This window comes from Schistocerca americana, chromosome 9, assembly GCF_021461395.2.
Source record: "Schistocerca americana isolate TAMUIC-IGC-003095 chromosome 9, iqSchAmer2.1, whole genome shotgun sequence".
NCBI lineage: Eukaryota > Metazoa > Arthropoda > Insecta > Orthoptera > Acrididae > Schistocerca > Schistocerca americana.
Window position 1 is genome coordinate 201,318,981 of NC_060127.1, and position 283,874 is coordinate 201,602,854.

Consider the following 283,874-nt stretch of genomic DNA (forward strand, 5'->3'; position numbering starts at 1 on the left):
AAAGACAATACATGATAGAAGAGACATATCTATGCATTACAGAATTTGCATCTTATAAAACGATGAGCACCAAGCTAAATAGGGATTGGAAGTATCTATCCAATACGTTACGAGCACTGATCTTCAAACACTAAAGAATAAAAAGGTAACCCAAGGGTCATTAAAAAACTTGTTTCCATTCAGTGGTGTCAGCAACAAAAAGTGCAAAGGAGGAAGAAGAAAGAGAAGAAGAAGAAGAAGAAGAGAAAATTAAAATGCCTAGGAGTCTACCAAAAGATAAGATCAGATGTGAAATTATTCCTGTTCTAACCCTGGCAGGTCTTTCAGCAACTGGCTCATTTGCTAGAGAAGTGGCAGTCATCGCCAGAACAGTGAAAATTCTAAATGTGTCCTGGAACAGCTTGATGAGGAGAAATAACAGGACGATGGAATCTATGGCAATTTGGAAAGGATTGTATTTAAAACAACATAGGAAAGGATTTGGCAGTTCATAATAGGAAAAGCTCCTGGCTGTACTACCCAATTGACCACTTTCAAGTACTGACTTGTTTAACTTTTCCCAAAAATTCGATATTCCGAGATTTTGTAGAGTGTTTATTTGGAACACATTAGTTAAGACTATATGAAAAACTAATGGATGCAGGTTTGTGAGTTGAGATGTAGCAGGGGGACCAGGAGCTGACAGCGTGGCATATGCTAAAAACCCCATGAATAGTGTCTACTATTTTGATTTGTTTGGTGACCTGCGTACCCCAGTAGAATTACATCACTGCATTACCAGCAGCCACATGTTCTACATTTTTCGATTCTACGAAAATAGTGATACACACTTGAATGCTCATCTGTGCCTCACGTTCGCCTGAAATGTATAAAGTAGAATAATCTATATATCAGCACTACCCCTCCATTCATCAGTTGAGATTTAAATATGATATCGTACATTCTGACTTTAAAAGAGCGATCCTCAGTATAATGTGCAAATTTTTTTCCACCAATTGATTTAAGCAGAGTGCACTGCAGTATCACACTGATTCGACTAGAAACATAGAACATTATTCCCAGTATCACAAAGGTAAAGAATAAGCCACATGTAAAAGGTGAAGTTATGGAAATGTTACCGACACACATGACATTGATATTAAAAATGTGGTTTTTAAATGGTCTGGTAAAGGAATTGTGTTACAGGCAAATATGAATGAGCTTGACTCAGAAATAAAGACAACAGTAACTACTCGATAGGAGCACTACTAAGTTTCTCAAGGATATAGATTTAGAATCATTCTGTTAATTATTATGTCCCTGATAAAAGTAGTAGTAGTTTCCTATACTTCAACAGCAAATTTCGGAAAAGTGATGGTAATGCTACAGTTGGATCGAATGTTGCATCTGATGCTTTAACATTTGTGTTTCAGAAAACAAGATATGAACAGAGCTGGGTCATGACTGACCACATATGAAATGTGAGTGTGACATTAACCCTTAAACATTAACTCTTAAAACCTGAGATTTAAATTTTTTAGAAAACACAGGATGTTTCGAAGATTAACTGATGGGTAGAGTAGCAAAATACACTCCTGGAAATTGAAATAAGAACACCGTGAATTCATTGTCCCAGGAAGGGGAAACTTTATTGACACATTCCTGGGGTCAGATACATCACATGATCACACTGACAGAACCACAGGCACATAGACACAGGCAACAGAGCATGCACAATGTCTGCACTAGTACAGTGTATATCCACCTTTCGCAGCAATGCAGGCTGCTATTCTCCCATGGAGACGATCGTAGAGATGCTGGATGTAGTCCTGTGGAACGGCTTGTCATGCCATTTCCACCTGGCGCCTCAGTTGGACCAGCGTTCGTGCTGGACGTGCAGACCGTGTGAGATGCCGCTTCATCCAGTCCCAAACATGCTCAATGGGGGACAGATCCGGAGATCTTGCTGGCCAGGGTAGTTGACTTACACTTTCTAGAGCACGTTGGGTGGCACGGGATACATGCGGACGTGCATTGTCCTGTTGGAACAGCAAGTTCCCTTGCCGGTCTAGGAATGGTAGAACGATGGGTTCGATGACGGTTTGGATGTACCGTGCACTATTCAGTGTCCCCTCGACGATCACCAGTGGTGTACGGCCAGTGTAGGAGATCGCTCCCCACACCATGATGCCGGGTGTTGGCCCTGTGTGCCTCAGTCGTATGCAGTCCTGATTGTGGCGCCCACCTGCACAGCGCCAAACACGCATACGACGATCACTGGCACCAAGGCAGAAGCGACTCTCATCGCTGAAGACGACACGTCTCCATTCGTCCCTCCATTCACGCCTGTCGCGACACCACTGGAGGCGGGCTGCACGATGTTGGGGCGTGAGCGGAAGACGGCCTAACGGCGTGCGGGAGCGTAGCCCAGCTTCATGGAGACGGTTGCGAATGGTCCTCGCTGATACCCCAGGAGCAACAGTGTCCCTAATTTGCTGGGAAGTGACGGTGCGGTCCCCTACGGCACTGCGTAGGATCCTACGGTCTTGGCGTGCATCCGTGCGTCGCTGTGGTCCGGTCCCAGGTCGATGGGCACGTGCACCTTCCGCCGACCACTGGCGACAACATCGATGTACTGTGGAGACCTCACGCCCCACGTGTTGAGCAATTCGGCGGTACGTCCACCCGGCCTCCCGCATGCCCACTATACACCCTCGCTCAAAGTCCGTCAACTGCACATACGGTTCACGTCCACGCTGTCGTGGCATGCTACCAGTGTTAAAGACTGCGATGGAGCTCCGTATGCCACGGCAAACTGGCTGACACTGACGGCGGCGGTGCACAAATGCTGCGCAGCTAGCGCCATTCGACGGCCAACACCGCGGTTCCTGGTGTGTCCGCTGTGCCGTGCGTGTGATCATTGCTTGTACAGCCCTCTCGCAGTGTCCGGAGCAAGTATGGTGGGTCTGACACACCGGTGTCAATGTGTTCTTTTTTCCATTTCCAGGAGTGTAGTACTTAGTTTAATGCATATATACCTCTCAGGATGTTGAAAGGATATTTCAAGGACAAGAAGCATGTAATCATGATTTTGAAGCAGAAATTTGTTTTGGTAAAAAATGCAATGGATTATAACTCATTCATTCAAGGAGAATGTTGTGATATGATTGAGATTCTTGTCGATAAAATAAGATTAAAGATCTCCCATATCAGTGCAACAGATGTGGAACATTTGAATGTTTTAAAAGTGTTGAATGTTGGTATTCATCTGTCGGGCCAAGGAAATGACCTGGAGGGGGGGGGGGGGGCAGGGGGGGTCTCTGCAGACACCATGAGACTCTGGCATAAAATGGGGGTGATACTCGATTACAAGAACTCAACAAGAGAGTTCTCACAGCCTCTGTCACCTCAATTCTCCAACTTCCTAACTACACGTGGTGCCCCCATTAAGCCGAGCAACTCAGCAGTAGGTTGGGTAACCAACCCCAGCGGGAAACTGAGTCAGTAAGCAGATATGAGTTGGAGGACACGGGAAGGCAATGGGAAACCACCAGTGAACTATCCCAAGAAAACCCCATGGCTTCACTCAGCTCAAAATGTTCCGGAGTTTCAAGTTCCCCGATCGGATCACCGGGGGGAATCAGGTTGAGAGGAGCTTCATGAAGAGTTAGATGGTGCAAAGAGAAGCACTGCGTAGGAACATGGAATGTAAGATCCATGTATCAAGGAAAAGTAGACATAGTGAAAAGAGAAATGGACAAAATTATCATCGACATATTGGGAATATGTGAAATGAGGTAGACTGGCATGGGAGAATTTGCTTCAGATGGCCATATGGTGTATTATTCTGGGCACGATAACAACATAAGTAATGGAGTATCCTTCATAATTAGTGATAAAGTGAGAAAAGCTGTAATGGGATGCAAATATAAAAATGATAGAGTGATGTCCATCAGACTTCAAGGTCAGTCCCTCAACATCACAGTAATTCAAGTTTATGCGCCAACAGCCGATGCTGAAAAGGAAATTATTGACCAGTTCTATAGAGATTTACAAGAATTACTTCTGTCAACGCCAAAAAAGGATATCGTCTTCATAGTTGTATATTGGAATGCAAAAGTGGGAAATCAAGCTGTAGAAGGTATAACAGGAAAATATAGTTTTGCTACAACAAATGAAGCAGGGCAGAGACTCCTAGAATTCTGCCAAGAAAATTCATTGATAATCACTAATACATTGTTTCAACTACCAAAACGACGCCTATATACCTGGACTTCGCCAGATGGCCAACACCGGAACCAAATTGATTACATACTTTGTAATCAGAGGTGGAAGAGCGCGGTTCAGTCAGCTACAACAAGACCTGGGGCTGACTGCGGATCAGATCATGAGCTCCTGATTGCAAAATTTCGGCTGAAACTTCAGAATGTGGCAAAAAGTATCCCAACTTGCAGGTACGATCTTAACTCTATACCCTCCGACTACACTGTAGAGGTACAAAACAGATTTAATGTATTAGAGCTGGAGGACAAAAGTTCACAAGAGATGTGGACAGAAGTAGAATACTGTCAAGGAGGCCGCAGAGAAACACATTCCCAAGAAAAGGAACAGCAAGAAGGCTAGATGGCTATCAGTTGAGGCACTGCAAGTTGCAGAAGAACGAAGGAAAGCAAAAATCAAGGGAGATAGATCAGCGATGTTCGAATTAAATAAAGATTTTCAGAAATTAACTAAAAGAGATAAAAATATATTCTTTAATGTACAGTGCGAGGAAGTTGAAGATTGTAACGGAATGGGGAAGACAAGAGATGTTTATAATAAAATTAGAGAAATTAAAGGAAAAGTCCAGGCAAAAATTGGAATGATAAAAGACAGAAACGGGAAAGATCTGAGTGAAGCAGAGGATGTTAAGGAAAGACTGGCAGAATATGTAGAAGACCTATACAAGAAAGAACTGCATAATGACAGGGCTCCTACTGCTGATGTTAATGTTAATTTAGAACTGGGAGCCAGATAGTGGACATGATGAAATACCAGCAGAATTGTTTAAAGTCACTGGAAAGGATGCAGTGAAAGTGCTGCACTCAATATGTCAAAAAATATGGATCACGCAGCAGTGGCCAGAAGACTGGAAAAGATCAGTATTCATCCCCATTCCAAAGAAGAGAAGTTCTAAAGAATGCTCAGATTACCGAACAATCGCACTTATCTCACATGCTAGCAAAGGCATGATGAAAATCTTACAAAATAGACTTCGCTAATATCTAGGTCGAGAGCTACCAGAAGAACAAGCTGGATTTAGGAAAGGAAGAGGAACTAGAGATCAAATTGCTAACATGCGGTAGATTATGGAAAAAGCAAGATAATTCCAGAGAGATGTGTACCTCTGCTTTATTGACTAAGCCAAAGCCTTTGACTGCGTCGATCACAACAAATTATGGAACGTACTGAAAACATGGGTGTACCAGATCACCTCATTCATCTGATACGGAGTTTATACCTTGACCAAGAAGCCACGGTGAGAACTATGTATGGAACAACGAAATGGATAAAGAGTCAGAAAGGGGTCCGGCAAGGCTGCATACTGGCACCATACTTATTCAATCTGTATGCAGAACATGTTATGAGGAATGCGAAGCTACGCGGATGATACTATCCTGTTGGCAGAAAGTGAAGAAGAATTGAGAACACTCTTGCTGAAGGTGAAGGACGAAAGTGATAAGGCTGGTCTTAGGCTGAATGTGAAGAAGACGAAAGTTATGGCAACTGCACCTACCAAATCGTGGGATATAGCAGGAGAAACCATGGAGGTAGTGACCACATTCAGTTATCTCAGTTCCCAGATGTCTGCTGATGGCGACTGCAGCCATGAAATCCGGAGACGCCTGTTGCTCGGTAGACAGGCGATGTCAAACCTTGACATGGTTATAAGGTCCAGAGATATAACACTAGCAACAAAGATTCGTATTGTGAGTGCTATGGTCTTTCCAGTTGCGATGTATGGATGTGAGACCTGGACCATTAGAAACGCTGAACGGTGAAGAATTGACTCCTTCGAATTGTGGTGTTGGAGGAAACTTCTTAGAGCTCCATGGACTGCAAACAGAACCAAAAGATCAATATTGGAGCAAATAAAACCGGATTTCCCCCTGGAAGGTCTAGTTAAAACAAAAGCTGACCTACTTTGGACACACAATGCGAACGCATGCCTCGCTGGAAAAAAATTATTAATGCTGGGGAAGATTGAAGGAACTAGAAGAAGAGGACGTCTGAGGATGAGATGGACCGATGGCATCACAGAAGCAATGTGTTCCAACCTGGAAGGTCTACGGGAGAAAGTGCAAGACAGGAAAAACTGGCGTGATTTGGTTCATGGGGTCATGAAGAGTCGGAACCGACTACACGAATAGAGAGAGAGAGAGAGAGAGAGAGAGAGAGAGAGAGAGAGAGAGAGAGAGAGATTCATCTGTCATTATCTTTCCATTGATGGGAACACTTTGAGTATACTATTTTACTGACAGAATCCAAGCACACATAGGCTACTGAAACATCCATTCAATTAGGAACAGCAAGATTCATTATACTTGCATTTCAAACCTATAGGAATGGCAACATGGAGCGCACTTGGCAGCTGTGGTATGCATGCAAGACTTCGTCCTTTCTACTATGAGAACGTTAAAGGTTGTCTGCTCACCTGGTGGGCAATTAAAGAGCTGGCATCACGTAGCATTATACTTTGTTCAAAACAAAGCAATGCAGAAAAATTTGTCTCCCCGCATGCACTTCTGCATGACTGGGTGACTAACTATTCACCATGCACGGGAAGTGTGCAACGAGCTGTATAGATGAACAAGCATTGTGTCTCATCCAGAGTAGTTCACGATGGTACATCATTGTAGATGCTCAAGGCTTTTTCAATGAATGCAAACAGTTTGTAGTTAAGGATATTGCCTCCACTGCTTTTACAAAAATTGTGGATGTGTAATAATGACGTTCTCAGCAAATATAGCATCGCCGATACCTCTCAGGGATGTGAAGTATGAAGTACGAGTATGCCAAAACACATAAGATGGGATTATGGTTAATATGATTTTTCCATGGAATTCACTGTAATGATCCTGGCATATGTTATGACGATGTGATAACATCGTTTCAAACCTTCGATCTCACAGACACTGTCGTCTATCCCATGACTGCTCCAAGAAGGCTACATGGATGCGTGGTATTGCCCAGCAATCCAGCATGTCAGAAAAAACTGGAAATGCTTTTAAGCTGGGTGACAAATAAATGAATTTAAAACAAATTCACTGTTTTATTAACGAGATCGTGCTAATTTTACTTTGCTTTCAGTTACCATCAGCTGATACAGTTAATGTTATGAGGATGTATTTTTATTCAGCACACAACTACTTCCAGATACAAAGCCTATGATCTCCTTCAAGCACAGGTGAAATAAATTTAGACATAGCTTCTATGCTTATGAAGCAGCAGCGATCACGCACTGCCTGTTCCCAGACACCTACGAGTGGCTATCAACATGTGAAATGCCAAGTGATCAGTCTATTAACCCCGTTACACTCATCTGTAAACTGCACCTTCTAAATAACACTTACCTACTTTTTTAAAAAAAAAAAAGCAAGTGTCTCACATCCTTTATATGCTACATCACATTGACAAAGGTGTGACTTGGGCTTCTGTAAATAATAACAACGATTTAGCTCAACAAATTTCTTAATCATTTATTTGGTTAATTGTATATAGTATTTTATTTGGTTGCTTAATTAATAATAAAAAGAGATACATGTATTCAATTAATTTGCTTCAGTAATGATAATGAATACTTTTAAAAGATTATACTTTTTATTTATAAAGATTCGTTTCCTATAGTGTGTTTTCGATGAAAGCAGTCATTGGCATAACAGAACAAATTACAGTTCAGTTATTACAATGTCATTTGCCACAGAGTGGAAAAATTTTACAATCTTCGTGTCATTTGATGCAATAGAGAAATCTGCAATATCTTTTGATATACTTCTTCAAAATATTATTATTATTATTATTTATTATTATTAAGCATTACAATCCATGAAGGCTTTTTGCTGCAGAATGGACAATGTTGAACCACTTTGCTCTGTCTTTACAAGTAATTTGCCACTGTCTGTCATGTCCTAGTTTTCTGAGATCGTCTTGAATATTGTCCAAGTATCTCATGCGTGGGCGTCCAAGAGGTCGTCTTCCGGTGGGAATCTCTTCAGTCACTTTCTTGATGGTCCTGTTTGGTGGTGCTCTGATGACATGCCCTATCCATTTCAGTCTTTTGGCTTTAATTTTGGCCACTATATCGGAGTCTTTATATAATTTGTAAATTTCATTGTTATTTAGCAATCTCCATTCATCACTGATCCTATCTCTTATGGGTCCAAATATTTTTCTCAAAATTTTTCGTTCAAATACTCTTAATCTGTTTTCCTCTTTTTTTGTGAGAGTCCAGGTTTCAGATCCATAGGTGAGTACTGGTATAATCAAAATAGACTGAATTAAAATGGGAACTAGATTACACTAAAAACTAGAGACTCTACCAGCTGGCAGCAGCGCAGGTGAAATACTAATGTAGAAACGTATAGATGCATTTCATTACAGCACACACATATTGTGCAATAAACTCAGGCACACTAGTGAACACAGCATTCATTTCACTACAGCACACATTTTAAACAAGAAACACATACACACACTCTCTCTGAAACACGCAATTTGGAAATAAGTACCTTAACGTGAATGAATACTGTGAGTAGAGCAAAATTTCTACCCCATCGGCACAAAGGACTTACTTACTATCAAGAGGCACCAAACTGATTTTCAGCTGTGATACAGCTGGATGTGGCAGGAGCGAGGGGTCACTCAAAGTCAGCATACACAACGAAGAGAAATCCCTTTTGGTGGTGAGTGTTCTTAAATTTTGAGAATTTATTTTCCTCTATGGGCATATCAGTCAACATGTCCCAGTTTCTTTGAAGGACAACCTATAGTGTAAAGTTGATTCTGTCCCTCTGAGAATAAAATCATATATCATATGTATCTTCTGGTTACTCCCAAAATTGGATGAATGAAGAGGTCCAAGAATATAGTTTGTGACTTTAAAACTATTATCTGGCTTGCTTTTTCTCAGGCCATAAACATGAACTGTTACAGTAGTATTCTGCCTCTCAACTTTCTGTATATCCAGAAGTTTAACGGGGAAATCAGTACCATCAAAGTCTCGATACACACAGATATTATTGTGTACATAGTATCTATCTGGACGACTCAATAATTTCTCTCACATGACAGGGCTGACCATGCAAAACTAATCTCGTCAAGATTTTCGACGTTAGTAAGAGCCTTCTTGTTAGCGACGTCTTCTGGAAGACTCATATAGCTGGACCCTACATTTAATGGATCAAAACATGATATTGGACATCAGTGTGGAGTACTCAGCTTAGTGCCTTATAGCACCTTCTTTTTCTGCATATTGGAAAAGTTGTTTTGCTATGTGTGTCAGTTCACAGCATAATAGTGTGCCTCACATTGGGACGCAGTGGGACATCGTGGATTGCCAGCCATTTTGGAAAATTCACTTTCTTGAATGCATAGGCAGTAGTTCAGGATATGTACGGTGTCTCTGTACCCAGCAGTACCATTATCTATATGGGCAAATGATATCTAGTTTTCAAATGCAACTGCAATCACTGAGTAATTTAAATGTGGCAACCTACTAACCTGATGTGTGTGTACATTATTTGTAGAATGGGACAGAGGTCTGCAGCTAACCAGAGTATTACCACAGCTATCTGCAGTCTAGCTTCTAGTCTGTGCTGAGAGGAATTGCCCAGAACTGCTGTGGGTCAGGCTGGTGTTTTGACAGATGCCATGGTGACCATGCAGTGGACTTGGCAGGCTATCAGGGACAAGCTGGACCAGACCAAATTGTGGCGGACATGCCAGTGTTTCTACTGTGATGTTAGACCATATCGTGGTGATTGAATCCTAAGTCCTCATCTGGATGGTTTAAAGGCTCCTGTAGAAAAGAATAACGAGATACGTTAGTATTGCATATTTATAATACATGTGTAAATACTGAACTTTCTTTCCTTGCCTAAAACAGCATAGATGTATGTATTATGCTAGTCTGATATCGTTATCTTGAGATCATCAGGCACATTCTCTATCCAGACACGCATATCAGAGTTTCATGTCAGTTGTTGGTTTTCTACATCATCATCATCATCATCATTATCATCATCATCATTACTGGAGTCCAAAGCAGACACACACACATGTAAAACATGTAAATGTATAGACATGTTACTCCTCACAATCCTGGACGCCAACAGCACTGTGCTGTGGACCAGCTTCATCTTTCCAGATTTCGGAGCAGTTTGTTTATATAGTGGTTTCACTGCACCAGGCCAACCTACTCTCCCTGCAGTGAGTATTTGCTGTTTAAGATACTCCTCACGAGGGAAGCCATCAATTACAGACATCTTCACCTGCAAAATATGAAAAAAGATGTGTAACTGCCAGCCATCTCAGTCTATACACCGAAAGTAGCACTAAATTGGAATGCAACGTACATTGATTATATGTTGTTCAACTTTAAATTATTTGTTCAAGCTCATCCAGTGTCTGAGGGATGAATGCTGCAACAACAACGGATACTGAATTCCATATAATACATCCACAACAGCTCAATAAGAAGGGTACTTGTCTGGTAGCTCAAATGTTTGTGTCTGATCATCATCAGCTATAGCACTGGATACAAAGTGAGGCTGTCATTGTCACTTCCGCTAAGAACTACTGCAGAATGAAAATGACAAAAATCTCTTCATTGTAGGTGTCTCATGTTAACAGTCTGGAACTGGAATGATTCTCAACTAAAAGGGTTGTGATATTGTATACTGTGTATTTTTCCTTAGTGGGGACAGCTGCTAGTATGTGTGTGTTGTCTTGGAGGTGTGTATTGCCCAATCACATCAAAGGAAGCTCACATGAACACCAAATTTATTACAGGACCTTAAGTGCTGTTAAATGTCAAGAAAATTACGCCACAGCGAGAATAAATGTTTTTCTCGTTGTGCTGTATTCTGATATATCAAAAGGACTGGGATGTCAAAGTAGGAATAATGGCATTGGAAACACATCTGGGGATTAAAAGAGTGCAGTATCGTAGGAACTCGAATCTTTACGACTGAGAATATATGAATAAGAGAATTCTTTATCTAACTTCCTGTTAAGTCTGTCCCAGATCTGACGGGTCCCAATATGTTTGGACAGGAGACTGCAGGTGATGTACTTGCGAGAGGCAGCAAATGGCGTGTGATGTTAAGCAGTGCTAGGAGCAGGAGCCATCCACACTCCCTCACATTTGACAGGTGTCTACGGGCGTCTTTATCGCTGTGATAGAATTTATAGTCTGTTCCCATCTGAAACTCATTAGCGCTAGATCGATAAATTTCAGTGCATTCAACATATATATTTTCGCGAGGGTGCTAGCTGACTCGAGGTTGTTGTGCTCTAAGGACCACAAGGGATTCATCAGCAAGCTGCTAGCTGCTGTATCACTTCTGCACCAGCCTGTCTCTCCTTGCAATTAACGACAGACTGTGCTAGTGCAGTGGTGTGAGAGTGATGCAGAGATGCTTCCTGCTGCGAGGGCTGGGGCAGTGGCACGGCACAGAATGTGCTGTGGAGCGCCACTGGCGAGGCAGCCGCGCACAGGGATGTGTGTGGGGATGGGAACTGTGCATGCCCACCGTGGCTGGCAGGCCGCATCCAGCTGCACAGATGTCGCACTCTGCCATGTGAAAGTGGTCCTGCCTCACTCAGCACAACAATACATGGAGGCACAGACGTCAACCACCACAACTCATGTGCAGCATGTATGCTGTGTCCAAATGAAGTGTTTGATTCCTTTTTCCCTACAACTCCTGTAATAGTATGGAAAAACGTCTGTTTTGTGGGTTGTCGTTTTGTGATCCGTCTTCTGTGGTAGGCATTTGTTTGGGTTGTGCATGCATGTGTGTATGTGTGTTTCAAGTGGCTCATTTAGAATAAGTATAATCACAAAGTGTGAATATTGTATTTAAGGAATGTGACTTTTGAACTGTGAACATGTATGGTTCTTTAATGTGATATGCCATGACATACTTTTTCTCACCAGAAAGAATATAATTTTTGTCAAATATTCAGTCATAGCATAAATTTGCTACAATTGGATCCAGCCACAACTATTAGTCACACTGACTGTGTGATACCTCACTTATTATCTGGTCCCACTACAGCTATGTTTTCACCTTTGATATGTGAAATAATTGCTGTCATACATAATGATTTAACATGGGACCAGAATAATTAGTAGCAATATTAAGATTTTCTCAAGTCATTTTTTTCCACTGTTGTGAACAGAACACAAGGGAAGGTGGGGGAATAGTCCATCCTGAAGACGTGGTATGGAAGGGTTGGGGGCAAAGATGGGTGGAAGAGGTTCAGGTGGGTAGAGACGTGGTGATGATAGTGATGCCTCTCTTCCTCACACGAGGCATCACAACAACGTTTCACCAGGCAACGCTGGTCAACTGCTGTTTGTGTATGAGAAATCGGTTGTAAACTTTGCTCGTGTCTTGTGGTTGTCGCCACCGGCGCCAACCTTGTGTGAATGCTCTGAAAAGCTAATCATTTGCATATCACAGCGTCTTCTTCCTGTCGGTTAAATTTCGCGTCTGTAGCACCTCATCCTCTTTAACAGAGATGGAGCCCCTCCACGCCCGCACCAACGTGGTGACCAAACCAAAAGTTCTACTGTCACCTCCGTAAACATGTTAGTTATCTAGTAAGTAGATCACAGGATGCTGGGCTGTGATGTTGTCCGTGTGTCTGGGTAAGACTACCCATTAACACGGTCCATCAGGTGACAGATAGTGGACGAAACGCGAGTGAGAGTAGCGATTTGAAGAGCAGAGGGAAAAAAGTGCCATGGCTCGTGCCGTGGGAAAAAAAACCTCTGCGACAGTGGGATGGATAGTAAGAGCAGTAGTGGCTTACTAGGTGCGATAGCTCATGCAAGGTTGGATTTATTAGTATAGGTATCATGCTCCATTACCGTGACAAGCGATGGCGATGTGTCCCAGTTGCTGCAGCTGCTACATTCCTGGAACAATCAAGATCGTTATACAGTAGTGTGAGATCGGCCATAGATCATCTCACTGTGTGGGGGATGTGTGGAGCTCGTTTGCATGCAGTGTACGGTACGGCTTCCCTGTGTGGTGCCAGTTATTCGGCAGTGTATTTGAGCTGGATATCCAGTAATGGCGTCTGATTAACAGGGGCTCGCCTGTGCCGTTATGTTTGCGTATCTTGGCCATAGATGTTATGTCCTTACAAGTATGTCTTTTGGTCTTTTATGTTTCCATCTATGGTTGTGGTCGTAGTTCCCCAGATTCAGAATAAACGGGTTCTGCGAACGTCTGGAATTTATGTATAGTCTTGTGGTGAGTTTGTGGATTACCTCCGTGAGAGTCTCAAGTCGGTATTCCCGGTGAAGGTCCGCGATGCGTGAGTATCGTGGAGCGCTGCTTACGATTTTGAGTACTTTGTTTTGTATGAGCTGCAGACGGCGCAGGCGTGTAGGCGCAGCGTATCCCCAGACAGGAGCTGCGTACGTCATCAGCGGTCGGATAAGTGTCATGTACATGGACCTCGACACCCTTCTGTTCAGTGTGCTACGCCTGTTGAGCATAGGGTAGAGCTGTTTGAGCCTCGCGCTAGCTCGGTTGGTCATGTGTTGTATGTGGTCCCCCCAGAGTAATTTCCAGTCCAGCCAGACACCGAGGTATTTGACTTCTTTGCGGAAACGTATTGGACGTGCATGCAGAGTTATTGGTCTGCAGTATCGGTGTTTGCGCAGTTGCTTCGGTCTTCTAGTGAACAGAACGGCTTCACACTTGTCGACGTTTACTCTAACACGCCATTTCTCCAACCAAGGCTCGGCCACTCTGAGTGCAGTCTGTAGGCGTGACGTAATGTTTGATGGTTTCCAATCTTGCGCAAGGATGGCAGTGTCATCCGCGTAGATTGCCATCATTGTGTTGTGTGTGGTTGGGAGATCGTTTATGTAGAGGTTAAACAGTAGGGGCCCTAGAATGCTTCCTTGGGGTAGTCCCCGCGTGTATACCGTGTCTTGTTGATTGTTTTCTCTGCACGTCAGTGTTGAAACTCCTGTCTGTGAGGTATGACTGTATTAGACGCAGCAGCCCGTCGGGGAATCCCGCGTCGCTGAGTTTGCGGATGAGGCCGTTGTGCCATAGACGGTCGAAAGCCTTTTCGATGTCCAGGAACACCGCCCCTATAGCTTTGTTTATGTTGAAGCCATATCTTATATGTTCAACGACCTGTAGGAGTTGCTGTGTTGTGGAGCTGTGATTCCTGAAGCCGAATTGCTCCGGTCTCAGGATGTCATTTGTTATGCAGTGCCTAGCGATGCGTTTGAGAATCAACTTCTCAACAATCTTACTGAGCGAGCTCAGAAGGCTGATGGGTCGGTAATTTTGTGGGAGGCTGTGGTCTTTCCCTGGCTTCCTGAACATCACGACCTTGGCCGTCTTCCAAAAGGCGGGGAAGTGTTGGTGTTTTAGTATGGCATTCGTTATGTGTGTTAGGTACTCAGTTGCTTTATCCGTGAACTCCTGGAGGACACGGTTTTGAATGCCATCATGACCAGGGGCTTTCCTAGCAGCGGAATGCATTATAGCCCAGGAGACTTCGGCTGTGCTAGCATGTCGAATGTCGTCGCGCGATGGTTGGGCTAGAATGCGTGTAACCTCCTGGTCGGTAGCAAGTGTGAACACTGGATCTGATGGTACCAGGTTCGGTGTGAATGACACTGCGAGTGTTCGGGCCATTAGTTCTGCTTTCTCTTCCGCTGAGTATGCAGGTCCGTCAGGCCCTTGAAGCGTTGGGGTGTATATTTTCTCCCTCGTGAAGTGTCGCGCTAGTTGCCACACTCCAGGTCGTGCGGTGTCCAGCCCTTCGAGTTTTTGGTTCCACTGTTGTGTTCTATGTGTTTGTATTTTATCGTGTATGATGCCCTGTAGCCTGTTAATGTGCCGTTTGAGGTACGGAGGCCTGGTGCGCTGCCATTGTCTCCTGAGGCGATTCCTCATTGGGATTAGGCCCAGGATTTCCTGGGGCAGGGCCGCACTGCGTTGTTGTGAGGTGCGATCAGGTATGGTGCCTGCCATTGCTTCCTGGATGGCGTTAGTGAGGGTTTCTACTGCCTCGTCAATTTGTGCTGTTTCATTAAATTCGTGTATAGGTGGGATGTCGCTATCGAGCGTTTGCTTGAACAGTGTCCAATTCGCATGCCCGTAGTCCAACATCTTGCGTTGTTCCATGTGCTGCTGCGTTTCCTCAATGTATAGTATTACAGGTTGGTGGTTTGAGGGCAGATCGTTTTGAACGGCAACGTTGAGTGTCGACGTAATGCCCTTGATGAGGGCCATGTCTATCACGTCTGGCCTGTGTCCCCTCTGATAGGGAATGTACGTCGGTTCAGTCGGCGCTAGTATAATGTAGTTTCTGCCTAGTGAATGTTCGTACAGTTTTTTGCCGTTGGGATTTCGTATGCGTGAATTCCATTCTGGGTGTTTTGCGTTCAGATCTCCAGCGACTATTACTCGCGGTGAAATGTAGAGTAGTGTGCTGATATCGCGTGTTGAAATGCCTACAGGGCTGTTGGTATAGGCTCCTTTAAACTTGAGTCTGACGGCCGTAGCCCCAATTTTTTCCAGTTCAGGGAGCTCTATGATTGTGTCCTCAATGTCTTTGTGTATGACGATTGCAGTTCCACCTGCCACGGCGTCGCCCGGTCGGTCGGTACGATACACACAGTAGCCAGGAAAGTTTAATTGTTTGTGCGGTTTAAGTTTAGTCTCGCTCAGTAGCGCGACAAGGATTCCCTTGCGCTCCATGAACGCGGCTAATTCTGCCCTTTTGTTGTGGATCGAGTCTGCATTCCAGAACAGGATCTGTGATAGTGTGTGCGGGTCTGCGTTGTGGGCCGGGAGTAGTATATTATTCATGTAAGAGTGTGAAAGAGTGTTGTGATGGCAGTGTGAATGACAGCCCAGTATTGCGCGGGTTCGGCGCTCATGAGCTGGGTGATGAGTGTAGTGACGGCCGTCAGCACCTCGGTAAGGATTTGAACGGTCGTGTGTCGAGGGAACAGTGTTTCCAGTATTGGCCCTGGTGAAGTGTTGGTGTTGGGTGTGGCAGCCTTAGGTGCTGTTGTAGAGTTCTGCGGCCGCATGTGCGGGTATTGGTGTGTTGTTAGGAGTGGCATTTGTGTTTCGTGACAGAGGTTGTGGCGCCTGTGTTACTTCTGTGGTGAGGGGGTGGTAGTGTGAGTTACAGTCTCGGTGTCTTGTTGACTGTTTTCCTGTGTGTTGCTGTTCTGTTGTTGCTGCGTGGCCTGTTGTGGTGATTTCCTCCAGCCGGCCGCTACCAGCGCTCCGCAGCCAGTCGCCCGGCAACGCCCGGGGAGTGCGCATCAGCCGCTCCCGGCGCAGCTGCCCAGCGGCAACCGGCCGGTGGCCGAAGGGTTGAGCTCGCTCCCCTTCGACGCAGAGCCGCAGCAGGACTGCCGCGAAAGAGCTTCGGCTCGCAGCTCCCGGTAGCCTCCGACTACCCAACGCCCCCAACGTGATTCTCACGTTCTTTTAGGGACTCTGAGGCAGTACCAGGGCTCCTTCACGGGACAAAGCACGCGTGCTGCAGGCCATCCTTCTCCCGCACCTCCTTTAGGTGCCGCGCTTGCACGAACAGCGCATGTTAGCGTAAAGTAGGGACCACCCACTTCAATAGGGAACAAGAGACACTTCTCTCGCTTATCGAGAAAAGCATAATTGTCGTTTCCCCCGTCCCACCCAATAAATAATCCTAAGTGCGAGATGGCGGACGCTGCTAGCACTTCCCCTGCAGTCAAATGGTTCAAATGGCTCTGAGCACTATGGGACTCAACTGCTGAGGTCATAAGTCCCCTACAACTTAGAACTACTTAAACCCAACTAACCTAAGGACAACACACACATCCATGCCCGAGGCAGGATTCGAACCTGCGACCGTAGCGGTCGCGCGGGTCCAGACTGTAACCCCTGCAGTCACCCGCAGTAAGACAGCAACACACGAGGCGCGAGGATCGACTGCACCCGCCGAAACTCGCGCCCTGCCCGCTACCGAAGGCAAGGGAGCGGCTGGCGACGCTCGACAGCTTGGCGCGAAAGTGCAAAAGCAGCTCGAGACGCGCCGGCTAATCACCGAACTTTTCGGGGCGGACGTGTCACCCACCAAAACAACTACACTCAACATCACCTTACACTCACCTGTCACTGGACAGTCATGTACCATTGTCCCACCGACGCCGCAGCCTCAAGAGATCGAGGCAGCGGCGGCGGATGTGGACCCAGGAAACCACTACACAGAGCCCTGGAAGGTGGAGGGCCCAAAACGCAGACCCAGAAAGGCACCAGCACAAACAAGCGAGCAACCAAACTCGCTAGGCAACCGAAGGGCGCTGTTGCCTACACCTACTAGCTCATCTCAGGCTAGCAACATTAACACAAAACAAAACGCAAACACAGCTGTGGGGAACAACAACAAAGCACACAAAGCCACAGCGGTGCCCACACAACACAGGACTGGTTTCCCCCCAGTCGTTATACAAAACTATGGGAACCTTAGTGCCCTTGACACTGCATTCGCGAAGAGGCACATAAACAGCACATTACATGCAAAGTACTCGGGGGATAGGGCCTCACTGTACGTTGCCACAGACAACGAATATAAAGATCTTCTGACCTTCCTCAAAGATCGGAAGATCGAACACTACACGTACAGAACGCTGGACGAGAGAACCCAGCAGTACGTGATCAAGGGAGTGGACCCCAGCACCCCCAACGAGACAGTACAGGCGGCGCTCTGTTATCTGGGATTCGACTGTAAAAGTGCCTCCCGGATGACAGGGTTCCGTACACCCGCACCGTTACCACACTACACGGTCGAGTTAGCCGACACGGCTGATTCCCGCGCCATCCTGCAGATAAAGAGCTTCCTGCGCGTGGATGTACGTGTAGAACTTTACGAACCACCCAACGTCCCCCAACAATGTAACAACTGCCAGCGGTTCGGCCACGCGGCCCTCCGCTGCGGCCTGGCAACTCGCTGCCGCGGATGCGCTGGCAACCACAGATCCAACACCTGCACACAAACACAGCCAAACCAGCGACGCTGTGCCAACTGCGGTGGGCCCCATGCGGCAAACTTCAGGCAGTGTAGTGCATAAAAACAGGCGCTGAAGCGCAAGCAAGACAAACCCAGGGTACTGCATCACATTCCAGGCCCAAGGCCAGCGCCGAACCCAGTAAGGAACGGCGTAACGTTTGCCACGGTTGCACGCCCTGGCCGCGGAACCTCAGCTCCCTTCACACACACGCGAAACAACCGCTGCAACAGCTACACAACAGTCACAGACAACAAAAATGGTTCAAATGGCTCTCAGCACTATGGGACTCAACTGCTGATGTCATTAGTCCCCTAGAACTTAGAACTAGTTAAACCTAAGGACATCACAAACATCCATGCCCGAGGCAGGATTCGAACCTGCGACCGTAGCGGGCTTGCGGTTCCAGACTGCAGCGCCTTTAACCGCACGGCCACTTCGGCCGGCTCACAGACAACACCTGAAAACCAACAAGCATCGCTACCAACACCTATGCCCCCAAACAACACGACCTCACTCCCGGAAATCACGTGCTGCGAAGAAACGCACCATACACAGGAAAACACATCCACACAAGAACCCCCCGAACCCCAAGCCCAGAGGAGGAATAGACGTACACGTAAACACCTCATCCCCGTCGTGTAGCAATTTTAATGGCCAGTAGTGTACTTTGAGTCATTCTAAAACGTAAGCAAATATTACTGTTAACACAAACTTAAATGGACACCCTGTGTTATTTCTTAAGTTATCAGTAACACGAAAAATTATAAACAGCAATCATGTTGGTAGCATCGCAGTTTGTCAATTACATCACAAGGAAGTGCAAAGCGAAGTTGCTGCTTGAAATAAACGAAATGTACCACTATTGTACATTTCGAGATGCAGGCCTTTTACCCATAATCGCGATGTGATTGGCGTACAATGGTATTGTGGTGTCACCGCCAGACACCACACTTGCTAGGTGGTAGCCTTTAAATCGGCCGCGGTCCGGTAGTATACGTCGGACCCGCGTGTCGCCACTATCAGTGATTGCAGACCGAGCGCCGCCACACGGCAGGTCTAGTCTAGAGAGACTCCCTAGCACTCGCCCCAGTTGTACAACCGACTTTGCTAGCGATGGTTCAGTGCCTACTTACGTTCTCATTTGCCGAGAAGATAGTTTAGCATAGCCTTCAGCTACGTCATTTGCTACGACCTAGCAAGGCGCCATTATCAGTTGCTATTGATATTGTGAACTATGTACCGTCAAGAGCTACGTTCATCATTAATGGATTAAAGTTGAGTATTCCACCAGCTACGTCCGTCGTTTCTAAATTCTAATTCCCTTGCCCTGTTCCTGACCTCACGCCAGCCTGCGTGAGCTAAATCGCGTGCCTTTCGGCCTCCTCTAGTAACACGGTTTTGGCTCTCCTGCCAACCACAACAGGTATGACAAACGCTGTGCTTATTGCTCTTAACACTGTTATTAAGTGGACTGGAAATAATACAGACGTGCAGTCACAGTGGAAAATTAGGAAAAGGTTTACTCGTTCAAGGTTTATTTATCTTCACTACTGTACTAGAATGGACATAATGGTAACGAAATACCGAATCTCACTGGACACGGTCTATGTGATTAATGGCTGACCGAGGATCTAACAGAGGGATAAATGCTAGTTGCACATAGTTGTACATCAATTACATAATGGTACATGACACATAGAAAACATTTCACTGAACATTTTACTGGTTACTTACAGCTGAACTATTGCACATGGCGAAATGCTTATACAAAGGTACAGAATACCTGCAAAGCTAACATATGTCTCCTCAGAAACACACAAAATATTCGCCAGTTTGCAGTCACGTTTCTCACAGCCTGTGTTCGAAGAGATCGTTACTTATGTGGCAAGACCGATCGACTCCCTGCTGGCAGCGTTCCTCGTGTCGCTGCACGACATGCAGTGGTGATATGGGCTTACGTGTTGACCATTGTTGTTGGAACCTGCTGATACACCACATTGTTTACATGTCCCCCAGAAGAAAAGGCCACGAGGGCGACATCCCGAGACCGCGCTGGAAACCTCTGAACAGGACTGTTCCATCCTATGCATCGAGTTGGGAATTGTTGGTTTAGAACATTTCTTGCCACTGTGGCACTATGTGAGGGCCTTCATAATATTGATACCACTTTATCTCACGCAAATGAAGAAGTAGGTCTTCCATCAGTCCAGGTGAAATACATACTGTCACTGAGTCGCTGCTTTGCCTGACCGTGAGCGGCGTTAGAGCGCATATCGATATATCCCCTCACGCAGTATCTTTGCTCGACTGCTATTACTTCCCGGTCGTTGTCTGTCGTAAGGGAGTTCGGGTCACGGGTTCAGGTCTGCCAGTCGGTTGGAACGCATCTGGAGCGCAGTCCGAACCTACGAGTCGGGGAGTTGCAATGCGGCGATAGTGCAGTCGGGGAGTTGGAGCAGTGAGGTCTGCGTCGACATGGCTCGCCCGACCACTGCCGCCACGCATCACTTGAGCCGGGCCACGGTCTTGCTGGATCGTCGGTCGGTCGTCCAACTGGACGACTCGTTTTGGCTCGCCGGTCGTTCACGAGTCAGCTGTGCGTGTGCATTGACTCCAGATTTGTCTTCGTGCGTGCATAGTTACTGTTGGGTATCGTTCAGGTCTTGGCACAAGTGTTTGACAGGTTGTGTGTGTAGTTGGCGTTGTTTCCACTGACGACTATTTTAGATGTTGTCGGCATTCTGAGGGGACCAGGGAAGTTATTCCCACGTGGTGCAGTCGGCTGGGTCCTCTGGCGGTCCCTGCGCAGTGTCGGAGCGTGTGTGGAGCTGTCCGATCGCTACGAGCTTCGTGGTTCACCGACCCAGGACAAGTTGAGTAGTGGTTTCAAGTACCCAAGCCACGTCCATTCGTGTTGTGTGGTTCGTTTCGGTGGTTCGTGGTTGGGAAGGTTTTCCTGTGAGCAACACCGAGTGTTTCTTTTGCTGAAATTTAGCCGCCATGCAGTGGTATTAACTATATTGTTTGACTACAATTCAAGTGCACCAGCGAAATTCTCTGCCTTGTGGTCGTTAGTGTTCCGGTTACCTGCCCTGGCCACTAACGTAATTTCAGGCAGCTTCATTTCCTCACCTGTTGTCACTGTCCAACACGGTGTGTAGTTTTGACAGCTTAATACGGATACATATTGATTGTGGATAATTATGCCTGTAACATTTTGTGTTTGAATTCTCATGTGCCGATTGGTGGCAAGAAAGTCGTTTGTCGGTCGGTCCGTGGCTGTCCCTTGGTTGGGTTCTGACGGATTAAGTGTAGATAGGCTCACCACCTGTCTCATCTAAGTGAACGAGGGCAGACCGACTCCCTGGAGGCTTCTGAGTGCTGTTGTCTTTACTGGCATCCTCACCAGTGTTTAATTGTCGGTTTATATCATAGCCAATGATAAAAGAAATTCTTGGTTTTACTGTGTTTTATGTAAGTAAGTTTGAATTCCAGCAAGTGGATATTTGCTGAAAGGTTGTTGTGTTGTCTTTTCTTTTAGTCTGGTCTTAGCTACTTGAAACTTAAGGCTTGCGGTTATATTTTAATTTTGGAAAATTAATTGTGGGCCTTCAGCCTTGGAACTTTATTCTTATACCTTTCAAGCTTAAACATTGCGGCCTTCTGCCTCTGAAAGATTATGGTAATCTATTTTAAAATCTCGGAAATTTGACTGTGGGATTTCATCCCTTTGTATCGTACCTTGTTTATGTTGGTCTATCCACCCTTGCCTTGAGGCTTCCAGCCTAGCTGTGATACCATATATATTTTAATTATTTTATTTGCTATTTTAACTGCATTTTTATCTTGTTGATTTTTAAAATTTCTTGTTTGGAGGTCTTCGGCTGTGAAAGAATTGCATTTTGAAACTGGTAATTTAAAGGTGCCGCTTTCGTTGTAAATGTGTTATCAAATTACAATAAATTAAAAGTTTAGGATGAAACTGCCCCCAACCTTATTTGGCCCTTTCCACAATCCTAATCACCTGTTCTGTCCAGTGGGTTTAGCCGGCGTTTCAATTATTATTGCGGAATGAAGGTACTGATTGCGTTTTCCGGTGGCGACTTTACATACTACCTGAATCTATGCAAGATTTCGAGACAGAGTTTCGTTGTTTGTGGGCATTTATACCAAAACGAATGGTAGATCGTCCTGCAGGTTTCACATATTTCTCATCAGCCGTCTTCAGCAGAGATATTTTTCTTTCGACGAATACGGTTTTCTGCAAATGGTGACGGTGCTTCTCCGAAATGACTGGATATGATGCTCCTGATCCCACAAGAGCTTGAGCTGGTTGGCCATCCATAAGTATACCGACATAGTTTTCTATGATTTTTGTAGTGATGGAAGGCGGAGGATATTTTTTTCTTCGGCAGCCTCACCTCCAAGGAAGATCGCACCCTTTAGTTTCCCAGGTTGCGGCGCCTAGGTGATCCGCTGGAGCTTCTAAAAGGCGATGGAGACCTTGATCGGCGGGTTGGGGAGCGTCCTCTCCAGCGGCTAGCTTGCTGCGATGGTGACCTACGTCGTCCTGTACCCACATCTTCTTGTTAATCTTCGTCGTCTCGGAGTTGGCGTCGGCTAAGATCGGTCTGCTGCCTTCTGGCGTGGGCGTCATCAAATATCCGCCGCCTTTCTCGACAATAGCGCACCACATGTCCCGGTCGACCGCAATGGAAACATACTGGTTGGTTATCCTGGATCCTCCAGACGTCAGTCTTCCTTGGTGCCCAAACAGGTTCCTCATGCGGCATTGCCTGTGTCTCAATTTTTTCACCGTTTTAAAGGGAAATGAAGGACGAGAGATTGGGCTCAATGCCTGTTTCACTTCCTCCCTTATGACCTCTTCAACCGTCTCAGTTTTTTGCTCACCGTGCAATCCAAGTGCCTTCTGAACTTCTCTCCCACTATCTGACGAAGAACACTTGTGAAATCGATAAAACGTTTGGAAGCCGTTCAAATTTCTTGCTTGTAATTCTTTTTTAATGCATTGTCTCGATATACTGGCACCATTTTATGAAGTCGTCTGCTGTCGAACCTCCTTCAGGAGTAGGGCTTGATACATGACCTCAGCAACACCCTTCATGAGATGTGCAACCTTATCTTCCTCCTTCATTCTACGATCGACTATTTTACACAGCTCCAAAACGTCTTGAATGTAGGATACTGTAGTTTCTCCTGGATCTGTGCCCTGCACTTTAATTTACCTTCAGCCTTGCACTTCTATCGTTGTGAGTCGCCGAGATACTTGCGCAGTCCCACCTGGAATACTTCCCATCTTGTGAACTTCTCCTGGTTGTTCTCATACCATCGCTTGGCAGTGCCCTCCAAGTAGAAAATACGGTAGGCAAACACACAGGGTCATAACATTGTTAAATTTGGCTATACTCTCATATACCTTGAGCCACTTGTTTGGATCTTGACCATCGTCACCAGAGAAACTGGAAGGATGTCTCATGTGGTGGCACATAGTTGCTGTCATCATAACGTCCTCTTCTTCTTCTGTCACCAGTAGATTGCTATCTGTTGAATATGGCTCGAATTCGGGTTTCTCGCCACGAAAAGGGCGGCTCTTTCGTGGCCTGATGGGAGCCACTGTGTCGTCGATAACGCGCGCTATCACAACTTCCAATGCCCAGCGCCTCCACCAGAACAATGTCACATAGAAGAAGGTGTAATTAGATGAATGACGAACACTAACTTCACTCAAAGAAGGTGTATTCAGCACTTGCACATACAAGAGCACGGAGCGAAATGCCTCCGGCCAGAACACATACACTATATATAAAGCTACAGAACATTCCAATACAATGAATCTTGACATTTCTAGAATTTATTCGAACCGAATATAGAAATTAAAATGGTACACTTCAGGTGAATTTCGAACTCAAGACCCTCCATTCAATAGTTTAGTATGATAACCACTACACCACTATATACTCAGCTTCTTCTGCAACAATATGTATTGTGGCAGCAGTATAATTGGAACATCCCCTTTTGAACAACTATACATGACTGTGTTTAAACTGACACACAATATTTTTTTTAGCGCAACGCAATCTGACTTTCAATAATCCCTACAAAAGAATGGCCCTGACTAACATTAACCTATACCTTTCACAAATCACTTACCTCACAAAAATCTTCGTTACTCGAACTACTGCAATACAGCGAGCGCCACTACTGCCAGCTAAATAAAAGATTCAAACTACTGAAGGCACTAACTACTGATAGGCATAGTTAGCAAATGAAAGATTTTGATAGAGAACAAACAATGTATGTACCTTAATAGTGTTCAAAGGTCGTAATATATATAGCAGTTCATGACATCCAGTCTTACGAATTTCAAAACTCCGCCATTTCTCTCCCCACATCCACCACTGCTGGCGGCTCACCTCCAACTGCGCAACGCTACGCGCTGTTAACATCCAGCTGCCCAACGCTACAATGGCGAGTATTACAACACAGACTGCACACAGCACAGCCAGTGATTTTCATACAGAGCGCTAAGAAAACAGCCTACTTACATAATTTACACTACACGATTTCCAGCTGTCAGCAAGGGGCAATAGATCGAGATATGTTGATGTCAGTTTAGCACCTGACACAGACGTTGAAGATGTAGTAGAGAAAACGAAATGAGCAGTAGTCATACACTGCTTGGATGCGTTACAGCAGAAAAAAGCAATGCATCAAACTGCTTACGAAAGAAAAGCAGATGGACCCTCTCTAGCAATTGGTAGTCTGTGGGATATGGTCCTCCTAAGGTACAGGTGACGAAAATTTACACTGGTCGGTGCAACCGACTTCGATCGCATGCCACCTGCTCCAGTGGTGCACTATTCAATAGGATAGGCTCGATGCCAGCAGCAGATGGTATTTGTTTTCGCTGTATCAGAAGACAGGGGTGCAATAATATCCTACCATCTACCAGGTGATGTCTGCAGAGTTTTTATAGTTCATAGTTCTTCTCCGTTGGAGGTTATCAAATAACAAGGAGGGAGAGAATGGTTGGGTGACTGGATATGAATGCACCCTCAGAGACACAGATCTCCTTTGGTCTGCTGTACCTGTATGTAGTTTGGAGACGCACTCCAATGCAGCAGTAAAATCCTCATTCTTCTTCCATTTTCTATATGATGTGGAGTCTTTCTAATTTTACAGATAAGAAATACCACATTAACTGCTCATACTGGCTTTCTTTCTACCTCGTATTGCACGAAAAAGCTTTGTTTATTGCCAGCATTATACACTGTACAATGTTGGCAGATCTCTAACAACATGTTTCCATTTCCACGAAGTGGTCAAAACCCGGTCCTGTCGCATTAACTCAGCTCATCCTGTTTCTCCACAGGATACAGAAGGTCTTAGATATAAGGCCTGTGACTTTCGTTCAGTTCCGACTTAAACTGGAACAATCACGGGGACAAAGCTGCAGGGAAGGCGGGGCAGAGACTGACGAACTGTTGCAAGAAGCAGAGGGACTGTATAAAGTACCACGCCAGAGTTTTGCTGTATGGGATCCTGAGCATACAGGTTCGAAAAAGGTGACTCATTTCGAGTTATGAGAGGGGGACAAATATAATTCATCAGTGACCGTAATCGTAGAAAAACATCTCCATAGCATCCAATGCCATTATATGGTTGAATGGATAGACTTGATTCCAAATCGCAGACAGCATATCTACCAGAAAGCGTAACACTATCAGCAACTCTCGTGTATGCTTCTAGAATCAAGATCGCTTTTTGTGCAGGGTGGCAGTAACGTAGTCGTTGTAATCATGTTTTTAATAGTGTGGTTTTAACCCAAAATGAATGTTGCCGGCGGCAGAATCCTTCCGTGGTCACCTTCAAATCTCGATTCTCAATAGTTTCCTCGAAAAGAACATTGTATTCCCCACACAGGTTCCCACTTGAGCTACCTGATGAGTGTTATCTGACTGCTGAAAAAAGAAAATTGTAACTTGGACTATCTTTTCGTTCTAAAGGTATTGAGCTGATTGAAACAGATTTTTCTCTATCTGATGAGAAAGGACTTTGAGGAAATTTGGCCTCATCCATACTATTACACGGTTTTCACGACAATTAATGATACTATAGCGATGTGTAAACGCATGTATGCCTCAATTTCTTCTGTCTTTGGAAAGTATAAAAGGGAGAAGTCTACATTTTGAGTGAGAAATTCGAGATGTATGGTCAATAATATGGCCATCTTGGATTGGGTAAATTGGATTTTTGAAACCAGGGTGCGGGTGGGGAGGAGGTATACGTCAGGGTGGAATTGGTTATAAAATACTCTATACATCCAAGCCACAGTTCTTTGTTTTGCAGTACACCTCAGCTGGCGACAGGGGTTGTCATGAGGAGTCGGCGACCGGAAATAATGGACTAGTTCAGTTAGTGACAGATCGTTAGGTACAAAGAATGCGCCGACTTGCGTCCTCTTGGTTGTCGCAGCAGAGGCTAGCGAAGTGACCAGTGTTCTGGATGAGTGGAAATGGAAGTGGACGAGCGTGTTGCGTGAGAAGATTCAAAACGACACGTGCTTGCGCTGGATGACTATTCCAGCCATGTAAATTAATCGGTTGACTGCTTGGTGGCAGACTCTCTCCGACCTCTGAACGTCCAGTGTGGTCGCCTGGCGATGGGCGGGCAGCTGCCAGCATAGCCGATACACGTGGAGGTCTGTCCTCTCCTGCAGTCGCGAGCAGGGGCGACGTCCCTGCTGGCAGCAGAGGGCGCGACCGCCGCTCCCGCAAGTCGGTGGCGGTGCGCTCTCCACAGTCGCGAGTTTATGTGAACGGTTGTCGGTGCATGCATGACCTGATATATTTAGTATTATTCTGTTTGTGGCGATAATATCATTACTTGATCTACATAACGTTTGCATGTGATTCTCAAACGTTGAAAATAAGTTTTATTATGAAGAATGATCATCGTAAGGTGCAGGTGAGAGTTTTAAGTGATCTATTTGAGTCCTGTGAATTGTTAAGCAATTAATTTGTAGGGTGGTGCAAATGAATTAATTCATTCAATTTTTTATGTCGAATTCTCCCTTTGTCTCCACCATTAACCAACAGGAAACAGTAGTGTGAGGAGAGATGCAAACCTCTGTCTGCGAGTTTCGAGACATTGGTTCTCACACACTACACGGAGTGGCCTCTTGAGAGAGACAGGAACTGAGTCCACAGTTTCATGATGATGCAGCTGCTTTGTTTGGGAGCTGCGAGATCAAAGTAGGCTGGTATACAGTCTGTGGTCAGTGGTGTTTAATGATGTTACCTGTAAATAGGACTTTGGGAGGTTCTGACTTCGGTGGCGGCGCCCTGACGATAGACACACACGCAGGAGACTCCAGATTATATGACACTTCCTTCCACTCGTGATCAGTAGATTACTTTTGCATGGTTTAACTGTCAGTGCAATATGACTACTGCATGTTTCTCGATCTGTACGAAACAGTTCGCTGCTGAAATTCTAGCCATTTGTGCATCAGCTGTACGTGGCTGACAGTGCTGCTACACCAGCAGCAGCTATTTTGCGGTAAATTCAGCAAGAACGAATCAGAAAGCACCATCCACAGGAAGTTTTATGACGTCAGAGAGTCGCAAGACATGCTTTGTGGGGAGTGCAGGAGTGTCAACAGGCTGGTTCGAACGAGACAGAAGCAGAGCAATGTATCTACAGAAAGTTCTGTGACGTCAGAGAATTATGTGATTTATTCCAACCTATTGGCTAATGGTGCAGACAAAGGGAGACCTGTTTGGACAGGTGGGATGCTTCGCAGTTCAAGAAGCAGCTGCCTGTGAAGCAGCTGACGTGACAGCTGTAGTAGGGTTCCAAGAAGCAGAGTGCCGTTTCTTGGACACCAGACCATGGTGCAGCCTGGGGGATGGCGGACAGCATGTGCTTTGTGAACGAAAGATTTTTAATGGTGTGATTACGTGCGACGAGTGTTTCTAGATCATATTCCATGCGCATTCAGAACAAAGAAAAGCGATCGATTTCATTATTTATTTTCGATGTATGCTGCAAGACCTGAATCTTCCCATACAGCAGAGAATAATGAGCAATAGATAGTCGACCCCTGAAAACTGAATTTTTCATAAATGAACAATATACCCCGTCCTATGTAAATGAATTTTCTGTCATGAGATCCATTCTCTCCGGCACAGATCTGAAAATTTACTTGTGGGAGGGGAGGGCGAAGTCAAGGAAGGGAGGGGGAGGCTGGAGGCATTTACCAGAAGGGGAGAGTTAATTAACTGAATTTGATCAACTGGTCAAACATACTGATACTATGGGAGGTGGTTATTGGAAAAATTCAGGCCTGGAAGTGTAATTGTATCAGCAAGGAGTAGAAGGAGGGTTGTAGGTTTTCAGAGAGGTTCATAGCAGGAGGGACAGGGGTCAGGTGGTGGGAGGTTTCTCAGAAGGATATATTAACCCCATACGGCCCTAGTCAGCTTAGCAGAAGAATAGGTTAAAGATCTGTCAAACAAAAAACAGTACGCTTCCCCCTGGATTTATACTTTCCCCTGATGCAGGCATCGCACACTAACAAACTGTCCTGATGCCTGCTTTGTCCTACTACCCACAGAAGCAGGCTCCAGACACTGTATATTCTACATCATGATCAACGAACTCTCGCTGTTGGTTTCAGTATCAGCAGAACTAAGACGAATTCTTGAGAAGCTCTATGGACAATTTTTGCGTGGAAATTAGGTTGTGGCGCTTAATTTCAGTGTCCGTTGTGCCTTGCAATAAGTGAGTACAAGCACCAAACGTAGCAGTCGCCAAGTGTTCCTTAACCTGAAAGTTACACCAGTTGTGGTAATGAGTGAACCGCGTGTTTTGTACCGTTATAGAATAAGTACTTAAGTTTACGATCGACGGTACAGACTGTTTTCGCTTTTTCCAAAGAGCTGTTTTACTTTTAATGTAAATATCGTATTTTCGCGTGAAATCAGGTATCAGCATTATCAGCATTTCCCCCATGAGGAACCTCCTCCAAACACAGTACTAGTTCTGAGACTCTCAGCGTTGCAGCAGGCCTTTCAAGCAAACCGAATACCCGCCATACTGTTGTAAGTGTTTACGAAACTAGCATATCGTATGTAACGCTTTTCTTAGGTTCACTCCGTTATTACGAAAGTATGATGTTTAAATTATATGCAGCAAGTAAAATCTTTCAAAAACGCATTGTTTTCAGTATGGTTGGTCGTGCGAAGTATGTGAAATAGTACATCAGTGGCTAAGTATGCGTTAGATATTATTTTGGAGCTACTGTTGACATTACTTAGTAGTTGATTATGTAACGGAAAGTAGATACCCACAGCTCCAGGGCAACGCGTTGGCTCTGCGTGATAACCCGAGAAGACTTCATCATCAAAGCTGATACTATTTGTAAAATTCTTAGACAGCCGTTACTGCCTTCATCAGTATGGCACGTATGAGGCACGTCTCTCCAAAGATAAAACTACACCGGAACGTTCACAAAGTACAGCAAACATAGAGAAAGTCAACAACTCTAGTTATATTCTTCTACTATAGGACTATGCAGGTTATCTTTTTCCTCCTAAAACGGTATTTGGTAAGGAGAACCGTTACTGAAAAACTTCTAAAAACGTCTACGGTGAAAGTTTGATCTTCGTACCAGGAGTAACATAAACTCATTTAGGTCTGATATCACAAGCAGTAAAAGTTGTATTAGCCAGTCAATATCGTCAGTTACGTTTATCTAGTCTACAACATGGTGCATCACGTTCTTCCCCCTTAAATGACACATGGTGTGGTGAATCATAAATGAAAAATTTTTAAAGAATTGTATGCTGAAACTTTAAGTCAAGTAGGACTAAGACCGAAATGGTAACATGACTACACATTTTGGTAAATTTTACAGAAAATTTTTATGTGGGAATAATACTGTGGCACTTAATTTGCGGGTCCACAATCGTGTTCAGTTGTAGCTTAGCCTGAAAGTTGTCCAGTAGTGCCATGAAGTGAGACACGTGTATATTGTACTGTGATAACATTAATCTTGACGCGTATTCACAAATAACAGTGGCAATTTTTCTTTTTTGTAAAGAGTATTTTACTTGGGTACAAATACTGGGCTATACTGGCTGCCGGGTCGGCTACAGAACGCGAGATGTCCGGCTCTGCCGGCCGCTGTGGCCGAGCGGTTCTAGGCGTTACAGTCCAGAACAGCACTGCTGCTGCGGTCACAGGTTCGAATCCTGCCTCGGGCATGGATGAGTGTGATGTCCTTAGGTTAGTTAGGTTTAAGTAGTTCTAAGTTCTAGGGTACTGATGACCTCAGAAGTTAAGTCCCATGGTGCTCAGAGCCATTCGAACCATTTGTCCGGATCTGGGGGAACATACTGGAGGACTGTTTCTTCTTAATGATGCGTAGAACGGGAGATCAAAATATGTGGTTGTTGGCAACTAAGGTCGTTTTAGAGCTTATTTATTAGGAACTGTTTGGCTTAAGCGGGAGCTGAAACGTGTGACTGGAGAGTAAAATACTGGGCTACCATTGGAAGATCTAAATACACTAAGATGTCGAAAGTCATGGAATACCTATATGCACATTTCTGAAATGTTAAGGAATTCAATATTCTGAGATACACAGTGTGCTGAGAACAGTACATCTCAGGCAGTGCCTCGCCACAGGCAACTCAGAGCCCGATGTCCTTCACTGAACGACCGAGAGTAGCGGTGTCTGCGTAGAGCTGTCAGTGTTAACAGACAAGCAACACTGTGTAAAACAACGGCAGAAATCAATGTGGGACGCACGACGAACGATCCGTTAGGACAGTGCGGCGAAATCTGGCGTTAGTGGCCTATGGCAGCAGACGATCGACGCGAGTGCTTTGGTTAACAGCACGACATCGCCTGCAGCGCCTCTGCTGGTGTCGTGATTGTATCAGTTGGACTGGAGACGACTGGAAAACCGTGACTTGGTCTGACGATTCCCGGTTTCAGTTGATAAGAGCTGATGGCAGGGTTCGAGTGTGGAGCCGATCCCACGGAGTCGTGGACATAAGTTGTCAACAAGGTAGTGTGCAAGTTGGTGGTGGCCCAGCACTGGTGTGAGGCGTGTTAAGATGGAAAAACACTAGGTCGTCTGGCCCAGCTGCACAAAGCATTGCCTGCAGATGGCTACATTCGGCTACCTGGAGATCATTTGCAGCCAGTGATGTTCCCAAACAATGAAGGAATTATTGTGGATGAGAATGCACCATGTCACTAGGCCGCAATTATTTGTGCTTGGTTTGAAGAGCATTCTGGAAAGCCGGATCACGCGACACGAATCCCATCGAACTTTTGTGGAAAACAAAGACATTTCATGTGCAAAATTCTGCGCCAGGAGCTCTTCAGTTATTATGGACGGCTCCAGACGCAGGGTGGCTCAGTATTTCTGCGAGAGGCTTCCGACGACTTGCCGAGTCCACGCCATGTCGAGCTGCTGCACTGCACTGGGAGAGAGGAGATCCGACACGATGGCGACTTTTGTCACCTCGGTGTCAGACGCTGTCTGATTGGGCCAAGAAGTCGGCTCGGCTTTGGAGAGGGGTCAAGAGGGAGGGAGAGGGGGAAGGATTTGATGGCATCTGGCAGCGCCGCCGCTGTCGTCGCCAAAGCAGTGCTTTCGCCGTCACCTAATACAGTCCGAGCAGTGGCCAGTGTGCATATCTGATGCAAAGAGTACATTGTTTTCCTCCTGAAAAGAAAGGAAATGTAGACGATTTAGGTCAGAATATGCTTAGGGAACTAGATTATGTACATCAAAATTAGTAGATGTCTTTTCTTATTTGGGCAGGAAAGCATATACGATATAAAATGTAGAGTGGCAATAGCAATTAATTGTTTCAAAGAGGGAGAACACTGAATGTAAATGAAAATGATAGAAAGTCTTTTCTGAAAGTATTTACCTCTAGTGTACGGACGTCAAACGTGGACAATATGTTGTTCAGACACGGAGAGAATATATGCTTTTGACATATGTTGTTGTAGAAGAATTCTGTAATAGGATGACCGGAGCCAGTGGTGTAGTCGGGGTTGTAGGGTGTGCCTGGGTAGAAGAAGGTTGCTGTTTTTAGCAGTCTTCCTCTTTACTGTCGGTTCTCCCAATACATTTTCTGGTAGCTCAGACCCACTGCTCGTGTCGTGGTGGAGACGTGCTAATGCACGCAGTCTGGGGAACGTAACGCCGTGCTCGGTCAGTGGCTGCGCAGGCGGTAGGAGGTTAACGACACGAGGCCCAGCCCAGCTCGCCTCCTGCAGACACGGCAGCTCGTGACGACGCCGGGAGTCGCCGGTGCAGCAGCGCGTGACGCACCCCGCCGGCTAGTTCTCGGGGACAGCGTCACTGATGACGACGACGTGACAGTGACCGAACGCCAAATCGGTCGAACCGAATGCCGACGCCCACGTCTGATGCCCTTAAATAGTGCAGGCCACTGCTGAATCCTCCGGTTACGCGGCGGCCTGTTTATTAGAAGGTTCTCGATGAGTTGGCTAATGCAACCGCGCCACACGTAATTCTGCGTAATTCTGCTAATGCTGCGTTCTGATGGCTGCCATGCATATACACACATACCGACGCTCGTTGCAAAACTGTCACCTGTATAACGCACTGGCCGGCCTTCGTCCGCCGTTTGCCATGAGGCTGGTGCATCGCGCACTGAAACACACTAAATCACAATTTCGCACCGTATTTCCTAAAAATAACCCCTTGTCCTCTACAATTCTAAAGAACAGATGGGTTGGCCGAATAGCTAATGCGGAGATTCTGAGTAGAACTAAGGAAAAAAATAAATTTATAGCCAAGTTTTACTAAAAACAATATGTTGATGGGAGACATCCTGAGATGTTACGGTATCATCCATTTGGTAGGAGAGGGCGATGTGGATAAAAAGTGAGCAGGAAGTCCAAGCATCGAATGAAGTAAGCTCTTACAAGTGGATCTAGACTGATGCAGTTATTTGCAGATGAATAGCCTGGCACAGGATACAAGTGCGTGGAGAGCTCCGTCAGACTAGTCCAAAACGATAACAACGAGGTGGGGATGCTGTCTGCTGTTCAGTCTGTGTACTGGAGAAGCTAGAGGAGTGCGTGCCTATACTCCCACTGCTAACAACCGATTCCCAACAGTTCGTGTTGACACGTCTGGGCTTACAAGCCCTCCTGTCTCTGCTGTGGTAGCTGTAGGCCTACAGCCTGTCACTGCTGCTCTTACAATCCTGGCGGGTGCCTGTGGGTGTGAGAATGTTCACATGACACCTGACAGCAGCATCGTTGCACAAACTGACGCAGTACGTCCACGTGTTGTGGCAGTTCGCCGAAAGGACCATCCCATCACTCCGACTGCCGTAATTGGGCTCCCTTCAATCTCTCTCAGATGGCTGTAGGAAGCGTGAGTGCAACTGCGTGGCGCGACTGGCTGCTTGCTTCACCGGCTGCACCACACGGAGCCTCCTGGCTGTGAGCATTCCCTATTAAAAGGCGTCCTGGTAGCTGCGCCACTACAGTCTGTTTGGCGGACGACGTTGAAACCATCAATACACCTACTATCCGCCAGGTGGCACATGCCCTTATCCTTTCAAAACCGACATCGTCTGTTCAGGCGTAATAACTCTTTTTCCAGCAGCATGTTTCACTAAAGCAGCTGATTAAAAATCTGTCATGTACTTCGTTATTAAATTTGTGATATTGACTTTACTAATTTAATATGTAACGCTACTATGTGCAACGTCTGTAAGGGAAACATGATGAAAAAAAATCATACTTTCTGGTACAAATCATTAATCTGTGATACGAGCTTTCTTATGCCCTGCATACGTGTGCCAATACTCGGATACTCGCCCCTTGGAATCAACCAGGGCGTGTCTTCAGAGTATCATGAGAACTCGACAAACGGGAGTTTGGTGCATAGATCCAGAACGACGGCATTTGTAACATAAGGACTCGTTGGGTAATCAATCAAAGTCGTGAGCTGGATCGGTGAGCTGATTATGTTGGACGGCTGGGAGATTAACTGCAGCTACACCTTATGAGCTAACGAAGAGAAAATCTATCGAAATAGGCTACGGAATACCACCGGTAGAGTAAACCCAATAACTCTGCAAGGTGCGAGGGTAGCACTCCAGGTTGGGCCGGCCGGAGTGGCCGTGCTGTTCTAGGCGCTACAGTCTGTAACCGAGCGACCGCTGCGGTCACAGGTTCGAATCCTGCGTCGGGCATGGATGTGTGTGATGTCCTTAGGTTAGTTAGGTTTAATTAGTTCTACGTTCTAGGCGACTGATGACCTCAGAAGCTAAGTCGCATAGAGCCATTTGAACCACTTTTGAACTTCAGGTTGGAAGACAGGCTAGCATTCTTTCTTCAAAAAACCAAAAAGGAAAAAATTAACATACTTTCAAAGCTGCAAGTAAGCCGCGGAACATTGATAAAATTAACAGACTATGACAATGGCAAGGAAATGGTACACAATTCGGAACGTGGAATGTGAGGAGTCTGTACAAGGCAGGAGCTGCAACCTGTGTCGTCAGAGAAATCGGGCAATACAGCGTGGATGTAACTGCTCTGCAAGAAATGTGGTGGGAAGATTCGGCCAGCATCAGTGTTGAGTATTATAGAATCTCCTATGGAGCCTGTGAGTGGGGGCTCATGCTAGGTAATCAGTTTTGTGTGAGCAATATCTTAGGCACTAAAGTTTAAGAGTTTGTGTCCGTCAATCCAAATATCTCTGTCTTGGCGATCAATGCGAATCATAACAAGACGATTGTCATGCTCCCACAGAAGAAAGTGCGACTGAAGTTAAAGATGAGTTCTGTCTGCAGCTGGAAGCAGTGGTGGATAGTATCCTAAATAGACACTTGAGAATCCTTATTGGTGATATGAATTCTAAAACTGGAAAAGAACAAGTATTCCAGACCAGAGTAGGAAGACACATCTTACGTGAGCAAAACTACGATAATGGTGTGGAGTTCATTAGCTTCACCACGAAAATAGGTGTATTCGTCTCCAGCACAAATTTCCAGCATAAAGGCATACATAAGGAAACATATGCGTCACCAGGAAGGAGGACAGTAAACTAGACAGGCCTCATCGACATTGATATAAGAGCTAAAAGACGAGTGTCAGATATTTAGACGTCATGGGATGTAGAGTGTGGAGGTGAGCATTTTATGGTCAGAGGTACAGGAACGACTACGGATAAAGCACAGTAGACTGTGAGAAACTGTTCTGAAAGGCTAAAAGACGAAACGATAAAGACCGAATATCAGCTGCAACTTAACAACCATTTGGAAGACCTTGAACATATATGAAGAGACATCAAGAAATCAGTGACTGACACGGCAAAGGAATCAATCAAGAGAAATACAGTTGCCAAGAAATTCTGGTTTGAAAAGGAGTGTTCTGATGCTTTGGAACGGAGACAGGAAGCCAGGAGGAAATGGCTGCAGGGTGTTCATAGAGGTTCGAAGAGCTACCCAAGCAATTCTGAAAAGAGCGCAGAGAAAGTGCGCTAAGGACATCACTGTTGAGGCTGAAGCAGACTTTAGAGGAACCAAGAACAGGGAACGTTTCAAATGTTGAGGAGTTTTAGTAAATTATACCAGACCAGACAGAAGTTTGTCGAGGACACAGATGAAAAGATTCTGATCAACAATACTGAAATCGGAAAGACGGAAGGTCTACTTCAACCAGCTTACCTACTGTGATGAACACAAAGGGCGGTTGGTGTCCAGTCTCTAATCACATCTGAGCCAGACGGATTCCCCCCACCCACATTTGTTGAGCTCATAATGCAAATTAAATGGTGTAAGAAGAATAAGACCCGCGGGAAGACGAAATACAGCCGACGAGATGGTCCAGGGAGAAGGCGGGGAATTTTCGGAAATACTACATCGGCTGATACAAGTAATTTGAACCAAAGAAGAAAAATGGACAGAGTGGAAAACGGCTCTGATCTATCCAATCCATAAAAAGGGGGACAAGCTGAAACGTGTCAAAAAGCAACAAGATAGTGTCCAGCTGTATCCTACATGGAACTCAGCCCTTGGAAGAAACGATAATTGGTTTCCGGCCAGGACGGTCAACAGTAGATCACATCTTAGGTCTCCGGTGGCTCACTGAAAAACTGAGAGCGCGGTAAAGAACTACACATTGTGTTTGCAGATTTCATGAAGACCTATTACTGCATACACTGCAAGAGCCTGTTAGAGAGTTCGAGATGCCTCAGAATCTCATGGACAGTAGAAGAGAAAGGGCCACCCCTCTCTGCCCCTCTCTGCCTGTTTTAAGGACAATGGGCTGTCACGTGACCTAAAAAAAGAGATATGTGACTTGAGGACACATTGAGGTAAGGAGAATGAGGTAAACAAACTGACTACATGGGGTAATGATTGAATGTATTATGTGGAACTAATAGTTTGGAAAGCTTATGCTTTTATACGTACACTAGCTGACAAAAAAGGTGAAGCACACAGGACAGGAGGAAACGAAATAAAACTTCATAGGGTGATAGGGTATACGACGTTATTTAAGTGATTATGGAATCCGGTCAAATGAACGAAGGATGTAGCAGTCTGAGTGCACTTAACTGTATGACGATGCACCCCTCTGGCCTGGATGCATCCAGTGATTTGGTTAGAAAATTACGATAAAGCTGTTTGTCATTTCAAGTGAGAAGCTGGCCACAGTTGTTATATCTGGTTGTTGATATCCTCTGAACTGACAACGTGACGGATGCTGCGATTATGACCTAGCTAGCTGGTCCGACACACTCGTGACAGATCTGAAGCACTACCTCAACATAGTTCACACAGTCTGTAGAAACATACGTAAAGTGTGTAGGAGCATTGTCCTACTCAAAAATTCTACCACCATACACTTCCATGAGAAGTAACACAGGAGCACGCAGGATGACCGTGAATGTAACAGTTGTGTCATCATAGTTTCCGTTCCGCAAATACTTTCACTCTTGACCTGAAGTACTACCCCTGTAAAAACCACCGTGCTGTGTCTGACATGTGGCATGTGGGATGTGTCGTCGTGTAATGTTGTCCCCGAAATGGAATTCTCACGTTCAGAAATGGTTGAGATGACGCTGCGATTGACAGCCTATACATAGAGATTTCCATAAAACGAAGTGTTGAGTTGCAGTTTTACTTCACTTCAGTTTGGCACATTAAACGTATGATTCCAATCGGGATGCTACTACAATGAATCAAAACGTGAATACCGTAAATATTTATTCTCAAAAATCATCTAGAGTGCAAAAACTTGTATAAATAGGAAGTAGACAATAATAGATTCTATCACGCATGTAATTTCGAGACTGTCAGAACTTAAATTTGACTTTCTTTAGACCACATCCCTATGTTTAGATGGACAGACACTGCTGACCGGTGAGAAACAGCGGACCTTCACCTTGACTGGCTCTTTCAGGTAACAAGCAAATGGAACTCAACACATTTACTCCGAGTGTTTACCTATCCGCCAAACCAGAGAGCACATTTGAGCTCTTAAAGTGCTGCAGCAATTATCTCTTCGCTGGGTCATTTGCCGCTGTGCATATGACTTACGTGGCGCAGCTGCAGTTCTCTGCCTGCCCAGCACGGCGTCCACTAATTCCTAGGGCTGAAATTCTCAGAACACGAGTCAAGATTTCTGTCTGCTTATTAGTCACAAACAGAAATTTTACTCAGGTATTCTCCCATAGGGGAGCACTTCACCGCGTCAGTCTCCACAGAGAGCTAAACGATCTCCACTTCAGTAAACAGACTAACAGCACTCTTATGTAGAAAAGACATCACGCACTTACTGTGTCGAAAGCAACACTTATTAGAATATAACCACCAGATTCACCACTACTGCTCAGCCTCTGGAGGGAAATGTCTTTGATGGGGATCTAAGTTCTCTGATCACTCCCGCAGGGAACTCCGCAGCCGAGCCTTAGCCACAACCTCATGGACACATGGCATCTGTTCTGCGCTCAGGCGATCAATCCCTGTGGCCGTTGCTAAACATTACCTCCCACCATGTGGGTTACGGATCTGCCAGCCATTCACTTGGAACTCAGAAGATTTTCTGGAAGGTTGCATTCCCCCTACTGCATCTTTAGGACTCCGACAGTCAAAACGCGTCTGTTGTTCGGCAGGAGGTGCGTCCCGGTTCTTCCCATTCCTCGGAAGTCAGGTTGTGACTCTGAACATTCATTCGCACTGAAAGAATGTCCATTCGCCTTCTTGCGTCCTCGACACTCTTTCTCCAGGTTAAGATATTCTGAAATTTTTTACATCCCACCAGAGAGAAACCTCGCACCCGTTATTCCAAGCTACAGGGGCTCTGCCAGCTCCGTCGTCGTAAAACGGCCACGCCCTGGACTCTCTGAGGGCAGTGAGTGTCGAACCTGTGCCGCGTACAGCGAGTCTCTTCCCAGCCCCTCTTCAGCCGTTAGTGGCTTCTGTGCAATACGTAGCTCCCTCAGCTCTTTCTGTCAGTGCTCAGCCTCAATTAACTCCCTGACACTGACATGCAGCCCTACAGAAATTGTTTGTACATGGTGCTAGCGAGTATGAGCCAGTGAAATGACTAGTAATCTGATTGTGCATTGTAAATAGTGGTCCAGTGTAAAAGTGAATGTAGAAGAATATTAAATGTATGGTAACAGTATCTTGCCTTCTTACACCCGATGGCTCATCATGCCTGGATGCCAGGATTAGCACTGATGTGACTGTCCAGGACATTGGAAGAGTGGGACTTCCTACCAGGCAGGCGCCATACTCTCCGCCGGTAATTATCTTGAGAATGCAAAGCGACGATTCATCACAGGGCATACTGTTGAGACGTATTTGTTCAGAACTGCGTTATTACCTGGTCATGGGACCATTCCAAAAGCAGTCGTTTGAGTTCGTGATGATGGCAGTGGCCCACACGTAATTCCCTAGTGCGGCAGAAGCCAGCCTCCAGCCAAAGCGGCCAGACACATAGAGTGTTGCAGGGAATTCATCACTTATTGGATATCAGGAACAGATGTGAAGAATTTATGATGTTCTTCATTTGTGTGGCCATAGTGCACATAGTTGCTTTACAGTCCTTGATGGTATTTTTGTTCTGTGGTTGCAACTACAAAAATGCTTCACGTGATTTTAAATGCAACCTCAGACCACCCGTAGAATCACAAACAAGCAGAAGTAAGAGACATCTTAAATAGGCTGAACAGGATTCCTCTAAACACTTCTGATTACCAGAAAGAGCTAGCCATTATAAAACAATAGCATTAAAAAATGGACACAAATAATGGTAGATAAATTAAAAAAATAGACATGTAATGAAGAAAACTAACCAATCTGTACCAACTCACTAAACAAAAGTGGCATACAGTGACTACCACAACAAATTCACACAAAAATGTGTAATATACTCAAAATGCAAGGCATAAACATTGCTTACAGAACAAACAATTCAACACAAAAGCACATCCCAGAACTGAAATCAAAGCCAGACAGGTACAATGTGGTATCCATCAGCTCAGTTTCAGAGACTGTGAAAAGACATGCATGGGAATGACTGACAGGACATTTCTACATAAGATATTAGAACACACCAGAGCATATAAATACTGCATAAACCATTCAACATTTGCAGATCATCTAAAAGAAGAACACCATAGACCATTCAATATTGAAAAAGATATGAATATCACAAAAATCAAAGAAGACGGACATCTCCTCCCTTTCCAAGAAAACTTCCACCTACAAGAAGCATTAACACAAAATGAACCGTTGCTCGATGGCCAAATAAATATTGGAAACCAGATTCTATACAAAATAATTGATGAAATTACATGAAAAAGAAAATAGCCTTTTTCCAACCTTCACCACCTCCCACTCTCACACAAGCGCCCCCCCCCCCTTCCTACCCCCCCTCCTCTCCCCCCCCGCACTCACAATTTCGTGTTACTTCTTGCTCCACACCTTCTCTCTAACTCACACTCCATCACACTGCTGTACCCTTATGTCCACTCATCATGGTTTCTCCCTCCCCTACACTGGAAAAAATGGGCCCTCCATCACTGTTCCTTCTCTGCTCTTACACAGTATATAAATACACACCAACATAGTTAAATTGAATTACACACATACAATAATGTTATAAAGAAAGAGAAGAGAAGAAAAGAAAAGAAAGGAAAAGAAAAGAAGAAAATAAAAGGGAAAAGGTTGTAGGTCAAAGACAAAGTAGTGGAAAGTGGAAGTGTTGCCAACACTCCACAACACAAACCACAATTCATACTCAGAAGTACAAAAACAAACAGAATATAGGGCTGTGCATAGAAGTGTGCTATGAAAAACATAGGAAATGCATAGTGTTGCAGGACAACTAAAAATTAGACCGAATGCTCAGTGTCCAACGCAGGAAAACAACAATGTGCTAGCAGAGGGCATTTCCCCATCCAAGCGAGAAATAGAGCGAAAATCGCCGTAAGTACAAATCAACATATTCTTAACGAACTGTTTTTCGATCTACGAGTAGATCAAAATGCAAATAACTTAATGACAGACCACTAATGATGCTTTACGTCAATAAAACTAAAACTAAACACGTCTGATGAAAAAAAATCACACATTTTTGCGGTTGCAAAAAGGGAACAAAAATACCCTCAAGAATTTACGAGATGCCTGGTGTAGCTCACGGCTCTCATTTCTTGTGATGGCCAGCTGTTGCCGACCAGAGCTTTGACGGTGAGTACTCCTCTGTTCCGCTGCATGTCCAACATCTGTCTGCTATAACATCCGAATACCCCACAAATCTGTATGCAGCACAATTTAGTTAACAGGACATACAGAGACCCACCGTGAGACGCCTTCAAGTTATATGGCGTGGTGACAGCGCTGTCTTAAACAAGAGCGCAGTTTCTCCGTTTCCTTGTCAGTGATCAATAAGCATCAGGTGCTGTTCACTGCCCTTAGTAACTACACCATACCACTAAACGCAGATGAAAGTAATGGTGTTTGGTGGCCATTCTACATGCCAAAGACATCTGCTACTCCAGTCATTTACATATGAGCTAATGACACGTGCACAGACGAAGTTACATCGACATCTGACCATTTCTTCTGGATGCATTTTTTTTGTCTAGATGTAAATTTTTGCATTTATAGATTTAAGGGCCAAGGGGCTTCCGTTTCCTTTATGTCAATATGCTCAAACCTCATGGAGCCCATTTTACCATGGAATGGGACTAAATTGTGGTAGCGCAAGAAAAATTACACAAAACTATGCAAAATAACAGCCACACAAATTTGCAAGTAATTTGCTTACGTAATATATCTGGATCTTTTTCTGTAACTCACAGGTTCTACACACATATACACACACACACGCAGCTTAAATAAAGGCGTACATAATGGTAGAGGTTGCTAGTAATTACCTTCCCTATTCTACCTGCAAATGGAGAGGGAGCTACCTGGGTTGTTCCTGTATAAACAGTGAGGTAGATTTCATTTCGGAAGAAGATGACTATAATAAAAGTTGAGCCACACTGTTGACTAGGTTTAGTCCCGTGCCTGCCTTCTGGGACATGCAGGAAGGATATCCGAGCATGGTTTTAATCAAATGTGGTTCTCGTTCCCAGTATGGGTCGAAATTGTGTATGTAGTTTCCATGACCATATTTATTTTTAATGTAAATATATGTGTTTTGTTCAGTGCATTATTCGTTAACTATACACAGGTAATACTGTAAGCATTATATCGATGATGCTAGTCCATCGCCTACTGTTGTCTTTGCTAATCAACGAGTTTCTCGCTTCGAGTAACCTTTTCATGTGTCGAGAGTCATATGAGCAGGACGCAAATTTCGATTGCTCCTATTATTCTCATATATCAACGTACTTACATAGTTAGACTTTTGTTAAAGAGTTCACTCAGGCACATGTAATTTATTAAATATACGCGTTTCATTGGGATGTTTAATAAAAAGAAGATGAAATTTTATGTATGCTGTGGTGTCACCGCCAGACACCACACTTGCTAGGTGGTAGCCTTTAAATCGCCCGCGGTCCGCTAGTATACGTCGGACCCGCGTGTCGCCACTATCAGTGATTGCAGACCGAGCGCCGCCACACGGCAGGTCTAGAGAGACTTCCTAGCACTCGCCCGAGTTGTACAGCCGACTTTGCTAGCGATGGTTCACTGACAAATTACGCTCTCTTTTGCCGAGACGATAGTTAGCATAGCCTTCAGTTACGTCATTTGCTACGACCTAGCAAGGCGCCATTATCAGTTGCTATTGATCTTGTAATTCATGTATCAACAAAAGCGATGTTCACCAATTATGGATTAAAGTTAAGTATTCCAGAAGCTACGTACTTTTTTTACTAGACTCAATTCCTTTAACTGTTCCAGACCTCACGCCAGCCTGCGTGAGCTTAAACGCGTGCCTTTCGGCTATCTCATAGTGGCTTGGCTGTCTTGCCAAGTCACAACATATGGTTTACTTAACTATGTTTTAGCTTTTGTTCTCACATTATTGCTAATGTACCATTCACTTGTATAAGCCTAGATACCACATGGTATCTGAGCATTCTAGATACCCCAGCTGAGCAAACACAGTTGCAAATATCCTTCCCAAACTACGTACATATTAAGGTACATAAAATACATTTCAGTCTTGCTGAAGGTCACGTGGACGGAAAATCACTATTGGACACTGAAAGTAATGTAGGACAGTAATAACTACAAGTTTTTTAAGATAATATCTGTCTTTTCTGGTGGCGTTGAATATTATTTGTTGCACGCACTGGCATCAGTAACTATGTGGGGTGTATCCTATATTTATACGATTTTTGCGTATGTGTCTAAAAGTTAACTAACAGCTGACTGACGTACTGGCGCATTTTGAGTGCTTATGTAATTTGTGACTTTGTGCATATACGTTCTAGACATTAGTAGTTTCCTAATCACCGCGCATTTCTAATCGAAACATTAATTTTTACAAAACTATATACTATTGGAATCTTCGACTTTATTACCATAGTATCTGTTCGTTAAATAAATATCAAATTTCGCTATTAAAACTTCGAGACCTTATAACCTTGTTCACATTATGGTCTTTTATTACATGTATTAAAACAGAATGTGTTCAATAAAAAATATTTTGTACATAGACGCAAGAGATATGTACTTAAGTACGGCACAATAAAATTTAATTCAGAAACTTTTAAATAAATTTTGACAGTTATGTGATATACAAGTGGTGTTCAGATGAAAACTAACTGAACTGTTTACTATTTCATAATTAATCGCCATGTGCGCCCTCTCAGTCTTTGCCAATGTTGTTTCAAGTACGCTGTAGCAGCTGAACTGGGACGCCCTGTACATCTTCCACACAGTCCAGATCTCGCCCCAGGAGGATTTCCACATTTTTGGAGTCAACGCCACTCCTGCATTAAATGACTCCACCAGCAAAATTATTGGTACAGTCAGCTTCTTGCGATCGTGTCACCAGTAAATGTTCCCTGGCACTCAAGCGTCTATCAAATCAGTCCATAAAGAGTGCCCACGCTGCGAATGCTATCTAATTCTGATGGTAAACGGACGTTTCTTTTACAGCATTGGGAAATCTTACGATCACGAACACACGGATAAGAAATAACGAAGGTAATATTCTGGTTTACAAATGCTGTAAAGGATCTCCTAAACTTTATAACTGGGGGAATGAGCACCCTTTGTCCCCGGCATAACAAAAGTCTCCCATAAAAAAATAAATGCTGTGGTAATTACTCAGTCGTCCCACCAGACAATTGAGAATTTGGCCTGCCCAACGGACACACGGAAATACTACAATCATATTTATAGTCTTTAATAAAGTTCTCAAAAGAAAGAAAAACGCAGTGGAATGATCGAGAACGGTACAGTAGATAAATGTGAATGACTGGCCACCGCATTTTACAAACATATACCAGCAATTCTGCAGCATACTAAATCCTCCAACGTCAGTGCTTAGGTTCGAGCCAAGACAATATACGAGGTTTTACAAGTTCTATCAGGCACTAGTTGTTATCAGTTACAGTGCCGGACAGACCGACGTATGCTTTACACGTATTACTACATACTACTATTTACTCTGAGGTGACAAACTTCGTGGAATAGCTATATGTACATATACAGATGTCACCAATAACGCGTACAAAAGCTATTAAAGGACAGGGCATTGGCGGAGCTTTCATTTCTACACAAGACATTCACATGGACGGACAGATGTCCTACGTGGTTACGACCGAACGCCCGGAATCAGCAGACTTTGAACGCCGAGTGGTAGTTAGAGCTACACGCATGGGACATTCAGGTTCGGATACTGTCAAGGAATTAAATATTCCGAGATACACAGTGACAAGAGTGTTCCGAGAGTACCAGATTTCAGGCATTACCTCACCACTGACAACACATCCACATGGTATATGTCAGAGCCCACCATGTATCACTAGTAGTCATTTCCTTTCGTATTATACTCACAAATGGAGCTAGGGAAAAACGGCATTTACTTAACGACCGAGAGCAGCAGCGTATGCATGGAACTGTCGGTGCTAACAGACAAGCAAGACTATGGAGTAATCACAGAAAACAATGGCTGACGTACTATTAACGTAGCCGTTAGGACTGTGCCTCGGGATCTGGCGTTTGTGGGATATGGCAGCAGACGATGGATGAGAGTTCGTTTTCTAACAGGAACACATCGCCTGCAGCGCCTGTCCTGGTCTACTGACTGTATCGGTTGGGTACTAGACGACTGGAAAACCGTGGCCTGGTCGATCAGTTACCATTTCAGTCGGTAAGAGCTGTTGGTAGGGTTCGAGTGTGGCGCAGACCCCACTGAGTCACGGAACGAAAATCTCAACAAGGCACTCTGCAAGTCAGCGGTGGCTCCGTAATGGTGTGGACTGTGTTTACACGCAATGGAATCAATCATTGACTGGAAGTGGTTATGATCGGTTTCTTGGAGACCATTTGCAGCTGTTCAAGGACTTCATGTTCCCAAATAACGATGGAATTTTTATGGATGATAATGTGACCTGTCACTGGGCAACAAATGTTCGCGATTGGTTTGAAGAACATTCTAGACAGTTTGAGCGAATGATTCGGCCGCCCACATCGCCCGGCATGAATCACATCGGATATTTATAGGGCATAATCTGGAGGTCAGTCCTTGCACAAAACCTTGCATCGGCGACCCCTTCGTAATTATGGATGGCTATAGAGATAACACTGCTCAGTATTTTTGCAGGGGACTTCCATCGACTTGTTAAGTCCATGACGCGCCGTGTTGCACCACTACGCCGGTCTAAGGAGGTCGAGGCCGATGTTAAGAGCCGTCCCTGACTTTTGTCACCTCAGTATACATGCGATACTGCAGTGCCTGTAATATTCAGAAATACTATGCAAAGTCCCTTTGGAGATGCATGCATGTCCGAATGAACTATGGATCGTACTTCTGAATAACACAGGCAGTGCAATATCATATTTATCTTCCGACGCCTGGTAAGAGTCTTTAAATTAAAATGTTTCCTCCGGACGGAAAAGTAGGTAATGAATGTTCGAGTGCAGGCTGCAGACACATAACTGACGACGTACGAAAGTTTGGGTTTCGCCTTGAGTCATGCTCGGATGGCGTAATGGTAAGGCTACCGCTAGCGATGGGCGGGAAATCCGCTTTCGAGTCCTGGCCAGGCAGAAGTTTTCATTGTTATACAGCTGATGGTTGCCCATATTCGCAGCTGCGAATATATTTCACGTCTACATACACGTTCTAGAAGCCACGATATGGTTTATGTCGGGGGCTAACACGTAGCGTTACTTGTCGTTTCCTCTCTTATTCCACTGACAAATGAAGCTAGGTAAAAAAGAGTGTCTATATGCCTCGGTGTGATTCGTAATTTCTCTTACCTTGTCTTCCGGTAAATTTACCTTGGCTGCAGTGGAATCGTTCTCAAGCCAACTGCAAATACTCGTTCTCTAATATTTCTCAATAGCGTCTGACGAAAAGAACGTCGCCTTCTCTCCAGGCAGTCTCATTTCGGCCCACAAAACATCTTCGTAACAAATCCAACAGAATGCTACTGAACTGCTTCGATGTCTATAATCGAAGCTTGTGGGGATCGCAAACACTCGACTAATACTTGAGAATGCGCCGCAAAAGTTTCCGTCCCCTCGTTCACTCAGTTAAAACGTAGCATACAGAGATTTTTGTAGAACGGGCAACACATACTGGAGGTTCCTATACCAGAATACGACACGGACTTCTGGACACTGTCCTATGCGGATTCAGGTCAGAGTGACTTCATTCTGTCCGCAACGATGGGTACGAGATGCGTAAGGGTCTGGTTGTTCGCTTAACCTACACCAACTTTCTTTTATTGCTAGCTAATCCTCTCATATTTGGAGGGTTCTGACCTACCACTCCACGTGGGATTGATAGATTCTGTCACATCGTGTTCCCTGTAGCACTAGCGGGCTGGGCTTCGTGCACTTTCCTCGTTCTCTCCAACTCAGCAGAATGTTAACCCTATTTACCTAGTAGATAATAGTGTCTGTTACTTGTCTTCTTCACCTGAGTAATTTTGTTTACTTTTTTTTATTTTTTCAGCCAGACACTTTTAACCTACTTCTTTTATGCATTTTCAGTGATTAGAAGCACATTCATAGACTCTCTTGCAAGTTATTCCTGAGCTAAACATCTTTTTCAATGTTTTCCTTCGGAGCAAAAATGACGGAGCTTCGGGAGATGCAGTATATCGGAAATTGATGCATACGGATTTATATTTAAGTGAAATAGCTGCCACTATCGTTCGTAGACTATGAATATTCTCAGAACTTTGTTGTACAAAGCGCGAGTAGTGGCTGACGAGAGCCGCCTGCGCGATGAGCAGCTGACACTTAAAGAGAGTTTCTGAGGCCCACGGGTATTCTCCACAACTGCTACCTAAGGCAAATCCAATAAAACCAAAGGTAGGCCTAAGGGACGCAGTAGAACATACAGAAACATTTAAATCCATTGCTTTCCTGGATGGGCTACCGTCAAAAGTGGGACGGATACTCAGCAAGCACAAAGTACGAGGGTCGTTCAATAAGGATTTCTTTTCCTCAGAACATATTTATTGTTAAGAGTCAGAATTTGGTGACCATATACATCAAAATGTTTTGTCCAGTCCTATTTTTCTACGTAGTCTCCGCAACGTTCTATGGCCGTACGCAAACGTTGAGGAAGAGCATGTATTCCCTGCTGGTAGAAGCTGTTGTCATGTAGCCTTAGCCATGTTTTCACTGAATGACTGACGCTCTCGTTATCTTCAAAGTGAGTTCCCCGATTACAATCTTTAAGCATCGATCCACACGAATAATGGCATCCGCACGATTCAGCACGTCTAGAGCAATGGCTGTGACAGGACGTCTCGAGCGTGGCTGCTCATGGAGCTCTGTTCAGAAATGGTTCAAATGGCTCTGAGCACTATGGGACTCTACTTCTGAGGTCATCAGTCCCCAAGAACTTAGAACTGCTTAAGCCTAACTAACCTAAGGACAGCACACACATCCATGCCCGAGGCAGGATTCGAACCTGCGACCTTAGCGGCCGCGCCGTTCCAGACTGTAGCGCCTAGAGCCGCTCGGCCACCCCGGCCGGCTGGAGCTCTGTTTTTGCCTTTCCTGAGGCTGTAACTTTCTTTACCCATCGCCCAACTGTACTCATATCAACTGCAGAATTTCCATACCCTGCACGCAAAAGTTTTTGATTGTTCACCACGATTTCTATTTCTGCACACAAGAACTCAGTAACAGCATGCTGGTTGTAACGTGGGTCGATGGTATACGCCATTTTGACCCTGTACTACGGCTCTGCCGTCTGCCAGAACTGTTAGAAACTTCGCCGACGCACAGAGCAAGCTTCAAATGTGAATCACCAACGAGGACGTTTTTCTATGTAAATTAATGGCCTTTTTGTAAAAAAAGAAGTGGGGCATTACTTGTTAAACGACCCTCGTAAATGTGACTTTTCGCCCTCCAGCGAAGACAGCAGCGTTGTTGAGTTCCGCTGAAGACGATTTGGTGATCCGGAAGGCTGGGTTCCCCAAGATACATGGTGGGAGTTGCCTTTCTTACATCGGACAGGCGTCTAGTGCAGAGCGTGAAAGTTGCACGGAACACCGTGGGTACATTCGGCTGTCGCAGCGCAAAAAATCTGCTGTGACAGTGTACTACATTGACACTGGGAACAATATGTCGTACGAAAACGTCGACGTTCAGGCGTAAACTGCATCTGCTCGGGACTCGGTTTCAAAAGAAATAATTAAAATTCGTTTGACGATCAATTTAATGCAGCTGTTTTAGCTTGGATAAGTCATGAAATCAGGCGCTTTCTTTAACAAACTTGGCGAAGACGTCCCTACAGTGCAGCTCACGGTGCTACATCGACTTCCCTACGTGGCTCGGTTAGGTAGCGGCAGCTGTAATTCACCCATGTGTGTGCTTCTTTGCGGTTCGAGACTCAAAGGAAAGCACTCGTTCCGGCTCACTCTGAAGATGGCTGAAGAGTATGGAGCCGAAATATCAGATAAAAAAGTGGAATTAATGCTGCCCCACGTCCGAAATTTAGTGAAGCGGTCATTACCCCGCGACAACATGAGGATGTCCTGGCTTCCTGTTCATACCCTCTTCCGTGAAATGTAAAACTATCTAACTTGCCAAGTAAAATTATAAACAATTAAGCTATGTACGTACTGTCTTTTTAAAATGATGCCGACATGCATTACTCGATTTACACTACTCGCCATTAAAATTGCTACACCAAGAAGAAATACAGATAATAGACGGGTATTCATTGGACAAATATATTATGCTAGAACTGACATGTGATTACATTTTCACGCAATTTGGGTGCATAGATCCTGAGAAATGAGTACCCAGAACAACAACCTCTGGCCGTAATAACGACCTTGATAAGCCTGGGCATTGAGTCAAACAGATCTTGGATGGCGTGTACAGGTACAGCTGCCCATGCAGCTTCAACACGATACCACAGTTCATCAAGAGTAGTGACTGGCGTATTGAGACGAGCCAGTTGCTCGGCCGCCATTGACCAGACGTTTTCAATTGGTGAGAGATCTGGAGAATGTGCTGGCCAGGGCAGCAGTCGAACACTTTCTGTATCCAGAAAGGTCCGTACAGGACCTGCAACATGCGGGCGTGCATTATCCTGCTGAAATGTAGGGTTTCGCAGGGATCGAACGAAGGGTAGAGCCACGGGTGGTAGCACATCTGAAATGTAACGTCCACTGTTCAAAGCGCCGTCAATGCAAACAAGAGGTGACCGAGACGTGTAACCAATGGAACCCCATACAATCATGCCAGGTGATACGCCAGTATGGCGGTGATGAATACACGCTTCCAATGTGCGTTCACCGCGATATCGCCAAACACGGATGCGACCATCACGATGCTGTAAACAGAACCTGAATTCATTCGAAAAAATTACGTTTTGCCATTCGTGCTCCCAGGTTCGTCGTTGAGTACACCATCGCAGGCGCTCCTGTGTGTGATGCAGCGTCAAGGGTAACCGCAGCCATGGACTCCGAGCTGATGTTCCATGCTGTTGCAAACGTCATCGAACTGTTCGTGCAGATGGTTGTTGTCTTGCAAACGTCTCCATCTGTTGACTCTGGGATAGAGACGTTGCTGCACGATCCGTTACAGCCGCGCGGAAAGATGCCTGTCATCTGGACTGCTAGTGATACGAGTCCGTTGGAATCCAGCACGGTGTTCCGTATTACCCTCCTGAACCTACCGATTCCATATTCTGCTAACAGTCATTGGATCTCGACCAACGCGAGCAGCAATGTCGCGAAACGATACACCGCAATCGCGAAAGGATACAATCCGGGCTTTAACAAAGTCGGAAACGTGATGGTACGCATTTCTCTTCCTTACACGTGGCATCACAACAACGTTTCACCAGGCAACGCCGGTCAAGTGCTGTTTGTGTATGAGAAATCGGTTGGAAACTTTTCTCATGTCAGCACGTTGTGGGTGTCGCCACCGGCGCCAACATTGTGTGAATGCTCTGAAAAGCTAATCATTTGCATATCACAGAATCTTCTCCCCGTCGGTTAAATTCAGCGTCTGTAGCACGTCATCTTCGTGGTGTAGGAATTTTAATGACCAGCAGTGTAAATATGTGGTGAATCCGCTCGGCGGGCCACACTTTCAATTATGTGTCTCATATATACACTCCTGGAAATTGAAATAAGAACACCGTGAATTCATTGTCCCAGGAAGGGGAAACTTTATTGACACATTCCTGGGGTCAGATACATCACATGATCACACTGACAGAACCACAGGCACATAGACACAGGCAACAGAGCATGCACAGTGTCGGCACTAGTACAGTGTATATCCACCTTTCGCAGCAATGCAGGCTGCTATTCTCCCATGGAGGCGATCGTAGAGATGCTGGATGTAGTCCTGTGGAACGGCTTGCCATGCCATTTCCACCTGGCGCCTCAGTTGGACCAGCGTTCGTGCTGGACGTGCAGACCGCGTGGGACGACGCTTCATCCAGTCCCAATCATGCTCAATGGGGGACAGATCCGGAGATCTTGCTGGCCAGGGTAGTTGACTTACACCTTCTAGAGCACGTTGGGTGGCACGGGATACATGCGGACGTGCATTGTCCTGTTGGAACAGCAAGTTCCCTTGCTGGTCTAGGAATGGTAGAACGATGGGTTCGATGACGGTTTGGATGTACCGTGCACTATTCAGTGTCCCCTCGACGATCACCAGTGGTGTACGGCCAGTGTAGGAGATCGCTCCCCACACCATGATGCCGGGTGTTGGCCCTGTGTGCCTCGGTCGTATGCAGTCCTGATTGTGGCGCTCACCTGCACGGCGCCAAACACGCATACGACCATCATTGGCACCAAGGCAGAAGCGACTCTCATCGCTGAAGACAACACGTCCCCATTCGTCCCTCCATTCACGCCTGTCGCGACACCACTGGAGGCGGGCTGCACGATGTTGGGGCGTGAGCGAAAGACGGCCTAACGGTGTGCGGGACCGTAGCCCAGCTTCATGGAGACGGTTGCGAATGGTCCTCGCCGATACCCCAGGAGCAACAGTGTCCCTAATTTGCTGGGAAGTGGCGGTGCGGTCCCCTACGGCACTGCGTAGGATCCTACGGTCTTGGCGTGCATCCGTGCGTCGCTGCGGTCCGGTCCCTGGTCGACGGGCACGTGCACCTTCCGCGGACCACTGGCGACAACATCGATGTACTGTGGAGACCTCACGCCCCACTTGTTGAGCAATTCGGCGGTACGTCCACCCGGCCTCCCGCATGCCCACTATACGCCCTCGCTCAAAGTCCGCCAACTGCACATACGGTTCACGTCCACGCTGTCGCGACATGCTACCAGTGTTAAAGACTGCGATGGAGCTCCGTATGCCACGGCAAACTGGCTGACACTGACGGCGGCGGTGCACAAATGCTGCGCAGCTAGCGCCATTCGACGGCCAACACCGCGGTTCCTGGTGTGTCCGCTGTGCCGTGCGTGTGATCATTGCTTGTACAGCCCTCTCGCAGTGTCCGGAGCAAGTATGGTGGGTCTGACACACCGGTGTCAATGTGTTCTTTTTTCCATTTCCAGGAGGGTATATATATATATATATATATATATATAACTTGCAAAAGCGACGTCGATTTTAGGCCGATGACGGCATATGCCACCTGCGGATATCAGACGTCTGCGAACAGATAGCGTAGTGTCATAGCTGCCAGAGCGCCGCCTGTGTGTACCCTGTAACAGCGAATGCTCACAGCCAGAAGGCTCAATGAAGTGCAAGCAAGCAGGCGACCACCCCACGGAGACGCGCTCTTGCTTCCTACAGCCAACTGAGCGAGTTTCAAAGGGGTCCGATTGTCGCCTCACGAGTGGCGAGATGGTCCATTCGGAGAATTGCCACATAAGTTGGGCGTGCTGCGTCATTTGTGCAACTATGCTGGTATCAGTGGTCACGTGAACATCCTCACACCGATAGGTGAGCTCCTGTACGCCCACGCACCACAGACGCCCGCCAGGATCGTCGTACTGTGAGGGCAGCAGAGGCAGATCGTACAGCTGCCACAGCTCAGACAGGAAGGCTCGTGGGCACAGACGTGTCAACACGAACTGTTGCGAACCGGTTATTAGCAGTGGGACGCGCACACCTCTAGCCCATCTTCCACTCACGGCACAGCATCGACGTGCTTGGCTCAAGCTGGTGCCGTTGGAGGATCACTTGCAAGCTGGAATAGCTCGCCGTGGTCTTCAGCGATGAGAGACGATTCTGTTAGCGCGTATGACACAGACAGACCTGGCGAGCGCTGTCTCGTAGAGTGCATTCGTCCAACACTCACTGGTCCTAGTCCAGACATTATGGTCTGCGCTGCGATAAGCTACAACTCTCGCTCACCTTTGGGCTTTCTGGAGGGAACGCTGAGCCGTGCTCGGTACGTGGAGAACGTTGTTGGCCATGTTGTTTTGCAGTTCTTGTAACAGGATGGTGATGTGTTGTTCCAACGGGATCACCCTCGCCCACTCACAGTCAACGTGGTCTGCAACATATGTGGCAACTTCCCTGGCCAGAAAGATCTCCGAATTTGACTCCAATGGAGCACGTGTGGGATACGATGTGACGAGAAGTGAGTCTTGGAAGTCGTCAACCAATAGCTCTTACACAACCGCGTGAACAGGTCGAGTGTGCTCGGAATAACGTATCCCAGGACGGTATTCGCCACCTGTACTATCGATCGGATGTCACAGTCAGCGCCTCCGTTTCCCCCCACGTTCTAATACAGGTGTACCAGCATGGGTTGATACCTGGTACCCGAGAACCGCGTGTGGTATCGATCTGTAATTGTAATCTGTTCATGTACTTCTTATGCACTGTTGCAACAGCAAATCTTGAGTGAATTGGAAACCTCTAAAAGGGAGTACTAATTTTTTCCGGCAGTGTATTATTGTTTCACTTTAAAACTGTTGTTGTGTGTGTGACATGGCGTTGAGTGCTGGAATTGTTCCGTCATAATTCCTGAGTGTTTTCTGCGGAAAGATATAGTCTACAGAAGATCGAGTAAAGTATTTAATCATTTACACTCAACAAATGTAACTGTTTACCAGTACTTTAGTACATCATTTTCTTCTATTAGTTGTAAAATTAGTTCTTCACGATTATGTTGCCGAATCTGCGAGCTATTTTTCTGAAGTTGTACATGTAAGGCTGAAGAAAGTGAAAACTACAGTTATTCAAATATTGCTGCAATTTCTGGTGTTCATATTGTCACTGTGAATAATGGCTCTTGTTTTCTGATATTGTACTAAAGTTACGTAAAATGCGGCGGTGCATTAATTATTCTCATACTACTCTTCCCTTTATTAAATGAATCAACATAGCATTTTCTTTCCAAATATATATATATATAAATTATAAGCTATAGAGTGCAGCAATCAGTCGTTCTTTTTTAGATTTTATTACGCAAATCCATATTTCGGCAAGTACCTGGCCATTCTCAATGCACTACTTTCAATTGTCAATGCATGTAAGTCCCTGTTGTTCGGGCGTCAGTCACAGTTCTTTGAATACTGCATAGAGAATGGCTAGCTACTAGCCGAAATCTGGATTTGCATAGTAAAATCTAAAAAAGGACGATTGATTGCTGCAGTCTATAATTTGTAAGTCACATAACAGGCGCTGAGTGCACCCACTTTCCGAATGGAACGTAACCTGATGTTTGGTGTTGATTGGAATTAAACAAATCTTTAAAATATAAAGGAACAATCACTTCTGACATCTTGCAATTAAAAACTTTCAATTAATATTTCCTAAGATTATTTACGTTGTCTGAAGCATTGTTTGACAACCCGAAACGCTCAATATCTGCAGGGCAGTAACTTGAAATAAGCTCCGAGCTACAATTCGGTTATCCAAATTATATAAAATTTATTGCCCCACTTAATATATTTTTAGTTCACTTTCTGGTAATTTAACAACGCACGTTGAATAACAGCTGACTAATAGCTCTTTTATACGAGTATTTCAAAAGCATCCAAATCAGTTGCAATAAATTACAGTCGTCGAGAGTTTGTAAGATCAGATATTCAAGTATATTAATAGTTCATCATCCTACTTGTAATGCGTACTTGGCCAACTATCAATTTTTCCCTACCCCCATGAACCATGGACCTTGCCGTTGGTGGGGAGGCTTGCGTGCCTCAGCGATACAGATGGCTGTACCGTACGTGCAACCACAACGGAGGGGTATCTGTTGAGAGGCCAGACAAACGTGTGGTTCCTGAAGAGGGGCAGCAGTCTTTTCAGTTGTTGCAGGGGCAACAGTCTGAATGATTGACTGATCTGGCCTTGCAACACTAACCAAAACGGCCTAGTTGTGCTGGTACTGCGAACGGCTGAAAGCAAGGGGAAACTACAGCCGTAATGTTTCCCGTGGGCATGCAGCTTTACAGTATGGTTAAATGATGATGGCGTCCTATTGGATAAAATATTCCGGAGGTAAAACAGTCCCCCATTCGGATCTCCGGGCGGGGACTACTCAAGAGGACGTCGTTATCAGGAGAAAGAAAACTGGCGTTCTACGGATCAGAGCGTGGAATGTCAGATCCCGTAATCTGGCAGGTAGGTTAGAAAATTTAAAAAGGGAAATCGACAGGTTGAAGTTAGATATAGTGGGAATTAGTGAAGTTCGGTGGCAGGAGGAACAAGACTTTTGCTCAGGTGAATACAGCGTTATAAATACAAAATCAGATAGGGGTAATGCAGGAGTAGGATTAATAATGAATAAAAAAATAGGGGTTTGAGTTAGCTACTACCAACTGCATAGTGAACACATTATTGTGGCCAAGATAGACACGAAGCCCATGCCTACTACAAGAGTACAAGTTTATATGCCAACTAGCTCTGCAGATGATGAAGAAATTGATGAAATGTATGATGAGATAAAACAAATTTTCAGGTAGTGAAGGGAGACGAAAATTTAATAGTCATGGGTGACTGGAATTCGAGAGTAGGAAAAGGGAGAGAGGGAAACATAGTGGGTGAATATGGATTGGGGGAGAGAAATGAAAGAGGAAGCCGACTGGTAGAATTTTTCACAGAGCATAACTTAATCATAGGTAACACTTGGTTCAAGAATCATGAAAGAAGGTTGTATACATGGAAAAATCCTGGAGATACTAGAAGGTATCAGATAGATTATATAATGGTAAGACAGAGATTTTGGAACCAGGTTTTAAATTGTAAGACATTTCCAGGGGCAGATGTGGACTCTGATCACAATCTATTGGTTATGACCTGTAGATTAAAACTGAAGAAACTGCAAAAAGGCGGGAATTTAAGCAGATGGAACCTGGATAAACTGACTAAACTAGAGGTTGTACAGAGGGTCAGGGAGAGCATAAGGGAACAATTGACAGGAATGGGAGAAAGAAATACAGTAGAAGAAGAATGGGTAGCTCTGAGGGATGAAGTAGTGAAGGCAGCAGAGGATCAAGTAGGTAAAAAGACGAGCGCTAGCAGAAATCCTTGGGTAACAGAAGAAATATTGAATTTAATTGATGAAAGGAGAAAATATAAAAATGCAGTAATTGAAGCAGGCAAAAAGGAATACAAACGTCTCAAAAATGAGATCGACAGGAAGTGCAAAATGGCTAATCAGGGATGGCTAGAGGACAAATGTAAGGATGTAGAGGCTTATCTCGCTAGGGGTAAGATAGATATTGCCTACAGGAAAAGTAAAGAGACCTTTGGGGAAAAGAAAGCCACTTGTATGAATATCAAGAGCTCAGATGGAAACCCAGTTCTAAGCAAAGAAGGGAAAGCAGAAATGTGGGAGGAGTATATATACAAGGGCGATGTACTTGAGGACAATATTATGTAAATGGAAGAGGATGTAGATGAACATGAAATGGGAGATACGATATTGCGTGAAGACTTTGACAGAGCACTGAAACATCTGAGTCGATGCAAGGCCCCGGGAGTAGACAACATTCCATTAGAACTACTGACAGCCTTTCGGGAGCCAGTCCTGACAAAACTCTACCATCTGGTGAGCAAGATGTATGAGACAGGCGAAATACCCTCAGATTTCAAAAAGAATAAAATAATTCCAATCCCAAAGAAAGCAGGTGTTGACAGATGTGAAAATTACCGAACTATCAGTTTAATATGTCACAGTTGCAAAATACTAACGCGAATTCTTTACAGACGAATGGAACTACTGGTAGAAGCCGACCTCGGCGAAGATCAGTTTGGATTCCACAGAAATGTTGGAACACGTGATGCAATACTGACCCTACGACTTATCTTAGAAAATAGATTAAGGAAAGGCAAACCTACATTTCTAGCATTTGTAGACTTAGAGAAAGCTTTTGACAATGTTGACTGGAATACTCTCTTTCAGATTCTGTGGCAGGGGTAAAATACATGGAGCGAAAGGCTATTTACAATTTGTACAGAAACCAGATGGCAGTTATAAGAGTCGAGGGACATGAAAGGGACGCAGTGGTTGGGAAGGGAGTGAGACAGGATTGTAGCCTGTCCCCGATGCTATTCAATCTGTATATTGAGCAAGCAGTAAAGGAAACAAAAGAAAAATTCGGAGTAGGTATTAAAATCTATGGAGAAGAAATAAAAACTTTGAGGCTCGCCGATGACATTGTAATTCTGTCAGAGACAGCAAAGGACTTGGAAGAGCAGTTGAACGGAATGGACAGTGTCTTGAAAGGAGGATATATGATGAACATCAACAAAAGCAAAACGAGGGTAATGGAATGTAGTCGAATTAAGTCGGCTGATGCTGAGTGAATTAGATTAGGAAATGAGACACTTAAAGTAGTAAAGGAGTTTTGCTATTTAGGGAGCAAAATAACTGATGATGATCGAAGTAGAGAGGACATAAAATGTAGACTGGCAATGGCAAGGAAAGCGTTTCTGAAGAAGAGAAATTTGTTAACATCGAGTATAGAGTTAAGTGTCAGGAAGTCGTTTCTGAAAGTATTTGTATGGAGGGTAGCCATGTATGGAAGTGAAACATGGACGATAAATAGTTTAGACAAGAAGAGGATAGAAGCTTTCGAAATGTGGTGCTACAGAAGAATGCTGAAGATTAGATGGGTAGATAACATAACGAACGAGGAGGTATTGAATAGAATTGGGGAGAAGAGAAGTTTGTGGCACAACTTGACAAGAAGAAGGGCCCGGTTGGTAGGACATGATCTGAGGCATCAAGGGATCACAAATTTAGCATTGGAGGGCAGCGTGGAGGGTAAAAATGGTAGAGGGAGGGCAAGAGATGAATACGCTAAGCAGATTCAGAAGTATGTAGGTTGCAGTAAGTACTGGGAGATGAAGAAGCTTGGACAGGATAGAGTAGCATGGGGAACTGCATCAAACCAGTCTCAGGACTGATGACAACAACAACAACAACAACATCAATTTTTCCTGCCTTTCGTAATCATTCCTCCGTTATGCACATTTTAATGTTTCAGATAACGGTACCATCATAAACTACTTATCCGGTTTAAAAAAATCTGATAAATATTTCTGGACTTTAACTATGTAGGCCTACAACACATTGCTACGTATTAAAAAATGTTATGTTGAGAAACAAGCATGTGTTATTTAATGAGGCTCGAAAAGAACTCATACATTGTTACATGAACATTTATCCTGTTCTTATCTTTTATAAATTTTACTCACGATCAGCGCCATCTTAACACAGCGACACTCATATTGTTGCGAGGAACGGCTTTGCAATCTGCTTTAACCTGGCCCACCACCTCTAAGTGTTATAACCGCACTAGAAGATCAATTTCCTGTTGCCAAGAATCGTCACTGAACGTGAAATAAACACAGACATTTTGCGGTAGTTTGCAAAGATAACTTTATATAACAAATTTATTTGCCATGCACTGACATAAATTACGCAGCTTTGTCACCATATATCTTGATTCTGTTCCAAATGTTAAAATACTGTAGTCTGAACGGTAAAACCAAATGAAACAAGCAATTATTCAACCAAAGTAGCCCTGCTAAAAACATAATACCGCTACTATACATTTACTTCGAGCTAGGGCGACCAAGTGCAAGTACGTGATTATAAGATGAAGAAACTTGCCTTTCGTTTAATATTGGTGAGTTACTTTTCTTTATAGGAAAAAGTACGTTGAAGGTTGATATCATTAAAGAATATGTGACAATTGATGAGTAACTAATTTCATTTTGGGGTCATTGTTCTTCTAAGCAGTAATTTCCTAAAAATCCAAAAATCCTGGCTTTGGTAGGAATATTTTGGTAAAATTAACGTTAATTTACTATTGAGCTTATTGAGATCAAGTTTGCTTGCTTTTGCGAGACAAATGTGTATTGTGTTCCCAAGAAGTTTCACTGTTTAGTTTTAATACAGTATAAGCAATGCAGACTGATGCCAAAATACAAGAAGATACAGGCACCCTTTTACATTTACACTAAGGGAGGATTCGACACATGCTAACACACACTCAGCTGTTACAGCATGTATGGCTAAACAATCACGTGACCACTTACCGTGTTCTAATTTTTAAACATCTGCGTTTCAAACAACTGTGTAATTTACAAAATTAGCAACAGAAAAAAATACACAGAAAAATTAGCTCAAAGCTAACTTATCGTGAAAAAGATCGGTAGGAAGTTAGTAATAGCATAGTCATATACGAGTGTCCAATATCATAAGAGACAGAACTTGTTTCTGATAGAGAACCTACAAGTAAGCAGCAGTAGCACAACCAACTACGACACGACGGTATAAGAAATGGACCACAATTACAACGATATGTTTACGTAATGCGTATACATAAACATACAGTTATAAATGTCCCCGTTTGTAGTCGCTAATTATAACAATATATTTACTTTTGTGCTGTAACATATAGCTATAATCAGCGGTGGAAATATATTTGCGAACGTCGACCCTGTGCGGCTGTTTCTTGTTGGATCATCTGATCAGTCGGAAGTTGCATTGCAGAGGACAGTATATGCCTATTCAAAATATAATTATTTTTGGATAGCTCAACATGAATTTCCTAAGGGACCGTAGTTTATCATGCATTTACCAGTAGAATATGGCGTGGAGAAAATATTTCGCCGCATGCAACTTCCGTCCGATTTCGACGAAAGAATTCGTGACTGTGAACTCTCTGTTTGGCAGAAACATAAAGAAAATTAAATAACTTCATGAAGGAGTGAGACATAGATTCTATACTAAATAAATAGTCCATACACCAGTTCCATTTAACTCTGAATTTATGGCAATTAATACATGAACTTACACTGCAATGAATGATTTAATATGGATGCCGTTTTGACTCGCACTTCTCGTAATGAAAATAATTCCTTTGACGTTTTCACATACACGTCGCACAATAAATCTACTGCTATGCAGTATTGCACTTTTAGTATTGCACTTTTAGTACTGAACTTTTACTTTACACTAAAATAATATTATTTTTAACAATAATATAACGGGGGCAAGACATGCGCGTCCGACACAAGTTACAAGAGACAAGAGAAAAAAAATGAGTAACCGAGTAACTGTTCATCGAGAATATCTCTTCTTCTGTCTGTTCTTCGCGCCGTGGTTTTCAAAGTCAGTAACTCACTGCATATCTGACGGCGCTTCGACAATAAACAAGTTACGTCACAGGTCGTTCACCTTTTACATTCTCGCAACATTATTTGCTAACTGTAGCTGTTACTGAGCGACTGCTCGATTAGTGAATGATTTAAAATGATAAGGCAGTCACATAATGTTACATTGCCTTCCATGGGAATCTTGGAAATCAAGATTACCAAGACTCAAACGTCGCCGTTAACATTATGAGATTGAGTACTTCACAGATTTACAAGGATCAAACACAGTATTCCTGTCATTTGATTATCAGGATTACACAAATATGGTGATCTCTCATTCATAGACAGACAATTCTTAAGGTAAAGATACACAAAAAATTTAAAAACTAAGACAGTAAATCTACAAAGGTTGCAATGGAGATTATACATTATGCTCATTACAGTCTTTTTTTTTTTTTTTTTTTTTTTTTTTTTTTTTTTTTTTTTTTTTTTTACAGAATTCGTAACGACCATCTTTGTGGCCTCAAGTTATTGTCCAGCACACATGGAATTTCTCACACGTGTCCATTTTCCATTTCTCACTAGTTGTCATAATTTTTACGCTTTCATTGATTGTGTATTTGAAAGGTAAGTTAAAATTTGATTCTTCTCTAGGCGAAGCTTATCCCATGAGAAGTTGGATCGCTGCTTTGCGTTCTCCGAGTAGAAATCTTTCCATCAGCTCTGGTCGGCGAGTCTCGCTCGCACGTTAGGTACACACGTTACACGTACCCACTAGTCTAAGAACTAAGCTTAAATCTAATTTTAGGACTTGGGATTCATAGGACTTTGACTTTGTCACTATTCGCGTGTGGTTTGCCTGTTCGCATTTCATTCACGGGATATAACATTAACACAGTAAGTGATATGTTGTGAACTCATTTTTGGGAGCGGCTTTCATGGAAAGTACGTTTCGTCGAACTGCAGCGGGAGTGCTGTGCTAGTACATCACTTTAAATTTAACGCGTTTGTTGCGTCGATGGACGTTGGCACGGGCTGATTGTTAGAGCTGAATCGCAACTCGAGGCGCTCACTAGCCTCCACGCGGTATTTCAGCTTTTCCGCGCACGGTTCAGTGAACACGTTGCGTCGATGGTGTTGTGGTATTTTGTGGTTTGCTGAGCTGGTGCAGAGGTACGAGGATTACCAGGGACAGAGACTCCACTGAAACCATCCATGTCTCCACGTTTTCCAGCCGATTTTGAAGATTTTAAGGTAGGCTAGCGCTCGCACTTTGCAAAGCAGCTAACACTTACACTTGATTTCCGATGCACTGCACTTAATCACATCAACGCCTTCGGTTACGCAACCGGACTATCACTGTCCGTTTAACACTTTTTATCTTCATCGTGAATGAAATTATCTCTTACTTATAACAACGACGCATTGCTTCGTGTCTGTGGCAGACTTCCACAGCATTTTAAGCCTTCACTTATACACTACTATGTACACAAATTTTTTACAGTTTATAATCAAATAGTTTGTCTCACTTTGAAGCTTGCTAATTGAGAGCTTCGATTATCATGTCCATTTCAATTTCTGTTGCTTTGTTGGTTACTACCTTAACATTTCGCTTTACATTGTTCCATCATCTTTCTCTAAGACTACTTATGCTTTTAGTTCACAGTCACAATACATTAGTTTCTCCGATCTGTTAGCAATTATTATTATTATTATTATTATTTTAATTCATTTGAATCGTTCTTTCTATTATTTTGATTCATAAAAAGTCAGGCTATCACTGTCATTTCAACAAAAAATTCCTTTTTACTAGATGTGAGGATCAATCAATCACATTTGATCGCCTTCTCACATGAGAACAGAACACGATTCAAGAAAATATTCAAATTCCTTATCGCGATCTCGGTTTGCGTCTCGGATTGACTTTAAAAGGAAAAATAAAGACATTTCAAAACTAGCTTTTCCCGATTTCGTTCGCGCGTTTCCTTTTGAAAATCGTATGCCAAACCAGCCGTGCACGTCAGCCGCACTTCTCAATCTATGTGACGTCAAGTCTACGGGACGGGTTTAGGCGGGTTAGGATATTTACACAAACTCAGAAGAAAGACATAGGTATAATAGTACATAGAAGAAGAAATCTAGCAGACAACACCTTGCTCCTTATGACTTAGAAATTAATTTTCCTTTGCGCTGTACGTCTGCGTACGCGCTGCAATTAGGAACTAGCTGCTTTGTTTTGCCGGCGGTTTCATTGTCATTTTATTCCCGATTTGACGCCTGCTTGCGCTACACTGCATTGACCTCTATGTATGACCTTAAGTCATCATTGCTTTGCCCTTGTCACTTGTGCTCTTATACTTGGTATTTGTTTCACTTATGGCTTTGAATGTATCTGACCTGCGTATTGCAATTACAATTAATGCTACTTTGTTTATCTAGCTGAAGGATAGCGCTTTCGTGGTCATGTTGGTACTTACAAGTAACTCACATGCTCCGTAAACATTGCGTTATTTTAATGCAGGGATGAACCTGTTCCAGATTTCTATGTACATTAGAACTTAATCTAGACATAGCTGACTTAGAAACTAGTTACTTGTTTTCCTTTTTAGTGGTATCAGGAACCAATATTTGTCAAGCGACCCTTGTCCGTGACGAAAATAAATTTCGTTTCTCGATTATTGCTCCTTGAACTTAAAAGAAAATTTCTTACATACTATGTTTTATTTTCACTTCTTTACCATATCGTATCGCAGAAGCCGGTTTGTTAGGCACGTCCTTCGCTTTATATTTCATTTTTCTCTCTTAAATATTATCTCCATAAAACTAAAGCTTAAAACTAGAGTTCTTGAAGTTGATCACTTTCTTTATTAAACAATAATTTTTTTATTTATGAGCTTGTCTGTACTTAAATTATGGTTCAAGATAACATATTTTAAATTCTCTGTTGTATAGCAGGATAGACTCACTGTCGTATAATTTATTCTAAGCATTTTTTTAACGAAGTCAGATCAGAGTGATGGTATAACCCCTTTATTTTTCCATTTGCGGGATCAGAAATCAGATAACAACCTGTGTGCGGTATTCGAAGGATCTTGTAAGGTCCATCAAAAAGACTTTGCCATTTTCGGTTTTTGCGTAAGAGCAACGATGGTTTAAAGTGTGTTTTTAGCAAGACCTTTTCGCGTACTTTATAGGTTAACACCTTATTAATATGTTTGGCATTCGCCTTCTTGCGTAAATTGGCTTGGGTGGTCAACGTTGTTAGGGTTTGTCTTATTCTGGCGTCTAAACTAGCGCTTGTGTTGTTACACTTAGGAATTGAATTGACCCATTCGTTTTTCTCTTGGTCAGAAGACATCAACTCACTCGGAGTGAAACCAGTAGACAGGTGTGGTAGATTATTCACAATTTCCTCGAAAGGTGACACAAAGTCAACCCAGCGAGTCTGCTGATTTGGTATATACGTACGAATAAAACGATTAAACTCCTTGAACACCCGCTCAGTCTGGTTCGACTGCGGTCTAAACATGGAGATAAGGATTTGCCTAATTTGATGACTAGCAAGGAAAAGTCTCCATCTTTTGCAGACAAGTTAGACCCATTGTCTGAGAGAATTTATTCAGGTTTTCCGAATCTTGGAAAGTCGTGACGTTCTAAACGATTGATGATTAGTTGAGTGTTTGCAGATCTCATAGCGTACAATCTGAAATGTTTGGTAAATAGATCAGTGACAGCTACAAGGTACCTTAGTCATCCACGACCTCGTGGGAGGAGTCCTGCCAAATCTATGCCTAGGATTTGTCTAGGTTTCTCTGTGATAATAGGATTCAAAGGCAGTACATTCGAGAGTTTAAAAGGTTTTGCCTTTTGACAAATGATTCAGTGTTTCAAGAGTTTGTGAATTGTGCTATGAAGGTTAACGATGTAGCAGTACTTTGCTATTTTACGCTAACACTTTTCTGGACCAAAGTGTCCCCACGAAATATGTGTATACCAGAGTAAGTTTCCTACATATTCCTGCGGAATGCATACTAGCCAATTTTCTGATGACAATGATGTTCGGTGGAAAAGAACTTGATTATGCAATTTGTAATATTTGCACATGCGATGGGTAGGATTAGTTTCGAGGATCTGTTTCACACCTCTCCATTTTGGATCAGTTTCTTGCTATTGGACAATCTGGTTACAAAGATCAAGAAAATGTTTCCGATGTATTGGATCCTTCATCAAAAGAATTCTGTAATTTGACATTTGTTCCAAAAGTTCAGTACTGTCCGAATAGCCTTCGGGCATGCGAGGTAGAGCATTCGCAATGATGTTATCTTTGCCTTTTATACAGATTATTTGAAAGTCATATTCCTGTAAGAAAAGACACCACCTCGTTAAGCGAGGATGTAGGAGTTCACACGTCAGAAGAAAACTAAGAGCGTGATGATCAGAACATACTTTGATTTTCTTGCCATTGATGTAGTAGTTGAATCCCTTGAACGCCCAAACTACTGCAAGAGCTTCCAATTCAGTAACAGAATAGGATCGTTCAGTTTATTTAAGAACCCTACTAGCAAAACTAATTACTCTGATGTCTCGTTTTCCATTGGCTTCATGGATCTGGAAGAGACATGCGGCTAACCCCGGAAAACTTGCGTCAGATGACACACAAAATTCCTTTTACATTTCTGGATGATAAAGAATGTTGCTATTTAACCAAGCTTCTTTGATATCGACGAATGTCTTTTGACAGTCGTCTGTCCAATTCCACTGAGTATTTTTCTTTAACAATTTCAATAGCTCAGGGTTGTTCATTACTTGCTTTGGGAAAAATCTTCTGAAGAATGAAGCGAGTCCAAGATAACCTTTAAGTTGTCGTTTTGAAGATGGGATAGGAAAATTTCTAATTGCACTTAGCTTAGCCTGATCAGGACGGATTCCGTCAGATGAAATGACGTGTCCTAAGAATTTGATTTCGGCTCTGCCAAAGTGTGTGACTTTTCCAAGATGGCAGTGACTCCGTATTCCAGGAATCGCTGAAACACTTTCTGTACTAGTTCAACGTGGCCTTCCCAGGTTTTAGTAGCAATTAAAATATCATCAACGTAGAGAGTGACTTCATCAATAAGATCTGGACCAAGAACATGATCTAGGGCAGAGATGAATACTCCAGAACTAACATTCAATCCAAAAGGCATGACCTGAAATTGATAGGATCTGCCGGCGAAGATAAATGCCGTATACTTTCGTGAGTTAGGATTTAGTCTCACTAGCCAAAATGACATTTTCAAATTTATGCTACTCAAATATTTAATTCCATGAAATCCGTTCAGGTGTTCTTCAATCGCTTCAGGTCTCGTTCGTACCGGCACAACAATTTTATTTATGTTCCGTGCGTCAAGTATGAGTCGTACGGTGTTATCCTGTTTCAAAATCGTCAACAAGGGACTACTATATGGCGCATTAGAATACTCTATGACTTTCCAGTTCAATATTTTCTTAATTTCATTACGAACTGCTTCCCTTCTTGCATACGGTATGGGATATGTCGTGCGATAGAAAGTTTGGTGCGGCACCACTTCCATAGTATATTCATAGTATTTTATAATACCAGGTCGTTTTGAAAACACGTTGATATAGTGTGACAACAACTTGAATAATTCCTGTCGCTGAGGTTCGGATGACACTGTTGATTCTGCAGTCTTATTGGTTATTTCCTGCTGAGAGGGTAAGTCACTGACTGTTATTGTATCATTAAATGTATCACAGTTACCATAGAACAATTTGAAATGATTACGACAAGGAGGTTTTCTGCCTATCCTTTGTAATCTAATGCTATTACAAGTGCCAAAGTTTTTACTCTTTCTTTCACTAAATCCAGTGCAACTTCTGTCTGCTGTAGTAACAGTGTGCAAATGCCTGTATAAAGATCTATTCGGGCTCTATATCGTTGTAGAAAGTCCATTCCCAAGAGACATGGCACTGCCAAATTCTTGACAACGAGGAAAATACATTTGATGGGTATTGATTGAATCTCCAGTGGTACCCAAACTTGTATACTGACCTTTTGTGTCTGGGAGCCGATGGCTCCTGTTATTGAACATCCTTGGACGGGTAATGTTGGAATTTTAATTAATGTACTAATTTGCTTATAGAAACATAAGGACATAGCATTAATATTTGCACCTGAATCTAGGATTACAGTCGTCAAAATTCCGATTATAGGAAGTTTTGTCATAGCTTGCACTTGGTCATCTATCTGTTCATCACCGTCAGTCGTCTCTTTCTCTTGAAATAATTCTTGTCTCATGTCAATCCCGTCATTGTATCTCAGTACAAGTACGTCATGGTTAGTCTCTCCGTCGAAGTGGTCGCCCCCATTCTGTCTCGCAGCATCACTTAGGGAGCTTTCACATGCTGAACTTAGTTTTCCTGTTTGTGTGGTTTTGATTGGCCTTCATCATTAGAAAGTTCGACCAATCTGACATTATGAGAACACTGAGGAACAAAATTACTGTTATGCACAAACCTTGTGTCAAAATGTTGTTGCGTTTCTTCTGGTGTCCAATACGTGTTACTGTCTTCCGCGTTTGCGAAAAATACAGGGGGATTGTACTGCCTTCGCGGGGTCTGATGATTGTTATTACTATTACGATTTCCGGAATTGTTACGGTGAAATCCACCTTCACACTGTGGCTTGCCGTTAAACTGTGTGTTTCTGTACATTTCCTGCGCTTGATTTTCACTAGGCGCGGAGTTGTGTTGGTATGAGTGGGCGTTATCAGCTGTTTGTTGTTGCCCGTAATCTGAGTCTTGGCCGCGCGAGTACGGTGCATTCCATTGCGATCCGCTCTGCTGTTGCCAACCTTTTTGACTGAAAGCATTTCCAAACTTCTGCTTGCACGGTTGATTGCCATACTGGTTACCAGTCGTGTTATACACGGGATTGAATCGGCTGTGTTGATTATGTCTATTCCTTTTGTACGGATACCCATTTCCTTTATTTCCGTTTTGCTAATCGTTACTATTTTTGTGACCGTTCCCTGGGTTTTCATAGCCGTTACTCTCGTAATGTTGTGGCCAAGAATTGTGCGGAATATTCCGCGGTTTGTTAGCTCTCATGTTCTCATAGATCACGTCTAGGGAATCTAATATCGACAGAAAGGTATCTGGGTCGTCATCTGGTATGGCTATCAGCTTTTCACGAGTCGTTGTGGGTAATTTAGACTTGAGAATCACAATTACATCTTCACTATTAATAGGGGTATCCCAATACCTGATTTTGCCAATATATTTTTCGAAGTACTTTCCTGGGGTCAAATTGTTCTGCATTATAGACTTCTTTACGAAGGCGCTTCTGAACACCTTCGCTCCAAAATTTGTTGAGGAAACAGTGCTCAAACTCCTCATACGTTCGACACTTTAAACCATTTCGGTTCCCCATATTGCCGATTCGCCACCTATATATCCGGTAACAAATTGGATATGCTGTCTATCAGTCCACGAATTTTGAAAAATGCCAGAGAATCCACGATGAAAAACAATTTGGTGGATACTTCGTTTTTCCGGGTTAAAGGTTTGAAAAACGTGATGCTTAGTCGTGCTTTCTTCCTTCATCATTTGTACAAGTGAGTCAGATTCTTGGTTTCGGTTATTAACTGGAATATGTGGTGGTGAAGTGTGTTCATTAGATTCAACAGGTATTCGGAATCGCCGAAATAATTCATCTTCTTCCTCTGAGGCTAAAGAGTTAGGATAATTCTGTCTCTGTATTCGGGAACTACTACTCACTTGTGCCTTCAGGTTATTTAGTTGTTCCGTTACCTCTTGCTTCCAATTTGGTAATACTTGCTGAAGGGTACGCCTAACGCTACCGAGTTCAGACATTCCGGTATCTCCGGAGCTTCCAGGAGCTGACAAGATACCAAGAGTGGTTGCTTTCGCATTCTCTACTAGGTCTTTGTTAGTTTTATTTTCTACAAAGTTGTCCTTTCCAGCAATCCAGTTCTCATACTTTTCTCTAATTTCTCTCTCATGACTATCTAGACTCTCCTTTACTTTCGTTTCAGTTTCCAGAATCAAATTTGACATTCCCTCGGTTAGTTTTTGTACCTTCTTAGTTACTCTGTCTAATCTGTGAGTAACCGTGATTAGGGTGGAGTCGAGTTTCTTGGTTGCGTTTCGGATGTCAGCTGTCTCGTTTTGCATGGTAGCTAAAATGTCATTCAGTTCGAAAATTATTCCACTTCGCATTTGAGAAACAGCATCCTTAACTTGCTTTGCTGCTTCTTTGGCTACGTTTTCTCTAACAGTTTTTATTTCTTCGCATACTGTAGAAAGTTTATCTTCAAGCGAGGCTAACACTTGTCTATTTTCCTCTTTAATTTGACGATTTTCGCCTTTCAAATCATTTTAATGGAATTCACCATTTGGCGATTTCCATCCTGCATCATTTGACTTATTTGACTCAGTAGCTGTTTGAATACATCGTCTGTCACTACCCCTGAATTGCTTTCACCTGCCTCCCTTGTAACCGGTATATAGCTACGAGTACTAGTGGCAGAAGCTATGCTGGCATTGTCTAGTTCAGTACCGGTAACATTATGGTGTGAAGCAACAAAGTCCATCAGATTTCCCTCTTCACTTTCTACAATTTTTTCGATTGGTGTCTCAGCCAATAATTATCCTGCAGGACCGCAAGCGACGCGACACTTCACTCGTTTCATTCTGTTGATTTGAATCTAGTGATGACATTTTATCGACTGCCATAGCTCATTTATTTACAAACAGTAAGTCAATGAAGTTCGTTTGCGCTACGGCCGCCAGCTGTCGACAGAAATGTAATTTATCGGTGGCGAGTCGGTTGTCACTGCTACGTCACAAGATCGGAATGTCGGGAGTTGCACGTCACGAGGGCAAGAGACTATTCTGGACCGTAAAGAAAGTATGGCTGCACACTGGTCAAAATAAATGAATACTAAGGCTGGTCAGCTCCGTGAACAGGCAGCGTACATTTAAAAACAAGTGATATGCAATACACAACAATGGAATTTAAACAATACTTAAAGAAATTACCAGTCTACTGAATTCAAAGCAAATTTATACTGCAACTACTAAAGATCGTCACAAATTGATTACTGTCGGCTGAAATTAAGGAAGCTTGGCTACGGCTAACGAAATTTTAACTTACGTTGGTCATGACTGCCTTGGGCGTTGCAACTAGATTTTCGCACAAATTCTGTTCCAAAAAAAAATCTCTCTTCCGTAATTATCTCCGAATATCTCGTTTCTTTCGCTCAATGTAAATTTTTTTGGATGGTGTATGATGCCATTTGCCAATAAAAAGCACAAGATTAGCTACAATTCTTTATGAATATTTTCACAATGCGTATAAATTTTTATTCCTTTGAGGTTTTTTTTTATTCGCGTCCCTGTTCGTGCACCAATTATAACGATATATTTACGTAATGCGTATGCATAAACATACAGTTATAAATGTCCCCGTTCGTAGCCGCTAATTATAACAATATGTTTACTTTTGTGCTGTAACATATAGCTATAATCAGCGGTGGAAATATATTTGCGAATGCCGACCCTGTGCGGCTGTTTCTTGTTGGATCGTCTGATCAGTCGGAAGTTGCATTGCAGAGGACAGTAAATGCCTATTCAAAATATAATTATTTTTGGATAGCTCAATATGAATTTCCTAAGGGACCGTAGTTTATCATGCATTTACCAGTAGAGTATGGCGCGGAGAAAATATTTCGCCACATGCAACTTCCGTCCGATTTCGACGAAAGAATTCGTGACTGTGAACTCTCTGTTTAGCAGAAATATAAAGAAAATTAAATAACTTCATGAAGGAGTGAGACATAGAGTCTATACTAAATAAATAGTCCATACACCAGTTCCATTTAACTCTCAATTTATGGCAATTAATACATGAACTTACACTGCAATGAAGGATTTAATATGGATGCCGTTTTGACTCGCGCTTCTCGTAATGAAAATAATTCCTTTGACGTTTTCACATACACGTCGCACAATAAATCTACTGCTATGCAGTATTGCACTATTAGTATTGGACTTTTAGTATTGAACTTTTACTTTACACTAAAATAATATTTTTTTTAACAATAATAATACGGGGGCAAGACATGCGCGTCCGACACAAGTTACAAGAGACAAGAGAAAAAAAAATGGGTAACTGAGTAACTGTTCATCGAGAATATCCCTTTACATCAAACGAATGTGTAAAAGTGTTCTTCTTCTGTCCGTTTTTCGCGCCGTGGTTATCTAAGTCGGTAACTCACTGCATATCTGACGGCGCTTCGACAATAAACAATTTACGTCACAGGTCGTTCACCTTTTACATTCTCGCCACATTATTTGCTAACTGTAGCTGTTGCCGAGCGACTGCTCGATTAGTGAATGATTAAAAATGATAAGGCAATCACTTAATGTTAAAACCAACATTGATGAAAGTGGAGAGATGCTGCGTATGCCCTAGCTCAAAAGTAAACTAGTATTCAAGGAAATAGTGTGCAAAATTCCTTCCAACGCTTTATGCACAAAATGTTTAGGCGGAGTGAAGCTTAATGCTACAAAACATTTTGTTTTATAGTTCTGAAACACTGTTTACGGACGTATTCTTTATTTTACACAGTAATAAGTAAATGTTGCTTGTGGTTAAGGAATTTACAATTTTTTTACAATTATTTCGTTTTTATCATAGACCAAATCCACTTATTGACTAAAATAAATGTGGTACTGAGAGCCATAGGGGCCCAAAGTACAGACACAAAGTTTTGAGAAAAATAGATCTTTGTGAAAATCAAATTTATAGACAAACTACCAGTCTCATAGGTCTGAATTTCTTTTCACAAAGTCTCAATATTCTATCCTTTCTACGAAAAAATAATGTACCAAATTAAGGTATGAAATATCAATTAATCTTTAAGAATGTATTATTATTAATGTTATTTCACAAAATTTTCATATTTAAGCAGTGACAATAGTATCATTTTAAAGCTTTAAAGTTGTAAAGTAAAATTAGTGTGAAACCTAATCGGAACATAAAGAACAGACACTAAATCTACCACACACACACACACACACAGACACACGCAGACACACACGCAGACACACACACACACACACACACACACACACACACACACACACACACACTTACGACCTATTCCAACACTTCACAGTTTTCGTTATCACCATTTTCATTAACCTCATTATGTACCTGAATCCGTCAGATTTCTGGTGTATAATAAATGAAAAGCACCAGTTTGCTTTTGTTCTACAATACACTGGTGTATGCCCGTCACTAAGGCAAAGTACAGGCGTTACAGGAGCGTGTGACCAGTTTATGTGACGCAGTCCGACTAGAGCCATATGTATTTGAAAGAGAGCGATATGTTCTGCAAACAAGTGGTGAACGGTCTGTCAGGGTGCGTGACAACCACATGCAACAATATCCGTAGTGTCTGCTTTTACATAACGGACAGATGTGACTCAGAGGAGAGAATTCGCACACAAATCTCAACAAGTGTTGCCTTCCAGACATGTCTCTATACGAACTTTTCTTCTAAATTTATCTAGTACTCTCTCCCGCAAGAATATGTCATAGTTTTTTAAACATGACACCGTCCAGATGGAGCAAAACAAAGAAAAAGCAGAGAGCCGAAGTTCTGGTGACCAGTCGGTGGTCAGCTCAGTGGTGAAATTTGTTAAACCTTTCGCGTCAGCAACAACCATTCAGACCACACCTCACTAAAATCAAACGAAAAAAGGCGTAAAATTATCTCAATCCCAGACTGAGTTAGTAGATACCGGAAAAACTGACAGCAGTGACAAAAATGAGGTAAAAGTTAGGGAAGACATGGATGGAGAAAATGAAGAGCTCAGAGCAATGTAGAAAATCCTGTAGGTAACTGTGATATAAACGAAAATAGATTGAAAGACAGCTTATGGATCAACAGGGAGGAAGTGAAAATGAAAAAACTGAAAGTAGCAACAATATTTTGTTTTGTGACGTATCTCAGCAGGTTAACCCGTTCCAGCAAATCTAAGGGTTATATTAAATAAAATAAGAAGGGAATCATTTCAAAACTGTTGGATTACTTGCACTTTTAAGAGAGAAAATGCGTTAACTGACACTTGACTTCTGATTGGTTCTAGACCAGTCACCCAAATAGTGAGAGACGTATGAGAAACTGGATGGCATACTCAACGGAAAACCAAAGTTTGTACTGGTTTTGCTGTAGACTCCGTAGCATAGTCGCAAGTTTGAACAATTTATCTAAATTTGTCTCTGGTTTTTAAGCATTGTGGGAACGTAGTGCGAAAGTTTGTAACTAACAAAACCTCTGAAAAACATCGGAATTGCTTCAAAAACGGAAAAGCTTAAGAGGTAGCCTGATTTCCAACAGAACAATTGATCATGTTACGCAGCGTCTGAAACAGAAAAACGAAAACGGAGATACTTTAGAAAGACTGTTATACGTCACTGTGTTTTGGGCTAAGCGTAATCTTCCATTACACGGCCACAGAGAGCACATGTTGGCAGAAAACAGAGGAAATTTTCATCAGTTTATTAGACTGCTATCTAAATGGAATGCTGTACTATGAGAACACTTGAGCAAGGCAGAACACTCCATTCTGTAACAGCCGACCTGAAGTTTAGAAGCTTCCAACGCCCACTACACAAAACGATTTCATCTCACTTTTGTGTTGGCTTGTTTAGGAAAACATTTTCAGTGACATTAAAAAGTCGATATAACTTTGTATCATCGTTGACACCAAGACGACACCTCGCACATGGATCAAATCGGTGAAATCTTTCGTCACGTTAACACAGGAAACATAGAATTAGAAGTAAAGGAGTCACTTTTAGGCTATTTTCAGCAAACTAGGAACAATGCGTTGTCGTAACGGAGAATATTTTCCGTGTTACTGAACAGTGTGGTCTGGCTGTAACAACGTGCCGAATACAAGAGTAGGACATTACGCCTACTGTGACTGGTGTGCATTCAGAGTTCAAGCAGGAATTTATGGACTTAATGCTACAGCCCTCTCCAGCCAACACGCCCCCTCGCCTCAATCCCCAGTATGAACCATAGAATTTGCCGCGGTGGAGAGGCTTGCGTCCCTCAGTAATACAGATAGCTGTACTTTAGGTGCAACCACAACGGAGGGGTATCTGTTGAGAGGCCAGACAAATGTGGTGTTCCAGAATAAGGGCAGCAGCCTTTTCAATAGTTACAGGGGCAGTAGTTTGCATGATTGACTGACTTGGCCTTGTAACATCATCCAAACCAGTTCTGTTGGGCTGGTCCTGTGAACAGCAGAAAGCCAGGGGAAAACACAACCGTATTTTTCCCGAGCCCAAGCACCTCTACTGTATGGTTAAATGATGATGGCGTCCTTTTGGTTAAAATATTTCGGAGGTAAATTAACGTTCTACATAGCGAAGCGTGGAATGCTACAACCCTAAATCGTGCATGTAGGTTCGAAAATTTCAAAAGGAAAATGGATGGGTTGAAGTTGGATATTGTGGTAATTAGTGACGTTCGGTGGCACGAGAAACAGGACTTCTGGTCGGGGTTGTAAATAAAAAATGGAGGAGTAGATTTAATAATAAATAAGAAAATGGAAATGCGACTAAGCTGCTATGAACAGCACAATGGTCGCATTATTGTAACCAAGATAGACACGACGTCAACATCTGCTACATTAGTACAAGTTTATGTGGCAACTAGCTCCACAGATTATGAAGAGATAGACAAAATGTATGATGAGGCAAAACCAATTAGTAGGATAATTAAGGGAGACGAAAATTTAATTGTGATGGAAGTCTGGAATTCGATAGTAGGAAAAGGCAGAGAAGGGAAAATAGTAGGTGAATATGGACTCTGCCTACAATTTATTGGCTATAAGTTGTAGATTAAAACAGAAGACATTGCAAACAGGTAGAAATTTGAGGAGATGGCATCTAGGTAAGTTGAAAGAAGCAGAGGGTGTTGAGAGTTTCAGAGAGAGCATTAGGCAACAGTTAGCAAGAACAGGAGAAAGGAATACAGTAGAAGACGAATAGGTAGCTTTCAGAGATGAAATAGTCTCTCCATGCCCGTAGTGCCTGTGGGCCCTCGACCTGTCACTGCTGCCCTTACAGTACGAAGATGTATGGACGTCCAGAACCACGTGTATGTCTGTGGAGATGTTCACGTGACCAGTGACCCCAAATTATCAACTTGTGTGGCAGGACCATCCCTCCATTCGGAGGGACACAATCTGACGCTTATGAAACTGGCTCAGTTGGATGTAGGCGGCATGGTAGCCTGGTTGCATCACGCGTTTGCACCACGCTGAGCCTTCTGGCTGTGAGCGTTCCCTATTAAAAGGTAAACACAGATGGCACTCTGGTAGCTATGCCACTGTGGGTGGACGACGTTGAAACCGTTATCAGTGCCTCTGCTATCCACCAGGTGGCGTACTCGGTAATCGAATCGAAATCAACGCCGTCTCTCCAGGTGCGCTGATTTTCTTCTCCAGCAGTTTATACGTTTGAATGCGGGTCTTGGGAATTTGCCTTTAAGACTCTTTGCCAAGGACAACTTATTTCCTGAAACAACTCGCAGTGCACTTTTTTGAGTTCTTCTGTGACAAAATCCGTTTTCCTCTTCTTTCGTGATACAGACTTGTACACAATTAGAAACTATATCAGAACAGCAAAAATAAAAAAATAAAAAATAAAAAAACGGTAACACCTTAAATTCAGCTGCAAGTGAGAACTGGACTGATTAGCAAAAAGATAAATGAGCTCTAGCACGGAAAAAAAAACGTAAAGTAGTTCGTCTTGGCTGGGCGATAGTCGATAGTGCTATGGATATGTAGATAATTTAAATCCATCGTTAGCTTCGTTGATTGCCGATAGTGCAATCCCATTTACGTCGTATAACTGAAAATCAAAGTATTTTACTACTTGGCAACTGTCGCGTGTAATGTTCTTTAGGTAATGGAGGGTGTGGACCCCCCCTCTGACTAGGTGCTTGACACCAAATGCAGATCATTCGTACAAAGTATGTAAATATCATGTAAGTAACACACAGAATGCTGTACGGGGATTTATTGTAGGAGGTTACGTAAGAAGTAATTTCTTAACTATACTAAAGTTTACTCAGTAAAATTTCTCTTTTTTCCATTCTGCATGTGTTTTTTTTGTCAACATTTGGTATACTGGTTGTTTATGTTTGACTATATATCGTCACAATATGAGACTAACAGAGATATGGGTCGAAACGAAGTGCCTTAGCAAGTTTTCATTCATTACATCGAGAAAAGGGAAGAGCTGACCAGTCAATCAGTACTGAATCACTTGCAAATCCATCCACATGAGCTTGAGATAAAAAAATGGAGGTCCTCAAGAAGCAAATAGAGACAGTAAAGAACAGAAATATGGCGCAAGAAAAGTACCAATATAACTAAACTTATGTATCACAAAAAAATTAGTTATTCTTACATGAAATATAAGACTGGAATGACTGTGCACACGCTAGACATAAAAGGTCAATAAGAAATGGAAATGGTGTCACGTGGAGTGCAGGAGATACTGCTAAGGTCCTTTCATCAGAAGCAACGTCTCCCAGTGTATATGTACAATTATCTGTGGAGACAGAAGTATTATTTGCTTTATAATCCAACGCTCCAAAAATAGTCTCAGGTATTTCAGTGTAATAACGGGATTTGAAAAGAGGTTGTAAATCCAATTACCGGTAAAACAGAATTAATTCTCGAAGTAAAACCAGTAATCATCTTTTAATACCCACAGTAAATGTTAATGTCATTTCTTTGTCTTAATGCTCTGGCCACCAAGGACAAAGTGAGCCTTTTATCTGTAGCTCCGCTTAACTTTCAACGTCACGAGAAGTGAGCAACGTAAATTATCTTTTCAATCAGCTATGCATCAGACTGGGTTCAGATTCTTCCTACAAAAACGGAAAAGAAAACTTTCTTCAAAACGTTAACTTCAACATAATTTTATACGTTAGTCATAATTATTTCCACTGGCTGCCATCATGTTACGACGCAAGTTAAACGAGAATTGTAGTTGAGAAAAAAAAACTTTTGCCTCCATACATGCGTCTAAATAGCTGAGATGGTCCAGGAATACCCCCAACCTCTACTCACTGATACTTATTCCGGTTCACATGTCAGTTAACAAATTTTGCTGGATTTCATTTGATCAGTATTTCCTCAAAAAACACTTTTTAAACATGCCAACATCATTTCCCGGTTTCACTGTGTTGTTTTCCCATCGAATGACACACCAAAATAACAGATGCATGCAAATTCCGTACAGTTCCCTGAGAATTAAAACGACTGAATTTACATCTTGCGTCGTCAGCTGTCACGACGTGCAAAAGCTGAGAAATTGTTACTGAGAGCTGAGTCTGTTTTGATACTGTAAGTCGATAGGTTACTAATTGCAGATCAACAACATTTCGAACGATTTTTGCTCCATCTCATAAGAATTGGGTGCATGTCTCTCTGCTTCAACTGCACCAACTGTTTCCTGTGCAGTGCTATCAAAACTGTGGCTCTGTCTATACAACGTACCTCTATGCGACACTATTATTCGGTTAGGCATGACACCTTACAGTATTGTATCCGATTTCCTTTTTCTCAGCAACTTCTGAAATAGTATTTTTGCGTTTAAAACAATTTTTGTGTACAGCTTTAACTTCAGCAGCTACTCTGACATCATTTTCAACCTATGGTTGTATATACTCGTATTCTTGCCTCTGGCTCGGAGTATTGCTTCGAAATTTTCTTTTCCAATTAGGAAATAATTGCTACCTTTAGAAATATTTTTTGACGACAAGGCACGGCATTTATCTTTACACACTGAACACTGTGACAGCACGCAACTAGCTGTTTCTTGCCCGGTAAATATGTTGTTGTTGTTGTTGTTCTGGTCTTTAGTCCAAAGACTGGTTTGATGCAGATCTCCACGCTACTCTTCCTGTGCAACCCTCTTCAGCAGCTCCGAATAACTACTGCAACCTACATCCTCTTCACCCTGCTTACTGTATTCATCTCTCGTTTCCTCTCTACAATTCCCCCCCCCCCCTCCCCCGTCACCAGTACTAGGCTGGTGATCGCTTGATGTCTGAGAATGTGTCCTACCTCTTATTCTAGTCAGGGTGTGCCACAAATTCCTCCTCTCTTCTATTCTACCCAGTGCCTTACGTGATCTACCCGTCTAATCTTCACTCTGTAGTGATCACACCATCACGTACGTTAAAGTATCTTAACTACAACACCAATCCTGTGTTTCAGTGCTTTAAAAAGATTATTTGTGGCACTTAAGAATTATCTGATTCTATGGAAATTACAGAAATCAAAGGAGATGATCAAACTTTGGTGCCTGCAATGTTTTGATTTACCCTTTTTGTGGTTTTTATGTTTATAGGCTATTGTCGTAGGTGAAGCCAACCACTGTGGAAAAACGTACAACTGATTTTATCAGTCACTCTCGTACATGTACAAAAATACTAGTTCCATATAACTTTAAATGTCTGACATTAGATTTCTTCCCAAAAAAAGCCATTCTTCTTTCAACAGTATTGACTGAACTTCTGTTTTTGAGGTATGCAGCTGCACAAACTACTTCAGGCAAAACTCCCCTATTTACTCTTGTTTCAGAGTTCAGGCATCGTGACATATTCATAATCAGCTTGTTGTCTTGTAAACCGATAAACATCCGAATTTAACCGTTCCTTCCCACTGTCGCACCTGAATTTCTTAATGCTATTACCAGATAAATTTCCAGTTTCATTAACGTATTCCCCAAAACACTCATAAACCTGAATTTAAAATTTGACAGTGTAGACTGTACCTGCTTTACTACTGTCATCAATAAAAGTGAGAGGGTGGTTCCCCCTACGAAAACTTTCAGTTGAGTGTGACCCATTCGCATCTTTGTGAATAATCTCTATTGTTTCTTGTAGCTTGCTTACATTCTTTTCAAAATGTAAATGATGCGTTTTATTTTCAATACAAAGTTTACAGTTGAGGCACTGAGAACCATAATGACCTAAGGCACACCATCGTCGATTTTGTGACTGTAGCATGTATGCATGCTTCTGGCATCTGTTTGTCTTACGGTGAGCCAGGTTTATCTGTGCTGTATGTCGAAACCGTACAGATCAACGATCACGAAAAGCTGCCTCACTGGTTTCTCTGGCATTCACTGTCATGAAGATCTGACGACAGTGTACTTTAGGTCCTTATGGTTCTTAGTGATTCATTTCATAAACTCTTACTCTAAATTTTTTGGGAATACGTATATGTGCTACCTGATATTTACACAATATACTCAAACCTTAAAAATTTACATGTCCCACTGCCAAATCTATTCCTCCTTTATTGAGATAATATCCTAACTGTTCATTCTATTAACATTCATCTCTTCCTTATAATTTATAATTGTCATTTTATACAGCCTATCTTCTTTCAATCTAATCGCTAGTAACTTATAGTGCTTATCAAATCTTTTTGAGATGTTTCCTACAAATAAAATGTTGTTCTGTTACTTTCACGTGTATAATCAAACCTCTATCCATGTCTTTGACGCCAACTATATTTCTCATATCGGTTGGAATCATGTCATCATGAACTGGAAAATATCTAACTATACTTCCTATTTTTTTAGACTGCTAAACTTTACTGTCTGCATTTTTGACATTCACAGAAAGCATTAAAGTTATGTATACATATACATAGTTTCCAAAATTAACAACAGTATCTGTACAAGGACTATCCGATAACCAGGGAGTCGGGACTATGCTACATGACTTATCATTATTACATGCTGTCGTGGGTTGTACCTCCGTTACAACAATGGCCACGCCGGTTCTGTTCCGTTGATAGCCTCGGCGTCCTGGATGACGACCGCCTCCTGAACCACGCTGATTACCTCTACCATGCGACCAGCTGTTGTTACCCACCCTACGCAGTTCGCTTCGTCCAACTGTCGCGACGGCTGCCCGATGATGTACGCCACGAGTCCATTAATTTCTGCTTCTTTCCCACTTACGTCATTCCCTCTAAAGGTACCTTTGTTTGCCTCATCCACAAATTAACTATTCCTCGTAGCTCTCACTCATTTTCTTTTCAGTGTCAAACGCATTTATTGCAAAATGACTTGAGCCTCGTCAATGTTACAAAATGGGGAATCACTTCCTTCAGTTTCTCTTTTGTGTATTCTACGCATTCAATATTTTTCAGCTTCAGTTCCATCCTTGCCTTTTAAATCAATCATCTGAATTTTGCTTTTAACTAATTTGACTATCTTATCCTCTTCTTTCTAGGCATGATCAAGTGCCCTACATAGCTGAAATATTCCGGCAACGTTTTCAACATGTACTTGAGTTGTATTGTTTCCGTCACATTCGCGTCCCCAAATTTTAATTTGGTCGCTTTTTTTTTCAAAGAAACTGAAAAATTAGCTTTAATGATGGAAGCAGAAGTAAGACTAGACTTAAATGCCTCAGGGAGAAATTTAATCGGAAGAAAAGACTGAACAATTTATTTATTTATTTATTATTAGTCCTCTAGATCATACATTTTGTACAGTAAAGCACATCATGATACAGGACATGTCAATTTGAAAATGATGTTAAGAGGGTGTATGATTAGAGTAGTGGTGCATAGCTCACATAGCAGAATATGTATGTATGGGATATACAGACAATATATAAAAAGTGTGTTGTGTGATGAGAGATGATAGTGGTGATACATACTTCACATAGCAGGGTACATATGAGAGATACAGTTGTTGTTGTTGTGGTCTTCAGTCCTGAGACTGGTTTGATGCAGCTCTCCATGCTACTCTATCCTGTGCAAGCTTCTTCATCTCCCAGTACTTATTGCAACCTACATACTTCTGAATCTGCTTAGTGTATTCATCTCTTGGTCTCCCTCTACGATTTTTACCCTCCACGCTGCCCTCCCTTTGTGATCCCTTGATGCCTCAGAACATGTCCTACCAACCGGTCCCTTCTTGTCACGTTGCGCCACAAACTCCTTTTCTCCCCAATTCTATTCAATACCTCCTCGTTAGTTATGTCATCTACCCATCTAATCTTCAGCATTCTTCTGTACCACCACATTTCGAAAGCTTCTATTCTCTTCTTGTCTAAGCTATTTATAGTCCATGTTTCGCTTCCATACATGTCTACACTCCATACAAATACTTTCAGAAACGACTTCCTGACACTTAAATCTATACTCGATGTTAACAAATTTCTCTTCTTCACAATCGCTTTCCTTGCCATTGCCAGTCTAAATTTTATATCCTCTCTACTTCGACCATAATCACTTATTTTGCTCCCCAAATAGCAGAACTCCTTTACTACTCTAAGTGTCTCATTTCCTAATCTAATTCCCTCAGCATCACCGGACTTAATTCGATTACATTCCATTACCCTCGTTTTGCTTTTGTTGATGTTCATCTTATATCCTCCTTTCAACACACTGTCCATTCCGTTCAACTGCTCTTCCAAGTTCTTTGCTGTCTCTGACAGAATTACAATGTCATCGGCGAACCTCAAACTTTTTGTTTCTTCTCAATGGATTTTAATACCTACTCCGAATTTTTGTTTTGTTTCCTTTATTGCTTGCTCTATGTACAGATGGAGTAACTTTGGGGATAGGCTACAACCCTGTCTCACTCCCTTCCCAACCACTGCGTCCCTTTCATGTCCCTCGACTCTTATAACTGTCATCTGGTTTCTGTACAAATTGTAAATAGCCTTTCGCTCCATGTATTTTACCTTATCACCTTCAGAATTTGAAAGAGAGTATTCCAGTCAACATTGTCAAAAGCTTTCTCTGAGTCTACAAATGCTAGAAACGTAGGTTTGCCTTTCCTTAATCTTTCTTCTAAGGTAAGTCGTAAGGTCAGTATTGCCTGACGTGTTCCAACATTTCTGTGGAATCCAAACTGATCTTCGCCGAGGTCGGCTTCTACCAGTTTTTCCATTCGTCTGTAAGGAATTGGCGTTATATTTTGCAGCTGTGAATTATTAAACTGACAGTTCGGTAATTTTCACATCTGTCAACACCTGCTTTCTTTGGGATTGTAATTATTTTATTCTTCTTGAAGTGTGAGGGTATTTCGCCTGTCTCATACATCTTTCTCACCAGATGGTAGAGTTTTGTCATGACTGGCTCTCCCAAGGCCGTCAGTAGTTCTAATGGAATGTTGTCTACTCTCAGGGCCTTATTTCGACTCAGGTCTTTCAGTGCTCTGTCAAACTCTTCACGCCGTATCATATCTCCCATTTCATCTTCATCTACATCCTCTTCCATTTCCATAATACTGTTTTCAAGTACATAGTCATTGTATAGACCCTCTAATACTACTTCCACCTTTCTGCTTTCCCTTCTTTGCTTAGAACAGGGTTTCCATCTGAGCACTGGATAGTAATAGAAGTGTTTCTCTTTTCTCCAATGGTCTCTTTAATTTTCCTGTAGGCTGTATCTATCTTAGCCCTAGTGAGATAAGCCTCTACATCCTTACATTTGTCCTCTAGCCATCCCTGCTTAGCCATTTTGTACTTCCTGTCGATCTCATTTTTCAGGCGTTTGTTTTCCTCTTTGCCTGCTTCATTTACAGCATTTTTATATTTCCTCCTTTCATCAGTTAGATTCAATATTTCTTCTGTTGCCCAATGAATTCTACTAGCCCTCGTCTTTTTACCTACTTGATCCTCTGCTGCCTTCACTGCTTCATCCCTGAGAGCCACCCATTCTTCTTCTATTGTATTTCTGTCTACCGTTCCTGTCAGTTGTTCCCTTATGCTCCCCCTGAAACTGTGTACAACCTCTGGTTTATTCAGTTTATCCAGGTCCCACCTCCTTAAATTCCCACCTTTTTGCAGTTTATTCAGTTTTAATCTATAGTTCGTAACCAATAGATTGTGGTCAGAGTCCACATCTGCCCCTGGAAATGTCTTACAATTTAAAACCTGGTTCCTAAATCGCTGTCCTACCATTATATAATCTATCTGATACCTATTAGTATCTCCAGGATTTTTCCATGTATACAACCTTCTTTCATGATTCTTGAACCAAGTATTAGCTATGGTTAGGTTATGCTCTGTGCAAAATTCTACCAGTCGGCTTCCTCTTTCATTTCTTACACCCAATCCATATTCACCTACTATGTTTCCCTCTCTCCCTTTTCCTACTCTCGAATTCCAGTCACCCATGACTATTAAATTTTCGTCTCCCTTCACTACCTGAATAATTTCTTTTATCTCATCATACATTACATCAATTTCTTCATCATCTGCGGAGCTAGTTGGCATATAAACTTGTACTACTGTAGTAGGCGTGAGCTTCGTGTCTATCTTGGCCACAATAATGTGTTCACTATGCTGTTTGTAGTAGCTTACCAGTACTCCTATTTTTTTTATTCATTGTTAAACCTATTCCTGCATTACCCCTATTTGGTTTTGTATTTATAACCCTGTATTCACCTGACCAAAAGTCTTGTTCCTCCTGCCACCGAACTTCACTAATTCCCACTATATCTAACTTTAACCTGTCCGTTACCCTTTTTAAATTTTCTAACCTACCTGCCCGATTAAGGGATCTGACATTCCATGCTCCAATCAGTAGAACGCATTTTCTTTCTCCTGATAACGATGTCCTCTTGAGTAGTCCCCGCCCGGAGATCCGAATGGGGGACTATTTTACCTCCAGAATATCTTATCCAAGAGGACGCCATCATCATTTAACCATACAGTAAAGCTGCATCCCTTCGAGAAAAATTACGGCTGTAGTTTCCCCTTGCTTTCAGCCGTTCGCAGTACCAGCACCGCACGGCCGTTTTGGTTAGTGTTACAAGGCCAGATCAATCAATCATCCATACTGTTGCCCCTGCAACTACTGAAAAGGCTGCTGCCTCTCTACAGGAACCACACGTTTGTGTGGCCTCTCAATACATACCCCTCCATTGTGATTGCACCTACGGTACAGCCATCTGTATCGCTGAGGCACGCAAGCCTCCCCACCAACGGCAAGGTCATGGTTCATGTTGGGAGATACAGACAGAATATAACTCACATACAAGATTTAATTAATCTTACTGTGTAGAGATATCTACAAGTGAAAAAACTTCTTATTACAAGTAATTAAAATTTTGTGGTACATACTTCACATAGCCGAATACATATATGAGATACAGACAGAATATTAGTAAGATACAGTAATTAAATTATCTTACTAAGTAGAAATATCTATCAGAAATATCTACAAGTGAATAAACACCTTATTGTAAGTAATTAAAATTTTGTTTCAAGAAATTCATGTAGACAATAGAAACAGTGATTGAGTAGCAATTGATTTAATTTAATTCTCATTATTTTTGGGTTTTTGCGTGTTTGTATGTCTGTTGGGGGGTGATTGTATGTCTTAACGTTGATACACTTAAATCCATTAGCATATAATTTTGTGTTGTGAGCTATAATTTATAATTGGGTTTTGTTTCTGGTCGCATGTGTGTGGTGGTCTGCATTTCTGTCGAGGGATTCCAAGTGCTGTACTGTAAAACAAGCTAGTTCCATTATATAGAGGCATGGCAGTGATAGAATTCTTAGCTGTTGAAGCAGTGGTTTACAGTGTTCAGTTCTTTTTTTTTTACATTTCATTATTCTTACCACCTCTTTTTGTAACCTGAAAATTCTGAGAGATTCAGAGGTATTTTCCCACAAGATCAGGCCAGAGCTCAAGACAGAGTCAAAGAGGGAATGGTACACCAGCTTTGAGGTATCTACACTGGCTGTGTCTTTTAATGATCTTAATAAATAACAGATTTTATTAAGCTTTTGTGACAGTGCCTCAATATGTGGTTTCCAGTTTAGTGTGTTACTGATAGTAAGTACAAGAAATTAGGTGTCCTGCCTGTTTGTAACGTCATCTTTGCCAATAACTATAACTGCATTGAAGGGGATAAGATTCTGTCTAGTGTGGAAGTTCATGCTTACATTTTTTTAATATGTATGAGTAGTCTATTTGCTTCAAACGAAGATTGTAATTGACAAATAGTTTCATCTTCCATTGTGTCACCTCTACTGGTTATCAGAATATTTGTTTTGTCGGTATACAGAAAGGAGCTGGCATTTAGTATGGGTTTGTAACGTTGCCCTTGGGGGACGAAAATAAAAAGATTTTTTTTATGTCGAAAAAGTGAATATTTTGGTGGGCCACTTGGCAACAGAATCAGGGATTGATTACACTATTATAATAACATACATTGAGCATTAAATACCCGAATAAGAGCAGCATATTTATATATATTTGAGATCGTTCGGAAGAATCATTATCATTTCTTTGCATTTTTAAAGTCGCGATGTAGTCATACCCGGATCAACACTAAGGGACCAGAAGATTTATAGACTTTAAAAGAAATGCAACACTACACAATTTTAAAAAAAATTGTTCAGAAATAATGGGAAAACGATAATGTTCCTTCTGCCTCATGCTGCGTTCGGCCCATCAGCGTGATCGTAATTTCTGGTGATGAAGTAACACGCAATAATAATCTTTCAGGCAAATAAGGAGATGGAAATCATCAAGGTTAATTTACTAAAATAAGCTCACTTTTTTAATGCTACGTACCTTTTATATTAAATTACAATAGATGACTATTGTGGTTAAATACTTTATACATAACAGTCAAAATGCCCTCTTGATGCTGTCTGCTCGTAATCAGTTACATGAAACTGCATGTTTTCTGATTGGAAAAATAACAGTTAGCATATTCACTCAATATTTTCACATGAAATATAAAATACCGTTGCGGAACGCAGCAAGTCCACGTCCGCCTTTCGTAGAATACAAACAGTAAAAGGTGAGGCGCCAAATGCCTCATTTGTCTTGAAGCAACAGAATTCTTTTTTATAACGTTAATTGATACAGGTACATAGAGATTTACAGGCACCGCGCAAGAACGGCAAAGATAAAGAGTATTAGACTCTGTCGCTGCTATGCGATGGTTCATTTCTTTTACTTTACAATTGTTCGATAACTTTAGGCCATAGGGCGTTTACTGTTCAGCGTATATTAATGTTTGTGAGGCGAAAATTACTAATATTACAGATTCTGGGAGACCATTTATGAAACAATATGAAAATAACAGGGCCAAGAGCGGATCCCTGAGGGACGCCATTTATTGTATGTAGCGTATCTGACCTGCAGTGCCTGGATGTCTTTGATTTTCTTATTTCTATGCATTGCTTTCTATCACTAAGCTATTTATGGAACCAATTGTGGTCTACACCTGTAATCCCACATTTCTCGATTTATATAAGAAGCAGCTTGTGGTCGACCATGTCAAATGCCTTGGACTGATCAAGAAATATACCAACAGCAGGTATAAAATTTGTTTCTCTGTCACTGTAACTTATAACTTCAGTTTCCTTAATTCGTTTTTGCACACCCTTTGCAATGCTATCGATTCCTTGGAGTATAATACATCCATTTTTTCATTATTTCAAATGTAATTTTCTTATTACTCATGAATTCCAGTTGCTTCTTCGAAATCGTTCCACATATGTAGTTCATTGCATTCAGATTTTCTTCTTCGAAAGTATTCGATTTGTCCTTGCTTGGTTTTGCCCTCGAAGCCACTGTATAGCTTTTCTTCATTTTCAGAAACATTCCATTCGCCGTTTTCAGTTCCAGTAGCCTTCTCCATCATACTCTCGTATCTTAATGTCAGCCATGTCCAATTTCATAAAGCACACTTGTCGGGTGGTTGTCTTCATTTTTGTACACAACCAAGTACTGCTATTTCAAATAACAAACTTCTTTTTACTCATCAACAGGAAACTGCTACCTTGTTAAGAATATTCGTTAACGACAAGGCAAATATAATTTACATCTATCTTTACACAATGAACGCACGCAATGGAACCAACTTCCTGCTTTCAGTAAACATACGTACTGTCGTTATACATGTACCACATTACAACAACTACAGTATCAGAGTTACCGTTTTCATTTGTCATTTTCAAATTTTCAATACTACAAATGTGTGATAATAGTACATTTTCCCCAATAACAGATTTTTTCTGAAGAGAAATTTCTTCCCCTGTTTTCCTGCCAAGACTTGATGCTCATCAGTGTTACGAAACATAGAATCACATGCTTCAGTTTCTACGAGCTGAGCTTTGGTGTATCCTACATATTCAACATTTAGCATTAAATTTACTTCCGCATCAGCGCTCGTTATATAAAGTGGAAGACAGGGTAGGGTTCAGTACATCAGTAATACAGACATTACAGTGAGGCTGCAAATTTCCCTCTACTTAAATCATCATCTTTACGTACAGTATCACCAACATCAGATGACAGATGAACAACACACTGTTATCGTTCTTTTCAGCTTTGCCTTGCAGCTGCAATAAAATACAGGGAGTTCATAAGGTCCTGCATGACTTAAAAAATGTATAACTTGGAAATTATTCGTGAAAGATCATTGTGGTTTGTTGTAAAAAGTTAAAGAGCTCTCAGAGATTTTGTTCTGTTGTGTCGGACTTTCAATGTGTGTCCCACATGTCGCTCGTAACACATCAAGGCGAGATTCGAGCTCTGCCCATGCGGGGGTCATTATTGTGGTATCAACACTTCAAATTGCTTCAGTGATAGGAGCAAGAAGGGTAGGAATGTCATCGACCAGCGTCGTCTACACGGGATCCTTGACGTAACACCACAAACAGGAGTCTGATGGTGTGACGTCCAGGCCGTCGCGGTCCAGCCACTCCTCAGCAAGCGGGTCGTCCACGTTCCATCTGCCGTGTGAGGTCGCAGCTCACCACCACTCTGGCAGCTTTCAAGATGACAACACGTGCTTGAGGCACTGGAGGAGTGTGTGTGTGGTAGGGTGCGGGCTGTGTTTAGAGAAAGGTCTGCCTTTTAAGGTTTTTGATCCATCTCACTGTGCTAACTTTTGAGGTCGTGTTCTGCTAAAATGGCGTCTACATATAATTATGTGATACCATTGTCACAGTTTTGAATTCTGCATACCAGATTAGATACTGCACATTCTCCTAGTCTATCGTCATTTTGATGCATTGCAAGTCATATCTAAGACTGAGCTGAATTTAAAACAATTTTACAATGAAGTATAAGAATGGCGCATAAATTCGTAGCGTTGTTGTTTAGCGTGTTGCTATGGGTTTATGTACTGCTTGTCATTTACCATTTGTGGTTTATTGTTGCTGTTTGAGTTTACATTTTGTCATTTTGTCAGCTGGAGGTACTAAGTGGAGCTCTGGATGCTAGAAAATGGAGTTCCAACTGGGGAAGTCGGAACATTTCCGACACATTCTTCTGTTTGCGTTCAGCAGAGAGGGACAGCAGTGGAGATAGCCAGAAACATTTTCGCCGTGTACGGGGATAGTGCAATTGGACACAGAACGGCAAAGAAAATGGTTTTTTCCTTTTAAGGAGGATCCTTTAGATGTTAGTTACTCTCCACGTTCAGGAAGACATTCAGACGTTGACGGAGATCGCCATACGCATTAATTCACAATGATCCACGCATGTGTATTCAAGAACTAGCAAACGTGATGAGTTGTAGTCATTCCACCACAGTGCGACATTTGCGTACGGTGGGGAAGGTTCAAAAATCGGGTACGTTGGTACCTCACGCTGCAAGCCAAAATCACACAAATCAGCAGGTGCCCATATGGGTATCCCTGCTTTCTGGTAATCAATTATATCTTGAACAACACCGACCATAAGTATGCTCTATCGTTACTGATGACGGTAAATGGCGTTTCTCTGCTGACTCAAGGAAAAGAAGGGATTGGTTGAGCCTAAACAAAGCAACAGCTTCCCATACAAAGACCTGTTCGCATTCACAAAAGATAATGTTATGCATCTGGTTGAGCAGCGACGGTGCGGTGTAATACGAATTTTTTTCGTGAGGTATAACCACCACTGCTGACATTTATTGTCGACGACTGAGACGTCTTACAGATGCAATTCAAGAACAAGGACCAGGCAGACTGCGTGAATTGACGCTACTCCACGACAACGGCCGCCCACGTTCTGCTGGACTAGTGAGTTGGGTTGGGAAGTGAATCTGTTCCCACCTTATTTACCTGATCTTGTGCCCTCACATTTTATCTTTTTTCGCTCTCTATCGAACAACCTTTAACGAACTTTGTTTTCGCAAGAAAATTTGCTCTGAACAGGGATCGACGAATTCTTCGTTTCAAAACCACGTGATTTCTAAGGTCGCGGAATCGAAAAGTTACCCCAGCCTTGGCACACTGCTGTAAACAGTGAAGGAGAATATATTATTGATGACTAATATCTTTGGTATGTGTATCTGTTGTGTTTATTACATTTATGGAACAGCGGTACAAATTTGTGCACCAATCCAATACGATAACTTGTCTCAAATAGTTTCGAAATTATGGTTTTTTGAAATGAGAGTTTAAATTCATGGATACCCTGCATATTAACGTGACTTTGCTGGAACAGCATGAGGTGCTGTGGATTGCTGCGTCCTTGGATAGTGGGAGATAGCACCACCGAGCTCGTAACACATCTACTACTGACGTGTGTAGCGTTCTTAAGAACGGTACACCACCCCTCCGTCATTAACTGCGTACAATGGTGAGCCAAAATATTACGACCACCTGCTTAATAGCTTGCTTACCCATCTTTGGAACGAATCCATCACTGATGAGCCAAAACGTTATCAACACCTGCTTAATAGCTTGTGTGCCCATCTTTGGAATGAAATGTATGACTGATTCTGTGTACCAGCGATCCGACAGTTTGTTGGTAGCTTCGTGGAGGTATGTGGCATTAGATGTCTACTCGAAGGTCATGTAATTCTCGTAAATAAGCGTCGCTGATTTGCATTTGCGGCGATGGTGCCCGATAGTGAACCAGATGGGTCCCACAGAATTTAAAAGTTCGTCGGGGAGGACATCAAGCATGAAGGGATGCAGGTGGTTTGCAGCTGTCACGTGTCTTCGGTTATCGCCAGAGGTCCCATGCAGGCGTAGGAGGGTGTCTCCCGTACCATAACACTGCTCCCGCCAGCTTGCAACTACGGCGCGCGGCACGTTTCGTACTGCTGTTCATCTTGGCGGCGGCGTTTGTGGAGACGACCGGTGAAGTATTGTGGCAAACATGTGATTCGCCCGAAAAGCCGACAGGTTTCAGTTGGTCGACGATAGAATTCTGGTGGCCCCCTGCCCGTTACAGTCGTAACTGACGATGTCGTACGGTCAACACGTGAACACGTAGGGGTGGTCGACAGTGGAGCTCAATGTCGAACAATGTACGATGACGGTGTTCCCCGGAACTCTTGTGCGTCCACCAGGGTTGTGCTCCTTTGACAGAAATGCCACAGATCACAATGTATCCTCCTTGACAGTGCAGACAAGGCTCCAAACAGTACTTTGTATGAAGAGTCATGGGCGTCCAACCATTTAGCGACTAGTGATATTTTCGCAGTCCTGCTTCCTTCTGACGAAGCTTACGACAGTAGCACGTGAACATTCGACAAGCTTCGCCGTTTTCGAGTACTCGTTCCCGGGCCCTGCCCTATAGTAATCTGCCCTCTGCCTTCGCCCGGGTGCCCCCGTCCTCGTGTGCTGCGCTCACACACGCCTGTTTCGGCACGACGCCGCCAGGTGGCTCGCCAGTGCGCGAGGCTCGCGCTGCCGGGCGGTCGCAGTAGCGGCAGCAGAGCAGGCGGCGACGGCGGCGGCCATGGCCACGCGCTCCCACTGTGCGCTCGCGGCTGCCCTGCTGGTGGCGATGGCGGCGACGAGTGAGTCAGTCAACTGGTTTAACACAATGTTTTTACACATTCTGTCTTCGTTATTAAGCGTTAACCAATGCATCATTTAATTTGTGTTCTTTTCTCCTGACTAGTTTATAATGGCCTACTATGATTTCCTGCCAATCTGTCAATCTCGGAGCACCATTTCCATCCTTTGTTATTTGCTGTATACAGGTGTGTTCAAAGAGTGTCGGAAACTTTTAATTTCGAGTATTGTATTAGTCCAATTCTCGCGATTTTTCGTTGTTGTGGCGGGCAACATGTCAAACTATGTGTTCACTGATCGCTGTATTGGACGTTTAGTGAGGCGTCCGTTGTCACGTAAGTTGCTTGTGTTTGCCCATGGGTAGCGAATACTTATTTGTCTTCGAAATGGGTCAGAGAATTAGCATTATACACTCCTGGAAATGGAAAAAAGAACACATTGACACCGGTGTGTCAGACCCACCATACTTGCTCCGGACACTGCGAGAGGGCTGTACAAGCAATGATCACACGCACGGCACAGCGGACACACCAGGAACCGCGGTGTTGGCCGTCGAATGGCGCTAGCTGCGCAGCATTTGTGCACCGCCGCCGTCAGTGTCAGCCAGTTTGCCGTGGCATACGGAGCTCCATCGCAGTCTTTAACACTGGTAGCATGCCGCGACAGCGTGGACGTGAACCGTATGTGCAGTTGACAGACTTTGAGCGAGGGCGTATAGTGGGCATGCGGGAGGCCGGGTGGACGTACCGCCGAATTGCTCAACACGTGGGGCGTGAGGTCTCCACAGTACATCGATGTTGTCGCCAGTGGTCGGCGGAAGGTGCACGTGCCCGTCGACCTGGGACCGGACCGCAGCGACGCACGGATGCACGCCAAGACCGTAGGATCCTACGCAGTGCCGTAGGGGACCGCACCGCCACTTCCCAGCAAATTAGGGACACTGTTGCTTCTGGGGTATCGGCGAGGACCATTCGCAACCGTCTGCATGAAGCTGGGCTACGGTCCCGCACACCGTTAGGCCGTCTTCCGCTCACGCCCCAACATCGTGCAGCCCGCCTCCAGTGGTGTCGCGACAGGCCAGAATGGAGGGACGAATGGAGACGTGTCGTCTTCAGCGATGAGAGTCGCTTCTGCCTTGGTGCCAATGATGGTCGTATGCGTGTTTGGCGCCGTGCAGGTGAGCGCCACAATCAGGACTGCATACGACCGAGGCACACAGGGCCAACACCCGGCATCATGGTGTGGGGAGCGATCTCCTACACTGGCCGTACACCACTGGTGATCGTCGAGGGGACACTGAATAGTGCACGGTACATCCAAACCGTCATCGAACCCATCGTTCTACCATTCCTAGACCGGCAAGGGAACTTGCTGCGCCAACAGGACAATGCACGTCCGCATGTATCCTGTGCCACCCAACGTGCTCTAGAAGGTGTAAGTCAACTACCCTGGCCAGCAAGATCTCCGGATCTGTCCCCCATTGAGCATGTTTGGGACTGGATGAAGCGTCGTCTCACGCGGTCTGCACGTCCAGCACGAACGCTGGTCCAACTGAGGCGCCAGGTGGAAATGGCATGGCAAGCCGTTCCACAGGACTACATCCAGCATCTCTACGATCGTCTCCATGGGAGAATAGCAGCCTGCATTGCTGCGAAAGGTGGATATACACTGTACTAGTGCCGACATTGTGCATGCTCTGTTGCCTGTGTCTATGTGCCTGTGGTTCTGTCAGTGTGATCATGTGATGTATCTGACCCCAGGAATGTGTCAATAAAGTTTCCCCTTCCTGGGACAATGAATTCACGGTGTTCTTATTTCAATTTCCAGGAGTGTATTTTCCTATCAAAATGAAATAAAATGTAACGAAGTTTTATAAACGTTTAATATTGCTTTTGGTCAGTCTCTTACGTGTGGAACAAGGGTTTCGAGTGCTATAAGCGTTTTGGAGATGGCGGTGAAAAATTTCAGGATGACAAACTTCCTAGCCGCCCTACCACATCAACAACCGACGGAAACGTGGAAGAAAAACGAAAGAAATGATTATTTGGGAAGATTATCCTCAGTGTTTTTAACCATGTAGGGCATCTCGAGTTTTTGCCAAAAGGTCATAATCAGTTAGAAATACAATTATCTACAACTTCAACGCCGATTAATACAATTAATCCGAAAAAAACTGCAGGATTTCTTCCAAAACATTTCGTGGCTTTTGCTCCACAATAATTCACTTGTTCATACTTCATTGCCTGCTCATCAATTTTTGGGAAAAAACAACATTATATTGATTCCCAGCCTCTAAATTCGCTACATATCACCCCGTGTGACTTTTTCTGTTTCTAAATGAAGCGAACTTTAAAGCGCCGTCGTTTTACAAGCTTGGATGAGTTTAAAAGTGCATCGCTAAAACATCTACGTGCTGTCACAAAGATAGAGTTCCAAAAATGTTCAGGGAATATGAAACAGCGGTGGCATAAGTGTATGTCAAGTAATGAGGACTACTTTGAAGAAGATAACATTAATGTAGACGATTAATAAAAGTATTTTTAGAAAATGAAAATTACCGCTACTTTTTGGACAAACCTCACATAGTTAGCTCAATGGAAGATAGCGTTAAAATGTTTCAGATTTTCTACAACTATTAAGTAAAGCTAAGTAAAACAACAGGAAAACTAAAACAGATTCAGACAAGTATGTAGCTGGCTGATAATTTACAGAAAGCGCGAATCAGACCACAACCCTGATAACACGTCAAAAACGTCACCCACAAGTTTTGGGGAACGCATCCAATGTTCCCAAAACCCTAAAAGTCGTGGCACTTTCGCTTGATCGTCAATTAAAATAGAGAGCAAATCTGTCTGCAATGAGTTGCCGCCCTTTCATCTGAAAATAGTATTCATTCTAGTAAAAGGTGGCTTACTGTGATCTGTGCACCAAAAGGGCTACACATTGGAGAGTCCACCAGAGCGAGAAGCCAAGCGAGGTGGTAACACGTGAGTAGATGACACACTGAAATATCTATTTCATGTGCCCTCGTTCCAAGTATCACTTAATTGAAAGAAGAAGTTCTGAGAGAGTTGCGTTATCACGTGCTGTCTCTTCGTGGAGGATTCAGAGCAACGAATCCAAGGTGGCTGAGAGATACTATAGGAAGGGAAGAAAAGGAGGCGTGGATAAGTATGTAAAAAATTTTGTGCAGTGTTCACAGTCTATGGACTCGAGTTTTAAACGGATAGCATTACAGATTTACCAAAACTGTCAAAGTCGTATGAAATGATGGGTGGATGGTTTTTAATGGTTTAGCTGGACTCAACCACAAAATTTTTTTTTTGTGCTAACAATAAAGATCACTTCTCTCAGCATGTACAACTGACACCTATACCGAACCAGAATGCAGTTACAGTCTCACAAGCAATGGTCAACAAGTGAATAAACGAATTACGGGAACTGGAGATGATGATACTGACCCATGGACGAATTTTAAGTCAGATTAGATGAAGGATAGGCTTCACCTGCAGTAAAACTGTAATGCTGAATGGAGAGACAGGATAATCAGAAGAATACTAAGTTACTGTGTGAACTCACACCACAATGATTGGGACACAAATATTTCTTTTGCGTTGGCCCTGTAAAATTGAAGCTCCACAACAGTACAATATTATCTCTGTTGGCGGTGGTGTATGGAAGAAAAATGCCATCCCACTTTGATAAGATTAAGGTAAAAAAAAGCAAGGGTGGAGAGTCAGTACGTAGGTTCGCAAGAACAGTGCAAGAAGTCTGGAAGTGGCTTCAGCAGGCCAACTCAAAGACACTAGTGAAACAGGAGGAAAGACTCACCGGAGGAGAAACACCCCTCTGAAGATGTCCAGCGCAGCTCTGGACGAAACGTTAGGAGCTGAAGAGTTTCATGGACCACGACCTTACATCCCGGAAGGTTTACCAGAAGATATGTCAACCGGTCGTGAAAGCTTTCAGACTGTAACGCCTAGAACCGCTCGGCCACCGCGGCCGGCACTGTGAAATCCACAGGGATCTTACCGCATTATAGAATAGGACAGTGGATGATGTTATCCAATTCTTGCATACAGAAGGGGAAGACAAAGAAATTTTGTTAAAGTAACGGTTTCTGTTTGGCGCCCGGTGATATGAGCTCTCTGAAGGGGGAAAGAAGGATGATGATAGTCCCTGTCATTAGGTTGGTGTACACTGAGGTCGAGGATGGGAAGGATCCTAGTTATGGCAGTGTTGTACCTATTTTCCTTGGGCAGAGTGGAAGTGCTGTGGAACCTACGCCTGGAAAGAGGAGTTCTCTTTGTCAGGCAGGAAGATCTGGTGATTACTAGCCATCAATGGACGATGAGTCTAGTTTTTAATGCATAGGAATGACAAAATTAAGTAAGGACGCTGGAGGAGGTGTTTTCTGGTTGTCGACGGAAAGCCAAGAACAGAAGAGTACTTGGGGAAATTTTGGGGAGTGTGAGAAGTTACATAAGTCGTATGAACAAAAATGAGAACAGATGTAGCAAGCAGTGGAGATTGTATCATGTTGGCTACAGAGAGAGAAGATAAGTTGGATACACGCTGTGGGGAGGGTTTTGAAGACTGTGCTCGGGACAGCGGATGCTAATGATGTAAGAGAACTAAATGGAACGATGGAGGTAGTGCAGGAGGTTGACAGAGGGTAATAATTCAGTGATGAAGTGTCACACGAAGTAGACGACGATCTTGGAGAGCGGAATATTAAATCGCGTATGCTTTGCAACTCTTTGCAAGCTGAGAAGCGAGGTGATGGAGTACACAAAGGCATTGGACGACACTGTGAACCGAGACCTAGCGTCCTTTCAGGCATGAGTAAATATGTTGGATGCAACAGTCACAACGATAAGACTGCTGCACTAGCGAACAGTGTTTGTGACGTGGGAGTGGAACTGACTACCTTTCATGAGGCTATTCATCACATTTTGCACAGGCCGTTGCGTTCCCTCTTGTTGTCGCCAGAATAGCTTCTGCCTGGGTTGAGGAAAGTGCAGGGGGAACTGACGTCAGAACTGGGGTTGGTGTGGGAGCTCAATCGACAGAGTTTGCCTTTTTATTATCATAGGACGTCGGTAGATCTGAGGATGGACTAGGCACAGTTGTACGTACTTGTTAGTATCCTAGTGACGGGAAGACATGCATAATTTACTTGTTACATCATTAACCCATGCGCAGTGAAATGCCAATTGGGGATACTAGGGGTGCCACTGACTTGTGAAGATGGGTACAGACATGTGGTTATGACAGAGTAGAAGCTGTAACAATGGTTGGACCTAGAAAAGTACAGTGCGTCCAGCATGAGTGTTTCAAACTGGAGCAGACGCATGTGTGCTGCAGCTATTCACTGGCAGCACAGGAGGACTGTTTGTCCAAAGGATTTTGTGGAACTTAGACGTCCACCCCAGAAACCGGAACTGCCCTGGATTTATTCTGTATGGTGGTAGTAAGGAATGCTAACTGGCGTGAGGCAGTTGGAACTGAGAAGTAGTGGGTTGTTGTTTAACGGCGCAGTATGCCACTTAACAGGGTCAAACTTCTGTCTAACAGCCACAGTGATAGGAGTTACTTTACAGACACAGCTGTACTGGTGAGACGAACCATTAGAGATATCCTCAAACCAGAATCTAACCTTCCTGAACCATACGTCGAAACCAAACTTGATAAATTTCCTGAACCAGGTAAGAACCACACCAGTTAAGAGCCGTTCTGCAGAATGGTTGATGTACCGTGTTGAACAATACTGGGGAGGCCAACAACGAGTGACTGTGACCTCGAGTGCCACGATGCCTAGTGCCATAGTGGCTCTAACTCTACTGTGGACAGCTTTCATCTGTTTGGTCATCCCACCAGACTCTTGTGACATCCTTCGCACGCTCGGTAAGTACAGAAGCGAGAAACAGATGCCATTCCTCGACAGGGAATTCAGATATTAGATTATTTCACATCTAACGTCAAACTGTAAAAATAATACATAACTTTTCTTTCTGAGGTTGGAGCATCTGGTAACAGTAGATTTGAATGTAGAATTGTATACAGGTACAAGAGATTTATAAATCTGTCACTCTTTAACACAACGTCTACTCATAAAATGTAGAGACCTACCCCCTATGAAAGTCCATAAATCTTATTCAACTGGCAGACATACAAAAAGGGGTCAGTGCATAAATGTTCGAACTTAAGTAAACCTACCGATGGAGCTGCAGAGAGAGGATACTTACGAGGGTTGTACGAAAAGTAAGGTTCCCAATGAGCTACAGCCTCGAGGGAAGGTGCTAGGCTAAATCCGACAACAGTGCCGTGCGCAGTGGTTCCCCCATTCTGGAGCCCGCCCATGCGCGAGTCCGCGGTTCGATACGTCGCTCAGTATTGGTTTGGCAGCCTTCAGAGATGGAAGTGTTGATCGCCGCTCCCGCCAAGTGCAAGGTTCGAGCAGTAATCCGGGTTCTCCACGCAAGGAAGTTGCCGTCCGTAGAGATTCATCACAAACTGAATGAGGTTTATGGGGAAGAATGCATGTCCATTCAGCACATCCGCAAATTGGGTGCAGAGCTTCCACTGAGGGTCGCACGGAAGTTCACGATGAAGAACGGAGTGGAAGGCAGTTGGTTTCGGATGCGATTCTCCAGAAGATCAACAATGAACTGCTCAAAGGTCAGAAGGTGTGTGAACTTCTTAACACATTCCTGAAGCTTTCCACGGCATAAATGAATGAACTTTAACACAAACGTTGGTTATCTCAAGGTGTGAGTTCGCTGGGTCCCCAGATTGACTGACGGACACGAGGCGCTATGCCTTGACTGAGCTCACAAGTTCCTTCAAAAATGTGAGGGGGGAGGCAACAAGGAGAAGTTGTTGGATTCTATCCTCACAGCAGATGAAACGTGGGTTTTTCATTACATCCCCAGAACAAAACACCCATCTCATCAGCGGCGTCACTCCGGTTCACTGCCACCAGAGAAATTCAAACAAACGCAGTCGGCAGGAAAGGTTATGGCGACTGTGTTTTGGGATTGGAAGGGGGTACTCCTCATCGATTTCATGCAACCTGGGATGACCATAAACTCAGACAGATATTGGGAATCGTTGATGGGAGGCGGGGTCCTCATGCCACGGTGGCGGATGTAGGAAACGCGGCGGCAGGTGTATTTGGAAGTACGGCGGACCAAATAACAGCCGATACCGCACGAACCAATCCACTGGTAACACAAACCCTAAAGACTGAAACTGAAACTGAGCCAGTGAGACTCACTTCACCTGTGTTGGGGAAATCCGTTTTGTCCATTGTCAAGCGGAGGCAAACGCAAAAGGGTAGGAGTCTACACCAGGTGTACTCAGTGTGTATGCCTGTGGGCCTCAACATGTAGAAGAGACTAGTCCAGTAGCCATTGACGAAACAGGATGAATGCAGCTGCAGATTGTAGCACACGTTGGAAAAATGATGCCTCTTGTTTGTGCTCTGAGGTCATACTTTGATCATTCCAGCCACTGGCCGAGAAGACCAGCGATGCACATGTAGTTTCAACGAAGCTTACAATTCGCAGCACTGTCCCTAGAACTGATCATGGTCCCTTGGTTCTGAGCTGAAGGACTGAACCTATAGACTTCGAAAGTTCTATGACAAGCTAGTCTGTGACTTCCTCTACGTGCACCACAGGGTTGAGAAAATTAGGGTGCACCTAAATGGGTCAGGCGTGCACTACACATTAGAAGCTGTTACCCAGGTACCTGACTGAGTCTGAAGTGTACGCTAGGGTCTTTTAGATTTGCTGACTACATCTCCAATCCAGATAACGACAGTTGTAGAAAACCCATAGGTATCAGTGTAAGATAGAAAGAAATCTCTCCCTCAGGTGAGAGAAAGGTGAGAGAATTAAAATACTAGAGGTTAACTCCTAAAGAATTTAGAACGGAGTGCTAGAGCTCAAAGAGTTCTTGAAGAGCAGTGAAGCCCACATAATACTAGGTACAGAAAGTTGGTTGAAACCTGAAATTGACAGCAGTGAGGTCTTTTGGGGAAAATTTAATTGTGTATCGAAATGATAGGCTAATTAGAGATTAAGGCATGTGTTTGTCACAGTAGACAAACTCAAATCCATCAAGCTAGAAATTGATTTTGCATGCCAGACTGTTTTGGGCAAGACTCAGGAGTGGAGATAAAATGAAAACTGGATGCTTCTATCGCCCACCAGATTCCTCTCCTGATGTAACCAAAAAATTTAGAGAAAACATGAGTTCACTTGTATGTAAGTTCTCCAGCCATATTATAATCATCCATAGAGACTTTACTCACCCAACAATCAATTGGGAAAATTACAGTTTTCTTAGTGGTGAGTGTGATATTACGTAGGGATCTAAAGGGAACGGTGATGGACCTTAGGTACAGAAGAGACTGGAACAGTACATTACGTCCACATGGTAACACCTTTTTATTGGTCTTTTTCACTGACGCACATGTACATTACCATGAGGGGTGAGGTACACGTACACACGTGATTTTCGTTTTCACTTACGGAGTGGAATAGAGTGTGTCCCGACATGTCAGGCAAATAGATGTTCAATGTGGTGGCCATCATTTGCTGCACACAATTGCAATCTCTGGCGTAATGAATGTCGTACACGCCGCAGTACATCTGGTGTAATGTCGCCGCAGGCTGCCACAATACGTTGTTTCATATCCTCTGAGGTTGTAGACACATCACGGTACACATTCTCCTTTAACGTACCCCACAGAAAGAAGTCCAGAGGTGTAAGATCAGGAGAACGGGCTGGCCAATTTATACGTCCTCCACGTCCTATGAAACGCCCATCGAACATCCTGTCAAGGGTCAGCCTAGTGTTAATTGCGGAATGTGCAGGTGCACCATCATGCTGATACCAGGTACGTCGACGCGTTTCCAGTGGGACATTTTCGAGCAACGTTGGCAGATAATTCTGTAGAAACGCGATGTATGTTGCAGTGCTCTCCGATACACACGATCGAACAGCGGAGGAGTGGTACTCAGGCGTCAACTTTAGGTTACAATATCTCCGGATGTAATTAACATTTTACAATGCAACAAACGGCACTGATTACGTATTTGTTTATATGTTCAGATGTGCTAACAAAACTAACGTGGTTCCATTTAAAAAAACGTAGGTTTGTGTTAAAAAACATACTTCCGTGCATTTTTGTATGGTTTGTATTAAACAATTACACTATCCCCTCTCCTCACGTTCGGTCTGTGGAATCGGTTCGTCAGTATTTGATGTGGTTTACGAAATACACTCCTGGAAATGGAAAAAAGAACACATTGACACCGGTGTGTCAGACCCACCATACTTGCTCCGGACACTGCGAGAGGGCTGTACAAGCAATGATCACACGCACGGCACAGCGGACACACCAGGAACCGCGGTGTTGGCCGTCGAATGGCGCTAGCTGCGCAGCATTTGTGCACCGCCGCCGTCAGTGTCAGCCAGTTTGCCGTGGCATACGAAGCTCCATCGCAGTCTTTAACACTGGTAGCATGCCGCGACAGCGTGGACGTGAACCGTATGTGCAGTTGACGGACTTTGAGCGAGGGCGTATAGTGGGCATGCGGGAGGCCGGGTGGACGTACCGCCGAATTGCTCAACACGTGGGGCGTGAGGTCTCCACAGTACATCGATGTTGTCGCCAGTGGTCGGCGGAAGGTGCACGTGCCCGTCGACCTGGGACCGGACCGCAGCGACGCACGGATGCACGCCAAGACCGTAGGATCCTACGCAGTGCCGTAGGGGACCGCACCGCCACTTCCCAGCAAATTAGGGACACTGTTGCTTCTGGGGTATCGGCGAGGACCATTCGCAACCGTCTGCATGAAGCTGGGCTACGGTCCCGCACACCGTTAGGCCGTCTTCCGCTCACGCCCCAACATCGTGCAGCCCGCCTCCAGTGGTGTCGCGACAGGCCAGAATGGAGGGACGAATGGAGACGTGTCGTCTTCAGCGATGAGAGTCGCTTCTGCCTTGGTGCCAATGATGGTCGTATGCGTGTTTGGCGCCGTGCAGGTGAGCGCCACAATCAGGACTGCATACGACCGAGGCACACAGGGCCAACACCCGGCATCATGGTGTGGGGAGCGATCTCCTACACTGGCCGTACACCACTGGTGATCGTCGAGGGGACACTGAATAGTGCACGGTACATCCAAACCGTCATCGAACCCATCGTTCTACCATTCCTAGACCGGCAAGGGAACTTGCTGCGCCAACAGGACAATGCACGTCCGCATGTATCCTGTGCCACCCAACGTGCTCTAGAAGGTGTAAGTCAACTACCCTGGCCAGCAAGATCTCCGGATCTGTCCCCCATTGAGCATGTTTGGGACTGGATGAAGCGTCGTCTCACGCGGTCTGCACGTCCAGCACGAACGCTGGTCCAACTGAGGCGCCAGGTGGAAATGGCATGGCAAGCCGTTCCACAGGACTACATCCAGCATCTCTACGATCGTCTCCATGGGAGAATAGCAGCCTGCATTGCTGCGAAAGGTGGATATACACTGTACTAGTGCCGACATTGTGCATGCTCTGTTGCCTGTGTCTATGTGCCTGTGGTTCTGTCAGTGTGATCATGTGATGTATCTGACCCCAGGAATGTGTCAATAAAGTTTCCCCTTCCTGGGACAATGAATTCACGGTGTTCTTATTTCAATTTCCAGGAGTGTATATCCAGCGGTAACGTTAGGTGACTCACCCTGTATAAGTACCCAGTAGAACACTTCATAATGGGAGGGCTCTCCATGGTATACAGTCACTCTACAGATACTTCTAGAGACAAGTGCATAATGGGTGTGAAACAAAGCATAGGGTCGCTAGGCAATGAAAACCTCGCAACTCAAATTGGTCAAATTTTACAGGAGAAACAAATTACAGAAATCACATGGGGACCTGATTAGTCAGATGTAGTGGTTTCCGCTGCACAATATGGATCCGGTCACTGGTACATAAGACTTTACTAGGCACTTAAAAATTGTCTGCCGGTTTTTGGAGTTACTAGGTTTTCACAGTTATTTCTTTGGTAGTGACGGAGATAAGAGGCATGTGCACAGTTAAGAACTGAAATGAATGAATGTTTAATTTTTTTTAAAAAAGTACTTACTTAAACTTTGCATTATTTGTGTATTATGAAACATCTGTAAGGATACATTGTAACAGATATAAAGTGAAATGAATAACTTCACATTGATCAAAATATTGTAATATGGATGTTAATAAATTACGGTATGTAAAGACATAGAAACAATGTTGTTAGCTTCAATTAAACTATTATTACTGTAAACTTCCATTACTGTACATGTGTAAACTTTTCTGCACTGGTCTTTAGTTGTGAATTGTAGAGAGGGGGCAGTGTAAATGAGCTGGGTATGTTCGACATCCTTCTTGGAAGTGGTTACCATGTTTCGCTCAATTTCAATTCATATTCCATTTTTCCGGAGGGATCATACTTGAGACACCGGATATCAGTCACTGTTGGATCCCCAATTTTGGATCCTGGACGAATAGACGAATACACCGGGCGTTTATCACAGGACTTGAAAAACGTGTGGGCCAAATAACTGACAACATAAGGGCTAGGACTTTGTCTTGCGGTAGCAAAAACTTCTACACAGCCAGCAGGAGTATAAATGTGTCTGTTTTTTAACTTCCTTTCTATGGTGGAGTGCATAGAATCGCACTCCATTTAAGTGTGACCTTTCTCCAGAAATTTTTGCACTATTGTAATGCTTTTCTGATTGGCGAGATGAGGCAGTGCATTACTCATGACTGAGTTTCGATTCTGGTACGTGCATCCGTCGCTATAAAAAAGTCTTCTGAATCATTTTGGACGTACGTTTCTATAAAATGCACGAGTATGCTGGCAAATTCCGAAGCTGTTAGTCCACCTTCACTCTCCTGCCAAAGGTAACAACAACCATCGTTACTTTTTAAATCATAGATGGTAAAGTTGTGGTCCTTTAGTTTGCTTTTATAGTACAGTACAGATGCTTTTAGTCTGGGAGAAACCAGAAGTGCTTAAAGGTCCATAGTAAACACTCTAGCTGGTCCTGATTTATCACTATTTTTCGCTTCCCTTGCCTCAGTTTCGGGCGATATGCAAAGAGTATTCAATGTCTGAGAGATTGCCTGTCTGGTGGGAACAACAAAGATCGCACTGATCCTTTTTAGGCGAAAATAAGTTATGATTATTTCCATCGAATACCTCGCAGAACTGTTTGTAAGCAGCTGGGATTTGTCCTCTTTTCTTGCAAAATTCTATATGTTCCCTATGTAGTTCTGATTTACTCTGCCAGTTACGTTCCAAGCAGAGTTTTGTGGAAGGACGACGGCAGTAACGCGATTCCAATTTCGGCAACTCCGCAAAAAAATCTGATGCTCATTGTCATCCACCTGAAACTTTCGTTGGTCTCTTCTGCATTTGAGGCCCTACTGCAAGCGTTCTTCCTGGTGCACTAGATGTCCATGTTCTGACACTCCATTTGCCTAAGCACAAAGTATTCAGAAACATAGTCTTGCAGACAGTTTTTCCCTGTCCTTCTGTAACAAAATTGTAATATAGTGTGTTAGAACGGTAGGATTTATTAGATTATGAATTATTTCTGTGTCTTTTAACTGCAACGTAGTAGACATGGCTTCTAACAAAAATTTTTATTTCACCCCAAGACATAGCCTGCCAGAAATGATTAAATATTAGCTGTCTGTGCTCTTCTGTACTATCCTTGCAATTCCTGTTCCGATTTAAGGAAGAATGTTTGCAAGTTCATCGTGGTTTCATTTCCCTCCTACTTCTGCTCATTGTTGGTCTCTTTCTGCCAACTCATCTTTTTCCTTTCCTAAATAATCCTGTCCCTTCATACGTTTTTCTTTCTGCAAACTTTGAAGTGATTGATTGCTTTTCCTGTTACGGCGCTGCTTAGTACTTTTTACTCCCACATCAACTTCGTCATCGTCGTCTTCCGTGCTGTTGTTACTGCTATGGTCATTTGTGTTTTATCTGGATCATACACATCACTACTGCCACTGGAGATATCATCCTCGCTGCTGCGTTCTAAAAGATTTTCAAACTCAGAAGTGGAATTCGCCTCTATATTGGCTTCTTTTTCTGCATTATCTGTAGTGGAAACAATAATTTCATCAATAATGTTTAAATAATTTAATCACCTGTACTTTCAAACATGGATCTTACTTGAAGTTACAACAATATAAACTACGGTTTACCTTCATTTTGTAGGTCTACTCTTTCTTTTGGTGCAAGACAAGGAGGAACCTGACTAGAATCTTCTTCCGGTGATTTTATACGATATGTCCCCTTGTCGGCTCGTTTCACAAAGTAAAGAGTGAATTTACTCTTTTTACCTAAAGCTGAAAACAAAGTAGTTACTAGAATGTATAGGATTCTGTTAAGTTCTAAAATTAAAACCTCGTATGTACAGAGTGCAGTCTGCTTTACGCGCGATGAATAACGCGTAAATCAACATTGTTTTTAACGAGGTCATTATTAATTCTGTAAAGTAAAATACAGTATACAAATACCTAGAAATACTAAGACATACCTGTAGCAATAAAGCAGTGTTCGGTCTGTCAGTCAAAAAGGTTACTATCACATCAAAATAGATTTTAATCTCGGAGCATGTGTTCGTCCTGCACATTAACAATGGCGATTACCAGAGATGCAAGGTTTACAGCACAAACTACATTTTTTTTAAATAGTGTGTGGTGTGGACTGAAGAGATCATCCTTGATGACTTATTCTTCTAGGATGGGATGTAAGGATAAAAGGAAAACACTTTATTTATTACACATTCAGTTAGGCTTGGGCACGCAATGGGTCCTTTAGCCTGCTGTCTTTGGTGATGTCTATCTCCTGTGGAGGGTGAAATGTGTCAAGGCTGTTATGTGTGACTGCTTCCTCGTGTTATGACAGATTGCCTATGGGGGGTGAAACGTTATTGACTTCGGTACTCGATACTTGTACCATCTTGCAGGGTTTACCGTTCCTACCGATTCTAATTGTCGAACTTCGTCCCTAAGGGCATCGATCTTGTCAAAAACTCGTAAAGCCTTGTCATGGAGCTTCTCTTGTATAGTGGTCTCGTGGAGTGCGGTGCGGATGTCGACGTTTCTTGTCCACCATGGAGCTCCTGTGATCCATCGATAGCAAATGTTTTGCAGCGCTTGGAGTTTGTTGTAGTTGGAGACGCACGTAGTTCCCCACGAGGTGGAGCCATACAACATTGTGTTTTTTTTTTTTACTTTATTGTTATTTTAAAGCCTGTACAACAGGCAGGCTGTCAGCAGCACACTACGCTGCTCTTCAGCCATAGAATATACAAGCAGCAAAAACAGGAGAAGACACAGAAGTTACAGAACGGTGGGCAATAAAACAGGAGACACATAGAGACAAACACGGAGCCGTTCACACTCGTCGATAATCCACACTGCTAACTGATGAGACGACGCACAAACACTGAAGATGACGATGGCACTGGTGAACGAGGGAGTGTGACGGTGAACACTGAACACTAAACACGACGGCACACACGAAACACTGATGGCGGTGATCTCCGGCGCGCAAATGTCCACTTAGCGTGTGCGAGTCCGGGGACCTGCCAAGAGGGGAGCAGGGGTGAGGTGGGGGAGAGGGGAGAAAAAGGATGCCAATGGCGGAGGAGACGGGGGCAGGAGGAGAGGGACAGGGGAGGGGAGGCCCGGGGGAGGAGGGGGGAGAAAAGGAGGAGGGAGGGAAAAAGGGAGAGAAGGGAGGGAGGGTGCCCAGAGGAACAAGCACAGGAGGAGGGCGGGAGGATCAAAGTTGGTAGGAGGGGTAGATGGAGGGGAGGAGGGCATCATCAGGGAGGGGGAGCTGGCGGAAGCCACCTTGGGAGAGGGTAAGGAGGATGGAGAGATGGAGATCGGGTGGGACGTGCGAATACAGGCGCGGCAGCGGGCGGGAGTGGGAGAGGATCGGGGAGACGAGCGGGTGAGGAGGATCGAGTTCGCGGGAGGTGTACAGGATCCGTATTCTTTCAAGGAAAAGGAGGAGGTGGGGGAAGGGGATGAGATCATACAGGTTCCGTGTGGGGGAGAGGAGACGGATGCAATAGGTGAGGCGGAGAGCATGACGTTCAAGGATTTGGAGGGATTTATAAAAGGTAGGGGGGGTGGAGATCCAAGCCGGATGGGCATAACAAAGGATAGGGCGGATGAGGGATTTATAGGTGTGGAGGATGGTGGAGGGGTCCAGACCCCACGTACGGCCGGAGAGGAGCTTGAGGAGACTGAGTCGGGAGCGTGCCTTGGCTTGGATTGTCCGGAGGTGGGGAGTCCAGGAGAGGCGACGGTCGAGGGTGACGCCAAGGTACTTAAGCGTGGGAGTGAGGGTGATAGGACGGCCATAGATGGTGAGATAGAAATCAAGGAGGCGAAAGGAAGGGGTGGTTTTGCCTACAATGATCGTCTGGGTTTTGGAGGGATTGACCTTGAGCAACCACTGGTTGCACCAAGCGGTGAACCGGTCAAAATGGGATTGGAGAAGGTGTTGGGAGCGCTGTAGGGTGGGGGCAAGGGCAAGGAAGGCGGTGTCATCGGCAAACTGGAGAAGGTGGACGGGGGCTGACGGCGGCAGCATGTCCGCCGTGTACAAAAGGTACAGAAGGGGGGAGAGGACGGAGCCTTGGGGCACACCGGCAGAGGGCAAAAAGGTGTAGGAATCTGTGTTATGGACGGTGACATAGGAAGGACGGCGGGAGAGAAAGGAGCCGATCAGACAGACGTAGTTAATGGGAAGGGCGAAGGTTTGGAGCTTGAAGAGGAGACCGGAATGCCATACGCGGTCATACGCACGTTCGAGGTCCAGGGAGAGGAAGATTGCGGAGCGATGGGAATTAAGCTGTTCGGAAAGGAGATGAGTGAGGTGAAGGAGAAGGTCGTCGGAAGAGAAGGACGGCCGAAAGCCACGATAGAGACGGCGGGATTCACGGAGGAGGAGGACGGCCTGTGGGGGTAAGGTAGGACGGTGGGGGTGGATGGCGACAGTAGGGACGTGGGCCTCCACAGCCTCGGTGCTGGCGGAGATGCCGGTGGATGCGTCGGGTGAGGATAGATTCCAGGACCTTGCTGAAGACCGAGGTAAGGCTGATGGGACGGTAGGAGGAGACGGCGGATGGCGGTTTGCCAGGTTTAAGGAACATGAGGATACAGGAGGTTTTCCACAGGTCGGGGTAGTAACCGGTGGACAGGACTACATTGTAGAGCCTGGCCAGGGTGGAGAGGAAAGAGACAGGAGCTTCACAAAGGTGACGGTAGGTGACACGATCGTGACCAGGGGCGGTGTTGCGTTTCGTGCGGAGTGTATCAATGAGATCCTGTGTAGTGATAGGGGCATTGAGTTCCGTGTGTGTAATGTTGTCCAAGTACTGGAAACCAGGAGCGAGGGGAGGGACAGAGGTGTCAGTTCGATCGCAGATATCCGGGAAGAGGGAGTAATCGAACTGGGGATCATCGGGGATGGAAAATACATCGGAGAGGTAGGAGGCAAAGTGGTTGGCCTTACTAAGGGTGTCAGGGAAGGGGTGATCATCATGGAGAAGAGGATAGTAGGGGGAGGGTCTAGTTCCGGTAAGGCGACGGAAGGCTGACCAGAACTTGGATGAGTTGGTTGGTAGGGTAGCATTTAAACGGGTGCATGTCTGTCGCCAGTCCCGGCGTTTCTTAGCCGCGAGCAAATTACGAATTTGTCGTTGGAGTTGCCGGTGGCGTCGTAGTGTGTCCGGGTCACGCGTGTGGAGGAAGGCACGATAGAGACGGCGGGATTCACGGAGGAGGAGGACGGCCTGTGGGGGTAAGGTAGGACGGTGGGGGTGGATGGCGACAGTAGGGACGTGGGCCTCCACAGCCTCAGACAAGGTCTGCTGGAGAAAGGAGGCAGCATGGGTGACATCATCGAGGTAGTGGTAGGTGAAAGGGTGGCTATCGACCTGGGTGGAGAGGGTATCCCAGTAGGCACTCCAGTCGGCACGGGAATAGTCATGGACGTACTTAGGGGGAGGGTCGTTATGAGGGTCGGGTCAGGGGCGACGTCCGTCTGACATGGTGAGGAGGACAGGGAGATGGTCACTACCAATAGGCTCCAGGACATCCACCGTTATGCAACCAAGTAGGTTGGGGGAGGAGAGAATAACATCAGGAGTGGAGTTGGATTCAGGACGGGTGTGCTGGGGGATGGGGACGAGGTCGCCTTGAAGGGTGGAGAGGAACCGATGCCACCACCGTAACTGGGCAGCGGAACGACTATGGATGTTGAGGTCGGCGGCGATCACGTAGGAGGAGAAGGTACGGTCGACGTGGGAGAGGAAGTCGAAGGGAAGAGGAGCGTTTGGGCGGACATACATGGTGGCACAGGTAACGGTAAGGCCGGGGAAGAAGAGACTAAGGATCAGGTGTTCGGTGGGGTCGGGAAGGAGAGGTTGGAGCCGAATGGGGATCTGGCGGCGGTGACCAATAGCAACTCCGCCACGCGCAATTGGGAGGGGATTATCGGAGCGGTGGAGGAGATAGGGCGAAGTGTGGATGGTGTGGTGGGGTTGGAGGAAGGTTTCATTAAGGAGGAAGGCATCCACGCAGTGGGTGGCAAGGGTGCGCAGGAAGAGGTTCTTGTTGGCGGGAAGGGAGCGGATGTTGTTGAAAAGGATACTTTGCTGTCGCGCCATGACAGGGATTTAGACGAGGGTGTCAAGGCGGGAGAAGGTGAAATGGGCCTGGTTGTTGGAGTAGGTGGCGTACATCATGAGTTGGAAGATGGAACGGGCGGCGAGGGAGATCTGCTGGAGGGTGTTGTGGCGCTGAAAGGGATGGACATTCTGGAGGACGATGGTGAGGAACCGGATGATGTCCTCAGCGGTGGGGGGGGGGATGAAGGGAATTTCCAGGAGGGGTGGGGGCGTCCAGAGGACGGACAGGGATGGTGAGTTCAGGAGTGGTCGGAGGGGGTCGGGCTTTACACTTTTGGGAGTAGGTGGGATGGGGAAGATTGCAGGTATTGCAGGAAGGAGGGGATTGGAGGTTAGGGCACTACCTGAGGAAGTGCACTTGCCTACAATGCGGGCAGGTGGGGGCCTCGCGGCACTCAGCTGTGGGGTGCGCGTTATAGCGCAGACACCTCTGACAGCGCAGGGATTGAGGAGGGGAATGGGAGGGGTCGACCCTGTAACGCTGGTTGAAGAGGAGGGCACCCTCCTTCAGGAGACGGTCAATGGAGGGGGCGTCCTCAGAGAAGACCCGCGTAAGGCGGGTGGGGCCGGCCGAGTTGAAAATGCGGCGGACCGCCCGCACCTCCAGCATGGGATGCGCCTTGAGCTCCACCAACACCTCCTCCTCTGTGATCGACGGACTGAGCCGAGTGATCACGGCGGTGAGGGTCGGCGGGCGACGCAGGGGTTGGGGTTGGCGGGTAGGGATGGGGAAGGAGCAGGGGTGAGGGAGGCGTTGGGGCCAAAACGGGTGATGGGGAGGCGGGAGAGGATGTCAGTATGGAGGGTTGGGCTGGGGGAGGAGATGAGAACGGAATCCCATCTGGGAGTGAGGAGAGAGATAGGTGCACCAGGGAAGTGTTGGCGGAGGAGGAGGGAGAGATTCCGGGCCTCGAGAAGGGAAGGATCGGGACGGGAGAGGAGGTATTTGTATAAAGAGGGGGGGAGGAGGAGGAGGAGGCGGAGGGAGCAGGGCCAGGTGGGGAGACATCCATGGCACCCTGGGGGGGGGGGGGAAGGAGGACGGGGCAGGGCCTTTTTGGGAGCGGAGGAGGTGGTGGTGCCACTAGGGCGTTTTACGGCGGCAGAAGGGCGGGTGGTGATATGAGGGATGGGAGCTATAGAGAGGTGGCGGGAAGGGACAGGTCCCGGCGTGGACGCAGCAGTCGGCGCCGGAGATGGTGACGGTGACGGTGAAGGCGGCGGCGACGGCGACGATGACGGTGGCGATGGTGGCGGTGATGGCAAAGGCGACGGGGAGAGCTGGGCATGGAGCCCTAGCCGGAGCTGCAGTGACAGTATGGGGGAATGGGGGGAAAGGATCAGATCGAGAGGAGCGGGAGGAAGAAGCTGGAGAGGGGGCGACAAAGAGCGAGGGCGAAGGGAGAGTGAGAAGAGGTGGGATGGAAGGAGGGGGGTGGGACTGGGCACACCACGTTATAGTGGTGGAAGCGGCGGAAGGGGAAGTGTAAACTATGGTGGTGGTGGTAGCGGTGGCGGTGGTGGTGGGGGTGGACATGACGTCAGGGAGAAACAATAACGCACAGAACGAAAAGGATAGGACACAAACAGGGGGCAGACAAAGACAAAGACGGAGGAAGACGAGGACGGCCGAAGACCAGGGTCGGACGGCGACGGCGGCGGCGGCGGCGGCGAACAGACGGACGGACGGACAGCAGGCAGCAGCGGTAGCGGCGGAGACGGACAGCGAGCAGGCAGGCGGACGGACGGACGGACGGACGGACAGACGAACGAACGAACAAACGAACAGCTACAGCAGTAAGCGGCGGGCAGACAGACAGACACAATCTTCGAAAGCGGAGATTCCAATCTGAGAGTAGCCCAGGCTTTGCAATCTGGCGCCTTCGAATGAGGGGATCCAACCCTCTGATGACAACATTGTGGGTTCCACTGTGCCAGCCGAAGTGGCCGTGCGGTTAAAGGCGCTGCAGTCTGGAACCGCAAGACCGCTGCGGTCGCAGGTTCGAATCCTGCCTCAGGCATGGATGTTTGTGATGTCCTTAGGTTAGTTAGGTTTAACTACACTCCTGGAAATGGAAAAAAGAACACATTGACACCGGTGTGTCAGACCCACCATACTTGCTCCGGACACTGCGAGAGGGCTGTACAAGCAATGATCACAAGCACGGCACAGCGGACACACCAGGAACCGCGGTGTTGGCCGTCGAATGGCGCTAGCTGCGCAGCATTCGTGCACCGCCGCCGTCAGTGTCAGCCAGTTTGCCGTGGCATACAGAGCTCCATCGCAGTCTTTAACACTGGTAGCATGCCGCGACAGCGTGGACGTGAACCGTATGTGCAGTTGACAGACTTTGAGCGAGGGCGTATAGTGGGCATGTGGGAGGCCGGGTGGACGTACCGCCGAATTGCTCAACACGTGGGGCGTGAGGTCTCCACAGTACATCGATGTTGTCGCCAGTGGTCGGCGGAAGGTGCACGTGCCCGTCGACCTGGGACCGGACCGCAGCGACGCACGGATGCACGCCAAGACCGTAGGATCCTACGCAGTGCCGTAGGGGACCGCACCGCCACTTCCCAGAAAATTAGGGACACTGTTGCTCCTGGGGTATCGGCGAGGACCATTCGCAACCGTCTCCATGAAGCTGGGCTACGGTCCCGCACACCGTTAGGCCGTCTTCCGCTCACGCCCCAACATCGTGCAGCCCGCCTCCAGTGGTGTCGCAACAGGCCAGAATGGAGGGACGAATGGAGACGTGTCGTCTTCAGCGATGAGAGTCGCTTCTGCCTTGGTGCCAATGATGGTCGTATGCGTGTTTGGCGCCGTGCAGGTGAGCGCCACAATCAGGACTGCATACGACCGAGGCACACAGGGCCAACACCCGGCATCATGGTGTGGGGAGCGATCTCCTACACTGGCCGTACACCACTGGTGATCGTCGAGGGGACACTGAATAGTGCACGGTACATCCAAACCGTCATCGAACCCATCGTTCTACCATTCCTAGACCGGCAAGGGAACTTGCTGCGCCAACAGGACAATGCACGTCCGCATGTATCCTGTGCCACCCAACGTGCTCTAGAAGGTGTAAGTCAACTACCCTGGCCAGCAAGATCTCCGGATCTGTCCCCCATTGAGCATGTTTGGGACTGGATGAAGCGTCGTCTCACGCGGTCTGCACGTCCAGCACGAACGCTGGTCCAACTGAGGCGCCAGGTGGAAATGGCATGGCAAGCCGTTCCACAGGACTACATCCAGCATCTCTACGATCGTCTCCATGGGAGAATAGCAGCCTGCATTGCTGCGAAAGGTGGATATACACTGTACTAGTGACGACATTGTGCATGCTCTGTTGCCTGTGTCTATGTGCCTGTGGTTCTGTCAGTGTGATCATGTGATGTATCTGACCCCAGGAATGTGTCAATAAAGTTTCCCCTTCCTGGGACAATGAATTCACGGTGTTCTTATTTCAATTTCCAGGAGTGTAGTTCTAAGTTCTAGGGGACTAATGACCTCAGCAGTTGAGCCCCATAGTGCTCAGAACCATTTTTTTGGGTTCCACTGTTGCCTTATACAATTGGAGTTTAGTCTTAGGGTTGAGATCCTTACTCTTCAGGAATGGAATCAATGACCTGGCCATCTTCTGAGCTGCTGTCTTCTTGTCGTCAATATGCTGCGTAACGAGTAATTTTTTGTCAAGGTAGACACCGAGATACTTCACTCCCGGCGACCATGGGATAAATTGGTCAGCTATTTGGAGTCTGTCGTTCAGAACTGGTTTCCTCCGCACAAACTACATATCGCTGGAGATGTGAGTTTTTCATTATTGCCGCTAGATGGCGACACCGTACGTCTTGAAGAAGGAAAGTTTCAACAGGCTATGTGGCATAACTGTCTACATTTGGTAATGGAGTTACGTGGATTCCATTGTCAGATGGAGTTACGAGGTTTTCATTGCCTAGCGACGATAGAATTATAGATAGGAAGATACAGAATGAATCACGTCTGGTTATGAATAAGTCATTGTATGATGCCTACAGTGATACCATAGCAGAATATTGTCAAACGATCTTTCACAAAACCCAAAGAAATTCTGGTCCTATGTAAAGGCTGTTAGTGGCACCAAAGTTCCTAGTGGATCAGACAGGAACTGAAACTGAGGGTAGCAAAGCAAAAGCTTACATGCTTACATGCTGTTTCCAAATGTTTCTTTACAAAGGAAAACTCATGAGAATTACCCCAATTTAATCCTTGTACCACTGAAAAGATGAATAAAATAAGTGTTAGTGTCAGTGGTGTTGAGAAAGAGCAGAAATCATTGAAACAAAGCCCCAGGGCCTGATAGAATCCCTACCAGATTCTGTATCGAATCTGCGGCTGAGTTAGCGCGTCTTCTAACTATAATCCATCTTATATCCACCGCACGAGAAACCGTGTCCAGTAATTGGAAGAAAGCACGGGTAACACCCATCTGTAAGAAGGATAGCACAAGTATCCACAAAACTACCGTCCAATATCTTCGCCATTAATTTGTTGTAGAATGTTAGAACATATGCTGACCTCAATTATAATGAGGCTTTTAAAGAGAATGACCTCCTCCCTGCCAGCCAGCACGGATTTTGAAAACATTGATCGTATGACACCCAACTCGCACTTTTCTCACATGACATACTGAAAGCTTTAATCAAGGCAACGAGGTAGATACAGTATTCCTTGCTTTCCGAAAAGCATTTGACTCAGTACCACACCTACGCTTATTGTCAAAAGTACGATCATATGGCGTATCGAATGACATTTGTGACTGGGCTGAGGACTTTTTGGTAGGGAGGAGGCACCATGTTATCTAGGTTGCACTGTCATCGTCAGATGCACATGTAACTTCGGGGTGCCAGGGAAAGTGGGTTGCGACCCATGCTGTCGATGCTGTATATTAATGACGCTGCAGACTATTAATAGTAAAGTCAGGCTTTTTGCACATGATGCAGTTATCTATAATGAGGTACAGTCTAAAATAAGCTGTGTAAATATTAGGTGAGATCTTGATAAGATTGCAGTGGTGCAAAGGCTGACAACTTGAATGAAATTTTCACTCTACAGCGGAGTGTGCGCTGATATGAAACTTCCTGGCAGATTAAACCTGTGTGCCGGACAGGGACTCGAACTCGGGACCTTTGCCTCTAGCGGGCGAGTCCTCTACCGACTGAGCTACGCAAGCTTGGGTAGCTCAGTCGGCAGAGCACTCTTCCGCTAGAGGCAAAGGTCCCGAGTTCGAGTCTCGGTCCGGCAAAAAGTTTTAATCTGCCAGGAAGTTTCACTGACAACTTGCTTCAGTTGTTTATAAATGTAAATCTGAGCACTTTATAAAACGAGAAAACGTAGTATCGTATGACTATAATATCAATGAGTCGCAGGTGGAATTGGTCAACTTATACAAATACATGGGCGTGACACCTTGTAGGCTCAGTTGTGGGTAGAGCGAGTGACTGATCTCTGTTTATTGGTAGAAGTGCAATCAGTCTAAAAAGGAATTTCTTACAAATCACTAGTGCGGCCCATTCCAGGATATTGCTCAAGTCTTTGAGACCATGCCAAATAGAACTAGCAGGGATATTGAAGGTATACAGAGAAGGGTAGCACGAATGGTTATAGGTTTCTTTGACCCGTGGAACAGTGTTACAGAGCCGCTGAAGAAACTGAACAGGTAGACTCTTGAAGACTGAAAACAACGTCCTGTCGCTCATGTGATCGTGAGGACAGGATTGGAATAATTACAGGACACGCAGGGGCATTCAGACAATCGTTCTTCCCGCGCTCCGTCCTTGAATTGTATGGAAGAAACGCTAATAACTGTTACAGTAGGACGTCCCTTCTGCCACGCGCTTCACGGTGGTTTGTAGAGTATGGATGTAGACGTAGATGTAAATACGTAACATACTGTGTTTACTGGTATTAAGTGAGACCCAAGGAGCCAACCATTTTCCATGGAGCAGAGTAGTGCAGCGCCACTTCCGTTGTAACGGCCAAATTTGTGAGAAAGTGCGGTGAAATACTGTATTAGCTGACGAGCACAGTGTGTCGTCATTTGAGCGGAGACAACAACGATGTTGGTTGATAGCGAGGAGGGCTAGGCTCACTCGCTGTAACCTGTCAGCACACTGATAACACGTGGCATAGGAAAGAGGATTTCTGCGTCAACGGTGTTTTGGTGGTGACCTGAAGTGGCTCATTTGTCTAACAATTGCTGTAGATTTTGTACTAGAATCATTCCCAGCCCAGCAGTCTACCAGGAGGAAGGGACTAGTCCACCCAAGGAAGCGACGTGGAGCCAGCAACATTAGCCACAGGTCTAGGACTCCATCGCGGCACCTGCTTCCTGTACAGAGTCTGCCCTCTGGACTGCGGGCTTCCCAGCTCAGTCCAACAGCAGCCAGACTCCTGCCCGGTGGAAACGGATCGCATCCCGGGCACAGCAGCGAGCCTGCCTCCTTGCTGCATGGTTTCGCCACTAGCGTGTGGTCACTCACCACAGAGTAGGCCACCTCTGCATGATTCCTGTCCACTTCCAAGTGCTGCTGACGCCGGTGCTGGAGGTCGAACAGCAGGGTCAGGTGGCAGGCATCAGCAGAGCAGGGCACGAGCACGTGCTGCAGCCATTTACTAGCACCTGCCTGGCTAGCTGCTGGCCCTTTTCCTTGGCTCACAGTCGTGGTCATCTCCCAGCATTAGAGCGGTGATGATGTAAGAATAAGAAATAAACTGTGGCTTTTTATAGCTGCTTCTTCTGGGCCTTCGTTGGCCCACAACCCACGTTCAGTCATCAGCCACTGCACTTAGCCTGCAGGTGATCAGCACTTTCATTTGTTGGACTAGGTAATCAAACGAATTATGCTTCTATGCCTGGATCTAACTGCAGAATAATCGTAGATTCTCAGTTAAATAAATTCGTTCTGTTGTTTAGAATTTGCGTCACACTTTGATCTTTGAACTAGTTTGTAACAATATGCAATGAACATATAAATGTTTGGTCTGAGCAATATGACTGTATATACTGACAGCTAAATACATATGTTGTTGTTAGACAAGTTAGGAATACGTATCAGTTGCACATCTATGTGATGACTATCATCATAACAGGAACTTGTTTGTATGTGTGAGTATATGAGTGTGTGTGTGTGTGTGTGTGTGTGTGTGTGTGTGTGTGTGTGCGCGTGTCTGTGTGTGGAAGGGAGGAAGAAACTAAGAAATTAATGTAGATAGATAGAGTGAGATAGACAGACAGGCAGAGAGAGAGAGAGAGAATGAGTAAGGAAGCAAGAGATGATGTGCAAGACAAAGGTAATGAGAGTTAGATAAAGAGAGAGTGAGTCAGAGAGTGTAAGAGCATTATATCTATGAACACGATTAGCTTAGTCTTCAACGTAAAATTGTTTTCAAATCTATATCTGCGCTTTAGTGAAACTGTCGACTAATGAAGTTCTTTGAAAGCTCCATTAAATTTCAACAGAATGATTTGCGATGTAGCATGCAAGCTTGCAAATTATCATACAATGCCGTCAATATTTAAAATCAATACTTTGTGACTGTTCACAAACTGAAATTTGAAATTTCGACAACAGTTTTTGTTCGGATTTACATCTAATTGGTACGTTATAGTCCGTATAAAAATATACATGGGTAGCATGGTTGTAACTCATACCACCATATTTAATGCCCTCAGTATAATGGCCCCCATATCTCGATTTCCTTCTCCTACAGAGATGGAAGGCGCCATACCCAGTCAGTGCATCCTTCTCCGTCGACGTCTTGTAAGAACCGCCTATGACACAAATGATGTCTTTTAATGTGTTGTTGAGAGTACCACTAGGAGATTCCTTCTTTTGGAGAGCAGGTCATAATCGCACGGTCTCATATTGGATGAGTAGGATGGATGTTCAAGTATCTACCACCCCCACGTATTCAGGAGCTCTTGGACTGGGGTTCGCCGTCGTGAAGTATGACTGGATGCATTGCCAGAAGGAAACATTATTGTGCACTCCAACCACATGCCACTTCAGTCTTGATTCGAGCACACTGTTCGTGTTTCTTAAACATATGGTTAGGGTGCTCGCACTGGCCTCCCACACTTTCAGACAGTACACACAGCAACTGACTCAAACACAGCTGTAGACACTCACTGCACGACTTCAACTGACCTCCTACGATCAGCTGCAGAGAGTGAGCACGTCATCTGATGCAAATCCTTCACGTTATAGCACTGTTTTCAGTACTTTTTATCCAACCCATGTTTGCTCCACAAGCCGCGGTACACACACACTAATATATGTCAACATAAGCGACTCTCTGCCTGTTCCAGCTGTGTTTCAAGAGAGGTAAAAGTAAAGTTGTGTGCCAAACTGGGATTCAAAATTGGAACACTTGCCTTTCGTGGGCATTTACTCTACCGATTGAGTCGTTTTGATCTGCCAGTAAGTTTCAGACCAGTGCAGTCGCCTTCCCAGGATGAACTTTGATTCTACCAGCCAGGCTGTGGGTAAGCCACGTCTCCGTAATATTGCAGCACCGTCGATAGAACCGACTGTGGTGCAGAGCCGATTGAAGGGTCTGAATCAGAGGCTCAGGCGGTTCTGTAACAGTGTAGGCTGCAGATTCTTAGACTTGCGCCATCGGGTGTTGGGTTTCCGGATTCCGCTTAATAGGTCAGGAGTCCACTACACGCAGGAGGCGGCTACACGGGTAGGGGGGCTGTGTGGAAGGGACTGGACGGTTTTTTAGGTTAGAGGGTCTCAGGGACCCACAGAAGGGGCGTCCGTCTAAAAGTGGGCAAGTAAGGCACAGTAAGGTAGTTGTAGAAACAATTGGTATTGTATTTGTAAATTGTCGTAGCTGTGTTGGGAAAGAACCAGAGCTCCAAGCCCTAATAGAAAGCACTAGAGCTCATATAGTTGTAGGTACAGAGAGCTGGCTAAAGCCGGAAATAAGTTCAGCCGAAATTTTTGCAAACGATCTAACAGTGTTCAGAAAGGATAGAACAAATACAGTTGGTGGTGGAGTATTATTGCTGTCAGAGGTAGTTTGCATTGTAGCGAAATTGAAGCAGATAGTTCGTGTGAAATAGTATGGGTAGACGTTATACCTGACAATCGGACTAAACTATTAATTGGATCGTTTTACCGACCCCCCCCCCCCCCCACCCCCGACTCAGAAGATATAGTTGCTGAACAGTTAAAAGAAAACTCGAGTCTCATTCCAAATAAGTACCCCGCTCATACAATTATAGTCGGTGGTGACTTTAATCTACCCTCCATATGCTGGAAAAATTATGTGTTTAAAGCTGGCGACAGGTATAAAACATCATCCGAAATTGTACTGAATGCTTTCTCAGAAAATTATTTTGAACAATTAGTTCATGAGCACACTCGAAGCTTAAATGATTGCGAAGGCATACCTAACCTTTTAGCAACAAATAATCCTGGACAAATAGTGAGTGTTGTGACGAATACAGGGATTAGCGACCAAAAGGCAGTTGTGCTAGGCAAAGAGTATCTATTTAAAAAAAGCTGATAAAGATGCTTTTAACGCCTTTTTTAAGAGACAGTCTTCACTCCTTCCGATCTGATCATGTAAGTTTGGAAAAGTTGTAGAATGTTTTCAAAGAGAGAGATATATAACACATAAATTAATAAGTGATGGTACTGATCCTTCATGGTACACAGAACGGGTCAGATCGTTGTTGCAGAAGTAACGAAAAAAGAATGCCACATTTAAAAGAACGCAAAATCCCCAAGATTGGCAAAGTTTTACAGAAGTTCGAAATATGGCGCGAGATGCTGTTCATAATTTCCACAACGAAATTCTGTCTCGAAATCTGGCAGAAAACCCAAAGAGATTCTGGTGATACATAGAGCACACCAGTGGCAAGACGCACTCAACACCTTCACTGCGCAATAATAACGGTGAAGTCACTGATGACAGTGCCACTAAAGCAGAGTTATGAAACACGGTTTTCCGAAACTCCTCCACCAAAGAAGACGAAGTAAATATTCCTGACTTCCAACCAAGAACAACTGCCAAGATGAGAAACATTGAAGTAAATATCGTCGGAGTAACGAAGCAACTTAAATCAATTAATAAAGGTAAGGCCTCCGGCCCAAATTGTATACCAGTCAGGTTCCTCTCAGAGTATGCAGATAAAATAGCTCCATATTTATCAATTATATACAACCACTCGCTCACAGAAAGATCCGTACCTTAAGACTGGAAAATTGCTAACGTCACACCAATACCCAAAGTGCTATCGACAGGGGATGTCAAATTGATTCCATCTTTTTAGATTTCCAGATTGCTTCCGACAAGCAACGGCTTTGCCGGAGTGGATACACCGGTTCCCGTGAGATCACCGAAGCGCTGTCGGGCGTGGCCGGCACTGTTGCCATTTTTCGAGGTGCACTCAGCCTTGTGATGCCAACTGAGGAACTACTCGACCGAATAGTGGCGGCTTCGGTCAAGAATACTATCATAACGACCGGGAGAGCGGTGTGCTGACCCCACGCCCCTCCAATCCGCATCCTCCACTGAGGATGACACGGCGGTCGGATGGTCCCGGTAGGCCTCTCGTGGCCTGAAGACGGAGAGAGAAGGCTTCCGACGCCGTTCCTCACAAGCGTCTTCTAACCAAACTGCGTGCCTACGGAGTATCGCCTCAGTTGTGCGACTGGATTCGTGATTTCCTGTCAGAAATGTCACAGTTCGTAGTAATAGACGGAAAGTCATCGAGTAAAACAGAAGTAATATCCGGCGTTCCCAAAGGAAGTGTTATAGGCCCTTTGTTGTTCCTGATTTATATTAACGACACCGGTGACAATCTGGGTAGCCGTCTTAGATTGTTTGCAGACGATGCTGTCAAATGATTCAAATGGCTCTGAGCACTATGGGACAACATCTGAGGACATCAGTCCCCTAGAACTTAGAACTACTTAAACCTAACTAACCTAAGGACATCATACACAGTCATCCCCCAGGCCGGATTCGAACGTGCGACCGTAGCGGTCGCGCGGTTCCAGACTGAAGCGCCTAGAACCGCTCGGTCACCACGGCCGGCGATTATACTGTCATTTACCGTCTTGTAAAGTCATCACATGATGAAAACGACTTGCAAAATGATTTAGATAAGATATCTGTATGGTGCGAAAAGTGGCAATTGACCTTGAATAAGGAAAAGCGTGAACTTATTCACATGGGTACTAAAAGAAATCAGCTAAATTTTGATTACGCGATAAGTCACACAAATCTGAAGGCTGTAAATTCAACTAAATACTTAGGGATCACAATTACAAATAACGTAAATTGGAACGATCACATAGATAATATTGTGGGTAGAGCAAATCAAAGACTGTGATTCGTTGGCAGAACACTTAGAAGGTGCAACAGGTCTACTAAAGAGACTGCTTACATCACGCTTGTCCGCCCTATTCTGGAGTATTGCTGTGCGGTCTGGGATCCTCATCAGGTGGGACTGACGGATGACATCGGAAAAGTTTAAAGAAGGGCAGCTCGTTTTGTATTATCGCTAAATAGGGGAGATAGTGTCACAGACATGATACGTGAATTGGAGTGGCAATCATTAAAACAAGGGCGTTTTTCGTTGCGACGGGATCTTCTCGCGAAGTCTCAATCACCAGTTTTCTCCTCCGATTGCGAAAACATTCTGTTGGCACCGACTTACACAGGGAGAAATGATCATCACGATAAAATAAGAGAAATCAGGGCTCGCACAGAAAAATTTAAGTGGTCGTTTTTCCCGTGTGCCGTTCTAGAGTGGAACGGTGGAGAGACAGCTTAAGGTGGTTTATTGAACCCTCTGCGAAGCACTTTATCACGAATAGCAGAGGAAACACGTAGATGTAGAATATCGTTTCTTCCTCGAACACTAGAGTCGCAAGTTTCCAGGAGACAAGTTGTTTAAGGCCGGAGACGAGGTGGAACCTAAGTTGTAAGGGCGGATCCTGCATCGTGGTTAGATACCTCTGCACAGCATATGCCCGCAATAGGCGAAGTTCCCAAGTTTGTAAGGAGTAGCGAAGTTCGGGTTGAGTGGTCTTTCTTTTTCTTTCCTTGAGATTTTACTTGAAGAAAGGTTTTCTTTTCAGTTGTTATTCACGAATACGGAGGAAAACATATACGATGACTACAGGCGCTTTTATTTTCGCTGCATTTCACGCAGATCGACACTACTTTTGGCCCATTTAACCTCAGTTACTGGGTTAACTGCATCATATGTCAGTGTTAAGTAGACCTCTCGCTAAATGAATTAACTACAGGACCATAAATATACAAATTCATGGAACAACATTAGTAATAATACTAAATACACCTTTACGGTGTTATCAGTAAAATGTGGTTATATTAAAATATGGTTATATTAATAAAAAAAATCATGCAAATAACAAAACTGTTCCACTGTGAATCCAGTGACACCAGTCTAGAACCAAATCATGTTTTCATTGCCAGCTCTAGCGCCATTTATTGGATTGAGTAGTTATTTATTTCATTTGAAGCAACAGGAGAACCATCTTCTACTTGAGCTTCAAATTTTATAGTAGAAACAACTCTGTTAAAAAATTTTACTTCCCAGATATCATTGTCCTTTATAATGTCTTGAGTAACATAATAGTGAACACTCGCGGCACTTCTCCTTCTCACTACAATGAAGTCCCCTTCTCCACTGTTTCGACATTTTAATCACTACTTGTGTACCTGTCAGTATCACAGGAATCAATGTACTGGACGTCATTAGTATCTTCAGAGTTGCTACTGTTCTCTCCCAATATTTGACGTTTGACTGAAATCTTTATTTCGTTTTATGTATGGTTTTTTGGCAGTGCTGTGATCTTTCGTCTTCTGCTGCTGCATCTAACTGTTGTTCAACTGGTGTACTGGTAGGGACAGTTGATTTCCCTTTATTTCTACCTCTTGCTGTATTCCTTGCACCAGTCTTAGAATATGGCCAAACTTGTACTGGATGTGTAATTTCTGTTTGCTGATCCTGTCTGTTGCCCACGGTTCTGCGTATTGCCATCTGCAAGTTTGCTGGTATCTTCTGCCAGTGAATCAGCTGCTGTTTTTGCTGAGTCGGTAGTGATCTACCTGTTACATATGATGACAAGAAAATCTTGGTCGGTAAATATGTTTAAGTTCAATAAGACTGAGACGAAAGTCTTTCAAAATCGTGGAGACAGTAAAAGCCAAAAGATATGCTATCCCTAAAAGGCTGTAATGACTTATATTTTGGGGCTACTGGCAGGTGTTCCTGCGAATCACTCGTTACATTCATTCAAGAGCAACTTTCTGTGGTTAACTGAATTGGTTCACCTAATCCCAAACATTACTGGTCCACTTAACCCCACCTTCACTTTCTCACAAATCTTCAAAATAGCGGGAAAATAACTAAACGAACAGTTTGTATTTCATGGAGTATCATATGCAATAAACACTGAATTTAACGCAAACAAACAAAACTGCATGCTGTTAGCAATTAAAATTTTACGACAATTTGTTTGGTGCGAAAAAAGCTACTTTCGCTGGTAGATTTCTCATTTTAAAATATATCTGTGAATTTAGTTAACATAGAGCAGCCATATACTGTCCAGTAGTACATTCAATCTAAGGCAACTACTTTATGGTACAAAAAAATTGTACCTCTTGAATTGTTAATTAATGTGATGGTCCAATTAACTCTTGGGTTCACCTAACCCCAGCCTTCCCTACTTCCATCTCTGATGTTGTAACGTATCGATAATGCACTCCTTAAATGTCGGTGTGCTCCCAGTAGCTGAGTGGTTAGCACGACAGAATATCAGTCCTGTGGGCCCAGGTTCCATTCCCGACTGGGCCAGAGATTTTCTCCGCTCAGGGACTGGGTGTTGTGTTGTCTTAATCATCATCATTTCATCCCCATCGACGCGCAAGTTGCCGAAGTGGCTTCAAATCGAAAGACTTGCACCCGGCGAATGGTCTATCCGACGGGAGGCCCACGTCACACGACATTTGCATTTACTTGTCGCTGACTTGTGGAAGCTTCGAAGCCGGTCTTTCCTCTGAGTGAGCGTTTCCTTGCTGTAAAATGTCCAAACGCTCCGGCAGTAGAGGTGAGGCGCCGTTTTGGCGTGTGAGGAAGAGTCGGTGTTGAACTCCTGCACCAGGGTCGCAACGGTCGCGAACCAATAGCATGAAGAGTTTGGTGGAATGGTGATTAACAGTTGAAACTGTTTTGTCACATTGTATAAGGAAAGTGTTTCTGTGCTCCAGTTATTTCACGAAAAGGCGAGCGGGTAGATTTATTCCCGAAACAGTGTCGTGTTTGTGTATCAGTGATTGCCGTGGAGATAATTGAACGTAAATGGAAAGTGTTCCGTGATCAGCGGTTATCTGTTTAATTAGTGTCGGTTACATGAGTGTGAATATAACACAAATTACTCATGAAATGGCTGTCAAATACGTACTTACATGATTTGATGCAGCTCATCGCGCTGCTCTATCCTGTACAAGTTTCTTCATCTCCAAGTAACTACTGCAACCTATATCCCTCTGAATCTGCTTACTGTATTCATCTCTTGGTGTCCCTCTACGATTTTTACCCTCCACGGTGCCCTCCAATACTACCTTGGTGATCCTTTCATGCCTCAGTACATGTTCTACCAAACGATCCCTTCTTCTACTCTAATTGTGCACCAATTCCTCTTCTCCCCAATTCTACTCCGTAGCTCCTCAGTAGTTGCGTGATCTACCCATCTTCACCATTCTCCTGTAGCACCACATTTCGAACGGTTCTATTCTCTACTTCTCTAAATTATTTATCGTCCATGTTTCACTTCCATACATGACTACACTCCATAGAATTACTTTCAGAAAAGCGGTCCTAACACTTAAAACTATACTCTATACTAACTAATTTCTCTTATTCAGAAACGCTTTCCTTCCCATTGTCAATCTGCATTTTATATCTTCTCTACTTCGACCATCATCAGTTATTTTGCTCCTTAAATAGCAAAACTCATTTCCTAATGTAATTCCCTCAGTATCACCTGATTTAATTAGACTACATTCGATTATCCTCCTTTTGCTTTTGTTGATGTTCATCCTATAGCCTCCATTCAAGACACTGAGCATTCCGTTCACTTGCTCTTTCAGGTCGTTTGCTTTCTCTCACGGAATTACGAAATCTTCACCAAACCTCAGACCTTTTATTTCTTGTCCACGGATTTTAATTCCTACCCCAAATTTGTCTTCTGTTCCCCTTACAGCTTGCTCAATATACTGATTGAATAACATCGGGGAGAGGCAACAACCCTGTCTCACTCCCTTCCAAACCACTGCTTCCCTTTCATGCCCCTCGACTCTTTTAACTGCCATCTGATTTCGGTACAAATTGTAAATAGCCTTCCGCTCCCTGTATGTTGCCCCTGCTTCCTTCATAATTTGAAATAGAGTATTCCAGTCAACATTGTAAGAAGCTTTCTCTAAATCTACAAATGCTAGAAACGCAGGTTTGCCTTCCGTTAATCTATCTTCTAAGATACTTCATAGGGTCAGTATCGCGTCACATGTTCCAATATTTCTACAGAATCCATACTTGTCTTCCCCGACGTCGGCTTCTACCAGTTTCTCCATTCGTCTATAAAGAATTCGTGTTAGTATTTTGCAACCCTAATTTATTAAACTGATAGTTTGGTAATTTTAAATCCTGTCAACACCTGCTTTCTTTGGAGAGTGAGGGTATTCCACCTGTCTCCTACATCTTGCCCACCAGGAGGTTGAGTTACGCCAGGGCTGGCTGGCTCTCCCAGCGCAATCAGTAGTTCTAATGGAATGCTGTCTACTCCCAGGGCCCTGTCTCGATACGGTATCATATCCCTCATTTCATCTTCACCTACATTCTCTTCCATTCTCACAATATTGCCCTAAAGTACATCGCCCTTGTATAGTCCTTCTAAACACTCCTTCCACCTTTCTGCCGTCCCTTCTTTTCTTAGAACTGGACATCCATCTGAGCTTTTGATATTCATACAAGTGTTTCTCTTTTCTCCAAAGGTCTCTTCAATTTTCCTGTGGGCAGCATCTATGTTACCCGTAGTTACATAAGCTTCTACGTCTTTACATTTGTCCTCGAGCCATTCTTGCTTAGCCATTTTGCATTTCTTGTCGATCTCGTTTTTGAGACGTTTGTATTTCTTTACGCCTGCTTCATTTATGGTTTATCGATATTTTCCCTTTGATTAATTAAAGTAAATATCTCTTCTGTAACCCAAGGATTTCCCCTCGTTTTTTTACCTACTTGATCCTCCGCTGCCCTTACTATTTCATCTCTCAAAGCTACCCATTCTTCTTCTACTCTATTTCTTTCCTCCATTCTTGTCACTCGTTCCCTAATGCCCTCTCTGAAAGCCTCTACAACCCCTGGTTCTTCCAGTTTATCCAGATCCCATCTCCTTAAATTCCCACTTTTTTGCAAATGGCTCTGAGCACTATAGGACTTAACTTCTGAGGTCATAAGTCCCCCAGAACTTAGAACTACTTAAACCTAACTAACCTAAAGACATCACACACATCCATGCCCGAGGCAGGATTCGAACCTGCGACCGTAGCGGTCGCGCGGTTCCACACTGTAGCGCCTAGAACCGCTCGGCCACTCCGACCGACCCACTTTTTGCAGTTTCTTCAGTTTTAATCTATAGTTCATAACCAATAATTTGTAGTCTGAGTTCACATGTCTTACAACTTAAAAACCCGGTTCCTAAATCTCTGTCTTACCATTATGCAATCTATGTGAAACCTTCCAGTGCCTCCAGGCCTCTTACACCTATACAACCTTCTTTCATGGTCCTTAAACCAAGTGTTAGCTATGATTAAGTTACTCTCTGTGCAAAATTTTACCATGCGGCATCCTTTTCCATTCATTACCCCCAGTCCATTTTCACCTACTACTTTTCCTGCTCTTTCATTTCCTGCTATCGAATTCCAGTCCGCCATAACTATTAGATTTTCGTCTCCCTTCACTATCTGAGTAATTTCTTGCATCTCATTATACATTTACTCAATCTCTACGTCGTCTGTGGAGCTAGTTGATATATAAACTTTCACTATTGTGGTATGCGTGGCCTTCGTGTCTATCGAGCCTACAATAATGCGTTCGTTGTACTGTTCACAGTAGCTTTCCCACATTCCTATTTTTTATTCATTATTAAGCCTACGCCTGCATTACCCCTATTTCATTTTATATTTATAACCCTGTATTCACCTTACCAGAAGTCTGATTCCTCCTTCCACTGAACTTCATTAATTCCCACTACGTCTAAATTTAACCTATCGATTCCCCTTTTTAAATCTTTTAACCTGCCTACCTGATTAAGGGATCTGAGATTCGTCGTTCTGATCCGTAAAACGCCATTTTTGTTTCTCCTGATAACTACGTCCTCCTGAGCAGTCGCCACCCGGAGATTCGAATGGGGGACTATTTTACCTCCGGAATATTTTACCCAAGAGGACGCCATCATCATTTAACCATACAGTAAAGCTGCATGCCCTCGTGAAAAATTACGGCTGTAGTTTCCCCTTGCTTTCAGCCGCTCGCAGTACCAGCACAACAAGGCCTTTTTGGTTGATGATATAAGGCCAGATCAGTGAATCATCCAGACTGTTGCCCCTGCAACTTCTGAAAAGGCTGCTGCCCCTCTTCAGGAACCACATGTTTGTCTGGCCTCTCAACAGATTCCCCTCCATTGTGGTTGCAACTACGGTACGGCTATCTGTGTCGCTGAGGTACGCAAGCCTCCCCACGAAAAGTAATGTCCATGGTTCATGGGGGCAAGATGCAATAGTTTCACAAAAGCAATCAGAAATATTGGACGTTTGACCCGGATATTATTTGCGAACAGTCAAGGACCCATAACTTTACTTGAGTTAAGCAGTCGGTCGGTTCAGTGATCTTCCTTTATAGAAGTCCTCGTGACATTCCTCCGTTATGTATATGTAATACGCCGCGCGATTTTTCTAAGTTCGAGCAGAATATTTCACACGCGATTTTCTTTCACGTGGAAGCACATAAAGTGACCAAACATTAAACGAATGGAATTTACTTGTCTAATTCTTCATTTTACATGCTATCTGGGAAGAGTGATTTAAGATCATGTGTTCAGCACAGTGGTCCGGAATCGATTCTCCCAAGCAGTGTGTTCGTACATACAGCACCAGTCTCTCGACACGGGAAGCTCTCAATTCTGATTGACTGTTGGTCTCAACTAGCAATCAGAAATTTCTCCTAGATGATTCTCATGGCCAGATCCTGTCTTATCCAACCAGAATTCAGAAGGTACATTTACGTAAGCAAAACCATCAAGCTATTAGATTGTTTTTTAACTATAAACCAAATAAAGTACGAAGTAAATCCAAAATTAAATAACAAAATTACTACCTTCTTAACTTGTCTTCTGGCTGCCTTTTACAGAACGATGCTCACTCAAACGGATGCTCCTAAGATTTGCATTTCACATAGATCTTCACAAAATAAAACATTCCCAATTTCGAACGTCTCTCATTCATTCTCTCAATCACTCCCACACACTCACATAAAAAATGTAACTGAATATCAATTTTAAAATGTTTGAATATCACGTCAAATAAAAGTTGCAAATGTTATGTTAACTGGCTTTTGGCTACTGAACTTTTCATTATATCCATACGATATTGAAGGTTAATCTGTTGCTGTAACTAGTTCAATTTTGAAATACCAGAATGGTTTTTTATGATATTTAGGTAAAATTTTCTGTCTTCGAAACTATGATAAAAAATAAAATGAAATTTGGCCACTATCATTTTAGCAATAACAAAAAGCAATGTCTAAAGTCTCAACAGAATTGGAGAATAACTCATGTAGTTCACTTAGATTCATATGGAGTATAAATATTCGTACCATTCAGGCTGAGTCACTGCACATGCGGCATCTGACACGGATGCGTCAGCTGCGTCCTGACTAAAGGGAAGAAAAGAAGAAGAACAAGTTGAGCCACAAAATGAGTTAAGTAATGATCTCATACTGGGCTTGTTGGAATCATTTTATCGAGGCTGTCATCCATTAGGTCCGTTATGTGACTGCTAATAAGACAATATTTTTGTCTTTTGACAAATGTTAGTAATGTTAGACAGGAACTACTATAAAATCTTTGGGAAAAAACTACAACAATATGAGGCTCCTACACTAATACTGAAAGATGAAGATGGAAGAATGACACACAGTATCAAGCAAAATGCAGAAATCATGGCAAAAGCATTAAACAAACTTCTGAATTACGAGGAACCCAAAGAACCCTTACAAATCAACATAAATACCCCAATAAAAACCAAACCTAACAAACTAGACCCTCCAACTTTCCAAGAAGTAGAAAAAATTCTTAAAGAACAAAAAAATTATAAGCCATGTGGAGAAGATCAGGTTTTTGTTGAAATGTGGAAATATGCAAGTGACACAGTCAAGGCCTCCTTACACATGGCTCTAAGAAAAAATTGGGTAACAGAACGATTCCCCAAACATTGGAACACAGCTGTTATCCACCCACTACACAAAATGGGAGATAAGAGCACCCCAGGCAATTACAGAGGAATCTCTCTCAGAGATTGCACATACAAAAATTCTATCCAAGATCCTAAATGAAAAAATCAAGGAGCAATTAGAACAGGAGTTAGGGGAATATCAGGGAGGTCTCAGACCATGGAGAAGCTATGCAGAGCAGGTAATTAGTTTGAAACTGATTATGGCATACTACAAGAAACGGAACAAACCTCTGGCAATAACATTTGTAGATTTTAAGAAGGCATATGACTGTCTCCACAGACCTTCAGTATTAAAAATTTTGAGAAATCTAGGACTCCATCCAAAAGTAATTAAAATAATACAACTCGCTCTAACCAACAGCAAATCAAAAGTGAGGTTTAGAGGAGAAATATCGGAACCATTCCTCATAAAAACAGTCTTAAGGCAAGGTGACTGCCTATCACCATTACTGTTCAACTGTGCACTGGAATATGTAATGAGAGAATGGTACAAGGACAATCCAAGGTGATAAGAATTGGAAGTGCAAAAGATGACATTAGCTTAAATTGCTTGGGATTCGCAGATGATCTTGCTCTCCTAGCCAACACCGTGAAATCACTGTAAGAAATAGCAGAGAAAGTAGGCCTTAGAATATCATTTGAAAAAACGAAGATTATGCTAACTGATCCACCACTTGCAAACAAAATTACAATAGGAGAACAGGAAATCAAAATTGTTGATAAATTTAAATATTCAGGCGAAATAATAACATACAATCTAAATGAGAAGCCATCATGACATAATAGAATAAAAAAACCGAACTACGCAGATTACATTACCAAAACTACATACAACAAAAAAAGCCTATCTATAGATGCAAAATTAAAACACTTTAAAACAGTTACACAACCAGAAATAACATATGCAGCTGAAACTATCTTCAAAACAACTAATACAGCAGAAATTGACAGAATACTAAAAACAGAAAGAAGAATAATTAGGACATGTATAAATAAACAGTATAAAATAAATGGATATTGGAGAATAGCATCAAACGAAACAGTATATAAGAAAATAGAACCAGTCATGAGCACGATCAGGAAGAAACGCACCTCATTCGTTGGACATCTGATGAGAACTCCAGAAAACAGAATTAGTAAAAAAATAATACAAAAGTTGTGGAATAGCAAGAGCGACATTAAATGGATACAGAAATTAAGGAGGATATAAAAGAACTCCAAATTACAGTAGATGACCTAAAAAACAAGACAGAGAAAACCAGAAAACTGCAAGACCTGCAGCCAGACTACAAATGAAAATCAATAAAAGGAGTACAGGAAGAGTGGTCTCAGAAAGAAAATATCTGAAAGAATGAAGGAATATTGGCCAGACAGAAGAGCAAAACACCTTTCATATAAGAATAGACTCTAATAATTATATTAGCTAAATATCATATTAAGTTATTGTTGAGCCAAATTGTGTCCCTGTGTAACAGCTTGTATAAAACTTTGTATTTTTGAGTAGAGTGGTCCAATGAAGGCCATAAAATAATAATAATAATAATAATAATAGACATAATTGCTAAAAAGGAAGCAGAAAGCGAAAACAGTGATAGAGCTATGTGAACTGGCAGAGTAAATATAAGCACACTGAAAGGTATAAAAAGCTAGAAATAATTTGAAACAACTCTATGTTGTAACTAATGTAATTTCTGTTTGTGAATTTGTTATATTTAGTGACAACCATGGAGAAATCCAAGCCATCATCAATGCAAAGCGGGATGCTTACCTGTCCTTTGCTCAAGATCCGTCCTGCGCAGAAAAGAAAGCACACTTTCAAGAACTCAAGCAGAAATGTCAAAGTGAAATACGAGCAATCAAGAACAAATGGTGGCTTAAACAAGGATGTGTTCTGGCACCAACATTATTTGCATTGTATCTGGCAGCTATGCTTTACGAGACGCCCGTAAACAATGCAGGAATACAACTAAAGTACAGGTTCGATGGAGGATTATTAAACCAGTCCAGACTCCATTCAAAAAGGTTCACCAGTACCACTCGTGTGACAGAGCTGCAGTATGCTGATTACAATGCTTATCCAGCTCATTCACCTGCAGAGTTGCAGCCGTCAGTTGATTCCTTCAGCACGGCGTACGAACGATTTGGTCTCTCCGTCAATATTCCAAAGACAAAGGTGATGGCGCAGCCAGCTCCTGGCTCCTCCGTTCCTGATTTCAGCATATCCATTTATGATACACCCTTGGAACAAGTGGACCATTTCCTCTACCTAGGAAGTATACTAGCTGCTCATCTGGGAAAGATGTGGAGAATAGATTACGTGCTGCCCATGTATCATTTGGACGTCTTCCTGAGTAAAGACCTAACACTGTACACCAAACTGATGGTGTACAAAGCTGTAGTCATTTCCACCATGCTATATGGTTGCGAAACCTGGACGTTATATTGCTGTGATCTGAAGAAACTAGAACGCTTCAACCGACAGAAGCTATGATATATCATGAACCTGAAATGGGATGACTTCATATCGAACACGGCTGTTCTTGAGAAAGCAAAAATGCATAGCATGGAAGCTCTTATCATTGGGCATCAACTCAGATGGGTCGGACATGTCCAGTGGATGAAAAATGACAGACTTCCACGCCAAATGCTGTACAGCGAAGTGAGCACAGGTAAAAGGCCAGGAGGTGCCCCTCTCAAACGTTATAAGGACCAGTACAAGAAAAATCTGAAAAACTTGAACATCGATCCTAGTAACTGGTCCACAATAGCAGAAGATCGAAGTTGCTGGTGCTCAGTTACCTAAAATGCTCTTCAAAACTTTGAGCTGGAACGTCGAAGAATGGAGAATGACAAACGCCGGAGACGTAAACTCCTCCAGGCTCAGCCACGTCCTCCACCTTCCATCAGCTGTAATGTCTGTGGCCGCCTGTTCCACGCTAGGATTGGATTGCTAAGCCATCAACGACACTTCCACGCCTGAACCGTGACAAAGGAAATCTCAGGAGAGAAATGAAAACTGGGATACTAGTATCAGCCGACGACGACAATATTTAGTGAACAAAGAGCCTTCCGTGTTTACTTGTCAATTAGATGTAGGTTCTGTGTTGGCGGTGGATCTCAAACTAATATAGGCCAGGAGAGTTCAGCAGAACTGTACCACAACGTGACGTCCTGTTTCAGGCACGCAGTCGCCTCACGGGGAGGGAGAGGGCCGCGTCGTAGACGGCAGGCCCTCCGCGCTCGGCCAGTTCCCACACCAGGCTGTCGTCCTCGCCGACGGCCAGTACTTATGCGGCGGCTCGCTCATCACCAGAACCGCAGTCCTCACCGGCGCCTTCTGCACCGTCGGGTGAGCGGCGGCGGCAGCGGCAGCTGGGCTAGGAGGCCGCTTGTCTTGCGAGCGCAACAAGGGACGCCGCTTCATGATGTAATGTCTAATTTAGGGGGCTGCAGATGTATGCTCGTCTGGGAGAACCGCGTCCTACGTTACACTTCAATAAACTGTTGTTTCCAGTTTTCGAAGCTACGATTCCGATACTTCGCTATTTAACTATTACATGTGATTGTCACGACAAACGGAAGTGCGAATTAGTGCAAGGCTTCCAGATCATCAAGCGAGCTCACAGTACTGTTTTCCGTACACAGTTTAGCTGTGGACACTAAGGACGATCCGACATTACAACTCCAATGACGTATATTCAGAGTTAAAATCGATGATACTTAAAGTTGACTACTACCTATCGATAGAGTCACGAAAAAATAGTTTTAATTTAGTGCCATATCTGGTGTTATTTCTGATCGAGCTCGGTGTTGCTTTTTCCCAGTTTCGGTGCTACTTCGTTGCCAAATTCGTTTCTTGCCGATTTCGCAGTTATTTTTGGCCAATTTTGATGTTATTTTATTCGTTGTCTCTCTTAATTTTCTAATAATTTCAGTGTTTTTTTTCCAAATTCATTTTTTTGCCAAACTCTGTGTTATTTTATCATTATGGCGGTTTTTTCAGTTTTCAAGTTAGGTTTCTCCCTTTTCGATATTTATTTTTTTCCTAATTCGGTGTAATTTTTATGTAAATTCGGTGTTATTTTTTTGAAGGTACAGTGTTCATGCGAAATTCGATTTACTCGTTTCTGCCAGATTTTGTGTTACCCTTTTTTTGCCAAAGAGTGTTTATTTTGCCAAACAGAATATATGTTACAATCTAAGTCTTATACGAGAAAAATGGCTGGAATATAAGAACTGACATACATGATAACATATGTACCTAAGAAGTTGTAACCGGTTTTTTCATTAAACTTACTACTAATACACTGCTCGTGCAGTGTAATCATGACAGTGCAAATGAGCAAAAATTATATTTCTAGACATTGTGAAGATAAAATGGCTCAAATGGTACAAAATAAGTAACAAAATCTAACATATACATTACACATCATTCATTAAAGATAAAAAAGAAGGAAAAATAAATATTATTTGTGTACATACATTTCACACATTTCACAATTTTACGCAACTACACACAGAACACAGACCATTAGTACTCAACTACAAACATGTATAAGGACAGGGAACAAATCAACCAGAAACACATATGAAATCGGGAAACCACCATGGTTGGACTAACTAAAAAAAGTTATTGAATGCAGTCAGATAATTAGTTACTAGAAAACTCCTATTAGACAAACATTAGTCACCTGTCGGTCACAAAAAGAAACCAACCTTAAAATACCATCTTATATGAACAAAGAAAACAAAAAAGATACAATTATTAAGCAGATACTAAAAAGTAAATTCAGCATAGTGATTAAATAATGTCAAAAATGACGTGTTTTGTTCCCTCACCTACAGTGCTTTTGTTTAAACGAAACCAAAGTACAACTAAAAAAGGATTTAGATGAAGTTAGCAATATAAAACAGGTGAAAATGAAGTAACCAAAATTTTACTGAATTTTTATGATTGTCATTTACCTCATTATAAGCATATTACCTCTTATTACCATTGACTCACATACAGCTATTTTCATCAAGCCTTGTCTTATTTCCCCTCATTACAAACCATGTTACTTATTACTACCATTGCTTCTTATACTTTTACCTTTGTTCATATTTCAATAAGTACTAAGACAACTTCTCTACTTTATTTTTCTTATGTGAGCATCCCTCAGTGCCCCATATTATTCATCAACCTCTGTATGTTTCATCTTACTTCTTCAAAACCATCAACATCAGAAACGTGGCTGCAAAACCTAAGTACAAACTGTCACATCAAAAATTAAATTTCTCAAGAACACTAAGCAGAATGAAAAAGACTTGTTTATCTCAACTGTTCTTTCTCCTGCTTTGGAGCTTGATTTTGGCACATTATATCCCTAAACTTCATTTTCATCAAATAGTGTTGGCCCTAAAAGGAAAAGTTATCTCACCTGACATTGAAAGTTAAACTACAGTGCCGTGACGGAAAAAATTAAATTCAAGCGAAAAACTCTCCTGGAAAGATTGTATTACAAGAAAGAAAGTAAAAAGCTTCCATGTGTTCTTTTTTTCTATGTGTCACCCACGCAAGACTCAAATTTTTATCACTTGTTTCCATCAGCTGAACACTGATTACTTATTTCTGTGTAACAATCTTTAAAATACGTCTTTCCTGTAACTTTCTGGCAGATTAAAACTGTGTGCCAGACCGAGACTCGAACTCGGGACCTTTGCCTTTCTCTGGCAAGTGCTCTACCACCTGAGCTACCAAGCACGACTCACGCCCCGTCCTCACAGCCTCACTTCTGCCAGTACCTCGTCTCCTACCTTCCAAACTTTACAGAAGCAGTGCCTGTGTTATTCAGCAATAGAATGCAAAGTTCCTTCGAAAATGCATATCCAGTGTCAGCAGACAGGTACAATATTGCAGATATTCAGAAATACAATGGAAGGTTCCTTCATACTTGCAGGATGCTGAAACATCGATGGTATGTTCATAAATCAGAGCATTCACAGAGTGTGCTGTAAGAAATTATACTTCCACTTTTTGCCACCACGTCAAAATAAGCAGTCCGACCGTGACATGTTTCCTCCTGCTTTGATGTAAGCCTGCTGCTTGTCACTTGTTCCCGTAAGTTGATTTCTTTTATGAAGAGAGTGTTTGTGTAAAGGGTTAAGAAGGTTGAAGTTTTCCATACCAAACGCAATGACTATTGACAGCAAAGTCCATGCACTGCTGGTAAAATAGTTCTATCAGGATGGCAGCAACAGCAGCACTGCATTGGGGGAATACTGCCAACAGAAACAGCTGTGAAGAAATCTCATGTCAATAAATGGGCTAAAGTATTTGCTGAAGAATTTTGAAGGAAGAGGAGAATTGGGTGGTGCAGCACAGAGAGGGAGGTGGCGCAGTCCCACGGAAGTTGAAGTTGCTGCAGCTGTAACTGACCATGCAGAACATGCCTCACTTCCACATTTCATTAACCGATTGGCACTTTACTGAAATGTTTGTATCAACTGGAAACAAAACAAATTTGACCTATCGGAACGTCAGTGATACACTTGAGAAAAAGTAATGGTGGCATGTAATAAAGTCTCAGTTGTATCATGCCTAAAATCTTAATACAAGACTCATTCCTAATGACACACTGCATTTCGTATCAAAGAGATGTGATACCAACCACTTTCCACTACTTCCTGTTACACTAAAATGTTTTAACTTACTTAAAAGCTTATTGTAATTTCCTTCGTCTGTTGCCTTTGAAAGACCATAAAATACACCAGTAACCAAAATTGGCCACTGAATTAGGTAAGATCTCGCTAAATGTCTACACACTGAGTGGTTATAATTGAACTGCAGCTACTCACAGAGGTCCAGTGTGGGCTGTAATTATCACATGGCAGTGAAACTTGGTAGATACTATAATGCATTAACGGATAACCGATTTATGCTGGATAAAAATTAGTTCCAGTTTCAGCTACCAGGTGTAAAAAAAAGTATAGAAATGTTTCCATGTGTAACATATTAGGAATGGGGTGCGGACAGAAAAGGTCAAACAAGCGAGAAAGGTCTAACGTTGATATTATTTATAACCACCACTTACAATATTTGTTCAATACAAGCACCAGAAATGACAACAGGGCACTCCATCCATAAGACAACATGATCAACAGTTGCTCACAGAGCAGTTCTGGTGAAAGCTGAGCAACGTGTCCCTGTAAACTGGCCTTCAGAACAGGCAGCAATAACGATCTTTTAGCTTTTAGATATCCTCAGAGTTAAAAGTCTCATGGATCCATATCAGGTGAGCTTGCAGGCCATGCATCTGGAAAAGTTCTGGAGATAACACGTTTGTTTGAAGGTTGCACTGAGCAGCGGAATGAAGTGTTGCCCAATCTTGTATGCTTGGTTGGTTGATTGGGGGGGGGGGGGGGGAGGACCAAACAGCGAGGTCATCGGTCGCATCGGATTAAGGATGGAAGGGGAAGGAAGACAGCCATAGCCTTTAAAGGGAACCATCCGCGCATTTTCCTGAAACGATTTAGGGAAATTATGGAAAACCTATATCAGGATTGCTGGACGCGCGTTTGAACCTTCCTCCCGAATGCGAGACCAATGTGCTAACACGGCGCCACCTCGCTCTGTGGTATTGCAAGAAAACAGGGTATCCACGCAGTTGTGATTCTTCAAAGGAACAATGACATGCTGTACAAGTAGGTTTCCAGAACATACAGACGTGATGGTTCACCTGATAGACCCTTTGGGTGCCTTGTCTTCTAAGAAGAATGGGCCAAGAATAAAGTTGCTTGTCAATCCATGCCATACAGTCACATACAGCAAGTGCAACACCCAGTTGAACGGTACTCCAAATGCGGCAATCCTGTGTATTCACTGTATTCAGTGTAAAATCTGACTCGTCATTTCATAAAATATTTCCTGGCCACATCTCATGAACTTCGTTCCATGCGAAAAACCAAAGTGCCAATTCAGAACGATGCTGCACATCATGAGGTTCCAGTTACTACACAGTCTGTATCTTGTAGGAGTACCAGTTTAAAACAGACCGCAAAACTTTCCGTACTGTTGACCATGAGATGGACAATTCTCGTGACATAACACAGGCATTAACACTAGCCGTGGTACATCCTGTACGTTCAGTACAGCAACAGCAACCTTGTCAATAACTTCCACTGGGATAGGACATCTTCATCTTTCAGGTGACATGCCAAGTTCACCCGTGTTTCCGAATTTTGCTATCGATGTCATTAAACCATTTAATGACATTGGGCGTCTCCTCAGATCTTTGAGTCAGTGATACTTTCTCAATGTAGCCCAGTAGCAGGTGTTGTTGACATAAAACAGTTTCACTCAAAGCGCAAGGATTCTCTTCTCGATAGTCGTACCGTGCACTGACATCATGGCTTGCCAAATGAGAGCGTGGATGACATACCGCCATACAAACCGTGTACAACGCCAGATTTGCACGTGGTGGTCGAAATTAAAACATTTTTTTCCAGTGTAAATCGGTTCCGCATTTACGCGCTAGCATATCTAACAAGTCTCGCTGCCACACGATAATTACAGACCACACCGGACCTCCATAAGTAGCTACATCTTAATTATAACCCTCTGGTACTCATTACTTGTTTAACGAGCGATAAGGGACCTTCCAGATCATACACCGATTTCACAAACTGGCCTCCCACCCTCGCCCGTTGGAAGATCCTGTCATGTGCAGCTCCCATCCAGTTTCCTCCGAATCATATCTGCTGCAGGTCTGTCTGTAGCATATCCTCCCGTGTTGATCAGAAGCTTTGCAAGGGCCTCTTTCGCTCTGACCTTGCTACCAGTATTACTTTTGAAATAGCACCGTCGGTCATCTCACAATATCCTCAGCCCATTGTAGTAGCTCAACTTTTACTTTTTGTACTACATTACACCGGTTCATCATATCGTATATTTCTTCATTTTACAGTCTCCTCCAACCTGTTTCTTCCTTCACCTTGCCCAGAAATGTTTGTGATGCTCTTTCAAATACAATGTGTAAATAGCCATTATCTATTTTGTAATCATTTAAAATCCTAACTGAGTCATAGACAATATATGATTTGTAGTTAGATAGATAAGATTGTATTTGTGCGTGTCTTTAGATATACGAAAAGGTACCTATTACAGCTTTAGAGAGAAGCTGTGTTTCATTCTGCTCTGTAATGTTCGTGGCGTTGATTACCATTAGCTATACGCAAAAATTATTGGCACCGCCTGTCTGCTTTGCAATTGAAAATACATTTATTCTTGCAGACGTAAGAAGTTTACCATTAAACTGGGAAGCATTCATCGGGATAAGAACGAGAGCACATCCTGGATCGTGGTTGCGCACTGGGCTGCAGCCCACCTGGACTACAAAACGGAGGGCTATTTGAGCCATAATGTGGCTGTTATATTCCTGCCCGAGAAAGCTCCTCTCAGCAGTAAGTAATGCAAAAGTAGAGTAGCACTCTTACTTCATAGATACATAGCCCCTCTCAGCAGTAAGTAGTGTAAAAGTAGAGTAGCGCTTTTACTTCCTAGAGAGAGGGACATACATACATAGATAAAGTGACAGAGAGAGAGCGAGAGAGACAGTAGCGCAAGTCATGTGCTGCAGTCTGGCAAAGCAGTGTGTGCGGTCTGAAACCTATAGTTTCTTTTTACACAGTTCAGTCACATTAATGTGGCCATCACCTGTGTTCAACGTCAAAGTGCAATAACCACTCACAGGTGGCAGGTGGCAGCATTAACAGTGGAGGGTATATAAAGAGTTTTGAGTGGGGGGGGGGGGGGGGGGGAGATTGACAGCGCACCAGGTGCAGGTGTCATAATGCAGAAACAGCGATTTATCTGACATCCAAAACGGCTTCATCATTGCTTTTTGGGATAACATTGGAAGCATTGCCGAAATGGCCAAGTTTGTTAACTGTTCACATGCTACCATTGTTGAAGTACAACATGCATGGCATAATGGCGCTATCCAAAATTGGTCGTAAGGCTTCTGCTGTATACCATGGACCATATACGAACGATGACTGCGGCAAATAGATGTGCATGTGTTGAGCAACTGGTCACCCAGATAAACCAAGGGGCTAGCAACAGTATCTCCTCAATAACCGTTCAGCGAATGTTGCTATATATATGGGTCTCTGCAGCAGACGACTGGTTCATGCAGCCATGCTGCCTGCTCTTCATTGGTGACAGAGGCTGGAATTTGCTGAGATAGATGGCAGTTGAGCTGTACAGCGTGAAACGTCTGAAAGTAAACACCCTGCAACAATCGGCAGAAGGGTCTGGCCATAGAACAGAGTGTTATGGTCTTAGGAGAGTTTTTGCGGCATTAACTGGGTGATCTCGATATTCTGGAAGACACAATGGACCAACACAATCATGCTTCTATCCTTGGGAGCCGCGTCCACCACTGTCATGCAGTTCCTTTTTCCTCAACCGATGGTACCTACCAGCAGGGCAATGCAACATGTCACACAGCTCGCTGTGTACGTTCGTGATCCAAAGAAGCAGCAGTATTTCGATAGGTGTTTATGTTAATGTGACTGCACCGTGTAATATGATACATAGTTGCTTTTCTTTCAGTTCTTTGTTTATTCAGTTTATTTTTAATCTGTTTTATAGAAATTAACTGATTGTTCAACAATGGGTGAAGACTGGATGACTTTAGAATAAATGTAGCACCTAACATGGGTGCATGTCTGAAGACTGTAAATCATGGAAGAATCTATAGGTATGCAGTTTTTTTGTTTTTTTTTTTTGTTTTTTTTTTTTGTGGTGTCTGTGAAATCATCGTCGCTGCTGAACTACATTCAATGATGTCTTGTTCTACGTTGTGCACTGTAATATGCTAGGCCTACCCACAAGGTAGTCAAGGAGTTGCTATTGAAACCTGTATCACTCCTTGATGTGGGCTCTCCTGAGATCATCTGCTGTGTGAAGGAAGTTCCTGTGATATTGCACTGCAAGTTTCTTCCAACCCTAAGCGTTCTTGATTGGGTGTATGTCAGTAGATGTATTAGACCATTCCACAACTAGTGAACTTCCATGAGGATATAATAGGTTTTATAATATTTCTAATATTTCACAGATGAGAGACGATGTGGAATCAAATAAAGATCTGTGCTTCATCCAAAGTAAAAACTACCAGACAATAATACCTCCCTTTACAACCTATGTAGCGCCCAGTTAATAGACAGAAGAAAGCACCTAATATCGTTTCCATGGGTTTGCTGCCACTGGAGTGTACCACCACTTCAACCGACCTATTACTGTGTCTTTGAAATCCATTGATGGTATTCTTTCACCCTCCTCCCAAATCTATGAGAAGATTCTTGTGAACTGGATCGAAGTTCAGGGACTGGAAAGATACATTCTACACCGCAGCAAATAACTGATATGAATTGCAAAGTTGTTCACTACTTGTAGCTCTGAATTTCAAAGTTGTTCACTACTTGTTGCTCTTTTCACGAGTGATTTGCTGTACTGTGTCGCATATTTTCGCTGTTACAGTCTGCAATGGTTGAGGCCAAGCACTGTCATCATTGAGTTACTGGCCCTCATACGTAAGTTCTCACAGCATACACGAGACAAGGTACCATGACATAACCCAAGTGCCCGAATGACAGAGTTAAATTGTACATTGCCTTGAGCTACCCTGAAAACGACTGTGAACCACACGCGTTGATTTCACGTTGTTTGCCTATCTTGCACCCAGCTGTGACATCGACAACTTGTGCAACATTCCAGCTGCAGGGGGACCGATAGCCAAGCAGTTTCGTGCCTCTGCCCCCCTAAACCATCCAACCAACCAATTGGCTACCAGGATATTGTAACTACAAGCATTCTGACACAGGTAGAAACTCCCAGACACCCTACTTGACCTGGAACTTGGTCGTTGACCTTATTTATAAATCACGCATGATATCATTGATGATCTTGAACCACTGACATCAACATTGACATCAACTTTATAAGTGGGAAGTCAAGACCCTTCCTGATTTCCAACGAATCGTAGACAGTACGACCCACTTCAACTATTTTGGGGAAACCTGTTTTGTCCTGTGTTAGGAAGAGGCAAACGCATAAGGGCAGGGTCTATTAATCGTCGGTAGCTCGAACATACAGCAAATGATGGCAGCAAGGGACGGGAAGGACGCCAGATGCACTCAGTGTGTATGCCTTTTGGCCTCATTCAACATGCTGAAGACACAATTCCAGTAGCCACTGAGGGAAAAGTGTGCAACCAACTGCAGATTGTGGGGCATATTGGAATAAATTATGCCTCTCGTCTGGGCTCTGAGGCCATTCTTGGGTCATTCCTGCGAATGACAGACAAGGTTGAGAAGGCCAACCTTGTGTATGGACTTTCAACGAAGGTCACAATTTGCAGCATTGTCTCCAGTACTGATTGTGGCACTTTGGTAGTGAGCAGAGTGGAAGGACTGAAGCAGAGACTTTGAAAGTTCTGTGAAAAGCTAGGCTGAGACTTCCTGGACTTGCGCCATAGGGTTCAGAACTGTAGGGTCCCCCTAAACTGGTCTGGTGTGCACTACACATCAGATTCTGCTACTCAGGTAGCTGACTTTGTATCAATTGTAGGCAAGGCTTTTTAGATTAGCCGATTCTCCATCCAATCCAGATAACGATAGCTGTAAGAAACCCATAACTATTAGTGTAAGATCGGAAGCAATGCCACTTACAGGGGAGAATATTAAAATCCTAATGGTGAACTGCCGATGCATCCGCAACGAAGTGCCAGAGTTTCAAGCGCTCATGAAAAGCAGTAAAGCTCTCATAATACTAGGTACAGAAGGCTGATTGAAACCTGAAATTTATATCAGTGAGGTTTTTGGGGAAAATTTATGTATCAGCATCAAGTGTGGACATAAAGTAATAATTAGATCCTTCTATCACCCACCAGATTCATCTCCCGATATAACCGAAAACTATAGAGAAAACCTCAGTTCACTTGTACATAAGTCCCCCAATCACATCGTCAACCACGGCACATACTTTAATCATGCAACAATTAATTTGGAAAATTACGGTTCTGTTAGTTGTGGGCTTCTTAAGACATTCTGTCAAACATTACTAAATGCCTTCTCTGAAACATGCCTAAAACTCATTATGGAGATATATTGGATCTAATGGCAAAAAATAGACATGAACTCTTAGAGGACGTACACATCGAAACTGGTATCATAACCATGACACAGTTGTGGCAACAATAATTACCAGAGTACAAGGACAATTAAAACATGCAGAAAGATATAAACGTTCAATAAACTAGATAAAAACGTCAGTAGTGTCATATCTGTATAAGGAACTTCAAACTTTCAGCACAGGGCAGGAACATGCAGAGGAACTCTGGCTAAAGTTTAAATGAATAGTTGAACATGCTCTTGATATACATGTGACAGTAGAACAGTTCATATTGGGAATAACCCTCACTGGTATACAGTCACTGTAAAGTAAATTCTTAAAGAACAGAAATTACTGCATAGTAGGTGTAAAACAAAACGTAGAGTTGTAGATTGACAGATGCTCAGTGAAATGCGTTTGGCTTTCAATAGACCAATGTGTGATGCCTATGGTGACTACGCTGTCAGAATATTGTCAAGTGATCTTTCACAGAACGCAAGGAAATTCTGGTCATATGTAAAGGCTGTCCATGACACCAAAGTTAGTGTCAAGTCCCTAGTGGCCGGCCGGTGTGGCCGAGCGGTTCTAGGCGCTTCAGTCTGGAACCGCGCGATCGCTACGGTAGCAGGTTAGAATCCTGCCTCGGGCATGGATGTATGTGATGTCCTTAGGTTAGTTAGGTTTAAGTAGTTTTAAGTTCTAGGGGACTGATGACCTCAGATGTTAAGTCCCAGAGTGCTCAGAGCCATTTTTGAAGTCCCTAGTGAACGAGAAGGAACTGAAATTGAAGGTAGCAAAGCAGAAGCTGAAATGTTTAACTTCGTTTTAAAGTGTTCTTTTACAAGGGAAAACTCAGGAGTATTGCCCAGTTTGATCCTCATACCACTGAAAAGATGAATGAAAGAAGTATTAGTGTCAGTGGTGTTGAGAAACTGCTGAAATCGTTAAAATTGAAAAAAGCTCCAGGATTGGAGGGAATCCCTCTTAGATTCTATACTGAATTTGCAGCCAAGTTGGCCCCTCATCTGACTATAACATATCATAGATCAGTAGAAAAAAAACCAAGCTTCGTTCCTGAAAAGAGGCACAGGTCATACCTGCCTACAAAGAGGTTAGTAGAAGTAATCCACAAAACTACCGTCCAATGTCACTGATATCAACTGGTTATTGAATCCTAGAATATATTCTGAAGTCAAACATAATCAGATATCTTGAACAGAATGACCACATCAGTGCCAACCAGTATGGGTTTCAGAAACATCGATTATGTGAAAGCCAACTAGAACTTTTCTCGCATGACGTGCTAAAAGCTTTGCATGAAGGCAATGAGGTAGATGCTGTATTTCTTGATTTCCGGGAAGCATTTGACTCAGTACCATGCCTACACTTATTGTCAAAAGTAAGATCATATGTGGCATCAAGTGAAATTTATGACTGCGTTGAGACTTTGTGGTAGGAAGGACGCAACTTGTTACCTTGGATGGAGACTAACTGTCAGATGTAGAAGCAACTTTAAGTGTGCCAGGGGAAGTCTGTTGGGATCCTTACGGTTCATATTTGTACTAATGACCTCGGAGACAATATCAATAGTAAAATCAGGCTTCTTGAAGTTCATGCAGTTATCCACACTGAAGAGCCAAAGAAACTGACACATCTGTCTAATATCGTGTAGGGACCCCGGGGTCATGCTGAAGAGCCACATCATGACGTGGCGATGACTCGACTACAGTCTGAAGTTGTGTTCGAGGGAGCTAACATCATTAATCCTGCAGGGCTGTCCATAAATCCGTAAGATTATGAGGGATCGGAGATCTCTTTTGAACATCACGTAGCAAGTCGTATCAGATATGTTCAATGGCGTTCATGTGTGGGGAGTATGGTGATCAGCGGTAGTGTTTAAACTCTGTAGCAATTCTGGACGCATGTGGCATCGCATTGTCCTGTTGGAATTGCCCAAGTCCGTCAGAATGCACAATGGCCATGAATAGATGCAGGTGATCGGACTGGATGCTTACGTACGTGCCACCTGTCAGAGGGTCAGAGTTGTATTTAGACATATCAGGGGTCCCATATCACTCCAACTGCACACGCCCCACGCCATTACAGAGCCTCCATTAGCTTGAACAGTCCCCAGCTGACATGCAGGATCCATGGATTCATGAGGTTGCCTGCATACCCGTACACGTCCATCTCCTCGATACAATTTGAAACGAGAGTCGTCCGAGCAGGCAACATGTTCCCAGTCATCAACAGTCCAGTGTTTGTATTGACGGACCCAGGCAAGGCAGAAAGCTTTGTGTCGTGGAGTCATCCAGGGTACATGAGAGGGTCTTACCGATGATGTTTCGTTGAATGGTTCGCACACTGACACTTGTTGCGGAAGGGCTGCACTTCTGCCACCTTGAACGATTCTCTTCAGACATCGTTGGTACCTTTCTTGTATGACTTTTTTCCTGATCGCAGCGATGTCGGAGGTTTGATGTTTTACCGGATTCCAGATTTTCACGGAACACATGTGAAATGATCGTATGGGAAAACCCCCACTTCATCGCTATCTGGAGGACGCTGTGTCCCATCGCTCGTGTGCTGACTGTAACTCTAGTTTCAAATTCAATTAAATCTCAATAGCCTGCATTGTAGCAGCAGTAACCAATCTGACAACTGTGCCAGACTCTTGTCTTCTATAGGCATTGCCGTCAGCAGCGCCGTATTCTGCCTGTTTGCATATCTCTGTATTTGAATACGCATGCCTATACCAGTTTCCTAGGTTCTTCTGTGTATAATGAAATACTATTTAAAAGAATCTGTGTAAATATTCAGTGATATCCTAAGAAGGTTTCAAAGTGGTACAGAGACTGTCAACGTGCTTTAAATGTTCAGAAATGTAAAATTTTCACTTCAAAAAGCGAGGAAATGTAGTAGGCAACGACTATAATATTAGTCAGTCTCTGTTGGAGTAGGGCAACTCATGTAAATACCTGGATGTAACACTTTGTAGGGATATGAAATGGCGTGACCACACAGGTTCTGTCGTGGATAAAGCAAGTGGTAGACTTCAGTTTATTGGTAGAATACTGGGGAAGTGCAAACAGTGTACAAAGGAAACTGCTTACTAATCACTTGTGCGACTGGTTCTAGAATATTGCTCAAGAATGTAGGACCTGTACCATATAGGACTATCAAGGGATATTGAAAGTATGCAGAGAAGGGCAGCGCAAATGGTCACTGATTTGTTCACTCTGTGGGAGAGTGTTACAGAGATACTGAAGGAAATGAACTGGAATACTCTTGAAGATAGACGTAGACTATCCTGAAAAAGTCTATTAACAAAGATTCAAGAGTGTGGTGACCAGCGCTAGTGTTTAAGCTCAGAAGAGTGTTCCTGGAGCCACGCTGTAGCAATTCTGGACGTATGTGGTGTCGCATTGTCCTGTTGGAATTGCCCAAGTCCGTCAGAATGCACAAATGATTTCTCTAGGAATATACTACAACCCCCTACGTACTGCTCACAAAGCGATTGTGAGGACAATATTAGAATAATTACTGTACACACAGAGTCAATGAAACAATCACTCTTCCTGCACTCCCTAATAACTGGAACAATGAGACATACCGTCTACCATGCGCCTCACAGTGGTCTGCAGAGTATAAACGTAGATGTAGCGCAGTATTAAACATGAAAGACAAAAACGAAAACTGCAGGGTTGCAGAAATTGCGCAGTTGTGTTATTGCGAAATGAAACCGTGTCCTCCACCGCATATCTCCAATCAGTCACAATGCAGGACCGCTTATCTCCACCCAATTGTAATGCAGTATCAAAAATCCTCCCCCTTTCGGCAACGAATCATAGTGCAGTACTCCTTATCTCTACTCAGCCATAGCACAATATTAAAATTGTAAGGTAGTGGAAATAACCCAACTGCGTTAAGGGGAAATTAAAAACCACCCCCCCTCATCTCCAGCCAAACCTAGTGCAGTACTGAAAAATGAAACAAAAGTCCAGTATGGAGGTAACAGACCAGTTGTTTTCATTAGGAATTAACAGTGTCTCCCCCTACATCTCTAACCATATTATAATATTAAAAACTCAAGATTGTGGGAATAGATGAACTTTGTGCTTTGTACGCCTCCTCCTCTTTTTTCCAACAAATCAGAATGCAGCATTAAAATGATGTGCAAATATGGTGCCAGATATGCAGTAAAAATTGCGTAACCTTCACTTGAAAATCAAACATATTCACTGTTTCCGGTTTAAATTGTGTCAACTGACATAATTTATGTACAGACTAATTGTGTACTTTATACACCTCCCTTTCTTTTTCCAACCAATCAATGTGTAGTTTAAAATGATGCACACACTGCATAATATACCACCTCTCTCAAATCTCCTTCTATCATAACCTACAATTTTAGTCACCATTAAAATTAAAAGAGCAGACTGCACTAGTATCCCATCCGGCCTGTGGTCGAAAGTATTGAAACAACCGAAGTTATTTATGGAAAACTACATCATACATGTCTCTCGTCTCCCCCAATCAGAGCCTAAAATTACTATTACAATGTAACTCAATCTAGCCTGTTCTCAGAAGTATTCTAACTATAATGCAAAAATATGTGAAAGTATTTAAATTGCCTAAATTATCGAAAATTTTGTCAGTTATGTTTACATTACTGGCTTCAAAAAATAAGTACATGGAGTGGCCCACCTGTCATGTTGGCAACTTTTATTGGAACCTATACACATATACCATTCGCCATGGAATATTGGAACCAGTATGTAACACATTCTCTGTAAATCATTAAAAATCAGTGTTTGCCTATAGCATACAAATAATGACTTCCCACATCTCTACTAAATTATATCTTGCACTTCGTATTTCTGAAATTCTGTTTGATAAAGGTCATTCACTGTTTCTTTATTATTATTGTTAAATGTCTCACTTTTAAGACATTTTTTACAACCATGGTAGTGATAAACGGTATTAGTTTCTGTATCATAGCCAATTTAAAAGCGAAACTCCTCCCAACAGTCGTGACTCTCATTCGAATTCACGCCTCCTGAATTAGGACTATCAGCACACCTCATCTGACTGACAATTATGCTAGCTATAAGTGCTTTAAGTTTTCCCAATAGTATAACGTCATCTCCACAACTACTGTAGAGTTGTGTAGTATCATTACTTTTAACTATTCCGCCTTACTGCTTTCTCATTTCATGGCTGAATTCACCATTTGTGGCACTCACATTGCCCACAGACAATTCACTCTATTTCAGTTTTTAATTACCTAGGTTTTGCACATCATCAATACGTTTATCCAACTAGTACTGCGATCTCATTTAATACTTTGATTTCCCTTATTAAATATTTCTATCGGTTTCATAAATGTTTGATTTCATTCTGTTTCTCCAGTTCTTTGACAATTCGTTTGGCTTCTGAAGCATTCACTGTTACCTCTTTAATATCTATTGTCATTAATTATTGAGTAAGACCGTTATTCATATCTTTTCTGAATTCACCAAATATTTTTTGAAAATGTTTAAAAATTTCTCACCTCTCTTGTTGTCTCTCCCTTCCTCTTTCTTGCCCCTCTTATGGCCTTTCTTCTTCTCTCTCCCGCCTCGCCTCTTATGTTTCCTTACCCCTCTTTTCCTTTTGTTCTTCTGCCCTTTTAGTCAAAAAGCACTAAACGTTTCGTGGGTTACTTATATATATTATAAAGTCAGTTTATCATTGTGCTAAATTTGGTAGTTTCCATGCAGTCTATGGTTTCTGTAATTACTGTAATTTGTGCATTGTGATGACAGTTCAGTGTTGATACAAAATTTGTGGCTATATCCCTTGTACCTACACATGCACTACAGTCATGCAAAATCTTGATATTGGTTTGTCTTGTCCTTTTTCAACTCCATCATTTCTCATTCACTACTGTCCTGCATCACCATATGAAATTACAACAATCTATATCCTCTGTCAATTGAACCTCAAACATCTGCTCAGCTCAGCATAAAGTGGAACCCCATGGGCAGTATTCAAATTGTCTACATACTTACATGTAAATAAAATTTTAAGATAATCTCTTTCTGTTATTATAATACACAAGCTGATGTTTTCTAATACTAAAAATGTACTTTTGCAGCAGATCTGAATATGTGGTCTCTTTCATGGAAATAATCCTACATAAGTCCGGGACTTTAGTATTGACCATTTATTAAGACTTGTGTTAAATTATATAATTTTCCTGTAGACCTACTGCTGTCCACACCATACACAGTGTCCAAACAACCTGGCAGTACTCTCCAATAACCAGCCTCCTGCAGTTCTCCGTCAACACCGCTCTCTTTGTATTAGCTGTAAGAGAAATTAGTGCTGTTTTAGAAAGGAAAATATATTAATATCATTGGCAAACAAAAGAATAAAACTTTTATATTCCAGAAAGGGAAAGTGTGTCAGTTGCCCCGTTCACCCCTGGGCATTGGGCAGAATGGGATGGTAAGGACAAGGAGCTATAAAAACGTATAGAACTAGGGGAAATGCAGAATTTTTTTTTTTTTTTGCTCTACATTAGTTTCGTTTTAAGAGAGTATAAAGTTTTAATTACAGTATTCATCACCTGTGTCCTTTCTTAAGCTTGTTCATAGCCTGAAATAGCAACGATATGCCATTCTCCCTCTCCTAATCTATAACTTCAAGGTTCTTGGTGTGTGTTGAGTGACCATCGAAAATAAAAAGAACTGGGAAGTTTCTGATGCCTTAGAAAATTTCACAAAAAATGTCTCTGCTGTAATTCATCCATTGGTGCGTACCTCAGTCCAACTTCCTGTGGCAATCGTAGCTCGGATTCTTCTGTTTCTTCTTTTTAGGAAAAATTAGCGTCGGTGGCATCTAAGCTCATCTTGACCACCTATAAATAAGGCAGGTTGCAGTTTCAACCCTTTCTGTGGATAGTAACGATCTGACCTGAAGTTTCCCCTGGCAACCGCTGACTTTTGATTGGTCACCGAGAGCCTGTGTCATCGCAATTAAATATTTGAGAAGCCGTTATTTTGTGCTTCTCAAGTAAACTTGTTACAACTGGAAATAAGTATCTCCAGCTGCTGTATTAAAGCCCATGGCTCTTGCATCAGATGTTGCTTCGCGTTAGTGAACAGATAAAAGAGGATGTCTCTTAACGAATCCGCTAACTCAATCTTCGCCTGCGGTTTCATATTTAATCTGTGGACAATGCTATTTCTTACAGCGAACTGAGTAGCTAAGCTACGCAAGTCTTTCATTGTTAGACCGAACAACCTAGGTTTTATTGTTTTGAAGCAGTGCTCAAGTTCCTATTCGTCCATAAATACATTTCTAAACTTTCCAGCCATCTTTTTGTACTGTATGTTAACCAGAATAGACTGGGAAAGAGCAAATTGTTTGAAGCCTTCAAATACACCGACTTGATGGAAATAACATCGACAGGATTGTTCATTGCCTTAGTAGACAAGTATGTATACATTATCTTTGTTAAAAAATAATCAGGAATTCCAAGGCAGGAGCATAATATCACACAATGGAAACTTCACATATCAGTGCTCAACACGAAAATACATGGCTGCCTTAGCTGAAGAGTACCATGGTGATACAGTTCAACTTATTGCTGCTAAGTGGCAGCATCTCCTTCACTCCTGAAAATGTCGATATTGGTTCCGCCCCAGTACTCCGTTCTACCCTCGGTTCCACTATTTACATTGTGTATTTGTTAGCAACTCACATGTGGCTACCTTACGTGGCTATTGACATAGACATTTATTTATCAGACACGTGCAATGAGCAATAAATACTGTTATCGGAAATGAAAAAGATGTTTCAGTTTGCTTTACACTGTGGCTCAAGATTCACATTAAATCAGCATTAAAATATTGAGATGGAATAATTTTATAGTAATTAAGTGACTAAATTTACGTTATACAACTTTTGTTTGTAATTAATAGGAATAATATTCTTGTTTCATTTCCAATAAAACATCAACTTAACCTACGAGTTTCCTCTTTTTAGGCAATAACATTCTAACTAGCTCACAAAGATGCCATGCTTCTTATCTTTTCGCAAATTCTGTTCTCTTTATGGTCAATTTCGAACGTTAGTGGGTTTTCAGACAACCAAACAGTTAAATTACTTTTAAATTCAATTTCCTCTCTGACAACAATATTCGTAGCAGACTCTCGGGAGTTCATTGACTTCATATCTAAAAAAACACGTTGTCACTTTGACGTATGAGCTCACAGCGTTTTATTACTCTATGTGAGTCATTCAAAAAGTCCCTCAACAGAATATACCGTCTCTGTATCAGCAGCTGCTTTCTGTTTCCTGCACTCGTTTCCTCTTAGCGTTCATAGAACTCGTCTGGGCTCACATCATCCATATATGCAAAAAAAAAAAAAAAAAAAAAAAAAATGCTTTAGAATCTTATTTCATGAGCTGGCATACATCTACGTCTATATCGCTGCTCTGCAAATTACACGTAACGCTTGGCAGAAGGTTCGTCGAACTACCTTCACACTACCTTCCACTCTCGAACAGCGCGCAGAAAACACGAACACCTACATCTTTCAGTGAGAGCTCTGATTTTCTTTATTTTATTTTGATAATCGTTTCTCCCAATGTAGGTCGGCAGCAACAAAATATTTTCGCATTTTGAGGAGAAACTTGGTGATTGAAATCTCGTGAAAATGCCCTGCTGCCACAAAAAAAGCCTTTATTTTAATGATGTCTTCCCCAAATCCTATATCATTTCCGTGACTCTCTCTCCACTATTTCTCGATAGTACAAAACCTATTTCCCTTATCTGAACTTTCTCGATGTACTGCATCAATCCTATTTGGTAAGACTCCCACAGCACGCAGAAAAAGAGGACGGACAGGCGTAGTGTAGGCAGTCTCTTTACTACATCTGTTACTCTACCTATAAAACGCAGTCTTCCTCACACCACTTTCTATTTCTTCTTTCCAAATTAAGTTGTTCATAATTGTAGTTCCTAGGTATTTAGTTGAAATTACAGCCTTAAGAGTTATTTGATTTATCGTGTAACCGACGTCTAATGGATTCCTTTTAGCACCAGTGTGGATGACCTCAAACTTTTTATTACTTAGCGTCAATTGCAAATTTTACCACCACACAGATATATTTCCCCCATGAACCACGGATCTTGCCGTTGGTGGGGAGACTTGCTTGCGTCAGCGGTACAGATAGCCATACTGGAGGTGCAAACACAATGGAGGGTATCTGTTGAGAGGCCAGACAAGCTTCTGGTTCCTGAAGAGGGGCAGCAGCCTTTTAAGTAGTTGCAGGGGCAACAGTCTGGATGATTGACTGGTCTGGCCTTGTAATATTAACCAAAGCGGCGTTGCTTAGCTAGTACTGCGAATGGCCGAAAGCAAGAGGAAACTACAGCCGTAATTTTTCCCAAGGGCATGCAGCTGTACTGTATGGTTAAATGATGATGGCATCCTCTTGGGTAAAATATTCTGGAGGTTAAATAGTCCACCTTTGGATCTCCGGGTGGGGACTACTCAGGAGGACGTCGTTACCAGGAGAAAGAAAACTGGTGTTCTACAGATCAGAGCGTGGAATGTTAGATCCTCGTAATAGGGCAGGTAGGTTAGAAAATCTAAAAAGGGGAATGGATAGATTCAAGTTGGATATAGTGGGAATTAGTGAAGTTCAGCGGCACAAGGAACAAGACTTCTGGTCAGATGAATACAGGGAGATAAATACAAAATCAATCAGGGGTAATGCAGGAATAGGTTCAATACTGAATAAAAAATAGGAGCACAGATAGGCTACTACAAACAGCCTAGTGAACACATTATTGATGAAATGTGTGATGAGATAAAAGAAATTATTCAGATAGTGAAGGGAGACGAAAATTTAATAGCCATGGGGGACTGAAATAAAAGAGGAAGACACCTGGTAAAATTTTGCTCAGAGCATAACATAATCACAGCTAACACTTGGTTTGAGAAGAAGGTTGTATATGTGGTAGAAACCGGGAGACACTGGAAGGATTCAGATATATAATGGTACGACAGAGTTTTAGGAACCAGGTTTTAAATTGTAAAACATTTCCAGGGGCAGATGTGGACTCTGGCCTCAATCTATTGGTTCTGAACTGTAGATTAAAACTGAAGAATCTGCAAAAAGGTGGGAATTTAAGGAGAGGGGACCTGGATAAACTGAAGGAACCAGAGGTTTTGAGAGAGAGCATCAGGGAACGATTGAGAAGAATGGGGAAAAGAAATGCAGTAGAAGAAGAATGAATAGCTTTGAGAGACGAAATAGTGAAGGCAGCAGAGGATCAAGTACGTAAAAAGACCAGGGCTAGTAGAAATCCTTGGGTAACACAAGAGATATTGAATTCAATTGATGAAAGGAGACAATATAAAAATGTAGTAAATAAAGCAGGCAAAAAGGAATGCAAACGTCTCAAAAGTGAGATCGACAGGAAGTGCAAAATGGCTAAGCAGGAACGGCTAGAGGGCAAATATAAGGATATAGAAGCATGTATCACTAGGGGCAAGCTGGATACTGCCTACAGGAAAATTAAAGAGACCTTTGGAGAGAGGGGAACCAGTTGTATGAATGTCAAGAGCTCAGTTGGAAAACTAGTTCTAAGCAAAGAAGGGAAGGCAGAATGGTGGAAAGAGAATATAGAGGGTCTATACAAGGGCAATGTACTTGAGGGCAATATTATTGAAATGCAAGAGGATGTAGATGAAGATGAAATGTGGTATGTGATACAGACTGAAGAGTTTGACAGAACAGTGAAAGACTTAAATCGAAACGGGGTCCCAAGAGTAGACAACATTCCATTAGAACTACTGATTGCCTTCGGAGAGCGAGCCCTGACAAAACTCTACCATCTGGTGAGCAACCTGTATGAGACAGGCGAAATACCCTGAGAATTCAAGAAGAATATAATAATTCCAATCCCAATGAAAACGGGTGTTGACAGTTGTGAAAATCACTAAACTATCAAATTAATAAGTCACAGATGCAAAATCTAACACGAACTCTTTACTGACGAAATGGAAAAACTGGTAGAAGCCGACCTCAGGGAAGATCAATTTGGATTACATAGAAATGTTGGAACATACGAGGCAATACTGACCCTAAGACTTATCTTAAAGCTAGATTAAGGAAAGGGAAACCTTTCTAGCATTTGTAGACTTAGAGAAAGCTTTTGACAATGTCGACTAGAATACTCTCTTTCAAATTCTGAAGGTGGCAGGGGTAAAATACAGGAAGCTAAAACTATTTACAATTTGTACAGAAACCAGATGGCAGTAATAAGAGTCGATGGGAATGAAAAGGAAGTTGTGGTTGAGAAGGGTGTGAGACTGGGTTGTAGCCTAGCCCCGATGTTATTGTATATTGTATATGTATTGTATTGATGTTATTATCTGTATATTGAGCAAGCAGTAAAGGAAGAAAAATGTGGAGTAGGAATTAAAATCCATAGAGAACAAATAAAAACTTTTTGGTTCGCTGATGACGTTGTAATTCTGTCAGAGATAGCAAAGGACTTGGAAGAGCAGTTGACTGAATAGATAGTGTCTTGAAAGGAGAATACAAGATGAACGTCAACAAAAGCAAAACGAAGATAATGGAATGTAGTTGATTTAAATCAGGTGCTGCTGAAGGAATTAGATTAGGAAATGAGACACTTAAAGTAGTAGATGAGATTTGCTATTTGGGGAGCAAAATAAACTGATGATGGTCGAATTAGATAGGATGTAAAATGTAGACTGGCAATGGCAGGGAAAGCGTTTCTGAAGAAGAGAAATTTGGTAACATCGACTATAGATTTACGCATTAGGTAGTCTTTTCTGAAAGTATTTGTATGAAATGTAGCCATGTATGGAAGTGAAACATGGCCGATAAATAGTTTAGACAAGAAGAGAATAGAAGCTTTCGAAATGTGGTGCTACAGAAGAATGCTGAAGATTAGATGGGTAGACCACATAAGTAATGAGGAGATACTGAATATAATTGGGGAGAAGAGGAGTTTGTGGCACAACTTGACTAGAAGAAGGGATCGGTTGGTAGGACATGTTCTGAGGCATCAAGGGAATACCAATTTAGTATTGGAAAGCAGCGTGGAGGGTAAAAATCGTAAAGGGAGACCAAGAAATGATACACTAAGCAGATTCAGGATGTAGGTTGCAGTAGGTACTAGGAGATGAAGAAGCTTGCACAGGATAGAGTAGCATGGACAGCTGCATCAAACCAGTCTCTGGACTGAAGACCACAACAACCAAAGAACAGATATCTTCTCTAAGTCGTTTTGTAATTTGTTTTGATATTTTGATGAATTTGCTAGACGATGAACGACAATATCATCTGCAAATAATCTTACACAGTCGCTTAACTACCTTGGAGAATGCCAGAAATCGCCTTCGGTTTTATCGATGACTTTCCATTAATTACTACGAACTGTAACCCCTCTGACACGAAATCGTGAATGCAGTCCCATAACTGAGGCGATATTTCATAAGCACGCGATTTCATTACAAACCGCTTGTGAAGTATTGTGTCAAAAGCCGTCTAGATATCTAGAAATACGGCATCAATTTTAAATTCCTTGTCGATAGCGTTCAACACTTCGTGTGAGTAAAGAGCTAATTGTGTTTCTCTAGAACGACGTGTTGCGTAAGTGTCAATATGTAACGCTACCGCCCTGCTCGGACGTACGTTATCTCTATAAAGCCTGTACTGCAATAAGTTCACGGGCTTCACCTTATAAACAAGGATTTTAGTACATTAGTTGACCGCGCGTACCTAATAGAAGCAAGATCGGACTTATACTCAGTCAATAACTACAGTGATGCAGTCAAGCAAATGTAAAGTATAATTACTCTTTCGCATGGACAAGAAGTACACACAGTAGATGCTACCTATAATTAACAATTCGGTCGCCAGCCTACTTAGGCAATGAGTGAGTTTTTCCTTGTACAAGTGGGTGCGTGTACAAGCATAGTAACTCGTAGTAATGAAGCGTTATATGGCAAAGTTTGGAACCGGAAAAATCCACTGAACTAAAGTTTTCTCTTTTTGTACTAATTTGGACGAGCTAAATTTACACAACACCACACAGCAATGATTACTACGAACTACATTTTTGTATATTGATCAGACTGAAATCGGGCATAGATTGCCCTAGCATTAGCAATCTCGAAAGTACGCACACTATGTCACTATTAAGGATGGAAAAACACTAATACACTTAGGATTAATATATAATTTAGCTTTACTGGTCAAATCTGACCAACACATTTCAAGGTTTGAAAGAATGGACAAGAGAAGGGGGGGGGGGGGGGGCCTGAAACTTTGATGGTCGTTATACTGAAACTATTAAGTACTGAAGGCAAATTAACACCCAAAATTATCAATCTCTGGATAACTACTCTTTTGTCTCACTTTTGAATTATTTAACTGTCATTATTTCTGTCTCAGATTAATTAAATAACATCGCTAACTCAATTCAAAAAAACTCTCTTCCAATTTAGTCACACTTTTGTTCTTTCTCAACATTTGCAATAACACTCATAACTTTAGATTCCTTTAAAGCATAGATTAATCTGCTGATAATTTTCATTAACACAAACATTAAACTTTCAGTTTAGGATACTCGGGTTGCACAATACGAGGTAAGGATCCTGTCTAGGTCAGTGATCAGGATAAGTCATGGCTAAAGCAATTCTGGTAAAAGTCACGTTATTATTGAACAGTTAGAAACAGTTTCGACACTGGTCCACACAGATACACTTCTAAAGATGAAATAAATGTTTGACCTGTGCAAGTCGGTGCGGCGGATGGCGGGCAGCGAGATAGCGGGCAGCACGGCACACATACAAGCACGGCTAAGGCTCTCACTGCAGCGGCACTTTCCTTCTTCTTAGCGTCGTTATCTTTCCAACTTTGTGCCTCAGAATATAGCCATGCCAAGTAGTCGTCGGAATCGGTTCATCCGAGGCTCAATGGAATCCACTTTCCCTGGGTAGCCTCCACGGTACAGTACGTGTACTTCCGACTGTAGCTCGCCTCCCACTGTCATACTGTGCCCGTTGTGCCGAACCGCGCCAGTGTGCGTTTTCCCGCCTCGCCTGCCTCCACCTTTTCCCGCTCCCCTACAGGTAGGGTATTCACCACAGGTTTTCTACTACACATATCCTAATGCATTACCTACGTATGGACCAAGTGTATAAATTACAATTTTCACATCTTACAATAGTTTTAACATTAAATACACTTTCCTCTGATTACCACATTAATTGAAATCTAACATAAATAATAATATTCATTTCAAAAGTTGCTCACATTCTCTCTAACATAACGATACGAACCGAAAAAAAAGTTCAAAAAATTGCTTACATTAATTTATCTAAATTCATAAAGAAAAAAATTATTATAAGTACAGTTATCGTTACACATGCCCCTGTTTCCAGAAAATTTTCTTAAGTCCAAATTTTATGGGAACACTAAATCTTACAATTATACAGTGGTTCTGAATCTTTACTTAAATGTCCAAAAAGATTTACACTACATATTTCCTTTTACTCACTGTATATAGGTTTACACTTTTTTAACACTTCAAGAATAATTACTTGTCATTTACTCAAGTGCCTTTTGCACAGTCCAACTTCCCATCATAACATCACTAAAATAGCAATTTAATCATTTTTTCTAAATTTCCCAAAGAAATAATTTAAAATTCTGGAATACAAACATTTAACTACAAAAACAATTGCATATTTTGTATACACTATAAGATAATTTGTCGCTGCTTGCTTTGAATAGCAGTCCATTTTATTACTTACTAAACAAAACACACACACATATATTCAGAAAATTAACTACACATATTTCCTGCCTATGATGCGGATTTAGGGCAGTCCTTTTCACTTCTTATTGTCACATCTCCTGGATCACATTTACAATTTTCCATCGATTATTTATCTGCCTTCATTGGTATTTGGCAGTCCTTCATATTATGGTTCATACACTGCCCACTTTCATTTTTGACAGTCCCATCTTTTATCTGGCTGATAGCATTTATCCTTTCTTTTCAGTCCTTTTCTCCATACATTTTTACAGTTACAGTACAATTGGTAATCTGAAACTCACATAACTACATTAGCACACTTTCAAGGGTATACAGACATTTACAAAGATTAGATATATTTAGAATAACTTGGGTCAGCATAAGATACAGCACATTTACTCGTTCCTAGGAACATACAGTTTCAGGTCCACAATATTTCTTACACCTAAAGGTCTTTTGGATTTTGGGTAGATCAGGTAGTAAGCATTGTCGTGTGGAATATTCTGTATTATATATGGTCCATTATAAATATATTTAAATTTTGAAATATCATGGTTTAGTTCACTAGACTTTTTGTGGGTTTTTAAAAGAACATAATCTCTAATTTTAAATTTTGAAACTTTTAAATTTTTATTGTGTCTTTTAGATCTAGATTCAGCTTTTTGCTTTGCCCTTTTTATCACCAATTCTTTCTTTTGATCCAATCCCAAACTTGTACAAGGTGGAAACTCTAGTTTTTCTTCAATTAAACTTTTACTACTTCTGCCTAACAAAATGTCTTCCGGTGGAAATCCTGTAGTTTCATGATGTAATGTGTTCATGACATTCTCAAAATCCGATATAAACCTGCCCCAGGCTCTAATTCAACAAAACAATAATTCACTTTCAGATAACACTGAGTTACAGTAATAATAAAGTCATGCATAATAATAATAATATATACAAATACAGCACCCTGCCCCCAGTCTCTTTATTAACAAGGCAGTCTTTTATGGTTCATTAAACAGTGACTTAAGTCTGGTGGCTTTTTCGATTTCTGGAGTTCAAAGTCTTTGCTTACTTGAACTCTTTGCAAAATAAACACTGAGTCGTCCGGTGGTTCTTTCTTTCTTTGTTCGGTCTCAACGTCTGGATTTTGCTTTGAAGTTTCTTTATCATTAGGTACAATACCGCAATTAACTGCATCCCTATTCTTTTCACTGATTTTCTCATACCCTCTTTCAGTAAAAGTATATTCATTTTCCTCTGCACCTGAAAATTCATCTTCACTAGATTCACCACTACTCTCTTCCTCAACATCAGATTCACTTAAGTACGCTACTTTTGCACAATAGGGGGAGTTAGTACATTCATTTTCGTCTGTATTTGTGTATCTTTCATCATCCGAACTATCGTCGGAATCCGACCATTCCGGATCGCTTTCAGGTTCTAACATAAAAGCTTTTCTGAGACAGGCACTAAGTTCTTCCTCTGTATTGTCGTCAGGCTTGGATTTTAATTCAACCTCCTCTTTTGGCAAAACGGCCTCAGCATCAGCTTTATTTACATCTACTGTGACTTCATATTTAGTGTAATCCTCGTGGACTTTACTTACTTTCAGGTAATCACCTACCCCTTCTCCACGGTGCCTCTCGGTAGCAGCTTGCACTATTGGCGGACTGTTAGCAGAAGTTATTTCTTCGTCAATGCTGAGGATTTCATCCTCCAAATCCTTCCTATCATTAACCTTCCTCCTATCGGCAGCACGCGTACTTTGCGCGGCGCTATTTATTCTCCCCTCTTCAAATTTGGGCCACGTCACTTTATGGACGTCCCTACTATCTCTCTTTCCACCAACTAATTTCTTCGCCTCATACTCCCTTTTAAAATCCTCCCACTCACATTGCTTTAGGCCCTTGTACAGATCATCGATCTGCACACGCCAGTCAGTTACTTCTGCTAATTCATCCTCGCCTTTTATCTTATCGCAAATACTGCTAACCGCACCTCTCTGTGTATTCACAGTTTCATTTATTGTTTCCTTTGCCACGGAATTATCACTCGTAAAATTTTCATTAACTCTGACGGCTATGTTCGTACCTACTGCTGCCGTATTGCTAGCGGCTTCTTTCCGAACAGATGTTCTGCTAGGCTGGGCCGTTGCCCTCTGATGTTCCACTCGCCTGTTAACATGTAGCGCTCTGTGCGGCAGAGATGACTCATTCTGGCTCGCACAACACTTTGCGGCGTTCCATGTCCGACCCTATCCTGTCTCATTACATTACGGTCGGTCCGATATCTTTTCTTAAATCGGGGCCGGTATGTATTGTCCGCTTCCGTTTGGCCCGCAACGTTCGCGGAAATCAGTTTCCCGCGTCGTTATTATTTTGCGCGGTATACTCTCGACCGCGACCTGGATAATTTCCTCTGCCTCTTCCTCTGCCTCTTCCTCTCTGTATTATATTGACGCGAAATCCATCGCCGTCATTTCTTTCGTCATTGTTTCGGTTATTACGGTTACCAAAATTTTGATAATTGGTACGACTTTCGCGCCAATGATGTTCGTCTTCGACTCTTTCGAGAAATGCTTGGAAGCTGCGATGATTGCTTCCTACATACCTCTTTGAATCTTCTGGAAGCTTTTTATATAACTCCCAGATAATTTCTGAATCTGACCTTCGGCCTCTTAAGTGTGTCAATTTTCGGTACCAATACTCACAGAAATCTTTCAAAGAATTCCTGCCCCTGTTATCATGCTGTTTGGCCATGATGAACTCCCGCCATAAACGGTCCTGCTTTTGTTCAGACCAATATTCTTCCGTAAATCTCTCCCTAAATTCTTCGAACGTCATTCGTTCGGTATTTAAATTTATCCCCCAGCGCTTAGCATCACCCGCTAAGGCGCTAATTACAACGTTTATCTTTTCCTGATCAGACAAGTGCTCAGGAAATACTCTCTCGCAATTTTTAATAAAATCTAACGGATGCCACCCGTTATGTTTCTTGGCTGGATCGAAGCGTTCCTCGCCTTCTAACAGCTTCGTAATTGGTGTGCCATTACAGACAACACCAGGCCTATCTTTAATTTTGCTCTCCAGATCGAAAATTCTACCTTGAATTTTCGTAGTATTTTGTTCACAATTTTGAACACATCCGGTTACTTTTTTACTTAAATCCCTTTCAGTGTCTAAAACTACCTTTTTCAATTGTGATATCCCGTGTTGACATTCGTTTACGATCTCAGTTTTAAGACCGAAAACTTTTTCGTCTACCTTAGTTTCAACCAGAGGTTCTACTTTCTCTTGAATGTTGAGAATTTCAACATCGAATCTACTATTAATGTTTCCAATTTCCTCCTGCATAGTATCTATATTTTTGTTAATGGTATCAATTTCAAATTTCAGAGTATTTACCACAGAACTTAAATTACCCACTTTTTGTTCTACCTGTTCTATTTGTTTACTAATTTTAATTCCCTGTCCTTCGACCTGTGCTTTAATCTGATCACTCTGTGTTTTGAGCTGCTCTGCAACGTGTGTTTTGAGCTGCTCGTTCTGTGTTTTGAGTTGCTCGTCAACGTGTGTTTTGAGCTGATTAAACCTGACTACCGACTTGTTTTTGAAGCTGATCATTCTGTGTTTTGATCTGCTCACTCTGTCCTGAAATTTGTTTGGTTAATTGTTCAAATAGATCGTTTATGCTTAAAATTTTCACACTGTTTTGTTCTACGGAATCGGTGTGTTCCGATCCTACTTCAAAAGTTTCTTTCGGTTCTTTCTTTATCTGTGGAGAATCAAACATGTCAGTGGATTCATTCACATACCCACTATCATCTACAAAGTCACCCTCTGCTTCCTGTTTTGTCCCTTGCTGTGTTCGAGGCGATCTCAACCTTTCAATCTGTTCATTGACGTGTTCGTGGTATTGTAAGTACGCCAATTGTCTTCCGCTAACGCCATCTGTTATCTGGCCGCGTAAACTCCGGCTACTGCCAGCCGCATTCTCCATTTCACTTGGCGCATCTACCCTGCCTACGTTCCTGTCCATATTGAATGCCAACTATACCACACTATTATACTTGACTCACACTGCAGTTTATTTTGCTGAACTTTATTGCTATTCGTGCCACTGAACATCCACTGTTCGGTATTTACATTAATTTGTAACCGACAACAGATGGATGTCCTGTCACCGGGAGGCCACTTGTAACGCTACCGCCCTGCTCGGACGTACGTTATCTCTATAAAGCCTGTACTGCAATAAGTTCACGGGCTTCACCTTATAAACAAGGATTTTAGTACATTAGTTGACCGCGTGTACCTAATAGAAGCAAGATCGGACTTATACTCAGTCAATAACTACAGTGATGCAGTCAAGCAAATGTAAAGTATAATTACTCTTTCGCATGGACAAGAAGTACACACAGTAGATGCTACCTATAATTAACAATTCGGTCGCCAGCCTACTTAGGCAATGAGTGAGTTTTTCCTTGTACAAGTGGGTGCGTGTACAAGCATAGTAACTCGTAGTAATGAAGCGTTATATGGCAAAGTTTGGAACCGGAAAAATCCACTGAACTAAAGTTTTCTCTTTTTGTACTAATTTGGACGAGCTAAATTTACACAACACCACACAGCAATGATTACTACGAACTACATTTTTGTATATTGATCAGACTGAAATCGGGCATAGATTGCCCTAGCATTAGCAATCTCGAAAGTACGCACACTATGTCACTATTAAGGATGGAAAAACACTAATACACTTAGGATTAATATATAATTTAGCTTTACTGGTCAAATCTGACCAACACATTTCAAGGTTTGAAAGAATGGACAAGAGAAGGGGGGGGGGGGCCTGAAACTTTGATGGTCGTTATACTGAAACTATTAAGTACTGAAGGCAAATTAACACCCAAAATTATCAATCTCTGGATAACTACTCCTTTGTATCACTTTTGAATTATTTAACTGTCATTATTTCTGTCTCAGATTAATTAAATAACATCGCTAACTCAATTCAAAAAAACTCTCTTCCAATTTAGTCACACTTTTGTTCTTTCTCAACATTTGCAATAACACTCATAACTTTAGATTCCTTTAAAGCATAGATTAATCTGCTGATAATTTTCATTAACACAAACATTAAACTTTCAGTTTAGGATACTCGGGTTGCACAATACGAGGTAAGGATCCTGTCTAGGTCAGTGATCAGGATAAGTCATGGCTAAAGCAATTCTGGTAAAAGTCACGTTATTATTGAACAGTTAGAAACAGTTTCGACACTGGTCCACACAGATACACTTCTAAAGATGAAATAAATGTTTGACCTGTGCAAGTCGGTGCGGCGGATGGCGGGCAGCGAGATAGCGGGCAGCACGGCACACATACAAGCACGGCTAAGGCTCTCACTGCAGCGGCACTTTCCTTCTTCTTAGCGTCGTTATCTTTCCAACTTTGTGCCTCAGAATATAGCCATGCCAAGTAGTCGTCGGAATCGGTTCATCCGAGGCTCAATGGAATCCACTTTCCCTGGGTAGCCTCCACGGTACAGTACGTGTACTTCCGACTGTAGCTCGCCTCCCACTGTCATACTGTGCCCGTTGTGCCGAACCGCGCCAGTGTGCGTTTTCCCGCCTCGCCTGCCTCCACCTTTTCCCGCTCCCCTACAGGTAGGGTATTCACCACAGGTTTTCTACTACACATATCCTAATGCATTACCTACGAATGGACCAAGTGTATAAATTACAATTTTCACATCTTACAATAGTTTTAACATTAAATACACTTTCCTCTGATTACCACATTAATTGAAATCTAACATAAATAATAATATTCGTTTCAAAAGTTGCTCACAGTCTCTCTAACATAACTATACGAACCGAAAAAAAAGTTCAAAAAATTGCTTACATTAATTTATCTAAATTCATAAAGAAAAAAATTATTATATGTACAGTTATCGTTACAAATAGACCGTTCTTTTCGACTTAATTCATCTTCCATTACCACTAAGACGATGAAAGGGAAGAGAAAAGGAACACATAACCGCATGTCAGGTGAAACTGTGATCTGACAAGGAACGGTACATAGATAATGTGAAAGGTGTGTGAATTCCTAACGGGCCAAACCGCTGAGGTCATCGGTCCCTAGACTTACACACTATTTAAACTAACGTAAACTAACTTATGCTAAGAACAACACACACACACACACACACACACATACACGCGCACACACACATTTTCAAGCGCCCGCCACTATTATTCTGGTAACCGTCTGTATTACCACCTCATAGTATTGTTGGTTATGACTTCTTTTCAAGCTAACATGAGGAAAGCAAAGGTAAGTTATTTCAATCTATGTCCTTTGTTAGATGATACTGCTTTCGAGATTTGGAGAATGCAAACATAAAATACAGTCGGTATAAATAATTCAACATTTTTTCCTGTAGGTTATATTGCGCTGGTGACGTTACCATCCTTCAGTGAGGTCAATGAAACCTTCGTGGGAAAACGTGCCTTGATCAGCGGCTGGGGAAGAAAGGGTGACTGTAAGTTACTGACTTAGTTCAGTTTGTGATACAGTACTGAATTAAGTTTGTTTCCTTGGTTCATAACCTCTCACATACCTTGGCATTTCGTGGAAGGCATGGCATTGTTGGACATTTCTCATTATTTACGCAAAGAAGTTTAGCTGCAATTCAGTAATGACCATCTGCACATTAAGGAAGACATTCACATTTCGATCAGCAGCGTTATCCAGTGTTGAATATTCTCAAGCACACTTTTTATGGAATTGCTAAGTTAATGAATATCACGTAACTAGTGTAAGGAAATACTCCTCGTTTCACTTGCGTATACACGGTGTTCGTAAATTCCCGTTACAGCCTTCTATGACTTGTAGAGGGGAGTGAGTACACAATACTTTGAATAGGAACCCATGTCTGGAAACATACCGTTTCCGTTCTACGATGGTTTCAACTCACATATTTAACTCATCCAGTTCATCTTGAAGAATTGAATTGGGCCTGGCGCACTACGATTATTAGGCAACAGTTTGAAAGGAAACATATACATAATATCCATTTATCATTTAAACACTTTTATTTGTATTAACACTTAAACATCACGTTCCAGAACAAAAAGGAATCCAGCATCTGTACGTACAGAACAGTACTAATCCATTACAACTACAGACTGATGTTGCGACCACAAAGGATGTTACAGACATTCTATCTCTGGAGCATGTTCTTGTACACACTCTCCATCCCACCCAGTGTCTCTTCAGATTCTAGTGCAGAGGTCAGAATTTGTGCCAGTAGATGTTCCTCTGTCTCCACAGGAGTTTTGTAAATTAAGTTTTGCGTACAGCTCCACATCAGGTGACTGTCTGATGTAGTAGACTACATTTCATCCTATGTACCCCACTGCATATCAGGACAAGCAACTCTGAAATGTTTCTCTATCTCTCAGCAAACGTGGACACGTTCACCTTTCATCACAACCCAACATGCCTGACACATTATCAGTCTGAAATATTGAAAAAAAAAAGTATCTACAGGCACACATACCTAGTTCCTTTGAGAGATTGGCAGTAACTACCACTCACATTCGTTTTTATTTCGTGTTAGCAGCGTCTACAAACATCAGTCACGACTGACAAGTCAGTTTGAATAACATTATTTTTGGCTGAGAAACAGATTCAAACGCAAAATAGGCCAAGTAGAGGAAAATATTAAACAATATCACTTTTATTGGTTGTGATCACTGTTTACAGAAATGTAACTGAGCTGAGTTTACAAGACAGTTTTGTGGTGATCTCTGTTCCGAATAAAGGTTTCATAGAGCCCTCCAAGTCGTTGTATCCTGCGTAAGCCTACCGATCACTGTGTGACTAGTGCAACCCATGCCTGTTTGAAACTGCTTACAGGAAGCAAGTTACGGCATCTCACTACAATTTTTGCGCACTCGCCCCTCCTAAACCTTTCTTTCTTTAACAGATTCACAATTCCCCATTGCATCAGAACGTTTGCTATCACTGACCCCTCCTCTTAATCAATCAAGTTATTTCACAAATGACTTTTCTTCCCTAGTCGATTCCATGCCTCCTCTTTAATCGAATCTGCCCACCTAATCTTCAGAATTTTTCTGTAGCACCACATTTCAAAATCATCTGTACTGTACCGGCGATTCTTACAGTCTTCTCCCCACCGCTAGCCACCCAAAAATAGGAACAACAGCAACAAGTGTGTCTAGAAGTGTTTGTGTTTGGGCTCTGCCAGGTGGGGAGCACGAATTGTGGAATTAGGTAGACATCAGAAGAACGGTAATATGTGGATTCCTGAAAGAGTTTATCTATCAAGTTCTTTAATATAATGAGAGTAAGAAGCCTATTTCCAGGAAAACAATCCATTGCCATGTATTGTTATATTGTTTTTATTATCATGTTGTTTAGAAAATGATACAGCATAGAAAACGTTTACTGGTAAATAAATTTAAAAAAGGACATATCAGTGTTGATACAAGCGTCAGATAGTTCTAGATAAAGTAAACAAGTAAGAAAAGGGGAAAACTCTGCCGAAATGTATTCTGAAATATATTATGCTTAAAGAACATTAGTTAACATAGCCAGACAACCATGTCTAACTGACATTCAGCATTACTTTCTTGTTTGACTGAACGCAACACGGAGGAGGGCTTAATATAGTACTCCAGACTAAACACTGAACTGGATGAAGTGGCACCCTTGTGACAACATCATTTGTAATCTGCATTCTGTGCAATTGCAAGGCATAATTTACCTTTGCCGCACAGTGTGTCATTGAACGTGTGGGATGCCAGATAACTATATGTACTCCGTACTGCCTGTCAACTGCATATTCTTGACTGAAGTGTCAGTCACATACTGTTGTGGCCGAGCGGTTCTAGGCGCTTCAGTCAGGAACCGCGCGACTGCTATGGTCGCAGGTTTGAATCCTGCCTCGGGCATGGATGTGTGTGATGTCCTTAGGTTAGTTAGGTTTAACTAGTTCTAAGTTCTAGGGGACTGATAACCTCAGATGTTAAGTCCCATACTGCTCAGAGCCATTTGAGCCTTTTTTTTTTTTTTTTTTTTTTTTTTTTTTTTTTTTTTTTGTTAGTCACATATTCTTACCGAGTTCTTCAGTTTGTCTATAATGGACGCGTACACTCGCCCTGGTTGGTGGGGCGATGTGCACAGTGACGCCCTTGCCCCAGAAGAACGTACTAACTGACATGACTCTTCTATCTCTCTCCACTTGGAGAAATTTCGAGACTCTCAGCTTACTTAATGCTGATCTATTTAGAGTCGATTGTGATCAAAGTGACCACAGAATAAAGCACTCTATGTATCAACACAACATTCTGGAGAGAGAGAGTACTTTCTTGTCTGCAAATTGGATCTATTGAGCTACCTCCCCGCTGGCTCTGGACAGCATTGCCACGCTCCAAAGTTGGAGTCTGCCGATCAAACTGCTATGTACAGGAATTACTTCTGTCACTCTCAAAACATTGCTGTCAACTGTGCTGTTCGCCCCTGGTAGCTGAATGGTCAGCGTGATGGATTGTCAATCCTCTGGGCCCGGGTTCGATTACCATCTGAGTCGGGGAATTTTCTCCACCCAGGGATTGGGAGTTATGCTGTTCTCATCACCATCCTACCAACCTCATCAACTGCAGGTCGCCAAAGTGGCGTCATATTCAAAGACCAGCAGCCAGTGAACGGCCCATCCGACGGGAGGACCTAGCCATACGATTAAATTAAAAAAACTCTCAATTGTCATATCTGGTAACTCCACCTCCATAAATAAATGACGAAAACAGGGCGATCTCCCTCCACTCGAAGGTTTTAGACTGTTCCGCCAATTAGAGAGCGTTCTATGAGATTCATTTGTATGTGTAGAGATCATGTACTGTTCACGTGAGTGCGACAAGCCATTTAAATTACGTATTCCGTTCTCTGCATGCAAAATTGCTGCCTATCCAATTACTCTGAACTGCGCAGTTTCCTTTCCCTTGAGACACCTCAGGCAGTAAACTCATTGTGGACTCTCTGTGGCAAAACAAGCTAAGCAGCTCTGTCAAGACCCTTGCTGCGTCCCTCACGGCCGTTATATTTATGACCCATCCCTATCCTGAGACACAGTCTCTGAAAAAAGGCTTTTAAAGAAAAAGTTGCATTACAGCTCATCACCTTGTCTGGGTTCCATGTCTGCATTGCTACCAAAATGTATGTACATGCAAATGGAGCAGGGGATTATTTGGTATCGTATCCCAAGCAGCCAAATATGCTCTCATTATCATGTAACATGCAAATTATGTCTGTTACGCCAAAAGTATACCGTGTGACATATTATTCGAATCGTCTCGCCGAGGAGAAGTCCATGAAAGGTGGTAAAAAGGACTGTCACCTTACCTGTTGCCCATGGAAGGTGGTAAAAAATGGACTTCCACCTTACAATTGTATTCTATTCTTGTCTCAGCTATTTTTCTTCCACGTTTCACTTCCATAAAGGGCAACATTCTTGACTAATGTCTTCAGAAAAGAGCTCATTAGACTGAATTTGGCACTCAACGTTAGCAAATTTCTTATTTTCAGAAACGCTGTTGTTGCTATTTCCAGACTGGCAGCAGTCCTCGTTATAGCCTGATTTAATTCAGTTAATTCTGCTACCTTTTTGTAAGACATTATCCATTCCATTCAGTCTATGTTTCAAGTCCTTTTTTGTCCCTAACAGATTTAAAGTAAGATATCAACATGAATCACATTTAAATACGAAAATGTGTAATTTCTGCATAGGATGTGAAGATGTAAAAACAGCTTACTAGTATATTCACATTAGTTTTGAACATGTAGGTTACAATATCTCTTTAAAAATCTTTCTTATGGTATCTCAGATACTTAATGATATAGTGTGAATCTTTTAATTACTTCATTATTAATTAAAATATGGCTTCTTACACGCATTTAGTAACCTATACTCTGGTAGGTAGTCTACGATGTTTTCACTAGAACAATTGCTCTGATATGTACTGTAATCAATACAATCAGATTCACCATATTTCAGGTATGATGGACTAGTGAGACGTTCTTTCCCATGTCTCTTATGTCATTATGAGCTGTGTATATTTCCATCTTCCAGTTAACGATGGAACGATTGTATGTTTAAGCAAATCTGACAACTGACATGGGATTCATGCCTATGCGCGTAAATGCATTTAATACGTTTGCCACCAAAAATATCAGAAAATTATGAGTAAAATTAAGATGTTGCTACAAGTATGTTGTGTGCAAGGAAACATAACTGGCATCTTAGGTTAATTACGATTACGCCACCAAGTATACAAGAAGAAGCCCCTTATCATTATTTTGCATTGACAACGGGTTAGAAGTAATTGGAATTACAACACAGGAGAGAACCTGGCGGCAGGAAGGGCATGTAACCACCCTCTGTAATTAACACATTGCAGCGGGAATAAGGCCTCAAGAAAATGATGATAACAAAGGAGAGAACTTATTTTGTACAGTGACCAATGCTGTACAGTCTTGCCCTTCTGTGCACAATAAGAAAATAATGAACAAATTGTCCATGAATGTCTATAAAAGTCTATAATATGTACAAGTTTCATGTATTTGTATATGTTGCCATTCATTTTTTAGGTTCTGCAGGCCTTTTCAAAAATTACTCTAGAAAATTAATTTTTCTCCAAATGTGAAAATTTGTTCCAAAGTACTTTGTATGCATAAATAATGACCAATAGGTTGGGCAGCAGCGACTTTTCGCTGATGTTGTACTTTACGGCAAAATATCGTTGTTGAATAATGGTTGGAGGATAGAGGACGACTTAGAGAGAATTTCTAATTTGTGATGTATTGCAGCTTGCTCTAAATTTAGAAAAATGTAAGCTAATGCAGATAAGTAGGGAAAAAATCCTGTAAATTTGGAACACAGTGTTAGTTGTGTCCTGCCTGACACAGTCATTTCTATTAAATATCTGGGCATAAAACCGCAAAGCAATGTACAGTGGAACACCCATGTAAGTTTGATACTAGGGAAAGCGAATGGTTGACTTTGGGTTGATGTGAGAAATGTATTGAAGAGTAGCTCATCTATAAAGGAGACCACCTAGAGAACACCAGAGTGGCATGCTGTTGAGTACTGATCCAGTGTTTGGGACCCCCACCAGGTAAGTGTAGATAAAGATATGTCCTGTTAATAGTTGCAGTAACAGTCTGGAAAATTTTTTGTAAGTTTGTGGTAAGTTCCTATAGGATGAAACTGCTGAGGTCATCAGTCCCTAGGTTTACACTCTACTTAATCTACCTTAAACTAACTTACACTAAGAATAACACACACACCTATGCCCGAGGGAGGGCTCGAACCTCTGATGGTGGGAACTGCACAAATTGTGGCAAGGCACCTCACACAATGCAGTTACCCCATGTGGCAGTAACAGTTTCCTATGGTGGTTTAAATGAATCGTTAGTACATGGGATTGCTATGTTTTTGTGTGTCCAACTTGTGGCTTGAGACATGTCTTGAGAACATAGACAGTGAAGGGTATCTTATGTCAGTTCTCGAATATGCTAATTACAGAATAATTTTGTAGCCTTCATTGTGGGTATAGTTGGTGTTAGTATTGGAGTAAACTTGTGTGAAATTGATGAAGGGTCAATGGTATGCAGTGTGTTTTTTGGATGTAGTGCAAGCTGTTGATAAAAGGATAGGAATGTGATCACTTGCAATTGCATTGGGGACTTTCATCTCAGAAGGTTGGTTGAGGTGAGGATAGTGTCAGAGGGGGCTGCTTTCAGGTCATTTGCATTGGGCAAGGGAACATGGTCAGCTCTTATAGTGATAATAACCAGACACCACTGGGCAAGTTTGCCAAGGAATCATCTACTCATGTTAACAGCTGTGGCAGTAATGTATGTCAGTGCAATCTGGTTAATGTGTACAATGAAGGCTTTGGAAGCAGAGTATTTTAGACAGATACAGTCGGTGTCACCTGTTACTGTCATACTCTTGAGGTAAGTGATGTAGATGACGTGCTTGACTTGAATTTTGAATAAGTGTGTTGGGCAAATGAGGTTATATCAGAGGTGGCCCATTGAAACTCCCATTTGAGCTATAGGTTTAGGAATATGTGTGTAGTGTTGGGTGACACACAAATTGTTCTGGGCAATAGTCAGAATGTTTAATGAAAGATAAATGAATGGATGGAGTTTGGGAATAGCATGCAAATTAAGAGCGAATGGATGTTACATAATAGGATATTAAACTGCTGTTGTGCCATAGTGTGTTAGGTAGAAATGTTGTTGGGCACCAGTTTCAGACTAGAATACCAGGATGATTGAAGAGAGTAGGTAACATGGATACTACTTTGGTAAGCAGATCGAGTTGTTAATACTTTTTGTTGGAAATTATGTAGTCGTTCAAAGAGATAAATGTTCTGCAGCACACTAATAATAAAATAGATCGATATCTTCAGCAGTGGTGGTGGGACACAAGGAATATTTGCGATGAGCAGTTGTGTCATTTGGACATATAAGTACAATAAGTTCTGGTTTACTGAATGGTTACTTAGCTTGGGAGAGGTATTAATTAGTTAATTTCATGTTCCATGGTTCATTGGCATGATAACTCATAGTAATATGGATGAATCCATTTACTTTCACATCGCAAATTAGTTTGTAAATATGGCTATATATTGGACATTTGCATAGTTTTTCTGTTTTTCATTATTTTTACTAAATATGCAGATATGACATTGTAATTCCTAACCATCACCTTTTGCATGTTAAAACAGTTGAAATTCTTCTATGAAACAGCACAAGCTGCAAGAAGAAATTATTTAAGTTCGTTTTCTAATTTTACTTTTCTGTGTATTAGATGTTTTATATCACTGGGTATGTTATCAACAACTTTAGTCGCAGCATTGACCACCCGTTTTTTTTACTCAGGACAAGCTTAATGTGGAGTAATGAATGTTTTTTCCTTCTGGTATTGCAATAATATCATCATTGTTCCTTTTGAACTGCACTGGATTATTTACAAAAATTCATGGGGATATAAATACAATGTATAGCAGTAGTCAGAAAGCCCACCTCCTTAAAAAGTTTGCAACAAAATGATCAGGGGTGAGCACCACTCAGTATGCTTACAGCACATTTCTGAGCAATAATCACTTGTTCTGTTAAAGATGAGTGAACCTAAAACATTATTCCATATGAAATTATTGAATGAATAATATGAAAATTCCAATATAAATGAAAATGTGGCTGGACTAAGGTGTTTTAATAGTTTAAAAAAGTCCGTTTTCCATTTTAGATCCTCATCAATTGGACACCAAAGTATTTTTAATTTTCCATGCTATTTATTACTTCCTCATCATGTATTACACATCATTAATATTCTACCCCTAGACGTGAACAGCTGAATATACTGTGTCCTTGAAGCATAGACCATTCACAGAAAACCAGTCAATGCTACATTTAAGAACATCGTTTACCATTTCTTCTGCTGCTGTATGTTTGGGTTGATTATAATACTATTGTCAACTGCAAAAGGAATTAATTTTGCTTGTATATTAGATGGAAGAATATTTTCATACATGATGGACAACAGGGGACCAAAGACTGATCCTTGGGGAACCCCAAATGTGATTTCCCACCTGTCAGAATAATGTCCCCTGACAATATTGCTTAAATTACGAAATACCAGTTTCTGCATTCGTTTGGTGTGATATGAGATTATTCACTTGTTGGCTGTACCATCAGTCCCATAAAACTTTAGTTTGTCTAGGAGAATATTGTGATTAACAGTCAAATGTCTTATTTAATGTTTGTGGAATTTGGAAAATTTGAATGAACATGTAAATAGTGTTGCGAGTCGATCAACTTTGTTGGAGATATTATTGTTACTCAGGTGAGGCACTATTACAAAATACATCGCCTTCTCAAAAAATTTGGGAAATGCTGTCAGCAGCGAAACAGGGTTATAGGTATCGACATCTTTCCTGTCACCTTTCTTAAAGAAGGGTTTAACAATGTCATATTTCAGTCTCTCTGGAAAAATGCCTTGAGTTTTTTTATCCATATAGATTTCAGATAAGGCAAGACTTATTATAGTTGAACAAATCTTCAGTACTGTATTGGAAACACCATCAAGATCAGATGAGATTTAATTTTTGAGACATTATATGATTTCATTAATCTTGGAAGGAGAAGCTGGTGTACATTCATATGATGATTTATTTTTCAACAAACTGCTGTGATTTTACTCTTCAACTGTTTTTCTCTATTTTTTCAACTATATTTAAGACATGATTATTAAAGATATTTGTTACCTGTGACTCATCAATTACAGCCCTTCCATTCGGTTCAAGAGTGACGTTACCCTGTCTATGGCTGATTGTCCTATCTCTCATTTCACTGCATTACATGTAGCATTCAGTCTGTTGTCACGGTTACTGATTTCTGGCATTATGTACATGTTCTGTGACTTTTTAATTTCTGTTCTTAGTAAGTTTGAGTATTTTTTGCACAACTACTGTTCTTGGCAACAGATGAGTACGTTTACTTTTTCCTTTCACAAGATACTTTAATCCCTTTGACTTTTTAATTATTTTTCTTAGTAATTTGTTCATTTTTTGCACAACTACTGTTCTTGCCAACAGATGAGTACATTTACTGTTTCCTTTCACAAGATACTTTTTTATATGGCTGTTTCATATCCTTTCTGATTAGATTATTTGGACAGCTGTTTTCAGGTATTTATTTTATCAGGAACAAGACTAAATTTTATGTTAACTATTATTTTATCACAAATTTCATCATGGGTAATTTCCTATATTCAGGTATCTACTTCATAATGGAATGGATTAAATTTTATGTTAACAATTATTCCATCATAAATTTCATCATGGGAAATTTCTTGTAAACTATTGTAAAAAACATTTGTCCTGTAGTCATTAATTATTGTAACTAATTTCCACTGAGTTATAACAGTAAGACATTCTCTTATTTAGACTAACTAAGTGTGTATCATGATCAGAGAGAGGATTTGTTATTGTGTAACAGTTATTTCTTGCTTAGAGCTACACAAAAGTCACTCAGCATCCCAGAATGCTTTAGAAAATCTATACTGAAGCCACCAGAGTTTAGTATCTGCTTGCTTCTGTCTGACAGATAGCATAGCAAAGGATCTAGATTCATCATCGTCAGTGTTCTGTCCTACTGACAGTAGTCATGTCATTTGCTATCCTCTTCATTTTCTCATAATTATTTTCTATCCTTATACTATGCACTTTCCGATATCTTGTGTGAGCTCTTCTTCTTCTTCCATCCACCATTTGTTCTACAGTATCCATCAGTAAACAATATTTTGTTCTCCAGTATCACAGACACTTGTGTTTTCTCTTTCTGATTACTTCAAAATTTCTCTCTCCTCTCCCCACCCCCCTCTTCTCAACGCATCCTCATTTCTCACTTTCTTCTACCCATTTTTTCTCTTCCATCTTCCTTCAAATTAACATTTCAAATGCTTCTAATCTAGTTACATCCTCATTCCTCAGTGTCCATGTCTCAGCTCCCTGTAAGGCCAATCTCCACATAAAACACTTTGCTAGTCCCTTCCTCAGTTAAAAGCTTCTTCTTCTTATCAACTGTCTCCTTGGCAACTGCTATACATGTTTCCCCATCCTTATTGCATCTTATGTCTTCTGTAATTATGCCTTCTTCCAGATATTTGAAAGCACCAACGTCTTCCTGTCCCAACATTGTTGTTGCTAAGGATATTACTGTAAAATGAACAGAAAAGTAGGTTCTGGCAATTATCATCATGCATTTTATATTTTTCTTATTAATTCTTATTCTGAATTCCTCATGGTTCTTATTTAATTCTTATAACATTCCAGTCATAGTTCTGTCGATCTCTGCCAATAACACCACATCATCCGCAGACTGAATACAATTTATCCTTCTACCACCAACTTGCAGTCATCTTTTTTCGTTTCAAACATTTCTGAATAACATGCTCCAAATATATATGTTAAACAATATTGGGGAGGAACAACAGCTGTGCCACTCTCCCCTTCCAACTATGCTTTCCTCTGTTACCTCATCCCAATGTGTACTCATATTTTCTGTGTTATATATAAATTCTTAATCAGCCATTAATCCCTCCAGCTGACTTCATTTTTCCTTAGAATGTCCATTAATTTATACCGCCATACTCTGTAAAGGATTTCTTGAACTCAATGAAAATAGTATAAATTTCTTTCCAACCTTCAGTGAATTTTGCATGTATAATTCTCAACAGTTCAGTAGCGTCTGTTGTACCTTTCCCTCTTCTAAATTCATGCTGCTCCTATGCAACTGTTTTTTCCAGTCTCCCACGAAGTCTTCTATTTATCAATCTCAGTAGAACTTTTTCTGCATGAGAAATCATGATTCTAAAATCCCCACATTTCTTGGCAATGTGTTTCTTCTCAGTCAGTACCATTATCGCCAAGAGAAAGACAACTAACCATTCTACTTATTCAGCTGTCTTACTACATTGCTAAGTTAACTCTGCTGGTAATCCATCAGTTCTACTTCCTTTATGATTCTTCATGTCTCCCAAAGACCTTTCTACATCTCCTTCCTAGATTCAGCATTCATTGTCCTCTTCTACAACTCTCATCTCCACGTCTAATTCAGTATCGTTTGGTTTTCAATCAGTCTCATATAGGTACTCTACATATCCTTGTCACCTTTCCAGCACTTAATCCAGTTTGTATACCATTTACCATCTCTTCTTTCTACATCCATACTTGTTCTGCTTTACTTTGCTTCGGAGACTATGTCAGCAACTAATCCATACATTGTTCCATATTTTCCTTCCTATTCTAGTTGCAGCATTTCTTTACATCTCACTTTCATTCATGTCTTCCTTGGCTGTTCTGTTTCTCTTCTTAATTCATTATTCAGATTTGTGTCCATTCTTTTCCCTTCTTCAGTTAATATTATCTTCCATTTTCTTCTCTGTTCCATCTCGTCCAGCACTGTCATTGCTACCCATTCTTAACATTATTCTCCACACTCTCTCAGCTGTCCAACTTCTCCAGGAGCTACCTTAAGCTTTTGGGCCACCATCTTCCATTTCTCGTTCACATTCTCTTCATTGGACCTTCTATCCCATTTTGACGAAACTGTGCATTCCCACTCAGCATATTTGTCTTCTTACTTTTGTATTTCTAGTTCAAATTTGTCTCTTGGTTTCCCTTCTTACTCTTTTGAACCTTATTTGCAAGTCTTCCTTCACCAAGCATTAGTCCAACCTATGTCTTCTCCAACATTTCTTTACACAGTTTTTGTACCTATCCTCCATTATGACACAATCATTTATGTACCTTTCCTTAGCTGAGCCTAGATATACATGTATATCTTCATCTTCTGTGATGTCCAAAGAACGTGTTTCCATTCACAAGACTATTATCTCTGCAGAAACAACCAGCCAACAGCTCTGTCGTTCTATTATCGAATAAAAATCTTCCAACCACTCCCCATTCTTTTCCCTCTCCTGCCACTGCATTACGATTATGCAGTCGCTTCGTTTTTCTTTATCTGTAGCTTCAATGTTATCATAATCGTCCTCTAGTTCCTCAGACGTGTCTTGACTTGTCAGCATGCTTATTTATATTAATATGACATCCTTCCAGTCACCGCTTAATCTTGTAACGCTCTTTTAAAAGGATTTGTGGTTTTGATTGCCAATGAACATGCAATGCATAATGTTTGTGTCATACAAATTTACTGTGTGATGAGTTGTTCAGCAGATGGTGTGCTTAACTAGTTTTACTGTAATCCAAAAAAAGTAAACAACTTAATCTGGAATACCAGTATGCGATGCCTATAATGAAATCAATATCTCTGAAATTCACTCAGTCTGGTGAGCACTGAGTTCTATGGCCCTGTGCAAAAAACTGACAAAATTCCCTGTGCAAATAAACAATGAAATATATTTTCCTTAGGTCTCGAGTCGCAACAGATGTATCCTTGGTATTCTGTCCTCCCCACTGTATGCATAGAAAATATTTAATCTCTGCACAGTGAAGTGCAATGCCAGCTGTAAAATAGCTTCATACAATTCATATCGGTAGATTGGTTGATAAATGAATAACCTTGCAAATGTTTGGTAAAAATACTTAAAATTGGCTCAGCGATGTGCAATACATTGAAGCTGTTACAAACATTAACACTTTTCTCATTCTGGCACATTATTATATCTCTGACTCTGACTGAAAATGAGTTCTTTAAAGAAACAGTCATTGGGTTCAAATAAACGTGACATGGAAGAGGATGAGATACTGATAAGGGGAAATCCTAAGACCAAACGCTTCAGCTTGAAAACTGTATTCAAAATAGTTTCTGCTTCACAAAAGCTGATATGAAGCATTTTACATTAACTTCATAATCAGTGAAATTCTCAACTGTTCTATAATTCTCACTTAGTGTCGTAATTAAAAACAATTGTATTGTTACATGAAAAAAATTCTGACATCGTTTCGGAAAAAAATTACAAAATTTAACTTCTCTGTATCAGGATTCCAAAATACACCAAATATTACAAATTGGGTACACCTAATCAACCTATACATTAAACCTGATGGAAAATACCTGGTTCCTACATTTAAGGGTCAGTATTGTAAAATTCAGCTAAATCCACATGGCGTTGCTGCGTACTTACAACTAAACATACAAAATTTTATTACCTTAGAAATTTATTCCAGTTGCTTTTACTTGGAGTTACAGTATCAAATCAATGCTCTTATCTGATTGCCATGGACAGTGATCAACAGTGTCAACGATCAGTATCACTTCCATTCTTGATTATCTAATAGCCATTCATCACTTTATTTTATGAAAACTGTATTTTTCTGCGTCAGTAGACCAACAATTAAATTCTGCCAGGTAGCTACTAGCTTTAAGACTTGCATCCTACCTATGACAGAGTGCAATGGCAACTGCTGCTGCTCTCTGCGTGGCCCTACTTACGTCGATTCTGCTACTTAGGCAAGATCTTTGGTTCAGTGGTGTCCAAAATATAATCTGTTCTAAAACTTCCTGGCAGATTAAAACTGTGTGCCGACCGAGACTCGAACTCGAATCTCGGTCCAGCAACCAGTTTTAATCTGACAGTAAGTTTCATATCAGCGCACACTCCGCTGCAGAGTAAAAATCTCATTCTGGAAACATTCCCCAGGCTGTGGCTAAGCCATGTCTCCGCAATATCCTTTCTTTCAGGAGTGCTAGTTCTGCAAGGTTCGCAGAAGAGCTTCTGTTAAGTTTGGAAGGTAGGGGACGAGGTACTGGCAGAAGTAAAGCTGTGAGGACGGGGGATGAGTCGTGCTTGCGTAAGCTCAGATGGAAACAGTCTGCTGTAGGTGGCGCGGCACGGACGTGTTGTCCCGGCCACGGGCGCGCTTGGACGAGGCAGTGTTTACACCGCCGGTACTCGTGTGTGTTGTTGTCTGACTCGATCGCCATGGCTCACAATTTCAGAAAGACTACGCTCCAGTTTACGTTCGACAACGAATATGCCAGACCCAAAGCTTTCGAAATAGAGCGTTTTTTGAGGGAAGAAGTTCGTTTACCTGCTGCAAACATAATTGGAATACATCTGTCCATTGTAAGCAGTACAATGTACATCAACATGACCGATGAAGCTGCGTGTGAAAAAACTCTCACCGCTGCTCAAAGAGGATTTAAATTTCGACACTCTGATGGCCATATCAGCGATGTAACAGCAGCTCCTTCCGGCTTGGATGTGAGTGTCATTCGGATCTTTGAATTGCCCTTTGAGGTGCCAGAATCGATCTTTACTGAATCGCTGCGACCATATGGAATGGTACTTAGTCATACACCTGAACGCTGGGCAAGTTTTAGCACCTATCCTGTGCTAAACGGCATCCGACAGGTGCGGATCGTCCTTAACAAACATATCCCTTCTTATTTATACAATGGAGGATGTCGAGCTGTTGTGATTTACGATGGTCAGCCACGCACATGTTCTGGCTATGGTGGAGAAGGACATATCCGCTCGGAGTGCACACAACGCTGCGTTGCGGAACTGCTACATAGAGAAGTGTCACAGCGAGAAGTTCCCACGCAACTGCCGATGGCGTACGTGTCGGTGGTCCGCCGGGAGGCGTTGCCAAGTTCGGAGCGTGACAAGGACGTGTTGATGCAAGAGCAGACCGAGTTACGGGAGCAGGGGGGTGACTCTGAGAATGCCCCTAGACCCACGTCACGTCAGATGAGGGAGGAACCTTCCGAACACTCACATGTAGCATGCGGCGTGGAAGTAGAGGCGCCAGCAACGGACCAACGAACGATCGACGAACACGGTGAGGCGTCGCCTATGGCAGCAGAGGGCAGGGCACGCAAAAAGCGTCGCCACAGTTCGGGCGACACGCCACGCCTAGGGGACATGGAAGTTATCCTAACCGAAGAACTGTCTGACACGGAGCACGTGCCTTTAGAGGACGCTGACAGGATTCCTTCAGATGGCGACCGGATGCCCTGCCTTTCAGACGGTCCCTCTTCATTGACACCGACTGACGCAGCACTTCCGACGGAGGGGTCAGGGACACCAGTGTCCCGGCAGCCACATCGAAATACATCAGCGGACGTTTGTGGGATTGATGACCACTGCGACTGGGCGAAACCAGTCGAAGACATACACGAATTGTTACCCCCAAATGATGACAACTCACTTACAGGATGCACACCACAAAACAAAAACGACGGAGGGCAGCCTGTTGGCGGGCACCCCTCTGAGCACAAGTAGTGGACTAACGCCCTTGGAGTTCTCAATGACATGACACGAGCATCACAGCAACAACGGACCAAGCATATAAGGTGGGCACAGTGAACATTAACACCGCACGTTCGTTTGCAAAGATGCAACTTCTCCGGGACATGATTTACGCCACAGACGTTGATATTCTGCTGGTGCTGGAAACCTGCAATGCTGCTTTTCCCGACGTGCGTGGTTACAACACTTACCTAGCGCCGACTCCAGATGGAGGACGTGGCACAGCGATATTAGTCCGGGAAGGGATTCCGATGTGTGACCTCGATTACCTCCCTTCGGCTCGGGGTTTGCCTATGACCGTGAACGGCATTTGTATCGTCAACATCTATGCACCCTCTGGATCTGACAATCGACAGGCGCGTGCACGATTCTACTCGGAGGAGATTGCCCCCCTATTCCATGGCAGGTATGACCACATCTTGGTAGGGGGGGGGGGGGGGGGGGGGGGATTTTAACTGCGTTCTCACACCAGAGGATCAAACTCCTAATTTCAGCTCCTGCCACGCATTGAACACGATCTGCAGGGACATGGCACTAATGCACACGTGGGAAAACATCCATGGGCAGCGAGAGGGTTACACGTATTTTAGTAGCCACTCGGCGAGCAGGCTGGATCGGATTTATGTTTCTGGCAGATTAAGGGATCACGTGTTGGCTGCTGAACGTTGGCCCACAGCTTTTACGGATCACCTTGCTTATTTATGCACGTTAACCCTCCCACGGCAGCGGGTCTGGCGGAGTTGTAGTTCATGGAAACTTAATTCATTCTTATTGGTGGATCTCGAATGTCGCCAGCGGATCGAAGAAACATGGCAGACATGCACTCGCCGTCTGCCGGTGCATCATACGATTCTTTCATCGTGGCTGCAATGTGCAAAACCGGCGATACGAAGAGCTCTCATAACGTATGGCAAGGAAAAAGCGAAATGGCTCCGAGATACACTTGATTATTACTACATGGTGCTCTGCGACCTGTCCTCCAGGGCCCCATCGCCCGAGCAACAAACAGAACTCCATCGCATTCAGGTGTGCATTTTATCGATCACTAGACATCGACTGGAGGGACTTTCCATCCGTGCTCGGTGCTTGGAAAATGTCGATGGAGAACGTATTAGCATGCATCATGTGTCCAAGGGACACGCGCGTAATCGCCTATCCTTGATATCCTTGATCACAGTGCTCCATGATGGCGATGGTCGGCCCTTGACGTCACAACAGGACATTGCTGCTGGGTTTCTGGAGCATTACCGCCTCCTTTTCACTGGGACGCCGACGGACAGTCGGATAAGAGGAGAAATTTTGCGACAGATGCAAACGCGGATGCAGAGGCGCCATTGTAACCCCTAACGGAAGATTACATACGGAGGGCACTCACGAAGGGTGTTGTGCATAAATACCCTGGGCCAGATGGGTTGACACTCGAATTTCATCGCGAATTTGCAGATTTAATGATGTCCCAGTTGGTGCTGATGTATGATGAGTTATGGAGCCCTGACACGGACGTTCCGTCTCAGTTCATGGCGGGACTGCTCATACCAATACCGAAATCGACAGCGGGTGTCAGCGCCCATCAATTTAGAGCGCTCACAATGTTCAATACTGACTATAAGATCTTTGTGCGAATGCTGGTGGCAAGGCTCAAGACTGTAATATCCAAGACAATACGGCCAGACCAGGCTTGTCTAGGGGTTCGGAGCAACATCCATTCTATCCTAGGCGAATACCGTGACATAATTTCCCTGACGGAAGCGTTTCGCATGCGAGCGGCGTTCGTATCGGTGGATTTTGATCGTGCCTTTGACAGGATCAACCAGGCAAGCCAGCAACTTAGTGATTCCAGTAAATCGAAAAAGAAAGGAGATGCCATAACTGCAACGACAAGCAATAAACGGCATGAACACGAGCCACGCACGGCTCACACAAATTTTGTGCACGGTGGGTGCCGAAAATTCTTACAGAGTTAGTTAGTTAGTTAGTGTCATCAGATATCAATGTGCATGAAACTAGATGGAAATGAAACCGTTTCTTGCATCTCTTTTCCAGAACATTTGATTGATGGGTTTGTTGATGGCAGCACAGGAAGGCAGTTTGTGTGGTGGTGGAAACAGCGAAAGGGGGCAACGTTTACATTTCTGGAGGCCTGCCACAAACATGGTGATTCATTACTGGATCGTATCGTAACCGGTGACGAGACGTGGGTGAAACACGTCAATAGCGAGACAAAATTACTGTCCATGGAGTGGGGACATACAAGGTCCCCCCAAAAACCAAGAAAATGTTTGCAGACCTTGTCAGCAAGGAAGTTGATGGCGGCAGTGTTTTGTGATAGGCAATATGTGCTTCTTATTGATTTTCGCGAAAGCGGAGCAACCATAAATTCTGCCTGGTACTGTCAAACTTTGCACTGCCTTACATGAGCAGTTCAAAACAAACGCTGAGGAAAGCTGACGTGCAAAATTTTGTTTTTGCAAGACAATTCCCAACCTCACATTGCAAGCCTCACTAAAGAACTCCTTAATTCATTCAAGTGGGAAATTTTCCCTCATCCGCTCTACAGGACCGATCTTGCACCAAGCGACTTCCATTTGTTTCCCAATACGAAGAACTGGCTGCAACGCAGCGCTTTGATGAAGACGCTCAGACGTTCAGCACGAGCACCTCGGAAACTGCAGGACTTTTAGGTGCTCGAGGAATGCTGTGGTGTCTTCACCCTGCGGCGAAACCAAGGTAAAACCAGGTCCAGACATCTTGGGGGTGGGCGGCCACCCCTCGTTATAGATGTCGGATGTCGTAGGTCGGGCAGACTGGTAATGCAGGACAGGCTTACGGTGGCACTAACATCAGACCTCAATGCTGGTCAGAATAAAAATGTGTATGAACACACAGTGCGCCAAACGAAGGGCCTCCACAGCTGTCGAGCCAGGCATGTGTCAATGTTAACACCACGACATTGGCAACTACGGCTGAAATGGACATGTGACCATCGTCACTGGACGTTGACGTAGTGGTAGAGCGTCGCTTGGCCTCATGAATCCTGATACCTTCTGCGTCATGCCGATGGGAGGGCGCGAATCCGTTGTCTTCCTGTTGAACAGCTCCTTGACACCTGTATTGTGGGATGGAGACAAGCTGGCTCCATTATGCTCTGGAGAACATTCACGTTGGCACTCATGGGTCCAGTGGAGCTCGTGCAGGGCACCTTGACAGCCAAGGAGTGTCGCACACTGGTTGCAGACCATGTACAACACTTCAAGACGACCATGTTTCCCGACAGCAGTGCCAGTTTTAAGCAAGATAATGCGCCATGCAACAAGGCGAGGATTGTGATGGAGTGGTTCGAGGAACCCAGTGGCGAGTTGCAATTGATGTGCTGGTTCCCCCACTCGTCGCATCTGAACCCAATCGAACACATCTGGGATGTGACTGAACGTGATGAAGAGCTCATAGTCCCTTCCCAGAATTTACAGGAATTAGGAGATTTGTGTGTGCAGACGGGGTGCCAGCTCCCTCCATTATATACATGATAATAAAGCGTAGTAGTTTTCCTGTGGCGTCCGTGCATCAATGAATAGTCACTATGTAACCATGTTCACAAAAATGTGTGGCACGCAAACTGATTCAGTCTCTGCCATAATAAAACAAGTTGTGCAAATTTAATTTGGTAAACATTCCAAGAGCGTTCAAAAATTATTGTAAAAGTTATTATTGTGTCCTTGCCGCGGTGGTAACACCGGTTCCCGTCAGATTATCGAAGTTACGCGCTGTCGGGCTGTGCTACCACTTGGATGGGTGACTATCCGGTCTGCCGAGCGCTGTGGGCAAGCGGAATGCACTCAGCCCTTGTGAGGCGAAACTGAGGAGCTACTTCATTGAAAAGTAACGTCTCCGGTCTCGGAAACTGACATACGGTCGGGAGAGCGGTGTGCTGACCACATGCCTCTCCATATCCGCATACAGTGACGCCTGGGGACTGATGATGACACGGCGGCCGGTCGGTGGCGTTGGGCCTTCATGGCCTGTCCGGGAGGAGTTTAGTTTTTTAGCAACTCAGAGATCCTCATACTGAGAGTACCTTGGAACTGATATTAGTTATTTATTTTGTGTTGGTACTGAAGGACGCAGTAACTGCATGCTTACATTCGTAGACACGAATACGACACGACTGAATTTTTTTTTTTTTTTTTACAGTTGAGGACCATTCTGAGACTCTTCAGTATAATGAGGTGACGGTTATTCCCAATGCAGTATGCGAGCAGAAGTATGAACCAGGATTCATTCTTGAAAGTACGCTGTGTGCCGGAAACGAAAACAGAGGCATTTGCAGTGTGAGTAAAAAGTGTGGTCGACCACTACAACTTATTAACATATTATTCTGTGACATTTCATAAATGATTTTTTACAATGCTAATTTGTAAGTGATTAATATTGTCACAATTTATTCGGTCGAATTAACAGAATTTGCTTGTCATAGCTAAGTCATGCTGACTACTGGTATACCGGATGATCAAAAAGTCAGTATAAATTTGAAAACTTAATAAACCACGGAATAATGTAGATAGAGAGGTAAAAATTGACACACATGCTTGGAATGACATGGGGTTTTATTAGAACAAAAAAAAAACAAAGTTCACAAAATGTCAACAGATGCGCGTCGTTTGGTGATGATCGTGTGCTCAGCCGCCACTTTCGTCATGCTTGGCCTCCCAGGTCCCCGGACCTCAGTCCGTGCGATTATTGGCTTTGGGGTTACCTGAAGTCGCAAGTGTATCGTGATCGACCGACATCTCTAGGGATGCTGAAAGACAACATCCGACGCCAATGCCTCACCATAACTCCGGACGTGCTTTACAGTGCTGTTGACAACATTATTCCTCGACTACAGCTATTGTCGAGGAATGATGGTGGACATATTGAGCATTTCCTGTAAAGAACATCATCATTGCTTTCTCTTACTTTGTTATGCTAATTATTGCTATTCTGATCAGATGAAGCGCCATCTGTCGGACATTTTTTGAACCTTTTTTTTTTTTTTTTTTTTTTTTTTTGTTGTTGTAATAAAACCCCATGTCATTACACGCATGTGTGTCAATTTGTACCTCTCTATCTACATTATTCCGTGATTTACTCAGATTTTCTAATTTATACTGACTTTTTGATCACCCAGTACTTTGATAAACTATCGACTATTTTCTTATATAGCTAAGACCGACACCTAATTTCCTATGATTTTCTGTTATTAATTAGTGTCATCAGATATCAATGTGAATGAAACTAGATGGAAATGAAACCGTTTCTTGCATCTCTTTTCCAGAACATCTGATTGATGGGTTTGTTGATGGCAGCACAGGCAAGCAGTTTGTGTGGTGGTGGAAACACCGATAGACACTGTGAAACTAATATACGTTATTAATTATTGAATGTACGATTTCGATTCAGTAACAGATGAAAGTTGCAGGTGCACCAGCTTGAGGAATACAAACATATAGTAAAACAATCGTTTTATTTCCAGAGAATAGGTGAATGGATTAAGTGCAGATTTACTGCAGTGAACACTTCCTAGGCTTATTCTCACACAAGTATTATTTTTCCATCATACAGTACAGTTAAGAAAGAACACATTTTCCCACTGCATTACTCACAACCTCAGTACCACTTTCTTGGATATTAGTCATTACAAGCACTTCATCGTGGTGCTGTGATGTTGCGCATTTCATTGTTAGCGTCTGCAGCAATGTTGAATTGTCTCTGTTATATTCGTATGTGGAGAGCCTCAGGTAGCAGAATTTCTCAGCAGCAGCAGTGAAGGCAACAACGTGGGCTCCATGTCTGCCAGTGATGACCCTGACTGACAGCCAGCGACCACTTACACATTCAAGCAGGTTCATGAGCCCCCGGCTATCCCCTCTCCCTCCCATCAACAAATGGCTCTGAGCACTATGGGACTTAACTTCTGAGGTCATCAGTCCCCTAGAACTTAGAACTACTTAAACCTAACTAACCTAAGGACATCACCCACATCCATGCCCGAGGCAGGATTCGAACCTGCGACCGTAGCGGTCGCGCGGTTCCAGACTGAAGCGCCTAGAACCGCTCGGCGACTCCGTCCGGCTCCCATCAACAACTCTGCAGAAAGTGTTCCACAATACGTAATAGTAGCGTGCTTTCTAGATTCATAATCTTTTGTTAAGACACGATAGCCAGCGAGTCTGACATTTTAGAACACTTGAGTACGCCACGCACACTTCTTGGCAGTGGGGGCATTGTCGAGTCGCTGTGGCATTGTTTCAGTATGTAAACACCTGGCATGTGAGTCGCTCTGTGCCAGGAGGCTGGACTGTTGGTCAGTCTGTAAGATGGGGACTGATGAAGGTGAAAGAGGATGATTTGTATTTTAACGACTATGTTGAATGCCTCTACGGTGGACAGCGGAACCAGGTATAACGTGGTCAGGCTGCCAGAAAATCACAAGTTGCAGTAGAGTGGTGAATGGGTGCTTGTTAGATTCTGGATGGTACGCCAGAGAAACAGTGAAAACTCATTCATTTATTACTCAGAAGGCATTCGTTGTGACGATGCCCCATGACACCAACGCCCATGGGACATAAGCAGTGCACACCCAGCCAGAGAAGATTCCACAGCCAGCACATGGTGCACGGCCACGAGCCGGTGGCGTAGTGGCGAAGGCAGTGGCAGTGCGAAAGCGCTGACCCAGCGGGGCAGGAGCCTTGGAGCTCAGTGATTCTGAGTACCAAGTAAAAGGGAGGTTGAGGTACTAAGCTTGCAAAATTGACCAGCAACTTTTGCATGGAATGGACGACAGTAACATAAGCCCCTCACATCTCTGTGCCGCCACCCTCTGAGGTAAAGTCCAGGCTGTACGCTGAGTCACCGGGAGGGTGAGAGTGTCCCGTCGCCCTGACTTATTTCCCTGACTGGCGCCGTGCTGTGGCATCAACTGGAGGAGACCGGGCTTCGAGTCTGCGAGCACAGCCCGTGTAACGGCTTTGTCATGCTAGCAGGGCAGGAGAGAGAGAGAGTTACTCGCCTCTACAAATACATCACGGCCGTATGATACGACGCACCTGTGCTTACCCCTCCTTACCCGCCTACACCGGACGTTGCTAGTGCGGTCTCCGCCAGCAGCCTATGTCGGGGCGACAGCGCAGGCCTCACCTCTACGATTCTCGATGTAGGTGTGCGTCGGCGTGATGAAAATTTTGACAACACAGAATTTTCACGTGAATGTGATGGTGAAATCAATGAGTAACATTTCGAAATAATTTTAGGTTGAAAACAGCAAACATTCATTGAGACGTTACTGAGAATGACTACATATTAAATCGTCACTGCTCGCAGCTGCACACAAATAACGCTACCTCGCATTTACCACGATTGCAGAATTGACCAACATCATCGACGAGGGAAGCAAGAACACAGAACAACACATTCCTCGCTCACCCAGCACACATCCAAGCCAAATTACCCAACTATGTCTTTAAACCGATGAAAATGTTACGAAAGAAATGAATTTCGCGTCATACAGGCACGCTTTTGTCTAGTCTGGATCATACATGAATGTATGATCCTAACAGGATGTCTATCATTTCGATCGATATCTGTTTCTTATGCACTAAAATTGTTCATACTAGAGTCTTCCTTTACGGGACATGTCATTACCGACGTGTGTGTAGATGTGTTTGTTGTAGGGTAGAGTAAGGCAGGATCAGAATTCAGTACAAATACTCCAATCTTCAACTCTCAAGTGTTGATGGTGTTACTGGATTACAGTTTGAAACAACCATATAAGTACAGTGAAAATATAAATCAACAACGAGAACACCATGCACTGAGCGATTCATATCCCACGTGAGAACCTCGGTAAAGTATCGTTGCTCTACAGCTTTACGGGAAGTATAATCACGTCAGATGTTTCCTCTAGATCTATGACATCATAATCGAAGATGACGATGCACGATGGCTGACCTGGAATACTGGCTCTGTGACGTTGGAAGCCAAGACTAGGAATAGTTGGACAGGCTCTATGACGTCAGAATACAAGATGGCGATCGAAAATGGAACCTGGGGACATATTGGTGCAGCTCTATGACGGCATAATCCAAGAGTTGAAATACTGGCACTGGCTCTATGAATCACAATCTAGCTCAGTCCTATCGAGCTATTTAAAATAGTATGGAATTCAAGCATACTGGCTCTTCAGAGGTCTAAGATCACTGTGTACTGCTTCTCCTACCTCTATGTTTCGATCTCATCACATCTATCTTAAATTGTCCGCCCCTGGTAGCTGAGAGGTCAGCACGACGGAATGTCATACCTAACGGCCCGGGTTCGATTCCCGGCTGGGTCGGAGATTTTCTCCGCTCAGGGACTGGGTATTATGTTGTCCTTATCTCCATCATTTCATCCCCATCGACGCGCAAGTCGCCGAAGTGGCGTCAACTCGAAAGACTTGCACCAGGTGAACGGTCTACCCGACGGGAGGCCCCAGCAACATGGCATTTACATTTTTTTTATATCTTAAACTAACAGTGGGAAGCGAAAGGCCCCTCTGTCCTATGGCAGCTCACTTCCCCAACACAAGTTCTCTTGTGCTATTCTCCAACAACCTTCCACACCCCCTCTGACATTACATTTTCTACGATTTACTCCTCCACGCTAACTATTGTACCATTAGTTCAAATGGTGAGGAAATTCACTTACACAAGTTTGAAATAATGGGAGACTGTCAAACTACAGAGCACTTGCCCCAACAGGAGAGATTTTCACGTTAGTCTTTTATTAAACCACTACTGCTTGAATACCACACCATACGCCAGTCACGCTGCGGCCCGAGGTGCTCGAGTTGGCGCATGAGGTGTGCTTGCTTGTGTATGTGGATGGTGTGTATTTCCCTTTTGTGGATGGAAACTGTGACCAAAACCTTCATGTAACTGTCTTCTAATTGTGCCTGTCTTCAGCTTATTGTGTCTTCTTCACAGTAAGTAGCAATCTGTCTTTTCCTACGTTATTGATGTTCCTACCCACAATTTCCATTGTTTTATTATTCGTTATACATTTATGTGTATGTATTTGTTTTCCACGGTATTCTTTTATTTCTCCACATGAATGATGTGTTAGCTGATAGATTTGAGGAGGAACAGGAGATATCAAGCTAACACGCAAACACACATCTTGATGCAGCTCTGAACACGTTGCAGTGGAAATCAAGTACATCTGAACAGCAGCAGAAGCAGAAATCAAATTAGTGTGAGGACAATCTCCCTGATGTAGACTCCAACATGGATTAGAAATTAAGGCAGCATGGAGAACTGTTTCCAGAATATTAGTTTCTACTGCATCCATTACAGGCACTATCATGTCACCATGCAGACACACTCTCTGATGCAGCACCTCATTGATCAGAGCACGACAGGAATTTTTTCCATACTGCATTACATTCAACGACTACACCACATGTCATAGCTAAGTCATTACAGAGTGCTTATCATTTGTTTGTCAATGGAATGAATTGTGTTAATGTTGGTTTAGCTCCTGACTGTAGTGGAAACAGAGAATGTCTATCAGGTTACAAAGGTGCAGTTTAATTAAACAGAGTGGGACCAGCTGTGCAGCAAGCTCGAATACATTGAGGATGGCATGAAAACCCAGTACACTCCATTCACTTGAGACATCAGTATCTTCGGCAGCAATGGTGTATCCATCATCGACATGTTTCGGGGTGATACAAGCAAGTTAAGTTTTCAAGATCTATCTTTAAAGCATCCAAGCTGTATGGTCTGTACAATGCACTGCAGATTGTCATGAAAGACTCAGTCTATGGTGAAGGGATGTTAAACCACTCTTTGATGCTATTACCAAGTATCTATTGAAACATGAATTCATGGTGAAGAGGAGGAGTTAGATGTGTATACAGGTGTGTACATGTTTGCTATACCTAAATCTGCTAGTTTTATTTTGCGTATGGCAATACAGCGACAATATTTTATATAAGTACAACAATATGTAAACGAAATGTATAAAACAAAACAATGTGTAAATAGTACATGTGTAAAAAAAAAACAAGCAATAGCACAAAAGGATAAATTACAAACACTCAAGACAAAATAACTACACGTTAAACGCTTGTCAAGCCTGACTAGAAACTCATTCATATTTAAAGCTCAATACCTAGATTGCACAGCCAATCCAGAGCAGAGGGTTTCACATATACCGGTATAACCTCAGGGACAGGTCCGGGGTATCTTCTTAAGGGGCATTCCTCAATAATATGGCGGACGTCCTGTTCTGGTGCTCCACAGTCACAGGCTGGTGAGTCGCATAGACCCCACTTGTACTTATATGCATTGCATCTTGCATGGCGCATTCTGATACGGTTTAATTTAGTCCAGGTACATCTCTTCAGGTCAAAGCCCGGTAATTCCAGAGTAGGATCTTGGATACCTTGTTTATTAATTCCAGAGACATTCCAAAAGTGCCGCCATTGCTCCTTGATGTCAGGTTGATGTTCTTGTGTATTAACCCATATAGGCTTCCGTGACTTCAAGCGGGTCGATGGAATTTCGTTCAAAACATCATGAATTGGTATATTCTGTGGGTAATCTGAGTCATGAATTTTTGACCACTCTCTTTGCTTCTGCTTCTTGCCTTCTCAATTGTGGAGGTGGGATATTGCTTAGAGTATGCAGCCAAGGGACTGGGGTGGATTTAATAGTACCTGTTATTATCCTCATACACTCGTTCAACTGGACGTCGATTTTCCTAGTATGAGTGCTCGAATGCCAGACAACAGAGCAATATTCGGCAACAGGATGTACCAGGGCTATTGCGGCAGTACGTAAGGTGGATGCTTGAGCTCCCCAAGTCGAGCCAGCCAATGTTCTCAGGATGTTGTTGCGACTCTTTAGCTTTTGGCTTACGTTTTCTAGATGCTTTTTGTAAGTCAGGGAGCGGTCTAGTGTTATGCCAAGGTATTTGGGGTTGAAGTTGTGTTTGACTCTTTGCCCACAGAAGTTCACATTCAGTTCGTGGTGGGCCATTTTATTGTTCGAGTGGAAAGCACACACCTCAGTCTTGGTTGGATTTGGGCAGAGTCGCCATTTTTTATAATAGGAATTCAAGGACTCCAGATCTTCTGTGAGTACGTTCGCTCCTTCCCCAAGTGTTTTAGTTTGTACAACTAGTGCCAAATCATCGGCGTAGCAAAATTTCCTGCTGACTGTATTTGGCAAGTTGCTAATATACAAATTAAAAAGGGTTGGAGCCAACACAGATTCTTGAGGAAGGCCATTTTTTATTTTATACGATCTGCTGGTGTTGTGGCCAATGCTCACTTTGAAAGACCTGTTCGTCAGCATGTTGTTCATTAAGGTTGCCAGTTTTAAACTAGGTATGTGTCTCTTGAACTTAAGCATAAGACCCTGGAGCCACACAGTATCGTATGCCGACGACAGATCAACAAAAGCTACATTTGACTTCATCCTGTTCTGGAATCTGCTTTCTATATATGATGTTAGGGCTAAAACTTGTTCGCAACAGCTGCGCTTGTTTCTGAAACCTGCCTGATATGGAGCGGTTATTCCATCCACGATGTCCTGAATTCTATTAAGTATTAGGCGTTCCAACAACATAAAGGTAACTCAAGAGGGCGATGGGGCGGTAGCTAGTTGGATCTTCTGGCAGCTTTCCAGGTTTAAGGATTCCTAGCGTGTGGGCTGTTTTAAATTGTGGTGGGACTGTTCCTGTGTTTAAAATGTCGGTGTAAAAGTTTCTTAGCCACGCTTTTCCATGAGGTTCGAGGTGTTTTATAAATTCTGGGAATATACCGTCCAATCCCGCCGCTTTGCGTATTTTTAAGGTCTTTATAGCACCCTTCCTTTCCTCTTCGCTACATGGTGACGAAAGCGATGTATCGTGATTCAGAGTTTTATCAAGTTCTTGTAGTTCTTCTTTAGTTTCTGCTTCAGTTGTTGGATCAAGAGGGGTTTTCTCAGCACGCGCCTGTGTGTGCAATGCCATCTCCGACGGTTTTATTTTAGGTTCCTGGTGATGTGCTGAAGAGGAGTTGCCAAGTTTTCTCAGTAATGACCAGGCTTTTCTGCTGGAATGTGTAAAATTCAGCTGGGACGTGAGTTCCTGCCACTTGTGTTTTCTGTGTGTGTTTAGTCCCTCTAATATTTGTCCACCGATTTCAGAGTTTCCTGTTTCTTGGTATTTATCATAAAGTTTGTTAATATTATTGTCCCAGCAAGGAATATACTGTTGTCTAACTCTGCGTGGTATATTCCTTTTGGCTGCAGCGATGGCGGCTCCAGTGAATTGTTTATGGTTTTCTTGATTTGGGGTAATCCAGCGCAAATTTTGATCAACTTCTTGAGCATATTTTACCCAATTAGCTGTCTTAAAGTTCCATCGCGGTTTATTGATAGATTTTAGTACTATGATTTGGAGGCCTATGTCAAGTATGGTGGGACGATGTTGTCTCTCTTTTTGTATGGTCTAGTGGGACTCTATTCTGATCAGTGGACACAATGCAGAGATCAGGATTGGTATCTGTTTGCCATCTGGCCGATTGGAATGTCTTAGGGTCCGTGGCATCATACATATCACGTACATGTCTTGTGCTTCAATCCACTCAGACAGAGTTTCTCCATTTCCGTAGACGTGCCATACCCCCAGAGAGTGTGAGGGCTATTAAAATCCCCCACATACATGCAGAGGTTGGGCAGTACTGGTAAAGCAGGTGTTGGTCATTTACTTTGTGGGGGCTTATAAACGGCTGCTATGGTCATTCCATTAAGTTCAATAGCAATTGTTTCTATGTCATTAATTTCTTGGCATATCACTTCTTTGTACCCAGCAATGTTGTTACCAAGATACAGAGCGGATCCATGAATGTGCGATGGCAGTGCTGCGACCATCCTGTAGCCTGGAATGGTGCATGCTGTTATGCGCTCCTGCACTTGATGAGTTTCTTGGAGTGCTATGATGTCGATTTTATGATCGTTAGCCAGCTTGCTTATGTAGTCACATTTATCCCTTGTCAGGCCTTCTACATTAATTTGCAGAACATGGACGATGGGTCCAATATCTTTAGTCTGTTGGCTCTCAGAAGAGCCTTTCTCAATGATAGCATTCTTCTTTTTCTTGTTTTGTCGCTGTGTGTGGCCGTGAAAGATCAATGATCTAGTTCGGCCGCCATTTGTCCTGCTATCGCAGTCCGTTTCCTGGGGTGCACCATCTTGGAGGTTGTCTACACGTCTGCTAGTGATACTCCTACAAACAGAAATTCCATACAAGCAGAGTTTACAGAAGGCATTTGCAAGTTCATTACTGATCCAACTGGATTGAGTGAAATACATGCTGCATGTAAAGCATATAAAAACCGTTATTTGTAAAATATTGCAGAATGATGAATAGAGTTGATGTAGAAAAAGGAGAATACCAGTCTTGTTTTCTTTTAACGATGATGATTTATTTTCCACAGTTTACAAGGTGCCAAATATGTATTTACAACGTACAGAAGTTGTAAAAAACGCATATAATAATAAACAATATTTTTCTTTTAGTATGTTTTATTTTATCATACATATATCTACCATGAGGCTTAACGGTTCAGATGTTGAAGAGAGAGCTTTAGTAGTTGGAAGGAAGAAGGAGTTTACGGCCGCTCAACGCTGAAGTTATCAGTGTTTTAATAGTTCATACAATTACAATGTCAAAGAGACTTTAAAGTTCAGTTGTTGCTATATCACAGAGTTGTTGTTGTTGTTGTGGTCTTCAGTCCTGAGACTGGTTTGATGCAGCTCTCCAAGCTACTCTATCCTGTGCAAGCTTCTTCATCTCCCAGTACCTACTGCAGCCTACATCCTTCTGAATCTGCTTAGTTCATTCATCTCTTGGTCTCCCTCTATGATTTTTACCCTCCACGCTGCCCTCCAATACTAAATTGGTGATCCCTTGATGCCTCAGAACATGTCCTGCTAACCGATCCCTTCTTCTAGTCAAGTTGTGCCACAAACTCCTCTTCTCCCCAATTCTATTCAATACCTCCTCATTAGTTGTGTGATCTACCCATCTAATCTTCAGCATTTTTCTGTAGCACCACATTTCGAAAACTTCTACTCTCTTCTTGTTTAAACTATTTATCGTCCATGTTTCACTTCCATACATGGCTACACTCCATACAAATACTTTCAGAAACGACTTCCTGACACTTAAATCAATACTAGATGTTAAAAAATTTCTCTTCTTCAGAAACGCTTTCCTTGCCATTGCCAGTCTACATTTTATATCCTCTCTACTTCGACCATCATCAGTTATTTTGCTCCCCAAATAGCAAAACTCCATTACTACTTCAAGTGTCTCATTTCCTAACCCAATTCTCTCAGCATCACCCGACTTAATTCGACTACATTCCATTATCCTCGTTTGATATTCATCTTATACCCTCCTTTGCTGTCTCTGACAGAATTACAATGTCATCGGCGAACCTCAAAGTTTTTATTTCTGCTCCATGGATTTTAATGCCTACTAGGAACTTTTCTTTAGTTTCCTTTACTCCTTGTTCAATATACAGATGCAATAGCATCGGGGAGAAGCTACAACCCTGTCTCATTCCCTTCCCAACCACTGCTTCCCTTTCATGTCCCTCGACTCTTATAACTGCCATCTGCTTTCTGTACAAATTGTAAATAGCTTTTCGCTTCCTGTATTTTACCCCTGCCACCTTCAGAATTTGAAAGAGAGTATTCCAGTCAGCATTGTCAAAAGCTTTCTCTAAATCAGCAAATGCTAGAAACGTAGGTTTGTCTTTCCTTAATCAATTTTCTAAGATAAGTCGTCGGGTCAGTATTGCCTCACGTGTTCCAACATTTCTACGCAATCCAAACTGATCTTCCCCGAGGTCGGCTTCTACCAGTTTTTCCATTCGTCTGTAAAGAATTCGTGTTAGTATTTTGCAGCTGGGACTTATTAAACTGATAGTTCGGTAATTTTCACATCTGTCAGCACCTGCTTTCTTTGGGATTGGAATTATTATATTCTTCTTGAAGTCTGAGGGAATTTCGCCTGTCTCATACATCTTGCTCACCAAATGGTAGAGTTTTGTCAGGACTGGCCCTCCCAAGGCTGTCAGTAGTTCTTGTTTCGACTTAGGTCTTTCAGTGCTCTGTCAACTCTTCACGCAGTATCATATCTCCCATTTCATCTTCACCTACAGCCTCTTCCATTTCCATAATATTGTCCTCAAGAACATCGCCCCTGTATAGACCCTCTATACACTCTTTCCACCTTTCTGCTTTCCCTTCTTTGCTTAGAACTGGGTTTCCATCTGAGCTCTTGATATTCATGCAAGTGGTTCTCTTTTCTCCAAAGGTCTCTTTAATTTTCCTGTAGGCATTATCTATCTTGAGATAAGACTCTACATCCTTACATTTGTCCTCTAGCCATCCCTGCTTAGCCATTTTGCATTTCCTGTCGATATCATTTTTGAGGCGTTTGTATTCCTTTTTGCCTGCTTCATTTTCTACATTTATGTATTTTCTCCTCTCATCAATTAAATTCAGTATCTCTTCTGTTACCCAAGGATTTCTACTAGTCCTCGTCCTTTTACCTACTTGATCCTCTGCTGCCTTCACTATTTCATCCCTCGAAGCTACCCATTAATTTTCTACTGTATTTCTTTCCCCCATTCTTGTCAATCGTTCCCTTATGCTCTTCCCTGAACTCTGTACAAGCTCTGGTTTAGTCAGTTTATCCTGGTCCCATCTCCTTAAATTCCCACCTTTCTGCAGTTTCTTCAGTTTTAATCTACAGTCCACATCTGCCCCTGGAAATGTCTTATAATTTAAAACCTGGTTCCTAAATCTCTGTCTTACCATTATGTAATCTATCTGAAACATTCTAGTAACTCCAGGGTCCTTCCATGTATACAACCTTCTTTCATGATTCTTGAACCAAGATTTAGCTATGATTAAGTTATGCTCTGTGCAAAATTCTACCAGGCGGCTTCCTCTTTCATTCCTTAGCCCTAATCCATATTCTCCTACTAGGTTTCCTTCTCTTCCTTTTCCTAGTGTTGAATTCCGTCGCCCATGACTATTAAAGTTTCGTCTCCCTTCACTACCTGAATAATTTCTTTTATCTCATGATACATTTCATCAATTTTTTCATCATCTGCAGATCTAGTTGGCATATAAACTTGTACTACTGTAGTAGGCGTGCGCTTCGTGTCTATCTTGGCCACAATAATGCGTTCACTATACTGTTTGTAGTAGCTTACCCGCACTCCTATTTTTTTAATTCATTATTAAACCTACTCCTGCATTACCCCTATTTGATTTTGTATTTATAACCCTGTATTCACCTTACCAAAATCTTGTTCCTCCTGCCACCAGATTTCACTAATTGCCACTATATCTAACTGTAAGCTATCCATTTCCCTTTTTAAATTTTCTAACCTACCTGCCCAATTAAGGGATCTGACATTCCACGCTCCGATCCATAGAACGCCAGTTTTCTTTCTGCCGATAACGACGTCCTCTTGAGTAGTCCCCACCCGGAGATCCGAATGGGGGACTATTTTAGCTCCGGAATATTTTACCCAAGAGGACGCCATCATCATTTAATCATACAGTAAAGCTGCATGCCCTCGGGAAAAATTACGGCTGTAGTTTCCTCTTGCTTTCAGCCGTTCGCAGTACCACAACAGCAAGGCCGTTTTGGTTAGTGTTACAAGGCCAGATCAGTCAATCATCCAGACTGTTGCCCCTGCAAATACTGAAAAGGCTGCTGCCCCTCTTCAGGAACCACACGTTTGTCTGGCCTCTCAACAGATAACCCTCCGTTGTGGTTACACCTACGGTACGGCTATCTGTATCGATGACGGACGCAAGCCTCCCCACAAACGGCAAGGTCCATGGTTCATGGGGGGGTTATCAAAGAGACTTAGCACATTTGTAGCCTTTAAAATCACATATTGTTCAAATGACAATACACCTAATACTTTAGGAATAGCAACGATTACGTATTCCTGAAGTTTAGTACGAGGGCCTTGCACAAAGCACATTACGTTTTGGAATTAAAAATCAATAAAGTATTGGAATTTTTTTTTATTATATACAGATGAAAGCCACACTTAAATACTACTTTTCTACATAGTTGCCATTTAAATTAAGGCACTTATCGTAGCGATGGACGAGCTTGGAAATTCCTCCGTCGTAAAATTCGGCCCTCGTATTAGCTCCATCCTTTGCTCTAATTCAGGCTCGTCCAAACTGTGCCCCTGGGGCGCTAGAGCCCGCGATCGCCCGGGCGTTGCTACAGTGGCCGAGCCGTGTCGCTTAGCTGGCCGTGCGGACCGCCCGCTGAGCCTCACTATGTCCCTTACGGACGGAACACCGCCGCACACGCAGCGGTCAAAAGCATTGATACGAAACAACGCCGTTAGTCAACAGACGTAAGGTTACAGTGGATCGAGATGGATGGTCAACAGCGGCAGACAAAAAGAAAGAGGAGCGGCGCGTCCGCACTATTTAAAACTGAGTGGGAAATTAATTTCCTTTGTACTGCTGTCGAAAATCATGTCAAATGTTTAGTATGTCATCAGAACCTCATGTATTTATTAAAGTACTCGATTGAACGGCACTTTAATACCTGTCACAAATATCAGTTCGAAAATTTGTCGTCCGCAGCTCGTGGTCGTGTGGTAGCGTTCTCGCTTCCCACGCCCGGGTTCCCGGGTTCGATTCCCGGCGGGGTCAGGGATTTTCTCTGCCTCGTGATGACTGGGTGTTGTGTGATGTCCTTAGGTTAGTTAGGTTTAAGTAGTTCTAAGTTCTAGGGGACTGATGACCATAGATGTTAAGTCCCATAGTGCTCAGAGCCATTCGAACCATTCGAAAATTTGTCGCAAGAGGAACGCCAGTGAAAGCTTGAAGGACTGAAATAAAATTGCAAGCAGCATCACTGTGAAGTAAGTGTTTTCTATCGTATGACTCTTTATTATTTATAATGGTGACAAATAAAACTACATTTTATAATCTGATATGTCACTTAGCAGTGTGCCAGTTATCGAATATCAGATTGTCAGCAACAAGGAACATTTCTTTTCGGTTAATTTTTATATTTGGGCTGCATTAAATCGCGTCGCACAGACATAAGTAGAAGTTTCAGGTGCGTTATTTTTTGCCACTTTCTGAAAACCCTTCACAAACGCTCTCTCGGGCAGCAAAGCGTCATTAACAGTAATTCTTTGTTTTTGTACATTCGTGTGTTTATGGATGGGAAAACATATGTTGTAGTTTGATCTATGTTTTCGATTAATAAAAAAGTAAATATTTCAAGAGAAAAAAATTTATTTTGCGACCACATTTCGCTGTCCTCGCCAGCGTCTAAGGCCGGTTTTCAGAGGAACTGGGGGTAAACGCACCTAAAGCCAATCTTTTTTTTGTTAGTTTTTATTTGAGTTTCAATGAATGAAACAATTAATTGTTAAAACGATAAAAGTGTTTTAAAAAACAGGATTGTACAAAATTAATTGTATGTTCTTTTTTGCCGTGGTAGGAGCAGGAAACAAGTGGGTAAAGTTGGCGCGCAAGCTACAAATGATTGCTGAGAATTGCAAAAGCAGGGAAACCCTTTGCGGCTGGGAATCTCATCAAGCATTCCCTGGTCGACTCGGCGGCTTGTATTTATCCAGCAGACCTCACGGGAAATTTTGAAAAAATAGCTCTTTCGCCTCAAACTGTTGCTCGCCGAGTCGAAGATATGGCCTCAGATATGGATCAGCAATTAATCGAGAGAGCTGCAAACTTCATTTCATTTTCTGTCACCCTTGACGAGACGCGGGCGTTGCGGACACATTTCAGCTCGTCATATTCATTCGAGGTGTCGACGACAATCTGCGTGTCACAGAAGAATTTCTCGACCTTATACCATTAAAAGACACAACCACGGGTTTGGATATTTTTCTAGCCGTAGAAAACGCGTCAGAGTCAGTGCGTTTAAAATGGGAACGCCTGACCAGTGTAACAAGGGATGCAGCCCCTGCGCTGCGAGGCATACGCACTGGATTTCTGAGTTACATGAGCTCAAAAATGGCTGAAGTTGGCTGTTCCTATTTCTCGGCAATCCATTGTCTGATACACCATAACGCACTTTGTACGAAGATTGTCAACATAAAAAATGTTATGGACACAGTTCTTCAAACGGTTAATTATCTGCGATCGCATGGATTCACACATCGCCAATTTAAAGAATTTCTGGCGGAATGCCCGGACATCCCCTATCACACCGAAGTAAGATGGCTGAGCAGAGAAAAGGTTCTTCATCGGTGTTTCTCCTTGAGGGGCGAAATAAATACCTTTTTGGAAATGAAAGGACGTCCAGAAGAACTACTCTGTGATCCTAAGTGGGTGGCGAATTTGGCTTTTTTGAGTGACCTTACTGGTCTTTTAAATACTTTGAACATTTCACTCCAAGGCGAGAATCACTCTGTTGTTGGTTTAGTGCAGTTGATTCAAGCATTTTTTTTAAATAAAAAAAACTTATTTCGTGGGAAAAACAGTTGCAGGAGAAGAATTGTGGACACTCTCCTGCACTAGACTGCGTTGAAGAAGATGTGGATTTTTCAGGTTATGTTCACATCATTTGCGAATTACGAGAACAGTTTGAAAACAGATTTTTGGAGATAAGTAAGCTTCAACCGGTCTTAGGTATATTTGTTCGCCCGTTTTACCTTCGGGCAGAGGACGTCTCACAAGTGCTTCAACTAGAGCTGATTGACATGCAGTGCGATATCCGCCTGAAGGACCGCTTTCTTATGTGTAAAACTTTGGGTGACTTCTACAGCTGCTTTTCAAGAGAGCACGCGGCTTAAGTTCTCTCAATGTTTGGCTCCACGTATATTTGGGAGCGCTTTTTCTCTCTTTTAAAGCTTGCTAAAACTACGAACCGTTCATTACTTGGCGATAAAAATTTGACTAATTCTTTGAGGTTAGTAGCCCCACGGAATATTGTACCAAGCCTAGACAAAATCGTTTCCTCGAAAAAGAAAAACGTGTAAAATGTTAACTGTCTTGTTTAACAAAATTGACTGTAAGAATTAAAAAGAGCTTTATAACCTTAATTCTATTTTTAATAAGTTTTCATACTTGGTCAGTTAAAATTATTACGTACAAAACAGCAAACTAAGCATCCGATTTCTAAACTCTGAAAAGGGATACAAAAAGTTGTAGCACGAACTACAACAAAAAATATTTACTTGTAATTACTAACAGTAAGAATGAGACTCTATATCCCTTACATAAAATTATTTCTAAAATAGAATATTTATGACTCTAGTTCATTTAAGAAACTGATATATTTTTCAGAAGACGCCTATTGTACATATGACGAGTGTGCTTGTGCAGTACTAGTAGAATCAACCTGTGGGTCAGAGAACTACTAAGTTGTTCTTCGATTCTTGTTTTGCATATTGTTTCCTAAAGCTTTGCGCAGTAATTCTGCCACACGAACATTAGTTGTTGCCTAGACAGTAAATGGTTTGCTTGTTTTACCGCTCATCTAGCTTTCCTCTGTTATTTTGTTTACGTTGGATATGACCGCGGGACAGTATTGTGAGATCTCACTCGCTCCGCAGCTCTCCCTCTCTCTCTCTCTCTCTCTCTCTCTCTCGCTACTATGGCGACACAAGGTCGCGGACGGGGCGCTGAACTACACTGCCTTGCGCCCGCGAGGCGCAATTCTTGGATGAGCCTGCTCTAATTAATGTTTTTGTTCCGATGTATAGTATCTACGAAAAATGTTTGTCATGAAATTTAATCGAAATATACTTTTGTGGCATTCGCCCAGTACAGGTGACACAATTTTGGAAGCAACTACGATCACTGGATGCCTGCTTCCATGGACCAGTATGTACAACACGACAGCCAAAATCCCAAGCGATTAATGTTTAAACTCTCTCACTTTGTGCTTCTTCTGCAAACTGCACCCTCTGCGTCTTCTTGTTAGACAAAGCAAAATACATATTCTTCGTTTAACAAGTCTTACAAATACATCAAAATCCAAGACGACAACTCCTCCTGTGGTAGATGGTTAATCCTCTATATATCAATCTGATATATGCCCTGTACCACGTGACATGATGCATCGCAATAGTGTATAACAGGAATTATATGTATCAGGTGAATCACGCAACATGTCTGTGGCAGGAAGGGAAGCTGCCCGTTGTGGGTGTCACGCTACACTAGGTTGACACTACAGCCCAGAGCCCAGGGTGGCTGGGTGGCAGTGGGAGTTGCCAAGTCCTTCCCCTTCCCTGAAAAGTGTTTTTTTTTTCAATTGAAGACGCAAGTGGAGAGATTCAAACCAAGAGTTTGGAGAATAGTGAGTGAACAGTAGCTTGAGGGAAAAACATGTCACGTAGGTTAAAAACAGGCCTGGACTTGCACAAACATCCTTCGTCTCTGACGTCATAGAGCCTGTCCCAGCATCTCAAGTCTAACTAGAATTCCACACTGTTGTATCTAGCACTATAGGTCTGAGATGGATTTTGACGTCATAGAGCCAGTGTCAGTATTCTGGATCTGTGCGACTATACCAGAATTCTACGCTGTTACAAATAACCCAACGGGTCTGTATTGTATTGTGACATCCTAGAGCCTGTCCCAGTATTTCTAGTCATCCAACATGAGAATGCGGCATCGTGCTATTCCCGCCAGTTTATACTTACAAACACTGCCCGACTTCCACAGGAAACACACTAGCCCAATTGGACTACTTTTTTAATTCCTCGACAAAATTTTAATCGGCCGCCATTATACTTAAAGGTCAAATGGCATGTATGATAGGTACCAGGATGTCAGGAAATGTCATCGATATCATTGTCAATGTCATACTATCCAATTGCTAGTCCATTCAGGGGCACCTATCTCTGTAATGTCGAATGTTTTCCGCACCTCATCAAAAAGACTGTGTTTTGTGGTACGATAGCGATTGTTGCTGACAGCCACAAATGGGAAATAGTCTAATCAACAGGACTGTATACTGCAAGAGTAACTGTCAGTGACACAATACAGCCCTCCAAATCCGTTGTTTTAGCAGAATACAGTCATAACGTTACTTTCGTAAGGGACTCCTTGAACATATCACATTTAGTAATAATCTGGAACAACATAGCCGCAGACTGACGTACATGTTCCATTAACAACACCTAACGGATATTGGTCTCGATGGATGTTTGTGGTTGAAACATTGTTATCTAGCCACCATCAACGCACGAGTATCATTCGTCAGTCTCGATGATGGTTTAACTATGAAGGTTTTTTCGATTGCAAGAAGCTACACAGGCTCATAAATGAGCTCTACATATTAGTGACGACCATAAGCGTTACAGGCTGACAAGATACTATTGATCACTAATTACGACAAGGAGCCACAACTCACCCCTGAAAGTATGTGCACAGGAACTGCCCAACCAGTCCAGGACTGGCAGCTCAGTGCCAGCAACGACTCACTGTTCTCCCCTACCGCTACAGAGACTGCAATGGACGAAGCTGCTAGCGAACAGCTGATTGGATCTGGCCTGACTGAGGACCAACGGCGGTGAGTGTTAGCCCTTCCGCGACAGTATTTTGATGCTTTTGAATCTAAGGTGAAGAAAAAGCAGACTAAGTGCTCAACAGTAAAACACTGCATCAACACTGGACATTGTCCACCCGTTGCCTAGGGCTTCTATGAGTCTAGAAAGTCGCCAGCTGAAAGATGAATACTTTGGGTTGAAGGTGCTGCATGGCCATTCAAACTTCAGAGAGTTGTGGGCTTTCCAAACAATAAGAATGAAATGATGCTGATGATGTTTTGGCCCTCAACTACGTACCCTTCGACTCAGAGTTGCAATAGCAAAAGTTTTGGCTGGTTTCGTTGTCTAGGGGCTGGGATGCGTAGTTGCCGCATTACAGGTCAAATACTGCTGAGTCTACAGTATACGATAATAATATACACATGAATCGAATGGTCAAAGGTTTCTATCAGTCGGCAGTTGCGAATTATGAAAGTAACATATAAATTTATAAATGAAAGATTGCAATTAAATAAAATCTGCAGGTACTATCTTAATGACTTTAAATGATGAGTACTATAGTAGAAGTACTTTTGAGAATGCGGTCTATTTCTCCAAAACACTTATTGGTGTCGATGGTCCAGCAATTAAATAAAATATAAGTTGAATAACAGGGAAACAATAGATTCATACTTGACGTAATTAGTTATGAACAACAACATAGCTCGCAAGATATTCACTTCTAAATGCATAATACGTCTTCACTGTATAAGCGACGGAAATCACACAAGAGCGCAAGTCAGCACTACGACATACACTCCTGGAAATTGAAATAAGAACACCGTGAATTCATTGTCCCAGGAAGGGGAAACTTTATTGACACATTCCTGGGGTCAGATACATCACATGATCACACTGACAGAACCACAGGCACATAGACACAGGCAACAGAGCATGCACAATGTCGGCACTAGTACAGTGTATATCCACCTTTCGCAGCAATGCAGGCTGCTATTCACCCATGGGGACGATCGTTGAGATGCTGGATGTAGTCCTGTGGAACGGCTTGCCATGCCATTTCCACCTGGCGCCTCAGTTGGACCAGCGTTCGTGCTGGACGTGCAGACCGCGTGAGACGACGCTTCATCCAGTCCCAAACATGCTCAATGGGGGACAGATCCGGAGATCTTGCTGGCCAGGGTAGTTGACTTACACCTTCTAGAGCAAGTTGGGTGGCACGGGATACATGCGGACGTGCATTGTCCTGTTGGAACAGCAAGTTCCCTTGCCGGTCTAGGAATGGTAGAACGATGGGTTCGATGACGGTTTGGATGTACCGTGCACTATTCAGTGTCCCCTCGACGATCACCAGTGGTGTACGGCCAGTGTAGGAGATCGCTCCCCACACCATGATGCCGGGTGTTGGCCCTGTGTGCCTCGGTCGTATGCATTCCTGATTGTGGCGCTCACCTGCACGGCGCCAAACACGCATACGACCATCATTGGCACCAAGGCAGAAGCGACTCTCATCGCTGAAGACGACACGTCTCCATTCGTCCCTCCATTCACGCCTGTCGCGACACCACTGGAGGCGGGCTGCACGATGTTGGGGCGTGAGCAGAAGACGGCCTAACGGTGTGCGGGACCGTAGCCCAGCTTCATGGAGACGGTTGCGAATGGTCCTCGCCGATACCCCAGGAGCAACAGTGTCCCTAATTTTCTGGGAAGTGGCGGTGCGGTCCCCTACGGCACTGCGTAGGATCCTACGGTCTTGGCGTGCATCCGTGCGTCGCTGCGGTCCGGTCCCTGGTCGACGGGCACGTGCACCTTCCGCGGACCACTGGCGACAACATCGATGTACTGTGGAGACCTCACGCCCCACTTGTTGAGCAATTCGGCGGTACGTCCACCCGGCCTCCCGCATGCCCACTATACGCCCTCGCTCAAAGTCCGCCAACTGCACATACGGTTCACGTCCACGCTGTCGCGACATGCTACCAGTGTTAAAGACTGCGATGGAGCTCCGTATGCCACGGCAAACTGGCTGACACTGACTGCGGCGGTGCACAAATGCTGCGCAGCTAGCGCCATTCGACGGCCAACACCGCGGTTCCTGGTGTGTCCGCTGTGCCGTGCGTGTGATCATTGCTTGTACAGCCCTCTCGCAGTGTCCGGAGCAAGTATGGTGGGTCTGACACACCGGTGTCAATGTGTTCTTTTTTCCATTTCCAGGAGTGTATTTCTACCGCGCGCGACTACGCGCAAACTGCTCCAGATCTTTCCCGCGACTCTCTGTGCGCCGCGCCGTCGCATCCAGCACTTCCCCTGCCCTGTCCCGTACTCTCCAGTACTGCCGCCCTGCTCAGGACTACCCATCCATTCACTTCGGTTGTTGCCTCCCGTAGTAACGAGCGCTGTGGCTGGATAGACCGCTCCCTCCATGTCGCCAAGCCAATGAACACTCACAAACGTATTCAAACACATACGAAATACTGGATTTACATTTAAATAACTTGAAATTAAATAAATATTGCCACGGCTGGACCATAAACACGCTTCAACACACATTATTAAATACATACACAATTAAATAAACATATATCAAAAGAAAGGAAGCAAAAGGTAGGCCAGGAGCCTAATATCTCTGTGCTTTCTAACACACACAGTGAATATTCAACCAACTTCTTCATGAATAGTATATATCGGATACAAACAAATACGTAGATGAATAGATATATTTACAAGCATGCTGATACCGTTTTTCGTGTAACTGTGGAGTACTTATGGCCTGACGCGATCGATAGTAATCGGCCACTTTTGACCTCCAATAACTCATATACTATTCAAGTTACATGCCTGTAATTCATACCAATTTAGGTTTACACTAATAGCTTACTAAAGACATGGCATCGACAAAATCGGATGAAGCGTTTATATTTTGGAAATTTGTTGCTGGGTGTTATTTGTATAATTTACCGTCAGATACTAAACTTTAAACTAATAAAGATATTGAAAATATGATTACACCATCAGAATCGTCGTGCAGATAATAGTAATGTTCATGTTTCTTTTTGAGGTATCATGATTCATCTAGCTACTAATAATTTTTACACGAGCTGTGAAATGTCTGGCATTAAGGTTTCACAAAGTCCACCACCTTTGGCACTCCCTGCGTGTCTCCTTCATCGACACAGCGTCACCACGGAACTGCCAGCCACGCGTCTCGACCCCTCTTGCGTCCGGCACCACATGGTCGCCCTGGCGAGCGGCCCGCGCCCACCAAGCGGCCGGTGCGGCCACTGCTTCCTTCAGACTTAGAATACTTTCAGGGCGCGAAGACTCGCCCGTTACCTCACAGAGTCCTTGGTCCTCACCTGGGCCCCTTGTGAGGAAGTGCAGAATATGGCGTTCCTGCATCGACTCACAAAATTTTGAAAAATATGTCTACACATTGCTGCATACTGATGACATCCTAGAGTGTTTGAAAGTGGCAAAAAGTATCTCTAGTAATGACTTGCAAACAGGCTACTAGCAAACTGGGGTTGAGGAACGTGACCGGACCTTCGACGTATGATGGGTAACCTATTTATTCCCATTAATGAACGAAGCGTTATTGCTATCTGGATGACACTGTCGATTTTGGAAGACATTTGAATAACATCTTAAGTCTCCTGACAACGGTTATGAAATCTCTTCTGACTGATTGCTGATTCAGAAAAGGTGCATCTTCGCCACATGAGAAACAAGAAACTTTGGGCACTTAGTTCATACCGACGGAGTCCTCTCTGATCCAGTGAAGATACTAGCTGTAACGATCCTCGTCGTATTCATAATGTGAAAAATTCTCTCAAAATGTGCTGATACTACTCGCGATTCATAAAGAACTATTTTGTGTACCAAGGCACCTAATTTGCATGGGACATTTGAGGGTGACTTAAAATCTCCCTCTGACAACATGCCAGAAGCATGTTTTCTTGCCCTTAAGGTGTCTCTAACGTCTTCTCCAGTACTAGCATTGTATAACGAGAATGCTGAGGCAGAACTTTTTGCTGGAATGTGGAATGCTTCAGTTCTAGTATTCCAGATGAACTACCTGCAACTGAGAAAGTGTGTCCTTCAGTTATCTGGATCATTAAAATATTCTGGGCATATTTATTTGTCTAACCATTCATCATTGAAATAAACCACTGTTCAATATTCTGGCTGGTTAGCATGAAAGATCTGTCAGGTTGAGTGATGAGATGGACACTGAAGCTTCAGGAGCGTGATGTCACAGAGGTACACAAAAACAAACTCAACCACTAATATGCTGACTGCCTTTCAGGGAATCCTTTGACAGAACATAAGAGTGTGGACCGTCATGCATTAAATCACATGGCTCCTCAACACAGGGAAGACTCAGTTCCGCAGAAGACCATAGCCATACTGATGGAGGAGGTACCGACCAAAGGAGGTTTACAATTAATAAATGGAACATCGAATTAGAAGTACTTCAATCTGATGGGGCAGAAATGGTTGATGATCATCCCAATTCATGTATCGTGAGCCCTTCTCCTGTTTTTCCATGACCTCCAAAATCTGATTCTTAACGACACTAGACTGCCTTAGTCTCAGTTATCTCTGGGCAGATCTCTATCGCTCTGCTAGACATTATGTGAGCCACTGTAAGGAATGCCAGCAACGCAAGCACACGCCAAAACTGCTTCCAGGACATATGGCGCCTATTCTGCCAGCAGCAGCACCGTTGCAGCGAAATGGATTCGACATCTACGGAAGGTACCCTAAGCTGCCATATACTAATCAAAGGGCAAAGATTTTGGCTGAGCACCTCACATTTTATGCTGTCATCAAAGTAGTTCCACTTGTGAAAGCTTCGGGAGTTTCAATTGTCCTTGTAGTATACATCATTTTGAAGTACAAAGCTCCAAGAGTGATGATCTCTTGTCACTGAAATGTTTTCTTGTTGAGGTTAGAATGTGAAGTAATTTCATGTTGCGACATCAGCCACAGGATGACGACTGCTATCCATGCACAGACAAATGGCCTCACGGAACACTTTAATGACACCTTGGCTGACCTTGTAAACTGACATCAATTAAAGAGCACTATATAAATTGACCCTTGTAACATTCGTTAAAACGGTCTTCACGACATTCATTCTGTTCCGCAGTCGTGAGGCAGGAATGAAAACGGGTACACAGTGCCTGTTTCATCTCGACAATGCTCAGTATAACTGCATGAAACACATCATCAGGACGAAAGAAGCAAGACAGTGGGGCTCACATACAGACCTTAGACAGGGAAAAGATCGAGAGCACTATAATGCCCAACGCCATCCTGTGTGATACAGCCTGGGAGACTTGATGTGGACATTTGCAGCAGTGTGGGAATTTGGAATCTAGGAAAAGGTACTAAAGCAGATCTTCATTGGGTTGTGTCGTATTCTTTGTCGGTTCTCAGATGCCACATACAGTCGAGGATCATGATCCACTCATCAAGAAGACCAATCCGCAGAGATGCCATCCATGAACTTCATATAGCGACCTACTAGAGTCCTGAGGAGCAGATCAACTCTGGAAGCTTCTCATTCAAGGAAACTGAAGACCCCATTGACGACTGTGAAGATTTGTCTGAGGAACTACCTTCAGTTGGGTTGGTTGGGCTGTTTGGAGGAAGAGACCAAACAGCGAGGTCATCGGTCTCATCGGATTAGGGAAGGACGGGGAAGGAAGTCGGCCATGCCCTTTCAAAGGAACCATCCTGGCGTTTGCCTGGAGTGATTTAGGGAAAGCACGGAAAACCTAAATCAGGCTGGCCGGACTCACTACCTTCAGTCTTCGTCAACATGAAGAAGTTGTGACATGACTGGAAAGTCAGGAGCCCCAGCTTTGCTTTGCCAAGGTTCACTGACAAGATATAGATCCAAGGTGCTATAGTCGGCTCCAATGAGAACTTCGGAAACAGCACAGCTCTGTTTCTCCAGGAGAGGGAGAAATGTCATGAACAGTGCTGCATGCAACGTGTCATAGCGGTTAGCGTCATTGGCAGTAATGCCGATTAGGTTAGAGTAGATTAGATTCAGTTTTCGTTCTATAGACCCAAAAATGAGATGATTATCGTGGGTGTGGAACATGTCAGAAATCATAACGTAAAAAGCATAGAAAATTTGAGTATAAAACTCACTCCTCTGATCATTTGTCAGGAGATTGTCAGAACATGTGCCCGCATGCTTATCTGAGTGGCAACATGTTTGCCTACCATGCAGCGGGCCTGGGTTCGATTCCTGGCTGAATTGGAGACTTTCTCCGCTCGTGGACTGACTTCTGTGTTGTCCTCATCATCGTTTCATCATCAGTGACACGCAAGTCGCCCAATGTAGCGTCACCTGAAATAACACTTGCCACCCAGTGTCCAAACCTCCCAGGATGGGGCGCCTGGCCATCAATACCCACACGATCATATCATTTTTTCGAAATATATCAATAATTACAGAAAACTGGGACTGCTAATATTTACAGAATTAGTACACTGTCAGAAGGTAACAAAGTTAAGAAGTTTTAATAAATTTATCGTACACAAAATACCTAATCTTTACAGTTGTGACCAAGTGCTATCATAAGAGAAATTTAACAATTTTACTTAAGCTGGTCTCACAGTCCCTGTTAAGACATTCATCTGTTGGGTAGAAGGAGTTGCCTACAAAAGACGTCCTTCAAACTCTGCTTAAACTGTGCTGAATCCAAGTTTTAATGGTGCTGACAATTTATTGAAAATGCATGTTCATGAATATTGGATCAATTTTTAACCAAGGTGAGTGATATTAGGTCCTTATGCAGATTGTTCTCGTTCCTAGTATTGATACTACATATTGAGCTATTGGCTGATATAGAGACATATTATTTGTAACAAATTCTTTAAGAAGTAAATATACCGAGAAGCAATGATTAGAATACCAAGTTGGTTGAACAGCTTTCTACATGATGTTCCCGAATTTACACTACAAATGAGTCTTATGTACATACTTTTGGACCCTAAAAACTTTTTCCTGGTTTGATGAGTTACCCCAAAATATGTTTGCATATGACATTACAGAATGCAATTTTTTTTATCATTTGTATCTCCAACATCTGACACCATTAGCATTGCAAATACAGACTTGCTTAAGCATTCCACCCACTGCGGGTCTGTTCAGTTTGAATACTGATCCTCTCCACAACTTTCTTCGCAAGAACTTTGGTGCACTCGGAGCCCCACACACGTCCGCTCCAGTCATGCACTGCCGCCTGGCTCCTAGATGTTGGCACCCTGCATGCCCACCACACCTTGCCAACTTCCCCTGAGGTCTATGCTTCCTCTGTCTGCCTACTCTGTCTCTCACAATTTAATTACATAATCCAGGTTTGTTCTATGAAAACTGAACAAGTTACCAGTCGCTACACTGCATTCACAATTAGATTTTTCGAACTAAAGAGCTTTGCAACATTAAACACTTTCCACAAATTTTTATAATTAATGATAACAATTTTATTAAATATAAGGATAATAAAAGGATTAATTTGGTCATAGAAATTGTTGTGTGTTCTGTGTAGTAGACAAAAAACTCAAATCCATTGAGGAAGAAATTTGCAGCTGTATGCAAGATTGTTTGGGCAAGACTCAACAACAGGCTTGGGCATAAATGTATAATTGGCTTTTTTTATCGATAACGAAGCTCACTTCGTAATGTTAACGAAAACTTGAGAAGGAACCATTAGATCACTAGTATGTAAGTTCCTCAATCGTAATGCAATCGTTGGATGAGACTTTCATCATCCAACAACCAGTTGGTATAATTACAGTTTTATTAGTGGTAGGTGTGACAAGACATCCTGCGACACATTACTAAATGCTTTCTCTGACAACTACCAACAACATATAGTTCCGAATTCCAGTCATGATGGAAATACTGTATAGTGGATCTAATGGGGACAAATACACCTGATCTGTCTGAGGATGTCCACAGTGAAACTGATCTCAATGACCATGTGGCAGTTGTAGCATCAACCATTACCAATGTAAAAAGTGCAACAAAAATAAGTATATAGATTTATATGTTCAGTAAACTAGATTAAAACGAAGAAATTGTTTCTTTCTGCTCAGGACAGAAGCGTGTACAGCAACTATGGCTGACAACTGCATTTGACTGCATTGAGAATTTGATGGTAGGAAGCACCCAGAGAAAACAATAGATTCTTCGATGGAGGGTCTGAACAACACGAATCACCAAGAGCATGTCATGAAGGGCAGTGCGAATGATCACAGGCTTGTTTGACTGGCTGGAGAGTATAACAGATATGTGGGAAAATATTAACTGGCGGACACCCCGAGGAAGACGCCGGACATATTGTGAGAAACTTGGAAGAAAATTCGAAGAACTGTCTTTTTCGAAGCTACAAATATTCTTCAGCTCATCACATCTGTAGTAAAAATAAATTGTGGCAGATAACAGTTCTCACAGGCATGTGCAAGAAGCCTTCTCATGCTGTATCAATGGGTAGAACAAAAACAAACCCCTACGTGGGAAAAAATAACAGGAATAACCTAAAGTACAGAAATCCCACAAAATTTTCGACAAAGATAAACGTGAACAGACAGTTTCAATCTCAAACAAACAAAATGGCCTGAGAATGACAAGATTTTAATTTAAAAACATATTTATTTACTAGCAGAAATATAAATATGCTTTTATAATAGTGGCGGTAAGTTCATACTTTTAAAGACCCGAAGTTGTGACTACTCTCATAACTTCCGTACCAGTGCAATTTTACTCTGGTGGACAAATCTGGTTATTTTCCATTGTACACTTCTGCAGGACATTAAGCATCGATAGAATGTAATTCATATTGACTATATAATTGCGTCCATTTTTGTTCAGATACTTTTAGCGCAGAACTGCACTTGTTTCCGGGATTCCCTAAAGCATTCGAAGCAGTTTTGGCATTTTCGAATGAAGAATATAGTGCGAGCTTACTGAGGATCGGCCCAAATCCGAGACTGCATTTAGTACTTCAGAGCAGATAACGACAAACGTATAAAAGATACTGAGGCCCCCTCGCCAGGAACACGGTGGAGACCTCAACGGCAGCGGAGGCGGAGATGAAGGTCACCGGTACGGCGGAAGAGACTACTGCCCGCCGGAATCCAGCGGGCAGTGGTCAGTGTCTGTTCACCTAGTTGGCGCGGCTGCTTCATGCTGTCCTTGATCTCAACAATCAAGTCGTAAACATATGACCTTCATAGAAGATCACCACGAAACAAGTTTCAACTTGAATAAGCATGACGGAACAAAAGGAAAGAAATCCATTACCCCAGACAACAGTCTATAGACTGAATTTTCCTTTTCATCGGATTCTGGGGGCAGAACAAGGAGTGTCATGTGCCGAAGGGTCGGAGAAAGACCAAAACAGAAAAACTTCATTGGAACTCTCAACACAGACACACTCTCCAAAGTAGGTAAACGCAAACAACTCAAAAATACAATGCAATAATTCCACATAAAAATCCTTGTGATTCAAGAAACACGATTTACTGACGAAAATCATTTTTATTCAAGAAACTTCAGAATCTACAAAGGACAACCTGTATCCAGCTGAACAAGGAATCCAAACAATTTGGCACAGCTTTTGATGTGCACAAATCAGCTATACATTCAATAATAAACTTCCATTCAACGTCAGAAAGAATCTCCACAATCTCAGTAAAATCTGGAAACAAGGCATACACACTGATAAATTCACATGCCCCCACAAATGATTACAATAGAAAAGATCCACAGGTGATAGATGACTTCTGGAAACTATTGGAGGAAATCTCAAATAAAATCCCTATTCATCACATAAAAATTGTGTTAGGAGATTTCAATGGACAACTCAGCACCGAGAAAAAATTCAGGGAAACAACGGGAATTCTTACAGGTCACAAGAGAACAAATACAAACGGAGAGAGAGTGATAAACGTCTGGGAAAATTTTGATCTTAAAAACATGTCCACACAATTCCTTAAACCTGTAAACAAACTTACAAAATGGAAGTCACCAAATTCAACTTTGGGTGAATTTCAGATAGACCATGTTGCCGTATCTAATAAGATTACCAAAGAAATACTAAATTTACAAACAAGAAATATATTTTTTGAGTCAGTCCACCATCTGCTGCAAATAAAGATTAGATTTCAACCTAACAGAAAGAAACCATCACTGAACGAAACAGTTAGAATAGATCCAGACTACCTTAAGCTTAGCAAGAGGGAAATTCTCCAGGAAATTGGGCAATAAAACGTAACGAACTGGAAGGAACTTGCAGAAGTACTAATAGATACTATGAAATTTGGCGAACCCCCAAGAAAGAGAAAACACAGATGATGGAACAGTGCGTGTGATCAAGCAATGGAAGAAAGAATACAAGCTTGGAAAACTTTCGGTAGCAACAAAAGTACAGAAAAATGACAGGAATTTTTGAGAATACAGAAGAGTTCATCCAAGGCAATATGAAGAGAAAGACGCAGATATAATATAAGCCGACTTAAATAAGTTGAACAAGAATTTATCAAGAAAAACACCAAAATTTTGTTTACAAAATTTTAAAAGAAAACCTAACTGGGTATTAGCTACCTAATCTGTGCTTTCGACAGCCTGATGGATCACTGGAAACCAACCTTAAAAGTAACTGTCAAATTTTAGCTACACTCACTTCTCAACTGCGGGCCTCTGACAGAACAATCAGATTTCGAAAAACCCACGTCCAACCCCGATTCAAATCCACCATCACTTAAAGAGGTAAAGGAAATAATAAATTCTTTGAAGAGCAACAAGTCTCCAGGGGAAGACCGAATTATAGCAGAAGTATGGAAATTAAATGACAATAATCTCACACAAGCAACCCACAGAGTTACATCAAACATCTGGGAAACTGAAAGAATACCTGCAAAGTGGAAATGTGGATTAATTCATACTCTCCACAAAAAAGGTGCAAAAACTGATCCAAATAATTACAGGGGAATTTTACTGCTCTCTATAATATACAAAATTTTTCAAAGGTCCTGTTAAATATATGGACCAATTAATAGAGGAGTATCAGGCAGGGTTTTGCAAAGATCGATCTTGCAACTAACAGATATGTAACTTAAAAACAATTTTGCAAATGAGAAGATGTAGAAATACTGGGGTAACGTTTGTCGATTTTAAAAAGACTTACGATTCAATAGATAGACAAACATTATTTCGCAATTTAGAGGAGTTCAGGATTCACAGGAAATCAAGGTCTTCAACAGTCATTAACAGATTCAACCTCCAAAGTTAAATTCATGGGAGAAACAAGCATTTCATATCCATACTGGTGTTTACAAAGTAGATGGAATGTCTCCCCTTCTATTTAACATGGTTCTGGAAAACATTGTAAGGACGTGGGAAAATAAAACGAATTCAGCTTGGGATTAAAAAAGAGCAGAGAATGAGGGTGAAGTGTCTGGCTTTCGCGGACGATCTTGTCGTTATAACGAACAATAGACAGGAAGCCAAACTTGCATTGGAAAAACTTCACGAAATCTCACAGAAAGCTGGGCTACAAATCTCCTACGAGAAAACATAGTACATGCAAAACAAAGCTGTAGATAATCTCCGCATTACTACTCAATACCGGAAAGTGGCACAAGTTGCCCACTTCAGATATCTGGGAGAGATCATCCAACTATCGGGACTGAACTCAATACCCAATAAAGATAGACTCTCCAGATTACAAAAAGCATATAAGCTCATTTTGAGTCACTATAATAATAAATCTGTTTCTGTCAATGCGAAACTAGGGTATTACAACACAGTAATCCTACCAGAAGCACTATACGCTGCAGAAACTACAGTGGTTCATGGTCGTTCGAAGATCATAGAGATTGAAAAGAAGAAAAAGAAAAATTAAGAGGAAAATATATGGGCCAGTGCTTTGGGAAGGAAGTTGGATGAAGAGGCCAACTAGAGAGATTTACAAAGACAGAAACAATAACAGACACCATTAGAAAGAGAAGGATGGAATTTTATGGACATATCAGCAGGATGAATAAAACTGAGCTTACAAGGCAAATCTTTGAGATAGTAAACAAAAGCAAAAACAAGAATGAGTGTATCACCGAAACCAAAGAAGACATAAAAGAGCCGTGAATCACAAGAGGCAACATAAACAATAGAGAACAGTTTAGAAACATCATGAAGAAACACACACTTAAACAAGAACACACGGAGAACAGAACAGGAAAAAGATGGTCGGAAGAATGTACAAGGGAACACACTGAACGTATGAAGAGAATTTGGGGAGAACAAAGAAAGAAGAAGAAATCATGACTACTCAAGTTCAATCTCTCTCTCAAAAGGGAATAATCTAAAATAATAATTTATTTACTACTATTGAAGTATTCATCTATAGTATAGAAGGAGTTGTCAAGGAAATATGATCTCAATTTATTTTTGAAACTATTATTGCTGCCTGTCAGGTATTTTATGTCATCTGGTAATTTATCGAAAAGTTTTACAGGAGCGTATCTTACCCCTTTCTGTGGCAAAGATAGGTTAAGTAGAGGATAGCGTAACTCGTTCTTTCTTCTGGTATTGTAATCATGAATGTCACCGTTGTTTTTAAACTGGTCCATGTTTTTGAGGACAGATTTCATTGATGAGTAAATGTAATGTGAGGCTGTCGTAAGAATTCCTAACCTTTTAAACAGATGCCTACAAGACGTGCGACTATGACCCCTATACATTATTCTAACCACTTTCTTTACAGAAGTGAATACTTTTTGCCTAAGTGTTGAGTTACCTCAAAATATAATTTCGTATGACATCAGGAAGTGAGAGTATGCAAAGTATGTTAGCTTGCTGGTATCCTTAAAATCAGCAATTATTCTGATTGGAAAAGTGTTGAGTTACCTCAAAATATAATTTCATATGACATCAGGAAGTGAAAGTATGGAAAGTATGTTAGCTTGCTGGTATCCTCAAAATCAGCAATTATTCTGATTGCAAAAGTTGCCAAATCTAGTCACTTTAGGGGATCCAAAATATGTATTCTCCTATTAAGATTCTCAGCTATATGCACACCCAAAAACTTAGTATGTCCTACCCTGGCTACTGACTTCTGTTCATGTGTTATATTTATTGAAGGAACTGTACTCCTTGGAGTAGAAAATTGGATGTACCGTGTTTTTTTTTTTTTTTTTTCAAAGTTCAGAGCAAGCTCATTCGCAGGAAACCAATCAATAACATTCTAAAGACATTATTTCTATCATTTTATAATGGAGTTTCTTTCACTGGATTAATAATGATGCCTTTATCATCAGCAAACAGTGTCAGTTTAGCTTCTCGTTCAGATAAGAAGGGAGGTCATTTGCATATATCAAGAAAAGAAAAAGACGCATGATCAAGCCCTGTGGAACACCTAATGTCGTTTCACCCCAGTTCGATGAAGTATGAAACGTCCTTAAATCGCTTAAACCATATAAAGAAACCTTTTGCTTCCTTTTGTGTAGATGTGGATTAGACCATTCATATGCTGTTCCGTCTATTCCATAGAATTGTAATTTCTGTAACATAATGTCATTGTTCCAATAGTCAAATATTGTGTATAACTCACAGAAAATTCCTACTGGTGACATTTCACTATTTAAAGGGTCTATTATGTTCGCAGTGAACCTGTATATTGCTTTTTTGGTAGAACAGCATTTTTGAAATCCAGACTGTGATTTGCTAAGTGTCCCGTTACTGTTGAGATGGCTAATCACTCTTGAGTACATTACTTTTTCAACGATTTTTGAAAATGCTGAAAGTAAGGATACTGGTCGGTAATTATTGGCATCTGTGGTGTCTGCTTTTTGTAAAAATGCTTGACAGTGGCATGTTTTAACCAGTTGGAAAATACTTTGAGTTAGTGATGCATTACAGATATGACTCAGAACATCAGCTGCAACTGCTCCAAATTGTTTTAATATCTCGTTAGAGATGTCATCTACTTCAACAGAACATTTACTATTCAAAGATTTAATCATTTTCCTTATTTCTAAAGATATTGTTAGATGAAAATTGATCTGACAAGGATTTCCCAAAACTGAATCTTCCATGTACTTGTTGGCTTTTTCTTTTGAACTATTCTCACCAATTTTTATACCTGCACTTAAGAAATGATTGTTAAATAGATTAGCTACTTGTGTACTATTCGGTAAGATGGTCTCATTCTCTTTAATAATAATAGTACCTACCCCTGTGGTTGCTTTTCCTGTCTCTCTTCTAACAACAATCCATACTGATTTGATTTTTTTGCCCCAGTTGCGAGATTTCATCTCTAGTATACACAATTTTTGATTTTTTGACATCTTTTCGCAGTATGTTACAGTAATTTTTATAGTGTAAAATTACTACTGGATCTTTACTAACTCTTGCTCTCATACAGTTTTCTTTATCTTCCTGAAGGCACTTTAATACCGGCAGTAATCCAAGTTTTTTTAGAAACCTGTTTGGTATTACATTTTGTAATTTTTGGGGTAACAGTGTCCAAAAAGGGATATAAATTCATCAAGTAGTACGTTGTATTTATCATTAGCATTTGGCTCAATATGTTCATCTCTCCAATTAATCTTTCTTAAGCTTTCTCTGAAGTGTTTAATAGATAGCATGTTGACCAATCTTACACTTTTACTTAATGTTTTCTGAACTGTGCACCCTACTATCTTTTGTAAGTTAATTAGTTGTGCATCACGGTCCGAAAATCCATTTATAACAGGTAAAGTATGTGTTAGTTTTACATCCTTTTGCCATACAAATACATTATCTATTAGAGCGCTACTGTTTTGAGCTATACTTGTAGGGAAGGTGATCACTAATTCGAAGCTGTATGTCATTCATAACACTTCTAGTTCACTTTTCCTATCAGAATACTTGGATTCCAGCAATACTGATTTTCCTAGGAGGGGAAGTTATTTGTTGGGGACCAGTTATAAGCCTGTCACGTAATTATCCAGTCTGTTCCTAGTACGGTCATGTTTGTGCCGTTCATCAGCTTACTTGTAAGCAAACAGATTTTGGAGAGGCCTCCATTCCCCTGGTGCATCCGTTATATAGTTCAAGGTGCAATATCGTTCATAAATTTTTAATATTAGCAGCAGAAGTCTCCTAGATATTTGTAAGCTAATAATTGCCTAAATTATAGGGCGACCATGGCGGACCCCTTGTCCTCAAGTCCAAAGATGGCTACAAGCAGATCGGCATTGCCAGCTTTTACTATGAGAAGTGTGAAGTACCTCTACCTGGTGGCTACTCAAGGGTAACATACTTCCTCGACTGGATCACAAGAACTGCTCAAATCAATGTCACATGAGAAGGTGGTATTGACTGTGGCACAGTTTCGCCACTAGATCGCATTCCATACGTATTTTAATTGCAATGAAAAATGTCAGAACAGAACACTTAATAATGGCCAAAATATACGTTCTCAGACCACTGTCCAACTGCAGGCTACCGTAGCATAAATGCTACATTCATTTTTCCCTTTTTCATCTCATGGAGTAGACTGAAACTCGCTGTCCTCGATTGTAGCATACACCATGTGCTTTATATAAATCAGTTGTTTTTCTCTCTGAATGTTCCAGCAAGTGACAATATGTGATTAAAGAAAACTGTTTATCTGTGAGTCAACATGGTTTCAGGTGATAAAATAAATATATAAGTACGTTTCTTTTTACTAATTTATGTCTACAACGTGTTTAGAGAGTGTATTAACATGTAATTGAAGAAAACTGTTTATCTGTGAGTCAACATGGTATCAAGTAATAAAATAAATATATAAGTACGTTTCTTTTTACTAATTTATGTCTACAACGTGTTTAGAGAGTGTTTTAACATGTTAATACACTCAAATCTATCGAATAATTATTATTTGTTTTATGACAACACCCTAGTGGTATATTTTTCGATGTATCACTGGGTCTACATTCGGCAATGACCTGTATTAAAAATTCCAGGGGAACTGTTTTCCCAGTTTTTTGGCACTGGACATTGATTTTTCAAAGACTTCAGCTATCTTCGAACAACAATACTAAACAGTTTGGATATGTCCTAAAAATTTGATGAATTACATTTTGTTTCTTAAATTTCCTGTTTTAGTGTTATTTTGCCACAGAACACTGCATTGATAACCAGTATAAATCCTGCATTCACAAAATGTAAGTTAGGACTCAGGGGACTATATAGGTTATTTAGCTTACATCATCACACTTAGGTCTGTCAGCAGAGGAGAGACATTGAAGACTGAGCGTTTAGTGACTGACAGTGACACTTACTGTATGTAATGTTATACTTAGGGTTAAAGTCTTGTTTCACAGCTACTCAGGACCTCATAGTAACTGACTCATCATGCAGTGCCACCGAAGACTGGAAGAAGAGGATGAATGGAACACTACTCCCTGATAATATATGAGTGATAATTGTAGATCCACCTAACTGTGGCAAGATGAATGTTATCATTCATTGCTAACACATCCAGATATTATCTACTTAGAATATGTGTACATATTTTCGATAACGCTATTGTAGCCTAAACACCAGCTATTACAGTAGATTTGCCTTGTATAGATGGTGTAACACACACAACATTCAGCAAAAGAGGCAATATCCTACAGCCAGAAAGATTGAAGGCAAACACAGTGCTTATATTTGATGATGTTGCAGTGGAAAACCTGGTTCAAATACTTCAGTATTGGAGGTGACATCTTTTATATTCTATGGTTCCTAAGCAGTTGGTAAGGGATAATGTAAACCTTATTGTTGCGTTCAAACAAGACAATATGAATTCAAAACACATTTATCAAGTACATGTAGGAAATTCTGTGATGTACAATTAATTTATAGAGATAACAGAGGAAACAGGTAAATGAACGACAGACAATAAAACCGAAACTTTCAGTAATTTTCCTACATATAGAATGAAGGAGTTGAGTATATCAGTATACAGTACATTGTGATTATATTCACACATATGTCACATGTTCAGTCTGAGACGAGGGGTATGAATACACAGAACATTTGTCCATGTGTAGTGCACAGATTTAAGCAATGTATCGTATCATAGCGAGGAAACTGGGAAAAAAGCATCAGCAGAAGATCGACTAAAATGGTCGACATTAAGTCTGTGATGGTTAATTAGCTCACAACAAGAACATGTTGAAGATAATTAATGTGCGAAGTGGAAGGACCATGTTAACTGAATAAACATTACAAGATATGAAAAAAACTAACCTGAAGATATTAAGGGGACAAGTAAATGTTAGAACCCTACTGAAGTTAATCGTTACATTAAATATAAAGATTGATGACAACGAACGAATTTTAGAAATATGGGGAAAATGAGTCTACAGACACCATATAAGTTGCGTATTACATAGAAATCAATTGAGTATGCAACAGCATGTTGACGAAAGGTAAAGTCACTGATGCACAGAAAGGGGTTCGACAGAAACCACGATTTCTAAGGTGGGACTCTCAGAATGAGTTCAGTCTCTTAGAGAAAAGTTTAATCCAGCTGTATCTATAATCACTTTCACACACACTTCCTAAGTCAGATGAGGGTAAAGAAGAAGAAGAAATATAATATATTATTGCTGATTGCTTTAGCTGTCTTGGGGGCAGTCTACATATTTGGTTAGTAGGGAAGAACCATATACTTATGGTCCACAGCCTATAAGTTTAGCCAAGCATGCTCTACGTGTTGAGGGTAAGGAATCTGAAAGAACGCTTGCTCTAATGTATCTAATATTCTTAAAACCTTCAAAACCTGGCAACCATGTACCCAAATATCTAAAAATTTGTAGTGAAATACTGCATATGACAAACAAATAGACGAACAAAAGGTCATAACAGTAGGAAACACCCAAACATTATGAAACATGTGTTATGTGGTAAAGGTACTGACATTCAGCACAAAAAGAAGAACATCAGTCTCTAGAGTACATATATTATGACGCTCCCACTGAAATAATAGGGCAGGTATGACTGCCCACAGCATTAGCCACCGCTGAGAATAAAGCTCTTATGAATGAAACCATATCAGTCATTTCATAATTTAGGGAAAGACAAATCATTGAACAGTAATGTAGAGAGTAGTTCGAGAACTACACAAACCAGCACACAAAACGTTCTCTTATAGGCATGTTACCGTACATGGGCTGGATGACTTGTGGCAGTATTTAAGAGTGAAAGAGGATTCAAGTACATCTTAATGGTTATTCATATATATTCCAATTTTTCCTGGGTGTTACCTGTGAAAACATAAAGGAGAATGCACCTTGCACATTTTTTGGCCAACTAAGGCGGTTGCCTGAAAACCTTCAAACTGGCCATGGAAGTGAAATTTACTATTAGCATTTGAAAGTGGTAATATAGCGGTTTAGAATACACTAATACACTGCGTCCTCCTACTTGAAATCTGATACCTTGGAATGTTTGAATAGGATGATAAAAAACAAAATTTTCAAGCAGTTTAATCTCTGAATATCACACAAATGGCTAGACATCATAATAATGACATCGTAAATACTGTACACAATCCTAATAAAATGGGAGATCCGTAGTGTCAGACATTTAATGTAGATAATTTGGTGTGCATTTCAGAGTAAAAGAAATGACATATATCGAACTGACCAACAGAGATATTTACCATTTTCAAACTACAGAAAACAGACGCAAGAATGTTGTTGTCGTGATCTTCAGTCCTGAGACTGGTTTGATGCAGCTCTCCATGCTACTCTATCCTGTGCAAGCTTTTTCATCTCCCAGTACCTACTGCAACCTACATCCTTCTGAATCTGCTTAGTGTATTCATCTCTTGGTCTCCCTCTACGATTTTTACCCTCCACGCTACCCTCCAATACTAAATTGGTGATCCCTTGATGCCTCAGAACATGTCCTACCAAGCGATCCCTTCTTCTGGTCAATTTGTGCCACAAACTTCTCTTCTCCCCAATCCTATTCAATACTTCCTCATTAGTTATGTGATCTACCCATCTAATCTTCAGCATTCTTCTGTAGCACCACATTTCGAAAGCTTCTATTCTCTTCTTGTCCAAACTATTTATCGTCCATGTTTCACTTCCATACGTGGCTACACTCCATACGAATACTTTCAGAAATAACTTCCTGACACTTAAATCAATACTGGATGTTAACAAATTTCTCTTCTTCAGAAACGCTTTCCTTGCCATTGCTAGCCTACATTTTATATCCTCTCTACTTCGACCATCATCAGTTATTTTGCTCCCCAAATAGCAAAACTCCTTTACTACTTTAAGTGCCTCATTTCCTAATCTAATTCCCTCAGCATCACCCGACTTAATTCGACTACATTCCATTATATATGTCTTGAAAGATGGAAACAGCGAAGAAAGTGCTGGCTTTTTGTCACAGAAGAAGTGGAGAAAAGTTCTGAACCAGATGTGTTTCTTGTAGAGAGTTTCATAACACATCCAGGATTAGATCTTTGGTTAAATAGGTTGGTTTCCCACCAATAGACGATAGTTGAGTAGATGCCTGTGATTTGCTATATAGTGTGTTTCCGCAAGAGCGAGCAAAAGCTTAACAGGATATAGTGGATGCTCCACTGATCAATTTGAGGTAGGGAAGCTTGGGTCAGAGAAGTCAGCTAAAGGAGATAATAGGAATACAATATTAGTGCTGTGTAATTTTTTATTTACATTAGTTACAGTCAACTGCAAATACCATCAGTGACACAATGAACGAACTATTTGCACTGCATCTCTTAAAACGTGCTGAAACTGACGGCCATCAGCCTCAATGCAAGCATAATACCGGCGAACAAGATTCTGACGAACATTGAGATATATCCTTGGTGTGTTTCGAATCACATCACAGGCAGCTACAATTCTGACAACTAATTCTATCTCCGTATTCACTGATGTCTCATACACAAGTGATTTTAGAAATAGGAAATAATCAACTCGTAGGCCAAAGAAAAGGACCTCCCCTTCCAATCAAGGGACCAGGAAATATTTCTTAGTGATCAGGCTCGTTCTCTTAGTTTTCTTCCAGGAAATAAAGAACCATGCAAAGAAACAGCACAGTATGTGTAAACTTGTACACATGTGAGTTACAAATAAGCTGGAACCAGTAATGCTAGTCAAAGCGGTAGACAACTTTACTTCCATATCGCCTTAACCTGACTTATCCTACTGCAGGTTCCCTATCTAAAATTGTTCAGTGGAGCATTCTCTACGTTCAGTTACGTTTTTGTACTCTCTAACAGAAACACCCTGTCCAACAGGGGATGCAAACATCAAACCATGCTGTAGCGTAACATTAGTGGTAGGAAGTGCATCAGAGGTGGCAGTACATCTACATCTACATCTACATGACTACTCTGCAATTCGCATTTAAGTGCTTGGCAGAGGGTTCATCGAACCACAATCATACTATCTCTCTACCATTCCACTCCCGAACAGCGCGCGGGAGAAACGAACACCTAAACCTTTCTGTTCGAGCTCTGATTTCTCTTATGTAGGTTGGGCTCAACAAAATATTTTCGCGTTCGGAAGAGAAAGTTGGTGACTGAAATTTCGTAAATAGATCTCGCCGCGACGAAAAACGTCTTTGCTTCAATGACTTCCATCCCAACTCGCGTATCATATCTGTCACACTCTCTTCTGTATTACGTGGTAATGCAAAACGAGCTGCCCTTTTTTACAGTATTACAGATAAACTACCGATCGAATTACACATCCCAACATATAAATACTATGGACCTGGAACGACGCTTCAAAAACAGTTAGCAAATGGTAATGAGAGAACTAATCTGTCGGATGAGGCGTGGAAGAAGTATGACATTGCACGTCCTACAAATCGGTGTTTGGCAGAATCTCAGGCAGTGGATCAAATATTGGCTGATAAAGCAAAGACAATACGTGCGAGAAGAGACATATTTACGCATTACAGCATTTGTAGCTTATTAAACGATGAGCACCAAGCTTAAATAGGGTTTGGAAGTAAATTTCCAATAAGTTACGAGCATTGTTCGTCATACACTAAAGAATAAAAAGACAACTCAACGGTGTTTAAAAAATTGTTTCCATTCAGTGGTGTAAGCAACAAAAAGTGCATTGAAGAGCAAAGGGGGAAGGAGAAGAAGAAGAAGAGGAAGAAGAAGAAGAATGAATTAAAATGCCTAAGGTTCTACCGATACATAAGGCCATATGTGAAATTATTCCTTTTCTTACACTGGCATATCTTTCAGCAACTGGCATATTAGTTAGAGATGTGACAGTCATCGCCTGAACACTGAAAAATGCTAAAAGTATCCAGGCACAGCTTGATGAGGTGAAAGAGCATACTTGGATGATGGGATCTTCCGCTGTTGGGAAAGAATTGTATTTAAAACAACTTAGAAAAGGGTTTTGGCTGTTTGTAATAACAAAAGCTCCTGGCTACACTACCCAACTGACCACTTACAAATACTAATCTCCTTAAATCTGCCCAAATATTCGATATTCCAAGGTTTCGTAAAGTGTTTATATAGGTCACATTGTCTAAGACTATATGAAAAACAAATGGATTGAGGATTGTGACTTTAGATGTAGCAGGGGGACCTAGAACTCACAGGGTGGGATATGTTAGAAAACCCATGAATAGTGTCTACTATTTTGATTTGTTTGATGACAAGATGACCTGCATCCGCCAGCAGAATTACGCTGCTACCTTACCAGCAACCTTGTGTTCTATATTTTTCGAAGCTACCAAAACAGTGATACACAATTGTACGCTCACCTGTGCATCAAGCTCGCCTGACATTTGTAAAGCAGAATGATCTATAATGGTCAGCATTACCCGTCCATTCATTAGCTGAGATTTAAATGTGATATTGTACAAAAATTCAAAAGTTCCTAGACTTACACACTACTCAAACTAACTTATGCTAAGAACAACAAACACACCCATGCCTGAGGGAGGACTCGAATCTCTGGCGGGAGGGATACTGTACATTCTGACTTTTCAGAACAATGTGCAAATTTTTTTCCACCAATTGATTTAAGCAGAGGGCACTGCAGTATCATACTGACTGGAGTGGAGACATAGAACAGTCTTCCCAATACCACAAAGGCAAACCATAAGCTACATCTTAAGGATGGTGAAGCTAGGGAAATAAAACCTGGCACATTTGATATTGACATTAAAATCAGATTTTTAAATGGTCTCAAAAGGGCCTGTGCTACAGGCAAACAGCCGAATTCGCTTAGCTCAGAAATAAGGACAATGGAAAAAGCAATACACTTCATCCACAATTGCTCAATAGGATCAATACTAGTTTTCTCAAGCATTCAGGTTTAGCGTAAAGCATTCAGGTTTAGCGTAAAGCATTCAGGTTTAGCGTAATTCTGATGATTTTTATGTGCCAGATAAAAATAGTAATAGCTCCCTATATTTCAACGGGGAATTTCGGAAACGTGTTGATAATGCTACAGTTTGATAGAATGTTACATGTGATGCTTTAACATTTGTGTTTCAGGGAATAAGATATGAACAGAAGAGGGTCAATATTGGCCACACACGTAATGTGATTGTAACTTTAATGCTTAAGCATTAACTCTTAAAACGTTAGATTTGAATGGTTGTGAAAACGCAGGAAGTTTCAAAGATGAACTGAAGGGTAGAGCAGCAAAATAGTGGTCAGTTAAATGCATGTATACGTCTCAAACAAGTTGATGAGATACTTCAAGGGCATGAAGCATGTAATTATGAGTTTGAAGCTGGAATTTGTCTTGGTAAAAAATGCAATGGATTGTAACTCATATATTCAATGAGGATGTGGTAATTTGGATGAGATTATCGTAGATAAAATATGATGGAAGATGTCCCATATCAGTGTAATAGATCGGGAACATTTGAATTTTTAAAGGTTTTGAATCCTGGTATTCATCTGCCATTAACTTTCCGTTGATGGGAGCACTTTGACTACCCTGTTTTACCGATAGAATCGAAGCACACATAGGCTATTAAAATGTCAATTCAATTAGGAATATCAAGATTCATTATACTAGCATTTCAAACCAATAGAAATGGCAACACAGTAAACGATTCAAGCGTATTTGACAGCTATAATTTAACTAATGTTAAAGTCAACTTGGATTCAGTATATTATCCTTATCACAATTTATATCTACAATCTAACATGTGATATGTATGTAAGGTTTCGCCCTTCTTACTATGAGGACATTAAAGGAGAAGGATATCTGTTCACTCTGGGGACAGTTAAGGAGCTGGCACCATTTATCGTTATACATTGTTCAAAACAGAACAATACAGTTAAATTTGTTCCCCAGCAGGAACTTCTGCATGACTGGGTGACTAACTATTCACCACTCACAGGAATTGTGCAAGCAGTATAGGTAAACATATGTTGTGCAGCATTCGAAGCAGTTAACGATGGCACATCATTGTAGATACCAAGTCTTTTTCAATGAATGCAGGCAGTTCGTAGTTAAGGATATTGCCTTCACTGCTTTTACAAAAATTGTGGGTGAGTAATAATGACGTTCTCAGCAAATATAGCATCACTGAAACCTCTGAGGGATGTGAAATGTGAAGTATGTCATAATACATAAGACAGGAGTAAGGGTAACATACTTTTTCCATGGAATTCACTGTAATGATCCTGACATTACTTATTAGTATGTGGTGACATTGTTTCAAACCTACAAACTCATTAACATGTCTATCCATATGCTCCAAGAAGGCTATGTGGATGGATGATATTGCTCAGCTGTCCAGCAGTTCAAGCAAAGTGTGGAAATGGACAAAATAGTGTTACGTTTGCTTCAGTAAATCTGGAAATGCTTTTAAGTTAGATGACAAATAAACGAATGTACAACAGATTCACTGTGTTATTAATGAGTTTGTACTAATTTTACTTTGTTTTCAGCTAACATCAGGATATATGGGGATATATTTTTATTCGACACACAACTACAACCAGATGCATAGCCTATGTTCTCCTTCAAGCACAAGTGAAATAAATTTAGACATAGCTTCTATGCTTACGAAACAGTAGTGGGCATGCACTGCCTGTTCCCAGAAACCTACAAGTGGGTATCAATATCTAAAACCACAAGTGATCAGTCTATGAACTCTGTTACTCTCATCTGTAAACAGCAGCTTCTAAATAACACTACCCATTTTTTCTAAAAAAAAAATGAAAGACTGTCACACACTTCATATACTACATCACATTGACAAAATTGTGATTTGGGCTCTTGTAAATAATAACAAGGCTTTAAGGCAACAAACTTCTTCATCATTTATTCAGTTCATTTTATGCAGTCTTTGCTTGCTTCATTAATAATAAAACAGAGATTCATATACACAATTGCTTTGCTTCAGTAATAATAATGAATGCTTTTTGTGTAGAAAGATAGTCCCCCCTGCAGTATGTTGTCGATGAAAGCAGACATTGGCATAACAGAAATAATTATAATTCAGTTATTGCAATGTCATTTGACACAGAGTGGAAAACATTTACAATCCCAGTGTCATTTGATGCAATGGAGAAATTTGCAATATTGTTTGACAGACCCCTTCTCCAAAATAGACTGAATTAACATAACAATTAGATTACACTAAAAACTAAAGACTCTGGCAGCTGGCAGCAGATGAAAGACTGATGTAGAAATGTACAGATGCATTGCATTATGGCACACACATGTTGTTCTATAAACTCAGACACACTAGTGTACATTTCATTACAGCACACATTTTAAGCAGTAAACTCCTCCCTCCCCCTCTCTCTCTCCCTCACACATGCACACACACACACACACACACACACACACAATTTAGGAATAAATACATTAACGTTGATAAATAGTCGGAGTACAGGAGAACATCTATCCCATCCCCACAAAGAACTTGTTTACTATCACAAGGCACCAGAAGCTGGATGTGACAGGAGCAAGGAGTCACTCAAAGTTAGCATACATAACGAAGGGAAACCCCTTTTGATAGTGAGTGTTCTTAAATTTGGAGAATTTATTTTCCTCTATGGACATATCAACATGTCCCAGTTTCTTTGAAGGGCAACCTACGGTGTAATGTCGATTTTCTCCCTCTGAGGACAAAAGCAAATTCACATCCGACCTTACGCAAGCTCCCAAAATTAGATGAATGAAGGGGTCCAAGAAACTACTTTGTGACATAAATTATTACACTGGTATTCTGTCTCTCAATTTTGGGTATATCCTGAAGTTAAATGGCGAAATCAGTACCATCAAAGTTATACAACACACACAAACATTATTATGTACATGAATGACTCAATAATTTCTCTCACTTGCCAGAATTGATCATGCAAAACAAATCTCATCAAGATTTTCGACATTAGTAAGGGGCTTCTTTTTAGCAATGTCTTATGGAAGCTGCATATAGCTGGACGCTTCATTTAATGGATCAAAAACAAGACTGGACATCAATGTGAAGTACTCGGCTCAGTGCCTTAATGGACCCTCTTTCCTGCATACTGGAAAAGTTGTTTTGTTGTGTGCATCAGTTCACAGCATAACAGTGTGCCACACTTAATGGTGGGACATTGTAGATTGCCAGCCATTTTGGAAAACTCACTTTCCTGAATGAATAGACGAGAGTTTAGAATATGTATAGTATCTCTGTACCCAGCAGTACAGCTATTTATATGGGCAAATGATATCAAGTATTCAAATGCAACTGCCATGACTGTGTAATTAAAAGATGGCAAGCTACTAACCTGGTGTATTCCTGCATTATTAGTAGAATGTGACAGAGGTTTGCAGCTAGCCGGAATATCACAACAACTATCGGCAGTGGAGGTTGAAGTCTGTACAGCAAGGAATGGACCAGGACGCCAGCGGATAGGGTCCAAGTGCTGTCATGATGACAGATGTTGTGGCGACCGTGCAGTGGACTTTGCAGGCTGTGGGAGACAAGCTGGACCAGACCGGGTAGTGGCGGTCATGCAGGTGTTAACAGTGATGTCAGAGCACACCATGGTGATTGCATCCTACGTCCTCCAGCCGATGGTTCAAATGCTTCTCTGTAGAAAAAAATAACGAGAAACGTCACTACTGGATATTTTTAATACTGGATATTTATATTACATGTGTAAATACTGAATTGTTTTGATCTTACCTAAAGCAACACCAATGTATGTATTATGCCATCCTGATATCATTACCTTGAGATCATCAGCCACATCCTTACCTAGACATGCATATCAGAGGTGCAGGTCAGTTGTGAGTTTGGTGCATCATCATCATCATCATCATCATCATCATCGTCATCATCATCATTACTGGAGTCACAAGCAAATACATACACACAAATAAAACATGTAAATGTATAGACATATTATTCCCCATCGTCCTGGAAGCGTACAGCAGTTAGCTGTGAATCAGCTTCATCTTTCAAAATTTTTGAGGAGTCTGTTTATGTGTTGGTTCCATCACACCAGCCCAACCTACTGACCCTGGATTGAGTATTTACTGTTTAAGATGTCCTCATGTGGTGACACATCGATGTACAGATACCTTCACCTGCAAACATGAAAAAGGATTTGTAACTGCCGGACGTCTTACTCAATACACCGAAAGTAGCACCATATTAGAATACAACATACGTTGATTATATGTTGTTGAACTTAAGTTTATTGTTCAAGCTCGTCCAGTATCTGAGGGACGAATGCTGTAACAATAACTGATACTGAATTCCATATAACACACACAACAGCTGAATAAGAAGGTAAAAAATCAGTACTTGCAAGGAAGTTCAAATCTTTATGTCTGTCCAGTCCTTTGGGAGCTCAGCTTTTGTTTTACGGTTGATGAGGCTCATCTCTTTGTCACTTTCCAGTTATGAATGTCCTCTTACCGGGAATATTACACGAATTGATTCAAATCGCTTTGCATGATGGACAAGATAATGGACGAACATGAAAAGGATTTTGTTTTTTGACCACCACATGAGTCACAGAAGATTTACAAATTTTTAACCTCAGGATCCAGAAACGAAGTAACATAATGATGCAGGAAAGAAACTACTTCATTTGAACCTTTCTTCCCTATAGTTTCAGGATAAACATAAAACAGTGCGTTACTGTCTGTGAATCGATGTATGTTAAACAGATATAGAGCAAGCTGTGATGAAATAATCGGGCTTCTTTCTGAACGAATAAAAAGAATTATCATAAGTGAAATCAAACAGGCCAAATATGTATCTATAATAGTAGATTCTACTCCAGACATTTCACATATTCTTTCATATTAAGATATGTGAACGAGAATGGTGAAACTGTTGAACATTTCCTTCTGTTTTTAGGAAACCCAGGGCAACTTAGCTGAGACCGTACTAAAAGTCCTGTCTATAAATTCCACTGATATTACTGACTGTAGAGGCCAGTCATACGACAACGGAAGCAACATGTCAGGAGCCTACACTGATTTGCAGGCACGCCTTAAAGAGCGAAATCCGAAAGCGCAGTATGTGCCTTGTGCAGAACTTTCTTTGAATTTAGTGAGCACTAGTGCTCCAAGCTGTTGTCGGGAAGCATGTTCATTTTTCAGTGTAGTGCAAAACCTTTATAAATTTCTCTCTGCTTCTACACAGCGCTGGGATAAACTTCTTTCTTTCATGAAACCAGGAAGCAAGGTGGTAAAAAGTTTAACAAAGACACGTTGGTGAGAAAGAGAGGAAGCATATGTAATTCTGTATGAAAATTGGGTGTTACAATACCCTCACACATATTGATAATAATACGTTTGAAAAATTACTTGTGCGAAATGAGGCTTCAGCTTCATTGAATCAGCTCAGCAGACTAGAAACAGTATTCACTATGACAGTTTGGAAGGACATACTTCAGAGATTTAATAGTGTAAATCTGAAATTGCAAAGTGTAAATATTGAAACGAAAATAGTGCATGAATTATATGAAACACCTGTAGGATTTATTGCATTTATTCGTGGCATGTTCGACTATTGTGAAAATAAATCCACGGAGATTGTGACTTATATAGACTACGAATGCACCTATAAAAGATCACTAAAACGCAAACTTCACGATGATGAAGAAGCGGACTCACAAGAAGTTTTTCTGACTGGAAGGGAAAAATTTAGAGTCGAAACATATCTCCCAGTACTCGACAACTTGTACACCGAATTACTGTGGAGGAAAGGAAAGCTATAGAAGACTCTTGAACTCCTTCACTGTTTTCAGTAAACTTAAGAACAGTTCACCTGACGATATTGCTGGACATGCAGCAAAACTCCAAGTTTCATATGACACAGACTTAGAGCCTTCGTTCCCTAGTGAATGTATACACTTCGCGGAACTTTTGAAACCTTCTGAGATTAGTGATATGCCAGGCGAAATGAGCAAATTTTTACGAAAAGAGAGATTACAGTCCATGTTTCCGAATGTTGACGCTGTTCTTAGAATATTTACATGTATGGCACTTACAAATTGTTCATCAGAACGCACGTTTTCGGCTCTTAAAAGACTGAAATCGTATCTACTGTACGTTCTGCGTTGCCGAGGAGAGATTGAACACCTTGTCCATTCTTCACATCAAAGCCGATGTCCTAACTGACAACCGTCTGAACTATGAAGATATGATCAGCGAGTTTTTTGCCGTCAAAGCCAGATGCAAACTTTGCTGACTGGTGAGTTTGTTTATTTATTCATATTAGTTTCAAAAATTTAAGATTATAATGTGATTTTTATTATAACTTGGAGCGCACTCATTTTATTTATCAACTACATATTACTTGTTTATTTTACAATTGCCGATGACAGAACGCGGAACTAAACATCGTTTACGTGCAGACGTGACCGAGCATGGAGGTAGAATAAGGGGAGATGGCACTACAGACTTACGCTGTACGTTGTTTTGAAGCCAGTGGGCGGGGCCTGCCGCCATCTTGGATCCCCCAAAACATTAGCAGACGAGTGTTTACAATTGCTCCTTATTCGTCATTTCTGTCTTGTGCACACGATATTTGTGTTATATAGTAAATGTTACACAGTTCAAAGTGAACAACACAGCATAAGGAACGCAACGTCCATCGTTTTTCTTGTCTTAAATGCGTATTCGATACAGTAATACGACACGAAAATACGACGCATCTGGCCTCAGTACTGTAATTCCGTTTTGTTTATACACTTCAAATAACCGAGAAGAGAAGTATGTGATATGAAAAACGTGCTTTCGTAATCCATTTCTATTCACTTTCATTGTGTTTGTGTCGATTATTGATAAAGCCAGAACGCCAAAAGCAATGATTGATAGTTTAGAGGCACCGATTTGTATTCGTCGAATTTTCAAGTCAAATGCATATTTTAAATGTTCAAGTTTGCAAGAAACTTACCTTATTTCCTTTGGTGTCCCATAGACATATACAGGGATGGTATAAACAAGCCAGCTGTCATGTCAATAGTGTGAAAGATTCGTTAAATTATGAAGGAAAAGAACTGAATTTAAAATTGTCAGGCCCATTGTAGTTTACACGTGTGCTTTGTTTTTAATTTGTACCTACCAAGTGACATTCAGTGTGGCAAATAACAGCAATTTACAGGGTAACACGACAGCAGAGTGATTAATGTATTGATCTAAATAGCCTGGACTTAGATATGGAACTTTGCTTTAACACATATGTAACCCTTTAAGTACTTATAATTTAACCACAGTAACAGGGGTTCCACACATCTTACCTGAAATTTAGTTAACTACATATAGTTACATCTTTATATTAAATTATTGCATTTCAAAACATAAGTCCCCATTTCAAGTATATTTTTTGCCAGGACTTCTCAGTTACTTGGGAATAACGAAACAATGAAAACCAAGTGTATTGCTCACCTCCTTCCAATTAATTTTAAATTCCATTTTGAGGGTTTTAGAGTACACACAGTTACAGCAAATAAGTCAGTAACAATATTAATATCCCATGCAATTACTTTTATTTATTCATTCTTTCATCCATCCATCACCCAGATAACATTTAGTATATTTGACATTTTCAATACAACACATTAGTGAACACAAGTATGAAAAATAATTTATTTTTCTCTATAATGAGTGGACAAATGCTGACATGGCAAAATATACATAAGCAGTTAAGAATTTACTTTTTACAGACTAAACTGAAATGAGACAAATTTGATGAATGCAATTCAATATGAAGAAGAAAAGCAATATTTTACACAATATTGCTCTAAGAGAGAATTCTCCAGTTTCAAAATTCGCATTTCAATTGCGTGACATTCTGTGCCAACATGCTGCCAATTTTAATCACTTGTACTTGACAAAGTTACACAGTTCTTTGATTAACATTTTCAATTCCAAGTAAGAAGTGTTTGATTGATGCAACTGGTAGTCTACAAGATCTGACTCACTGACAAATTTTGAAAGTGTTTTCCAAAAATATTAGTCAAAGTCAACTCATCTGGGCATAGACACACAAATCTTGGATAACACACAGTATTGAAAATTTTAAAACATACCTGGGAAATAGTTTAAATAGAAACGAAAGAAAGATTTAAGGAACAGGGTATTATACCTAATAATGAACAGCATTTTACCATTATTTATGGTGTATTAACAACATGCAGAAAAAAAATGCTCCATTGAGAGAGAACTTTCAAATTCCCTGACCCTTAAAAAGCACCAGCTTTGTGTATGCTGATCTCAACTTTTTTGCATGCAGTGCATCTGTTGCACATTTTGCAGAGTGTTTCTGCCGTGTCAGCAGATACCTTTTGGCAATCGCCTTGATAAGCAGCAGTAAATGATTATCTAATGGATGCTGATCCTTCATGTGTTCTGTCAAGTCACTGAATATTGGTCTGTACAGAAATGTCGTGAGTATTTCTGACACACACTTAGTATATAGGTGCTTCTTTGGAACTTCCCAATCTCCAGCAGTGTATTTTCTGAATGTCTTTTCTGCAGAAAGGCAAATGTCAACAACATCATTTGATGGTGAAATTAAGCCACCTCTACTCTTCATATGTATAAGGGAATATAAGGTATGACTGCCATCACCTCGCAACACAGTTAAGCATTGTTCACACTGAAGTGTACTTTCTAAGTGGCGAACGACAAACCCTGCAATGTACACTACAATATGGGCAGCCACTTCAGACAAAAACACACCAGCTTCAACATAGTCATGGTCATGAGTCACTAAATAGCTGTCCATGTCTACTAACTGTGAGCGAGTTGAGGTGAGATTTATGTGTTCTTCAATACTCTGGCCACAGTAAGTCAGAATAGAGATATCTTCAAGTGCTATACAATTGCCTTTCTCAGACTCACGAATCTCATTGTGTACTAATAGCCTTTTGTAGGCAGACATGAACTGACGTGCAGTTGGGTTATTATTCCACCCACCACGACTACGAATAGCACTGAAAAACATTTCTAAATGGTCTTGAGAGCACTTGTAAATTGGTAGGAATTTCAGCAAAGCTGCAGAAGATTGAGGCTCAACTAGCTTCGCATACAAGTGTAAAACACTGTGTATACAAATAATAAAGCCAACAAATCCCGTCTTCCTGTTGGAGTCCACAAGTTTTATGTTATGAGGCACTGGAGACACTGAAAGTGTTTTGATGTATTTCTCTGCATCCAACAAAAATCCTTCCACAACTCTAAAGTTATGAACTGTCAGAGGCTTCTTCCACTGATTCTGGATTAGGCTCCTCGAATTCAGCACATCGAAAAGGTTATTGAATATGCGGATAAATTGTATAGTTGCAGATGCATCGTCAAAGCCAGGGATCTTCATATCAGAACAATATTGCATTGCATCTGCCACAGAGTTGCTGAGCAGCTGGGCTGCTAATCTGACTTTCATTTTGTTGCGTAAAAAATTTATATGAGAGCCTGTAATGCTGTTGCCTAAATGAAGTCCTTCTTTTACCTGTATCTTATGAAGCAGTTCAAAAAGGTACCAAGAAATTACACCACCTTTCTCATCCCAGAAATGTTTCTTCTCTCCTAAGGAATTTCTCACTAATTTCAGCATATGTGGAGGATCTAGCAAAAATGCCACTTCACAAGTGGTACCTTCAACAATAAATGTTGTCTTTAAATTATCAAGGACAAGATTGCATCCCAAGTATTTGGCCATGGATAAATTTGTGGCACAACCATCACAAGACAAAGAGACCACCTGAACACCACTGGCACTGGCAAGGCTAACGCATTGTTGAATTATTTGAGCTTTCTGCTCCCCTGTTATCCCACAAGTCAAAAAGTATCCCACTGGTAGCTTCCAAGAGGCATTAATAGCGCACAACATCAGTACAAATGCCTCTTTAGCTACAGGTAAGCTATCCATGGCTATAGAGGACCCCATATCAACATAGCCATAATACTGACTACCATCAAACTCAATGTGTTGCCTAATTGCAATCTCATCAACCAATAGGCTGCAGAGAATACTGTTACCTGATCCTGATGCTTTAGACCTAATTATGGCAAAAGCTTCGGAAGTAAATCCAGGTGCCCCATCCACACACTGGTACCACCTTGATAATGTTCTAGGATGTGGTAGACATGTATTAAAAGTATTTCTGACATACTTATATGCTCTTGGAGAGTAAAAGTGCAAGGTTAAGGCAAATGATCGTAGTTCGGGTCTGTATGTTCTAGGCACACTCTGACAGTTTGCTTTTGCAGTTTGCCGTTGCAACAACTCCTTCTGCATTCCAGGAATACTTTCCAGGACAGTAAGGCCACTTTCATCAATAAAATTATTTTTCCTAAGTTCATTAATAACACTGTTCAAAGATGTCACTTTCTTTTTTAGACGTCGTTTTGACTGCTGAAGAACTTTTATTTTTTTCTTGTATTCTTCATTTTTTGATGATAAAAAACTCACATCCCTCTTGAGTTTTTTTACCACAACTGATGCTTCATCATGTCTACTACTCGAACACTTTGTGGTCTCAGCAGCAAGTACAGACACTTCAGATTCAGTTGCAGTCTTGGTGGCTAAATCTGCAGTGCTTTTTGTAGCCATCTGCCTTTCTTTTGGTGGTGGTCTCTTCCGCTCTTTCTAAAAAAAATGAAAACAAAAAACTTAGCTAAAACTTTGCAACTGAAATGTGTCACATGTAAAAAAACCAAACTTGCCTCACAGCACTCTAGAAACTCCAAAGTTAAATGTAAAATGTCACATTCTCATAGAAACTTATTAAAGGAACATAATAATTATCTTGTGCACAAACAGATTTGTGTGCAGTATCAAGAATAATGAAGGGACATGCATATATGGTAGAGAAGACACTGAACACAGGTGCTTAAAGTTCATTGATCAGCTAGGGACAGAGCATGTTTTTGAAATTTCTGCTACAGAAAGAAAGTTAAATATAATTGCGAAAGTGGAAATGATTGTGCAGTAGAAGTCAAGGAAGTGATTGCAGCGTCAAAGTGCTAAGCTGACACAGTCTGAAGTTATTTGGCAATCTTGTTTTTTTTTTTGCTAGGAATGGCCTGCCAGTTAAAATGCAATTAAATATAAATTTTTGTTTAACACCTACAGCAGCAGAGCAGAAATAAGATTTGTAATCTTGCCAGAAAACAGTCAAACAACAATATATGACAATAAAGGACAGTAAATATTGATTTAATTTGCCTGAAAACTTCTAATTAAAACAAACAACTACCATACAGTGCAGAAATAATATATGACACACACACACACACACACACACACACACACACACACACACACACACACACACACAAAAAGCTTAAGGATATTAGTAAATGAACTGGAATCAATGTAAATGAACTTCCCCTTCAAATATCTGTAACGTGTAATACTATAACAAAGTGAAATTAACATATATATGAACAGATTCTACACTTTTATTACATACAGTTAATTCCATTGCAATCTCCACATTTCAGTTACTACACGTGCATAACTATTGCAATTGAAATCTCCAGACAAGCAGTTCCAGATATTGAGGTTTTAAACCGTAATTTTATGGCAGCTGAATTCCATATTGATATGCTACATTTCACGAACCTTTTGCAAGTGAGCAGGATAAGCGGAAAAAATTGATGGCACAGCATCTTCCCTAATGCGGACTGACGAAACTGATGTTCGATCAATATCTTCCTCCCGGAAATGCTGGGAACATATTTTACTGTACTTGGTTGGTTTCCAATCTTTCCTTCTCAAAGCGTTCACCCAAAGAGCTCTTCGCGTTGGATTGATAGGAAATCTAAAGTCAAATCACAGAAATAAAACCATACAGTAAAACTTTACAGCGTATCAGAATTTCAAGTATATATAAGAAAATAGCGCTTAAATAAGTCCACTTACGAATGAAATGTGATTTGTTTAAACTTTAGACTACAATCAGAACGATTAGTACACCCGTAAGAGACGCAAGCCGGCATTTTTTTATCAAAATACTTCACGACCACACGGAATCAAACCACCAAATGCGAATGTTTTGGGGTAGGTAACATGGCGGACCTTCTCTTGGGTTGGCTTCAAGTTTGTGACGTCATGACAACTCCTCTTATTTTTACCTCCATGTGACCGAGGGCGCCCGACAACACTAAACAACACCGGAATGGCCCAGGCCGCTCGGTGCTGTACAGTCAAGTCTTACTGATAGTGTAGCATATTACAACTGATGTGTATAGTTATCGCAGAAATATACGGTATCCGAGAGTACGCTCAGGTGAAAAAGTGTTAATAAATTAGTTCAGTTCTGTCGATACATATGTAAAAGCTTTGCTAATATCGTAAGAAAGAGCTATGGTGAGAGCAGTAGCTGCTGTACAAAACTGTTCAGCCCTTGCATAAATTAAAGGTACACCTATTATTAAGCACCTAGCTGCACAGACCTTAATACTTTACGCTTTAACTGTTTGATTATTAAACAAATTTGATTTTTCCACACTAGTCTGTAAAATTATGTAATAGCAAATCCAGCTTTGTCTTCGTTCGTCTGTATTTAGTTATTAGTTCGAGCACCGAAATGTCTATTTCATTTTCTGTTCTTACGCTTTACTATAGATTCACATATTAATACCGAACATGGTTTTTTTTTTATCTGCTACACATTCAAGTTATTAGAATGTAAAACGACAGTTTAATTTTAGTTTTGAACGCATCTCTGTAAAAGTACTATTAACTTCTAATGTATGACACGTTGGCTTCAATTTTTAGATCGTAACACAGCTTTTTTGTTTTCATTTTCAACGGTTTAGTGTAAAAGAACATATTAAAAGTGAATTAGTGTATAACGAAAATCGGTTGTCTCCTAAATTCTGTGCTGGATTTTTAGGCCATAAAAGAAAAGTTATTTTCCTTGTGTTCGCTTCTATTGTCTTTCAACAGAAGAATGTGTTAAAACAATGCAGGTTTAAATTTGTTTTATCCGCTACTGTACACCAAATATAGTTCAGGAACCATATTACCATTTTGATTGAGCGCGACTAGACCGCTGACGCGTCCTGCAGAACAACGAATAGTAGAGTACGCAAACAGCTCACAGCGGTCCCACCCAAAACAGCAGTTGTGAAATGATCGGGTAGTAGTTATTGTTTAAAACATGTTTTTCTGGGGGCGGCGCATATAATATGGTGTGCCTAGGGGCGCAAAAGTTTTAAATCCGCCACTGACTATAGCAGCAACCTGGATTTTATTACATAAAGAAAGTGTCGTATTCCGTAAAATATGACAGGTGTCTAGTGTTGGGTGTCCATTCGTCCCGTTTTGCCCGGGACAGTCCCGTTTTTTACCAAAATGTCCCGCTGTCCCGAAGTTTTTTTTTGGGGGACGCTCAAATGTCCCGTTTTTTTATGATTCCGCTTGGCTAGAATATTTTACGCTACTGGTTGTTTGACTTGCTATTAACTGCGCAATTATTTACGCTAGGAAGCGTCTGATGACTTTCCGCATACCCCAAACATGTACCGAACTGTCAAAAATCGCAAGTAATTTTAAACGCACTAAATGTTACGAATAACAACGAGGGTTCTTCTCTTCCAAATCGACCCACTGAATCCGTCCTTTCGGTCCAGAGACACTCTACACCACTGATACTTGCTCTCTGGCTTTCGTCTCCACACTGTTAATGTTTTGCACTGTGCAATGACTGTTTCATTATGTCAAAACGAAAGTGTAATTTTAACAGCAATATAAAAAGCGAGTTTCCTTATATCACTGGTAGTGGAGAAACTGTAGAATGTGCGTTGTGCAGATCAAAATTTGCTATTGGTGATGGTGGAAGGTCTGACGTTGTGAATCACATTAAGACGGAGAAACATCACATGAGTGATCAAACGAAAAGAGCAAATAAATGCGCGAGTGACTACTATGTAAACTTAAAATCAGTAACAGAATTGCATAGGCAGTTGGCAGCACAAGAAGCTACGTTTGCATACCACAGTGCAATGCATAACCATAGCTTTAAGTCAATGGACTGTACTACAGCACTTGTTAAAAAAACTTTTCAGTTCTAAATTCACACGTGGACACACAAAATGTAATGCAATCATTTCAAATGTTATTGCAGCGTATGCAGCTCAGCAGGTTTTAAATGAACTGAAAAGTGCTCGATTCATTTCTGTAATGAGTGATACATCGAATCATCTGGATTTGAAGTTGGTTACCCTCCTTATCAGGTATTTTCACCCTGAAAATGGCATCACGGTGAAAGTGCTCGAATTGGTTAATTTAGCTGGAGAAAGTTCAGATTTACTGCAGAATTATGTGCTGGAGGTTTTAAAGAAATAAGATCTTGAGGGAAAGCTGATTGCAGTTTCTGCAGACAACACTAACACCAATTTTGGTGGTAAGCAGAGGAAAGGAAAAAAACAATTTGTTCTATAAACTGCAACAGAACACAGTGAATAATATAGTAGGTGTTGGCTGTCCAGCACATGTGGTGGACAATTCCTTACAAACTGGCTCAGATTGCCTACCCATCGAGTGCCTATTAATTGTAAACAAAATCTACCAGCATTTCCACATATATACAGTAAGCGTTGAATCTCTGAAGTCATTCTGTAAGTTTACTGAAACTGAATACAAAACTGTACTTGGGCACAGCAAGACAAGGTGGCTATCTCTGCTACCAGCATTGGAAAGAATTGTAGAGATATTTCCTGCTTTGAAATCATATTTCATTTCCACTGATAAGTGTCCTGTCATCCTTAAACAATCCTTTGATAACCCTGTGTCTATTGTTCTTCTACATTTTCTTGTCAGCCAGCTAAAACCTTTCTCCACAACAATTAAGTGTATTGAGAAACAAGAAATCACAATAGTGAAAGCTTATCAAGAAATAAACAAATCATTGGGCAAATTACAACGTAGAAAATCTGAAAGATTTCTCTCATCCTTTGTACATGAGACTCTAAGAAAGCTGGAAGATGAGGGTGAAATTACTGTAGAACAGTTTCATATTTATGCTGACATCTTCTATGACTCTTGCGTTGAGTATATTAAAGAATGGTGTTTACCATTTCTCACAACTTTTAAAGCATTTGACTGGGTTAATACTGAAAAGGAGCAGCTAAAGTGGAAGGATATTCAGGACTGTTGTGTTTTTGTTAAAAGTATTGTACCAAATTTTCCTGTTGATGAAGGCGAACTGTTCCATGAATTTTCATCTGCACAGAACTTCATAAAAAGTGAAGAAGGAGACAAAGAAAGTGTTAGTGCAACGTGGTGTAAAATATTTGCTTATTTCAAAAGTAAAAACATTAACATGAGAAACATGATTCATCTGGTGGAGTTTTGTCTGGCAATTCCTGGGTCAAATGCTGCTGTGGAACGTGTGTTTTCGTTAGTGAACTCTTTGTGGTCAGATGAAAAACAGGATGAAAGTTGAAACAGTGAGGGCTTTGCTCATTGTCAAAACACATTTTAATGGTGTATCGCGTACTGACTTTTATGATACAATTTCAAACGAAAATGCACTTCTTGATAAAGTACATAAAAGTGAAAATTACGGTTATAGTGTGGCGGAATAACTGTAAAAAGTGATTTGGGATCATCTGACAAGGGGAGGCCGCCAATTGTGAAATTCAGATTCGATTCATACTGCGCATAATAAAAGCTCATGGCCAGAGGTGTAATGTGGCAAAGCACCAACATGCACTTCTCAGCCGTTGTCGAGAAAATCGACAGTTAAAAGAAATCGTTGCGGTGGAATACTATCCACGATTAATATTTTTCTACAGCGTCGTGGCGCAGCGGTAAGCGCTCGGGTTCGTAATCCGAAGATCGCCGGATCGAATCTCGTGCCATGCAATTTTTTTTATTATTAGTTTTTTGTAATTCAAATATATATATACGTACATTATATATATATATATATATATATATATATATATAAACTATTAATGAATTGCTTGTGCATGTTGGTGAAGGCGGATCGCTCTCCAATTGTACCGCCTCCATTCTTCCGTTTGTTTAACAGGGTGTACCAAAGCTCTCCCGTCCGCACTGATTTTCGACGATGTTATAAGTTGCGCTAGGGACCGCATCTACCTTCTTTCGAAGTTAGCAGGCAACTACGCTGTTATGCGGCGGCTCGTTTCGGCCCATTCAACATCTGTCCTTCAAGTGTAACGAGCGAGTAACGGAGTTTATATTTCATACCTGCCACAGCAAATTTGTGTTCATGGGGTTTCTATTCTAATTGGAACGTTTGACTTACGCTATACGTATTCGTTTCGGAATATCGTTTCTACGTCTTCCGTGAACTATACGTGGTAAACATTGTTTGCGGAAAACATAATGATGTTCGAAGTCGCCAGTTTTTCCACGACAAACGACTTTCAACAACTTAGTATATGCATAATTGTTGCAACTGATTGCTGGGAATTATATATATATATATATATATATATATATATATATATATATATATATTTGAATTACAAAAAACAAATACTTAAAAAAAAAAGGTTGCATGGCGCGAGATTCGATCCGGCGACCTCCGGATTACGAACCCGAGCGCTTACCGCTGCACCACAACGCTGTAGAAAATTGTTAATCGTAGAGAGTATTTCACGGCAACGGTTTCTTTTAACTGTCGATTTTCTCGACAACGGCTGAGAAGTGCATCTTGGTGCTTTGCCACATTACACCTCTGGCCATGAGCTTTTATTATGCGCAGTATGAATCGAATCTGAATTTCACAATTGGCGGCCTCCCCTTGTGAGTGCACATTGTAAAGGTAAACTTGTTTGTGTATTAAATTTAGTCAATACAATATTTATGTCCGGTTTTTTTTCTTCATTGTCCCAGGTTTTTCTCTAATTTATTTTAAATGTCCCATTTTTCAATGAAAATGAAATAGACACCCTAGTCTAGTGTTGTATATATGCATCAAATGCATATGTGCGTTGTACACGTAATTTTGCAAACGAAGTAAATACATGTTGCGGAGCAACGTTAGTAAGGAAATGCCCTCTGTGAGGGACTTCATAATGTTCGCTGTTCGCTGGCTATCGGCATGTCTCCAGGAAGTGTGTCTGTGGGATTGAGGGGGGGAGCAATAGGTAGGACAGTTGCACGAGAGACGGAAGTAGCCCTTGCATTTAGTGTGTACGAAGACGCCTGAGAAGTCAGCCGTTCCATGCTTACCAACTTCCACCACCGAAAATCATTTGAGGTGGTGAACGCTGTTCCCGTACTTCGTTTACTCTGTCTTTCCTACTACGATGTACTTTCCTAAGAACACTTTAAAATTCTAACCGAAACGCGTGAAGTTAGGAACACACGTCAGTCGAACTAGTGACATAACCTGTCACAACTGAGACGCAGCAGAAACAATTGCTACTCAGTCTTACTAACGAGGCAGCTCTTGTCAGAGTTCCGAGAAATTAGACCAAAAGTCCCCGTTTCCAAAGTAAGTGTTTTTTTTTACCCGGGAACGTGCCTGTATTGTTCATCTGTTGTCTTTACCCGGACATGGTAGTAATTCATAATAAGACATTTTTTCCATTGTAAGAAGCACTACTGACTGCGTTACAGGGTCGGCGCGCGGCGTTGGCTGACTGCACGTAGTATAAACACACAACATGTCACAATCCGATCGTAATTTCTCGTGTTGGTAGTTTCTCGGACACAGTTGTTCACAAGAACGATTCTCTTGAGTTTTGCTCGTTTAATATCCAGACGCAAGAAGGAAGGAGGGACAGTTGGTGCTTCACGTCCCATCCGCGGCTTAGATTATGATCGAGCTTTGATCGGATTTATTACTACTGGAGGGAAAGGGAGCGGCCGTGACTCTTTCACAGAACCGTCCTGGCGTATCTCCGGGCGACTGCAGAAAACTGATAGCCGGCCCGGGAACTTAACTTGGACCTCTGGAATGCGAGGCGGTCGTCACTACAACACTTCGCTCATCCACGTGGTAATACTGTTGAATTAATGTTCACTGAGACGCTTGGCGAGCTTTTCAAGAAACTCTTTACGCCAACGATGTTCTGTGGATAGATTAAATGAAGATAATAATTTGAGTCTAAAATTAACGAGTTTTAATCCAGACATTCATTTTCTCGCCAGTGACATAGTCAGAAATCCAATTTACTTCTTTTTAACACTGCCAATTGGATTTTGAGTTTCCATCTTGTTCTGACATCTAATTTAACATAATGAAAATGTTTACTTTATAAGAAGATATAAAAATTTTCTTCTTGTACAGTATGTTTTCCTAATTAAGTCTTTCCTGGAACACACGCATACATATGTGTGGTGTGTGTGTGTGTGTGTGTGTGTGTGTGTGTGTGTGCGTGTGTGTGTGTGTGTGCGTTTATATCTTTTACTTGTGTATTTAGTTACTGCGCCTCAAAGCATTTCTTACAAAATAGGTGCTAAAAAGATTGCGAACAGCTAGTATTCTGCATGGTAGAGGGTACACTGCACCAGCATTAGCGATTGTGTTTACTGTTCTATTCGTGTACAGAGTGGTGGGGAAATTACTGTGTATGTCCCACATTACATTGGGTAGCAGTTAAGGGCAGGTCGAGGTCATGACGCTATGAATCACCATCCCAAAACTAAGCTCCACCCGAACAGACAATAAAGGCCCAACGTTACCGACCGACCGCCATGTCATCTTCAACCCACAGGCTTCATCGGGTGCAGATATGGAGGGGCACGTTGCCAGCACAGCCGTCTGCCGGCCACATCTAGTTTACGATACCGAAGCCACTACTTCTCCGTCAAGTAGCTCCTCCATTGCCAGTAGCGCTCGGCAGATCGCATGGTCAGCCGTCCAACTGCGGGCCAAGCCTGACAGCCCTTATTTTCGGTGGTATGATGCGAACTGGTGTTACCACTGTAGCCAGGCCATTGGCCGACCCACCACCCCAGCACACGGGATAGTGGCAGCTCGGTAAGTGGGTGCCTTTTTGACGCCCGTTGCGCTTCAGTAAAACAGTATTAATGAATGAAAGAAGAACACACGGATGATGCGACGGTTCCCCAGGCTGTCCCCAGTGGCAAGACAGCAGCAGTACCTGCCCTAGCGCCAGTGCGGGTCACGTGGCCACTGCCGTGGCGACAGCAGCAGCCAAAGAACATAGAATGAAAGATATTCGTAAGAGAAACTACCAACAAGACAAATTACGATCAGATTGCGACATGCCGTGTGTTTACGCCATGTGCAGCCAGTCAATGCCATATGCCAACCCTGTAATGCAGTCGGTAGGGATGCACACTTCCAGCCGCCTACGGGCACATGATGTCGGTAATTTTAAACGTAAGAACAAAACTGCCAGCACATCTTAGTAGCTTCTATTGGTGTATTCGTTCTTTGTGTAGGGTAGGCTTCGACATGACAGGATGGACCATTCCCTTGTGAGTGTAATAGGGTAGTGACAGGGCGTTTCAGCTCTTATTTCATTCTGTGCTCTCTGACTCTGACGCCTGGCGAGTGAAACCCTTGAATCTCCCGATAATTTTTATCTTGTCTTGCGACTCTCGACCAGCACCCAAGGCCCAGTACCACAGTGTCAGCAAGCCACAAGCGAGCTGTGGTCCACGGACTGGGAACCACTGCAGTGTGCAATGTTACGCGGAGTATACAGGGCGTCCCGCATGGTATGGTCAGTATTCAGAGATATGACAGGAATGTGCATTTGAAACTAAACGCTTCATATCGTCAAGTGGCCTATTCGGAATGGTTCCTCTGATAAATCGCGCTTAATGTATGAGGGGTGTTCAACAGATAAGGTACGAAACAACACTGTCGGTACAACTGAAATCTTTATTGAAAGTTATCACCAGAGGTCTGAGCACAACTTTGTATTGCGGCCTATGCTGGTTTACGTACACGGGTGTAAGTTTAACTTTTCTCTGTTATTTTTTATTCATTAATTCGCCTTAGTAGTTTACGGCAAAGATTAAAATGCGGTATGCTCATAGCAATCAAGCCTGTGGACACAGCGGGAAAAATTGGAGACCATTAATTTCCTTACGTTTTATAAAAACTCCTGTCGAATATGTCATACATCTTGTACTGTCTGTCTTTTTCGCGTCCGTGGTAGAGAGAGGACGTAAATCTCTCCTTAGTTCGCTAATAATGTGAAATACATTAACTCATATAGTGATAAGCCGAAGTCGCTTATTAGTTCTTTATTTCACCTGATCTATCTATCTGTGCCACCAGTACCTGTAATACTTCAGAGAAGAAAGAAATTGCAGCGGCGCAAGCCGTAACGCCGTCTTCAAAGAGGAAGTAAAGACGTGGAGGTAGGTACCGTCTGTGCAACTAATTGAAGGCACTGTTTATTGCCATACGCGTTTCGCTCCATTTATTTGGGAAGCCTGTAATACATGTTTCCTTTTATACATACGATAGACATATTATGTGGTACATATAATATGCTATGTTACATTTTGTCGTGCCGTTCTCTTGTTTTTTAGGTTAAAATCAACTTTTGTAGCACAGTTCGTCATGTGAACTTATCGTTCCGTATTATTTACGATTTCTAGCGCTGTTAACTCTTGTGTGTGGTCCTAGAGATGTATTCGTTAGTTTCCATACTGCAACTAGTCGATTTCTGACGTCCTTTCACATTTCTCACATCGCATATATCACTTGCACTTTCCATTTCGTGATCGACACGTCTGTATTTCGTGTGTAGTGTTGCCAACTGTTGTGTTTTTGTCTGTCTTCTGTTTGTAGTATGGTTTGATATTTTTCATTTGTTGTGTGTATGTGTGTGTGTATTTCCTGTGTGTAATTGTGTAATTCTTTCCAGAGAGGGAGAGTTTCTTTTTTTATGGATATTTGTGTGTGTGTGTGTGTGTGTGTATTTTGCTGTTTGTAATTTTTTCAATACATTTAAATAAATATGTGTGTGCGTGTGCGTGTGTGTGTGTGTGTGTGTGTGTGTGTGTGTGTGTGCGGAGGGGAGGGTGGGTTCGGTTTGTTATTGTTTTGTGGCTAGCATGATCACAGAGTTATTGCTTAGATGGATTTAGTCGTTGAGTACCTTCTTTTCCACTGCAATGGCTCTTTGTATATGAAAGTTTTCTTGCAATGTAAGGAGCTTTTTGTTTTGATTATTCACTCTGATAACTGTCGTGTCACATTCCATGTTGGATAGTTCATGTGCATGTTTTATCAGGTGTTCAGCGAAGGTAGTATCACTATTTTCATATTTCCAACTTCTTATATGTTCTTTATAACTATTTTGAAGTTTCTGCTTGTCATCCCCAGATATACTGATTTACATTCTTGGCACTGTAGTTTGTAGTTGGTGTGTATACGTGCTCCTTGGTATTTATCAGGTTTGACTGTTGTCTGTAAATGTGGCTGGAATATGTTTCTTGTTCTGTAAACTATGTGTAATCCCTGTTTCTTTAGTAAGACGGAAAACAGAAAAGAATGAGGAAGTGAAGAACTTCAAGGCTAGAAGAAAATACCATCTAATAATTGAACATTTTATGTTACAGATTTTTTTGTGTATACGAAAAATCATTGGCCTGACTGTCTGGAATGTGCTTGGTGTCCTTAAATTAGCCGAAACACACGCTCCAGAGCGAACTCACTATTGTTGCCCCTCTTGTGCGGCGACAGCAAACATCCGTCGTAATTATTGTTCCTCAAGTTATTAATTAATAAGCAGTACTTGCTCACTGTTACAAGAGCCGAAGGACTCGGTGTTCCCAGTATTCCTGTGGCTGTAGTTGGAGCCAGTCCTGCACTGTGCACTTCAGAACGTGGTCCGAGTTGAGGCACTTCCCTCTGAGATGTTTGTTTTCACGTACCAATGACTTGGAAGTCTCAGGGCGACACGTTCAGGCTGTAGGGAAGCTGCTCAAGCTAGCGTCACTTCAACCTGGCCATCGCACTTGTGACTTTGGAGACCTACAGACGCGCGTTATCTTGGAGCAGAGTCATTCCCACCGTGAAAAGCCGAGGCTGTTTGCTCTCGATGGACTTACGTAGGCAACCGAATGTCTCACAGTACACGCCACTGTCAATGGTTTTTCCGGACTCGAGGAATTCGATGAGGATTGAACATGGGAGGGTTAGCGTCACCTTGCCTGCTGAGGGCGGAGGGGAGGTGACGGTACTACATTCACATCCCTAGATGTCTCACTTTTTTTTTTTGGTCATCAGTCTACTGACTGGTTTGATGCGCCCCGCCACGAATTCCTTTCCTGTGCTAATCTCTTCATCTCAGAGTAGCACTTGCAACCTACGTCCTCAATTATTTGCTTGACGTATTCCAATATCTGTCTTCCTCTATAGTTTTTACCCTCTAGTACCATGGAAGTCATTCCCTCATGTCTTAGCAGATGTCCTATCATCCTGTCCCTTCTCCTTATCAGTGTTTTCCACATATTCCTTTCCTCTCCGATTCTGCGTAGAACCTCCTCATTCCTTACCTTATCAGTCCACCTAATTTTCAACATTCGTCTATAGCACCACATCTCAAGTGCTTCGATTCTCTTCTGTTCCGGTTTTCCCACAGTCCACGTTTCACTACCATACAATGCTGTACTCCAGACGTACATCCTCAGAAATTTCTTCCTCAAATTAAGGCCGGTATTTGATATTAGTAGACTTCTCTTGGCCAGAAATGCCTTTTTTGCCATAGCGAGTCTGCTTTTGATGTCCTCCTTGCTCCGTCCGTCATTGGTTATTTTACTGCCTAGGTAGCAGAATTCCTTAACTTCATTGACTTCGTGACCATCAATCCTGATGTTAAGTTTCTCGCTGTTCTCATTTCTACTACTTCTCATTACCTTCGTCTTTCTCCGATACTGTGTACTCATAGACTGTTCATTCCGTTCAGCAGATCATTTAATTCTTCTTCACTTTCACTCAGGATAGCAATGTCATCAGCGAATCGTATCATTGATATCCTTTCACCTTGTATTTTAATTCCACTCCTGAATCTTTCTTTTATTTCCATCATTGCTTCCCCGATGTACAGATTGAAGAGTAGGGGCGAAAGGCTACAGCCTTGTCTTACACCCTTCTTAATACGAGCACTTCGTTCTTGATCGTCCACTCTTATTATTCCCTCTTGGTTGTTGTACATATTGTATATGACCCGTCTCTCCCTATAGCTTACCCCCACTTTTTTCAGAATCTCGAACAGCTTGCACCATTTTATATTGTCGAACGCTTTTTCCAGGTCGACAAATCCTATGAAAGTGTCTTGATTTTTCTTTAGCCTTGCTTCCATTATTAGCCGTAACGTCAGAATTGCCTCTCTCGTCCCTTTACTTTTCCTAAAGCCAAACTGATCGTCACCTAGCGCATGCTCAATTTTCTTTTTCCATTCTTCTGTATATTATTTTTGTAAGCAGCTTCGATACATGAGCTGTTAAGCTGATTGTGCGATAATTCTCGCACTTGTCAGCTCTTGCCGTCTTCGGAATTGTGTGGATGATGCTTTTCCGAAAGTCAGATGGTATATCGCCAGACTCATATATTCTACACACCAACGTGAATAGTCGTTTTGTTGCCACTTCCCCCAATGATTTTAGAAATTCTGATGGAATGTTATCTATCCCTTCTGCCTTATTTGACCGTAAGTCCTCCAAAGCTCTTTTAAATTCCGATTCTAATACTGGATCCCCTATCTCTTCCAAAGCGCTCCTGTTCCTTCTTCTATCACATCAGAAAAATCTTCACCCTCATAGAGGCTTTCAATCTATTCTTTCCAGCTATCTCCTCTCTCCTCTGCATTTAACACTGGAATTCGCGTTGCACTCTTAATGTTACCACCGTCGCTTTTAATGTCACCAAAGGTTGTTTTGACTTTCCTGTATGCTGAGTCTGTCCTTCCGACAATCATATCTTTTTCGATGTCTTCACATTTTTCCTGCAGCCATTTCGTCTTAGCTTCCCTGCACTTCCTATTTATTTCATTCCTCAGCGACTTGTATTCCTGTATTCCTGATTTTCCCAGAACATGTTTGTACTTCCTCCTTTCATCAATCAACTGAAGTATTTCTTCTGTTACCCATGGTTTCTTCGCAGCTACCTTCTTTGTACCTAAGTTTTCCTTCCCAACTTCTGTGATGGCCCTTTTTAGAGATGTCCATTCCTCTTCAACTGTACTACCTACTGCGTTATTCCTTATTGCTGTATCTATAGCGTTAGAGAACTTCAAACGTATCTCGTCATTCCTTACTACTTCCGTATCCCACTTCTTTGAGTATTGATTCTCCCTGACTAATGTCTTGAACTTCAGCCTACTCTTCATCACTACTATATTGTGATCTGAGTCTATATCTGCTCCTGGGTACGCCTTACAATCCAGTATCTGATTTCGGAATCTCTGTCTGACCATGATGTAATCTAATTGAAATCTTCCCGTATCTCCCGGCCTTTTCCAAGTATACCTCCTCCTCTTGTGATTCTTGAACAGGGTATTCGCTATTTCTAGCTGAAACTTGTTACAGAACTCAATTAGTCTTTCTCCTCTTTCATTCCTTGCCCCAAGCCCATATTCTCTTGTAAACTTTTCCTCTACTCCTTCCCCTACAACTGCATTCCAGTCGCTCATGACTATTAGATTTTCGTCCTCCTTTACATACTGCATTACCCTTTGAATATCCTCATACACTTTCTCTATCTGTTCATCTTCAGCTTGCGACGTCGGCATGTATACCTGAACTATCGTTGTCTGTGTTGGTCTGCTGTCGATTCTGATTAGAACAACCCGGTCACTGAACTGTTCACAGTAACACACCCTCTGCCCTACCTTCCTATTCATAACGAATCCTACACCTGTTATACCATTTTCTGCTGCTGTTGATATTACCTGATACTCATCTGACCAGAAATCCTTGTCTTCCTTCCACTTCACTTCACTGACCCCTACTATATCTAGATTGAGCCTTTGCATTTACCTTTTCAGATTTTCTAGTTTCCCTACCACGTTCAAGCTTCTGACATTCCACGCCCCGACTCGTAGAACGTTATCCTTTCGTTGATTATTCAATCTTTTTCTCATGGTAACCTCCCCCTTGGCAGTCCCCTCCCGGAGATCCGAATGGGGGACTATTCCGGAATCTTTTGCCAATGGAGAGATCATCATGACACTTCTTCAATTACAGGCCACATGTCCTGTGGATACACGTTACGTGTCTTTAATGCAGTGGTTTCCCTTGCCTTCTGCATTCTCATGTCGTTGATCATTGCTGATTCTTCCGCCTTTAGGGGCAATTTCCCACCCCTAGGACAAGAGAGTGCCCTGAACCCCTATCCGCTCCTCCGCCCTCTTTGACAAGGCCGTTGGCAGAATGAGGCTGACTTCTTATGCCGGAAGTCTTCGGCCGCCAATTTTGATTATTTATCAAAATTTAGGCAGTGGCGGGGATCGAACCCGGGACCGAAGACGTTTTGATTATGGATCTAAGACGCTACACCTAGACCACAGGACCGAAATTCTCACTAAATTATCCCAAACCAGATGAGCATATTTCAACTGGTTTCGTTATTACGACGTTTCTTACCTTTTCATTTGAACACTCTTTATACGTTTGTTTTTGGACTAGTATGTCTTACCCACACAACCTCTCTGACGTTTTATTCTAGCTGAACCTACATCGTTGCTGTTGTGGATTGGCAAGAGAACCAACCCACTATGAGAGGAAGCCGAAAGGCACGCGTTTTAGGTCACGCAGGCTGGCGTGAGGTCTGGAACAGGTCAAGGAAATGAGACTAGCAAAAAAGGACGTAGCTGAGGAATACTTAACTTTAATCCATAAATAGTGAACATCGCTCTTGACGGTACATGTTTTACAGCATCAATAGTAACTGTTAATGGCACCTTGCTAGGTTGTAGCAAATGACGTAGCTGAAGGATATGCAAACTATCGTCTCGGCAAATGAGAGCGTATTTTGTCAGTGAACCATCGCTAGCAAAGTCGGCTGTACAACTGGGGCGAGTGCTAGGAAGTCTCTCTAGACCTGCCGTGTGGCGGCGCTCGGTCTGCAATCACTGATAGTGGCGACACGCGGGTCCGACGTATACTAACGGACCGCGGCCGATTTGAAGGCGACCACCTAGCAAGTGTGGTGTCTGGCGGTGGCACCACAGTTGCTTTCAACCTCTTTGCTCGCGACGTCTTTCTGTCAGTAAACTAGCTTGCTGAACGCACAGTTGTTCGTGGTGTGTTGCGGCCGAAAAAGTGCGAGACACTGCGAGTGTTTCAGAGAGAAACATTGCTTTACTGTCAATAAAATCTTTCTGGGTTTGTGAATGCATTGTCAATATGTAAAACTACTGACGTTTCGGTCACTATTGCAAGTGACCTTCTTCAGCGTGTTTTTGTTTACTGCTGAGTGGGAAAATTTTGTTTCTTATATACCTGCAGACGTCGCTGTTAACTAATTCTGATAATCCGTTAAGGATGAAGGAGAAGGATGTTAGAAGTTCTTTATTGGTGTTTTCATTAATTCCGTCCTCTGCGTTACCACATGTATATATAACTGTTACCATGTACTGATTTCTTTTCATTGGTGGAAACCTGACGTTTTGATTGGTGTTTGCACTACCGCTTGTGATTGGTGTAAATCGGCGAATGGAAAGCCAGGCGGCAGTTGCGACGTGTCGTCGTTTTCCTGCCTTCTAGCGCCGGCTGAGGCGCGCCAGTATTCTATGTAACTGCGGCCGCTGCGGTCTGCCCCGCGACTGTGTGTACTGCTTCACGTGAGCTGTCCTACCGTAAGGCTGTTATTGCTGCCAGCCAAGTCGTCAGAGGTCGATACACGTCTTCTCTGTTTACGTTGGCGGGTCTCTTGACAGTTTCTATTGCTTTTCTAATCATCCTCCTGAAAGTAAGAGGCTCTTTCGCCAGTAGGGGGGCTTCACCAGAATCAAAACAACCTGAAGGAGGTCAGTTGCAACAGTGACTGAAACGTCGGTAGTGTTGAGGCACGTTTACATTGAGCTCAGAACATCTTTATGTTCGTAAAATTGTGTGCAACTTGTTCCCTCAACATGTTGGCAACATTGTTCGTTGTTCGCATTCCCGTTTACGCTAGCGAGCAACATTTCTACGTATTCGCATGGTCTGCTGCCGTGAACTGATAGGTTACTTTGTGTATTCACATCAAGACATACGCTATGTCAAGTGAAGAGGAAGAGTTAATCACATTTGGTGCTGCATTAATAATACTTAGCGAAATAAACAGACGAAGGAAACGATGTAATCGTCGTCGGTGGACCAAAACATACTGTAGAAGACGTGGCGGGACTGATGTGCTTTGTGAGCTGAATTTGGAAGACGGTTCTGGCTTTCGCAACTTCACTAGGATGTTGCCGTCAGATTTTGAAATTTTGTTGAATATTATAGGACCATTTGTTTCAAAGAAAGTCACAAATTTCAGAAAGGCAATCCCTGTGAACTAAAGACTTGCTGTTACTCTTCGTTTTCTGGCATCAGGAGACACCTATCAAAACCAGCCGTATCTCAAATACTTCCATATCATCCAGGAAACGTCAATATTTGAATCCAAACCACTTCGTTTCGTAAAGTGTGTCAGTACCACATCCACATTTTTTACTTTCCTGTATTTTTCGTTTCTCTCGTCGGTACTGAGACAAGAGAGATTCACTTTTTTTGTCCACGTCACTGCTGCTGGTGCAAAGCGCCGCAGCAACTTCTTGTAATGAATCATGTTTGATTTTAGTATTTTTGTAACCTGCGCAACGTACATTCCACAGGCGCTCTTCTGCCTCATAGAGCGACATCAGCTGGCAAATTTTGTCTCGTGACCACTATATTTCAAATAAAACTGAAGGGACATAAAATAAACGCACCACTACACTCCAGCAAACCAAATACCAAAACACTCACTCAGAGCAAACGAACAGTAACGCTGCGTAGCCGAATTTAGTGGTAGCAGGCCACGAACAATGTTCCTTTGATCTCTACCGACACAGCCGCGGAACACTGATTTTGTGTTGCCAACATGTTGCCAACATCGGTAGTCCATTACTAGCCACGAACAATGTTGTGAACAATGTTGCGAACTCAGTGTAAATGCCCCTTTACATATTGACACTGCGGTCACAAACCCAGAAAAATATTATTGATTGAGACAATGGCCGCGCAAGCCTACGATTATATTGGTTTACTGTGTTTGTACACGTTCTGGATAAAATGCCGTACATGTCCACTAATGTAGAATATGCGGATATTAAGAAAGTTTACAGCTTCTGCGGAGGTAGTGTTGCTGTGGCTGTCTAAGAACACTGTCGGCAACGTGTCGAACAACTGGTCGTAAAGATTTTACCAGATATTATTCCAACAGATATTATTCCAAGTTCCATTTTTTCTCTAAATGTGTTCTTGAACAGCCTGCACAGGAACAGGAACACATTGTTAAAATGTTGCAGCTTAGTCCCGGTACCAGCACACGGCGACTTTCTGCACCTATCAATCTCCCACCAACACGCGTATGGCGAAAATTTCGTATTTTTCATTTGATAATTTTTAGAACACACGGTGTAATGTTTACTAACTGTTGTACGTGGGTAAACCCGACAATCTACTGAATAATACTTTTTCGTTTTGAATAAGCGTTGCTGTCACATCCCTGAATACTGACCATTCTTCCTGGGACGCAGATGTAAATGCTGTTGCTGAAAATTTGCAAGCAGGCTCACCTGATAGGTGGCGGCTGCCTTCAAGTATCTTCCACTCCACGTCGTTCAGCATGTCCATCAGTCAAACAAACGGCGTACGGCGGAGGGCACTATGAACACCACTAGGCATTTCCTTTCCTGAAACTTCCTGGAAGATTAAAACTGTGTGGCGGACCAAGACTCGAACTCACGACCTTTGCCTTTCGCGGGCAAGTGCTCTACCAACTGAGCTACCCAAGCACGACTCACGCCCCGTCCTCACAGCTTTACTTCTGTCACTATCTCGTCTCCTACCTTCCAAACTTTACAGAAGCTCTCCTGCAAACCTAGCAGAACTAGTACTCCTGAAGGAAAAGATATTGCGGAGACAAGGCTTAGCCACAGCCTAGGGGATGTTTCCAGGAGAGCCTCTGTAAAGTTTGGAAGGTAGGGGACGAGGTACTGGCAGAAGTAAAGCTGTGAGGACGGGGCGTGAGTCGTGCTTGGGTAGCTCAGTTGGTAGAGCACTTGCCCGTGAAAGGCAAAGGTCCTGAGTTCGAGTCTTGGTCCTGCACACAGTTTTAATCTGCCAGGAAGTTTCATATCAGCGCACACTCCGCTGCAGAGTGAAAATCTCATTCTGAAAATTTCCTTTCCTGTTCACTCGCAAGTAGAGCAAGGAGAAAACGACTGTCTAGAAGCCTCTGTACCTGCCATAATTTCTTCTTGGTCCTTTCGCAAATTGTAGAGTGGCGGCAGCAGACAGGTTCTGCAGTCGGCTTCAAATGCCGGTTTTCTAAATCTCGGAAACAGTGCCTTACGAAAAGAGCGTCATCTTCCCTCCAGGGATTCCCGTTTGAGTTCACGAAGCATCTCCATAATGCTTGCATGCCACTCGAACCTAACGGTAACAAATCTGAGAGCCCGCCTCTGGTCTGCTCCATTATCCGAGGTCGTAGGGATCCCAAAAACTTAAGCAGTACTCAATAATGGGCCGCACTAGCATTCTAAACACCGTCTACTTTATGGACGAACCACATCTTCCTAAGATTCTCGTAATAAAACGAAGTCGAGCATTCGCCTTCCCTGCTTTAAGCAAAACCAAATCAAAATGTAAATAACTTAATTACAGACCACTCGTGATGCTTTACCTCAATAAGGCGAAACGCATCTGCTGAAAAAAATACGTATTTTTGTTGTTGCAACGACAGTACAAAAATACCCACAATAATTCTAAAGCAACTGCAGACAATACGTCTAAACAAATGAAGGATTTAAATTAGAAGCTTTACTGCCTCAAGTAAATTTACTACATCCGAACGCAGGATGTGTTCGACATTTCTGCAGGGGACCGATTTTAAGGATACTGGTCTGTAATAAAGATGGCCCATCTTTTGCTTTTCTCAAACATAGAAGTCAACTGCGCTTATTCCCAGTCGCTTGAGACTTTACGCTCGGCGAGATGATGATGATGTTTTGTTTGTAGAGTGCTCAACTGCGCGATCATCAGCGCCCGTACAAAGACCCAATTGTTTTTCACACTCCAGTTTTCTACACAGTCAAATGTAGCCACTGTCACGAATGATGATGATGATGAAATGATGAGGACAACTCAAACACCCAGTCCCAGGGCAGAAAAAAAAAACCTCCTAGCCGGGAATCGAACCCGGGACCGCGTGATCCAGGGGCAGCAACGCTAGTTACTAGATCACGAGGTCCGCACGCTGGACCAGAGAGTCGCTATATGCACTGAAGCGCCAAAGAAACTGTTATACGCATGCATATTCAAATACAGAGATAAATAAACAGGTAGAATACGGCGCTGCTTTCTACGACGCCTGTATAAGACAAGTGTCTGGCACAGTTGTTAGATCACTTACTGCTGCTACAATGGCAGGTTATCAAGATTTAAATGAGTTTGAACGTGGTGCTATGGTCGGCGCACGACCGATGGGCCACAGCATTTCCGAGGTAGCGATGAAGTGGGGATTTTCCCTCACGACCATTTCGCGAGTGTAGCGTGAATATCGGGAATTAGGTAAAACATAAAATCTCCGACATCCCTGAGGCCGGAATAATATCCTGCTAGAACGTGACCAACGACGACAGAGGAGAATCCTTCAACGTGACAGAAGTGCAACCCTTCCGCAAACTGCTGCAGATTTCAATGCTGGGCCATCAAAAAGTGTCAGCGTGCGAACCATTCAATGGTACATCATAAATATGTGCTTTCGGAGCCGAAGGCCCACTCGTGTACCCCAATAACTGCACGACACAAAGCTTTACTTCTCGCCTAGGCCCGTCAACATCGAAATTGGCCTGTTGATGACTGGAAACTAGTTGGCTGGTCGGACGAGTCTCGTTTCAAATTGTATCGAGCGAATGGGCGTGTCCAGGTATTGAGACAGCTCAATGAACCCATGAACCCTACATGTCACAGGGGACTGTTGAAGCTGGTGCAGGCTCCGTAATAGTGTGGGGCGTTTGCAGTTGGAGTGATATAGGACCCACGATACGTCTAGATACACGACTGTAGCAGGTGACACGTACGCAAGCAGCCTGTCTGATCACCTGCATCCATTCATATCCATTGTGCATTCCGATGGACTTCGGTAATTATATCACGACAATGCCACACCCCATACGTCCAGAATTTCTACAGAGTGGCTCCAGAAACACTCTTCTGAGTTTAAACACTTCCGCTGGCCACCAGACTCCCCAGACATAAACATTAGTTAGCATATCTGGTATACCTTGCAATGTGCCGTTCAGAAGAGATCTCCACCCCCTCGTACTCCTACGGATTTATGGACAGCCCTGCAGGATTCATGGTGTCAATTCCCTCCAGCACTATTTCAAACATTAGTCGAGACCATGCCACGTCGTGTTTCGGTACTTCTGCGTGCTCGCGAGGAGCGATGACGCACGAATTCCCACTAATTTTTGCCTGTCATCATTTGAGTGTTTTTTTTTTTCGCCGGAAATGCAACAATATCTCTTTCCTCAGCTTTTTCCGATTTTGATTATGAAGCTACAGAGGGTCCCATTCATTCTTAATCCAGTTCATCCGTATACACGTCTCTGGAGCGCGATGTACAATCTGTTTAAAGTTTGCCCATAATTGCTCTACGTCAGTCATATTGGAGCTAAATGTGAGGTGCTAAGAACTGCTTATCCGCTTTTTCTACAGAATATTCTCTCCTAGCGTTCTCGACATTTTCGTTAACTTTGGGAACCATCGTCGCTACGATAACATCATGATCCCTAATGCCCGTCTCTACACTGATGAGCCGAAACATTACGACCACCTGCTTAATAGCCTGTTTGTCCGTCTTTGGAACGAAATACATCACTGTTTTTGCGTACCAGGGATGCGACGGTTTGTTGTTCGGTTGGAGGAGATACGTGGCCTTAGATGTCTAAGCACAGGTCATGTAATTCACGTAAACAACGGTCCTCTGATTTACGTACGTGGTGAAGGTGCCCGATAGTGACACCGACAGGTTCCATAGGATTTATTTCAGGCGAATCTGGTCTCCGTGACATCAACGTGAGTTCGCTATAATGCTCCTCAGCACGGTTTTGGCAATTATACTGCTGAAAGATGACGTCGCGCGCTACATATTCCGAGCCGCTGTTCATCTCGATGACAGAGGTTGTGGAGACGACTATCGACCTAATACAGGCAAAATGTGATTCATCCGAAAACACGTTTCCATTGATCTATGATCGAATCCCGATGGCCCCGTTAGATTAAATTAGATTAGATTCAGTTTCTGTTCCATAGACCCAACAATTAGATCACTCTCGTGGGTGTGGAACATGTCAGAAAGTATAACATAAAAAGCATAAAACGTTTGGAAATAATACTCATTAGCCTGAAACTGGTAATATTTACAGAATTAATACACTGTCAGAATGAAACATAGATATGCACTTTTAATAAATTTAGCATACACAAAATTCCTAATCTGGACTGTTATGGCGAAGTGCTGTCAAAACACTTGAGCAGGTCTAACAGTCCCCATTAAGATACTCATCTCTAAACTAGAAGGAACTGACTACAAAAAATTCTGCTTAAACTATGTTTTATCTGAAACCAAGTTTTTAATGGTCGCTGGCAATTTATTGAAAATGTGTCTTCCTGAATATTGGACCCCTTACTGGACCAAGGCAAGTGATTTTAGGTCTTTATGTAAATTGTTCTTATTCCTAGTATTTATACTATGTATTGAGCTATTGATTGGAGACAGAGATACTTTGTATATTGCTTGCAACAAATTTCATTAAGGAATAAATATACTGAGAAGCAATGGCTAGAATAAAAATGTTCCTTCAACACGTTTGTACATGATGTTCTTGAATTTTCAACACAAATGATTCTTACGCTTTTGCACACTAAGAAATTTTGCTCAGTTTGATGAGTTACCTCAGTATATGACACCATATGACATAATAGAATGAAAGTAAGTAAAGTATGCAAATTTTTTTGTATTTATACCTCCTCCATTCGACATCATTCTCACAAGAAATGCAGATTTGTTTAGGCGCTTAAACAATTCTGTGGTATGCACTCCCCAACTAAATTTACTATCAAGTTGTGATCCCCAAAATTTAACACTGTCAATATCTTCAATCTGCATATCTTGATATGTTATACACATACCAGAAGTGGATCTTTTCAAAGTTTAAAGTCAGTGAATTAGCTTTAAACCATTTATTAATGTCAGTGAAAATTTGATTAGCAGACATTTCTAAATCTGTACTTTACTTGCCACTTATTGCGATGTTTGTATTATTTGCAAACAAAAGAAATTTAGCTTCTGGAAATGTAACAAATGAGAGGTCATTACTGTATACAAGAAAAAGCAACAAACCTAAGACGGAACCTAGAGGAACACAACAGGTAATTAATTCTCAGTCAAATGAAGACTGACTGCTTACTGCATAGGTACTAGCGACACACTTTGTTTCCTGTTAGTTAGATAAGATTCACATCATTGCCACTGACATCATAATATTCTAATTTACTTATAGATGCTACGGTTCACACAGTCAAAGGCTTTTGACAGGTCACAGAAAATGCCATTAGCCTCTAATTTGTTATGTAATGAATTACATACATTCTTATCGTGTGAGTAAATAGCTTTCTCTCTATCAGAACCCTTAAGAAACCCAAACTGTGACTTGGGCAATATATGCAGTCAGATGCTTACGGGGATTGATGGTGTCTCTTTATCCCCTACTTGTAAAGAGGCCTAACTTCAGCATATTTTAGTCAGTCAGGAAATGTTCCATTGATAAGAGACTGAGTACACAAATAAGATAGAACTCAACTCACATGAGCACTCTTTGATTAATTTCGTTGATATGTTATCATACCCACTAGAATACTTAGATTGCAAAGATTTTATGATGGATGCTACTTCTTTGGAAGACGTGAGTGTCACTTCCATTTTACTGAAATTATCGTTAAAGACTGGTCCCAGATACTCCATTGCACTGTTCACTGAACCTGATAACCCCAAGCTGTCAGTAACAGAAATGAAGTACTTGTTTAAGAGGTTTGTAACATTACGTGCACTAGTTATCAAAGTCTCATTTATTTTTACAGCTATCTGTTCCTCTTCATTTTTGTTTGTGCCTCTCTTTCTCTTACAGTGAAACAAATTATGAAAAAAATATAACTACAATGTGTCATCTATGTACAGTCCATATGCCACTTTCAAACTATATTTTTTCCTTCTTTTTTTTCCTTTTGTGGAACAACTTAATCCCAAAGCTATGCAATGTATAATACTTATTACACTTTATCATTCTGAACTCAGCATCTCAGTTGTTATAGCGGAATGGTGATTCAGTTTTTCAGGTTAGCAAATGGGAAGTTATGGTGCTGACATCAGCTGATAGTGCGTTAATAACTGGGAGTCTGAAATTAATGAGCAGTGCAGCATTAGTCTTTTATCGTTACTGAATAACTCTGGAGAAAAATGAATGGTCATGGGTCTGTTTAAACCATGAGACAGTGTCACAGAGATACTGAAGGAACTGAACTGGAAGACTCTTGAAAATAGCTGTTAACTATCCCGAGAAAGTCTATGGACAACATTTCAAGAACCAGCTTTAATATACTACAACCCCCTACGTATTGCTCACGTAAGGGTTGTGAACATAAGATCAAAGTAATTACAGACAGAGGCATTCAAACATGCATTCTTCCTGCACTCTGTATATGAATGGAACAGGAAGAAACCCTAATAAATGGTAAAATGTGACATACAATCCACCATGTACCCCTCATGGTGGTTTGCAGAGTGTAGGTGTAGAACTGTAAAAGAGTATTGTACACCAAGTATAATGTATCATTTAACTGTATGACACCTGCTATAGGCTGATTTTTAAAATTACAAAATTTGTTGTAACAAATGCTAAAAGACCCCAAATGAAAATCAAAAATGAATAGAAATATTTTAGCTTTTACTTTTACCAAATATAAAATTTGCAATGTCTTGAGCATAACCTTTTCATGTCTAAGAATAATTATTGAGAGACAATAATTTGTATTGAGACCGTTAATTAAAGACATGTTATTAGTTTAAGTCTTATGAACTCTACACTACAGTATGTGAGCTACTTTCTTGAGCAATAGTGAAGTTGCTACCCCAGACATCATTTCTGAATGATAAACAAAAGATATTGTATCACGGAAATGATAAAGACGACTGTAATGTATCGCAGCTGTACGTATAGAGGGTTACAGCTGCAAATGAAAGAAAGTAAAGTTTGATCCTTTTCATTAGGCAACACTGAGAAAAAAAGTTCATAACTTTGAAACTATAAGCAACATGTTCAATATAGAAGAGATACAACACCGTGGCTATAAAAGATGCCAGAAGAATTTCCCCTATGTGCAAAAGTAAAATCACTGTACAAGAGCTTGGTAAGAAAATACCCAAAATTTTACACACGTTTAACAAAATACATGGATTCCAAAATTGACTCAGGAATCCATTATAATGATTTTTGTAACATATGTCTTACTTTCTGAGGTCAGTCATGCCGTTGTACCATCATTTATACCAAATAATTACAGTACGTAGGGATACACCAAATGAGGCAGCACTATTTTAAACAGAGTTGCCTTGTATCTGGGAAGGTCGAGTCTCCAATTTTCATCCAGCCATCCTGATTCAGATTTCCTGTGGTTTCTCTAAATTATTTCAAGGAAATGACAAGTCAGTTCCCACAATAAGGCCAGAGCCGACTGCCAGTCCCAACCTTGTCATTCTAAACCTGCAAATCTGTAATAGTTGGTATATGTGAATTATTTTATTTTTGTTGTTCTTAAATTGTATTACCAATACATGTCCAATATTCCTGTGAAAAGAGGTCTACAGATAAATAAAACTACCACTTCTAGTACATAAGCAAGGTGACAATTATTGAACTATATGAAATAAAATCATCTTAACTTCTGAACAGTTTGTTTAAGGACATTCAAACTGTACAGTTGGTCATGGGGCATGTTGGGAATCAGTATGCACTGTATGGTTTGGTTTACCAATGATCCCACTTTCAATTGGATGGGTTCATCAATAAGCAAAATTGGCAGCTTTTTGGAACTGAGAATCCGTGTTTTGTGATCAAGAAGTCTCTTTACCCTCAAGGTGTGGCTGTGTGGTGTACAATGTCCAGAATAATCGGTGCAATATTCCTTGATGGCATGGTAACTACCAAACAGTTGGTGAAGGTCTTGGAAGATGATTTCGTCCCCAGTATCCAAAGTGACTCTGATTTCAGCCAGATGTGGTTCATGTAGGACAGAGCTCGACCCCATCGAAGCAGCAGAGAGTCTGATATTCTGCAGGAGCACTTTGGGGACCATATTCTGGCTCTGGGTTACCCAGAGGCCACTGGCATGGACCTCAATTTTTGCATTTCGCAATTCGTCGGCGCCACATTATCCCCAATGATGGCAGGCATATCGAACATGTCATAACCTAGTTCTGAATATCTGTAGTGATGTTTATATGCTGAATAAAGAGTGTACATGCTGTAGTTTGTAACTGATTTATGATTTTTTCGATATAGTTCAATAATTGTCATCCTGTACATTTTTGTGAACCTTAGATCTTATAAATTACCTTAAATGGGTGAAAATTGTACTTATTGCAAACAACCGAGCTTCTCTTGATGGCTGCAAGATTGCTCTGCTGACTTTCATCACCCACATTCTTCTTCTTGCTGCAACTCTTAATTCAGAAAGAAGCCTATCAAGTTTCCATCCACACTCAGCTCAAAAATTACAACGAAAGGCACAGCACTGTCACATTCCAAGTGAAATATGAAAAAAACACAATTTTTCTACGTCACACAAGCAATGTATGGGACAAATATAGTGGAAAATATCACCAGCAGAAAAATGCTCCCGTTGGAGCACCACAAAGGCAAATATGTCCCTCTTTAAAATATGCTGACAGAAAAGTGGGGAGCCAGTTGCCTCAGTCCTGATTATGCCTCCCTCACCAAAAATTTTGTCATATGAAAATATTCACATGTGTTTAGCACAGAACAGCTTTAATCCTCTTCTTCAGTTTCTCCAGTGAAGCATTCACACTCAGCATCTTCCTCTCACTCCCACTGTCAACTTTCTGTCACACTGATTTACGGTATATCCAACTGCTTCTGTCTCCTCTCTCACTTACACTGTCTTCGTTTTCTTTGCCACTGGTACTTCTCTACTATAACTCAAGAATTCTGGCAGGGTCAACTTCTTTATCCCCCTATATCCACTTGTTTAAAATTTCAGTCCAAAAAGCGCTGTCACCTCTCTTTTATTCCCACTGCTTCTATTTCCACCCATCTCTTTCTTTCTCATTTACTGCAGCAGTCTCTCACTGACAATCAGTATCTACTCTCTCTTATACCTCCCACTGCTATTGTTTCCATCCATCTCCCCCCCGACCACCACACAAATTGCTCGCATGCATAATTTTTGGATGAGGTAGGTTTTTACAATGCCAAGTGAGTCCATTCACTTTAACGTGATATTGCCCTTCAAAAATTTCTATGTACGAATAAATTTCCGATCATAACACATCGTATGTTAGCAAATATCATAGCATACATTACTTCATACAATGATGGGTATGAAATAATATTTTACTGTAGTTTAGAGACACGCGTGTTTTGTCAACAAACTAATTGAATCACCAAAGGATGAGGATTGTTACTTCCTACATTTTCCTATCACTTTTCTAATTATGAAATAAAATCAACCCCTTTTTCTCCCACACGACGGGCCGTATACCTATAAGTCTGTTGTTGGGCATCGGCAACTGATGGCAGCTTGATGCGTCAGCAGGGTTAGACCATGCACAAGCACTTTGGTACTATGGGAAGGGAGTCAATTTGAACTGCTACTCGCAGTGTTCGTTTGCACATCATTTTCGTTAGTGAGAGTAAATATTTCAAAGGGGTGCTAAGCTGCACCGAGTTGTAGCGGCAACTCAGCAGAAAGAGATCAGGTTATTCATATTTCGTCCAGAAAACAATCGCAGAGCAAAAGGTGTACTGGTCAGTCTTCTGCCGCCTTACCGGGTCTAACCCTCCCCCCCCCCCCCCCACTACCCTCTCCTTCTTGATGGCCACCCCTTTCCTGATAACCTTAGTAAGGCCAACATTTTGCTTCTTACCTCTCTGATATCTTTACCCTCCTTGATGATCCCCAGTTCGATTACTCCCTCTTCCCTGATGTCCATGACTGAACTGACACTTCTGCCCCTCCACTCGCTCCTGGCTTCCAGTACCTGGACAACATTACACACACCAAACTCAATGCCCTGATCACTACTCAAGATATCATATCTACACCCCGCACGAAACACAACACCGCTCCCGGTCATGACCGTGTTACCTATCGTCACCTCCAAGAAGCGCCCGCCTCCTTCCTCTCCACCTGGGCCAGACTATATAATGTGGTCTTGTCCACCGGCTTCTACCCCGATCTGTGGATAACCTCCTGGATCCTGATGTTCCTCAAACCCGACAAATTGCCATCTGCTGTCTCCTCCTACCTTCCCATCAGCCTTACCTCAGTCTTCAGCAAGGTCCTGGAATCCATCCTCACCCGACGCATCCACCAGCATCTCCACCAGCACTGCCTCCTTCCCGCTAGCCAACGTGGCTTTCAGCCATCCTCCTCTGCCGATGACCTTCTCCTTCACCTCACTCATCTCCTCTCCGAACAACTCAACTCCCGTCACTCCACCATCTTCCTCTCCCTCGACCTTGAACGTGCCTACGACCATGTATGGCATTCTGGTCTCCTCTTCAAGCTCCAAACCTTTGCCCTTCCTATTAACTAAGTCCGTCTGATTACCTCCTTTCTTTCCCACCATCCTTCCTATGTCACCATCCATAACACGGATTCCTACACCTTCTACCCTTCTGCTGGTGTGCCCCAAGGTTCCATCCTCTCCCCTCTTCTCTACCTCCTTCACATGGCAGACATGTCGCCGCCTTCACCCCCCGTCCACCTTCTCCAATACACCGATGACACCACCTTCCTTGCCATCGCCCCCACCCTGCAACACTCCCAGCACCTTCGCCAATCCCATCTTGACCAATTCACCACTCGGTGTAACCAGTGGCTGCTCAAGGTCAATCCTTCCAATACCCAGGCGATCATTGTAGGCAAAACCACCCCTTCCTTCCACCTCCTTGATTTTTATGTCACTATCTATGGCCGTCCTATCATCATGAGCCCCACCCTCAAGTACCTAGGCATCACCCTTGACTGTCACATCTCCTGGGCCCCCCATCTCTGGATGATCCAAGCCAAGGCATGCTCCTGACTCCGCCTCCTCGAGCTCGTTTCTGGCCGCACATGGGGTCTGGACACCTCCACCGTCCTCCACACCTATAAATCCCTCATCCGCCCTATCCTCTGTTATGCCCATACTGCCTGGATCGCTGCCCCTCCTACCTTCTACAAATCCCTTCAAATCCTGGAATGCCATGCGCTCCGACTCGCCTATCGCATTCGCCTCCCCTCCCCCATGTGGATCCTGTATGACTTAATTCCAGTGCCACATCTCCTCCTTTTCCTAGAATGTATCCGGATCCTTTACACCTCCCACAAACTTCATCCCCCTCACCTGCTTGTCTCTCCCATCCTTTCCCACCCTCCTCCACTGCCGCACCTGTACTCCCACATCCCACCCACACTCTATCTCTCCACTCTCCATACCCTCGCCCAAGGTGGCTTTTGCCAACTCCCCCACCCTGATGATGATGCCCTCATCCCCTCCATCTACCCCTCCTATCAACTTTGATCCTCCCCTTCCTCCCCCTGTGTTTTTCCTCCAGGGCAGCCTCTTTCCCTTCTCTCCCTCCTCTCTTCCTCCCTCCTTCCCCTCCCCCCCCCCAGGCTTCCACAACCCCCTCTACCCTCTCCCCTCCCCCTTCCTTCTCCTCTCCCACTGGCATCAACACCCTCCCCCTCTCCCTCCTACCTGCACCTCTTCCCTTTGGCAGGTCCCCGGCTTTGTGCGTGAACAGTGCATCTTCTTGCACCATCTTCTTCGTGTCAGTGAATCCGTGTCTCTTCATTTGTGCTCCTCCGTTCACGAGTGTAAACTCATTCTTTCCTGTTGTGTACAGTGGTGTACATTTTTATCCAATAAGTGCACTTGTGAACGGCTTCATTTATTTTTAATATGTGTGTCTCCCATTTTTTCCACCATGTTTGTTTGTTTTTCTGTCTTTCTGTTTCCTATATGTGTTAACAGTGGCCAAAGAGCAGCATAAATAGGCCGCTGCCAGCCTACCGTTATTGTAAAGGTATTCAAATAACAATAAAGAAAAAAAGCAAAAGGTTTACAAAACTGTAGGAGTGGCACATGGAAACCATGTTACATTTCAAGTAGTGTGAGATAATTAATCTGGTGAAGCGATTACATGTACAATATAGTATTTTTCTGTACAGTATAGGTGCAGTTTAAAAGAAAAGAAGAAAAAAAAAGAGAGAAAAGACTTGTGGCTTAAAAATTTTCCTCTAACTTCTGAAATGCCTCACAGATTCAGATTCTTTATTGGTCATTCAGCATTATTAATTTTACAAAGTAAATTTTTACATATTTAAGTGGATATTGGGCATGTCTAAAAATTCTTCTAATGAATAGAATGGATTAGTTAACAAGAAGTTAAGTGCATTTTCTTTAAATAATTTGTCAGGCTTGATTGACGCATTCTTAGACAATTTATTAGTTTTACCTAATCTACTTTGTGGCAACAACAGAAAAGTTCAGGTTCTTATATAGTAGACATGCCTTTGATTTGCTACACTTAAATTGAGTATCTGTGTGCAAATGTCATGCTGACTTCAACTTTGTCATTGAGGTCTTTCTCTGAAAAATAGGCAGTTTCCCTGGTGCTCACACTGACCTTATGAATCTGGTTGGCTGTGACGCAGAAAGTAAAGTATGCATGACAAGTGAATGCAAGAAGTGGATCATAATTTGCACACATTAATTGAGGGAAAGTTTGATTTATGCAAAAGAACATCTTGAAGACAATAGACCAAACATGAGCAGATTACTGCTAGTGGAAGTCTTGATGAAGCCATCTCTGAACTCCAGTCTCAACTGACAAAAATTCAAAGAGCACTTCTTTGCTAAAAGGATGCAGTCTGGATCTTTCAAGGCTGTGGAGGCATCAGTTAGTGATAATGAAGCAATACTACAAATAGATTTTGCAGAAAACTGTCTAGCAGTGACACCAGATGAAATACGAAGTGCCCACTGAGATCATACACAGATTACAGTTGTCACTGTTTGTGCGTGGTTGAAAACAGTTGTGAGCAATTAACTGTGCCATGACCAGTACTCAGTTTTATGCTTGTTTGTAGATGGTAATAACTAAACTGAAACAAGAACTTCCAAACCAGACATCAATTAGAATTTTTTCTGGTGGTTGCACAGGTCAATTTAAGAACAAATTCACCATTTCTAACCTCTGCTACATGATGCAAGGCTTTGGGGTAACTGGACAGTGGTTTTTCTTTGCAACATCATGTGCGAAAGGTGCAGTGGATGGCATTGGAGCTGTGATGAAAAGGACTGTTTGGAATAAAGCAAAGAAAAGTCATCATCAGCAATGCACAGGAGCTTTTAGACTGTGCCAGATCGGTTGTTTATGGAATAACCTTTCTTCTTCTGACAAGAGATCATATTGATGAAAACAGAGACCTGTATGGATGCTGGAAATCTGTTAAAAAGATAAAAGATATTCACATCAATGGCTGCAACACCTGTTACCTAATATGTGCTAGAAGTTTTCTAAAATCTGATTTAGAAAAAGTGCAAGTTTTTCAACTTTCACCTTACATCTATCCTCTCATCTACACACATTCTGAGATGAGTTATGAGGATGGGGACAAGATATTAACACACTATCCCCAAGAAGTTACAGATTCAGAACCAACTGTGGAAAAAATCATGCCGGGAACACTTATTTTAGTGGAGCTCCAAACTAAAAGAAAGAAATCCACTAAATACACGTACACTCCAATTGCACAGAGAAGTATTAAAGATAGTGGAGAAATACAGATTATGTGTATGGAATCTGTAGGGGATTCAGCAAAGGTATTCAGAGTTGATAAGAACGATGTATCCTGCATAAAGTTTCAACAACTTCTTGCTATTCTCCTGAATCCAGGTGTCAAACATGCCAGGGACACATATTATGAGTTTTCAGGCAATTTAGACATTTTTGGAGGTGGGCGAGAAGTCAACAGCATATTTTTGTATGCGGCACATTTTTCAAGTGAAATAATTAAGTACTCAGGGCTTTAAAGTAATACCATACTGAAATTTATGTTATTTATAGGCAACAAAACTTTTCTACAAGGTTATTAAAACAGCAAATTCCATCTAAATAGATGTTACCTGTAGATTCAAAGATGATTGATGTAATAAAATTAATTTAAAATTAAAAAACAGGTTCTACCTCACACAAGTCCCACCCATGACTGTATTCAAGTGCAATTATTACAAGTAAGTATTAATAATATATTTATTGATATTATGTCATGTAGGCAAGTGTGTGAATTCAATATTTTCAAAGGAAAATAAGTGCATAATTAACAGATTTCATGTAAAATGTTGGTGGGTATTCAGCCCTATGTCCATTTGCTGTCCCACCCAAGACAAAGTTTTAAAGATGATTAACAGCTCAGTTTGTAAACTTCTGATATTCAGATTTAAAGGAGAAGTAAAACAACTATTTGTGTGACACCCTATCAATCTTTAGTTTATTTCTATGCATACTTTTTGTTATATCAGCTTTTGACTGTTGAAAAACATAGTGCAACTGTCCTGTCCTTGATAATGGAATGCCCCAGAAGTAAGGATTTATATGAATATCAACTTTCATTCTTCATAAGATGCACAACTCCAATCTGTGTCCTAGTAGATACAGCATCATTTACATAGTGCTAGATGGCATATAAAGCATTCTTATCTCTTCACAGGTTAAAGGGAAGACAGACAAGACAGTTGGCATGGAGAGGAAGCTGAAAATGTTTCATTGTTCAGACCACATAAAATATTTAGAGAAAGTCTCTGCATCAAATCCCCACAAATGGTCAAATGAAACTTTAAGATTTGCCATGATTCTGAAATTTAAAGTGGTTATATGTAGTGGAAAAGGGAGAAGTAAAACGACTGGGGCAATAGTGCAATGAAGTCTGTGTGGTGCTGTAATGGGAACCGGGAAGGGGCTGGATGGGTGATAACAGAGACTAATGAAGGTTGAGGCCAGGAGGGCTACAGGAACATACGATACATCGCAGGGAAAGTCCCCACCTGCAAAATTCAGAAAAGCTGGTGTTGGTGGGAAGGATCAGATGGCACAGGCTGTGAAGCAGTCATTGAAATGAAGGATTCATGTTGGGCAGGGTGGTTCATTTGTTTCTTGACCAGTTTGTCAGTGGCCATTCATGGGAACAGACAGCTTGTTGGTTGTCATGCGCACATAAAATTCAAAACACAGTGGTTGCAGCTGAGTTTGTAGATCACGTGACTTGTTTCGCAGGTAGCCCTGCCTTTGATGGGATAGGTATGGGTCTAGATCTGGATGCAACACCTATCCCGTACATCCTCCCGCCACCACCTACCCCAGTCCAATCACAAACATCGCCTATCTCCACTATATGGTGAGTGGCAACTTTCCTGTTCGTAATATTGTTATATTCCATTCTGGATTTTCCATTGTTTAATTCAGGACTGTTTGATGCAGTCCTCAGCTTTGACCAGTAACATAGGAAAGATACAACAAATACCAGAAACAACATGGTGCCTACTAAGGTTTCCACATGATGCCTCTTTTGTCATGCGCAGTTCCAGGTACATCTGAATAAAAGGGCATGCACAAAAATTTGTAGAACGAATGCATGGGCAATACTGTGTCCACACATTGCCTCATTGTGCAAGCAGTCTGTTATGAATCACCTTCTTTACTAGGATGGTTGTGTTGCATTTATTGTGATGATACCATATGGTCCACAAATTTCGGGAGGAAGACATGATGAGATTTTAGATTTCCTACTTGGGAAATTGCAATGATAAGGCTGGCAATAAAATTTTGTTAGCTAGTAACTGGCGATCTATATGTAATTGTTTAAATTACTTATTCTTCATTTCAAAATAAAGCATTTCAATCCTATCAAATTTGTAACTTGTAATGTAGAATAATTGTAATTAATTATTTGATTGTTTTATATTCCTGTCCTCTGTAGGAAATGCCTAAGCTTGTAATTATGAGCATATTTTGTTCCTATATGGATATTAAAATTTTACCTGTTAGCATCTAGAAGTACTGTTCTCATGTACAATTATGACACATTCCATAGCCATGCAGTTCTCTTATATACTGGGCCAACGGAAGATGAATAAATATATAAATAAAAATAAAAGTTATTATTTCTGAAACTGAGAAATACTTAAGGGAAGTTCTTAGTCATTATGTGAAAGTTAATTAAATTTCAATTCATCATTTGTATTTAATCACAAAACATGATATGTAGATTAACATCCCCAAATTCTACAAAGTGGTAGTTTCATAGACGCCAGAATCCACTGGAACAAAGGTTGTGTTTTTCAGTTTCATACTTTTTGCATTATCATTGTGCTTCATTTCTATTTTTTGTAGTTTGTTGGGGAGTTACACATACCTCATCACTTCTTCTGTTTAGATGGTGGGCTGCTCAGTTGTTGTGTTTTTGCTTCGCCATAGCATGAATATTCATCCACAGTTTTCATATAAACTTTTCATAAATTTCTAGCTTATGCTTCTCTGATTTCCTACTTCAAAACTTACACTATCTTATTCTCTACCCAAATATAATTGGGGGCTTTTTATATAATATATGAGGCTCTGGGCAACAGATCTTGAATATTTTTTATTTTTTTTATTTTATTTTATTTTATTTTTTTTTTTTTTTAGAAGCAGTATTCCATGCAAGTTTTTTCTCTGTCTGTAATCATCTATAAACTTAAGCATGCTTCCTTAGGAGTCAAGAGACATTATTGCACATAAATCACTTCATAGCATAACTTCAGCACACTACATAATCAAACACACATGGTCCCCAGCTGCCTGTCATCTGCTTTTTTCGTAAAGATTCCCACCGGAGGCAGGTAGCAATGGGCCTTACGCACAGCTTCCATTTCCAGGAAATTACGCATGCAAAAATGCACGTGTGTAGTTCCACTGTTGGAAATTTATGCGCTTGCACAAAGTGCAGGGTCATATAGTAAATTACAGATCAAGTTATGTGGTTACTAGCAATGTTGACATGTGGGGCATTGTCAGAGTTCACCCTATTCAGTCAGATGAGATATAAAACTGATCAACTCTGTTTGATACTTCACTGTTTAGAAAATATCAGAAACTGTGTGCTGTCAAAGAAAACAATTTGAGTTGTAACACTGTTTCAGTTGAGTGTTTAGTTGACCTTCAAGGTCAGTGTGGACCTTCAAGGTCAGTGTGGACCTCTTCTAGTCCCCAGTCAGCAAGGGGGAAATTAACTCATGTGACATGAAGCCAATCAATGTGAAGTAAATATTTAAAAATTCTATGTAGTTTATCTGTTTTTATGTGATATGCTGAAATATTTTCTTTAATTAACAGCACTGTTCAGTTGTTATTTTGCTATAGGTGGGATGATGTAATAAGACCTTCGTGTTGGGTTTCACCCTAAAAGGTGATGTCATCTGCTTTTCCTTCCTTGATATTTTACATTTTTATGGAAAGGAGTGTTATGAAAAGTAGTGGGGAAAGAGAACTGCTCTGTGCACACCACTCTCTGTTCTAAAGCACTTTCACATCCCATCTTCTATTTGTGCACTGCTCATGCATAAATGGGTAAAACTGTTTCATAGAGAATTGCATCAGTTGCACAAAGTCTGAGATTGTGACAAATAGAATCTACTAACTTATTGGTGTATAAAATTAGTAAAACAGTAATGGTCACATTGCACATCGCTGGGGCACACAAAAAAAGGTTACCTCAGTGTCTGGGTTGGTGACTATCCTTCTACGATAACGTACTGCATTTTGCTTACAAAAAATTTTTCAAATCAACTGTATGCCTCTTTAGGCATCCCATTCCCCACACATTTTCTTTAGCACATGTCAGTGTGATAGCAAATAAAACGCTTTTCAGAAGTTGAGTAGCACTGGACCAGTCAGATTATATCAATTCATTATGCTTGAAATACTGTCTGTGAAGACCACAGGCTTTGTTTCACGTGGCTGGTGCTTTTAGGATCCATGCTGGTTTCTGTACAAAATGCCATTTTGTTCAGTACATATTATGTGTAGAAAATTCCTAGAATTAATGACTGAAAAACTGTCCCCATCACTGTTGAGGTCAGTACTGGATTCGGGCTTTAGTGGTTCTGAAACTTGGTGTTGTTGTTATCTTTATTCTTCCACGGATCATCTCAAAAGGATATAGGAATTGTCAGGGTAGTATACTACAAATCAGTAGTTCAAAATATGCAATGCACAGCATACATAATATGCTTTATATAGGACTGGCTCCTGTGAGGACTGTAGTCTTGATTAATGAATGATCTCAGAATTTGTGCTAGTGATGTAGGAAAACCAAAATCACGGTGGCCCCCAATATGAGGTCAGTTTATTAACAGCTGCACTGCTCCATTTGGCTCGTCCCTGTTATACAATGTTTTCTGATTTACAAACAACTTGTTTCTGGTTACACATACTATAAAACACAGTTCCGTTCGTCACCATACACACTATGGACAGCCGTTGGAGACTCCAGGACTGTGAAGAAGCCTGTGCCTCTTGGAACAACTCCAGGCTGTTCGTAAAGCAGATTCCATGCTCATGCATTTTTAGCTGCGATCCTCAGTCAATATGAAAAACTGGATCAGTAGTGATGAGAGATGTTGAGATCAGAAGAATAACAAGATATTTGTTGGGGATATATAAACAATATATTTTATTTGCACATGTGTGTGCAGCAAAGTGTACTTCATGAAGTGCAATAGATCTCCACGATGTGTTTTGTATATTCTGTGACATCACCTTGACAACATACTGTAATTCGACATTCTGTGTAATTATGGATGTCAAAATATAGCTCGCCTTATTCTACATTTTGATAGTCAGAACCTGGAAAGTGTTTGACACGGTGCCCCATTGCCAGCTGTTAACAAAGATACGAGCATATGGAATAAGTTCACAGATAAATGAGTGGCTCAGAGACTTCTTAAGTAATATAACCCAACATGTTGTCCTCAACAGTGAGTGTTATCGGAGACAAGATTATCACCACAGGTGCCCCAGGGAAGTGTGATAGGACCCGTCTTGTTCTCTACACACACACGATTTGGTGGACAAGGAGGGCAGCAATCTGTGGTTGTTTGCTGATGATGCTGTGGTGTATGGTAAAGTGTCAAAGCTGAGTGACTGTAGGAAGATGCAAGATGACTTAGACAAAATTCCCAGTTGACTTGATGAATGTCAAAATTTCCAGTTGACTTGATGAATGGCAGCAAGCTCTAAATGTGGCAAAATGTAAGTTAATGCAGATGAGCAGGAAGAACAAACCTGCAGTGCTCAGATACAGTATTGCTAGTGTCCTGCTTGAAACAGTCGACTCATTTAAATATCTGGGCATAATGTTCCAAATTGATATGAAATGGAACAAGCACGTGAGAACTTTGGTAAGGAGGGTGAATGGTTGACTTCGGTTTGTTGGGAGAATTTTAGGAAGGGGTGGTTTACCTGTAAAGTAGACCGCATATAGGGTGCTGGTGTGAGCTATTCTTGAGTACTGCTCAAGAGTTTGGGATCATACCAGGTTGGGTTGAAGGAAGACACCAAAGCATTTCAGATACGGGATGCTAGGGTTGTTACCAGTAGGTTTGAACAAAATGCAAGCATTTCAAAGAAGCTTCGGGAACTCAGATGGGAATCCCTGGAGGGAAGGTCACATTCTATTTGAGAACTACTATTGAGAAAATTTAGAGAACTGGCATTTGAAGCTGACAGCCAAACAACTCTCACTGCCACCAACATACACTTCTCGTAAGGACCATGAAGATAAGATACAAGACATCAGAGCACGTACGAAGGCATATAGGCAGTCCTTTTTCCCAACTTCACTTGCGAGTGGAAAAGGAAAGGAAATGACTAGTACTGGTACAGGATATCCTCCGCCCGCACTGTACGGTGGCTCGTGGAGCATCTGTGTAGATGTAGATGTACTTGTACTTATTTTTTTGCACTAGTTCCAACAGGATATGGGCCCAGCATGAAGCGAGTGCATTCTCTGAAATATAGAAGGAAAGAATCGTCGGAATAATCCCGAAAGTATCTGTATTTAGTGAAAGCTATCAAGACAAGCTGGTTCTAATTTAATACTGCCTTTACCACCAGTAAAAGTAACAGTGAAAATGAGTGCAGCACAAATACCACAAATAGATCGGCTTGTAGGTTGCGAGAACTATGTTACGTGGAAATCTGCTGTGAAAGCATACTTACATTTGGGCAATACATGAGACATAGCGACTGGTACACTTATGTTCACTAAGCAAAATTATGCATATAAGAACTCTAGAGCAAGCTCAAAGTTGACATTATTGATTGATCTGCTAAAAAGAGTGGAGAGAAATCTCAAAGTTGACATTATTGATTGATCTGTTAAACTGTATACACACAGAGAAAGGGTGATGGCAGAATTTTGGGACCCATTACGGAGGACATTTGGAGATGGTTGCCTTACAAGAAAAGTCTGTTTAATCTGTGAACTTACAACCACTCGACTGGATAACTGCAAGAACATGGATGAGTATGTAAATGAGATAAATCCACACTGAAGACTTAAAAACATTGGGTCCAAGATTGTCAATGAATGGGTAGGCACATTATTGCTATCAGAACTGCCAGAAAGATGTGCACCCATTATTATGGGGTTAGGAAGCTCAGGCATACCAATTATGGGAAACAGTGTAAAAGTTAAGATCCTGTAGGATGTCAAAAGTATGACAGTGTGCCTTACTCTCGAGAAGGAAGTAGCTACAGCACTTTATTCTAAGAAGAAACCAGTCAAGTGCTAAAACTGTCAGAAGATGGGTCACATTACACCCCAATGCTACCAAAAAAGAAGGGAAAAAAAAGGTATGATGCAAATAGTCCAGAGAGCAGACCAGACAATCAAGATGTGTCACTCTCCATTTGTTACTCTCTTGGAGAAATGAGTAACAGAGAACCAGAAATAAGATTCTGGAGCATTGATGCATATTATTGGAGACAAAACAGCTCTTTATGGTGATGGTAATAAAATACATATAGGTATATCCACAGTTGATGGTTCCAAGTTACAGTGTGAGCTTGCTAGGAAAGTTTATCTTAAGATAACTGTAAATGGAGAACAAGAAAGTAAAAGATGTTGCAACTAACTTGTTATCTGTAAGTAAGATAGTCAAGAAGTGCAACAGAGTAACCTTAGATATAAGTTGAGTAAAATTAGTTAACCAATATGGGGAAATTATAGCTATGGCAACAAATGAAATGCAAATTTTCATGTTAGATACTTCTTAAAATGTAGATGAAGATGTAAACCATTCTAAGTAATCTCCAAAAGCTTTCTTATGATGTAAAAAGCTTGGGCACCTAAAAAGAAGAGGCATGTTATTATTAAAGGATAAGGTGAAAGGGATGGCAGATTGCAGTAAAAGCAAGGATATCTGTAAATACACTCCTGGAAATGGAAAAAAGAACACATTGACACCGGTGTTCAGACCCACCATACTTGCTCCGGACACTGCGAGAGGGCTGTACAAGCAATGATCACACGCACGGCACAGCGGACACACCAGGAATCGCGGTGTTGGCCGTCGAATGGCGCTAGCTGCGCAGCATTTGTGCACCGCCACCGTCAGTGTCAGCCAGTTTGCCGTGGCATATGGAGCGCCATCACAGTCTTTAACTCTGGTAGCATGCCGCGACAGCGTGGACGTGAACCGTATGTGCAGTTGACGGACTTTGAGCGAGGGTGTATAGTGGGCATGCGGGAGGCCGGGTGGACGTACCGCCGAATTGCTCAACACGTGGGGCGTGAGGTCTCCACAGTACATCGATGTTGTCGCCAGTGGTCGGCGGAAGGTGCACGTGCCCGTCGACCTGCGACCGGACCGCAGCGACGCACGGATGCACGCCAAGACCGTAGGATCCTACGCAGTGCCGTAGGGGACCACACCGCCACTTCCCAGCAAATTAGGGACACTGTTGCTCCTGGGGTATCGGCGAGGACCATTCGCAACCGTCTCCATGAAGCTGGGCTACGGTCCCGCACACCGTTAGGCCGTCTTCCGCTCACGCCCCAACATCGTGCAGCCCGCCTCCAGTGGTGTCGCGACAGTCGTGAATGGAGGGACGAATGGAGACGTGTCGTCTTCAGCGATGAGAGTCGCTTCTGCCTTGGTGCCAATGATGGTCGTATGCGTGTTTGGCGCCGTGCAGGTGAGCGCCACAATCAGGACTGCATACGACCGAGGCACACAGGGCCAACACCCGGCATCATGGTGTGGGGAGCGATCTCCTACACTGGCCGTACACCACTGGTGATCGTTGAGGGGACACTGAATAGTGCACGGTACATCCAAACCGTCATCGAACCCATCGTTCTACCATTCCTAGACCGGCAAGGGAACATGCTGTTCCAACAGGACAATGCACGTCCGCATGTATCCCGTGCCACCCAACGTGCTCTAGAAGGTGTAAGTCAACTACCCTGGCCAGCAAGATCTCCGGATCTGTCCCCCATTGAGCATGTTTGGGACTGGATGAAGCGTCGTCTCACGCGGTCTGCAGGTCCAGCACGAACGCTGGTCCAACTGAGGCGCCAGGTGGAAATGGCATGGCAAGCCGTTCCACAGGACTACATCCAGCATCTCTACGATCGTCTCCATGGGAGAATAGCAGCCTGCATTGCTGCGAAAGGTGGATATACACTGTACTAGTGCCGACATTGTGCATGCTCTGTTGCCTGTGTCTATGTGCCTGTGGTTCTGTCAGTGTGATCATGTGATGTATCTGACCCCAGGAATGTGTCAATAAAGTTTCCCCTTCCTGGGACAATGAATTCACGGTGTTCTTATTTCAATTTCCAGGAGTGTATGTATGCAAGGGAAAGACTAGATAACTCTTTAAGACTAGTAAATGCAGAAGCACAGATGTCTTGCAGTTAATGTTTATGAGCCGATGGAGTGTGAGTGTGTAGGAGGAAACGATGATTTTCTTATCTTTATAGATGACTATTCAAGATCTAACCATGTTTATTAATTAGTTTTGCAATATGGTAGAAAGAGAAACTACAAAGAAGATTAAAATTATTAGATCTGATAATGGGACAGAAGATAACCGATCCAAACTTAAAGAAATGTTTGACGGAAGCAGGAATTATACACCAAACCACCATCAGATGCAGTCTGTCCCAGAATGAAGTTGCAGGTAAAGCAAACAGGACTATTATTGAAAACCCAAGATGTATATTGGTACTCACCATATAGCAGAGATGCTGATTCACACACAGCCACAACAAAAATACTGTCATAAAGTCAGCTGCTGGCCTTCATTGCAAATAGACATCACACAGTTTCTGACAGTCTTTTAGTCTTTTTCTTGTGCCTGCCTGTGACTCAGAATCTCCACTATATGGTGAGTAGCAACTATCCTTTACATAATATTGTCACATTCCATCCTGGATTTACCATTGTTTGATTTTAACTGATATTGGGTTATTTAAATTGTTTTTGGCCAGAGGCAGTGTCGACAGCTGCATATTTGATCAATCGATCACTTAGCAAAGAGGTATTAAAAAAAAAGCTTGACATTTAGTTCAGTGGTCCAACCCACCTTTGAACGGCTGCTCAGGAATCGGCCCCATGCAACCCAGCAATTTGGTATGTGTGCTAAAGGCTGTCTCAAGGATCTGGATCTCTCAGGCATCAAAACACACAGACACGGAAGGAATGCATTTCCGTCTTGGCGTCTTCAGAGGGCCAAAGTGATTTTAAGCTTGACACAGTACAAGAAAACTTGGACTCCAGGTTTTGTTTTTACAACTTTGTTTTCATCTGTTTTAAGTATGTACCACAGTTTTATTATTCTTTATACAGATGGAATCCAGCAGGAGAATTCTCTCGGTTGTTCTGCTGTTTTCCCTGACAGGGTTTTTAAAGTGTGTCTTCCAGAACAATTTACAAATTATGATGCAGAGTTATATGGCATTATGATGGCACTGGAGAGGATTCATAGACATCACCATACAAGGTATCTTGTCTGTTCCGACTCTGTGTACTGCAAGCACTTCACCACTTGTATCCAGTAGACCCGCTCATTCAACTCGTCCATGACTCCTTACAGTGGCTCCAACACCATGGCAAGGAAGCAATCTTTTGCTGGATACCTGGCCACGTTGGGATACAGGGCAATGACATGGCCGACAAAGCCACAGAGGAAGCATGTTGGGATAGTGGTGTTCATCAGTGTCCCATCTCGTTGCACGCCATCATCTCATTTTCTGAAAGATGCATCATGCATCAGTGGGAGACTGAATAGTTGTAGGTGACAGACAACAAACTGTGGTCACTCAAATCGAGCACAAAGGCTTGGCAGACTTCGTGTCAGCCTCGCCACCGGAAGGAGATTCTGCTTACCCGGCTGTGCATCAGGCATAGCTCTTTAACACACGGCTTCCTCCTCTGGCAGGAGGATCCACCGCTCTGTGAAGTTTGTGGCATGCTGCTTTCAGTTCAGCATATTGTGGCTATGTGTGTTCTGTATACTGCTATTAGGGCAGCCCTCAGTCTTGCTGGAGGTTTGCCGACTATCCTTGCAGATACCGATACCAGTGTTACACAAGTGGTAAAATTTTGTGAACTGTCAGGCCTCATCCCTATATTGGTTGGGAAGGGCAGCAGACTTTGTAAACTGCTCTGCATGTGGGGACAGCCTTCATCCCCACCCATGAGATTTGCATGCCGACTTTTCATCCAGGCACTGATGACCGTGATGTCAAGCACCCCCTCAACCCAAATCATCATCATCATCATCATCAAAAATATAGTTCCCTACAAAATGTGAAGAGGGAAGAAGCAACTTAAAAGTTTTTGGGTGTGAGGCTATGGTACAGCTCCTGTAACAACTGAGAGGAAAAGAGGACCCAAAGTCTAAGAAATTGATTTTTGTAAGCTATTGTGAAGATTCAAAGGGTTACCAACTAATGAATCCTATGAATAAGAAGATACAGATTAGTAGAGATTTATTTCTTGAGAATAATAAAAATGACATAAAAGAGGATCATCAAGTGAGTACATTCTCTTCATTAATGCCATCAAATTAAGAACTACTAATTTTGAAAAGAAGCAGAAAATGAAGAAGAGGAAGATGACAATGAATGCAGAGATACATTCTATGAAGATGATGATTTAGAGGATGAAGACGAAATATTTTCATGTACCTAAACCTAAAGAATACTCTGGCTATGAAATATATGCAGCCCAACATTTAATGATGCACCTACAACAGTTGAAGAAGCTATGAGTGGTACAAATTCTCAATAATGGCAGGAAGCTATATTTTGTCATTAATTTCATTTCAGTTTCATCAAGTGCAAAAACATCTCTGCTCTGCTCTTGCTTAAAACAACTGATAACTTTCACGATCAGCGATCTTATGAAACACATCATGTTTGAACATATTTTGCAAATTTTTGCCCTACAAAACTAAGAACCAAGCAAAATTACTGTTCCAGCATGCTAGGAGAAAATTGGTGCTTGATATTCTTATATCAGTCTGTGGATGTCAACATGTTTTTCATAGTAATCCTCAAATTTTCAGTCTGTAATAATAGATGATGTCACCTTCAATTACTGAGATGATATATAAGAAGTAGTGAATCAGCTGTGAGAAGGCTGGTTTAGTAACAGATTTTGTATTTGAAACCTGTGCTACTCGAAGCAATAAATATATGCTTGTAAAAAGCGAATCTTTGTGTCAACCTGACAAATGGAAATACCTCTTGGAATACCAAATCGTTAGCCACCCTATGAGGAGCTCAGGAAGTTTTAACAGTAGAGAAATAGCGTAGAGGTGATTTGATGAATCCGGTGCCATGCACGTCGTACCAAATTGCATAATAATCATTTACATATACATGTAGGTGAGATCAGTGGCCCACAGGCAACTTAACCAGCTCATCTGAAGATGAGATTTGGAGTCTCAATATAGATCATGGAATAAAAAAAGTCATAAAACTGACCTTTCAGCCAGAGCAGGGTGTATACGACCCGGGACAACCAGGAGATCTGGGAATAACACCGGAATTTTTTCATCCGGGAGAAAATCACGTAAAACACTAGGAATTTTTCAGAAATCAAGGAATTTTTCATTATTTTAGTTTTCAGTTAAATTTTTGTAATTTTGACTGGTAAGAATCAATATCCTAACAAAGAATAGTACTGTAACCTGCTACTGGAGAATAATACTGCAACAATAAAACATGAACGAGAAAAATAAACAAAAATAAAACATAAATTGCAAAGGAAATGTGCCATATACAACAACAAAACATGGTGCTCATACAAGTGTTTGCCAACAGCAAAATGTGTCAAAGGCTTTAGGAAGACCATGCAATGCTTCATAACAACAAATTGCTCCGATGAGCGTGACGCCAAGGCTGTTTACATTAGATTCGTTTTAGCAGTTACGAGCGGGCTCATGCACATGCGCAGTTGAGTGGCGTATGAGTAGTACCTTCTCCCGTTTCTGGCTACAGAAATGTGGCTGTTGGCTATTGGCAGTAAGCAGCTAGATGCAACCGGGAAAAATTTTATTGCCGCGCCCAAGCTGCCAGATTCTCGCATGCGCAGCAGGTCCGGATCTATTGGGGAGGGGGGGAGGGGGGGGGTAAATTCATATTCTTGAGGAGAAAAACATTGTTCACAAAGCGCCTATGTCCATAGCATAAGTTAGATTAAGTAGTTTGGTCCCATGGAAAAAAAAGAATCATAAGTTGATTTTTGAATGTGTGCATAGAGTACGTAATGTCTCTGTCAGGGGAATGCTCGTTGTATCTAGAAATAGACTTTCCTGCAGGAAAAAGTGAGCAGAGTAAAGCCGAACGAGTGAATGCCAATTGCTGTCTTATTATGTTGTTGTTTTGGTTTGCGAATGATTAGCGTTATAAATACTAGGGAAATCCATAGATTCAGACTACAGAGTGGAAGTAAACGACTAACAGGAGTAACAGGTAAGATTCTACATTCTACATTCTACATTTATACTCCGCAGGCCACCCAGTGGTATGTGGCAGAGGGCACTTTATATGCTACTGCCATTACCTCCCTTTCCTGTTCCAGTCAAGTATGGTTCGCAGGAAGAACAACTGCCGGATAGCCTCCGTGCGCACTCGAATCTCTCTAATTTTACATTCGTGATCTCAGGAGGTATAAGTAGGGGGAAGCAATATATTCGATACCTCATCGAGAAACGCACCCTCTCGAAACCTGGACAACAAGCTACACCGCAATGCAGAGCGCCTCTCTTGCAGAGTCTGCCACTTGAGTTTGCTAAACATTTCTGTAACGCTATCACACTTACCAAATAACCCTGTGACAAAATGTGCCGCTCTTCTTTGGATCTTCTCTATCTCCTCTGTCAACCCGACCTGGTATGGATCCCACACTGATGAGCAATACTCAAGTGTAGGTGGAATGAGTGTTTTGTAAGCCACCTCCTTTGTTGATGGACTACATTTTCTAAGGACTCTCCCAATGAATCTCAACCTGGCACCCGCCTTACTAACAATTAATTTTATATGATCATTCCACTTCAAATCGTTCCACACGCATACTCCCAGATATTTTTCAGAAGTAACTGCTACCAGTGTTTGTTCCGCTATCATATAATCATACAATAAAGGATCCTTCTTTCTATGTATTTGCAATACATTACATTTGTCTACGTTAAGGGTCAGTTGCCACTCCCTGCACCAAGTGCCTATCCGCTGCAGATCTTCCTGTACTTCGCTGCAATTTTCTAATACTGCAACTTCTCTGTATACCACAGCATCATCCGCGAAAAGCTGCATGGAACTTCTGACACTATATACTAGGTCATTTATATATATTGTGAAAAGCAATGGTCCCATAACACTCCCATGTGGCACGCCAGAGGTTACTTTAACGTCTGTAGACCTCTCTCCATTGAGAACAACATGCTGTGTTCTGTTTGCTAAAAATTCTTCAATCCAGCCACACAGCTGGTCTGATATTCCGTAGGCTCTTAATTTGTTTATCAGGTGACAGTGCGGAACTGTATCGAACGCCTTCCGAAAGTCAAGGAAAATGGCATCTACCTGGGAGCCTGTATCTAATATTTTCTGGGCACGTATTATTTCTCGGTGTATCCAGGAAAATGAAATTCTGTCAGAAAAATTTTGACCAGATCGCAACACTAGTAAGGGCCAGTTGTACAGTCCCTGTCTAGCAGGCGCTTAAGTTCTATTCTGGAAGTAGTGCGGAAAATGGTTTGTACGAACATAACAACACCTAACCGGAGAATAATCAGGGATAAATTTAAATCCGTGTTTCTGGCAGGGTTAGTGGGGTTAACCAGCGAATAAGTTTTGACAAAGGCAGCAATAGTTCCAGTATTAGACATGACAAAATTGTTTGTTAGAATGAGGAAGGAGAAGAAACGGGGACATCACACAAATTAGGGAAGAATATGACGATTTCAAATTTATGTAAAAATCTATTACTACTACTACTACTTTCCGATCTCACGCTCGAGAAACTGGAGCATATGAATGAAATGTGAAACTTTTTTCTAACATAAACCTTTTTGCTTGTAGTAGGCCTAATAGGCATTTTATGTTGGTCTTCGTGAATTATATTCTGTCATGTTATAAAAATGACCATTTGTGCCAAAACAGTCACGTTTATTTGATGTGTGTTACAATTTCTGCAGTTTTAGAAAGGCCTATTTTGTTTTATCTAGCAGACAGTGACAAAATAGATGTAATCAGATATACCACACCAGTCTTGGGTACTATTTGTATTAACAGCTTATGCAGTATTAGACAATGATATTTCTATTTTTCATGTAGCAAAATATTTGGCGAACTTTGATGAGATAATAGATTCTGTCACAGAAAGGAAAGCACGCCATGTAAAGGTGTAGCAAGCTTACAGAGAAAACAATGCTAGGAGCTAAGGATTGAAGAACTGTGTACTGTATTGCTTGTCTCTTGTCTTTACTGGTTTTATGTATTCTATATTTAATTTTATGTCACCCAAAACAGAAAGTCAATAGCTAACAGGCAATAAAGAGTGCAAATTTTCTGAAGAGTTCTTGTTCTCCTGATTATAAATAATCCCATCCAGTGTCAATAGCGAGGTTTTTCTTTTTCTTTTTTTTTTTTTTTTTTTTAAAAAAAAAAGAAAGAAAAAAAAAAGAGGGGCAGGTTGTCAAACCAGGCGACTGGGAGCAGGAGAGGCACCACAGGACATTTTAATTTCCACTGTCATGAATGCAGTTTGATGGCATCCAGCACAAAATATATGCGTTTCAATTCTGCAGAGCGAAATACTGTGACGTTCGATAGAAGAATGTTGTGTGAAGAGGGGTAGCACTGCACTCTGACACACTTAAGACCAAATAACATGTCTTACATTTCCCCGAACATATATGTTTTATGTATCAGATTCTTCAGAAAGATGTGCGCCACAAAATGAACATATTTTCAAAAATTCAATTTTTTTAAAATTTTTGATGTCTTATCTCAAACGCTAGATGGAGGAGGAAGGGGGGGGGGGGGAGGGGGGGGGGTGACGCCACTACCTTAGTATTGCCCTGGTTCAGAAATATCATAGATCTGAGGGAGGCTGATGTGCAGAGCAGTCTGAGTTATAGTGGGGAAGTGTGTCATCTCCATGTGACCTGTGTTTATATTTAGCGGTTTTGCTGTTTCCTCTTCGTATACTGCTCTCATGTCAAAATAAAATAAAATGGATTTCTGTGGCTGGGAAGTGTCAAGTGAATTAAAGTACATTCGCATCATTACGGAAGGCTAATATACGTTATTAGTTTCAGATTTTATTTTATTTCCACTTTTCTGGCAGCCATACATTAATCGCCTTGTAGAACAATGAAGTTATTTTTGTCAGTTTGCTAAAGAAATTTGGTTTTTATTAATCTTTTACCCTGAGGCAGTCAATGTGTTTGAAACGAAGTGTTTAGTTCCACACTATTGGCAAATATCAACTGCTCACTGCATTTCAAGTGCATGTTTTCATGTTCTAGCATGTATAGCATTATGCCATAATAAAGAAAAATGAGTTAATACAGTACTGGTACTCCAGGAAAATTTACATCCCAAAACCCACACTGAAAAGCTTAAAATCGGGTCGAGGCCTACTTCATTGGGGATCTGGACATACGAATGTGCTCTTTAATTATGCACTTTAAATTTGCCATTTTAGTATGGTTCACAACATTCTGATGCTCTTGGAGTATCCTCTGATGTCTTGTTTCTTTTATGACATAATGTAAGATCTTTTAATGTTTTACACGTAGGAACATACTGGCTTCCTGCATCATAGCAGCTGCCAAAGTGTGGTAGCGCCTGTTATCTGGTGCTCTCTGACGACTACTGAAACGAACCTATTTCCAACAGGTCACTGGAAAATATTGGGAATGGTGGTTTGAAAAGCGTTACTTTCAAAGTAGATTTCCTTTTATGCAAGTTGAACTATGTGCGAGAATGTACAATGAATTTCTTAAATCACAGAATGTTTGATGACGACCCATTTTATAAGTATTTCGAGCCCAGAAGATCAGAAATTCATGTCATTATTATGAGCAAATTGATGTAGTGCTACGGGAAGTTCTCTCTCCTCTGCGGTAGCTAATTTATTGTGGAAAACTTTGAGGACAAGTCACTGGACTTGGCAAAAAAATTTTACTGGCACATTTGTGTGATATATATTAAAGTGGAACACGCGCAAGAAATATCAACATTATATGTGAAAGCTTAGCTTCTCTTGCAGCTTATTAACCTTAGAGACCAATATTATATGTGAAAACTTTGCTTTTCTTGTAGAAAAACTATGTATATTAATTTAAAACAGTGACTTTTCCTGTTTGTGTATCCGCGCTACATAACAGTGATGTTGCTATTAACTGACTACATCACGTGTCCTGTGGTCTGAATATCTGCTATCATCGCCTGGCGGGATCATGTGACAGGAGCTATGACTGGCTTGCAAAAGTGCATCACAATTTTGATTACAATGGTTCGGAAAGTAACATGTGGTGTTTGGTGGAATTCGAATCTATACTTTCGTAACATGAAAATATGCAGCGTTTATGTTGCTGCACATCAAAAATCTTTCCAAAAGCAGTCTTCTTCCCTGAGTTTCGTTTTATAAAGTGCCAGGAAATTCTACGTCCGTGTATAAAAACATAACCACTCAAAGGATTTATAAGTTTTACAGTTCCGAGGGAAAATATACTGTCACTTAATAACACGGAAAAAGTGTGTTTTCATCCGGGAGAAAGTGTATTTTTAACCGGGAAATCCGGGAAAAATCCAGGAATTTTTTTTCCTTGTCCACGTATACACCCTGCAGAGGCTATTTTATTTATAATTTCTGCTATACAACTCTTTGGTTTTAATAGGGTTTAGTCTAGACATATTTGTAAATTGCAAATTACAAATTTTACAAATAAATGGCTAAAATATCTTTAAAAAATTGTAAAAATGGTTGCAGTGGAAGGGGATCCAATTTAAGTGTGGAATTATGTTTTCTAGCATGCCAAAGTTGAACTACAAGAAAATGCAGAAGTTAGTGTAGCTTGCATACATTGTGAACTGCTTACAGGGCTTGTTTGCAAAGGTGTAGACACGGTTACAAATTTTCAGAATAACTTTAAAGGACATTGTCAACAATAGGATGGCAGATGCCCATGAAGCCGGACTTTTTGGGTGTGTGTGTCTCATTTAGCACCTTTTCCTTGAATTTTTTCAGATGGACATAAATCTCTAATTGCTTATAAATGTTCACAATGTATCAATTCATCATTTGAAGAATTACAAGGTAGTGTCCGATACTGTGCACTGCGTGACTCTCATGAAGTGAGCTGTGGAGATGGATTTATTTCCTGTTTTTTTGGTAAGATTTATACTCTATCTGTACTTAAATTATGAATGTGTAGTCCCTGTTTTTTTATCTTCTATTATATACAGTATTTATATATCAGTCATATTTACGGTCATTTCAGAACCACTTGAAAATGCCGCAATACGAAGCCTGAATCTGGTAGTGGAATAATAAAGTTCTCAACAGCAACTGTAGCAGTTTTTCATTAATTGAACAAACAGATGGAGAAACTAATAATGCTCCTATAGCTGTTGTGATTACATGTTTGTGAAGTCTTAAGAGCAGCTCTTCCCAGGTAGGATATTCCCTTCATTAACTAGACTGGCTGAATGCACTTACAGTTTCTGCAACATGCGTGCTGGTGCTGCGGGAGATTCATTATCATTGTTAGTACTCAGCTGGATGATAACAGTATACAGCAGACAGTGATAACCTCTTAGTCTCCTAACTGTGGTTGTTACAAATATCTGGATGTTTATTTTTTAAGATGTAACAATTTCTGAGGTTACGGTTAGGTTGGGACCGAACAGAACAGCTTAAATTGCTGTGGGTGATATGAGGCCTACCCCCATGAACCATGAACCTTGCTGTTGGTGGGGAGGCTTGCGTGCCTCAGCGATACAGATGGCCATACCGTAGGTGCAACCACAATGGAGGGGTATCTGTTGAGAGGCCAGAAAAATGTGTGGTTCCTGAAGAGGGGCAGCAGCCTTTTCAGTAGTTGCAGGGCAACAGTCTGGATCATTGACTGATCTGGCCTTGTAACACTAACCAAAACGGCCTTGCTGTGCTGGTACTGTGAATGGCTGAAAGCAAGGGGAAACTACAGCCGTAATTTTTCCTGAGGGCATGCAGCTTTACTGTATGGTTAAATGATGATGATGTCCTCTTGGGTAAAATATTCCAGAGGTAAAGTAGTCCCCCATTCGGATCTCCAGGCGTGGGCTACTCAAGAGGATGTCGTTATCAGGAGAAAGAAAACTGGCATTCTATGGATTGGAGCGTGGAACGTCAGATCCCTTAATCGGGCAGGTAGGTTAGAAAATTTAAAAAGGGAAATGGATAGATTAAAGTTAGATACACTGGGAATTAGTGAAGTTCGGTGGCAGGAGGAACAAGACTTTTAGTCAGGCGAATACAGGGTTATAAACACAAAATCAAATAGGGGTAA

At 42.2% G+C, this 283,874-nt stretch overlaps 1 protein-coding gene across 3 annotated transcripts; it reads left to right on the forward strand.

The window, feature by feature from the left end:
* The first annotated feature begins 89,853 nt into the window (after positions 1–89,853).
* On the forward strand, positions 89,854–215,430 carry LOC124551335 (brachyurin-like). Of its 3 annotated transcripts, none has more exons than XM_047126356.1 (6): positions 89,854–89,926; positions 130,482–130,650; positions 136,573–136,742; positions 161,744–161,842; positions 181,361–181,497; positions 214,970–215,430. In XM_047126356.1, exons 1-6 carry the CDS (start codon positions 89,866–89,868, stop codon positions 215,135–215,137), a joined length of 804 nt encoding a protein of 267 aa, XP_046982312.1. In that variant the 5' UTR covers positions 89,854–89,865; the 3' UTR covers positions 215,138–215,430. The 3 variants fall into 3 exon arrangements, with proteins under 3 accessions (XP_046982312.1, XP_046982314.1, XP_046982313.1); XM_047126358.1 differs by lacking the exon at positions 214,970–215,430 and adding an exon at positions 182,484–182,637; XM_047126357.1 differs by lacking the exon at positions 161,744–161,842.
* The last annotated feature ends 68,444 nt before the right edge of the window (positions 215,431–283,874 follow it).

Excerpts from the sequence above, each read along its gene's own strand:
- LOC124551335 (XM_047126356.1), top strand. The coding sequence starts at position 89,866 with ATGGCCACGCGCTCCCACTGTGCGCTCGCGGCTGCCCTGCTGGTGGCG. Across the intron at positions 130,651-136,572 it reads GGCGCCTTCTGCACCGTCGG|ACGTAAGAAGTTTACCATTA; the intron begins GTGAGCGGCGGC and ends TTATTCTTGCAG. Across the intron at positions 136,743-161,743 it reads CGAGAAAGCTCCTCTCAGCA|GTTATATTGCGCTGGTGACG; the intron begins GTAAGTAATGCA and ends TTTTTCCTGTAG.